The sequence below is a fragment of the Rhipicephalus microplus genome, chromosome 6, assembly GCF_043290135.1.
Source record: "Rhipicephalus microplus isolate Deutch F79 chromosome 6, USDA_Rmic, whole genome shotgun sequence".
NCBI lineage: Eukaryota > Metazoa > Arthropoda > Arachnida > Ixodida > Ixodidae > Rhipicephalus > Rhipicephalus microplus.
Window position 1 is genome coordinate 123,125,648 of NC_134705.1, and position 253,129 is coordinate 123,378,776.

At 45.5% G+C, this 253,129-nt stretch overlaps 1 protein-coding gene and 2 long non-coding RNA genes across 8 annotated transcripts; 1 reads left to right on the forward strand and 2 right to left on the reverse strand.

Moving 5' to 3' along the window:
• Nucleotides 1-90,320: 90,320 nt before the first annotated feature.
• Nucleotides 90,321-126,700, reverse strand: LOC142765466 (uncharacterized). The gene is made up of 3 exons (XR_012884268.1): nt 126,576-126,700; nt 105,887-105,922; nt 90,321-90,727 (listed from the first exon to the last, which is right to left on the reverse strand). It is a non-coding gene; the product is annotated as an uncharacterized LOC142765466 (long non-coding RNA).
• LOC142765467 (uncharacterized) lies at nt 101,804-195,568 on the forward strand. Its single transcript, XR_012884269.1, has 2 exons — nt 101,804-101,860; nt 194,517-195,568. It is a non-coding gene; the product is annotated as an uncharacterized LOC142765467 (long non-coding RNA).
• Nucleotides 181,524-225,309, reverse strand: LOC119186173 (uncharacterized). 6 transcript variants are annotated; one of them, XR_012884266.1, is made up of 6 exons: nt 225,151-225,309; nt 223,125-223,169; nt 219,629-219,713; nt 202,088-202,132; nt 184,000-184,044; nt 181,524-181,761 (listed from the first exon to the last, which is right to left on the reverse strand). XR_012884266.1 is itself a non-coding variant. In XM_075866508.1 (5 exons), the coding sequence occupies exons 1-5, from the start codon at nt 225,266-225,268 to the stop codon at nt 181,592-181,594; spliced, it is 423 nt and encodes a 140-aa protein (XP_075722623.1). In that variant the 5' UTR covers nt 225,269-225,309; the 3' UTR covers nt 181,524-181,591. The 6 variants fall into 6 exon arrangements, 2 of the variants coding, with proteins under 2 accessions (XP_075722623.1, XP_075722624.1); XM_075866508.1 differs by lacking the exon at nt 219,629-219,713; XR_012884265.1 differs by lacking the exons at nt 181,524-181,761; nt 184,000-184,044 and adding an exon at nt 196,165-196,396 and having other exon boundaries at nt 202,028-202,132.
• Nucleotides 225,310-253,129: the final 27,820 nt, after the last annotated feature.

A 253,129-nucleotide genomic window follows, 5' to 3' on the forward strand; every position in this document is an offset into this window, starting at 1 on the left:
ACAGGTATAGCAGACATCCGTCTGCCGTCGGTAAGGGTTCACTTGATCATGCTGCGACCACACATGACGTAATTTAGAAGTCGAAGTCCTTCGAAAAGGATAACGACTGCGGTAGAATTCTCGATTCACCGCACTTCGAGAACAGTGGGATTCCTCGGCTGAATAAGAAGTCTTCCGAGTTCTTCATCATCAATTTCCATATCGATGTTTCTGATGATGCCCTTGCATGTGTTGTCGGGCGCAGCATTGTAAGTGCTAACCTAGTATCCTGCGTTATTAACGGTGATGGCCTCTAGACTTGCATAGGCCTTGGCGTTGGCTTGCGATGGCGTACCAATCACAACACTGTTCTGCATAGCGTTAGGACAAATGATGTCTTCTGTGATATCCGCAGCGGAGAGACGCGTCACTGTCGAGAGGGCTTTAGAAATCCAGACGTTACAGGTATTCTTGACGTTCAGGCCTCCACAAGGCCTAACAATGATTCGAAAATGATCCCTAATTAGATGAGGCAACCTTGACGCGTTGGCGAGGCGTTTCTTCATGTTGGCGGGAGATCGGGTGCCAGCGTTCTTCCCGTATGGTGGACCTTGAACTTCAGCGCCCGCCACGGGCGCTTTAGTTGACTTACGCTTAGAAAGCGCCGTTGTTCATCCAAAACACTGGAATTTTTTGGGAGAAATGACCTCCCCTTGCAGAGTGACTTGCATAGCCATCTTGGTAGCTTAAACGCGCTAAGACTGGCGTTAGGCTGAGCTAAGCGTAACCTTAGTCCTAGCAACCCGCGCCGTGGTCGAGCAAGAGTGTCCTTCAAAACTCGGTAAAATGTCCACCCGACATGACAAAATTGTTTCCACGTGGTCCTCAAGACTTGACGCCTCAACTGGAGCAAAAGCCATCGAACACGTAGCTAACTTTCACAGAAACAAAGATGAACAAGCAGGAGCCGATGTTTAGATGACCACATGAATCGGCGCCCCCTCGTCTAGAACGCGTAAAATATTAAATAATGCTGTGCATTCGCGTGTTACGCCCTGTTAAGTGAGTACAAAATAAATTGCCACGCCAGGAAAAAATTCATGTCGTGCTTGTAGTAGAATCGAAATCAGGAGTGAATGGACACGTTGTCACAGTCGCAAAAATAAAATCGGCAGATCCCACGTGCAGTGGGAATCGACGATATGCGAAGCACGAATGAGAAATGTTGATATGTCACTTTAAAATCAGCACAACGTTACGAAGTGGAGGTAAATGATGCCCTACATGACTTCTGTGTCATGATTATCATGTTTAGATCTGTAGTTTACCATCGTAATCTATTCACGTCACGTGCTACGAAATTTATTATATGCGAAGCTAGCAATACGGCCGCTAGCACGCTATGAGCGCGGAATATTGTCATGCCCTTACAAGACAGGCGTGTCAGCATAATCATGTCTGCACCAGTCATATATTTCGTCATCCATTGACGTCACGTAACACCAAATTTCGTTTAGGCGGAGCTATCAAAACAACCACGACCACATCATGAAGTGCCTAATATACTCCCTTGTAGCGTTGACGCGCGCGCACGTAGCGCACAGTGACGCCACATTAGCAAAACGCGAACACTCTATAGTCTGACGCCAGACGCGACCAGCGTCCTTCAGTGTGGCCCGACGGCAACCGGCGCAAAATGCAGCATGCTGCGTTTCGCGCCGATGCATTGCCCGAAAACACTGCATCTCTCTCTTTTCGTGACGGAGGAATGCTGGACGCGCAGAAACGCGCATACGTCAAAGCAACACAGCTCGGCGCGCGCCTTCGAGTATATGGCAGGAGCGGAGCCTGGCGTGACGCGACAAAATTAACGCCAGCGAGCAGGCGCACCAGGTAACAATGAAATGTACTGGTACCTAGATTGCTGGGTGTATTCATGTCCTCACATGACACGCATCATGTTTGCACTAGTCACACACCTTCGTCATTCATTGGTGTTTCGTAATACCAAATTTGGCATATGTGAAGTTAGCAAAATGGCCGCGAGCGCATCATGAGTGTGGCATGTAGTCATGTTGTTACATGACACACATGTCATGGTTATGATGTCTGAATGTGTCATTTACCTATGTCATCCGTTCGCGTCATGTAATACCGGGTTTGGTACATGTGAAGCTAGCGAAATGGCTGCGAGCGCATCATGAACGTAGCATGTAGTTATGTTTTTATATGAGACGCATCTCACGTTTATCATCTTTGCACCAGTATCATACCTTCGTCATCAATTCATTTCTCGTAATACAAAATTTGGTATAGTTGAAGCTAGCGGAACGGCTGCTGGTGAATCATGAGCGTGGCATGTAGTCATGTTGTTACAAGACACGAAACTCACGAATATCATGTTTGCACCTGTCAGCTCCCTTGGTCATCTATTCATATACCGTAATTCCAAATTGGTATATATAATGCTAGCGAAACAACCGCGAGCGAATGATGAGCGTGCCATGTAGTCATGTTGCCACATGACACGCATGTCATGATTTTCATGTTAGGGTCGGCCCCTTGTCTTCGCCTTGCAATGATGTCAAACCGTACCAGTTTTGCAATATGTCATGTAAACAAAGACACTGAAAAGCTTCAGGACCATGTCATGTAAATGATGACATTCATGACAGAAATGGTATGATTTTAATGTTATGACCTGTCAAATATGTTTTTCATACAGTTAAGTTAGGCCATACCAAGTTTGGTATCGATACCAATACCGAAACAGCCAGGAGAGCTCAAGGTCGTAGGTGGATAGATAGATAGATAGATAGATAGATAGATAGATAGATAGATAGATAAATAGATATGCTCAAAGTAGCCGAAGTTTGCTAAGAAATGCTTCGCATTTGAGAAAGGCAGTGCAGGAGGTCAATATATATATTCTTAGGAGAGAGAGAGAATTAACTTTAATAAAGGTCCTGAAGGGGACTGGGCACCCCTTACGGGGGCCAGCCCGGTGGCTCCGCCCATGTGGGGACTGGGAGTCGGAGCTCGCCAGCCAACTTTTGGGCCTTGTGGACGGCCTGGTGTTGAAGGGCTCTCTTGGGGCTCCTGAGGTGGTTGAGCCAGTCGTCCTCGGTGGCAGGGGACCCGAAGCTAGCGCTTAGCACGGGACACTGCCTCAGCATGTGATTTAAATCGCACCTTGAATTTGGCATTTGGGGCATTCTGGCCTGATATCTGGTAGGTATTTGCTGCAGATATAGAGGCTGGGGTAACTGTGCGTTTGCAGCAGTCGAAGCGTTAATTGTTGTGCTGTATTTAGTGCTGAGTGAGGTGAGGGGAATTTCTTTCTAAATAACCTATAGTGCGAGAAAATTTCATGATACGATAGGAGTGGCTCCCGGTGCGTGTTGGTGTCCCCGGCCAGTGAGCCGGACCGCGACCCCCCGCGGCACGTAAGATCACGCGCGAGGTTATGGGCCAGCTCATTATCGTTGGGAACCCCTGGTTGAACGTTGATCCCTTCATGACCAGGGAACCAATGGATATGCTTGTCTACAGCTATCTGAGCAGATGATAGAACTCCTAATGCCGCCTGGCAAAGTGTACCGTGGCGGTATGCCAGTGCAGTGAGTTTAGAGTCGGTAAATATTGTGTCGCGCTGAGAGAGTGCTAGAGCAAGGGCAATGGCAACTTGTTCAGCCTCGCAGGCTTTCTGTGTTTTTATGGTAAGAGCATTAAGTGCTTTTCCGTCTGGGGCGACCGCCACTGCTGTAAAGTAGGGTTTGTCCACGTGTTTAGCGGCGTCTACGAAAACCACGTCTGTCGCGTGTAGGTTGGCCGCTTTTACTAAAGATTGAGCTCGTGCCCTTCTTCGAGCCTGATTGTGCACCGGGTGCATGTTCCTGGGAAAGGGTAGCAGTGTAATTTTAGCGTGAAGGTGTTGCGGTAATGGTTCTGGTTCGTTGACTTGAGTTGAGATAGAAATACCTATGTGTGAGAGGAGTTCCTAACCCGCAGCTGTCGAAGACAGGCGTATGAGTTGGGACATTCTTTGTGCTTCGATGATTTCTTGGAACGTGTTATGTACCCCAAGGGATAGCAGGCGCTGCGTGCTTGTGGACATGGGTAGACCAAGTACTCGTTTTGTGCATTTTCGGATGAAGTTGTCTATTTTAATTTCATCGCCTTTGCTCCACGACTGAGTGCAGGCAACGTAGTGAACGTGGCACATTAAGAACGCATGAAAGATGCGTAGTAAGCTTTCTTCTGTGAGTCCTGCGTGTCTATTAGTGACGCGTCGGGCGAGGTGCATGACTGCCTCAGCTTTTTGGTGAGATGTGTGATGGTTAAGTCGTTTTTGCCATTCTCCTGTAGGGTAACGCCCAGAATTCGAACCGACGACACTATCGGGATAACCGAGCCATCCATTGTGGAGAGGTGTATGGAAGGTTCGGCTTTGGTGCGGCCGTACAGTGGTGGCAGTAGCAGCAACTCGGACTTACATGCCGATAGTCTGAGGCCCGTGGGCTTTAAGAATGTTTGTACTGCAGTGACTGCTTCCTGAAGGCTCGCTTAGATTTGTCAATCGCTCCCTCCAGTACGCCAAATAGTAATATTGTCGGCGTAGAGCGCGTGTTCTACGCCTTCGATGTGTCTCAGCTTTTGCGAAAGTTGCCTGAGGGCTAAACTGAAAAGAAACGGTGAGAGCACCGATCCTTGCGGTGTGCCGCAAGGACCTAGATTGTAGGTGTGTGACTTGAGATCCCCAACTTTAAGTGTGGCCGTTCTGGCTCTTAGGAAAGAGCGGACGTATTCGTAGAAGCGGCGGACTAAGCCTGCCTCCTGAATCTCGTGCAGTATATGAGCGTGGCTTATGGTATCAAAAGCTTTTTCTAAGTCAAGAGCTAGGATTGCTTTGAGGTCTTTGCTCCTTACGTAACGTAACGTAAGGAGCAAAGTAACGTCTCCTTCAGCATGAGAAGTGCGCCCTGCGTGGCCATAGCCGGCCTGAACCCTACTTGATTGAATGGGAAGAGGTGTTTTCGCTCTGAATATTTTGTGACTCGACGGAGAATGACGTGCTCCATGACCTTACCCACACAGGATGTGAGGGAGATGGGTCGTAGAGAGTCAAGTTCCAGGGGTTTGTTCGGCTTGAGAATGAGTATGACGGTCGCGGCCCTCCATTCTGGCGGGACGCTCCCTTGCTCCCAAACCTCATTTATGTGGGTGGCTAGTGATTCAATGTCATGGTCAGCCAGGTTGAGGAGTAGCTTGTTGGTGACTCCGTCAGGACCCGGGGCTGACTTAGTATTGAGCTCTGCTATTACCGCGCGTATTTCAGCGCTAGTTATAGCCTGCTCAAATGGGTCGTCTGTGGCCCCTGCGTAAGGTGGACAGTCTTCATGTTAGGTAGGTTCTGTGCATAGATACCGGGCTGCTGTAGCATCTAAAATCTGCGCGTAGGTAAGTTGCTGTCCTCGCGCTTTGTGTAACAGCCTATCAAGAGTTAGTCGTTGCTCTGACTTGGTGGGCTTTATCCGAGCAGATGCCTGAGAAGGTCCCATTTTAGACCCTTTCTCAAGCGTGCGTCAAGCGAATATTACACACCTCATTCCACTGATTGCGTGCTAGTGTGTGACTGTACTCTTCGATTCGTCGGTTGAGCAATGCAATTCTTTTTCGTAGCCCACGATTGAGTTTATGCATTCTCCATCTTTCTTGAGACTTTTGTGAGCCTCCAGTAGATGTGCGAGGTGGCTGTCCATGTGGTCTATGTTGCGTGTTGTAGAAATATTTTTGGTAGCTTATTTTACGTCCCGCTGTAGTCTCGCAAAGAGTTCAGAGATTGAAGAGTAATAGTTGGTGTCTTGTTTGCGTATTTGCCTAAAGAAGTTGCAGTCTACTACTTTAAAGTATCTGGGCTCGAGGCTGCCTATATTGACTGCTGTGCTACAGATAAAGTGATCGCTACCGAGGTTAGCTTGCAGATTAACCCATGTGGGATTCGAAACGTTGCGTACTAGGGTCAGGTCAGGGGATGAGTCCCGTGACACTGAGTTACCTATGTGTGTGGGCGTAGAGAGGTCGTTAAGTAACATGAGATTGTGTTGAGTGATGTGTGTTTGTAAGTGGCGTCCTTTCTGTGTTGTGCGGTTGTAACCCCATTCTACATGGGGGGCGTTGAAGTCCCCCGCGATGATGAGGGGATGGTTGCCTGCTATCTGCGTTGCTTTAGTTAATAGTGTGGTGAATGTTTCTGTGCTGTGTGAAGGTGAAGTGTACACGTTAAGGATAAATACCGATCGCTTAATGTGAGCGTTGCGGATAATCTCTATCATCTGATGCTCTATTTTGAGATCTGGGCGTACTGCATGTGTCGTGTAAGAATAAGGCTTAGACACACAGACGGCTATTCCTAGAGCTTTGTTTCCACAGACGGCCTCGACTCTGTATCCGCGAAGAGCGAATCGGTCGATACGCGTTTCTTGCAGGAGAATGACGGCCGGTCGTAGGGTCATAGAGCCAATGAATTGTTGTAACGTTTATCTCCGCGTTCGGAGGGTACTTGCGTTCCATTGCCAAATTGTGAATGATTGTGACGACGCCATTTTAAGGTCTAGGTATTAGCCCAGCGCGCCTACTGCGTGCCAGGTCCTCCTCCAACACCTTAGTCCTCGCGTCCATTTGTGCTGGCCATGCAGCCAACTCGATAAGTTGCTTCTGCATGCTCTCTAGTTTAGCGTTGAAAGCGCTATACTCGGCCGTGGTCCCTGCGCGGTACTGCTCTAGTATCGCGTATATATTGGCTGTAAACCGGTCAAATTCGGATTGCTCTTCGGCCTGGAGCGTCGGGCCTGCCCGTTTCTTAGCGCCACGTATCGAGACGGGGCCACTGATAACAGTACCCTCGCGCTATTCGGGGGCCTGTTGTTTTGCTAGCTCTTCTTTAAGCGATTGGATTTTTTTAGCCTGCTCCGCATACATGCGTTTTAACTGTGCTAGTTCTGGGTCAGGTTGCTGTGGCGAGTGTCCCTGACGCTTCGCTGAGTGGGTCTCACCTTTGCATGCCACCTTGTCGGCCCAGGTAGGCTGGTCAGTGGGAGTAGGATTGCGTGGACCTAGAGGAGGTCCTTGCGGGTCGGTGGTCTTGGCAGGAACCGGGCTGGTTGCTGGGGTGGGTGTTTGCTGCTGGGCTTGCTTTCGTCGGCGACGGCGCTGACGACGACGGCGCACCAGGTAAGGCAGCTGGTAACGATGTCGGCATTCGCGGTCGCCCGTGCGGTGTGCTTCGCCGCATAAGGCACACACTGGTTGGTTGCACACGTGTGGGTTGTCCGTTGGTAAGTGACCGCTGTGGTCGCAGACCTTGGTTGAAGGAGTGGGGCACACGTCTTGGCGATGGCCCACTCGGCCGCAGGTACGGCAGGTGTCTATTTGGCGCTTGTACAACGTGCAGCGGTAAATGACCTGGCCGCAGTAGACGTAGTTGGGCACTTTAAGCCCGTTGAAGATCAGAATCACAGTTTCAGTGTTCTTGATGCGACGCGCTCCCAGTAGGCTTGAGTTGCGCGGTTGGATTAGCATTAGGTTGAGTGCGGCGTCGTCAAAGTCAGTGTCGACGCCGCGAATCACGCCTCGGCTCGTGATACCGGCAGGTGAGAAGTAGGCCGTGACCGGGTGTCTCTGGTCGGCGAGAATTATCTCGGTTATTCGACTGTACGCTGCTGCACTAGTAGCGCTGGGCGTACTGACGACAAAAATGTTTTGCATCGAGTTGGGACAAATAATGTCCTCCTCCGTTACCGACGGCGCTAGCTGAGCTGCCATGGTTTGTGCGGCGAGAATCCTGTGCGGGCTGCAGGCTTGCACGTTGAGGCCGCCTCCCGGTCGCACGATGACTCGATTGTGACTACGTGGCATCGCCGGCCATCGGCTCGCAGCTGCGACGCGCCGTAGAGTAGCGTTAGGCGTTGCTGTCGCGCCTCGTTGCGTTCAAGACTGGCGGGCTGCGTGTGACTTCTCGCGCGATTCTTGCCGTCTTTTTAGAACGGAGAACCATCCGTTTCCTTGTAGTTCCTCAGGGGTGACGTCGTCCCCTTCCATGGCAATCTGCTGCGGCATCTCGCAGCTGGCGTGCGAGCGCCGTAGGCGGGGAGGCTGGCCTAACCTCGCCTAGGCTTAGCTCGCCGGTGCAGCGAAAAGGCCTCTAAAATGATGAAACGTGAGCCCACCTTGGTGATCCAGGTGTAGAAATGTTCAGGTGAACTTCGCGGAAGAGGGTCCGTGCAGATCAGGAAGATTCGAGGCCGTTGACCAGTCAGAATTGGCATTCGCAGTGGAGCGCGATGGGTGTGCGTCTGCACACCAGTCTCAGAGACGCTCCTTCCCTCTATAATCTTAAGAACTGTTCATGAGAGCAATAAAAAATAAAAAAAGACACCTACCGGTCTGATTTATCGCGGCTTGCACGTCGTTGATTGCATATATTTCTTGCAGACAATGCCACATAACGCACACGAGTACAATCATATGTTTGTGACCAGCAGTCAATACTTTGGTCCACCTTTTCTAAAACCTCGCGGACACAAAGTGAACAAAGGAGCCTAAATTACTGCTCAGATTCCTACTTACCCGTGTTGAAAACATCATTTAGTAATTTCAAGCAATTTGACTTCGTGAAAGCCGCTCATATGTAACACCAAAATGAATCTAGGTTGTTATAGCGTTAGCGGATATGTAGTAGGGCTTCCTGCGGTTCAGGATCACGTGTACAGGAAAATAACAGTACTTCGTCTATCTCTGTTAATAACTCACCAGCTACGCTGGGATTTCGATTGGGCATACCCGTTAGTTCTAAAAGCTTGAGCGTTTCCTTTTATTTACCAAAAAAAACATTATTATGCTACAGGTGCGTGACTAATACAATGCGCCACAGACACTCTTGAACGGCGAACAGCTTCGTTTTAAAGGCGGTAAACTTTTTTGGGATTTTGGACGCCAAAATTTTGGTCTGTCTCTCTGTACACTTGTCTGCTTGTCCACTCTTAACGGCCTCGGGTACTTGAAACGGCCGACCCCATTCTCAGCGGCCACCTATGTTGCTCAATATTCAGCATTCATGCTTGTGCATTTGTTAAATCAAAAGCAATTATTGCGCATGTCTAGGGCACCTTAACAACATGTATATATTCTGCATGTGCGCCTCCTACTAGAAAAGGCATACGTAAGTAATTTTAGGGACTGTAGCGCTTATAACGCTGCGCTGACCATGCGACGCTTGCAGGGAAAGGCGGTTTGCTAAAACGAAACGGTGGTGGCACCTACCCGTCGTCCTACGTTCTACACCTTATCCCCTCTGAGATGGGCGCGGACACCGGTCTCAGAGTCATGCCCTGTTTTATAAGACAACTGCGAGATGGCGCATATGTCTCACGTGTGACCTGACTTGATGCGCTCATTCGCCTCCACTGCACGCTCTAGGCACTCTAACGCAGCGCCTCCAGAATACCACAAACCAGTTTTCTTGCGCAGAACATCAAATAAAAGTCTTGTTCACTCTGTCCACACGCACGACTATATTCTTTCGACGACATTTGCAGATTACATGCAGATACGAGGCCAATTTTTTGTGTAATTGTTCTATAAACAATTTTTAATAATTTTCTTTAGGAATAGGTGTAGGTGTGCAGTTTTTCTATAAGCATAACAAAATAAAAGACTATAGCTTTTGAAGCGTGCGTTCGTCATGTGATGAAAACGGATCCTATTTATTACAAGCTGACATATAATGCGTGTTTTTGTAGTCACCAATATATTTTAATAGTATTTCATCACCTGCTCAAAATTGTCACCAAAAGTAAAGTAGTAGTAACAGTAATAAACTTTTATTCAGCCACAATTTACAGGCCGAGCATTTCGACGGCCTGTGCGACCAGTCGACGCTGTTCTTCTTCCCCTTCGGCGCCGATCCAGTCAAGCCGGGGGGGGGATGGAAAGGGATGGGGGAGGGTAATAGCTGGATTGCTGAGCAGTTGGGCAGTAAAAAAGGTAGTGTGACAGGTCAGCATATGGGGAGGGGCAATTAGGACAGCCGGGGTTAGACCTATATTTATAAAGGAAAAGGCGAGAGGGGGTTTTCGGGTAATTCATTTGGATGTGCCGTTGAGTTCGAGCCTCAAGCGCAGTGAGTGATGGATGAGGGGGAGGGTAAAGACTCTTGCCGAGCCGGAACTGGAGACATACCTCCTTGATAGTGGGACGCAAGGAGATCTGCCCATTGTTATTCGCGGACTCTCACTGTCTTCCGAAGGTGTGGGCCAGGGAATCAACGGTGCCCGGTGCAATATATCGCGGGCTAGCTGATAAGCCAGCTCATTGCTGTTAATACCTGAATGCACAGGAACCCAGCGGAGGAAGAATGTGTAGGGTTAAAGAGCAGAGGCCGCTCGCTCAACCTCCTGTTGAAGATCAGGGGGCACCGTGTTGTTTTGTATGTGACGGATGGCGGCGTGAGAATCAGGGTAAATCGTGTACTCAGGGAGAAAAGGGAGGGAGGAAAATGTCTGCATGGCGCGGACCATGGAAAGGACCTCGAGCGAAAGTTCATTTGGCGGGTGCAAGTATGGCCCACTGCTGTGCGTGTCAGGTGTCGAAAGGTGTGGATGGTAGATGACGTAGTCACACGAGCCCCGAGGAGCTATGTGTGAGGCATCCGTGTAGGTAACTCATTGTGTAGAGAGAGGAGGAGAATGATGTGCTGCCGCATGACGCCGGCCGGCGTGAAGAACGGGGCACATATTGGATGGGAGGGGAAGGATGCGAAGGTTAGAAGCAGCGGTGCTAGCGGCAGAAGGCAAGGTGGGAATGGAAACGCGAATGTGAGGGATACCGGCTTGAGCCAATAGCCATTGGCCTTGACGAGTGCAAGAAAGACGGGCAATCTGAGAGTCGTGGTGCAGAGAAATAAGAGAACGTAATGGATGGAACAGAGGCCAGTGGCAAAGAGCTTAGTGGTAGAGGTAATTACAGGGACGTTCAGAGCTACCTTGTATATGCCTAATAAAGCTCTTTTGAGTGGGTTGAGTTGCGTTTGGGTGAATCTAACGTAGGGTACAAAGTACAAGAACTTGTTAAGGGCGAGCGCATGTGCAACCCGGCACGCATGAGTCTCGTGGAGCCCCTACTTCCGAGTGACAACGCGTCGGAGGAGGTGAGCCATCGAGTGGCAAGTCCTCACAGCAGGATGTAGGGCCTGCTCGTTCTTTGTCGCGTGCAAAGGGAAGCCAAGAACTTTGCATTATTGAACATTGGGGATGAGAGAGTTAGAAAGATGGAGGGAGATGAGGGTGTTGTCGGAGCGCTGGTACGCAGACCGGTTTAGGAAAAGTAGTTCAGATTTCTCCGGTGCAGGAGGCAGGCCAGCAGTAATGAGAAAATAGTCGATAATGTCCAGACCATGTTGCAAAGTATCCTGCACGTGGCCGGGACATCGAGACGTACACCAGAGATTGATGTCGTCTGCCTAAAAAATATGGTAGGGGTCAAGTATTTGCGACAGTTGGGATGCAAGGGGAGCCGTAGCCATATTAAACAGAGTAGAAAATAGTGTGGCACCTTGAGGAGTGCCGCGAGTGAGGGAGTGTGGGTTAGACAAATGAGCATCGACTCTAAAGCTAGCAACTTGATTGGAAAGAAAAGATCGGTTGTAAGAATACATGCGGAGCCACATGACAGGTAGGAAGGCAAAGTAATCACGCTTTGCACATGCTCAGACACAATCACGTACACTTAGGATAACATGCGCAGGTGCGAGTTACCACCTATAAAAAGTAGCCTGAATCTGCATATTACACTGCAAATTTTGTCAGGCTTGCGCCTGAAGAGAGTGAACGAAACGTTTAGTTGATGTTCTGCGCAAGCAAATTGGTGAATGGTATTCTGGAGTCGCTGCTGTAAAGTGCCTCGAGCGTGTAGCGGAGGCAAACGAGCGCTTCAAGACACGTTAGACATGAGTGCCATCTGGAAGTTATCTTCAAAAACGAAGGCGTGTGTGCCCGGGAAGAAAGATGCACGCCAGTCTTGGAGGTGATAAGGTGTTGAATGTAAAGCGACGGGCAGGTGCCACCTACAAGTCGCCGTAGCAAAGCGTTGGATACACTTACCTTTTTGAGCATCGCGTTGCACTGTCAGCGCAGCGCGATAACCGCTACAGTTCTTTAGGTTACTTGCAGTGATGGCGTAGTGGTTAGAGCATCCGCCTCGAATGCAAACGGTCCATAGTTCAAATCCCGGTGCCGCGCAGTTCCCAACCGGATAAAAAAAATCGGCGTGGTGATGGAACTGCATTACAAGGCCAGGGGTGCGGCCTCACCGAAACCTACCACCGGGAACGCACTCCCTCAACAGAGAAGGATTCGCCACCCTGGTGCAGTATCTGGCCACTACCTCCCACATGCATACCTCAAATAACTTACGGCCCTCAGTCCCCAGCAGCTGCGAAGCAACTGACCATGACGGTGGTCAGATATGCAACGCAGCAGAGGGTGCTAATAATCTCTGGAACCGGACAGGCCGCCATTGGAACCTGAACTTGGCAACGTTATAGCTAGAACCTTAACTAGTGAGGGAAGTCTAGCAGTACTATTCGAGGAGCTAGAGGGTGTTGAATGGGATATAATAAGGCTCAGTGAGGCTAGGAGGACAGATGAGGCCTATATGGTGCTACAAAATGGGCACGTCCTTTGCTATTGGGGCTTCGCCTACAGAAGAGAACTGGGAGTGGGGTTCCTAAGTCACAGAAACATAGCTGGCAACATATAGGAATACTATAGCATTAATGAAATGGTGGTAGGTATCGCAGTTAAACTGAATAAGAGATAAAAGGTGAAGGTGGTACAGGCTTACGCGCCTACATCCAGCTATGATGACGCTTCAGTTGAAAGCTTCTATGAAGACGTGGAGTCGGCAATGAGTAAGGTAAAAACACAGTATACTATAGTGATGGGAGACTTTAATGCAAAGGTAGGGAAGAAGCATGCTGGACACCAGGCAAAAGGAGATTATGGCATCGGTACTAGAAACGCCAGAGGAGAGCTACTAGTAGAATTCGCGGAACGCAATAATATACGGATTTTGAATACCTTCTACCGAAAACGCGGAAACCTTAAGTGGACATGGAGGAGCCCTAATGGCGAAAATAAGAACGAAATAGACTTTATTAAGAGTGCACACCCAGGCATCGTGCAGGATGTGGAAGTGGTTGGCAAGGTATAATGCAGTGACCATAGAATGATACGGTTTCGAATTCGCCAAGACTTGAGAAAGGAACGACAGAAACTGATACGCAAAAAGCCAATCAATAAGCTAGCACTGAGAGGGAAAGTAAAGGAATTCTGAGTCTCGCTTCAGAACAGGTACTCGACTCTTAGTGAGGAAACCAACCTTAGCATAGCTACAATAAGTGATAATCTGACGAGTATCATTACGGAGTGTGCAGTGGAAGTTGGGGGCAGGGTAGTTAGACAGGACACTGGCAAGCTTACCCAGGAAACGAAGAACCCGATTAAGAAGCGTCAAATTATGAAAGTGTCAAGTACAGCAGACAAAATAGAAGTCGCAGAGCTTTAGAAGTTGATTATTAGGCGTAAGGTATCCGATGTAAGAAGGTATAACATGGAGAGAATTGAACGTGCTCTGAAAAATGGAGGAAGCGTCAAAGCAGTGAAGAGGAAACTTGGGATAGGCAAAAATCGGATGTATGCACTTAGGGACAAAGAACGCAAAATAACTACCAATATGGATAGGATAGTTAAAGTAGCGGAGGAGTTGTACAGAGATCTGTACAGTATCCGGGACTACCACGACTTTAATACTATAGGAACTAGCAGTAACCCAGATGACACTCCACCAGTAATAATAGAAGAAGTCAGGACAGCTTTGGAGAGCATCCAAAGAGGCAAAGCTGCTGGTGAGAATTAGGTAACATCAGATCTGCTGAAAGATAGAGGACAGATTGTGTTAGAGAAACTAGCCACCCTGTTTACGAGGTGTCTCCTGACGGGAAGAGTACCATAGTCTTGGAAGAACGCTAACATCTTCTTAATACATAAGAAAGGAGATGACAAGGACTTGAAGAATTACAGGCAGATTAGCTTGCTCTCTGTAGTATACAAGCTATTTACAAAGGTAATTGCTAATAGAGTAAAGAAAACATTAGAATTCAATCAATCACAGGAACAAGCAGGATTTCGAACAGGCTACTCAACAATCGACCACATTCATACTATCAATCAGGTTATAGCGAAATGCTCAGAATATAACCAACCACTATACATAGCCTTTATAGATTACGAGAAGGCGTTTGATTCAGTAGAAATATCAGCCGTCATGCAGACACTGCGGAATCAGGGCGTCGATGAAGTATATATCAACATCCTGGAAGAAATCTACAGGGGATCAACTGCTACCATAGTGCTTCATAAAGAAAGTAACAGAATACCAATAAAGAAAAGTGTAAGGCAGGGAGACACAATCTCCCCAATGCTATTTACCGCGTGCTTACAGGAGGTTTTCAGAAGCCTAGAATGGGAACAGTTAGGGATAAGAGTTAATGGAGAGTACCTTAGTAACCTGCGCTTCACCGATGACATTGCAAAGCTGAGTAACTCAGGGGACGAATTGCAACTCATGATTACGGCGTTAGACAAGGAGAGCAAAAGGGTGGGTCTTAAAATAAACCTGCAGAAAACAAAAGTAATGTACAACAACCTCGGAAAGGAGCAGCGCTTCGAGACAGGTAATAGTGCACTTCAAGTTGTAAAAGACTATGTCTACTTAGGGCAGGTAATAACCACGGCGCCGAACCACGAGATTGAAGTATCTAGAAGAATAAGAATGGGGTGGAGCACATTTGGCAAGCACTCTCAAATTATGACAGGTAGATTGCCATTATCCCTCAAAAGGAAGGTATATGACAGCTGTACCTTACCGGTACTTAGCTACGGAGCAGAAACCTTGAGACTTACAAAGAGGGTTTAGCTTATATTGAGGACGACGCAGCGCGCAATGGAAAGAAAAATGGTAGGTGTAACCTTAAGAGACAAGAAGAGAGCAGAGTGGATTAGGGAACAAACGGGGGTTAAGGATATCATAGCTGAAATCAAGAAGGAGAAATGGAGATGGGACGGGCTTGTAGCACGTAGACTGGATAACCGCTCGTCGTTAAGGGTAACTAACTAGATTCCCAGAGAAGGCAATCGGGTTAGGGGCAGACAGAAGGTTAGGTGGGCAGATGAGATTAAGAAGTTTGCGGGTATAAATTGGCAGCAGCAAGCACAGGACCGGGTTAACTGGTGGAACATGGGAGAGGCCCATGTCGTTGTTGTTTTTGGTTACCCTGTGCAAACGGCTCGTACCCAAAGAAGGGGATTGGCCGATTGTTCTGCAGTGCACGTACTCAGGCTGATGATGATGAGGATGATGATGCGTGCCTGTTCTAGTATAACGTCAGACATACAGACTGTTGTTATGGCGCGTCCGATATACACAATGTTTGCTTTTTAATGGATAATCGCACAACTATGACACTAAACCTTGAGCAATATTGGTGGGTGCTGCGGAAGAGGTTGGCCGTTTGGTGCCATTTGAGGTATTGTTAACAGCGGACAAACAGACAAATGTTCAGGCAGACAAACAGAGAGACACACCAACAATTTTCCGTCGAAGGTTTCTAAGAAAGACTATCGTCTTTAAAAAAGTAAGGCAGCTACACCCTTTAGCAGCGCCATTTGAAAGGAATGGCGCAGGACACATTGATGTGTTTATCTACAGTGTCGTTTTCAGCGAAAGCTGTTATAACATCAAAACTCGAGTCTCGCGCAGCGCCGTAGTTGTTTGCCGCAGCCACCACCAGTTCCTGTAAACGCACCGCGCGAATTTAGAGAAAAAAAATAATAGTATCAATGCCACAGTGGAGCTCAAACATGGGTCCGCTGGGAGCAAGCCAATTATTCTACCCCTGAGCAATGCCATTGGCAAACTTGCCTTGGGCACGCTTGATGTCGGCAAAGCAATCACGTTATACGACTCATAAAGCGTTTTGAAACAGCGAAGAAACAAGCAGTGGTCGCTTATTGCTGATGCTGATGCTGATGACCTTTGATGGATGGCGCTTACCCACAATCCGGATGGCGCTTACCCACAATCTGAAAAAGTAGCTTAAAATAATACTACCAAAAAAAACAAAAATGTGTGCTGAGCAAGCGGTCAAACCATCTTTTGTTTTTGAAAGACATAACTACGAATTATAAACTAAAGATCTGAAAAGGTAGTGGTTCACTTGCATGGTAATCTTTTAGTTGCGTTGATGTAATCAAACACAGCGGAGCATACATCCCTGTGGCAGTAACCAAATGAAGTTCCGCCAAGTGATGAAATTACTGGTAAATTTACTTGTATTCCTAGTTTTTGTAATGGGGCTACTGCAAAACAGCGTAACAAGTGGGTCGTCCAACGCTCCAACCCATTACAAAAGCTTGTTTTTGTTCATGTGTTCGGCTGTACAGCAACTGTGGTGCATACCTACTTCAAGCATAATTCCTCATCCTCATCAGCCACTGCATGAACAATTCGCCCAAAATTCCTTGCAGTGGTTTAGCGGATACCACGCTTCTCAGAAAAATAACGGAAAGTAGCTTAGCGAATGCTGGCTTACTACTATAACATTTCTATTAATAAGGCCGTAATGGGCATCCAGCACGTGTGCCTGAAGCAGTTAACCAATGATTGTTTAGAAAAGGCTCTGAAAGGCCGCTCTTCTTCGATTACATTTTTCGGTCCAACGCTACCTCGTACCGTCTACTATTACGGGGGTGAACTCCGCTGCTACCCCTTCCGACCTACGATTCAAGTCTGCAAGGTCTGCCGAGAAAAAGGACACCGCGCGGACGTTTGCCCGCATCCGGATCGCCCCATTTGCCGGCTGTGCGGACTGACTAATCCAACGGATGGACATCCGTGTTCTATTAGTTGCGCCTCGTGCGGGGAGGCTCACCCCACAGGAGATCCAACTTGCAAAAAAAAGACTTAAGCCGCCGAAGCCTAAACAGCCGCAAGTACAAGCAGGCCACAGTGATAAGCTTCAACAGGACACTAGCAACGACCCACCGAGGACCAAGAATCTCCGCTGGTTCTCCTCCGAAGAGGAAGAAAACGCCTACAAGTCAGCCGATGACAAGCACAGTTCCCGGTCGCATTCACGGTCCCCGGGCAGAAAGCCGCACTCGCCATCCAAGAAGAGCGCGCCAGCACCGACTCAGCAGAACCTCCACCGCAGTCCTCCAGGAGGGGGAGCCAAAGGCAACGGCGGGGATCAAAGATGCACCCAACAGGCATCATTACTTCCGGTAAGCTGGGTGGAAGCGGTGGCTCCCAAGTCTGCATGTGCTCCCCCCATCACACGAAACGTACACTATCAAGCAGTAATCGCTGAAAACAATCAGCTTAAGCAACGCCTTGACAAATACGAGAACAAAATAATGTGGCTCGAAAAACAGATGGCCCAATTATTGGGAGCCACCCCGAAAACTACAGTCCAGGCCTCTCAAAATCTAACTAGCCACCCAAGCGAAAAGCTATGGAACAATGGGCACATCCAACCGCAATCAACACCACCACGAGATCCTGTAGCCAATATAGGAACAGAACAAACAGCGACAAACCTCACTTTACAACAACAACTGCAGCTAATGCAACAGCACATACTGCAGCAAACAGAAGCCCAAATGAAACAGTTCTTTGTCGAATTTCATGACCTGAAGCGATACGTTCATGAAAGCCTCGACAAAGAAACGAAGCGTCGACGTAAGCAGAACCAACCGCGGTCCCAGGAGTCCGACGCCAAAAGCATGCTTACCTCGGACGCTGAAAGCACACCCACCTCCTCGCATCATGGCAATTAACCGACGCATAGCAAACGAGAATCTCACTATATGGTCCTGGAAATGTCGTTCCCTGCACAACAAGCACGCTACACTCACTCTATACATAAAGGCGGCGCTGGTTCCTCCTGACGTAATCTGCTTGCAAGAGGTGGGAGCTAGGCCTAAAACAGTTTCTGGCTACAAACTGTACATGGATCCAAATACACCTAAGATTGCGACACTCGTCCGGAAGGAATTGGCAGCTACATGCATAACGGCACCGAACGAAGAGACGCAACACCTTATCGTAACGCTCTGGCCAGCGAAGAAAGGATGCCCGAGGCAGGTTATATGTAACATATACAGTCCCCCACAAGACAGAAAAACAGAATTCAGCAATATCTTCCACTATTTGAACAAAAAGCTTCAACCACGCGACCGCTTGATCATCACTGGGGACTTCAACGCTTGGCACACCACATGAGGTTATAGCGCAGACAGACCCAAAGGTACGCGACTTTTAGAAGCGATACAGCGCTACGACTACACACTCCTCAGGACACCGGGCATACCGACTCGTATAGGAAACAGTGTCAACAGGGACACCACTCCCGACCTTACCGTAACCAACAATGCCGCGACCATGCGCTGGAGTGTGCTGAACGACAATCTGGGCAGCGATCACAATATTGTGCAAATAACATATGAAACAGCTCGACTGCGACGCCCGCTCGGAAAAGCCAGACTAACCAACTGGACTAAATATATAGAGCAACAGGAAGTAGACGGGCCCAAGCCAACAACTATAGCCCAATGGACAACGTACATTAAGGGTCTCTATGACAAGAAGACCAAGACATATCAAACAACTACCGACGCACCTGCCATTGACACCCACTCGACACATCTTTGGGAAGCTCGTCGAGGCCTCACGAAACGGTGGCGCCGACAAAAGCTAAATAAGAAACTCAGACTCCGTATAGCGAAAATCACGGAGGAAGTAAACGCATACTCAAAGGAACTTTACAACAACAACTGGCGCACCTTCTGCGATTCCTTAAAAGGCACATTAAGCACGAAAAAGACGTGGAACATCCTACGGAGTCTTTTGGATCCCTCTGCAACAAGAACCGAAACAAACGCTACCCTTCAACGGCTAGCTGGAAAATTTCAAGGTGATCCTGATCAGTTAATAGAAGAGCTGAAACAACGCTCACAGGAGAACGCAAGCGAAACGTTAGCCCAACTCCCAGTCAAGAATACAATGGAGAACCCAACACTGAGCTCGACGCCCCCATAACCTTTGCGGAGGTTTATGCAGGGGCTCAAAGCTTCGAAAGAAATACAGCGCCCGGATTGGATGGCATTACAAATGCCATGGTACGGAACCTCAGCGATGAAGCATTACAAGCCGTCACAGACCACTTTAATGAGGAAGTCTGGACACCGAGTGGAAAGATACCTGCAGAATGGACACTGGCACAGGTTGTACTCATACCTAAACCAGGCAAACGGCGAAGCCTTGATCAGCTACGACCAATTTCTTTAACGTCATGCATTGGCACGCTCTTAGAAAAAGTTATACTCACTCGCCTTGACCAATACACAAAAGAACGGGGGCTTCAACCAACATCTATGTATGGATTTAGGCGAGGAGTGTCTACCCAGGATATCTTCTTACTGCTCAAAGAGGAAGTGCTTAACCCAGCGCCAGGTAGTCTCAACAATCTACTCGTTGCACTCGACATCGAAAAAGCATTTGATAATATTGCGCACTCTACCATACTAGACGGTCTTGCAGCCATAGGATGCGGACAACGCATATTCAACTATGCCTCTGATTTTCTTGGAAATCGCAAGGCGCAGATTGGCATAGCTGGTACGAAATCATTACCATACGACCTCCCACTGAAAGGCACACCTCAGGGCTCCATCTTGTCTCGATTTTTATTCAATATCGGCCTCCGGAAACTAGTCCTCCAGCTGGAGACTGTATCAAACCTGGGCTGTGCCTTTTACGCGGACGATATTACGCTATGGGCAACAAAGGGCTCCTATGGAGAACAACAAGATGTACTGCAAACCGCTATAGACATGATTCAAGGCTACCTCACTGCTGCAGGCATGTTGTGCGCACCTAGCAAATCGGAATATTTGCAAATAAGACCCCCACGCACTCGGTCCAACCGTGCACCCGCGCTGCAGCTAGAAATTGCCGGACAGATCATCAACAGGACCCCGGTAGCTCGAATATTAGGCATGCACGTGCAAGAAAACAACAGCGTAAAGACTGCAATAGGCAAACTCAAACACACCGTAAAGAGTATTGCATCCCTTATAGCTAGAATTGCGCGAAGTAATGACGGGATGACAGAGGCCGACACGGTACAGCTTGTACATGCCTTCGTTCTCAGCCGAGTCACGTTCGCTCTTCCCTTTCAATCAACACGCAAGCCCGAAATAGAGCAGATTGACAGACTCATCAGAATTGCGTACAAAGCAGCATTGCGACTTCCGAACAGCACAAGCACAGAAAAACTCATGGGACTCGGCATGCATAATACGTATGAAGAATTGGCCGCCGCCACGCTAATCGCACAGCGAGAACGACTCACCACTACGCTCCAGGGAAGAACACTGCTACAGAGGCTGGGATACCCTCTCACCCCTCAATATTGTGGCGATGAGACAGTCATTGTACCCAAGCAAATACGTGATCAAATAATCGTGGAGCCAGTTCCAAAAAACATGCACCCGCTCTACAACAAAAAGCGCCGCCAAGCGCGAGCACAAAAACTCCTGCAGAGAAGTAGCGATCCAGACGCTTACTTTACCGACGTCAGTCTTTATCGCGCGCCACCACAAGGCTCCAGAAAACAAGCATATGCATTGGCAGTGACTAACCAAAGCAAAGTCGTGGCCTGCGCGTCCCTACGCACCAGATCAAGTGCTCCCGCAGAGGCAGCAGCCATAGCCTTGGCAATCAGAGAAGCCGAAAGAAGGGGGCGCTCAGCGTATATTTTGACAGACTCACAAGCTGCATGTCGCTTATACCTTAGAGGCACACTTCCAAGGTGCGTCACTGATATTTTGGGGTCCATGTTGATGGAGGAACATGGCGTCACTTGGTGCCCAGGGCATGACGGCCTGGGGGGGGGGGGGAACGAGGGGGCAAACTGCGTAGCTCGCGGACTTACTGGTCGAGACGCAGGACTCTCCTCAGGACACCTCACAGGGCATCATGAAGAGCAAAGTGTAACAAGCAGGCAGATATTGGAAAACCAACGCCTTACAAGACGCACGTACGCCCCTCGACATCCGAACTTAAGCAGCCAACAAGCCCGGGATTGGCGCCGCCTTCAAACGAACACATACACCCACATATCAAAACTACACGCAATTTTTCCACAGATATACACAACAGGGGTATGCCCATGGTGTAGTAACCACACAGCCACACTTACACACATAACCTACCAATGCACCGAGCGGCCAGCCAATGCAGTATCTAGGTTGGTGCGCTCACTACAAACACTCACAACGTCGTCTTGAGAGGCACGGCTTTCCGGGCTGGCACTGGGGAGCCAACTGGTGACCCTAGACCAGGCCTGGCGAGCCGCTGTGGCCAGTGGGGCTCTACAAGAAGGCTCCACCCGGGATTAGTCACGTAATTTTAATTCTTCAATAAAATTTATTCTCTCTCTAGCTTTCGCTGTGACTGTGCTGCGCCTTCCGCGCAGGCATGGCGTTTTTTTTGTGCCTCCTGTCTCTTCGTATTGTTGTCATCTACAGTTTTATTAATACTCAAGCATCAGCGCACATATTTCAGTCAGCGTTGAGACCGGTATGAATGTTTCTCGTATGCTGATACTCGATGCCATTCAGAGGTATAAAAAACAACGGAGATGAAGTATTGAAAGTGACTTCTTTTAGGGGGAATCGTTTGCCAGCATCGTATTGAAGTGAATTAGAGACGCCCATTCTAGATGGAATTCGCTGTGCAGACGGTGCCTGTACAACACGTCACAGTTGTCACATGTTTCGATTTCGTATAAGGCACTAAGAGCCTCGTGAGTAACTTTCACAATGCGTTGTGGGGAAGAGCCTTTGTTGTATATTCTGAAGACGGTATACTATTTCCTGGAATACTTCAACGCAGAAATTTGTCTGTCTGTCTGTCTGTCTTTCTGTCTGTCTGTCTGTCTGTCCAACGATTCAACCACCCGGTGAAAGAGTGACCCCTTGCTCAAAACCCACCCATCCTGATTTGTTGGCGGCGTTCATACTTTTGAGCATTGTCAATAAAAAGCATATATTACGCATATTGGAGGCATAAATTCAATATGTAGGTGTTCAATATGTATTTAGAAAATTGTATTTACAAATTCAATATGTATTTAGAAAAAGTTTAGTCATGTAAATTCAAAAGCCGCCGAGCTTAGTATGTTGTTCACAACGCGACGCTATGAACTAAAACGGGTGTTTCCTGTGTTTCAGTAAAGTTCCTTAGCAGAAGTAACGACGTGAGCTAAAACGGCCCGGTGCTGCCACCTACCAGTGGCTCTGCGTTCTTAACTTTGTTTTCTTAAGTTACTGCCTAATGGTGTCATATCTGACGCAGCGCCTCCATACTGTCGTCAATTAACAATTTTGCACCAATTTTTAATAAATGCGAAGCATTTCTTAGTGAACGTTGCCGACTTTGAGCGTATCTATCTATCTATCTATCTATCTATCTATCTATCTATCTATCTATCTATCTATCTATCTATCTATCTATCTATCTATCTATCTATCTATCTATCTATCTATCTATCTATCTGTCTGTCTGTCTGTCTGTCTGTCTGTCTGTCTGTCTGTCTGTCTGTCTGTCTGTCTGTCTGTCTGTCTGTCTGTCTGTCTGTCTGTCTGTCTGTCTGGCAACTTACGACATTTCGCTCCCCTGGCCGTTTCTGTAACTAATACATAATAAAGTTGTTTACTACTATAACGGTATTGACACTAATCTTGGTATTGTGTAATGTATGTGTATGAAGGACATAGTTACTAGTAATAACATGAAATTTATGATTTGCATGTCACGAAGGTCATAATTTAACATTTCATGATCCTGCAGCTCTTGCGGGGATTTCACTCACATGACAAGTTGCAAAACTGGCATGATATGACGTGATTGCATGGCGAACACAAGCGACAGACCCTGACATGCGAGTCATGACATGCGTGTTTTGTAATAACATTACTACATGCCACGCTCATGATGCGCTTGTGGCCGTTTCGCTAGCTTTGCATGTACCAAACACGGTTTTACACGAGGCGAACGAACAACATAAGTAAATGACACATTCAAACATGATAATCACGACATGTGTGTCATGTAACAACATGACTACGTTCCACACTCATGATGGCCGTTTCACTATAGATTCCAATTTGCCAAATTTAGTATGACGTGACGCCAACAGATGACAAAAGTATGTGACTGGTGTGAAAGTGATGATCATTACGTGCGTGTCATGTGAGAACATGATGACTACATGCCACAGCCAAGACGCCAATACAATTCGACATGACGCGGTGTGCGTGCTCACCGGCGTTAATATCGTTGCATCACGCCGGCGTTGCCACGCCAGGCGCCGGTCCTGCCAGATACTCGCAGGCACGCACCGCACTGCGTTGCTTTCACGGATGCGCCTTTCAGTGCGTCCGGCGTCCCTCATGTCACAAAAAGAGGAGACGCAGTGTTTTCTGAGCAACGCATCGGCAAAAAATGCAGCATGTAGCATTTCGCGCTGGTTGCCGTCGGGCCGCGCCGACGGACACTGGTCGCGCCATTCGCGCCTGGCGTCAGACTATATAGTACTCGCGTTCTGGTAATGTAGCGTTGCTGTGCCCAACGTGCGTGCGCGTCAACGCTACATTGGACTATATTTGGTCCTTTATGATGCGCTGGCGGCCGTTTTGCTAGCTCCACATATACGACATCTGATGTTACATGACTTCAATGGATGACGAAATATACTACTGGTGCAAACTTGATAATGCTGACACGCGTGTCCTGCAAGAACATGAGAACATGTCATGCTCATAGCGTGCTCGCGGGCGTTTCTCTAGCTCCACATATACTTAGGTTGATATCACGTGACATGAATGGATGATGAAGGCAAACGACACGTCGAAACATAATAATCATGAGGCGAAAGTCATGTACGGCATCGTTTACCTCCACCTCGTAACGTTGTGCTGATTTTATAGTGACATATCAACCTTTTTCATTCTCGCTTCACATATCATCGATTCCTACTGTACGTGGGATCTGCCATTTTTTCTCTCTGTCGTCAATCATTCACCTACTTCCATTAGTGTGTAATATATGTTGTGTGCAAATGAATATTGGTTGTATGTTAGTGGGGAGATTACTCAGGTGCTTCCATCTGCAGATGTTTTCCTATCACAATCGAAAAAAGAAAACTTCTGTAAAGCTGGTGTTAGCAGTACAGTACGTAGGACCATTCGATCCGTGGTTCAGAAAGTACATTTCAGCCATATTTGACAAAAATATTTAATAGTGCGACTTAATTTCTTCGAACGAATATGTGAATTATGTGGGCTGCCGGGCAGTATTTCATTGCGTTTGCCCGAGTAGAAGTCGTAAGTTTAACAGGTGAGTGAATTGCTCAAGGCAAATACTTGTAATTAGACTGCTTGTAAAACTTTCGGCATTTTTTTGCGTTATTTATTGTCGCTGGCTACTAGCCTCTCCTGCCCGCAACACAGGTCAAAAAGCACTCATTCAGGGTAGTAAATGAATTGCAGTTTCCTAACTGTCCTCCGATATCACAACGATGCCGACGTTTATTATAGTGATACATTTGACGAACCACTGGAAATCGTCCTCCTCTCCATGGGCAGTAACATCCTGCAAACGAAAAGTGAAAAAGAAAAAAAACCATACCATTCCTTCACTTCTGTCCTTGTTTACATGAATTTTTATGTTACATTAAATTTTATTCATTTGAGTATTGCGCGGTAACGCTAATTTTGTACTAGAGATAAGCACAATTCAAATGTTCACAAAGCATTCTTGAATGGTGCACCCTATTCCTTTTTTATGTATGATACATTATTGTGTTTTGTGTTGTGCTGCATTTTTCTTATTCTTTTAGGCGTGCTCACGTTGTATCATTATGCCCAATAGCCTTGGTCTCCGTGGAAGACTGGGATCATTGAAAGTAAAAAAATGTAATCAATAAATAACACAAATGTTCTTTGTTCAAGCAGCATCATCATCATCATCAGCCTGGCCACGTCCACTGCAGGACAAAGGCCTCTCCCATGTTCCGCCAGTTAACCCGGTCCTGTGCTTGCTGCTGCCAATTTATACCCGCAAACTTCTTAATTTCATCTGCCCACCTAATCTTCTGTCTCCCCCTAACCCGCTTTCCTTCTCTGGGAATCCAGTTAATTACTCTTAATCACCAGTGGTTATCCTGTCTACACGCTACATGCCCGGCCCATGTCAATTTCCTCTTCTTTATTTCAACTATGATATCCTTAACCCCCGTTTGTCCCCTAATCCACTCCGCTCTCTTCTTGTCTCTCAAGGTTACACCTACCATTTTTCTTTCCATTGCTCGCTGCGTTGTCCTCAATTTAAGCTGAACCCTCTTTGTGAGTCTCCAGGTTTCTGCTCCGTAGCTAAGTACTGGCAAGATACAGCTGTTATATACCTTCTTCTTAAGGGATAATGGCAATGTATCTGTCATGATTTGAGAGTGCTTGCCGAGTGTGCTCCACCCCATTCTTATTCTTCTAGTTACTTCAATCTCGTGGTTAGGCTCTGCAGTTATTACCTGCCCTAAGTAGACATAGTCTTTTACAACTTGAAGTGCACTATTACCTATCTCGAAGCGCTGCTTTTTTCCGAGGTTGTTGTACATTACTTTCGTTTTCTGCAGATTTATTTTAAGACCCACCCTTTTGCTCTCCTTGTCCAACTCCGTAATCATGAGTTCCAATTTGTCCCTTGAGTTACTAAGCATTGCAATGTCATCGGTGAAGCGCAGGTTACTAAGGTACTCTCCAATAACTCTTATCCCTAACTGTTCCCATTCTAGGCTTCTGAAAACCTCCTGTAAGCACGCGGTAAATAGCATTGGGCAGATTGTGTCTCCCTGCCTTACACCCTTCTTTATTGGTATTCTGTTACTTTCTTTGTGAAACACTATGGTAGCAGTTGATCCCCTGTAGATTTCTTCCAGGATGTTGATATATACTTCATCGACGCCCTGATTCCACAGTGTCTGCATGACGGCTGACATTTCTACTGAATCAAACGCCTTCTCGTAATCTATGAAGGCTATGTATAGTGGTTGGTTATATTCTGAGCATTTCGCTATATCCTGATTTATAGTATGAATGTGGTCGATTGTTGAGTAGCCTGTTCGAAATCCTGCTTGTTCCTTTGATTGATGGAATTCTAATGTTTTCTTTCCTCTGTTAGCATTTACCTTTGTAAATAGCTTGTATACTACAGAGAGCAAGCTAATCTGCCTGTAATTCTTCAAGTCCTTGTCATCTCCTTTCTTATGTATTAAGATGATGTTAGCGCTCTTCCAAGACTCTGGTACTCTTCCCAAGAGGGTGGCTAGTTTTTCCAACACAATCTGTCCTCTATCTTTCAGCAGATCTGATGTTACCTGATTCTCACCAGCAGCTTTGCCTCTTTGGATGCTCTCCAAAGCTTTCCTGACTTCTTCTATTATTACTGGTGGGGTGTCATCTGGGTTACTGCTAGTTCCTATAGTATTAAAGTCGTGGTTGTCCCGGATACTGTAAAGATCTCTGTAAAACTCCTCCGCTACTTTAACTATCCTATCCATATTGATAGTTATTTTGCGTTCTTCGTCGCTAAGTGCATATATCCGATTTTTGCCTATCCCAAGTTTCCTCTTCACTGCTTTGACGCTTCCTCCGTTTTTCAGAGCACGTTCAAATCTCTCCATTTTATACCTTCTTACATTGGATACCTTACACCTACTAATCAACTTCTAAAGCTCTGCGAGTTCTATTTTTTCTGTTGTACGTGACACTTTCATAATTTTACGCTTCTTAATTAGGTTCTTCGTTTCCTGGGTAAGCTTGCCAGTGACCTGTCTAACTACTCTGCCCCCAAGTTCCACTGCACACTCCGTAATGATACTCGTCAGATTATCATTCATTGTAGCTATGCTAAGGTTGGTTTCCTCACTAAGAGTCGAGTACCTGTTCTGAAGCGAGACTCAGAATTCCTGTACTTTCCCTCTCAGTGCTAGCTCATTGATTGGCTTTTTGCGTATCAGTTTCTGTCGTTCCTTTCTCAAGTCTTGGCGAATTCGAAACCGTATCATTCTATGGTCACTGCATTGTACCTTGCCAACCACTTCCACATCCTGCACGATGCCTGGGTGCGCACTCATTATAAAGTATATTTCGTTCTTATTTTCGCCATTAGGGCTCCTCCATGTCTACTTGCGATTTTCTCGTTTTCGGTAGAAGGTATTCAAAATCCGCCAATTATTGCGTTCTGCGAATTCTTCTAGTAGCTCTCATCTGGCGTTTCTAGTGCCGATGCCATAATCTCCTACTGCCTGGTCTCCAGCCTGCTTCTTCCTTACCTTTGCATTAAAGTCGCCCATCACTATAGTATACTGTGTTTTTACCTTACTCATTGCCGATTCCACGTCGTCATAGAAGCTTTCAGCTGAAGCGTCATCATGGCTGGATGTAGGCGCCTAAGCCTGTACTACCTTCATATTGTATCTTTTATTCAGTTTAATTACAATACCTACCACTGTTTCATTAATGCTATAATATTCCTCTATGTTGCCAGCTACGTTTCTGCATCAAAACACAAGTGTAAACGTTTTACGCAATATTAAAAATGTACGTACTTTAGTATAATTGTACCTATAGGTTCGTCGACCAACCAGAATATTTTTTGTCTTATGAAATATGTCTTCCTAGCCGCAATGAAGTGAGAGAGTGCAATTTTTTCAGGCCAGGTTCTTTTTGTATAAAAACAATCGCAATATTTCAGGGAGCAGTAAAGTCGGCTCTTTTAAAGCGAAGCATTTCATAGCGAAACTCAGTGACATTGAGCTTATCTATCTATCTATCTATCTATCTATCTATCTATCTATCTATCTATCTATCTATCTATCTATCTATCTATTTATCTATCTAGCCGCCTACGACGTTTAGCTCTCCTGGCCGTTTCGAATCGATACCAAACTTGGTGTGGCATAACTTGACTGTATGAAATATTTCATTAGTCATAACATGAAAGTCATGACATGAATGTCATTATTGTCGTGATTTACATGTCATGGTCCTGTAGCTTTTGCGGTGGATTCGTTCGCATAGAATGTTGCAAAACTGGTATGGTATGACAAGCGACACACTCTAACTGGATAATCATGAAATGCGTGTCATGTACCAACATGATTACATGACACGCTCTTGGTGCGATGGCGGCCGTTCGCTAGCTTCACTTGTACCAAACTTGGTATTACGGGACGCGAATGGACGACATAGGTAATTGAAACATTCAAACATGATAATGACGATATGCATGCCTTATAACATCATTTCTACATGCCACACTCGTGATGCGCTCGCGGCCGTTTCACTAGCATAACAAATGCCAAACTTGGTATTATGTGACGTCAGTAGATGACAAAGGTATGTGACTGGTGCAAAAATGATAATCATGAGATGCGTGTCATGTGAGAACGTGACTACATGCCACAGTCAAGGCACCAAATTATTCCGACGTGACGCGGTGCACGTGATCGCGAGCGTTCATTTCCTCGCGTCACGCTGGCGTTGCGACGCAGGCGCTGGTCCTGCCATATACTCGCTGGGGTGTGCTGTGCTGCGTTGCTTTGACGCATGCGTGTTTCAATGCGTGCGGCGTCCCTGTCGTCACGAGAGGAGGGAGATGCAGTGTTGTCTTGGTAACGCATCGGTGCGAAATGCAGCATGTCAGATATCGCGCCGGTTGCCATCGGGCCGCGCCGACGGACGCTGGTCGTGCCGGTTGCACGTGGTGTCAGACCATAGAATGCTCGCGTTTTGCTAACGTAGCGTCGCTGGGCCCAGTCTGCGCGCGCGTCAACACATTTGTGTATAATGGGTCCTTCATGATGCACTCACGGTAGTTTTGCTAGCTCCTCATATACCGACTTTGTTATTAGTGACGTCAATGGATGACGAAAGTGTATGACTGGGGCAAACATAATAATCCTGACACACGTGTCAGGTAAGAACTTGACAACATACAACGCTCATAGCGTTCGCGTGGCCGTTTCGCTAGCTCCAGATATACTAAATTTGGTATTACATGACGCCAATATATGACGAAAATAAACGACACATCCAAACATGATAATCATGATACGAAAGTCATGTGCAGCATCGTTTACACCCATCTCGTAACATTCTGCACACTTCAATGTGAAATGTAACAATTTCTCATTTTTGCTTTGCATATAATCGATTCCAACTGTACGTGGGGTCTGCCAACTTTTGTGTGCCAAAACATATGAGCTACGTCCCCGAAGGAAACATGATAGGATACGAGGCAGCAGCGGTGCGCACGGCGTTGGCCTGGTTTTAATTATCCTCGATGCGGGTGTTGGAAGAATAGTTTGAAACGAAACATAAAGTAGCGTTCACTCGATTACACGTTTGTTTGGAACGCAAAGACCCGGGAGGTGGGTTTGGTTTCGTGTAAGTTTCATCGCAGATAAACGAGCCAAAAGAGTGTTTGCACTTGACATGCCGGCGTGCGCTGTGGGCGATGAAGAGGGTGAATGGAGCGGGTGGAGGAGTTGGTAGCTGCGCGTGCTGTGACGAGTGTGCGGCTGGTAAGGGAGACAGTGACGTCGGCGCTTCAGCTGCGGCATCGCCTACTTGGCACCTCTCCAATGCCTGTGGCGAGGGGAACGCGTTACAGCGCGTTCGTAAGGACGGAGATATGTACGGCGTTACACAAGTGAGTCAACACACTTCACATCTAAAAAAATGGTGGCATATCCACGAAGAAAATGATGGAGAGCGGGGCGAAGCATCCGTCCGTTCACTCGTTCTAGCTTCCGTCCGTCCATGCGTGCGTCTGTGTGGCCGCCCGTGCGTCCATCCGCCCGTCCGTGCATGCGTCTGTTCGTGTGTCCGCACGTTCATCTGTGCGTTCGTCCCTGTGTTCGTCCATGCATCCGCTCCTGCGTCCATCCATGCGTCCATCCGCCCGTGCAGCCAATTATGCGTCCGTTCATGCATCTGTCTGTGTGTCCGTTCATCCACCTATTCAACCACCAAGTACCACCATCTCACATCTTTTCATCATATATTCCTCATATGGAAGCACCACCATACAGGGGAAATTCCAAACTGAACGAGAGGAGGCACATGCACACTTTCTTACGGATTGCGCTTCGTGTCTACTTCCCACCTTTACCACCTAGAGTTCATGGTATATACTAGTTCACTGTATTCATGGCACTGTGGCCCAACGCTCGCTAAACCTTTCTAAAACCAAGGAGTTTACGCCCAGCGAGTATAACGTAGCAGCCTTTTCTTGTCAAATAGTGCTCAATGTACTTGCCAATGGCTACTAAGGGGGAATGAGAGACAGGAGAATTCGGCTGTTAGTTAACGCGCACGCTGCGAATTTTTTATTGTTCAACACCGCACAGAAGAAGTCACCCACTGGCACCACCTTGGAGGTCAAAATATAAGCCTGGTTACAGACTATGACGACTACTACGACTACAAGGGACGAACGGGTGCCGCTATAAGGAGCTTCGTCCCTAAAATTGGCAGATCCTACGTAGAGTGGGAATCAATGATATGAGAAGCACGAATCAGAAATGTTGATATGTCCCTTTAAAATTAGCGCAACGTTACGAGGTGGAGGTAAATGATGCCGTACATGACTTGCGTGTCATGGTTAGTGACGTGTGTGGATGTGTCGTTTACCTTCGTCATCTAGTTACGTCACGTGATACCAAATTTAGTATATGTGGAGCTAGCGAAACGACCGATAGCACGCTATGAGTGTGGCATGTTGTCACATTGTTACATAACACGCGTGTCAGGATTACCATGTTTGCACCTATCCTATATTTCATCTTCAATTGACGTCACCTAACACCAAATTCGGTATATGTAGAGCTAGCGAAATGGCTGCGAGCGCATCATGAAGGGCCCATTATACTCCAATGTAGAGTTGATGTGCGCGCACGCTGGACACAGCGACGCTACGTTCGAAAAAATGGCAGTATATCCACGGAGTGAATGATGAAGAGTGGGGCGAAGCATTCGTCCGTCCATGCGTTTGTCTGTGTGACCGTCCATGCGTCTGTTCGTGCGCCCGTCCCTGCGTTTGTTCATGCATCCGCCCCTGCGTCCGTTCATGCGTCCATCCTTGCATCTGTCTGTGTGTCCGTTCGTTCATCTATTCAACACTCCAAGTCCCATCATCTCGCATCTTTTTATCATATATTCCCCATATAGAAGCGCCGCCATTCAGCGGACATTGCAAGGACTAAACGAGAGGTGGCAAACGCACACTTTCTTACAGCTTGCGCTTCGGGTCTACTTCCCACCTTCAACCACCTTGAGTTCATGGTATATACTAGTTCACTGTATTCATGGCACTGCGGCCCAATGCTCGCTAAACCTTTCTAAAACCAAGGAGGTTACGCCCAGGGAGTATAACGTAGCAACCTTTTCCTGTCTGATAGTGCTCAATGTACATGCCAATGGCTGCTAATGGAGATCGCAGCGTGCGCGTTCACTAAAAGCCGAATGCTGCTGTCTCTCATTCCCCATTAGCAGCCATTGGCATGTACATTGAGCACTATTTTTCAATGTTAAACAACGCACAGAAGAAATCTCTTACCGGCACCACCTTGGAGGTCAAATGTTATACTTATTTCGGGTATGTGCCACTGCTGGTTACGTACTACGAGTGACGCCCAAGCCACGCCATAAGGAGCTTCGCCCCTAAAAACGCGAGCACTCTATAGTCTGACGCCAGGCACGTCCGGCGTGATCAGCGTCCGTCAACGCGGCCTGACGGCAACCAGCATGAAAGGCGACATGCTGCGTTTCGTGCCGATGCGTCACCCAGACAACACTGCATCTTCCTCTTTTCGTGATGGAGGGACGCCGGACGCGGTGAAATGCGCCTGCGTCAAAGCAACGCAGTGCGGTGCGTGCCATCGAGTCTACGGCAGGACCAGCGCCTCAAGTGGCAACGCCAGCGGGACGCGACGAAATGAACGCCCTATAGGCACCACACACTGACCAGAGGGAGCTGCGTTGCTTCCCCTGCCCCGTCTCAAAGTTTCTGACATTCGCCGTTAGGAACACGCAGAAATGAGACGCGTACTCGCGTCCCCAACGTATCCCGGGCAGAATCCGCCGACAGATGCAGAGCGCGAGACGCTGGCGTCGCGTTCCATTTTCACGGAGGCCGTCTCAAGGTTTTTTTATCCGCTAGGCTATTTATTCTGGCGCTGTAGTCAGACAGCAAAACTCGACTGAGTGGTGCCTAAAGAGCACGCACACTGCGTCACGACGAAATGTGTTGGCACCTTGCCTGTGGCATGCAGTCATGGTCTTACACGAGACGCATGTCATGACAATCACGTTTGCACCAGTCACATACCTTCGTCATCTATTGACGTCACGTAATACTAAATTTGCCATATGTCAAGCTAGCGAAACGGCCCCGAGCGCATCAGTGTAGCATGTAGTCATGTTGTTACAGGACACGCATATCGTGATTATCATGTTTGGATGTGTCGTTTACCTATGTCGTCCGTTCATGACGCGTAATACCGAGTTCGGTACACGCGAAGCTAATGAAACGCCAATGAGCGCATCATGAGCGTAGCATGTAGTCATGTTGTTACATGACCTGCATCTCATGTTTATCACGTTTGCACGAGTATCATACCTTCGTGATCCATTACCGTCCCGCAATACCGAGTTTGGCACATGTGAAGCTATCTAAATGTTTGGCAACGCGTCATGAGCGTGGCATGTAGTCATGTTGTTACAAGACACGATTCTCATTATTATCATGTGTCCACCAGTCACATACCTTCGTCATTGACGTACTGTAATACCAAATTTGGTAAATGTGACGTTAGCGAAACGGCCACGAGCGCATCATGAGCGTGGCATGTAGTCATGTTGTTACCTGGCACGCATGTCAATATTTTCCTGTTAGAGCCTGTCGCTTGTGTTCACCATGCAATCATTCCATACGATACCAGTTTTGCAACATGCCATGTGAACGAAACTACCACAAGAGCTGCAAGACCTTGAAATGTTAATGATAACATTTATGACATCATTATTTATGTTACGACTAGACAGATATGTTCTTCATACAGTCATGTTATGCCATGCCAAGTTTGGTATCGATACCATTAACGAAACGGCCAGGAAAGCTAAAAGTCGCAGGCGGCTAGATAGATAGATAGATAGATAGATAGATAGATAGATAGATAGATAGATAGATAGATAGATAGATAGATAGATAGATAGATAGATAGATAGATAGATAGATAGATAGATAGATAGATAGATACGCTCAATGTCGCCGAAGTTCGCTAAGAAAGGCTTCGCATTTAAAAATTGGTGGCGTATCTGCGTGCTCCGCTGGCAAAGGTCGTCGAAAAGCTATAGTCTTTTGTCTTGAGAAAGAGAATCGGACGTTTATTTGATGTTCTGCGCAAGAACATTGGCGAGTAGGTTTTGCGCGGGATATGGGGGTCATTTAGCAGTAACTTGAGACAATGAAGTTTTTCTAAAGCGCAAAGTCACTGAGAGGCGGCAGCACCCTGTGATTTGTTTTAGTGGAGCGTAGGAAATACTCGTATATTTAGGTCATAGCGTGGCATTGTGAACACCACGTAATAAGCACTGCGGTCTTTATAGTTACGTATATATGCATCTTAAAAATATGGAAGGGCACTACTTATAACTTCCTACCAATTTTGCGCCACTATATGTGATAATGTTTGGTTGACAATATCATCACGTATGAATGTGTGATGAAAATAAGATCAATATAATAATATTATTAATAATAATGAAATGAATATTATTATTATTATTAATATTATTATTAATATTAATAGTATTAATATACTTATTATTGTTATTATTATTAGTAGTAGTAGTATAATAATTGTGTTTGTTATTATTTTTAAAAAGGACCTATTAGATGCTAGCGAGATTAAGCAGATTTGATTACATGGCGTCGCAGCATGTCCTCGACTTGTCCGTTCGGTACACATCATTCTGTTGGAGAAACGCGTACTTGTGGTCGCTCCGCGGTTGTTAAGAGCAAATGTGCATGTGAGGTTTCGCTGTTATTGTGCGGCTCAGGGAAAGCTTACCAAAGTAGAAATAATGAAACCTTCACACAGGAACCGCAGCAGCAAACGCTGCTCCACTGTAACAATTTCAGTAAGGCTGCAACCGAATGCATCGCCAAGAAACCAGCTCGGTCTAGAGATAAACCTTAGAGTGGCTAATCTTGCCCAGTGAATGCATTTAGCATGGCAATAAATAGCACACAGTCGAAAGCCAACAATCTGCGCACACATTTCCTGCTTCGTGTCATTACAAAGGAACAGTTCACAAACGGAAATATTTTGTTTGTATTTTTTTGGGTAATCATGTCGCTAAAGATAGCAACAGGGTCTTCCGAGGGGAAAAAGGCCAGACAATGCAAGCAATCCAACGGCGCCTGAGGACCCGCTGAGGTACATGAACATGGTCATTGACGCAGTGCGAAGAACGTGAGCGCCGGTTTGGGTGATCAGTTTTCTGCGACGCCACGGAGTGTAGCTGCCTTTCCTATCTAAAAGAGGCGATAGTTCTGCTTTGTCCCTGGTGCATTCGATAAGGGCATTGTGGCGTAAGAGAAATTCGCTGCCGAGCATGACATCGCGTGAAAGCGAAATGAAAAATTCGATGACATCATGGAAAAGAAATAAAGAATTTGGTGGTCTACACGACATCTTATTGACGGAAGGGGCTGCGCACTGTGCAAGGTAGGTAACCGGCGGGGCACTGGTTATGCGGGAAGAGAGTCCGGAAAAGGCCATCGTGTCTTTCTGAAGTAAGCGGCCTAGTGAGGTGTCCATGATGCCAAACGTGGCTTCTGTGTCGTGGACAGCGTCCAAAAGGCACTTCTACTGCAGTCGAGGGGCAGCACCGAAAACATAAATATCAGCGGTGTCGCAGGTATTGCCTCTGAGCGTTCGACTCCATATCTTTCTCTTCTAGAATGATGGATTGAGACCACATCGGCAATAATGAGTGACGCTGTCAGACATGAAATGACCACTATTTCGACAGGGTGGTATGTTGAGGCCACATTCTAAGGTAGGTCGTAATATGATGTGGCTGGATGGATTGCCAAAACGACGTGGTGGTAGATCGTTTCTTTCTATTAAAGTAACGTGCAATGTGACCGGTGCACCCACAAGAACACCATAAAGGCAAATGTCTGAAGTAGGCCACCTGTTCTTTGTAGCTGGAACTGTCATCACCGGAGCACCGGCTGCATGAAGTGGCTGGTGCTCCAATGAGAGGTGCACCTGCAAAATGTGTGCAGTCTAGCAAGGAGCTTTCACTAAGTGAGTGGCGGGATTGACTAAGCGTGGCTCGGTGGCGTAGGTACACGAAGGTGGTCAAGCAAGACATCAGCTGTTTTAAGTTGGATGGTGCGGCGAAGCGAAGGCAAGAAGTTCAAAGTGATCTGTTGTACTGACGACGGACAAAAAAATGACGGCAAGAAGGGCTGGCGCACCATTTTCTACCTATTCGCTTCCGCTCACGCAACTCTATGTGCGCCTTAATTGTGCGCGGCACGTGCATGCGACAGCAGCTACTGCGGCCTTAAACAGGAATTGTGTCGGTGACACTGTCTTGTAGTATATGCCTTTAGGAGTTGTCAAAAGAGGCGATCTGAAAGCGGACGAAGCTGAGTTTGATGACATCCTTCAGAAGCCCTGATTCTCTCGCACGATGACAGCCCAGCTTTCCCGTCGTGTTAGGCTGAGCCATGAAAGGCAGTCGAATCCTCGTGACGAGGTGAATCAAAGCACATGATTAGTTCTGGGACGTGTGCCGCGACGTCTGTAGAGATGCGTCTTGAAAAAAGGTTTGGTTGACTTTACAGTATTGAAGTTCGGGTATAAACCAACGCATATTATTTTCTACCACCGTGTAAAGGCGTTTATTGTGTGCTGGCGTGCATACAATGACTCAAGTGAATAAATCAGGGCACAAAGCGACCCCCTCGATAGCGCTTCAGAGCATGCTGCCCAGTAGCTTTCGTCTTCGAAACATAATATTGCCAATACTTTTGAATTTTTCCCCAGCACACCAATTCGGGTCTCCGGCTAGCGAGTGTAGAATCTTGTGCTAGTTGCCCGGGTTCATCATGGTGAATCATGACAGCTGTAACCTAACTTGTGTATCCTTCTTGGCCGCAGCCAGCCGCGACATTGCAGAAGCGCACCAGATACAGAAATTAAGTGGCGCCTGCGTAAGCACTGCATCTCTGGCACCATCGTGGTTTGAGCATGAATATATCTACAAGCTGGATGACTAGTGCGTGCCTGTGTTGTCATACGACAGTTAATGTACTGATTGGGCTTTTCTTTAAAACAAGTTGGCAATCAGCTCTCTTTTGTACTGCGTTCCATTTATTCGTATGTTCTCACGCTGTGGCATTCGCCATCATAATTTATTTGGTGTTTGGTGTTTGCAAGGTTGGTTTTCTTTTTATTAAAACACTCAACAAGTTTGACAAAATGTAAATTACTAAAAGCGCCTTTTGTGAAGCACGGAATAAAGCGCAAGGTGAGCAAGACAATAGTAGGCATGTGGGCACAGGACTCAAGCTACGGTTCATGAAAGCTGGCAGAAATAAAACAAAACGTTATTCCAGCTGCATAATGTGGTTCCAAAGTTGCCCACAGTATGGGCAAAACAGGCAGCCAGATATTTTCTTACCTGTGACATCATTGAATGGAATTTTAATTTCAATTTCAGTCATCAGTATATACACAGAACGGATAAATTGATATGGTGGCGTTTTCTTTTGCTACCATGTAAACAATATTCTCACGGGGCAGCGACGCGGAACAAGGAAGCAGACTTTAAAGCACCGATGAAACTGTTTATTCGGCCGAACTTGTGGTCAGAAGACAGAAGGTTAGGCTACAGCAATACAAACTGACACTGATAGCGGCGAACACAGCATCGACAGTCGATAAACTGGCAATTAGTTAGGCGCTTCGGCTTGTCACACGTGCCGTTGAATATTCTAGCGTTATCGCTAGAAGCCGCGTAGGCTCCAGAAAAATCCGTAATGTTCGCGAAGTGGCGTAATCTTGAAAAAAATCAGAGCATATTCACAGAGTGAAGATGGTGAGAATGTTGAAGCGTCCGTCCTTCCATGCATGCTTCTGTCTGTCCGTCTGTTAGTCCATTCGTGCGTGCGAGCGTGTGTGCGTTCATCCATCCGTACGTATGTGCATGGGTCCGTCCACATGTCCATCTGTGCGTCTGTCTGCCTCTCGGTGTGTCTGTCTTTATGTCTGTCTGGCGACAAGCACGAGCCACCACGGCCCTCCTATGCGATTCGTCTATATCCCACCAACGAGGCGACCAGCATGAGCCGCCGCAACGTAACGCGCCTGCCACTCTGCTTGGTCTACGCTTGTCCTACGATTCGCCACATACGGTGAAGATCGAAAAGACCGAGAGAGACACTTGTTTGCCGCGGACCCAGGCACAGTCCGTAGAGCAGCCAATCGAAGAGTAGTGGTACAGCACCATCTAGAATATCCTCACTCAACTGCAGTTTTATGTACTTCTGTGAAACAGCACCATCTAATATACTTTAAGTATTGTTGTAAGGATGCTGAAGGCAGTTGCTTGGTCAGTACCACAATAGAAAGGCATGTCTTTCTTCAGTAGCTCCGTAAGTGGTCGGGCAATGTCAGCAAAATTCTTCACAAAACGCCCAAAGTAAGGATAAAGGCCCATAAAACTCCATACATCTTTTGTGGAACGTGGTACGGGAAAATCTTTGACAACTCGAATTTGTCAGGATCAGGTTGCACGCCTCGAGCACTCACAAGGTGGCCCCGCACAGTAATTTTCTGATGGCCAAAGCGACATCTGTAAGAGTTGACCTGAAGTACTGCTGCCGGAAAATTTCAAGAACAGCCGATAGGCAGCTAAGGTGGCTTTAAAATGTAAGTGAAAATACGATGACATCTTCGAGATAGCAGAGGCACGTGGACCATTTGCCTCTATGCAGGAGAGAGTCCATCATCCTTTAAAATGTAGCTGAGGCATTACGCAATCAGATTGGCATAACCTTGAACTGGAGAAGTCCATCCGGTGTGATGAATGCGGTTTTCTCACGGTTTCAATCATCGACAGAAATCAGCCAGCATCCTGATCGCAAGTCGTTAGATGAAAAGTAGGCAGACCCATGTAGGCAGTCAAGAGCATCGTCAATCCGCGGCAGTGAATACACGTCCTTATGTTTTACTTTGTTTAAGTGACGATAGCCTACGCAGAAGCGCCAGCTGCCTTCCTTCTTCTTTACTAGCACGACTTGCGATGGCCATGGACTGAAGGAAGGTGCGATGACGTCTTTTCTGAGCATTTCTTCAACTGCGTGCTGAATAAGTTGTCGCTCAGCATTAGACACGCAATAAGGACGTCGTCAGAGGGGGCTGGCGTCTCCAGTGTTAATCCTATAAGTTACAAAGGATGTCTGACCCAAAGGATGGTCATCAAAATTTAAGATCTCGCGGTAGGATTTCAGCAGGTGCCGGATATCAGCTGTCTATGCTGGAAGAAGGTCCGGGATGATCATCTTGTCGATAGTGGCATCCGCTGTGCTCTCCGAAGAAGAGAGTGGAGCAGAAGACGAAGAAGATTCGGCAGCGAACGCCAAAATAGCAGCATCTATAGAAAAACTTTGAACAAAGTCATACCATAGGGGATAACTTGAGTGCACCAGCTGAAGTTTAGGATCGGAAGAGATGCTGTATTTCCCGTGACTGTCAAAAGTGTGTGAGGCAGGGCAACATTTTCAGCCAGTAGAACGTCAGCAATAGGTGTCAACTTGTAGTCACCATCGAGAACAGGAGGGACATATCTCAGGTTGACGTAAGTAACGGCTTGAGGTGCTAGGCGAACGTGATCTGCAGAACACAGACGGGGTTGAGCTGGTGTTGGGTCGTCATGGTGACACGGTAGATCCTGGTGAACCATGCCGGTTCCACAATCAAAAACGACAAAGTGGGCGGATAAAACGTCCATGCCGAGGATAAGTTCATGGGAACATTTCTCGAGCACAGCAAATAGCACTGTCGTGGTGTGATCTGCGACACTCATACGCGCGGAGGACATTCCAAGCACGGGAAACGGGACGCCGTTGGCGACGTAGATTAGTGATACTGTGGGTGGCATTGAAACTTTTCTAAGGCGGCAACGAAGTTCTGAATTCATCACTGATATGTGAGCCCCTGTGTCCAAAAGTGCAACAACGGGTGTGTCGTCTACTTCAACGTCAATAAGGTTGCGACAAGTCAGCAGCGTGGTCAGAGGATTTGGCGGGCAAGTGGTCGATGTAGCGTCACCTCCGGGAGCTGCATCATCTAGTTTTCCTGCAGCAGCTGGTCAGTCGGTGACGTTGGTCGGCGAAATTGGGGCGAGCGAGACGACGGTTGACGGGAGAGTGGTGAACGGGACTGGCTAGCACTCGGAGATGGAGAGCGACGACGATATGGCGGCATAAAAGGAACGTCTTCACTGGTGGCCTGAGGTGACTCCCGGTAAAATTGAAAGCGTCCATGATCCCTCTCTGGGCAATGGGAGCACCCATAAAATGCCTGATGCCAGTACCACCGAGTGTTACAATGGCGGGCCACGTGTCCGATACGGTGGCAGTTGAAACAAATCGGGCAATTAGTTAGCAGTTTTTCACTCGGCTGGATTGCAATGGCGCACCGGAAGGTTTTGGCTTTGGGCATACGAAACAGGTGGTCGACGACGGTCGATCGGCTGAGAGGGAGCTGTAGTGCACTCGGAGGCCAATCCAGCATAGCAAAGCTCTTGTCGCACAATGGCATGTACTAGTGGCACCATCTGAGGGCTAGAGTCACAGACATGAAAGCACGTGGACGCAGAACACGTAGCTTCAAGTTCAAGTCTTATGATCTTGGTCACGTGCTCTGCAGTTAATAGCATCTGTAGTGCAGGCCCATCTTCGCACGACCAGGTTGATGCTGTGTTTGGTAGTCGAGTGAAACTATGGGCGATACGTCGAGTTTTTGCGGCCTCAAAACGCTGGCACTGCTTGATGATGGCATCGACCATGTTGAAGTCCTTGCATATAAAAAGGTTGAATGCATAATTTATAATGCCTTTTAATATGTGCGCTACTTTTTGGTTCCTTCCATACCATTGGCTGCTTTTCGGCAAAGGGCAAGCATGACCTGTATGTAGGTCACGTAGGACTCTGTTGACGTTTGCGCACGAGATGTCAACTTCTTCTTGGCCGCTGCCTTTCTACCCACAGACTTGCCAAAAAGGGCGCACATCTTTTCTTTGCACGCATCCCAGCTTCTAATTTTATCTTCGTGGTTTTCAATCCACACTTTTGCTGTTCCTTTCAAGTAGAACAGGATATTGGCTAACATAAGAGTTTCATCCAAGCGGTAATTCTTACTTGTATGTTCGTACAACAGCAACCATTCTTCAATGTCGACATCATCCGTGCCAAAGAACGTGCCAAGATTCTTTAGCTGTAGAGGACAACAGTTGTTGTTGTTGTTGTCGCCTCGGTGGGAGCAGGTCCCTATTTTGCCATGGTGGAAAAATCCAAGCGTAGGCCACTGCGGAGCTCCGTTATATTGTATTGTACCCCGCACCTCCACCAAATGTCACGGGGGGAAGGGGGGAGAGAATGAATTAAATTAATATATTTACGAAATATACAGGGAGGGTCAGAGGTAGCTGCAACCAAGATGGAGCAACAGCAGCAGCAACACGAGCACGGTCGCTTTCATCGTCTTCGTCGTCTATGATGCTCTTTCGTTGCTGATGTCGTGTAACAATAATTTATGCCACTTTTGAATCAACCAGTTCAACACTTTCATAATGGCTGTATTTTATGTGTACACAAGTTTTTGTCTCAGCTTTGGTATCGGACCTGAACTACATCGGAATACACTGAGCAAGAACAAACAAGTTATCGTCTTACTACCTGTTGACTCGGCACACCGCCGTTCAGAGCACTGCCTTGAATGGCAGCATGCCATTTAGCGTGCCTCTAGCGGGTACCTCACGAACAGGTCAAAACTCGTGCCTAGAGACTTGTCCCGAGCTTGAGGAGCTTCGCCCCTAGTAATTACTAATTCCGCAAGAGTATTTGACATGTTTTTTTTATATTTGGAGTCTAGCGTCCCTAAATCACCATATCAATATGACAGACACCGTAGTGGAGGGCTCCGCAAAGCTCGACGACCTGGGGTTGTGTAAAATGCACAAAAACTTGAACACACGGGCGTACAGAATTTTCACCGCCATCGAAAATTCAGCCGCTATAGTCAGGATTCGACATCGCCACCTGCGGGTCAGCAGCTGGGTACCTTAACCTTTAGACCACCGCGGTGAGCAATAAATGAAATGTGACAAGAATGCAATCTGTACAGTGGTAAATTACATACCAGTAGCGAAATCGCAATTATCTTCATATTTGTTGCAACCTGAAAAAGAAACAATTCAATCAATATATATTAAAACCTACCCTGGCATGTAATATAATATTTTATCCTTCTAATATTTGTTGACGGTAAATAATGGTTCGCACCGCTCTCTTTATTTCGCGTTTTTATTGTGCGCTTGACATAAGTAGAGGGTGTTGCTCTTTCTTTTTCGAATACTTCAAATATGAACGCCTGTGAATTTGTGTTGGTGAGACCGTCGGTCTCTCTACTGCTTTGTAGTTTCTAACACACAAACATCAGCAAAAAAGTGTCCTAGTTTAAAGTATATTAACAACGACGTGGAAATCAGCTGCATTTTACTCTTCATTTAAAGAAAGCCACTTCACACCAATTAGTGGAGAACACAAACACTAAAACACCACTTAACCTTGAAAAATTGGTCTCAATATTCGCGTAAGTTATCTCCGTACTTCATTCGTATCTAGTTACCGGATGAGTAGCCTGTTTTAAATGCGAAGCATTTCTTAGCAAACTTTGGCGAATTTGAGCGTACCTATCTATCTATCTATCTATCTATCTATCTATCTATCTATCTATCTATCTATCTATCTATCTATCTATCTATCTATCTATCTATCTATCTATCTATCTATCTATCTATCAGCCTATCTATCTTTCTATCTATCTATCTATCTATCTATCTATCTATCTATCTATCTATCTATCTATCTATCTATCTATCTATCTTATCTATCTATCTATCTATCTATCTATCTATCTATCTATCTGTCTATCTATCTAGCTAGCTAGCTAGCCACCTGCAACATTTAGCTTTCCTGGTCGTTTCGATAATGGTATCGATACCAAAGTTGGTATGACCTAATATGACTGTACGAAGAACATATCTGTCTAGTCATAACATGAGAATCATAACGTGCATGTCATGAATGTCTTGATTTACATTTCAAGGTCTTGCAGCTCTTGTGGTGGTTTCGTTCACATGGAATGTGGCAAAACTGCTATCGTATGGCATGAGTACATGGTGAACACAAGCCACAGACCCTAACACAAAAATCATGACATGAGTGTCATGTAACAATATGACTACATGCCAGGCTCATGAGGCGATCGTGGCCGTTTCGCTAGCGTCACATATACCAAATTTGGTATTACAGTACGTGAATGGAGGACGAAGTTACGTGACTGGTGCAAACATGATAATAATGACATGCGTGTCATGTGAGAACATGACTACATACCGCAGTCAAGGTGCCAACACATTTCGACGTGATGCAGTGCACGTGCTCTATGGCGTTCATTTGGTCGCGTCACGCTGGCGTTGCCACGCCAGGCGCTGGTCCTGCCTTAGACTCACAGGCACGCACTGCGTCGCATTGCTTTGACGCAAGCGCATTTCAGCGCGTCTGGCGTCCCTCCATCACAAAAAGTGGGAGATGCAGTGTTGTCTGGGTAACGAACCGGTAGGAAATGCAGCATATCGCCTTTCGCACCCGTTGCCGTCGGGCCGTGCTGACGGACGCTGATCGCGCCGGTCACGCCTGGCCTCAGTCTATGGAGTGCTCACATTTTGCGAACGTAGCGTCGCTGTGCCCAGCGTCCGCGCGCGTCAATGCTGCATAAGAGTATATTGGGCCCTTCATGATGCGTTCGCAGCCATTTTGCTAGCTCCACATATTAGAAATTTGGTCTTACGTTACGTCAATAGATGATGAAATATAGAGTTGGTGCAAACATGGTAATCCTGACACGCGTGTCATGTAAGAATCTGACAACATTCCACGCTTATAGCGTGCTCGCGGTCGTTTCGCTAGCTCCACATATACTTATTTCGGTTTGTCGTGAAGTGAATAGATGACGAAGGTAGACGACATATCCAAACATGTTATTACCATGACACGGAAGTCATGTACGGCATCATTCACCTCCACCTTGTAACGTTGTGCTAATTTCAAAAAGACATATTAACATCTCTATATCGTGCTTTGCATATTAATGGTTGCCACTGTGCGTGGGATCTGCGAATTTTCTATTCCCGTGCTCCTTGAACTGTACATTTTTTCTTTTGCTTGTTAAACAATATTTATAAAATGTATCGGCATACTAAAAAAACAGCTCTTTTTAAGCACAAACAAAAACTAAAAGAGGTATGTTGAGGTTTCACCACTAAATTCAATTTCCTTGAGCGCAATTCTTTCGCCTAAAAGAATCGCGAAAAGCAAACCCGTAGACGGACCTAAAATTAGTTAAACTTTTTTTTTGCGCTACACCCCACAGTGGCCTTATGATGATTGTGCTCGACCAGGGGCTGGTCAGATATTCCTTTCGAGGGGCCTTCAACCATACTCTATAAAGGTTTGTACGAACGTTTGCGGGCATGTATAAATATACCAGTTTGACACTGACAGAAACTAATATTTTTTTCTTTTTTCTCTTCCCCTTTTTCTCTGCCAAAGCAGTTCATCGTCTTTGGGTCGCTACAGTACATATGCAAGCGAATTTAAAAAAAAATCGAGTAGAACGAAAGTTGAACTCCGAGACTCTTTTTGCACTGGCTACGTCCCGGTGCTTCCCAGATGAGCCGAATATCGCGCAATTGAATCTTGGAGGCGGTGGCCCCATTTTCGTGAAGACGAAACGCAGAGAGACCATGTGTTCAGATAAAGCTGCACGTGAGAGAAGCTCGTGTGGTCGAAATTGCCGGAGCCCTACACTATGGCCTTTCTGATCATAATTTCTTTTTCTTGGACAAAATATCACAATAATTACAACCAAAAGTGTTCTTGCGAAGTTTTTGGGACGTTAAACTCCGCAGATCATCATGTTTTTGCGAATTTCGGTCAGGTGCAAGAAAGAACTAAGAAAAGTTGAATCGCTGGCACATTAATTTATTCAATAATTTGTTTACAAATACCCCCAATGCCTTTATGAAATTATCAAAATATGGGGATACGCATCAGTATGACTAGTAAGGCAAACAAATAGAAAAAACAAGATTCAAGAATTACATGTACGTTTTGGAGTAAAGGCAATGTAGATATCAAACTGAATGTGCTTCAAGTACAACTGAAATAACGCTTCAAGTGCACTTGCAACTGCTAAAGGAATAAGTGAACCATCGTTACAAATTTAGTTTAAATTTAGCTTTACTTTAGCAGGAAATTCATCACAACGATTCAGACGTCGACTATACTATATTTCTTGAAGATCTTTGTTATCAACGCGCTACGCGTTGTACAGTGCTCTTCCCCGCCTTCACAGCCAGACAGCGGCACTAACCTGCATCATTCGGCTCCACCACTCCACGCCGACACTCAGGCATTCCCACTGCTCGAAGCACCAGTGGCGGTACCTCAGGTGAGCAGTTGGGCAGGGAATGCTGCTTCTAAGCCTCTCTCACCCCCTTCTGTCGATCCTCCTTCTCCCAAACTTGCGGCCCTTCGCCAGCAAGTTGCGGCACTTCAAAAGCAAAATTTTCTTTTAACTAAACAACTCGAACTTTTAAATAAGCGACTTCAACCCCAACAACAGTGTACTGCAAGGCAATCCGATATTGCCTCCTCTGTCCAGGCGGCTACGCAAGCTACGTCCAAGCTTAGTCCTCGCGCTAAGTCCACTCCCATTAAACCGCCAATTCAAGCAGCCATGTGTACTCCAGCACTCGGAACCGGTGCCACATCTACTCCTGAAGTGCTTGAGGCTCCTGGGGCACCTCAGGCTCTCTTGCCCGCTAACCAAACTCTCCCTAGCGAAGAGCGTGCCCCGCGCATAGAGGAACGCCTCACGCGCGTCGAAGCTTCGATTAATCACCTCCTCACCAGCTTCTCGGTCCAACGCATAGTAGTAGAGGTTACCCAGACTATTCAAGCTTGGGCAATCACCCAGTTTCAACCCAAGGCATCGCGTTCCCGCTCCTGCTCGGTGAGCAGTGAGGGTAGAGTCCACGGCGTCGTCGTAAGGCGGCTACCTCCACCCCGCCGTCAGACAGTCCGGCTTCCGTGCCCCTCCCTGCCTCTGAGGATTCCGAGCGGGACATGGAGGACCAAATATAAAACCTAAGACAGTCGCGATGGCTACCAATCGTACGTCCCGTTCAAACATTGCATCTAAATTCGAGATCATACAGTGGAACCCTGGAGGCTTTGAGAACAGGCGAAAGCTTTCACATCTTTCCCTTTTCCTCAGCTCATTTGGCTCTCAGCCGGCCGTCTTGGCGCTCCAAAAATCTGGCCCTGCTCCATCCCTTTCTAGATACTGCTCCTATGTAGGCGGCCCCACCACATGTCTTTTCGTGCATAATGCTTACACGGCGATACAGATTGACCTCGATCTGGATCTTCCTTACGACTACTGCATGATATCAGTGCTGTCTCAGCGGAGGGGCCAACCATCAATACATATTTTAAACGTGTACTGTCCCCCTCGCCTTGCGAGGGCTTCATTTTTCATTTGCGCATCTCTTCCATCGGGCGCTGCGTATAGCGGCCCGACAACCACTGGTGATTGTCGAGACTTTAATGCCCCCAGCCCTCACTGGGGTTACGACTACGAGAATGCCCGGGGCAGAGAGCTCAAGAAGCTCATTTCCTCGCTGAGCCTGACGCTTCTTACCAATCCGGCACAACCCACACGTACCGGTAACTCGGTCACGCGAGACACATGCCCCGACTGCTCCCTCACACGTCACATCCGCGATGCTACATGGGAAAATTTAGGCGAAACCCTAGGCAGCGATCACTTTTTACTCCGCATTTCGTTCACACTGCGGCAAAAAATGATCCAACACTGGGGCCAAGCCCGTCTCACCGATTGGACTCAGTTCAGAATGCAACCATTCTGCGCCATCCTCTCCTCGACCGAATATGCAGCGTGGGCATCATACGCCCTCCATATGAAACAAGCGAACACTCGCACCCTTGCAACCTCTAATTTGACTCCTGCAACCGATCCACACCTCCTACATCTTTGGCACGCTAACCGCGGGCTCGTAAGGCGCTGGAAACGCAACAAACTTAATTGAAAACTTCGCGCTCGCATTGAGGCGCTCACAGCAATGGCGGCCGCATACTCTGCACAACTTTCCGATGCTAACTGGGCAGACATCCGTTCGAAGGCTGCAAACCAGATGAGCTCTAAGAGTGCGTGGCGACTCTTTAAAAGCCTTCTCGATCTCTCCACCACCAGGGGAGAAACGCAACGCCAGCTCCACCGTGCTCTGCATGCCTTTCAGGGCACTACGTATGAACTCGCGTGAGAACTTTGTGACCGCTACATCTGCCGCAAAATTGATCCCGCAGGCCCAGCATATGCGTATTCCGGCGCCCCTAACACCGACCTGGACACTCCATACACGCTTTCCGATTTACGATTTGCACTCACGAAATTGCGACGGGGCACGGCCCCTGGACGCGATGGAATCACAGTATCGCTCCTGGCAAATCTTCCCGATCAAGCACACCTCTCGCTACTTCACCTTATAAATTCAATATGGGATGGCTCTCCGCTTCCAATGGAATGGACCATATCGGTCGTGACATTTATACCCAAATCGGCAAAGTCCGTTAGTATTGAGGCACTGAGACCCATCTCACTTACGTCTTGCGCAGGCAAACTCATGGAAACCATGGTTCGCGAACGCCTTTCCGCCTACTTGGAGGCCAGGGGGACCTTTGCCGACACGATGTTTGGCTTTCGCCCACATCTGTCGGCGCAGGACGTCCTGCTCCAGCTTCAACACGATATCATAGAGCCGACTACTATGCGCCATAACGATGAAGCCGTGCTCGCTCTCGATCTCCGCGGGGCGTTCGACAACGTCCAACACAGCACTATACTCACTAACCTGTCTACCACAAACTGCAGGCAGAAGACATTGAACTATATTCGCGCCATTCTATCACATCGCACCGCCTTCATTCGCCTTAATTCTACCGAACACGGCCCGCACTTATTAGGCACGCGGGGTACACCTCAAGAGACGGTCCTGTCTCCTCTGCTTTTTAACCTGGCGATGATGAGCCTCCCCTCTCTTCTAAGCGAGGTCGAGGGAATACAACACGCACTATATGCGGACGATATCACAATCTGGACCAACACCGGCTCCTTAGCGCAAATCGAAGAACGCCTGCAAAAGGCTACCCTTCTGGTGGACACCTACGCTGGTTCATGCGGCCTGGAGTGCTCTCCAGCTAAATCGGCTCTACTTTCAGTCTCTCCGCTACCGCCGCCTCACATTTTTCTTCCGTCTGGGCCCGTCCCGTCAGTGAAAAATATTCGGGTTCTTGGCCTTCACCTCACATCGACTTTGGATCCAAAGGGCACAATAGCAGGCCTCAGACGCACCAGCGAACAGGTGAGCCGCATGATACGGCGAGTTTCTACCAAGCGCGGCGGCCTCCGCGGGTGTCAGTCCCTCTGACTGGCCCACGCGTTTGTGACCAGTCGCGTCCTCTACGCCTTGCCTTACCTTCGCCTGCGTCGTCGACACGAGCACCAGCTGGACGTCCTTCTTCGTTCAGTATACAAACGCGCTCTGGACCTACCTATTGCAACTTCCAACAGCCGATTCGCGGCTCTGGGGGTAAACAACACCTTTGCGGAGATGCGCGAAGCTCATCGCGTAAACCAAATCAATCGACTGTCGCAGACGCCTTCAGGGCGCCGTCTTCTACACAGACTAGGGCTTAAACCGCTAGCTGACCAAGACCCTCTGCAGCCGGTACCAGAGCTCTGGCGTCAAAAGCTACGGGTGGAACCTCTACCCCGTAATATGAACCCCGACCTCCATCCTAGCCGTAGACTAGCAAGCGCCGCGGCCCTTCATACGCGACACTCCGATCGTCCTGGTGTGTTCTACGTGGACGTTTCGGGTCCCTCCCCCTCGGGTCACATCACGGCTGCCGTGATTACAGAGGGCAAAGACGTCGATGGCCTCTCCTTTCGAGCCGACACAGTAACGCACGCTGAAGAGGTTGCCATAGATTTGGCCGCCTCTGCCCCTGCCTCACGCACCATCCTGACGGACTAACGCTCGGCCTGTTCTCAGTACCTTCAGGGTTCCATTGCCCCACTGGCGGCTAGCCTACTACAGGCAGCCTCTTGGCGCTTTAACCCTCATCCCATTCGTATAGTCTAGACCCCAGGCCACTCGGGCCTGCCCGGCAACGAGGCGGCAAATGCCGCTGCCCGCGCTTCTCCTGTCCGGGCCGTTGCCCCTCCATGTCCCGAGACGGAATCTGGCAATATCAACCTGACGCGCTTTCGCGAAATTTTGGCTTATTACCGGGCTTCGCGCCACCTCTACCCGGACCCCGCACGTGGTTTGGAGAAAGCGGACGAACGACTGCTACGTTGCCTGCAGACGAACACCTTTATCAGTCCGGTGGTCGCCAGGCACTTTTTGCCGGAAATCAATGAAACCTGCTCGACCTGTCATGTCCTCGCCGACACATATTAAGTCGTAGCATCGTGCCCAGTTAATCCCATCCCTTTCTCATCCCCTTTTCTTATCCCAACTAGAGAGGCTTGGGAGGAGCACCTGCTCGGCTGCTCTACCTTGGCTGCACAACGCTCCTTGGTGGAGCGTGCACGGGCAGCTTCCAGCTCCACTGGCATCCCGGAATAGGGTCTTGCCACCCTAGCACGCCGATGGGCCACGTCGGCACTCTCTAGTACACTTTTTCTGAAATAAATGTTTTTTTACCACCACCATCCTCGCCTTGCTAGCCTTGCTCACTCAGACGCGTGTTCATGCGAACCGGGGAGCTGCGCTTTTCTTTCTCCTAGAGTGTTTCAGCACCCATGAAAAGCCGGCGCTCTAACGTCGGCTGCTTTCTCGTCCAAGTATTTTTGTACACACGTTGTAAAACAAGTATTTCGAGTCCTTGTGGCTGCCCTTTGCATTGCTTGCGCCTTGATGTTTCCTGCTTGGCGTTGGCCCTCGCGACACGCTACCCAAGGGACCATGAGGCCCCGCGTAACGTCCTGTATTTTGTGGCAGCAGTCTTCGTTCTTTTTTTGGAAACGAACTGTAATAAATGTACATCACCTTTCTTTCCAGCTGACGGGATGTATGACATAATGTTTCGGATTCTCCCGCAAAAGAGCCATTCACATGAATCGGTATTATACTCAAAGGCTCTACGATATTTGCTGTCTTCTTGAGAAAGATGTTGCCAATCATTGCAACAGGGTGGCTAATCGTGCTCTGGCGAGGCAGTGCATTACTGGCTGTGGTCATCAGTGAGTTTACATTCTAGGCATTTTTTTACGAAAGTGTTTCTTGTCGGGGTCGACCAAAACGTCTCTGGCAAATTTCTGTCATAGATATGGCGTGTTAAAATATACCTAAGTAGCATGCAATGAAAGGAACCAAAAGAAAACAATCGCAATTTAAAAGACCTGACAATCAAATCCACGAATTCTCGTGCAGCGACAATACGAAGTGCGAGTTCGGACGACTTAGCTATTGGCACATTAGTGAGATGCTCGGACGCGCATTATGTGACTCACACTCCTCCTCTGTGTGCCTGCACACTTCGATGTCGTTAGTAAACCACGCCGCGCGGCCGGCGCGCAAGAACCAGTCCGAGACTGAATTTACTGCCACGCGAAAGCGGATCCGGTTTCTGCTTCGTGATTTTCGCTGCGCTAGATTAAAACACGTGATCTAACCAGCTGGCCTCAGATTCAACATGGCTGCAGAGGTGTCGGTGGTGGCTCGCATCGGCTCGAATTGCAAACTATGCGCAAACTTGCCTGATAACGCATGACGCTCTCAATGAGGAAGCGTTTATCGAGAGCCTGGTTTGAATTACGATCACTGGTATTTCTAGAATTAGATGGCACAACAGCAGCTTGTCGGCATTGCCCAACGTATCTCGCGTTTTTATACAGCCAGCTGAATCCGCTATCGCTACTGCTGGGGCGTTCGCTAGGGTCATTACTTCAGGATTATCTTCCAAAACAGCGTTCAAAAAGATGTGGCAAGTTTTCTAACTACTTTCCCTGAGTAACCAGAATTTGGTACAAAGCTTAGTGCTCAGAAAGCAAACAAAATTAAATTAGTTTTTAAGGTAGTGACCAGCCTGGCGGTGGAATGGGGCAAAACGAATGTCAAGAACTTCATCGCACGTGGTCATTGTTTTCCGGCCACTCTGGTGTTTTCATTTTCACTTTACTTCTCAAGTGGGAACGCGCTTTTAGGGGCACTGCGAAAATGTGCACATAGGCGCTCCCGCAGGCTTCTTACAGTGTTGTTTTTTTGTGCTTCACTGCCATGTGTAGTAACAATAAAGAAGATACACGCAACAAAGATAATGTTAGAAATTGTCTAATCAGACTTTTTCGAAGCTGAACATGTTTGCAGTTCAAACGTTTTGCACAGCTTAGTTGCTTCTAAACTTTTAAACTAAAGATGGCAGCCATAATACGCAATTTTGAGTAAAAAAACGTGTCACTGGCTTCGTGCAACATTAGTCAACATGCAATTAGTAGCACTGTCTTAATGAACATTGGGACATTTTTTTTTCAAATTTAGATAAAGATATCTGGCAAATCTGTGTATTTCGACGAGGAGTACTAATCATTGTTATGATCGGGCTTCCGCAACAACCAAACCATCTCCACCCTCGCGGCAGTTATCGTCGAACTATTTTGAAACCTGGTATTTGTTTCAGAATGCTCGGGTGAGATAATCCAAAGAGCAAAAAAAAAAACTTAGCCTATTCTTGTGCGAACACCACATCAATGACAAATCAGAAAGAAGAGCCTGGGCATTCCACGGATGAGCACATTACCACCGACCAACGACTGTGATATCCGCTGTCGCGAATTCGTTTGTGTCATTGGTATATTGATTTTCTATTTCGAGTGCACATCATCACTAAATATCAAGATACACTTTGAGTAGCCTGAATGTCATCTTCGCCACCAAGACAACGTGACTACGTATATTCTTACCAACTGAGTCTTTCCGTTCCTCCAGGCGTGTTGTGGCATTAGTCACCAAAAAACAGGCTGACAGCAACACGATCAGAACACTACCCATGGATGAAACTGAATATTTTAATGAAATATTCTATTCAAGTTCCCTGAATTAGAAGCAGTGGCTCACTATATTCGCTTATAAAGTCTTACACTTGGCCAAAAAAAGGAAGCTCAATAAATCAGCAGCTGCATTGACGTTACATGTGTAATTGTAGCTCAAAATACGTCAGCGCAAACCACTCTTTAGCACTCAGAATTTCTAAATACGACATAGAGTTAACCCCATTGTTATATTACTGTATACACCTCCAAAAGGTCAGCTAGTGGAAGGACGGTGAGCAAGATTGTGAGACATGGGGTGACAAACGCTGTAGGAGTGTACGCAGTGAATGTTGCCAGCAAATGATGGTTTTGCATGGGCGACGACATGACAGGTGTTATTACGTGGCACGATTTGACAGATAGTTCTGCGACATAAGCATTTCGAGGAAAGAAGCTGCCGCTGACCTTGTTCTCCCAGCGCCTCACTGTACACTGCGGCTCACGTGTCCTCCAAAAGATATAGGGGGTATTTTGCGTGGTTTAACCCTTCCCTTAAGTGTCCTGAATCACGCTAGACTGTAGTGTTTGGCACACGGAAAAGGGTGAAGAAGGTTCTTATATGGCTGTAACAAACGAGCGATGCGTGAAGTGTGTGTGACACTCCACGTGGGCACTAACGCAACTGTAAAATTGGTGACGTCAACAAGGTGTGAATTAAGGGGTGACTATTACCTTTCATTCATGATAAATTAGGTCTACATCACCAGAAAGTTGTGTTTTAGGTGTGGTTGATGTGGGAACAGTCACAAATTTCAGCTTTCTAGCTATATTAGCAAATGATCTAGGGTCTTCCGGAAACAGGATAAACCCCCGATTCATGTTGAGTAACTAATAAGCGTTTAGTACGTAGCAGCACGCTTATATTATTCGTACCTAGGAAACGTACTTTTCGCATTTTGAGATAGAAAGAAGTACTTTTGTATCTATAATCTTCACTGGAGCCTGCAATGTTTGCGATAATTTAGTTATTTTTGTAATGACACTATATGAACTTTTTCTAATATAGCTATGCTCACATGTCAGTCTCTCAAAGCAATCGTTACCACTTTATGTATCTTTTGTTTTTTGTCTGTTTACCTTTAGAATTTGTTAGTAACCCTACTCGGTGGTGAAGCAGGTAGGCCCACATGAAAACTAAATTTTCTGGGTGAGAACGTAAGCAAGTGCGATGTTGTAGATATAACTATACTACACAGCCAACTGCAGCGAAATATTTCTGCAGAGCCATTGGCATTTTCTCAGCAGGTCTAGACATCCATAGAAACCACGCCATTTCTGTTATTCATGTTTCTGTTGAACTCGCGACCACTATGAACATTGTACTGAAGTTGAATCTATCCATTCATCATCTTCAGAAACAGGACCACACAAACATGAGACAAGAACTTTGTCTTTGAAAAGCTGCGCAGAGTGATGAGAAGTGCTGACAAAAAGTTGAGAAATAAATGCAGAACGGGCCGTAGCTGCTGCAACTTTAATGTGGTTGCAATTGGACGTAACGAGTCGTCGTTTTTAGAGCCAAGGGATTCACGGAGCCAAGGGAAACCTTACTATTAATGATAGGCAGCATGTTTCATTACCAAATACATACGATTCGCTAGCAGAATAATTTTGACCACCGCTTCAGCGGTCGTACATTAGTCATGCACAAGCATACTTCTTTTTATCGCCTGTGTGAGTCATGTAAGAGAAACAATATCAGCACAACCTCTAACAGAACTTTATTATAAATGTACATAGACGTTTTATGTAGTGGTTATCTGTATGACGTTAATGTTATGAGCATTATATTTTGCGTCAAAACGTCAAGTATGCGCATACAGATGTTTATCTTCCGTGCCTCCGTTTGATAACTTGTACGGCTTTTATTTTTAGTTTCAATAGAATAATCCGCCTTGCACCGCCAAAAGCTGTGCCTTATGATCTGTGAATGCTATCTGTCGTTCACGAGCCAGAAAAAATAGAAAAAAACTTCAACACTCAGCCAAAGATTAATAATCACCACTAGTGTAGCATTAGGAAAGTTAAATGCACATTTGCTATACTGCGCAGGTAGCTACCCACATTGACGCATCAGATTGATGTCTCACCAGATAGTTTATTCACGTAGCTATTTGTTGCAAGATACAAGTAATGTTTACGCACAATATATATTTATGGAAGTTTCAGTCATAACAACTGCTCTTCAAGTCATTTTATGGAAATAAGATGGTGGTGCGCGGACCCTGGGGTACGAAGACATTCAGTATAGTGGATATCAACAGCAGCGGCCAGTTGACGCTTCTAAATACATTAATCTTGTTTCGCTTGACTTTAAGGTACAAAATTTAAAATAATTACATGCGCAAAGACGACACATCACACGATCTGGAACACACTTGTGGAAGAAACTGTAACAATATAAGTAAAACTGTTGGCTGCTTATACACACTGAGTACTCTTGTTCCTTCTTGGCTGAAAATTTTGTTGTATTATGGACTATTTTGCTCCCGACTAACATACTTCATATTATTGCGGGGCAAGACCACACACAGAATTCACAAAAAACTGATTGGGCTGCAAAAAAAGAGTCCTACGTGCATATGAGTGTTATCATGGACCTTTACAAAATTTTGGAACACAGCCTGTGTTTATCAAGTACTCTATGTTACAGGCAAATCAGGTGTACTATTAAAAGGTAATGCAACATATCAAACAAAACAGGACCTATTTTATCATAGATGCAGCCACCAACCCGCGTTACAGCTTGCGGTACCATCTGAAAACACCAAAAATAAGAACGCATTATGGCAAACAGTTACAAAGTTACCAGGCACCTTTACTTCTCAATAGAATACTTGAATATCACGAGGAAGTTATGGAAAGCGCCGATTGAATCATTTAAAACATTGCTCATTTCACAAAATATTGAGTTTTGCTGACAAAGCTGCAGTATGTATTTTTGATTTCCGTGTCCTAATTGCTAATTTTAGTTGTTGACTTGGGCCAAATGACCTATCAGTGTGTTATGTGACATTTTTCGTTGTTTCTTTGCAGACATAACGTGTTTTTTCTAGCTTGTCTACTTTTTTATACTTATATTCTTTTATTTCGTGACTATTCTGTTGAGTATGTCCGTACAGTATACTTTGTTTTGACTTGTGCTTAGTACGGCCTGTGCGCCAAGCTGTCGTAGAAGCGGAAGCCTTTGTCAGGCCACATGGCCTTTCGCTTCTGCTTCCTTCCTGTTATAAACAGAAGGAATAAAGTCAATTCAATTCACTTTTATTCAACAAGCAGGTAAAAAGCAGCAGGTTCTAGATGCTTTCTCGTCTTCTGTTATACACAGTGCCTTGTCAAATTGCAACACATGAGAGTTGCATTATCGTTAAACTTGCTCTACCACATCGCACTACAAATTTAGTGCACTACATGCACTAAATATTGCCATATATTTCCATTTAGACGTGGCATCATAAAATCACAACGCACCTGAATTTCAAACATCTGCTGCTCTTTATTGTACACTAACTGATCGCCCTGTAGACGGGCCTTCAGGGTGATTCCACGAGAGATTGACACGGGTCCAAAAGTTAATATTTTAGAATCCATTGTGTATTTTACATTTTGTGCACCTCTCACCAGGTACCCCAAAAGTCAACTTCGTTTTATGATTAGCGGCATAACTTACGAGAAAAAAAAATCAGACTTCACCAACTTGGAGGCCCCAATTTCGTCACCTGTCATTTTCGAAAATCGCAGATGCTATAAAAAGACAAATATTTATGTTTCAAGGAAGATATTTTTGACCTGAAATGCCTGTCTAACGAAGAATGAATTTATATGGTTTCAAGTTTGAAGACTTTAAGAAAATAGCTTTTGAAAATGTCTAAGTTTGCAACAGTTTAAAATAAGTTACGTATTCCTAATTTTCTTTCTCCGAAAGTAACGCGAGCAGCGTTTTCAAACTAGACACGTTTTAAATATATAGTGCGTTCATTAGGTGCACAAATTATTGCTGCCGTAGAGAAAATGTAAATTTTTATAAACTGCCTCAAAGTTCTCATATTGGCAAAAGTGTACTCCACTGAAATTTGAATAATAAAAAAACGTCATCTTCGATTTATCCTCAAATTTCCTCAATAGACAACCAAAAGCCGTCATATAGTAATATACAAAAACATGTTGCATTATTTTGTTTTTAGCGACAATATTCGTGGTAAAAGTCAGAGCTTTTCGAGAATGCGCTGATAAGTGGAGAAATCTAGAAATTGGAACGGAAAAGCGGCAATAAGCTTCAAATGCGAGTAAACGTGACCGTATTTGGTGAAGAAAGGCTGTTTTGCCAGATAGGAGTAACTATTTGGAACACGTTATTCTACAGCATATAAATTCACTCTTATACGTTGTTGAGAAGCGCACCTCCGACGACGTTACGAAGGGCGCTTCGAAATCTCACCGCTGCAACCACTGTTTCGAAAGACGGCGACGCCAACACGGTCCCGAAGGCGCCACTGCTTCGAACTCCGCCGGGAAGGTCACCAGCCGTTTTGGTAGCGTAGGTTTCTCAGCTCGCGACTGCTTCTGCGCAGAGCTGATAGACGAGCGGACGAGACGACGGTGAGTTAAACAAGGTTTATGTACAGCATATATACAGAGGCGTTACAAATTCGGCACTGGGGCCGACGAAGACTCGAAGAGCCGAGCTCTTCTCTCTAACACATAGCTCTATTTTCAAATGGGTCTCTGTCAAAGGGGTCCGCTCTGACACACATGTCAGCTTTCACCTAGGCCCGCCCGATCGCCACGCGCCGCAGGGCTTCTTTTATATGCACCGGGTCCAACTCAAATGTCCAACCAGAAGCGCCGCTGGTCGTCAGGGCAGACTCCTCCAATGGGGTCGCCGCTGGGCCGCGTCAGACCCCCAGACATGCAGACGCCAGTTGTTTACTCGACGGGCTCGCTTGCACGTGCGCTGACTCACTGGACGTGGCGACAGAAAGGCGCCGACAGAAAGGCGCCGTGGCGTACTGACGCCGTTGAGTTGATCGCGTCAGGCGGACTGCGGGCTGGCCTTGACACAGATTGCCTTTTTGAGAGGCACGGCCGTTCGCTGTGGACTCAGAGGCATAACAGCACCCCCGCCGCCAGACAATGCGCCGAAAAGACGAGCTGCTTCAGCGGGGCTCGTATGTCAGGCGCGCTCGTTCGCCAGGTCCCTCCCGGTTCGCCTCCAGGGCCATGGGGAGAATACAGCTCCAGACTGTTCCGGGAACACATCCCATTCTTGATGACGGATCCCAGCTCCACTGGCTTGTCGCCACAACTTGCCGGCCAGCTTCGCTCGTCTCTTTTGACCATCTTCGATTTCAGCACTTGTCGATGGTTCTGCAACTTGTCAAGAACGGATCGACAACAGACAACACACGACACGAGCAAGTGCCCTCGGTCACCCGACAGAACACCAGACAAAGTATAGTTCAACATATACCTAGCTACGTGTCTATCTGAATTAAGTTCCCTCTACATCAAGAGGCACATGTGGGACACAAGACTCTTCAAATGACGACTCAATTTTTTATCCCACGTACAACAACGTAACGAATTAGAATACAACATAAAGTTGGCTCCTTGAGCTCACTTTGGACGAAAGCGCTCAGCCCCGGTCGTGATGAGGTCAAAATTTTGCCCCGAATCGCCAGCGAGAAACCGAAAGGTTGAGAAGGTACTAGCTAGAACGCACTGCTCAATGCACCTGCATTAGCGTTTAGCTTTCCCTTTTTTTTGAGCGAACGTCAAAGTTGCGCTGTCGGAGTATCCTGCTCCATCTCAGTAACCGGCCACTCGGCCACTTTAAGGCGACGATACCTATGCGGTACCAAAAGCTGCTCGTACTTGCGACGTCGCAGAGGGGAACAACGATACGGTTTGCTAGGGATCGGCTCCTCACAAGTTAGCTCTATATCGTGTCCGATCACCGTCGTGTCTCCGGGACGGTCCGAACACACGTCTCCAATCTTGGAAACAATCTTTCTCGGGTCCTCCTTTTGGACTTCACTTAACCTAGGCTCTAGGTTCAACTGCTTCAAGGTTACCCCCGATCCCCTTTCGATTATATCACTAGAACTCCAAATTTCTGCTCCCTCTTGCTCTGGAGAATTCAACAGCTGATTTACGACCGCTTGATGTTGAACGTACGGTTTCATCAAGTTGTAAATTTTGTTGTTCTGCCGCCTTCCTAATTTCACTTCATAATTCGTATCGGGGAACTTCGATATTACATTGGCAGGCCCTTCCCAATCAACCTCAAACTTGTTCCTTTTGGACGGCTGCAGCAGCATTACCTGACTTCCTACTTCAAAAGCACGCTTCTTCGCCAATTTGTCGTAGTACTCCTTCGACAACATTTTTGAAGCTTTCATGCGGCTTTCCACTGGCGCTTTAATCGAGAGGTCCTCGCGCTGCTCTTGAATGGGCGTCTCTCGATCATCTCTCGGCAGCTCGCTCCAACTTTCCGCTACAGGCGAGAGCGTTGCAACCCTCTCGCTCTGATTCAATGGCGCCATGTCGTCTCCCCTTTCTACGGAAACCGCGCCGGTCGGTTCGGCGACGGGCCGCTCGCGCGACTGCTTACATGACTCAAGCGGAAAATTTCCTCTCTGGGGTTCCGTCGACCTGCCGACAAGGTCATTTGAGAGTTCACCGCATTGAGCAAGGTCAAGCTTCTGCGAAAGCTTTCGCGCTTGCGATCGCATGAGGGCCATGTACGCTAAGATGGGGACGAACGATTTGCCCTGCTCTTTGAGAAGCTGCTCTGAGTTGTTGGAGAAAAGATAAGGAAAACGATCGGGAAGTGCGGCAGACACAGCCGCTTCGGTGCGAAGCTTACCGAACGGGCCTTCAATGACAACCGTGGCGATCGGTAAACAAGCACTCTGCTCCTCGGCGACTTGCCTGATCCATGCGCATTCTCCTGTAAAGTCATCCGGAGACACCAATGAAGGATGGGCAACATCCATGGTTGCCGCTGAGTCACGAAGTGCTCGACACGTTTGCCCATTCACACTTATTTCTTGGATATATGGCTCCAACAACCGCATGTTCTTTTCCGTTTCTCTAATTGTTGCAAAAGCAAACTTTTGCTTACAGTTTATCGCGATGTGCCCTTCCTTTTTGCAGTTGTAGCAGATTAGCGGCTTCCGTGATACAAATGCCCGTGTTGTATCAGTGCGTTGTTTAGGAACCTCACTCAATTTCTCCGCTTCTGTTTGCCCTTCCCCTACACTGTCCTTCGTAAGAGACGGGTCCTTCTTGAAATTACGGTGCGGAGCGGGTCTCCGGTGATCAGGTTTCTTTGAAAAGCCCTCTTTTCTCTCATCCTTTTCAACGCGCACTGCCCTGCTGTGCAACTTTCGACGAGTATAATACTCCTCAGCTAACTCTGTTGCCTTGTTTAGCTGTACTTCACCAAGTTTGTCCTGCAGCCAAAGTTTGACATCCTCCTCGATGCAGCGGTAGAATTGCTCCAATGCAACGCATTCCACCACTTTATCGCGGTCGTCATAAACACCTTCTCCCTTGAGCCATTCCATTAAATCGGCTTTAAGACGACACGCGAATTCAACGTGTGACTCATTCCCCTGTTTAGCATACCGGAACCTTTGCCTGAAAGCCTCGGGTGACAACTTATAACGTCTTAAGAGCACTTCCTTAACCTCGTCATAGCTCTCAAACGCTTCCCTCGACAAGCAAGTTATCGCGTCGGACACTTCGCCGGGAAGAAGTGCTAACAGGTTCTGGGCCCAAAGAGACCGCTCCAAAGCGTTTCGCTCACAGACGTGTTCAAACTTGACGAGATACTTCGCCATGTGCTCGCCTACTACGAACGGTGGCAGTTGATCCCGAATTCTATAACCGCTGACCTGAACTATTGAAGAAGCTACGCTAGGCGCCTGCGAACACTGTGGGATTGCCAATTCTATTCGCTTCAACTCGAGGCGCTCCTGTCTCTCGGCTTCCTCGCGGCGTTCTCGTCTTTCAGCTTCACGAACTTCTCGCCTTTCAGCTTCTTCGCGAGCTTCTCGCCTTTCAGCCTCCTCGCGGCGTGCTTTGATATCCACCCAGGCCTCATCGACTTCCTCAGTAGACACTCCCTCATCCTTCATGATCTCAAGGAGCGCTTGTTTTCGCTTCGCACGGCCCAAAGTAATGCCGAGTTCCTCACACATTTCGATGAGTTCCTTCACTTTAAGGTTCTCCATCGTTCACACTAGTCTCTTGCTGTTTGCCCCTGTTAAGAATTTACTTGCCGTACCCACTATAAGTCTACTAGCAAGACGCGCAAGCAATTTTTCACACACCCGTGTTTACCACCTCCGCATTAACTTTGGTTTCAAAGCACTTCAACTTGGCTTGAAACGATCAAAGCTCACTCGAATGCTTCACACAGCCCTTCTCTAAACTACTACAACCTGAGCTAGAGTAGTCTGGTGAACTGAGGGGAAAACGTCAGGCACTCACCGCATCGATGTCGCTGACGCCGGCCGATCCCGCAGCTGCCAACCACTGTTGAGAAGCGCACCTCCGACGACGTTAAGAAGGGCGCTTCGAAATCTCACCGCTGCAACCACTGTTTCGAAAGACGGCGACGCCAACACGGTCCCGAAGGCGCCACTGCTTCGAACTCCGCCGGGAAAGTCACCAGCCGTTTTGGTAGCGTAGGTTTCTGAGCTCGCGACTGCTTCTGCGCAGAGCTGATAGACGAGCGGACGAGACGACGGTGAGTTAAACAAGGTTTATGTACAGCATATATACAGGGGCGTTACAAATTCGGCACTGGGGCCGACAAAGACTCGAAGAGCCGAGCTCTTCTGTCTAACACATAGCTCTACTTTCAAATGGGTCTCCGTCAAAGGGGTCCGCTCTGACACACATGTCAGCTTTCACCTAGGCCCGCCCGATCGCGACGCGCCGCAGGGCTTCTTTTATATGCACCGGGTCCAACTCAAATGTCCAACCAGAAGCGCCGCTGGTCGTCAGGGCAGACTCCTCCAATGGGGTCGCCGCTGGGCCGCGTCAGACCCCCAGACATGAAGACGCCAGTTGTTTACTCGACGGATTCGCTTGCAGGTGCGCTGACTCACTGCACGTGGCGACAGAAAGGCGCCGACAGAAAGGCGCCGTGGCGTACTGACGCCGTTGAGTTGATCGCGTCAGGCGGACTGCGGGCTGGCCTTGACACAGATTGCCTTTTTGAGAGGCACGGCCGTTCGCTGTGGACTCGCAGGCATAAGAACGTAGAGCGCTGAGACTTCTAATTACTGACACACAGATAGAGCTGCTGTGACGGCCATGTGTTTTCAACACGTTGCGTAAGAGAATTGAGTGTAGAATGAGTTCATAAACGATGTATAACAAATTTTTATCATTCGGGGCACGAAGACTGCCGCATTAGACTGAAGAACATGCTTTAGGCCAAATTGTCATCTCTTGTCTGCTCTACAGATAAAAAGCTGTGCGCTGCATCTCGGAGGCAATGCTTCAGATTATATAGTTCAAAGTAGGGACAAAGATTTTGCCTCCCGTAATTTTATCGACAAAAACATTGTGAAATTCAATTTAACGTTTTATACTTTTGTTTTGCATTCGCACTGTGGATACTTGCGCGAAAGTATCCACAGAGTTTGGAGAAGAGAGTGCCCCGTTTCGCTCCACTGGTCACCCAGTTATAAACGCCAGTTATAAAGAGGACAATTGTGCATACTTTTCAGTCACGGTTCATGACAATTGCCCCGCCATGGAGGTCTAGTAGCTAAGGTACTTGGCTGCTGACCGGCAAGTGACGGGATCGATCCCGGCTGTGGCGGCTGTATTTTTGTTGGAGGTGGAAAGGTAGCCCCGTGAGCTGAGATTTAAGGGCACGTTAAAGAACCCCAGGTGGTCGAAATTTTGGGACCCTCCACTACGGCGTCTCTCATATTCATATGGTGGGTTGGGGGCGTTAAACGCCACATAACGAATCAATTCCTGACAAGCATATGTATGGGGAGAGTTGTGAAATAGCGTTACTGGTCATACGGCTGCGCCTACGTATGTAGACGTGAAGGCTCCCCGAAAAAGCAGATGACTGACATACTACGTATTTTGATAGCGAAAAATGGTCGGATGCTGGCTCTCGCTTTATTGTGGCTGCTGCTTTCCTAAAGAAAGCATAGTTAGGAAGCTGAATGTATGCGTTGTCACTTTTACTATAAAAAAAAACATTACCGCACATCGTTGATACGTACGAGCAAGCCATGAAACAGTAGATAATAAATATTTCCGAATCACCCTCAACTTAGCAACGAGTGCTGGCCGGGATAGCAGTCGAGGCTTTCTCATTCGTATGAGAAAGCGGCTGCTTGTGTCAACTAGCTACCATTTATGTGCGCTTTAACGGGCTGGGTGATATTTGCGGTGCGGACGTAATCGAACATCTGAATAATGGTGCAAATGTTTTCTACAACGTTGTGAAATTCGAGTTTTATTGAATAAAATCTTTGTATTATCAGTAAATATTCAAATTTTTGGATAATATTCTTGTGCAAGATCATTCATTACACCTTAAAAAATGAAACGGAAATACGTACAACTTGAGGCATGTATGCTTCCGCAACCACTAAATTCAGTGCGGCATTGTGTTTCGCTAGTTTTGAAAATATCTCAAAAATTAGTTTTGTATAGTACTTAAAATAAATTGTGAATATAATAAAAGAATTGAATAGTATAGCAGTATGTCGGATATTTAGGGAACTCTTACAAAAATATGCGAAAAGAAGCATGAAATACTATATTTTGTTAGGATCGTTTGGTTGTCCCCACAAATCGAGACATAAGATACACAACGGTCAGATAGCAAAAACGTTTTAACAATACGTCACACTGTGTATTACGCACTTGGTAATGTACTGGGCATCTTTAGCTAGAATTAAACATTCGAAATAGCAACCTTATTGAGTTACTCAATTCAAAATGTCAACTAGAAACTATATCGTGTTCGTAAATATTTCAATATGTATACTTGGGCCTTGTAGCAATCACCGAACGGTAATGAAATGAGAAATATGTGACTGAGCTTAAGTTTTGTCGTCAAGCCCTATAGTAGCTCAGTTGATGAGAGGGTTTGGCAATATCGAGAAAGTGGGCTCAATTGCCGACTACGGCATCCTCAAATTCTCGAGCTAAATGTTCTTTCTGAAACAGTAGGTAAATGTAGGTGTAGATGTAGATCTTAAACTCGTGGCTCACACCCACTCTGTGGGATCGATCAAGAACCGGGTAGCTTACCAAAAAATGAATGTATATAAATATTACTGGCAAAATGGAAATAACAGAAATATTGTTTTTCTTTTCTAATTTAGTTTTGAGAAAACATTTTGATGACTTACTTTCTACTGACTGAGCAATAAATTATTCATACCAAAGAAAATTTTCATATAGCCTGCATGGGTTAACTGAGAACCTTTTGGTATTGAGGTTATGAGTACAATGAGTACTTAGACTGTACAATGAAAACTTGCACGGCCGCGCACACTTTCCCGTTGCTGTGCCCTAGCGTATGTGCACCGAGGGATAATAAAATTTGACGTTGTAAAATTTAAGCCAAGGATTTGTAATGGCATTGCTAGTAATACCTTTCTTAATGTTGAAAACTTTTTACAAGAGATGGAAAAGTGCTCTACAGTTTTCTATTCTCCATAAAAAGAACAAAGTGGAGTGGGAGCCAAGCCTGCTCTAAACAAAAAAAAAATTTAATGGAGTAATGTGACAGCGAAATTGAGTGATTGAAACTTCCAGGCATCGGTTATGACAAGAGGAAGTTTTCCAGGGTGTTACTAGATGGTTGAAATCCAGAGAATTTTTTGAAAGTTGGCGTAGAGAATTCTCGCATCATCATTTGCCTCCGAAATATAGAAGCTACTATAAAGGCTGTTGTAGGGGTAATATTGATAGCTGGTCCGTGTAGCGCTGCTTTCGCTAGTGAATCAGCTGTTTCATTTAGAGTTATGACTCTATGCCCCGGCTGCTATATTAATCACACCTGGGTTAAGTGATTTGGTACTAGGGAGTTGAATTCACCTAATGCTTTCAAATCACCGGATGCCATTAGAGCATTGCAGACCGACAAGGAGTCTGTTATTATTACGATGGATTTCATTGATGTTGGCAGTTTCCAAAGAGGCAATACTATGGATAAGAATTCTGCAATAAAGATAGGTGTGAAATCTGGAATTCAGAGGAAAAAGGACCAGTCTAGAACAGGGAAGAATATACCAATGCCACTTCTTTCATATCACTGCGAAGCGTCTGTCACAATGATGACATGTGCTTGCATTCCTAGCAGGTAATCCTGTAGAGTAGCTCTTGACAAATTACTCGGAAAGTATCTAGCACTATTAGAAAAAAAAGTCATCAAAATACATTTGGAGAGAACTTGTCGAGCTACAAATTGGCAGGACCTCTGTAATTTGCGTGGACAGTGGGTTGAGAAGGGACTGTACAAACTTTACTTGAGGTGTGTGAAGTCTAGCCCAATGACAATTAAAAAATTAACCAGGTTGCGCAATGCAAACTGCTTTTTTGTCTTAAAAGAGATTCAAATGCCCTTAAGTACGTTTGCACAGTCAATTGTTTGAATCTGGTGAGGAGTGAGGGAATTCTAGCTTCGATATAAAGAAGTTATTCGCTACAAATTGAGGTAGCCCTAAGCACTTGCACAGTGCCTGTTTCTGCGGAAGAACAAGGAAACGTAGCCTATAGGCAGGTGCTCCGGCGTATAACACACATTCAAATTCTAGAATCGGCCTCACATGCATGCGGTATATTGATAATAACGTGGCTCTGCGCATTCCTGATCTCCTGTTGCTTATCCTCCGTAATAAGGCAGTCACCCGAACACACTTTGCCGCATTATATTCTACGTAGTTTTGCCATACTAGAGAGCTGTCGTATATGACTCCTACATATTTGATAATTTTCACTTGTGGAATGGTATCAGTTTTGTATAAGAGATATATGTGTACTGGGTCTTTTCTCGGAAATACTAATAATTCAGACTTGTTAGCGTTTAGAGATAGTTGAACTACGTCGAGCCCGTGCTCTATTTCAGATGAGTGCATTTGCAGGTTTTGATAGAGAGCGCGAATGTAATGAGCGGACGAAAATAACGTGATATTTTCAGCACATACATACGTCTGAACATTCTAATTGCATGGAGTCAAGCTTATTAAAGTATTCAATAGTACAGCAGGAGGAACAGCGCCCTGCGGTACTCCTTTTTCCTGTTTATAAGTACGTGATGAAACACCATCTGGCGAACAGTAATATGTTCTACTGCTAAAAAATCCGGCAAACAGATATTTTTTCAGATAACTGACTAGTACACTATCCTCGATGCTATCATACGCTTTTGTTGTGTCCAGGGTTACTAGAGCTGCGTACTGCCCTTGAAGCCGCGCCCCATGTATGCTACTCTCTAGGTCGATTTTCGCTCGCCATATGAAACATTTCTGCCTGAATCCAACTTGACATGAGCAAAGAGCCTTCTCTCTATCGACCAATTTCATTTTGCGAACATTCACTACCCTCTCTACTACTTTGACAAAGTTGAAGGTAAATGCAATCGGCCTGATATTGTCCAAAACGTAACCTTCACCGGGTTTCTTTAGAATAGGTAAGATTTTCGCAATTTTCCATTCAGATGGAATCCAAGCTTCCCTTATCGAAGAATTTATTACATTAAGTACATCCTCCCGTGACTCATTGAATAAAAGTTTTAGCATTGCTGTAGTGACTTATCCGGGCCTGGAGCCACCATCGGAAGTTTTCGCATAACTTCTGCCTCTTCCTCTATCAATATTTTGGGGAAACTGTCACTTGATCGTGAGAATACTGGAAGGGGATGAACATTAGTCGAGAATCAATTTTCCATACCTTTAGCTATGCTTCCCGGTGACTGCTTTAATTTCTGAGGGGATAAAACTATAGATTCAAGATTTACTGCTTGAGAAATTATTTTCTTATGTCTCAGATATCCAAATCGAGCTCTTTTGTTATTTGACTTTAAAAGAAATTCAAAATGCTTTTCATCATATTCTGCTTCGCTTTAGCCACCGAACGTTTAAAAGTACCTGCACTTAATTTATAATCTGACCAGTTTTTTGGACGCTGATTGTGTAATAGCTTCTTCCAGGCCGCTTTTCTACGCCTTAATTCCCGATTACAGTTATTATTCCACCATCGCGACACAGGTTTTTGTTCAACTGATTGAACCTCGAAATCTGCTTTGCTACGTGACTTTCGCATTACTGAAAAAGTGATCCATGCTTTTTGCTTTACTGTTGCTTCAGACAGAGACTGCATGAAGCCTCGCAAGGTCCTTCTAAAAATACTGTGATTTATTCATGTAAGTGTTTCAGTAGGAACAAGTATTGGTGGGCACGCAATGTCAAATGTAACAGGAATGCGATCGCTATTATTCGCGGTGTCAACAGTCGACCAAGATGAGATGCCAAGGCCTGATCCCGAAAAAGTCAAGTCTGAAGATGAGGATGACATCCCTCTGATAAAAGTGGGGATACCTGAGTTAAGACAAGTCAGCCTATTACCCTGAGACCAGTCCCAAAATCGAGTAGCGCACAAGTCTGTCCTTGAGCCCCACGTTATGTGATGGGAGTTGAAGTCGCCCGCCAATAGGACAATATTACCGCTAATAGAAACTTCACTATCCAAAGGGTTTGTGTCATGAACCCCTGACGGATAACATATATTTGCATTGTGAAAAGTTCTGCATGAAGGAAGACTCAAAGAAGTTACTAAAATTTTTTACTCCAGCGACAGAAGCTGAAGCGTTAATGTTGCTTTGTGGCAAAATCTGATAGAGACTAAAGTAAGTAACCCACCCCCTCTTGACAGTCGATCTAAACGAAATGATCCATAATTTGTTTAATGAAAATAATGAACTGGAAATAACCATGTTTCTTGTAGCAATATTATATCCGGTTGATTTCCAACAATGAGATAAGATAAATCTGTGGAAGCTGTAAAAATAGAGCGACAATTCCACTGTAAGACTTTTAACGGCTCAATGGTGGGATATACCAACAGTCGAAACAACCTTCTCTAGTATGCTGGCCTTTACAACCTTGCTAGGCGGAGCCTTTTTTTGATTCTGTCTGTGACGACACGGAAGGAGGGTTTAAAGGAGATCGGCTACAATTCTGGGCACGCGAATTTATTTCAACATTCATCGTGAACTTACTTGCAGCGCAACACAAAAAAATACAGGACAAGGAAGGAGTAAAAGAGAAAGAAACGACATTGCCGTCTTTTCTTTCTCTTTTACTCCTTCCCTGTCCTGTATTTTTTCTGGTGTTGCGCTGTAAGTAAGTTCACGATGGATCCTAACCAACTGGCCGAACTTACCGTCTTACTACAATATTATTTCAACATCAGCGTTGACAATGAGATCTATAGTAGGGAGGTGACCTTCTATCTCTGCAGGCTTATTACCCACCCGAGTGTCTTCTAGGAGCACGCTATCGGCTCTCTTTCTGCATCCTGCCTTCTGCTGGGATGTCAGTGCGCAACTTGTCTCAGGAGAAGCTGCTGAGTTATTCATTCACCTACCCAATCTTTAACAACCAAAACCACCAGGACGGAGTACCACGTCAATCGGGAAGGTAGAATGAGCGTTGGCGCCAACTGTCGCCAACGGCAGCCTCGTTATTGTTCGCCAGCTCACATGCAATCGAGCGAAAGAGAATCAAACGACAGCGACCAACTCACGAGCACTGAGCAAAAAAGCGAAGCGCAGGTGTTCAAACTTGATGCATTACCCATTACCTTTCGTCTTTTAATGGTTTTGTAGTTAAAACAAGATTTCAGCCATTAAAATACAAAAAATGGAATGATTTATAAAATCCAAATAAATACTCATGGTAAGAGTACCGAAAAAAACGCATACCTAACGGATCCCTTCTTTCTTCAATGTCTTTCGATGCACATGTTGTTTGTGTGAAAGGCGAAATCATGGGCACCAACATCAAGACAAGCGTCAGAGCAGATACCAGTACCCCACAGGTCTCTAAATAACATGGGCGTAAGCTGAGGCATCACGCTTTGTCGAAGCCTATATTCACGGGTACTCCGGTGAAAAACGTTTTATCGGGATCACAAGCTGTTTTCTTTGTCACACAAAATGAGGATACGTTGCAAATAAATGTCGAGCTGGTGACTCCAAAAATCAGTGGTGAATTATGTTGCGTAGAGATAGGGTGAGAACGTATTATACATGCATGATCATTAGGTTTGATCAAAAGGTCAAAATGTTTCTTTTAAAAAGGAAGACGAATAATGCTGCTGTAGTATAGTTTCACCGATGAGTAATTCTTAGATTCAAAAATGATCTCGTCTCTTCGACATAAGTTGCAGTGACTGGGTGAGCAGCTGAGCGCAAGTGCACTGAGTTGTACTTAAAAAAACTTTTTCAGCCTATTATCGTCGGACCAATATTGACACGGCAGTGTTAAAATGATAGATTCACCGATAATGTCGTGCCTTTGTCGACGTCATTAGTTGCGAGCGAAAAAACACCATTTTGTGGGCAACAAAAAATGGGGAAAGATACAAATAAAGTGAATCACAATACTTATTTTGAGTGGGAAACTAACCTACATCGTCTGCGTGGTAACCAGGTGTTCAAAATCAGAGCCACGATACTAGTGAACGTTAGGTATAGCGAGTGGAATGAGCTTCTATAGTATAAGTAGGATTGCATGGTAGGAGCGCAGAATCGTGATAGGGGTCTAAATTTGTATTATTTTGCAACGGGCGCGTACTCAACAGGCCCACTCATTAGAAAGCAGCACATTTATTCATCATCATCTGCAAAATTATTTAAACCGTGCGCAGCTGCGTAATTTTTCATGTTGCCTTGCGAACAAACAGTCTCAATGACTTTCTCAAACAAAAAGCATCGGTTAAAGTTTTCATATTTTAGTTGTAACCGCAAGCTCGAAAGTGTAGACACTTTCAAATACCTCAGTATTACTTTCACCCCGGACTTGAAATGGCATGCCCACACTCTGAATATATCAAATAAGGCATTAAGAAAGCTGCGTTACCTAAAGAGAAACCATCGAGATGCAACAATAGCGAATGTAAACTAGTAGCGTACATATCTCTAATGTGAAGAGGTTTATTAGCCGTTAAAGGCAGCGACGAGACAGCGTGAAGAACCGTCCAGCGATCGGCACAGCAACGAACCAAAGCACGAGCCGAGAGAGCCGGGCGTTGGCGATGCTGCTTGCTGCTGGCACATCTTCTTCTTCACAATCGCCCCCGCTGAAAAAAGAGCCATCCTGGCGACCTAAGAAGTTTCAGGGAGAGGCTCATGATACGGTTTTAGGCGGGAAACATGGACGATGTCACGTGCACGCCGGCGCATGTCATCCGATCGGGAAACTGGCTCAATTAGGTAATTAACCGGAGAGGTTTTCTCTAAAACGGTGTAAGGCCCCTCGTACCGGGGGACAAGTTTTGATGAGAGTCCCGGAGTTTGGTATGGGATGGCAAGCCACACGAGAGACCCTGGGGCATAGCTGGGATCCGGAAGAGAGGTGCAACGGTTTTCTTTCTGGCGTTGCTGCTCGTCCGAGGTGAACGCACGGGCGAGCTGGCGGCACTCTTCGGCTTGTCGAGCAGCATCGGAAATAGGTGGACATTCTGAAGCATCAGGATGGTAGGGAAGTAGAGTATCAATTGTATGGGAAGGGTCACGTCCATAAAGAAGAAAGAAAGGTGAAAATCCCGTGGTTGCTTGTATTGCAGTATTGTATGCAAATGTCACGTATGGGAGAACACGGTCCCAGTTGCTATGATTAGATGCCACGTACATCGAGAGCATATCACCCAGCGTGCGGTTAAACCGTTCCGTTAGCCCATTAGTCTGCGGGTGGTATGCTGTCGTTTTCCGATGAATGACGTGGCATTCCGAAAGCAGAGCTTCGACGACCTGGGAGAGAAAAGCGCGGCCTCTGTCACTAAGGAGCTCTCGAGGTGCGCCATGTCGAAGGATAAATTGACGTAAAATGAAAGAGGTGACATCCTGAGCGGTAGCGCTCGGTAAAGCGGCTGTTTCGGCGTAGCGTGTTAGATGGTCGACCGCCACTATAATCCACCGATTGCCATCTGATGTCAATGGAAGGGGGCCGTAGAGGTCAACGCCAACGCGATCAAAAGGCTTGGCAGGGCACGGAAGTGGCTGCAATTCGCCAGTAGCATGTAGCGGTGTTGATTTGCGTCGCTGGCAGTCAGGACAGCACTGCACAAATTTGCGTACGAAATTGTACATGCCGCGCCAGTAATAGCGATGGCGAAGGCGTTCATATGTTTTGAACACCCCGGCGTGGCCACATTGTGGATCGTCGTGAAGAGAAGCGCATACCTGCGATCGCAAAGCGCGTGGAATGACCAGTAGCCACCGGCGGCCATCAGGAGAGTAGTTGCGTCGATGGAGAAGTTGATCGCGGATGGCAAAATGGAAAGCTTGACGTCGGAGGGATCGAGATACCGGAAGGTTGGGCGTACCGGATAGATATTCGAGAAGAGATGCGATCCACGGGTCACGACGTTGTTCGGTGGCAATTGAGTCAAGATTTAACGATGACAAGTACTGGAGGCACGTGTTTCCGCCCGTCGGATCTGGTGGTAAAGGTGAGCGGGACAGGGCGTCAGCGTCAGAGTGTTTGCGTCCACAGCGGTATACGACGCGAATGTCGTACTCCTGGATGCGGAGTGCCTATCGCGCAAGGCGGCCAGAAGGGTCTTTCAGCGTGGAGAGCCAGCAAAGCGCGTGGTGATCAGTTACTAGATCGAACAGACGGCCGTATAAGTACGGCCGGAACTTTCCAAGCGCCCACACCAGAGCCAAACACTCTTTTTCTGTCACGCTGTAATTAGTTTCGGCTTTCGTCAGAGTGCGGCTAGCGTAGGCTACAACGTATTCTGAATAGCCGGGTTTTCGTTGCGCGAGGACAGCACCTAGCCCGACGCCGCTGGCGTCGGTGTGCACTTCGGTAGGAGCCGTCGGGTCGAAGTGGCGAAGAATGGGTGGCGAGGTGAGCAGACGGCGCAGAGTAGTGAAGGCAACGTCACATGCAGGGGACCAGGAGGAGAGGTTCACGTCACCGCGAAGAAGCTGGGTTAATGGTGACATGATGGATTCGAAATTGCGAACAAAGCGCCTGAAGTATGAGCATAGGCCTACAAAACTGCGAAGTTCCTTCATGGTCGTTGGCTTGGGAAATTCTGCGACTGCTCGAAGTTTTGCTGGGTCAGGTAATACGCCGTGCTTCGACACGATGTGGCCTAGGATGACAAGCTCGAGTGCAGCGAAGCGGCATTTTTTCAGGTTAAGCTGCAGGCCAGCGTTGGTCAGACAAGTCAAAACCTGCCTGAGGCGAAGGAGGTGCGTAGGAAAGTCGTGCGAGAAAACCACGACGTCGTCGAGGTAGCAAAGGCACATATTCCACTTGAGGCCACGTAGCGTATTATCCATAAGTCGTTCAAACGTGGCGGGCGCGTTACAAAGCCCAAAGGGCATGACGTTAAACTCGTATAGTCCGTCAGGTGTAATAAATGCAGTTTTTTGGCGATCGGCTTCAGCCATTGGAACTTGCCAGTAGCCAGACCGCAAATCCAGCGACGAGACAGCGTGAAGAACCGTCCAGCGATCGGCACAGCAACGAACCAAAGCACGAGCCGAGAGAGCCGGGCGTTGGCGATGCTGCTTGCTGCTGGCACATCTTCTTCTTCACACTAATAAGACTTCTCCTAGAATATGCGTCTGTCGTATGGGCACCGCATCATGCCAATGACATAAATATGCTTGATTGTATTCAGAAAGAAGCCATCAGATTTATATGTGAGCGTTACGATCGTCATTTTCACCTACGATATACGCTAATGAACTACAGCTAGGAAGTTTGGCTCTCCTATGCACTTGTGACCGTCTTGTCCTGTTGCATAAGATCGCTCATGGGGAAATATTTATTGATGCACCCATTACCTTCACTAAACCTTCTTCACGAATCACAAGAAGAAGTCACCACCTTAACATAGCTCCTTTGAAGTCATCCATTGATTGCTTCAAGTTTTCTTTTTTTCCTCACACTATTGATACTTGGAATGGTGTCCCGGGCTCTCTGCGCGAGCTGTCAAACGATGAAATTGTTCAACAATTGCCAAACTTTCTTCACTGATCAGCTGTGTATACTTTTCTGATGTTCTGCCCATTCAGTGTGTATACTTCAGTGTGTATACTCAATGTGTATACTTTACTTGTGTTATTTTTAATGCGAATGACTGTGATTTAGTGCGACTTAATGTATTGTATTGTATCTTGTGTTGTACTTACTCCGGCAATATCTTGCTGTGCAAGATGGAGTATTTGTAAATAAATAAATAAATAAATAACACGTTTGTGGGCCCTTCGCTAGTTTGCAAAAGGGTGGATCATGGCGGAGTGGACACCCTAAGCATTTCTACAACAACAGTTTTGGGACGTTCAAATAAGCTACGCGACTAATGCATGGACATGCGCTTTTGAGTAGCACACTGTTGGTGGTGAAATTTCCGGTATTAATTGATGTCAAAATGATGGTATGTTTTACGTTGGCAATACGATTCTACTTGAAACTGCAAGCATACCATCTGAGTAGAGAATAACAACTGCAACTGATCAGCTTAATGTGAATTGTAGGTCACTCCTCGTAGATTAGTGAAAACTACCAGGATAATGCTTAGTTTTCATGCTTTTTGGCATTTAGTTTTTTTTGGCAATTACTGTTCATGAGTATTGATGTGTACCACATGCATAACAATTTTTTCGCAAAAAGAGTCTGTGGTGCAAGGGTGCCAGCTGCCTATCCACTTTTTTTTTGCATAAAGCTTAGAACAAATGCGGTAAAACGTCCTTGAAACACAGGTTCTTTCCAAATTAAATGATCGTATTTTTTTCTATGGAATAATTGTAGGTTCTTCAGTTGAATTCAGCTTTTCTAACTGTTACGTGTTTGGGACCTTCTGATATTGCCTTAGAAATTGATTACTCTGTGCAAATTGGGGATTTTATTGTTGCGTTGTAAAATGAGATTTATTGAAATGCAATACTTTGATTATGACCCGAGCTTTGGTAAACTTTATTGGAACAAAAGGACAGTTTCAGACGTACCTACTGGAAAGTAGTGTATAAAACCAGCGAGACAGCCGCAAAACGGCATATGTTTTCTTTAGCGCATGCTTCGTCTGAAATTTAACATTGTATTAGCAATGTATCAATAGGATGACAAGCGCATATGCTAGCAACATCCATTGTCTACTGACTGAGAAAGATTTATGAACTCACTTTTTCTCTTAAATGTTACTGCCATGCGTTTTTAAGTAACCATCGAATGGCTCGAAAAACTAAATTTATTGTCTAACGATTCAAACACTTCAGTACTGGTATAATCCAGCAATCATCAGCAGATCTAGAGATTTGTCACATGCTGTATATTCTTCCCCTTTACTTTCGTCCCAGTGAACAAGTAGTGACAGCACACTGTATAATGCGTTATTTCAAGTGCGTGACATGAACTCGAACTCTCCTCCGCCTTTTTAACAAGAAAGCATTTTATGCCTGAATCCCCAAGACTTCACTTACGTAATTCCGTCACAAAGTGCAGTCACTACAATAAAACTCTAAAGAAAAAAAATGGCTATATTTTGATTATTTGGAAGTCGAACCCTCCACCGCCTGTTCCGCAATATAAGTATTATGGCAGCTCATGTGCTCGGTAAGGCAAGTATTTGTATGGCCCGGAATGAGTGCTTCTGACTTCGCCAGTGCACACGTCATCCCGGCTCTATCTGCGTAGACTTGCATCACACACCGGGCAGTTTGCAGAAAATCTTGACGTTCCGGTTGGCAACCCTATGTAGGCCGAATGGTCATATATCATATGCATACATTCAAAAGAACTAGATTCAAGACAGGGTCAGTGAGAGAGCATTGAAGCCAGCGTGCACAGCCTAGCATTAAAAAAAAGTGACTTCACGGTGCCTTGCGGTGTGCCTTGATTGGGCATGCATGGTTCAGGATTGCCTGTAACGACCAAAAATAAGAGCCATGCACGCGCTGTCAACGTGCACGCGCTGTCAACAACAAACAAAGGAACCACAACGTTTCAGTGACATGTCAAAATATTCTGTTAATTTTATTTACAGCATTAGTAGCTGATGATCACTTGATTACAACACTGACTGATCGTCCTTAAAATAAACGCTACGCCCCACATATTGGATAACAAAATATTATTAGATGTGTCGACGTATTTTTTTCTAAACTGAGCAGTTGCGTGCACTTCATGGGCTTACATTGGCTGCCCAAATGCTTCGACTTAGTAGTGCCTAAAGCGTAGCTCGTGTTCCAGCGCACACATCTCCTTTACTGAAACACAATGCAAGCATCGTTTGTTAGACTATTCCTGTGGAGACAAACGATGCTGCACGTCAATCTTATGGAAATTAGGAGTTGCTTTGTACTGTTTATTTCATTTACATCATTAGACAGACAACGCAGGAACCATTACTATACTTACAAAAGCACCGCCACAACAACCATTACTTGATAAACACCTAAGTAAATAAACCTGCACGACGTGGCTGCTGGCTAACAGATGTTGAAGCTTTTCGATCAGCGTATGTATGCTACACGAAAACCTTCAGCGCTCAGACGCGGTATTCAATTGCCATATTGAAACAAGACAAGGTATCTTAGAATGCTTTTAAATGCTATTGACGCATTCGATATACACAGGAGTACTTTTGCAGCGCAAATACAGGCACACCACTAAGACAGGGACGATTCACACCAGCGTTTGTGAGTGTCGTCTCTTTCTTTGTGTTGTGTCTGTGTTTGCGCTGCAAAAGTACCTCTATGATAATGAATCAAATATCGTCCCAGAAGAAGGATTATTGATATACATAATTTGTGCTTGATGTCACCACCGCCCCTCCCGCGAAGTGGTAGCCACTATCCTTCGATTCCTTTTGTATGTCAAGAGCATTACACACATTTTTTTGGCTTCACGTGTTTCTATATTTGTACAACTTTCACGAAATTCACGGAATGCACTAAGCTAATCTCATCAGTGAGTGGCCTCAGCCTGGGAAAGGACACGAGCACGCTTTGACAGGGCATTGAAACTATGAGCGAACATAGTGACCGATATGTTGTGAGGCAAGGCAGCATCATCAACTGGCTCTCGAGCTTTGGAATCCTGCAGATTACCAAAAGTGTGCACGTACCCCCATCGCTAGTTTCGGTTTCAAGGAACATACAGGCTTGTGGCTGTGGCAGGGCATCCTTAGCTCTGGTTGAAAGGAGTGAGGTTGACGTGAATGTTCGCACTTATTGGCTTTCATAAACTTTTACAACCAAAACTTGATAACCCTGTAAAAACTTCTCTTTTGTTTATGCGTCTTCTCTTATTCCTTACTATGTGATATATCAGCCGAAGCACAATACTTGCGTTCGTAGCGCTTGCTTCCGCTCCTTCTCGCCTCTCGCTCAGCAATTTTATAACTTGAATCTCGCTCAGTTACCTCACTCGTTTGGCGTGTCAACTGCAGTAAGGATAAAGACAGCAAGTTGTGGCGGGCAGAGAACGAAGGCCACAGTGAGCTATGCCGAGCAAGTAACCATGCATATTTGCAATTGTCGAAGATGGCTTATTCAGCAACAGATATTTTTTTTCGTGGCTCTGTGAAGCGATAACCTAGACATTGCTAGTTCGTCAAAGGTTTTCAGTGTCTCCGAAGGGCAACGGGTCAGCACAAGAATTCGGAATGTTTTTTAAGCAAGTACTAATTTTGCAGGAGTACATATGAGGAAACGCTGTTCTCTGCAAATCTTACTGGACAGTCAAAAGTGCAGTGTCGCTTACTGATTTGTAAAGACGGCAGCCAAGCTCTTGTCGGAAAATTGCGTTTCTTCGAACGCTTGAAGTCGAGCTGGCTCAGCTACATAGCTTAATTTCTTTTACTTTATATAGGCTTGTAGTTAAAGGATGTCAAACAATTATATGCTGCTTCCTGCTCATAAGATTCTGATAGTGGTAGTTTGAAAATTTGTGAGTCTTTACCACTATCTGGGTCGCTCAAATACACGTGGTGGAGTGAATGCTTCTAAGAAATATTGCTGATAATGTCGATAAAGCCAACGTTTTGACAAGCAATTGCTTTTCATAGTCAAGGCCACGTGGTTACCCTGACGAAGACAAGTCAACTTGCTGAAAGAGTGTTTCCAGTGACGTTCTTCCTCGAAAACCTTCTGATCGCTTCAAGCTTCTCTTTGTCCCTGAACGTCAGTCTTGTTTAGTATTCAAGTTCTGTACATAAACTATGTGCATTATCTTAACAATTGTGATTAAGTCAAACATGACGTGTCCTATTCGTGATTGTGGATAATTTTGGCATTGGTTCAGATATTCTGGGTTCAACGTATCCTCTATATGTCGGTATGTCATTTGTAAGTTAAAGGTGTTTTTTATATATTTACACTCTCAGACTACGTATATGACTGTTTTCATACAAAATGTGCGATAAGAAAGTGAATTTTATTTGTGCCGATTATTTTTTGTCTTATTGAGAAATCAGTCAGATTACTTTTCGCCTCTTCAGAAAACACAAACAAACTTATAAAAAACATCCACACAATTTTTAAGTTGACGCATCGCCAAAGCGGCCGGGGGACCTGAAAGAAGGCACTTACGAATTGCACTTGCGTGCGAAGTGAGAAAGGAGGACTTCCGCGGCAACCGTCATCCTCTCAACCTATCGTACTTTTCCTCTATTAAAGAACCTCACCAGTGACGTCCTGAAAAACATTTTCCTTTCGTGATTTATTTCTATTAGGATGCCCGGCAACCTACAGAGATAAAAGCAGCGCTGGCGCTGCTTACAGTGAATACATGAGAGAGATGGGATCTTTTCGCATCCTGAGTCCACTGCAAACTCTACAGAGCTGTCAAAATTTGTTTTGTGCCGCTTTTGCCTCCTGTTCAGGACTAGCATGGGTGGCAGAGCCAGTTATATGTGTAAAAAACGATAATGTTGTACGAAGCACGCCTAGCAGATAAATTCAATACCATCCCATTTTTTTTCGCTAAAAAAGGTGGCGAAAGAAAACAAACTTATGCAACGAGAAAACTGACTTTCGTTTTACTTATCGCGTCTAGATAAACTACGCAGTATGCAAACACTGCGCACTGAGGTATGATCTGTCAGCTGATATCCAAACTGGAAAACATATCACTGATCGAAAATGGGAGACGAAAGGAGCTGCACCGCGAAGCTGTCTGCGTGCTTTGCACTTTTTTGTTGTATGAGTGTGGTCCACCTGGTTCGTCCCAGTAATGCGTAGTAGCTTCATACTTGCTACGGATGATTATGCAAATGCACCTCTTCGACTCGACTGATTGAAGGCATTAGTTGCTCCACTAATTCGTATTGAGCATCAAGGATGTCATTGGTTTATTGCCGAAACTAAACTAAAGGTCTCGCACTGTTTTCTAGACGGCACTAGCTGTTTTTAAATACATATTGGGACACAAAATTAGTCAAGGCTCTCATCTACAGCTGTGATATTACAGCGTGACTCAATGTTATAGTGACTTGAGTGTCTACATCAAATTCAATGCTATGTATCTCAAATATGTCGTTGACTCATTAAAATATCTAACGCCGGGTAGCTCACACAGGCACAGGAAAGGAAGACACCAGCTTTTGGTATTTTAAATATTATATTCCTGATATTTCCAGCTCAAAATATTAGAAATAAGCGAAGGAGTAATAAAATGACTAGAGGCCTATTATACGCACGTCAACAGTATGTAAAAATTGATAATTACACTTCAAGACCACTGGCCGTGTACTCGGGTGTTCCCCAAGGATCTGTTTTAGGACCGAATCTTTTTCTGATATTTGTTAATGACCTTTGTTCAATAGTTGGCTCTCCTATTAAAATAAAACTTTTTGCAGATGACTGCTTGATTTGTTTCCCAGTTACTTGCGAAGGTGAACAAATTAATTTGAACAGGCGCTTACAGGCATCTCCTCAGTGGTGTATAATGTGGGACATGGAAACAAACTATAGCAAGACGACATTTACGCATATTCACTCTAGTGGGCAAGAATTGTCATCCATCGAAAGTCTCCCTTTAAATAATGCCGCTTGTTTCAAATACCTAAACATTAGTATTATGCACACATGGAAATGGCACTCGCATATTGATAACATCTGTTGTAAGGCAAACAAAAAACTGTATTTCCTAAAGAAAAATCTGGGAAATGTAACACCGCATGTAAAACTAACTGCTTACAAGCTATTTATACGTCCTATCTTAGAGTACGCTAGTATTGTGTAGTCGCCTCACCAAAAGGTGTTGTGGGTGAAAATTGAAAAAATACAAAAATTAACAGTCCGTTTCATATGCGGTAGATACAGACGCACGCACTCAGTCACAGTTATGTTAAAGTCCGGTGAGCTTGAGTCTTTGGAACATCGCAGGCGCAAACATCGCCTCAAGTTTCTTTTCAGGATTAAAAGTGGGCAAACAAAAATAAATAAGAATTTATATCTTCAGCCCCCTGGAAGGCGATGTGAGCGTTTTAATAATAGTAGAGCAATTCAACCTTATTTTACACGCACGAATGCTTTCCGCCACTCCTTTTTTCCAGACAGAATAGATATGTCGAATAGTTTACCCAGTGCAGCTGTGCAACAAACAAGATCAGGGAATTTCGGAAATTCATTAAAAAGCATTCTTTGTAGTGATGTGTGCTAAATTAGTTGAGTATTAGGTGTATAGTCACTGTTGTTTGTTTCTTATTTTTCTGTTGTTGACTATTCATCTCGTATTTATATGGGCTTCAGAATTTTTCTTTTTTATGCGAATGTTATGTACTGTGTCACACCCTCCCTGTAATTACCCCAAGCAAGGGGTTGACAGTCTCAATAAAAATTTTGTAGCGCCGCATGCTAATTCGAATCAATTGGAAGGACGCATCTAACCCAAGAGGTGTACGCAGTTCAGTCAGCACATTGCGCTTGAAAGAAACCTATTGCAGTTCCGGTCAAAGCCACGCACGACGCAGCGATTCAACCGTGAGTTGTAGTAAAAGATGTTTCGGGACCATCATTCAAAGGCTAGATGAGGGGCGCATTACGAGGCTAAAGAATAAAAAAATATTAAAAGAACTGCTGCTCTACATACCCACATCTCATCCTCACGTAAAAAGAAACGAATGAGCGAAATACTTGCACAGCTATTTCCAAGTAAGCAGGTGTAAAGATTCTTGTTAGAAATACAAACGAATTTCGCTGCGACAACTGCTAAAGCTGGGTTTTGACTTAAACTGCGCGCGGCGACAAGGTCGAGTGGCAAACAATGAGACCAATTGCCTTGTGCTAAAACGGGCGACCTATAAAGCCACCTGGGTGGGGCACTGCACGGTGGCTGCACGATTAAATTCAAGAATACTGTTGTTTTATGCTATTCCTCTTTACCATTTCTCCCGACAAAAGTCTCACGAGACCTCGCAGTTACTACTGATGCCACGACAGTCAATATTAATCTAGTAGTGTACAGGAACAACATCCTCATTTTCCATAATTTGAGCATAACGTATTTGTTTTATTGTCCTAAAACAAATTTTTGTTTTAACGGCGAAGGGGGGGGGGGAGGGGGGGGAGAATTTATTAGAAGGCAGAGCGGTCGCCCTCAGCTAGTTCGCTCTAGCCTGCTACTTTACACAGGGGATGAGGGAAAGGTGAAGGAAAGAGGGATGAAAAGTGGTGATGCAGACAGGAAGAGGTGGTGCGTACGTACAGTAGCCACTCAGTATAGTACCCTACAGTATAGTATCTAGTCCAGTGCTTTTTATAAAGTCTAGAACAGCCTTTGCAGCAGTTTTTGACACTGTTTGGTCGTTCATTGCTGACGATATGTGGCTTTCACTTACTGGCGTTTGTCCGATGCTTGCGAACGTTCCAGTTAGAATTTTTCTTTGCGCCACGTATAATGGACAGTCACAAAATATATGAGCTTTCGTTTCGCGCACTTGGCAGCGTTCACAGTTTGGGCTGTCCGCACGGCTGATTAGATGGGTGTAGTGTCAAGTGAAGGCGACGCCCAGGCGAATTCGGTGCAGTATATTGGCATGTCTTCGGCTGATTTTATCTGGAAGACGAAAGGTCATGGTGAAACTTTCTATAGAATTGTTTGCGTCATAGCACTAGACTATGAACAATAAATCACTCTTTCGTTTTAACTCAAAGTGCCTTATTGGTATGCAAACTACTTCATGCACAGTAAACTTCTTTGATTTGATCCCATGGGGTCATCAAAAATAATCATATTATCATAAACTTATATCTCTAAAATACATTCTCATTTTTTTGGCATGAAAGGAAGCTAGTAGAATAAAACTTGCACATGACATTTGGCTAAGAAAGCCTGCAAGTGTTCCTATTTTTTGCTTTAATGGGCAAGCAGCAACATTGTGAACAGCTTTTAATGATTGTCCGTAAATATTTCAGATGTCAGCAATTCACCGTGTACTGGCAAACACCAGGAAGGACTGCTATTTGTGACCCTTGACAGATAATAGCTCCTTTCTAATCTTTAAATGGTTTGTCGCATGACAACGAAGTGCTGCGGTGTCAGGAGCACATTGCAAGCGGTTTATTAGAAATTATTGAAACCGCCATGTTTTGTTTTTATTGTATTATCACGATGGTGTTGGGTATGCTTTTCGGGAGACTTAAGGTCGTGCCAGCCCGCACCCCCCCCCCCCCTCCACAATCGGGAGGTCTTTCAGAAATTTGGGAGATTTTCGTAAAAATAGGAGATTTGACAAATGTGCGCGTCCGTAACAATAGTTTGTGTTGAACTTTAAGTTTTCAGGTTTAACTCATTGGCTTCCTCTTTCGGTCCTCGTCTACCTTTTTGTTTAACTCTAAGGCAATATCTCGCGTCGATGTAGCAGCCACGTGTAAACATAGTACGATGGCACTGCCTAGAGCGTAGCAGCCCACGTGAATTTTTAGCGTACATTTTTTTTTGCTTAAATGAGGACTCTCTATCACATATACCTGAATATACGGGAGAAGCACATAGGGTAGTTTTGAATGTGTTTCAAACACCTGTAAGTGACCACCATAAGGGAACCTTGAATGCGATGAAGCATCGGTATTACAAATGAGGCACATACCGGCAGGATATATGCACATACCGTGCCATCTATTACACTCTGCAGAAAACAAAAACAAAATGATGTGATTAAAGCGCGTTTCTACTAAAATACGGCATGCCTGTCTACTTGAATTCATCGTATTGCTATTCATTGTGCAGCACACGTTTGCTCACTAAGTTCAAAATAAAAAAGTGACGCCATATTCATGAAGTGAATGATGATGAGTGGACAAAGCTCCGGAGGTAAACCTGGTAAACCATGTATCCTCCGTACATTTCGCCCACTTAAGTTTCTTACAATGCTCTCTCTAGCGTACGTCACCACTCTAAATCGAACGATTACCTTCCGTCAATTTTACGCGCCATATGTGACACCATTTCTATTTTATAACATCCGCATCTTTCATCATCAACTACAAGTACCGCCGTCTAGTTTATAACATCTTGCATCTTTTCATCAACAGTACAAGTGCCGCCATCTAATGAACACTGAAAGAACTAAACAAGAGGTAGTTTCATACAGGGGATGGTACCACCATTTCCGACGGAGGCGTAAATGTTGTAGGCCCGTGTGCTCAGATTTGGGTGCACGTTAAAGAGTTCCTGGTGATAAAAATTTCCGGAGCCCTCCACTACGGCGTCTCTCATAATCATATGGTAGTTTTGGGACGTTAAACCCCACATATCAATCAAATCAACATCTCGCATCTTTAGTCACCAACTACAAGTACCACCGTCTAGTTTATGACATCTTGCATCTTTTCATTATCACCTACAAGTACCGCCATTTAGTGAACACTGCAAAAACTAAACCAGAGGTGGCTACATGGATGGATGGATGGATGTATGTGGCTGTACCCTTTAGATCGGGTGGTGTCTAGCGCCACCAAGCCGTAATACTTAATGAACCAAAAACTAGATTTATTTTTTGTTTCCCTAAATAGTGAGGTTGAGGATTCGTACTCTGCAGCAAAGGGTTCAGTTTTTACTCGTGCATTGACTTTAGCCACCAATCAGATAACCTCCTTCTAGTTAATTCTACCTGCTTAAAGTCTATTTTGCCCTCCCTGTCCCTAAACCCCAGTGCTTTGAAAAACTCTGCGCCATCAACCTGAACTACAGGGTGAAGCCCTTTACAGAACATTGTCAAGTGTTCGGCAGTTTCTTCTTCCTTTTCACACGCACTGCATACCGTATCTACCCCTTCGTATTTGGCTCTATATGTCTTTGTTCGCAATACTCCCGCCTGGCCTCAAACAGTAGAGAACAACCCCGAGTATTATCATAGATCCTTTCCTTCGCTATTTCCTGCTTAAAAGTTCAATACATCTCTAGTTCGTACTTCTTAATCATGCCAATTCTCCACATATATACAAGGAACAGTACCGCCATCTAGTGAACACTGCGAGAACTAAAGTAGAGGTGGTCACATTCAGGGGAGCCACAGCCAACGCTTTAAGGAGCTTCACCCTTAAAATAGGTCTCGCTATCAGATATATTTTGCAGCCAATTATGGTAGTTCTAACGTAAGGAGCTTGGTAAAATTACAAATATTGGTTCATTTGTCAAATCTCACAAACAATCTTCGTAAGATATAACAAAGTTGTTTTTTTTATTGGAAGAAATGGATTTTCGTCAAGTGAAGTTTGGCAATGATGTCGGTGAAGACGCACTCCAAATCGTGGTGACACGAATATTAACAGGAAGCAAGCGCCTCTTCTACAACACATTCAACCTCTACTATCTCGGGTTGAGAGTGCAGTATGTTTCAGGTGATCAGGAACAAGATTGCTTCAAAACCACAATGAACACGACGAATAATATAGCGCTTGTGCTGTCGCTGTTTCACCGTCTTAGGAGAAACTGATTATATCACAGTGTGCATATTTTGTAAATATAATGCTTCCTCTTGCACTTTACCTCCATTATATTTGGTCATGGGGCAGGGTATCAACACGAGGGCTATATCATCCGCTATCTTCGCCACCTTTCTGAATCATTCTTGTTCCTGGTGACTACATTGTAACACTAATATTGATGTTTCCTAGCCAGTGACCTAGTCCCGCATGCTGGTGGCTTTTCAATACTTCTCCAGCATCAGTAGTCAAGGAAAAGAGGAAAAGTGGCAATTGCAACAGAGATATAGGTATCAGTAGGTGTTGATACATGAAAACCGGCTGCAAACCAATCCGACCAGAGTAATTTTAACAGGCACAAATTTATGCCTAATGCCTAACTATTAAATCGCTTAATCTGCAATACTGCCGCCTCAGAAAGGCTCGAAAGCTGTGAGAATATGCCCTGATTGAAAATCAAAGGGGGCGACGTGCTGCAGAACCTGATAGTTGCAAATACTTTTTATTAATGTCCCAATACGATTGCAGTCATGTAGGACAACACACAAAAAGATTGCTGATTCCTCCGTCATTGAAATCGGTATAACACGAAAGGGAAACGCGTCTCAATACAGGGAGTGCTTACTATGAAGTGATATATCAGAGATTGTACAATCTCAGTAGTTCTTTGACATCTATTGCACCACTTGAGTTCGATGCATGTTTCTTTACGCCTAATGACACATCTCCGTCACGCCACTAACACTTAAGATGATGATTAAAGCATGTGGTAGCTGACAGCATTAACAAACACCTAGACGCACGGTATTGTGAATCGGACGCAAAGATAGTACCAACGGGCACATCATAAAGTCTGGTACTCAATATTTGATATGATTGATATGTGGATTTTAACGTCCCAAAAGCACCATATGAGTATGAGAGACGCCGTAGTAGAGGGCTCTGGAAATTTCGACCACCTGGGGTTCTTTAACCTGCACCCGAATCTGAGCACACGGGCCCACAACATTTCCGACTTCATCGAAAATGCAGCCGCTAAAGCCGGGATTCTAAACTGCGACCTGCGGGTCAGCAGCCGAGTACCTTAGCCTCGAGACCACCACGGCGGCACCTTTTCAGACAGCGTGTCGCCGATGTATTTGCTGAGGTGCTTATCACCTCTGGAGCTCATTCAATCGTCGATTGTGAGAACAAAATAAGATATTACTATAGGCAATCAGCTCGCATTGTTTCTTCTTGCATTCACCTCAAATTCCGTAGTTAACTTTTTTTAGTGATACACAAGTAAGCACTCTCAAAAACTACTGCATGATAATGTATTCATAAATACAGTGGTCACACATCAATTAAGGTGATCTATCGAATCTCATATACAGACGTAAAGACAAACATTGGTTCGTACCAAGCTCATCCCTTCTTGGGGCCACTTCTATGGTCGAAAGCATTCCTTGTATTCGCAGTAGAATAATGTAAATCCGCATAATTCTTTGTGCACAGGCGCACATTATTATCTTAATGGATGTTCCCCTACAAGACAAGAGCACACGCTCACACGCCACGCTTATTTCGATTCCTGGAAACACACATTAAACAGATCAAACTGGTATTCGGCACTTTCAACATAAATTTGCTGGCATTGTTTCACAATTAACAGTAAAAAGCACCCTGGATATTTCACATACACCTCATGCAGTAATGATTTCGTCTCTTTGACGAAAAATGAGAAATTGTAATCGCTCATGCGCGGCGAGAAATAAATAATTCTGGAAGTTCGCATTCTTAGCATTCCTACGCCTGTTTCTTCAAGATTTGTGGACTCAAAAAGCGTGATTTCTTCTTAACTGAAGCCCATGCAGACAGTGAATAACTTCATTCCTACGGGTCCCACCGCGGTGGTCTGATAGATAAAGTACTCGGCTGCTGACCCGCAGGTCGCGGGATGGAACGCCGTCGGCGGCGGCTGCATTTGCGACGGAGGCGAAAATGTTTTAGGCCCGTGTTCTCAGATTTGGGTGTACATTATAGAACCCCAGGTGGTCAAAATTTTCGGATCCTTCCACTACGGCGTCTCTGATAATCATTTGCTGGTTTGGGGACTTTAAACCCCACATATCAATCAACTTCGTTCCTATGAAACTGCTCAATGACCGTCGCGGCGTACGATACAGCGTGCAAGCTTAGGAAAGTTATTAGAGCAGCTTAGTAAAAAACCTCAAAGAAAGTGATGATGATGATTACATTGCCTCAGAAATGACTTGTAGTGACTTAGGAGGACAGGTCATCCATTGAATAAATGAGTTAGACATTTCCTATAGGGCATATTCATGAGAAACTTTACATCCATAAAAACAAAAAAAGCTCAAAGATTGTTTTTCTCACGTTCAGACTAGACAGTAAAATCTGTGTCTTGACTACAAATAATTGTGAATAAAAATATTAAAAATAAAAATATTACTTCATAAGTTTTGAGCTGGATTGTCATTTTTCTTTCTGATTGGTATTGTTTTTTTGCCTTTTTCACTCTGTCCTGTGTGTATTGTCTTTTCTCTTCTTTTCCCAGTTTTTTTCTATAGTATTTTATTTCTTTTTTTCTACTTTTCGCTTGTCTCATGGTATTTCTATTCTCATTGTTGCTTTTGCAGCGTAAGGCTACGCAACGAGCGCATAGGTTAAAGTACATAAATGTTGACCCCTACGTTATTCTACTCTTGATATCGTCATTATTGTACTCGAAGAACAAGCTGAACAAGACTTTCCCTTACAGCAATCCAACAATCAATGTTCTGCTGACGCCTATGCTAATTGTGATTTTCAATGCGCTACACTCAGCGACGAAGAAATAATACGATAGCCTGGGCCTCTAAGGTTCTCGGCACTTTAAATAAAGGGTACGCGTGAGTAAAAAAGTTCTTGTCGCTAAACTAATATGGTTCACATAGATGGAACGACTGATATAAGGGTAGCTGAATGAGTTTAATTTACTGGAAATGTGGCGCCCCTGAGCAGAAGGTTCGGCTAAACACTTTTTATATAAGGCAGCATGGCATGCTTTTCTCGAAAACAACTTGCTCATGTGGGAGGCGGGAGCCCCACTCAAACAGACAAAATCTGGTACGTTTAGATGGCCGACGATGCGCCTGAGATATTCGGCCAACCACTGTTTACGGGAGAGCCGCCATGTGTGCTTTGAAGCGTACTCTGCAGAAGTAAAAAGCTTTCCATGCCATACATACATTAGCCAATGCATGTAGGCAAAAAGGAGCCTCAGATAATAAAAAGTTTGCTGGATTACGCATTATTGGGAGTAAAAAGTATAAATAAGCTTCTACGAGGGTAGAGGGATGCGGTCGTTATATCATAACAGTTCCTTACAAGAAAAGAACGTTTGGCTAGATGGTTTTCTGCTTCTGCCTCTTGTTTTTTTTTTTGCCTTTCGAATAGCAATCGCATTTTTTCCGTCTAGCTGTTGCTCAGAAAACATGAGCGTAATTTTTATAATTGTGGCCAGCTTCTTACTCAGAGTAAAATATTTTATTCCCTGCTACTTCTAAATTGTCACATAACAACACTGGGGCAAAAAAGCGCTTTTCACCAACAGAAGTACCTTTAGTCAAAATTTTCCTGTACTTTTCGGGCTGCTCTCTTTTAGGAGTGTAGTGGTCGTAGTGGTGGTGAGCTCCAGTACGGAAAAGAATGGTGATGCGGCCTACCTTATGAAGTGATAAGAATCACGTGGCCAGGCCAGCTGCTCCAAATTACTCTATCATGTTTAGCACAAAATGTTTTGCAACACTATGGAAGGCTGAGTGGTGACCCCACGAGGAGTAATCAGTCGTGAAAGTATAAGTAAAAAAATCTCTTGGAAAAAAGTGCTCCGATCGGTTATGATACGTGTGTTCGATGAAGTGATGAAAGTCTTGAAGATATGCTAATTTCGACCATGTATCATTGCAGGCTACAGTTCGTTGCTGAGATAAGCATTTGGCAACCAATTTCGTGGGCGCGCGTTAACGAAAAGTTTCTGATCATGACCTAGAGACAACTCTGGCGCTGCAGTCGTTCAGCGCTCATGGGAATGACGGTTAGTACATGGTTTTTCAAAAGACTGGGGCTTGCGAGTTCAATAAATATAGAGTTTCGGCGTTTTTGTTTTGGATAAAGCAATGAAGCATTGTGAACTTCGCGAGCTTATTTCAAATGGTAAGCCACAGATTTATTGTGGTGAAGTCAAACTGCTCAATATTTATCGATTTTCGTCTCGCGAGAAAGCGGAGAAAACAAACCCAAAAAAATGAAGTTTAGACGAATTGGTGTACTACCCGTCATTCCCATGCTGGCTGAAGTGGGATGAGTTGCAGCTCCTACAGATACAAGCGCCCGAGATCTACAGGAAACTATGCGCATGAGAACGCAGCATGTAGGAAGAGCCTGCCGTGGGAGTATATGCGACCTACCTGTTGAGCGCATAATAAACAGAAATTTCCAATAAAGTTGGCCAGCATGCAGCCTATCGTTAGCTGCTGGAAATACACAGTCTAATGCTCACCGGCACGGTCGCCAATCAAAGCAGGTCGAGGCCACGTCGCGGAGTGCTTTAGTTAGCCGTGCTGACGACTGTGCAACTGTGTAGGGTTCAGTGTGTCATAATTCACCACTTCACTTGCTATGTTGAGAAAAAAGTACTGCGAGTGTGTATGAAAAAGCGTGCACCCATGCAGCTACCCACATTGTTGATGATGCACTCAGAAATGATGACAACAAAAAATTGGCCCGAATCTTTATGCTACACTGCAAATGTCGTCAAAAGATGATAGTCTTGCGCCGGGAGAGAATGAACAAAACGTTTATTTTATGTTCTGCGCAAGAAAATTGGTGAATGGTGTTATGGAGGAGCCGTGTTATGGTGCCTCGACCGTGTAGCGGAGGCGAACGAGCGCATCGAGGCACGTTAGACACGAGCGCCATCTGGAAGTTATCTTTGAAAACGAAGGTGTAAGCGCCCGCGGAGAAAGATGCGCGCCAGTCACGGAGGTGATAAGGTGTAGAACGCAAAGCGACGGGCAGGTGCCACCACCGTGACGTCGTAGCAAAGTTTTGGGAACACTTACCTTTTTGAGCATCACGTTGCACTCTCAGCGGAGCGCCATAAACACAACAGTCGTTACAGTTAGTGTGTGCCTCTTCTAGTATAGTAGCAGACATAAAAAACATCGATGTGTTATGGCGTCTCAGATATGCGCAATACTTGTTTTTTTATTTGACAATCGCACAACTATGAACGCGAAAGCTTGAGCATTATTGGTGGGCACTGCGGAGGGGTGTTGGCCGTTTGGTGCCGTTTGAGGTATCGTTAAGGGCGGACAAACAGACAAATGTATAGACAGACAGATAAACAGACGAAAAGTTTTCGTTGAAGGTCCCCAACAAAGACTATCATCTTTCATAAATTGTTTGTCCAGCTCCTTGAAAGGTTTGGCTTAAACCAACCACTCAAGCAAGTTTTTTTTCGCCTCGGAATTACGACAAACTGTGCGTCTGCTGCTATATATTACATCTGTCATAAACGCTCGTCACTCATTATGTTCTCGAAGCAGTTTCGATCACTGAGATGGTTCAATCAACTGTAGAATACCCAAATTACACACATGATTAGTGGTTGAGATTGCTGCTTCGTAGCTGATTGCGGCTGTTTATATCTATGGCAACATTCGTTCACGCGCAACACCACAGACGCAAGTATAGTGAGAATCCTCAGCTTTATAACTGCTTTTCTTATACGCATTTTTTTGGCAATATTCTTCGATGAATACATTGAAAGAGATTGTCACCTCGGGTGCTGCGCAATGATCCATATGCTAATGCTTATATAGAGGGATGTTCTCAAGTGTAATTTCAAATTTATAGTTTTACTTGTCACACATTCCAATAATATACAGTTTATTGCTTTTGACCACTACAAAGTTCTTATCTCCTTCACCTACCTTTGTAAAGTACTCATGATAATCATCATTTTAATATAGGCTCATTTATTTTCATATGTAACCCAGCAGCTCTCAATTCATGATGTCTCTTTACCTTGTCTTATATGCTCAGTGAATTCACTATAGGTAAAACAGTTGCAGTGCTATAAGCGTGAGGGAGCTAACAAAGAACGAGCGTGGTTTACCACACTCCAAGTGCGTGATAGTTACCGCGTGGGAAACACATCGACCTGACCGTATTTTTTAAGGCGTGGCGCGTTGAATATGAACTGTTCGACAATGGTCTAATAATGCCTCACCAGAAGTCATTGCGAACAATCTTCGTTAGGCCGAAGACGATGGAGTTGCCCCTGAGTGCCATGTCTTAAAGCTGGGGCATGAAATGACGTTAAAGTGAGAGCACATCTTGTAATAAGACCTGTGGTGACACCGGATATAACGGCGTCCTCTTTGATTCCACCAGGACTCCATGAAGGCGATGGCCATCCTTCTGTTATCTTACAAGTTTTCATTTCTTGTTACGCACCTACTACAACCTTCCTAACTACAACAAGCTTTCTGCACTGGACTACTGAGACTTCCGGTCCGATCTAGGACATCAGACGTACGCCACTGTATGAAATTGTGGTGGCGTTGAAACTAATGATAATTTCAGACACCTAGTAAAGCGTCTGTGGCAGTGAGATTGCTTGGAGTTGTGCCGCATAAGACACATTGCTTCGTTTCAGAAACGCATTTTTGGGCTCCCATGGTATTTATTGCATCATTCATGTTCAAAGCGCCAGCACTGGTAATGCCGAAAATTAACACCAAGCGTCAAAAGTATAGTTTTGGACTGAACCAACCAAGCATGACCTATTCAATCATAAAACACAACGGCTATGCCTGAAATAATATTTTGACCAAAGAATGCATCTTCTCTCTGCATGTGGTCATTTTCTCAATTTGCGGTAACGACGCACTCTGCAGGAAGACGTCCGGTTTTCGACGTGTTCATATGATGCGCAACGAGTTAACTTCCTGGTATGTCAAAACCTGCACAGTTTTCCTAAGACTTGGATGCGTGAAAGAATATATACTTGAGCCTTTTCAGGTAATAAGACGTGCAATTTGCATCTAACATGACCATGCGTGCGTTGACTATAGAATACTTGTTGAATAATGTGCTGGGGAACCAAGTTCTCGGTTGAAGAGTGCTGGTTATTCAAGTCCGGAGATGAGTCATTGGCTGTTGGAAGAGTTACTGCGTTACCAGTATATCCCTGCAGTGGATATCACTCCAGTATTTGCAGCTGTGTTCGCAAAATGAGTGTTTGTATTGTTTCATCATTGATATAACTATAGGCGTACGCATCAGGGAGCCGGAGTGCGCGCTATCTGAATCACCCGACACTGGTGTACTCCAGCAACGCGGAGGACATATGGCAAGCCGTTGGGAGATGCACATCTTTGCTTCGTTTTTATTTTCCCTTCGAGTGCAGTGCTTTTTCCCGACAATGCCACAAAAATGTTTCAGCGTGCACTGGCTGCGTCTCACGATGTGCGAAGACTTTAGTTTTAACAATCATCGCCATGGCCACCGCCTGATGCGTACGCATCTTTGAATGCACTCGCGAGGTGTACGAAACCCGTTGCAGTTTTGTTGCTCGCCGCCTGGTACACACTGTCGCAAACGTGGATTGTAGTGATAGCCAGGTTGATGCCGCGCTCCTAATCCTAATCCGGGACGGCAATAGCAGCCTGCAGATTAAAAAAATCAATACGAAGCAGCTCAATAAATATCTTCCACAGCATCTCTAAAGAAAATTCTTTCTAGGCATACAGATATGTCAACAGATATTAAGGGAAGTTTGCAGTAAGCGCGTATAGCGTCTTTTCGCAAAGTTTCTACTAATTCAATTATCTTAAATTGTTCATTAAAATATTTTAAAGCTTAAATTCGAAAAAAAATTTGGTTTCCGTGATAAAGGACGCCCGTGACGAGGTGGATTCAAAAAGATGTTATAAAAGTATACTTATCATCCTACACATTCAAGTTCCAGCAACTTTCTTGTTTGTACTTTCTGATACTTGAAACGTATACTTTACGAGCATGGTGTTTAAGGCATCAGTACCTTAGTATCTACAAGATAGGTAAGAAAGAAAAGACCAGCAATTGCCTAGAAGGAGGGAGGCTGCAATCTGGCCGCCAATTACATATCATCAATGAATGTTTCTTTTGTTCACCCCGATATGACTCGTAACGAAGATGTGATTGCTTTTACTCCCGCTTCAACGCGCGGCCAGCAGCCAACCAGGCCACGTGCTCCCGTGTTCGTTTGTTAAAATTGACACAGTACGTGTGCTACATTGACTACGATGACAATGTACGCCTACTAGGCCTAATAAAGGTGCTAGCAAAAATGCTAGTTTGTAACATTACATTACGGTTCGCAGTAGTGCACGTGAGTTATGCGTATCTCCACATAGTGAACATATTTTTCGCTTAATACTCGCACCCACAGTAATGACTGCTTCATACTTTAGAAGTTTTTATGTTTTTACAACTGAAGCTGTCATGAGAACACAACTTGGGTCTCGCACGGCGCTGTAGTTGTCCGCCGCCGCCACCGCTGGTTTCTGTAACCACATCGCACGAGTTTAGAAAAAAAACCTAGTATCAATGCCACAGTACGGCTCGAACCCGGATTCGCTGGGAGCAAGCTTAGTATTCTACCACTGATCCACGCCGGTGCTTGCGATTATTGGCGAACTTCACTAAGGCAGGCTTGATGCCGGGAAAATAATCACGTAAATACGACTTATAAAGCGTTCGTTTTACATTAGCGAAAAAACAAGCAAACACCCCACAATGCACACAACGTAACGAGTGAGTCATGATGCTCTAACTTTGCTTTGCTTTGCTATCCTAGATACACGGCACGTACCCCCTTAGAGGAATTGGCCAAAAATACAACGTAGAGACTGTTAAATGTTATTTTAGATAAGCTATGAAATTTAAAACAAAAAAAGGAAATGAAATGGCGATTTTACGTAGAATATTCAATTTAACTACAAATAATATGCTTTTGAGCCTGTGTTCCAGACTGCCGTATATATCCTGGCGGAATAATTTTGAAAACTTAAATTTTACTTTAACGAAATCACGAATTATATAATATACCAGATTAAAATGGTACTCGTTGAGTAGTTATAATGAAATTACACATGGCATCTAAGGCATCCTTGTGGCAGTATACCAAGTCTGAAGCACTGAAGCTTAAAATATCTTCCTCGGTTTAGATCAAGCCTATTTTTGTAAAAGGAGTAATTAGAAATCGAATTCTGATACAAGATGACAAAAAGTATTGTGCAATATTTTCCAGTTCTCTGCAGAATCGGCAGAGGGGTTGTACCGTCAGACCAGCCCTGTACCAGTAAAAGTTTAATGGAAGGACACGACATCAAAATCTGTTGATCGTCACTTCTGATTGTCCAGAATTACTCCACTGCGATTTCCATAAATACTTTAGTTGATTATATTCCGTCCATGTGGTTGTTGCTTCCATACTACCTGTGTGGATAGCTGATCTTCTAAACCTGATTGCGGTGAAGTATTCTACCACCAAGAGAACCTGAATTATTGGGAGATCAAGCGATAAGAGGGCTAAGGCGTCGGCCATTTCTTTTAATGTTAACCCACAGTGACCTGGTACCCATACCAATTTGATGTACTTCAGCTGAGACGGAACTAAAGATCTTCGAGATGGCACGAGAGGTATGAGAAGTTGTAAAAGCTTTGCATACCGAGAGCAATTCAGTAAATATTATTGCTTTGTTCTCATTCCTCTGAAGTTTGCGCAGTGCCATGATGACTTCCAGTAGCTCCACCTCAAAAACAGCATTGAAATCGGACAGCTTCATGAAAATTGACCAGCCAAGTGTTTGGAAGACTATTCCTACGCCTGTTCTTTCCTCATTGATGGGAGCATCTGTGGCTATTATGTTACGTGTCTGTGTATGCTGTAGGAAATCTGCTAGCCTGTTCTCTAAGAATTTGTGGTATTGAAATTAAGATTGTGGAGGAAAGATTTACACATATTGTATATTAAAAATATGGTTCGAGATATCAGATGCAATTACGTCACTGATATTGACATTTATACTTGTCAGTTTCTTTTGTACATAGATTATCTGCTGTGTATTAAAACGAGGCCAATGAGCGAGAACGAGCGAATCTGAGTCACTGATGAAAACGTATTCAGCTCTTCCCACTGGTAAGCTGTAGAGTTTTAGAAATGTTTGTACTGTTAACAAGCAGAATCGACAGAAAAATGTAGGATTGATTGATTGATATGTGGGGTTTTAACGTCCCAAAACCACTATATGATTATGAGAGACGCCGTAGTGGAGGGCTCCGGAAATTTAGACCACCTGGGGTTCTTTAACGTGCGCCCAAATCTGAGCACACGGGCCTACAACATTTCCGCCTCCATCGGAAATGCAGCCGCCGCAGCCGGGATTCGAACCCGCGCCCTGCGGGTCAGCAGCCGAGTACCTTAGCCACTAGACCACCGCGGCGGGGCGAAAAATGTAGGAAGACGTGCTTCCTGATAAACAACATTATCTGCTTTAAACCTAGGGAGCCCCAGGCACAAGCACAGAGCTTCCTATTGCAAGAAAACCAACGGCTTAGTTTTGTGCGCAGGTCTTCCTGAAAACAAGACACATCCGAATTCTAATATTTGGCGCATATACATTTTGTGTACCATTAACAAGTTGTTCCTACGTACGCCAAATTTGTGATTACTCATTCTTTGCAGTAAGCTTTAAGCCTATGGAGCCTAAGCCGTAATGTACCATTACAAAAGCTTCTTCTCGTTCACGTTGTCTTGTCTTGTCTTGTCGCCGAGGAGATCTTGGCTCATACCCACAAGGAGGATTGGCCACACTGTACCTTATAACAGATATTTTTTTGTACAACGCTTGCTAAGAAAAAGGGATAAGTTAGATAAGAACAATAATAATGTTTCTTTGAAAAAAAAACGTGAAAAAGTGTAGAAGAATTCGATAAACCAGAATATATAAAAAAAATTAACAAGATTGAGGAAGAAGGACAGAGAATTTATTATATCTGGCAGTACCACTAGCAGCTTACCCTTCCGGTTGCCTGAGTGAATTTATGTAGCGCTGACAGAATAGCACTGCGGCCCACACCCAACTGACTGGCTCCAAACGATCATAGAGTGGTTGTATTGACTGGCAATCCAAGCATAATAATCGGTCTCTCAAGAATTATTCGGCGCAGTGAGGCGAAGCGGCGGCATGTGAGAAGAAAGTGATCTATTTGTTCCGGTTCATTGCAAACTGCACATAGGTTAGTTAATGAAAATCCTTATTTGTGGACATAAAACTTTAACCGAGGAACTCTACAGCGAAAGCTTGTAAGGGTCACCTCACATTGACGGGAAAGGCATTTTGTGGTGTTCCATGTCAATTGCAAGTACCGGAATTCTTCAGATTGTAGGAACGATGTTTCGTTGATTTTTAAAATTAACAGGCGTTTGAACCGTTCGACAGTAATAAAAGGAAACTGTGGAGCTGCTAGCACCACCGGAAAATTTAAAGAAGATGCCGAAGCGAGCGAATCAGCAATTTCACTTAGTACAATTCCAGCATGCCCGGGGACCCAAATAAACCGAACTTCTCATAGGCTATGCGGTACGAGAGACCAAAATATCCTGAGAAGAGAAGACTGCTTTGCGGACGTTAGATGTGTACATACAGAGAAAGCATTCAAAATAATAATATCTTTTGATTGCTGATAATTTAGTTTTCAAAGAGCCAATGTAATAGCCAGGAATTCTGCGTGATAAATTGATGCAAGATAAAAGTCAGGCAATCGGAGCGCAAAAGACCAATTAAGCTGATGAGAAAAAATACCTACTCCAGCCTTCTGAAGATTTTGCGTTGCATCCGTCAAATTTACTACGTAATTGGGAAAATGACTGAGATGGTCTTGTTCACCTATCAGCCCATTACAAAAGCTTTTTTTTTTGTTCACTTATGAACTGTGGCGCCTGCCCATTTCAGGCATAATTCCTCATCGTCGTCAGCCGCTGCATGAACAATCGGCACTATTTTTTTTGCGAATATTTACCAGCTGCCACACATCTCAGTATAATGACGAAGGATAGCACAGCAAATGCCGGCATTCTATCCAGAGAATATTAACAATAATGCCGTAGTAGGCACCAAGAAAGTTGGCTTGCAGCAGTTACCAAATGAGTTTTTAGAAAAGGTTCTGTTTCTCGTGTTCGTGTTTTTGTTTTGTTATTTGCCATATGCTTCTGACAAGCTTTCGTGTGAAATAGAGTCATTCTTGATATTTGCTTGCTCTTTATTTCTTTTATAACTCGTTCACTACATTTTTTTGTCTTAATTCAATACTGTCAAGCTTGTTATGCCTTCTTTGTATAATTTCGAATTGTTTTTGAATAGATTTCTGTGAACTCAGTAAATAGGAAATAGGTACTTGTGTATTTGATTAACTTTATTTCTGTGATAAGCCTGCATTTATAGCAATATTAGATGTTCTTTTTTTTCATAGAAGATGTGCAAGCTTATTTGCTTGCCCTACACCTAAGTTCTGAGCCATTTTTATTACAAACTTTTCAATATAGGGGTGTATATATAAATGCCACTTAACACCAAGTCTCTTTTGTTTTTGGTATTTTTCCCTGTTGACTAGTCATTTTCCATGAACTTTGAAACAAACATATTGTCACGGAATCGTGACGTGGCCAAAGACAGAAAACTTCGTGTTGGGATTTACCTGTTTATTTGGGCGAACCTGTGCCCGGTAAAGGGAAAGCCTAATTACAGCAGCAGTCTTGCACAGATAGCAGTCTCGGACTGATAGCGGCGAACGCAGCGTCGGCCTTCGATCAACAACCGACAGGCGGCGAAGCGCGTCGGCATTTATACCCTTGCCGTCGAATGTTCTAGCGTTATCACTGGTGGTGGCGTAGGTTCCAGAACAATCTGTACCGTTCGCACAGTGGGCGTGATCTTATCGAAATGATCTACTACAGTCCGGAACCTTCTCGAAACCTGTAGGCGCGGTTTGCGCCGACAATCGTGTGGTGTTTCGGAACGATAACAAAAACTTGTGAAATGGAACGTGGCATTGCCCCCCTCTGAAAAAAAGGCATCGTCCCGATGCTTTAACTAAAGATGAAGGTACAATAATAATGCAAGAAAGAACAATGAATAAATTACAATACAACAATAATACAAAAAACACTGTTTCAGTTTGTTAACGTGCATGAAATGGCTTGAGGCGCGCGACATGGACGACTTCAGGTCGCGATCGGCGTCGTTGAGAGTTCGTGATGCCGTCGGGGACAACCTCGTAATCAAGTGGGCCGAGACGTCGAACCACCTTGTACGGTCCGAAGTACCGTCGCAGAAGCTTTTCACTTAGTCCACGTCGGCGTATCGGCGTCCACACCCAAACACGTTCACCGGGCTGGTATTCCACGAAGCGTCGTCGAAGGTTGTAACGGTGGCTGTCGGTCGTCTGTTGATTCTTGATACGAAGACGCGCAAGTTGTCGGGCTTCTTCGGCGCGTTGAAGGTACTCGCTCACATCGAGGTTTTCTTCGTTGGTGACGTTGGGTAACATGGCATCGAGCGTCGTTGCCGGGCTCCTTCCGTAGACCAGCTTGTATGGAGATATCTGCGTCGTCTCCTGCACCGCCGTGTTGTATGCGAAGGTCACATACGGAAGAATGGTGTCCCACGTCTTGTGTTCCACATCGACGTACATTGACAGCATGTCGGCGATCGTCTTGTTAAGCCGCTCGGTGAGGCCGTTGGTCTGTGGGTGGTACGCTGTCGTGCGGCGGTGGTTTGTTTGGCTGTATGCCAAGATCACTTGAGTTAAGTCGGCAGTGAATGCCGTTCCTCTGTCGGTGATAAGGACCTCCGGGGCGCCGTGACGTAGGACGATATTTTCGACGAAGAACTTAGCTACCTCGGATGCACTGCCTTTTGGCAGGGCTTTTGTCTCGGCGTAGCGGGTGAGGTAGTCGGCAGCTACCACGATCCACTTGTTTCCGAAAGCCGACGTCGGGAATGGCCCCAGTAGGTCCATACCAATCTGCTGGAAAGGTCGGCAAGGTGGCTCAATTGGCTGCAGAAGTCCCGCTGGCCTTGTCGGCGGTGTCTTGCGTCGCTGACAGTCCCGGCATGTCCTCACATAACGAGTGACGTCGGCGGTAAGACGTGGCCAGTAGTACCTTTCTTGTATCCTCGCGAGCGTGCGGGAAACACCGAGGTGCCCTGCCGTCGGATCGTCGTGCAGGGCCTGCAGGAGTTCTGGTCGCACAGCTGAAGGCACCACAAGGAGGTACTTAGCTCGAAGGGGTGAAAAGTTTTTCTTTTGTAGAAGACCGTTTCGTAGAAAGAACGACGCAAGTGCGCGCTTGAATACCTTCGGGACTTCGGCGGTCCTGCCTTCGAGGTATTCTATTAGGGCTTTAGGTTCCGGGTTGGCCCGCTGTCGTTCAGCGAAGTCGTCGGTAGTTATCGTTCCCAAGAAGTAGTCGTCATCCGAGTCGTCGGGTAGCGGTTGGTCGACAGGCGCACGAGAGAGACAGTCAGCGTCGGAGTGTTTTTTGCCGGACTTGTAAATGACAGTATTGTCATATTCTGAAGGGTCCTTCAAGGTGGCTAGCCAACACAAGGCGTGGTGGTCGCTCACAACTTTGAAGGGCCTGCCGTAGAGGTAGGGGCGAAATTTCGACGTAGCCCAGTTGATGGCGAGGCACTCCTTTTCTGTTGTGGAATAATTTGCTTCTGCTTTGGATAGCGATCGGCTGGCGTAACTAATAACCCTTTTAAGTCCGTCAGCCCTCTGCACAAGAACGGCGCCAAGACCTACGCTGCTTGCGTCAGTATGTATTTCTGTCTCGGCGAATTTGTCGAAATGGGCAAGTAACGGAGGCGTCTGGAGGCGATGTTTAAGCTCCTGGAAAGCGTGTTCCTGCGGCCTTTCCCACTTAAACTCCACGTCGGCCTTGGTAAGGTTACTGAGAGGATCGGCGATGCGGGCGAAGTTTTTCACGAACCGCCTATAATAGGCACACAGGCCCAGAAATCGGCGCACGGCTTTCTTGTCAGTGGGCGGCGGGAAGTCGGCGATAGCGGCTGTTTTCCGTGGATCGGGACGAACTCCAGACTTGCTGATAACGTGCCCCAGAAACAAGAGCTCCTCATACGCATATCTGCACTTTTCTGGCTTCAGTGTGAGTCCGGACGTCTTGATGGCTTGAAGTACAGCTTCAAGGCGCCGAAGATGCTCGTCGAAACTCGAGGAAAACACGACGACGTCGTCCAAGTACACAAGGCAAGTCTGCCACTTCAATCCTGCCAGTACTGTATCCATAACGCGTTGAAACGTTGCAGGCGCTGAGCAAAGGCCGAAGGGCATCACCTTAAACTCGAAGAGGCCGTCCGGTGTTATGAACGCCGTCTTCTCTCGGTCTTTTTCGTCGACTTCGATTTGCCAATAGCCAGTCTTAAGGTCCATTGACGAGAAGTACTTGGCGTTATGGAGCCGATCAAGTGCGTCGTCTATTCGTGGGAGGGGATACACGTCCTTTCTTGTGATCTTGTTCAGGCGGCGGTAATCGACGCAGAAACGTAGGGTCCCATCCTTTTTCTTCACTAACACCACGGGGGATGCCCATGGACTCCTGGACGGCTGGATAATGTCATCCCGCAGCATTTCATCAACTTGTCTCTTCATGGCCCCACGTTCTCGCGTCGAAACCCTGTACGGACTCTGACGGAGTGGTCTGGCATTTTCTTCGGTTATGATGCGATGTTTCGTGATTGGGGTCTGCCGAATTTTCGATGACGACGAAAAGCAATCTTCGTATTGCAGGAGCAGGGCCTTGAGCTGCTCTTGCTTATCGTTCGGAAGTCTGGGATTGACGTCGAAAGCAATGGGAGGGGCTTGGTTCCTCTGAGCAGGTTCCGCAGAATCGGCAAGGGCGAAAGCACTGGTGGCTTCGACAATTTCTTCGATGTATGCGACCGTTGTTCCTTTGTTCATATGTTTGTACTCATTGCTGAAATTCGTGAGCATAACCGTTGCTTTGTCTCCCCGCAGCTCTGCAGTTCCTCTTGCGACGCAAATATTTCGGGTGACCAACAGATGCTGACTGCCTTCAACGACGCCTTCCAAGTCAGGTGATTTAGAAGCGCCGACTGAAATAATGACGCTTGAGCGAGGCGGAATGGTGACTTGTTCTTCCAGCACATTCAAGGCATGGTGTCCTGACGGCGTGCGCGGCGGTAGTGCTTCTTCTGTGGATAACGTTATCGACCTTGTTTTTAGGTTGATGACAGCACCATGGAGGCATAAGAAGTCCATGCCAAGGATGACATCTCTCGAGCACCGCTGTAGGACTACGAAGTCTGTAGGATAAATACGGCCGTTAATGGTGACTTTCGCTGTGCATATTCCTGCAGGCGTTACGAGATGACCTCCGGCTGTGCGGCTTTCAGGGCCTTTCCAAGCAGTCCTAACTGTCTTTAACTTCGCGGCGAACGACTCACTGATGACAGAATAGTCGGCTCCAGTATCGACGAGAGCAGTCACACTGTGGTCGTCGATAAGAACGTCGAGGTCGCTAGTTCACCGTCTCGCATTACAGTTAGGGCGTGGCGTCGGGTTACGGCTGCGTCGGCTTGTTCCGCTGCTTCCATGTTGCGTCGTCCGGCCACCTTCGGTAAGTGGGCTTTTGCCTTCAGGGCTTTGCCTGGTTGGGGTTGTGTTCAAAAAGCTACGTCGCGTCGGCGTCGTCGTCGGAGGATCTTCGGTAGTTCGTCGCACAGCAACCGCACCTCCATCGGTTGCTGCCCTTAGTTTCCCGGATACGGGCTAGGAGACCGGCCCCGCGTTGGGCCAGAGTACTGCCGGGGGTGAGCTGACATGCGGCGGCTGGGCGACGGTGAACGGGAAGGACTTCGTGGTGTCCATTGAGTTCCTGCCATGTAGTCAGCGATGTCACGTGGCCGATCTCCTGGCTGCGGACGCGGAGCATTGATGGCGAAGCCACGCAGTCCCATCTGTCGGTACTGGCAACAGCGGTATGTGTGTCCGGCCCCGCTGCAGTGGTAGCAGAGCGGGCGATGGTCAGGGGTGCGCCAGACGTCAGTCTTCCTCGGTGCACTGCGCTGGCCCGCTGGGGAACGGTAGGACGTCGGTTGGGGTGGTGGCGGCGGTGGCGTCTGGCGACGGAAGTGTGACGGGGCGGCGTTTTGGCGTGGACGGGGAGGAGCGTTGTGGCGCACTGCAGCGGTGTAGCTCATAGTTTCTGGCTCGGGCGGCGGTGTTTCGGGAATTCGAAGCGATTGCCGGACTTCTTCTCGCACAATGTCGGCGATCGAATCCACTTGAGGCTGCGCCGAAGGCAACAGTTTGCGCAGCTCTTCCCGCACGATCGCTCGGGTCGTTTCACGCAGGTCGTCGGAGTCACTGGCTTGAGCAGCAGCGCATTCTGGAGTCAGGCGACGATTATACTGTCTGGTGCGCATGTCCAGCGTTTTTTCGATGGTGGTCGCCTCGGATACAAATTCTTGGACGGTGTTCGGTGGATTCCTCATTAGTCCCGCGAAGAGCTCCTGTTTGACCCCTCGCATGAGGAAACGAACTTTCTTTTGCTCAGGCATGTCTGGGTCAGCGTGACGGAAAAGGCGGGTCATCTCCTCTGTGAAAATTCCAACCTTTTCATTTGGTAGCTGAACCCGGGTCTCGAGTAGAGCAGCGGCCCTCTCTTTGTGAGCGACGCTTGCAAACGTTTGAAGAAATGCGCCGCAGAAGACATCCCACGTTCGGAGCGTGGACTCCCGATTCTCTAGCCAGGTCCTTGCGGTGTCTTCCAGGTAGAAGTACACACGACGGAGCTTTTCTTCGTTGTCCCAGTGGTTGAGGGCGGCCACACGGTCGCATGTTTTTAGCCAGGTTTCCGGGGGTTCCAACGATGAGCCATGGAACGTTGGTGGTTCCCTGGGTTGATGAATGACGATCGCGGGCTGGGACGCTCCGGTTGTCATTGTCGCTGCAGTCGAGGTCATGGTCTTGGTCTTCCGCGCCTTGTCTTGTAGCACGCCGTACTCCGGTGGGAGACCTTGCTGTCGGCGGCTCGTTCGCTGCTCTTGGTTTGCGTCGGTGTCTTCTCCGCGAAGGGGGCTGGGTTCACGGCTTTTCGGGGGCGTCCGGTACATGAACGAAGCAGCACCTCCACCAGATGTCACGAAATCGTGACGTGGCCAAAGACAGAAAACTTCGTGTTGGGATTTACCTGTTTATTTGGGCGAACCTGTGCCCGGTAAAGGGAAAGCCTAATTACAGCAGCAGTCTTGCACAGATAGCAGTCTCGGACTGATAGCGGCGAACGCAGCGTCGGCCTTCGATCAACAACTGACAGGCGGCGAAGCGCGTCGGCATTTATACCCTTGCCGTCGAATGTTCTAGCGTTATCGCTGGTGGTGGCGTAGGTTCCAGAACAATCTGTACCGTTCGCACAGTGGGCGTGATCTTATCGAAATGATCTACTACAGTCCGGAACCTTCTCGAAACCTGTAGGCGCAGTTTGCGCTGAGAATCGTGTAGTGTTTTGGAACGATAACAAAAACTTGTGAAATGGAACGTGGCAATATCTTCAGTGGAGTCTATACTCTCACCCAATAATATATACTTGTATTGAATAACAGTGTGATAAATTTTCTCTAATTCATGTACTTCGTTTCTTTCATATACAGCTAAAGGGTAGCCAGGATCCGGCAGGCAATGTCAAGGTCATCACTCTGCCAATCAAGGTACTTTAAACCTACTTTTGTATAGAACTGTGCTCTATTAGGGGATTGTTGAGAGCTGCCTGGGACCACACTGCTGCTGAAATTTCTACTTTCCGATTGTTGATATCACTGCAGGCTACATGACAAGCCAGCTTGGCGTATGACCTGTGTTTTACTGGCAGGGGCAAGCAAAAATATTTCAGAAGTGTGATCCATAGACAGTTTCGTAACTCTCTATAAAACACTGCCTTATATAAAAAGGAGGTCCGAAGGTACCTGGAATGGCGTACTGGATGTATACTTCACTATTTTACGTGAATCACCGTTCCAGTAAATAAAACAGTGTTTTACTTGAATCAGGGTTCCATATATTACGTGGATTACTGTGCCAGTAACTGAAACAGCACTTTTTATTGAAACAGGGCTTCATATATTCTTATGCAGATCACCGTTCCAGTAACTGCACCACTTTTATTTGGAACAGGGTTCCATGCACTCTTATGTGGAACAATGACTCACAAAATGATTTAGTAAATAAAAGTGGTGCACCGTTCCGTCTATTTTTCAAAGTATGTGGAACGGGGTTCCAAATACATAAGTGGAACTTTTTTGCAAAAACGTTCCAGCTACTAAGTGGGTATTATGTGGACCCAGAGTAAGAATGATATGTCAGTGAGCGTGCGCACGCGCTGCTGAATATTCATGCTGCAGGTAGCGTTGATGACGCAATATCCTTCACTGTTTTATGTCACCGCGTCGGTATATAGCCGTGTTTTTGTTTATATTGTGTGGGCTTGCTGCTTCTGCGAAAATCGTTTGTAAACTGACGGAACTTTAATTAAATTATAGGTAAGTTAGCTTCCACCATCTAAATCAAGAAAAGCCCTTGTATGCTCTAAACACACAGGTAGCTACTCCAAAATCACATTTGCATGCTCCAAAGGCTGATCCATAATGCTGGAAAGCATTGCCACCACTCCTATCACCACCAATGAAAAAAACATTGTGTACGCTGTACACATAGGTCGAAAATGTACGGGGGATTCACAGTTGCCCGAATAATCCGCCTGAGCTTCGCGTACTTATCATTCTTGACTTTGTAAATATGCAGTGATTTTTTAACACGAAAGTGCTTTATGTGAAGGTCTCTCACGGTTCCACTGAGGACATCACTTTATTTCATTTTCATTTTATTGAGGTTGTTATGATTACATTTCATGAAATGCACAACACTGATTAGATCCATAGCCATAAGCTTGTACGGGGTCTACCGGGAGAAAGTATACAAGCAGAATACACTTTGTATTAAAAAAATCAGAACATCGAAAAAGTTTGACTTTTCAAGAAAACGAACAAAATAAAAGCAGATATCGTTGGTACTTAAGGTGACGTAAATACTTGAGAGAACGTACAGAAATAAACACATTGTTGCACTTTGTTCATAAATAATCAAATAAACAAGTGCAGAGAAAACATCAATTTATGTGTAAGGTTCGTACATGGTCAATACTATTGTTCTACATGTTGCAAATATTTTTTGAGTGCGCTCGAGAAAGCCCTAGAATCTTTAATCCGAAATGGTATGTTACTCTACACTTTAGCTCCAACGAACTGTAGTAAGCGTTCACCACAAACATTTTTAGTAGGTGAAACCATAAAATTCCGCAATGTCGTGCATTTAGTAACGTGGGACGAGGAAGAAAAGATAGATACATCGAAAGGTACTCTCTGTGCAATAACATTACTGATGGTGACTGCGGTTTTATGCTGCCGTAAGTAAACAAAAATTGAATATCCAACTAGTGAAGCGAAACGCACTGGGTTCATTATATGCCGCATGATCTAATATTCTAAGCGCACGCATCTGTAATATACGCTTTAATATTATGCTTCCCTGGATATGACGTTGTGAAACATATACCAAAAAATATCAAAGATTAACTCGAGAAAAAGTACCGTCGTCAGGAATCGAAAAGCTATGACCCTTTCCGCGCGTTCGAATGCGTTTATTCAGAACAAGACGTGGTCACTCGTGCACCCGTGCTTATTTCCTTGACTGAGGTTACCTCAATGTCTTTCATGGTGAGTGTGCATAGAAGTTACAGAGAGCAAGAAGGTCAGTTCGCTCGCTGCAGAGGCCACGCTTCTCACACACCTGCAACAATTATGACAGTTGTTCGTATGCGCTTGTCCTATGTATACTTGTGCACTCGTTCTATGAATTCTCCTTTGAGCCTGAGAGTCATGTAAGTGTCGATTTGTGGCAGTTGTTCACGCTAGTCCTCTGTATATTCTTTTTCGTGCATTCTTTCATCTTGAAAAATGGGCTTGAAGTTTCTAGCAGCTTGCCATTCTCGGCATAACATTACCATAGGTTTTTGGAACAATCAATTCTTCAACATTGTGGAAAAACAATACACAAAAAATTCTCAACTGCCTCTATGAGATTTTTTTTGTTGCACCGATTCCTATCACGAAGAGATCAGTAATGTTTTTTACATCAATATCTGTCTTTGCACATACTTCGTCCTAAGAAATATCGCGGACGAGAAATGCGTGAGGCAGCTTGCGACGTCGCTGCTTCATTCCACAAGAGAGAGCCAGCAGTCACTTGTGTTTGCTATTATTTCCATATGTATATGAAGTGACAGAATTTCCCCACCCTAAAAATTGTAGATGGCAGGAAGCATTAGGAAAAAGGAGGTGGGCTAACTGAAGAACGTGAATAGCACGTCATATGAGTTTCCGAAGTATAAAGAACATGCTGTGCATACCCGCCGAGAGGAGCTCACGTTGTGGAGGCTTCGTGTTGGTGTGGCGCTTGCCCCATCCGTGACAACCCTTTGGGCGCAAACGTAACGAGGCCCGTATGGCTCATCATGCCCACTTCGTGACGCCCCAATCCAAAATGTCAATGCCTCACACTGCTGTGGACTTGCACTGGTCTTCAATTTGATCATCGCCCGCTGTCACCTCTGTGCAAGAGGTCTCAGGTCTGGCCGGCCACCAAACTTTGACCGCTGGCTTTGTGGACCCCACCACCCTTCTCTACTAGACTTCATGCATAAAGAAAATTTATATGTGTATTTCTGAAAAACTCCTTATGCCTAGGGGCATGTTTTCAAAATAAAAAAATCACACCTTCCTTCGTAATCGCTCGTTGAACATTTTCATATTGATAAACATGAAACAACAGGCATAAGTAAACATGTGGAAGACAACTGAGCTTAGTTACCTGCGTAGGCGTATTGCCACGCGCGCAACGCCATCTCACATAGTAGCTTCACATCGTTTCTTTGTGCGTACACAACCGTGCACCAAGGAAAAGAACGTCCATGTGTGTGACACACTTCACACAAAACTAACCCGGAATGCCTAAAAAAGCCATGAAAACAAGCAGCTACATCAGGCCCATAGTCGTTTCCGTCCCGTGTATAAAGAGCTTTGCTCATCGGTTGTATTCATGCACGCAACAACTGTTAATTTTTTTCTAATAATTCTGACAAGCACGATGGGCAGTTATGCCTAATGGGTTCGCGTTCTTTGCTGCATACCATAGCTAAGGCATATATGTACTAATTAGAAGTTATGCCCAGTGTATCATATGTGATGCCTTTATATATTGCTACGATACTGAGGGGACGCGTGGAAGAAGAGCAGAACGAGGTTGGCACGAGCGCTGATCTGCCATATCCCTGGACTCTCGCATGCCAACCTCGTTCTCCTCTTCTTCCACGTGTCCCATCCGTATCATAGCAATATATAAAAACATCAAATATGATACGCTGGGCATAAGTTTCAATTAGTACATATATGCCTTAGCAATGGTATGCAGCAAAACATACGACAGATATTTCTTGAATATAAAAACTCCTCTCAAATGTATTTTCTCTTTAGTGGAAGGTTTATTACCTGTCAATTCTGTTTACAAAAAAGACAAATCAATGAAAAGGAGGTTATTGATTTATCATATTATAGAATTACAACGTGCTTGCAGATAAAGAACAGCGATAGTGAAAGAACCCAAATAATACACCAGACTCTTACCTGCAGGATATCTGCAACCGAACTGTCTGTTGCACTCTGCAAAAACAATTGGTCATGTTCACAGTATACCGTCTTACTTAAGACAGATTTACTCATTCGTATAAAAAAATGACAGTATGCCGTATCAACTCAAGACAGATCCGCTCAAGTATATTCAAAATTTTGGTGAAATATATTTATAGCGCACTTCTTTGCAGCACAATTTGTTTATGTTGGATTGATCGCCGCCCAGCTAGAAGCCCCCAAAACTGGAATTTGGCGATCAGGCTTTACCTGCTCGTACTAGGCTGGGTCTAGGAGAATACTTGGTACTGATCGGCACTCAATACTTGGCACTGATTTAATAATAGTGAGAACTGTTAATAAAGCTTCAATGACGAACCCACCCTACTTTTGGCATGGCTAAGTGATTTGAACGACTGAGTAGCTTTCAACGTATTTTGCTGACTATATATGTATGTTGTACAGAAGCTGTAGACTTGCTGCGAAAATTGATACTGGCTGGATTGTCAATAAATGTGCAGTGGTCACTACATCTCTATTGATATACAGAATACAATATTGCACTAACAAAGTCTCGCTTTGCTTTCAGGGAACCAAACATTCTGCGCTAAGACGAATGCGGCTTATATTTCAGCTATGTTGTATTTATTCAGCGCCAGCTTATATGCACATTGCGGAGCATTTTATTAGGAGTAATGCGATTATGTACTTTCATGGCTTGTTTGATGCTCTGAACCAAGCTGTGTTGCATAGTGGTAATAAAGCGGCTTTTAAGTCCCCCAATAAGTGGTCACAATGCAATGTAAGAACGAAAAAAATGTGTAATGAGAACTTTTTTGCTCCACCGACCACGAAAGCCAGCTGAGTAATTGTGCGAAAAGTGATGTACAAAATTCCACACATGCGCAGAAAAAGATACGTGGATTTGACAGGAACGTTTTTCAATGAAGTGAGAGCACAACAACAATATGCTGAGATTGCTACAGGTGTACATACGCTCGCATTGCCCAGATTGCAGGTGCCAAAGTACCGTGAGAACAAAGGTGGTTGCAATGGACAGTATATATAGGGCGTGGGAAAGTCATTGAGAGGCATCCAAGATTATCACTGTATCATGTAACAGCTTGATATATATATATATATATATATATATATATATATATATATATATATATATATATATATATTCAGCAGGAAGTTCAAGGGGTCTGGTACGTATAAAGAACACAAGCGAGTACACGTACGAAAGAGCAATACTTTTATGCCAACGTTTCAGCCGTGGCACGGCCTTCGTCAGGGAAGGCCGTGCCACGGCTGAAACGTTGGCATAAAAGTATTGCTCTTTCGTACGTGTACTCGCTTGTGTTCTATATATATATATATATATATATATATATACATGAGAGGTTTAACGTCCCAAAACCACCATACGATTATGAGAGACGCCGTAGTGGAGGGCTCCGCAAATTTCGGCCAGCTGGGGTTCTTTAACGTACACCCAAATCTGAGCACACGGGTCTACAACATTTCCGCCTCCATCAAAAATGTAGCAGCCGCAGCCTGGATTCGAACGCGTGACCTGCGGGTCAGCAGCCGAGTACCTTATCTATTAGACCACCGTGACGGGGCCATATTTATTTATTTATTTATTTAATTGTTTGTTTGTTTGTTTAATTATTTATTCAGAATACTGTCAATGCCGTGATGGGATTATTACAGGAGTGGTGTCACAATCTACATTGTAAAAACAAGCAATACACAGACTAAAAATACATGTTGCAAGCACTTATAATTTCAAGCAAATATCTCAAACATAGTGCAAAATTCGTCGTAGTGCTAGGCAAAGAGTCTTCATGATTATAAACATCAGATGAATGGCTGGGGCAAGCAAAAAACAAATACAAAACGTAATTGTACAGACAGAGTTAAAACTTGCGACATCATCGATTCAGGAAATCACGGCTAAATAAAAGTCAGCACACATTCACTCTCTCGATTAACAAATTTATCAACTGTCGAATGTGTCAACACGGTGGGGTGCAGGGCATTCCAAGCGCGTATGGCTGGCGGAAAAAAAGAGTGGCCAAAAACGTTGTTCTTGAAGTGATACTCACCAAGTGTGTAACATTGCTTATTTCGTGTTTGGCGCTTACTGTTAACCATAACATAATTAGGCAGATTTATTTTCAAAGAATTGCGTAGCACCAGATACAAAAATCTCAGACTATGAAGCTTGGCGCGGCTCACCAGGGTGGGCAGATCCGCTCTTATCAAAAGAGCTGTAGGTGAGTCGGTAAGCCTGTAACGGTTATAGATAAAACGGACTGCTTTACGTTGTATTCTTTCAAGTGAGGCTACATGTTTGTTTGTGAAGGGGAACCAGGCCATACTCGCATATTCGAGGATTGGGCGGATAAGCATGGTATATGCTAAAGGTTTTGTTTGGGGTGTCGAATGACAAAGGATTCGCTTAAGAATAAATAACCTGCCGAGAGCCTTCTTTGTAACATGTTCGACATGAGCAGTCCAATTTAAGTCGGACGATATCATGATGCCTAGATATTTGCAGGCAGCGACGTTGCGAAGTGGGAGATTTCCCAGCGAATACAAAAAATTTGCCGTCGTTTTTTTCTTTGTAATTAACATGGCGACAGTTTTCTCATTATTTATTTCTATTTGCCACTTTCGACTCCAAGTTTTGAACTTTTTTAGCGAATGATATAGTTTAAGTCATCCTGGTAGCTGTCTGTTCGCTGGTACAGGATACAATCATATGCGAACAATCTGATGTTTACATCGGCTACGTCAGCAACGTCATTAATAAAAATAATAAACAGCATGGAGCCTAAAACAGAACCCTGGGGCACACCCGATAATACTGTAATCGTGTCAGACACATGTTCACCATATTGAACAAATTGGTATTGGCCGGACAAATAGTTTTCAATCCACTTGGTCATAGGTCTGTTTCCCAGTATACTGGTTAGCTTTTGGATCAGTTTGGGATGGGAAACGCGGTAACAGGCTTTTGCAAATCTAAATAGACTACGTCAATCTGCGATTGATCGTTAATGCCATCGGTAAGGTCATGCAAGGTATCAACCAGCTGTGTGACAAACCATGTTGATTGGAATGAAGAATAGCATTTTCTTCCGCGTATTCGGTAAGGAAATTTAGAATAATATGCTCAAGCATTTTGCAGGAAGTACACGTAATATAAATTGATCTGTAATGAGATGGACAAGACGAGTCACCACTTTTATAATTTGGGTATAATTTTTGCAATTTTCTATTCCGATAGAACCTGGCAATCCTTAAGCGATTTGGAAAATATAAAAAAAAGGTATTTACACACAGATTCAGCATAACGCTATAAAAACGCTGGGGAATCCCGTCAGGTCCACTGTCTTTTTTCCCACCAATGTTCAATAAACGTGATAGCAAACCCCACTCAGACATTTGAGGCAAGCTTAAAGCACTTAAGTATTTACCCCAAAACAGAAGCGGCCTATGTTTACCATTGTCAGCTATGAATACAGACTGGAAGTAAGTGTTAAATGAGTTAGCTTTCATTATTTCCTGCTCCGCTTAAACGACAGTAGGAAGGTACTTTTTGAACCAAGATATTGCCAGAACTTCTGGGGCGACTTTCTTATAAACTTGTTTAGTGTTGTGCTGCAGAAGTTCTTTTTGGCACAACGGATATTTACCCTCAATGACGAGACAAGCAAGCTATTTTTTTCTTGGAACCCATAAACTGGGCTTAATTTGCTAGATTTTCTTAGTCTTTTTATTTTACGTTTTGAATGAATGATGTCACGTGTGATCAAAGGGTTGTGTTTTTTGTGACTTTTGCAACCTGCGGAAAAAATTTGGTCATACAATGAGTAATAATAGCTTTTGTATAAGTACCGTGCGCTAACCAATTGCGCCACTGGGAAATACGAGTAATAATAGCTTTAAATTTAGCCCAAATTACGTCAATCACCAAGGACTCATCAGCACATATATCGAGAAAGTCGTCGAATCCATGATCTAAATACGTCATTACTGCCGCGTCATCGGCTTTGTGAAACGCCTGGACCGACTTAACCGGCCCTCGCATGTGAGCGGGGCATTGTACAGGCAGGCTGCATGAAACCATTTTGTGATCAGATAACCCCTAAAGGGTTTCCATTAGGATATCCATTGATGGGAAATGATCACTGACAAAGATAAAATGTAGTAAAGAACTAGATTCCAGTTGTTCACGGGATGGCGTGGAAACAAGTTGTGTGAGATTAAATGACAATACGTAATCACCTAAAAGGTCATTCCTAGCTGTTCTTATACTCAGACGTTCCCAATTCACATCGGGCAGATTGAAGTCACCGGCCATGATAACAGTGCCACCAGTCGCATGGTTGTGCATGTAGTCATATAAGGATTCCAGATAAGCCAATTGCGCTTGCGGGGTTGTGTATACTGCATTGATAGATATAGTGGCACCATTTAGGGAAATCCTACACCAGACCGCTGCGACGTCCGGAACTTCTGGCATGACTGAAAATCTTATGCCTTTTCGTAAAACAATGGCAACGCCTCCACCTCTGGGCTCTCTATCTTTGCGAACAATCACGTAGTTAGGCGGAACTATTTCGCGCGCGGTCCAATATTTCTTTGTGCAGCCAAGTTTTTAAGACAGTGACGGTGTATGGATGATTGGCGATCCAAACGGCCTCAAACTGGTCGGCTTTGTTCACAAGACTGCGCGCATTGACGTCGAGTAATGTCAGTTGCGTCGGCTTCTAGTATATATATATATATATATATATATATATATATATATATATATAGTGAGAGCAGTCTCTCCAATTCTTCTTTATCAATTGCACGTGTAATCATCATTTGTATCATTTCCTCATTTTAGATATCATCGTCAGTGTGTGCCAGCTCAAGCTCGTCTCGAAGCTCTTCGTCATAAGTGGTGGACGGTGCTTCTCGATCCCCAAGTCCTCTCGCACGTTACCACTGAACCTCCGCTCGGGTCGTCATCTACTACCACCTGCCATGGCAGTGCAAGACAATCATGGTCCATCCAACACCACCAGCCCAGTGCAGGCTCCACCATCGTCCCTGGCCAACCACAGCCACCAGCGTGATCCACCAGTATTCTCGGGTCTCAAAGGTGATGAAGTTGAAGAATAGCTACACACTTGCGACCTTGTCAGCGAGTTGAACAGGTGAAATACTGTACACAAGTTGCGTACGGACCCTTTCTACCTAACTGGTGTTGCGAAAACTTTATTTTAGAACCACCTCCAAGATCTCTAGACTGGGACACGTTCGCACGGCAACTCCATCAGATTTTTGGTTCCCCAAATGTTCACGCTGAAGCAGCAACAAAGAAGCTTGCTGAACGCATTCAGGTGGCGGGTGAATTATACACCTCATACGTTGAGGATGTTTTTGCCTTGTACAAGCGTGAAATTCAGCTATGCCTCAAAGCGACCAAATACGCCTTATTATCAAAGGCATAAATACCATCGCATTCAACGCCCTTGCGTCGCTAAACCCTACCACGACTCAAGATGTCATCACCACTTGCCAGAGACAAGAAGAACTTCAGTCACTTCGTCTTTGCCATAAGGCCTCGGGCATTCGTCTTCCGGCGGCCCTCGACATCCGTCCCTGGTCCGCGACATCGCTTGTGACGAGCTTCATGGGCGCTGCTCTTGCTGCGCCCCTATCTACATCAGCCTCAGCTCCAACCAACTTGTGGAATATCATAAGACAAGAGATTGCATATGCGTCACGTTCACCTTGTTCCGCCGAATCCAGCCTTCGTCAGGTACCAACATACGCAGAAGTCGCGGCGCTCTCAGCACCCACCACTATACCAGCGGCTACACCAGGTGGCACTGTAACTGTGGCGTCAGTGTCACCACCGATGCGCCCACAGCCGTATTACGCCATGCCGCGTCCCCAACGCCAAATCTGTAATTTTTGCGGCTATAGGGGTCATATATCGCGATTTTGCCGAAGGCGCCGACAGGACGAGCAACGTGGCTACACTCCAGAGAAACACGGACGCTTCAGTCCACTCAGGAACTACCAGCACACGCCTTACCGGTCTTCTTTTCAGCGTTCGCCCTCTCCACCTTACAGTAGTGGTGTGCCTGTAAACTACCGTGAGTCTCACCGCCGCTCACCATCTCGCAATCACCGTTCCGTGTTGCCATTGCGACCCGTCTCCAATGTTCTGAATGCCCACTCGGAAAACTACCCAATGCAGTTTTAGAAGGAGAAACTGCGTCCACCGGACAGCCAGCAATTCCTTCAGACAGATCATCGAACTTGTTAACAGTGTTAGTAGAAGGTATACGCGCCGAAGTTCTAGTGGATACTGGCGCTGCTATTTCTATTATTCGCTCTGATTTTTGCTCTTGTCTCCGCATAATAACAACACCTTACTGAGGCTCGTTTCTCCGTGCTGCGACGAATGCCATTTGTCGCCCACTCGCCCAGTGCACAGCTTGTGTTTTTATAGACGGTATTCATCATCATATTGCTGTTGCAGTTCTCCGTGAGTGCACCCACTGTCACAGGTCCCGTTAATTCGGGAGGCGATCGCCGGGCTAATTCCAAGGGCCGAAGTATAGGCCCCCCGAGCGGCACCACGAGAGCGTGGACAATTTAGAAGTGGTCCTATTTGGTGCGCCAGCGGACGCCGGCTGTGGCCCAAGGAACAAGTCAGAGCCGAGAGTTGATAAAAAAACAAAAGGATATTCTCAATGATGGCAGATCAAAAACAATACACAAGTATGCACACTCCACAATAGTTGAATACAATATGTCGCCCATCAAACAATCTACTACACAGTACAATCAGCCACACTCGAAACAACGGACACAGACAACAATACGCACTACAATGCAGTCGCATGCATTGAACAGCCAAGACACTTAAAGACTAAAGAGATAGAAAACCTGTTCAGTCCAAAGTTCTTGGAACAAAAGTCTGGATGATACTCTTCCGAGAATCACTCACTCAAAGTCCAGCATTGTTGTCGTTCCGCTGCCCCCGAAGTTTCTCTTCCAGGAAACCTCTGTCGTTCTGATGCCCCCGAAGTTTCTCTTCCAGGAAACCTCTGTCGTTCTGCTGCCCCCAAAGTTTCTCTTCCAGGAAACCTCACGTCTTCACTTGGCCGCTCTCCAAGCTTCAAACTTCTTCGCCGGAAACACGTCGGCTTCACACACGCAGCTGTTGCCACGCGTCTTCTCTCGCTAGCGGTAGACACACGCTCTTGCCTGTAGCTCGAGCCTTCACCCCTCAGGTGGAAATCCTCTTCTTCTCCTGCTTTGTCTCTACGGACAAAAGCTTCCCCGACTACACGGCGGAATCCCTACGCGCTCTGGCGCTAACTTCCGTCTTCTCCTGATCTCCCATCTCCGCTGCTCGAGTAAATACCTTCCGCGCGAGATTCCAGAAAGTTCTCATCATTTCGTCGGCGCGATGCGCAGCGAAGGCTAGGGAGAGGGCGAGACGGTCCGAAGGCCGTCCGCGACGGATGGCGCAACCCGGCATCACCCCGTCCCTTTCAATCTAGAACATTCCAGTGCTTGCTCGGGCGCCAATGAGAGGAGGTTCGTCGGCGAACCCACGCTTTCGAGGGGAGAAGGGCGCGCGCCCGGGGAGTCTTTGGATGCTTGTTTTCTTTTTTTATCGTTGAGCTCTCGACGTTTCGTCGCGAGAATTCGGCGGCGTGCCCGTTTTTGAGCGCTCGTTTTGTGACACCCACGAACTCATTTTGGGGTGGGATTTTCTTTCTGTCGTCTGCATGCGCTTCTATATCTTGTCGTCAGCACCTCACCCATCTCAATCCCACCGACTCTTCTGTATCGGAACCCAAAGAGGGCATTCGTCTCGTCACCACTGCAGATCATGTTTTTTGGCCATCTCTTGAAGAAGTGATTAGCGTTGATTGCAACAACTTGTGGATGGCGACTTGCTTCTGCCCCCTTATGGCTACGCGGTACATCGAGACATTCTGATCATTCCAGGCCTTGTTCGTTTTTCTCAAGGGCCTGCTTTTAATACTGCGGTAAATCAATTCCCGAACTCTTTTTGTTGCCCTGTGGATCAACAGTCACATGCGCTATTGACCCGCATCAAGTTGCAATTGTTGCCCTTCCAAGTCAAGAAGACCTACCTGAGCCAAGCACGCCACCACACATCTCTCCTACTCCTCTACCGGTGACGATAAACCCTAATCTGACAGCAGCCCGCAGTCAAGAATTGCAGAATTTAATGAACATACGTTTCTCTCTGTTTGACGTTCATTCGGCTGCCCTTGGTATGATAACGTCTGCAACTCACCGAATTCAGATTGACGGCTCCCGAATAATTCACCGGCGCCCATACCACGTGTCTCTTGCAGAAAGGAAGTTAATAGAGAAAAACGTCTCAGACGTTTCGATGCTTCGACGGAACATCATAAGCCCTTCCTCGAGGCCATGGTCTTCGTCAGTGGTTTTGGTGCAAATGAAAGACGGAGCAGTACGTTTTTGCGTTGATTACCGGGCACGGAACAAAAGAACGCTCAAAGATGTTCACACTCTCCCACGAATCGATGACGCACTCAATTTGTTGCGTAGCGCAGAGTATTTCTCCAGCCTTTACCTGCGATCGGGCTACTGGTAAATACCAGTGTCCGAGTCTGACAAAGAGAAGACGGCTTTTACCACCCGAAATGGGCTATATAAATTTAACGTAATGCCTTTCGGACTTCGTAACGCACCTGCTACCTTCGAACGTATGATTGATAGCGCACTGTATGGCCTGAAGTGGAAAAACTGCTTATGCTACCTCGACGACATCATAGTGTTTTTGTCTACTTTTTCGCAACATCTGCAACGTCTCGAAGAAGTCCTAGGTTGCCTTGCAAAAGCTGGTTTACAGCTGAATACAAAACAATGCACCTTCGCAAGCAAGATGATCAATGTTTTCAGGCACTTAGTCAGCAAAGACGGTATTCGACCGGATCCTAAACAGCTTGCCTCTGTCCTCGAGTTTCCCCATCCGTTGCGTCAAAAAGACCTGCGCAGATTTCTCGGCTTGGCATCCTACATTCGACGCTTCAGACATGATTTCGCAAGGCTTGCCTCTCCGCTCCATCAACTGCTCGCAAGTAACATGGCATCCGTATGGTCCAAAGACTGTGAAAAGGCTTTCCTGGCGTTGAAGCAAGTCCTGGTATCCAACCCGGTGCTATGTCACTTCGATCCAGGTGCACCCACCATTCTTCACACTGACGCCAGTGGTCATGGTCTCAGCGCCGTTCTACTGCAGCGTGACAACACCGTACGTGAACGTGTCATTGCTTACGCCAGTCGTGCTTTGACTGCTGCCGAGAAAAAGTACAAAATAACCAAACAAGACTGTCTTGCTGTTGTATAGGCGATACAAAAATTTCGTCCATACCTCCACGGTCGCCACTTCACAGTCGTCACCGACCACAACGCATTGTGCTAGCTTTCATCACTAAAGAATTTATCGGGATGTCTTGGCAGCTGGGTGCTTCGTTTACAAGAGCAAAACTTTGATGTCATCTACAGGTCTGGTAAGAAGCACCAAGATGCTGATGCTCTCTCTCGCTGCCCTCTACCCAACCGTAATAGCCCACCGTCACCAATTTTCACCGCAACATTACCCATCACAGGTCTCAGTTGGCTGAGATCCGGCCGCCCTTCTACCCTTGTGTTACATCAACGCGTTGACCCTTACTGCCGCTTCATAATAGCACACTTAGAAGGCAATTCCACTCCTCTGAACGCCCGACTTCACCGACAACTGAAACAATTGAAGTTTCACGATCGTGTTTTACATCGCTATATTTTACCACGTTGAAGTAAACAAATGGGTACCCGTTATACCACGTTGTCTGCAATGTCAGGTTCTTGAGACATTCCACGCTGATCCTGCTGCTGGGCATTTTGGCAATCACAAAACGTACGACAAAATACGCAGTCGGTTCACCTGGCCTGGCCTCTCATCCACCCATTGCCAAATAAGTTTCTTCGTGTGCCTTATGTCAACGGCTGAAACTACCCATTACTGCTCCGTCTGGCTTTCTCGAACCTCTTCCTTGTACCGCTTTGCCATTCGAAGTCGTCGGAATAGACTTGCTCGGCCCCCTTCCCGTGACTTCCAATGGAATTCGTTAGATTGTAACGGCTGTTTACCACCTCACTTGTTACGCAGAAACAGCCTCACTCCATGAAGGTACAGCCACTGAAGTAGCCGATTTTGTTCTACTACACACAAACCTACTACACTGAAAGAATTACGCAGTTTTGTTGGACAATGCTCATACTTCCGGCGTTTCGTGCAAAATTTTGCGTCGATCATGTCACCACTGACCAACCTTCTACGCGGTGATGCAGAACTTTCACCCTGGTCTCCTGACTGCGACGTTGCGTTTGCCACGCTCTGTAGTGTGCTAACATCACCTCCAATTCTTCGGCATTTCGACCAAACAGCTGCAACGGAAGTTCACACAGACGCTAGCGGATTCGGTCTTGGCGCTGTCTTCGTCCAACGCAAGCCGGGCTACTCCGAATACGTCGTCGCTTATGAGAGTCACACGCTTAGTAAAGCTGAGGCCAATTACAGCGTCACTGAAAAGGAGTGCTTGGCGCTAGTGCGGGCGCTTCGCAAGTTTCGCCCTTATTTTTACGGTCACCCATTACACCTGGTAACGGACCACCATGCACTTTGTTGGCTCACCACATTGAAGAATCCTTCTGGCCGCCTAGCTCGGTGGGCACTGCAAATCCAGGAGTACGACATACACGTCATCTATCGCAGCGGACGCAAGCAATCTGACGCCGACGCCCTGTCGCGTTCGCCCTTACCTCCCGACTCGGCCTGCGGAACCACTGATACCAACTCCGTCGCATCTCTTGACTTCAATTACTTGGCCATTGAACAACACAAGGACCCGTGGATCGCTTCTCTTGTTGACTGTCTCTCTGGATCGTCAACCGCTGCGGTACTATGATCTTTCTGACGTCAAGCTGCTCATTTCGCCATTCGTGATTGGCTGCTACACCAACGCAACTACGCCCCTGAAGGTCGTAAGTGGCTCTTGGTTGTCCCACGCAGCTTGCGATCGCAAATCGGTGCCTCCTTTCACGATGATCCCCAATGTGGTCGTACTGGAGTTTTCAAAACTTACGAACGCATTCGCCATCGCTTCGACTGGCACGGAATGTATAATGTTTTTCAAAAATTCGTTATGGCCTGCCCTGACTGCCAACGCCGCAAATCACCGCCTTTCCACTCGTCCGGTGTGCTTCAACCTCTTCCGTGCTCTTCCAAACCTTTCGATCGGATTGGAATTGATCTCTATGGCCCTCTACCGACAAAATCAGATGAAAATCGGCGGATCATAGACGCTAAGGACCATTACACACGCTATGCTGAGACCGCCACCCTTCCAAGTGCCTCTGCGCGGGACGTAGCATCCTTCGTCCTTCATCGCTTCATACTATGACATGGTGCACCTCGAGAACTACTAAGTGACGAAGGGTTGAGCCTTCCTATCAGAAGTCGTCACGTCTCTGCTTTCTGAATGCCATGTTGTTAATCGCAAGACCACGGCATACCACCCGCAGGCTAACAAGCTCACGGAGAGATTCAACCGCACCCTTGGCGATATGTTCGCGATGTATGTGACATCGGATCATACTAACTGGGATCACATTCTTCCATTCATCACGTTCGCATACAACACCACGGCACAGTCTACTACTGGATTTTCCCCTTGCTTTCTTCTTTATGGACGCGAACCATCCCACACCATCGACACTCTCCTTCTGTACGTCTTGAAGCATCCGAATGCCCATCTGTGTCCGAAGCTCCCCAAAATGTGGAAGAGTGCCGTGAACTCACACGCACCTTTACGTTACAAGAACAGCAGCGCCAAAAAGAAATCAACGCCCACTCTTCGCGAAGCCACAGTTTTTTCTCGGGATAACTTGTATGGCTGGCTGTTCCTTACCAAACCTCCGGCCTTTCCTCAAAACTCGTTCCAAAGTACCAGGGCCCATACCGCGTTTTGGAGCAAACTTCGCCGGTGAGTTTTCTCATTGAGCCACTTTCCCCATCTGACGACATGCGCCGGCGTGGACGTGACATCGTCTACATCGCCCGCCTTAAGCCATATCAGAGCCATCTGCCTCCAGACTCTTAGGTTGCCAAGATGGCTCTTTTTCGGCGGGGGTCAATTGTGAAGAAGAAAACGCATCGTTGGCAAGCAACATCGCCACCGCTTGGGTACTGGGTGCTGGGCTTCTCTCACTCAGCTCGTGCTGATCATCGCAGGCATCTGCTTGACCGTTGCTCTTTCCCGATCGTGTTTTCATCGTAGGGCCACCGTCGCAACAGTCGCCAATAAACCTCTTTTCAAAATATATATATATATTTATATATATATAAATATATATATATATATATATATATATATATATATATATATATATATATATATATATATATGTGTGTGTGTGTGTGTGTGTGTGTGTGTGTGTGTGTGAGGGGGTGTATAGATGTTTTGCGCATGTGGATAGCTAAGCAATGGGTGCCTTTTGCAAAAATTTTTTTTTACTTCTCTTTTTATGTATTGTATGAAGTTCTGCAATGTTCCGATGACCCCACGTGTTTCTAGGGTGGTGGTGTCCTAGTTCAGACCGGCGTATACGAAGTAGTCAACCAAGGCACTTCATTCACGTATACCTTTCGGGGGATTAATTGGGGAACCAGTAAATACAGTTGAGAATTCGTGCTTGCGGCTTTGAACTTCGGTCCTCGTCCTCTGAAGTGTGCCTAATGAGGTTCAAATAGGTGGTTAAAACCACGAAAAATCGCGCTTATGTACTGCTGCTTGTGTCTAAAGGTCAGCTTCACCGGAAAGGTGTGGCTATACATATTCAATAGCAAGTAATTGTAATGTTACGCGAAGTACGGCAAGTCGCACACACCTCTAAAAAATACAGCCTCTGCAGAAAGTCTGCTGTATGTCTTCGACGGATAAATTGGGATCATAGTTCAATGCGTGCAAAGCTGTGAGACCAATACTGATATCCCCTAATTATATCGTATATGGCAAGCGCGAGCGCAGGCAACCGCGCCCTGCCAGTCAGAAATTATATTCTCATGTGCGCATTTCAAACTACTCATAAAGTGAAGTTGACGTGAGTGTTCCTCTTTGAATGCGCATCTTCAACTCTGGAAGTTGGCCACAAAATCTTTGTGCTAGACAATCTAACAAGTTCCTCAGCGGGGCTTCATATCAATGATTGATTGTATTGATTGATTGATATGTCGGGTGTAATTCCGAAAACCAAAATATGATTATGTGAGACGCCGTAGTAAAGGGGCTCAGGAAATTTGTACCACCTGGTGTTCGTTACCGTGCACCCAAATCTGAGCACATGGGCCTACAACATTTCCGCCTCCATTGAAAATGCAGCCGCCACAGCCGGGAGCTCTATACTAATGAGTATATTTCTATATTATTTAGATAGTGCAAAAAGCAGCGGAAAAAATTGGCAGATCCCACGTACCTGGGAATTGACGTTATGCCAAAGATGCCAAGAAAAGGATATCATGTTGCAATTTGTTTTATTGAGCGATACATCATGAAATGAAGCTAAATATATGTACAAACGTTGCACGCACACACATGTGTTGAAGAGTGTCAAATGTTTAAATAACCAGTTGTTTGCTGTTGCGCAACATTACCAACTGAAACATGCGTATTAGCAACACCAGAAGCTCACACGAAGCGCTGATGCTCGCGAGGATGCTGGCCCTGAACACTGCTACATAAATCAACTTCAGAGCAAGGCAGCTAACCACTATGGATGTTAATACAACGTGATGGCTGTATCAAAAGAGTGCATATGTAATGCTTTAAAAATTGGGTAGGCAGCACAGAAACCACTATTAACGTTTGATGAAGATTAGCGTCTATTTGAAAAGCAGTTCCGAGACATGGGGTATAGCTCTGTGGTAAAATGCTTCATTGCCACGCAGAATACTTAGGTTTGATTCCAGCTGGGAACCTGACATTTATTCTTTGCATTTATTGGGTTGACGCTACCGTCGTCGTGTATTTCTCAGAGCTCCCGCGTAAAATCGCCGATGTGCGTTTTTGTCATTCCTGGGTATATATAGATACTAAGGGTCAATCACCTGTGGCGCATACCTGCATACAAGCGGCACATACCCACCCTTGGGTATGTGCCACTGTCTGGCGGGAAATGTGTGACGAAGTACATGACGAGATTGTGATATTATTCTTGTCTTGAGCAGCGCATCATATCCGTCTAAACATCTTACCCTTCCATGCTAATTTTGGTTCACGCCATGTTAAGGGGGTGACCACGAGAGCACTCAAACGTAAGCGGTTAGAAAGCCCCTTCAGGTGCAGCGTCCACATATGTAGACGCAACTTGCTTTTGTCAGTTTTTCTGACCATTGTAATACGAAGGGCACGGCACATTGCACATAAGATCAATTGAACCTTTTACATAGACAAAACTTCTTGATTTAACCCCAATGTGCTGCGTAAATCTAAAGCTGATTATTTTAGTGAAGGCACTGCGATGTTCGACGCGTCGCTCGACGTCCCGTGTTCCAGGACTAACATTATAAGTATTATTTTTCTTTGCTCAATATCAACACAGCCAAAAACTAACTGCACATGCATTTTGGGCCTCCGATTTCCATTTTTTGTGTGAAAATCACACATGACTGACATCAGCATAACTAAATATCTAAATGTATGCAAATTAAGAATTAGCAAAGCTCACCAAAAACAACCCATTTCTTAATTTTCTTATGTGGCATGTAATATCGAGCATCTTAGAATGTTGTGCGAAGTTGAGACATTTACGAACAGTTCATCATAATTCGCGCCCGGAGGGGATATTCACGTTCAAAGTCGCCGAAGTTCGCTAAGAAACGCTTCGAATTTAAAATCTGGATACTATGAACGTTACAAAGGCGTTCATACTGTCCAGTTTTTGGTTGATTGATTGATTGATTGATTGATTAATAATGTTACGAGTAACTTCTTTAATAATCTATTTACAGCGCACAGAGCTCGACGAGTAAGATGGCGCCAGACCAGCATCCAACGGAAAAACCCACTTCGTCCTCACTTTCTTGCAGCCGTGTTTAGCCGCATTTTCGTATCAATATGTTGAACCTTAAGTCCCAAAAGCACTATATCATTATGGGTGACGCCGTAGTGGGGGGCACCGGAAATTTCGACCACCTGGTGTTCTTCAATGTGCACCCAAATCTGAGCACACGGGCATGTAGCATTTCCGTCTCTATTGGAAATGCAGTCGCACAGCCGGGATTTGATCCCGCGACCTGCGGTTCAACAGCCGAGTGCCTTAGCCACTAGAACATCGTGGCAGGGGTAAATTACAGTTCTTGCTCTGACTTTCGGCCACATTAAAAAAAATTGAACGATGTAACTTTCTCAAACTGTGGTGTTGGCTTCAAGACTAGTGTACATTTTTGGTGTTATGGCTGTTTTTACCATATTTTCATCTCGAATACCATATTTCTCGGTGACAGTTTGCAGGGCGTGAAAAATACATATTTTCGCTTTGCTGTCATTCTACAAAAACGTATCAGGGGCGTGGATTGGAAGTGGTTGTTAGTAAGAGTTATGCAAAATGGTTTAGCAACCAGTCACCACCCATAATATCGCTTGTATTGCAATTTAGCAGACAAGTATTTGATCAGAATGAGTGAAAAGGATAGGCAATGCAAAACGCGCATTCCGAAATTCTGTAGAAAAAAAATTATTTACAAAGGCCGCTGAAGGCGGCAATGTGCTCTGATGATTATTGAGTCACCGCAAATCTGAAATAATGCAATAATGTAGGAAGAATCATGATAACGCTGTGAAGACAATTAAGAGCGTATTCTCAATTAGGCAGACGCCAATAGTATGTCAGTATAAAATATAACATAGCAGCGGCGTCCTCCGATACTTACCTAACATTTAAAGTTCTGGGTAATTCGGCAAAGGATTGCAGTTTTCGCAAGCTTCTAGTGTGATAAGACCTCAAAAATCATACGAACGTCGATGCAGTGAGCCAAGCAACAGAAAACTGTTTGTGTCACGTCAAGGGGAAAGAAGGAAGCAAAGTGGGTTTGGGAGCCACGCTACTCAATCAAAGTGTAATCAAATTGAAGTAACGAACGTGAGCGGGGCATTCATCAAGAAGCCAGTGAAACTTCATTATTGTGGGCAATCGACTGGTTTCCGGCAAAAGGGAAGCACTGCACGAGTGAAAGCAAGTTGATAGGCTGGTGGTATTGAGCTTGCGAGTGCCATGTGACCTGTTTGTGATGACCCGTTTGTGCCATGTGACCCGAGTGCCAAATGACCCGTTTCATCGGGCGAGTGTGTCACACACCTTTGCCCTGCAATAGGCGTAGGCTGGCTGATAACGATGATTCATAACATAGCCATCATGTAATTACCCCTCTCCTGAGCGCCTGCTGTAATTACCCCTCTTCTTAGCTTGGAGCGCTAGAAACTACGCTAGCTTTCATAGACACCCCTTTGAAAGGCTCTCAGCCATGAATTTCTTTGTGGCAGCGCACGCTGCAGGCTTCGTCTCTTTGAAGGCTCACTAAGCGAGGAATTCTATGAGTAGGCAAAAGTACCATGGAATCGTATTTACTGACGCTTATCTGCTGGGGTGTCCTTTATTACGTTTGGCAAGACAAAACACAAGTTTAGGTCTCTTGCATCCCACGTCAGAAAATATATCACCACAAAACGTGAGGAGTTACCTAAACACCCAAACGTCGTTGTGCAAACAAGTCATAAACAACGCAGAAAGCGAAAGTTAGGACTCTTCCGTTCTAACACCATTTGTGTAAATTGCCTCCTCGTTCTCAAGTCTACTCATTTGCGTATTACATAAAAAATACCCCTACTGGGAATAGCAGGTCAAGTTAAATGTTCAGCAAACGTTAAGAATGCTAAAAATATGAATAATGCCACGCATTCCATTTCCCAAGTTTTGTTATCGTCCCAAAACAGTACACAATTCTCAGCGCAAACCGCGCCTGCAGTTTTCTAGAAGCTTCCGGAGTGTAGTAGATCATTTCGATAAGATCACGCCACCTCTGCGAACGGTACAGATTATTCTGTAACCTATTCCACCGCCAGTGATAACGCTAGAACTTTCGACGGCAAGAGTATAAATGCCGACGCGCTTCGCCGCTTATCAGTTGTTCATCGACGGCCGACGCTCTGTTTGCCGCTATCAGTCTAAGACTGCTACTGTAATCGGACTTTCTGTTTACCGGGCACAGGTTCGCCCAAATAAACAGTTAAATTCCAACGCAAAGTCTCCTGTCTTCGACCACGTCAAGACCGCGTGACATCTGGTGGAGGTGCTGCTTCTTTGATGTTCCGGACGCCCCCTTCAAGCCACGATCCCAGCCCAAGCGGCAAAGAAGACACGGACGCTACCCCTGAACAGAGAACAAGCCGCAGGCAGAGGAGACTACAACAAGAGTACGGGCCCCTTCCTGAAGCAGCCAGGCAGACCCGGATCCCGACATCAACTACTGCAACCATGACCACCCCCGTGCAGCCTGCACCACTCCTGCTCCGGCAACCCTAAGAGCCGCCAACTTTCCGCTGTTCGCCACTGGAAGACCCGGAAAGATAGACCAAAAGGTTCGACCACGTCGCCGCCTTCAATGACTGCACAGACGATGACAAGCTCCGGCATGTGTATTTCGCCATAGAAGATGCTGCTCGGACCTGGTTCGAGAATCGAGAGCGAAGCCTTACAACGTGGGATGTCTTCCACGCCAGGTTCCTTACCACTTTCGCAAGTGTGGTGCCCAAGGAGAAGGCCGCAGCTCTTCTCGCAACCCGCATGCTAATGCCAAACGAAAACGTGGCGCTATTCACGGAAGACATGATTAAATTTTTCCGCCACGCCGACTCTGACATGTCTAAGGAGAAGAAGGTCCGTCTGCTCACGCGAGGAGTAAAGCAGAAACTCTTCGCTGGGCTGATCAGAAACCCGCCAAAGACGGTTGCCGAATTCATTTCAGAAGCATCTACAATAGAAAAGACGCTCGAGATGCGCACGCGGCAATATAACCGTAGCTTCTCGTCTACAAGCTACGCCAGCATTCAAGCGCTTGGAAGCACTGACTTGCGTGAGACGATACGAGCGATCGTGCAAGAAGAGCGGCGAAAATTACTTCCTTCAGCGCAGCCTCACGTGGAATCTATCGGGGACGTCGTACGCCAGGAGATCCAGCAATCGCTGGGCATTTCTCAGCCTCAAGAGCCTCAGCTGCAAGCCATGAGCTATGCTGCTGCAGCCCGCCGCCACACCCCTCCTCCACGCGCACGCCAAAACACTGCCCCATCGCACTTCCGTCGTCAAACGCTTCGAGCTAATCACCGCTTCGAGCTAAGTACCTCCTTGTGATGCCTTCAGCTCTGCGACCAGAACTCCTGCAGGCCATGCACGACGATCCGACGGCAGGGCACCTCGGTGTTTCTCGCACGCTCGCGAGGATACAAGAAAGGTACTACTGGCCACGTCTTACCAACGACGTCACTCGTTATTTCAGGACATGCCGGGACTGTCAGCGACGCAAGACATCACCGAAAAGGCCAGCGGGACTTCTGCAGCCAATAGAACCACCTTGCCGACCTTTCCAGCAGACTGGTATGGACCTACTGGGGCCGTTCCCGACGTCAGCTTTCAGAAGCAAGTGGATCGTGGTAGCTACCGATTACCTCACCAACTACGCCGAGACAAAAGTCCTTCCCAAAGGCAGTGCATCCGAGGTAGCTAAGTTCTTCGTCGAAAACATCGTCCTACGTCACGGCGTCCCGGAGGTCCTAATCACCGACAAAGGAACGGCATTTACTGCCGACTTAACTCAAGCAATCTTGGCATACAGCCAGACAAACCACTGCCAGATGACAGCGTACCACCTACAGACCAATGGCCTCACCGAGCGGCTTAGCAAGACGATCGCCGACATGCTGTCAACGTATGTCGATGTCGAACACAAGACGTGGGAGGCCATTCTTCCGTACGTGACCTTCGCATACAACATGGCGATGCAGGAGACGACGAAGATATCTCCATACAAATTGGTCTACGGAAGGAGCCCGGCAACGACGCTCGATTCCATGTTACCCAACGTCACCGACGAAGAAAACCTTGATGTGAGTGAGTACTTTCAACGCGCGGAGGAAGCCCGAGAACTCGGACGTCTCCGTATCAAGAATCAACAGACGACCGACAGCCGCCGTTACAATCTTCGACGACGCTTCGTTGAATACCAGCCTGTGAACGCCGATACGCGGACGTGGACAAAGTGAAAAACTTCTGCGACGGTAGTTCGGACCGTACAGGGTGGTTCGACGTCTCGGCCCACTTGATTACGAGGTTGTCCCTGACGGCATCACGAACCCTTAACGACGCCGATCACGACCTGAAGTCGTCCATGTCGCGCGCCTCAAACCGTTTCATGCGCGTTAACCAACTGAAACAGTGTTTTTTGTATTAGATTGTATCGTGATTTCGTCATTGTACTTCCTTGCATAATTGTTGTACCTTCATCTTTAGTTAAAACATCGGGACGATGTCTTTTTCAGAGGGGGGCAATGCGACGCGTTCGATTTCCCAAGTTTTGTTATCGTCTCAAAACGCTACACAATTCTCAGCGCAAACCACGCCTGCAGTTTTCGAGAAGCTTCTGGACTGTAGTAGATCATTTCGATAAGATGATGCCCACTCTGCGAACGTACAGCTTATTCTGGAACCTACGCCACGATAACGCTAAAATATTCGAGGGCAAGAGTATAAATGTCGACGCGCTTCGCCGCTTGTCAGTTGTTGATCGACGGCTGACGCTCCGTTCGCCGCTATCAGTCCAAGACTGCTAATGTAATCGGACTTTCCATTTACCGGGCACAGGTTCGCGCAAATAAACAGTTAAATTTCAACGCAAAGTCTCCTGTCTTCGGCCACGTCACGACCCCGTGACAATATCAAGAAACGCCGAGCATAGTTTAAGAGTATACCAGGCTTTCTTTAAGCTCTCTCATGAAAATTTTGCTCTCATTTTGAGATGATGAACATGATATAGGTAAGTTCTGCCATTATCGCGTTCACTCAGACGTTCTTGATGCTTCCAGCACGCGCAAAATATTAAATAGTGCTGCGTATTCACGTGTTACACCCTGTTAAGGGAGCACAAATTATATTGACACGCCTGGAAAAAAGTCGTGTCTTGCTTGTATAGTAGAATCAAAATCAGGAGCAAACAGACACGTTGTCACTGTCGGAAAAAACAAAATGGCATTTTCACAGGCAGGGCAGGAGGTCAATATATGTAATCTATTGAACTGTTCATATGAGATAAATAAGACTCCAAATAGACGCCTACCGGGTTGATCCATTCGAGATTGCACGTCGTTCGTTGCACATATTTTCTGCAGGCAATGCCGCATAACGCACACCAGTACAATCATATGCTTGTGACTGGCAGGCATTACTTTGGTCCACCTTCTTTTAAACCTCGTCGACACAATGTGAACAAGGAAGCCTAACTTACTGCGCAGATACCCACTCGCCCGTCTTGAAAAGACCACTTAGTAATTGCAAGGAATATGATTTCTTGAAAGCCGCTCAAACGTAACACCAAAATGCATCTAAGGTGTCATAACGTTAGCGAATGTAGTAGGGCTTCCTGTGGTTCAGGATGACGTGTCGCAGAAAATTACAGTAGTTCATCAATCTTTGTTAATGACTCACTAGCAGCGCTGAGACTTTGATTACGCTTACCCGTTAGTTCTAATAGCTTGAGCATTTATTTTTATTTACCAGAAAAACAATAGGACGCTGCAGATGTGCAACAAATACAATGCGATGCAGACACTCTAGAACGGCGAAAAGCTTCGTTTTTGTCTAATTGTTCCATAAACAATTTTAATGATTTTGTTGAATAATAGGTGTAGGTGTGCAGTTTGTTAAGCATAACAAATTAAAGGATCATAGATGATGAAGTGTGCGTTCGTGATGTGATAAATAAAAGCTGACATATATTGCATGTTTATGTAGTCACCAATACACTTTAAAAGTATTTCATCGCCTGTTCTATATCGTCACCGAGAGTAAAGTAATTACGCTTTGCATATGCTAAGACACAATCACGTACACTTAAGTTAACATGCGCAGGTACAAGTTCCCACTTATAAAAAAATAAGCCAGGTACGCCCTATAAAAGCACGATTTAGAAGGAATGGCACAGGGAACCTTGATGTGTTCATCTTCCGTCTTGTTTTACAGCAAAAGCTGTTATGTGATCAGAACTCGAGTCTCCCGCAGCGCCGTGGTTGTTCGCCGCCGCCGCCACCAGTTTCCGTAACCACATCACGCGAACTGGCGCCAATTCCACAGTGGAGCTCGAACCCGGGCCCGCTGGGAGCCAGCCTAGTATTCTTCTACTGAGCCACGCAGTTGCTTCAGACTAGCTGGCAAACTTGCCTTAGGCAGGCTGGATGTCGGGAAACCAATCGAGTTAATATGACTTATAAAGTGTTTTAAAACAGTGAAGAAACAAGCAGTCGTCGCGCAATGCCAACAGCCTAACGAGTGGGTCGTCCAATGTTTCAACCCATTACAAAAGCTTGTTTTCAATCAGCTATTCAGCTGTTCAGCACGTGTGACGCATACCTACTTCAGGCATGACTTCTCATCGTCGTCAGCCATTGCATGAACAATTGACACAAAATTCCTTGCAGTAGTTAAGCGGATACCACGCTTCTCAGATGAATAAGTGGGCATCAAGCAAGCCCGATCTTCCAGCTTTGCTGTGACTGTGCTGCGCCTACCGCACAGGCCTGGCGTTTTTTTTTGTGCCTCCAGTCTCTTCGTATTTTGGTCATCTCCAGTTTCATTAATATTTAAATATCAGCGCACATATTTTAGTCATCGTGGAGACCGGTATGAATATTTCTCGTATGCTGATACCAGATGAAGTTCAGAGGTATAAAAAGCAAAGAAGATGAAGTATTTAAAGTGACTTCTCTCAAAGGGGAACGTTTGCTGGCATCGTCTTGAAGAGAATTTGAGACACCTATTCTGGATTAAATCTGGTGTGCAGACGGTGCCAGTAAAACACGTCCCACTTGTCACATGATTCGATTTCGTATTGGGCACTGAGAGCCTCGTGGTGAACCTTCACAATGCGTTGTGGTGGAGAGCCTTTGTTGTATGTTCTGAAGACGATACTCCTTCCTGGAATACTTCAACGCAGAAATTTGCCTGCCTGCCTGTCTGTCTGTCTGTCTGTCTGTCTGTCTGTCTGTCTGTCTGTCTGTCTGCCTGTCTGTCAGTCTGTCAGTCTGTCAGTCTGTCTGTCTGTCTGTCAAACAATGGAACCACTCGGTGAAAAACTGACCACTTGCTCAACACCCACCCATCCTGATCTGTTGGCTGCATTCATACTTTTGAACATTGTCAATAAAAAGCAAATATTACGCATATTGGTGCCACAAATTCAATAACTAAGTGTTCAAAAGAGTGCTTCTTATTTAGAACATATTTAGTCACGTAAACATAAAGGCCGCGGGGTTTATTACCCTGGTTGACAATGCCACGCCATGAACGAAAGAATTGGCCCGAAATTATGTGTTACACTGTAAATGTCATCCAAAGACGATAGTCTTGCGTCTGGAGAGAGTGAACAGAACGTTTATTTTATGTTCTGCGCAAGAAAATCGGTGAATGGTATTCTGAAGTCGCTGCGTTAGAGGGCCTCGAGTGTGTAGCAGAGGCAAACAAGCGCATGCAGGCACGTTAGACACGAGCGTCCTTTGGCAGTTCTCTTCGAAAACGAAGGCGTGCGCGACCGCGGAGAAAGATGCGCGCCAATCTCGAAATTTTAATGTGTAGAATGCAAAGCGACGGGCAGGTGCCACCCCCGTGTCGTCGTAGCAAAGCGTTGGAAGCACCTTCTTGGGCATCGCATTGCACTGTCATCGCAGCGCGATAAACGCTACTGTCCTTAGAGTTATTTGTGTGTGCCCCTTCTAGTATAAAGACAGACAAACCAAATATAGACGTGTTGTTATGGCGCCTCAGGTATGCGCAATATTTGCTTTTTAATTGACAATCGCACAGTTACGAACGCTTCACCTTCAGCAATATTGGTAGGCGCTGTGGATGGGATTAACCGTCCCCGCCGCGGTGGTCTAGTGGCTAAGGTACTCGGCTGCTGACCCGCAGGTCGTGGGATCGAATCCCGGCTGCGGCGGCTTCATTTCCGATGGAGGCGGAAATGATGTAGGCCCGTGTACTCAGATTTCGGTGCACGTTAAAGAACCCCAGGTGATCGAAATTTCCGGAGCCCTCCACTACGGCGTCTCTCATAATCATATAGTGGTTTTGGGACGTTAAACCCCACATATCAATCAATCAATCGATGGGGTTAACCATTTGGTGCCGTTTGAGATATCGTTAGGTCGGACAAACAGACAGACAGACAGACAGACAGACCAAAATTTTTCCGTCGAATGTCCCCAAGAAAGACTATCGTCTTTAAAGGCCGGTGTTTCCTATGCTTCAGTAAAGGTCCTTAGTTGAAGTAAGGGCCTCAGCTAAAACGGCCCGGTGCTGCCTCCTACATGTGTCTCTGCGTTCTTGGGGGGGGGGGCGCTGCGAGCGCCCGATGGTGACGGACGCACTCCACATCGCCTCCGTAGATTTCCTGCTATTTCTGCGGACATCCACCTTGGTACCCCTGAAACTCGGGTTTATCGTCACCGCCAAGGTCTTCTCTTCGCCTAGACAACACCTTCGTCCAGGTGGGTCAACTTTTGACAACTTGAGGGACGTCCTTCACTCCCGGCTACAATGCCGCCTCGCTAAGGGCTCTCAGCCCGGCGATGGCGGCCGCTAACGTGGTTGCGGGCTATGATCTTACCTCAAGCCAAGTGCTGTCAATGGAGATTTCATCCTCCGTAAACACTATGCCTTCAGAAGACGAATACCTCGACGACATGGTGAGACTGTGGCAACGCAAGCAAGCGAAATCGAAGCCTGCGTCTCAACAACAACGAGACGCCACAGCGGGCCACCATTCCCCAGCCTTGCAAGGAACGCCGGCGCGCCATCCCTCCGTTGGTGTGCCTATATACCTCTGCTCCGTCCTCGTAGCCAGCGAAGCAACGCAAGTGGCGTCCGCGTCAAACTCTTCGTCTCTCTCGCGACGACTACATCGTAGTAGTGAAACCTCGCGTTCCCTGCGAGCTACGCACATTCGTCCCGGCCTATCGCGCAGGCGACGCCATCCGCAGCTACCTCGGCAACCGGACTACCACGCAAATTCATGTGTGGCCGATCTGGAAACAAAAAATCTTGGTCTGTAGCACCACCATTTTGCCTATGGCACAGCGACTCCTTGGGGACTTCCAGCTGCAAGTGGGGGATCAGCAGCTGCCGTTCGGGGCCACGCCAAGGCACCAGGGGATACATGCAAGGGCGTCATCAACATAAATCCTGCTGAAAGCCCGGAGAAGATAAATCAGAACTCCATTGGCCACGAGGTACTATCCTCGCGGTCCGCAAACTTGGAGATTCCGCGGCGGCGGTGGTGACTTTCGAGGGCGCGAAGTTACCCCGCTTCCTCTTCTACCACTGCGTGGCGACGTATATCGGCGCCTACAAGAAAACGGTCCCTGTTTGCACCAAGTGCGGTACCATCGGTCATCGACCACCTCAGTGTCCTCACCCCGCTCCAACCCAATGTGCCAAATGTGGAACCCCCGCACCTGCAGGTCTCAATGCCCACGACTGCCACCCCAAGTGCCTGCTCTGCCACGGCGCCCATGAGACTGGGACCAGTGGCTGCACGGCAAAATATCGAAAATATCGGAAACGCAAGCAGCCCTCAACATCTCATCGAGGGACCACCTCATGTTCGTCACAGCCAGACAGCAGCACCAACCTGCATCATTCGGCTCCACCACTCTACGCCGACACTCAAGCATTCTTACCGCTCGAAGCACCAGCGGCGGTACCTCAGGTGAGCAGTTGGGCAGGGAAAGCTGCTTCTAAGCCTCTCTCACCGCCTTCTGCCAATCCTCCTTCTCCCGAACTTGCGGCCCTTCGCCAGCAAGTTGCGGCACTTCAAAAGCAAAATTCTCTTTTAACTAAACAGCTCGAACTCTTAAATAAGCGACTTCAACCCCAACAACAGTGTACTGCAAGGCCATCCGGTATTGCCTCCTCTGTCCAAGCGGCTACACCAGCTTCGTCCAAGCTTAGTCCTCGTGCCACTCCCAATAAACCGCCGGTTCAAGCAACCATGTGTACTCCAGCACTCGGAACCGGTGCCACATCTACTCCAGAAGCTCTTGAGGCTCCTGGGGCACCTCAGGTTCTCTTGCCCGCTAACCAAACTCTCCCTAGCGAAGAGCGCAACCCGCGCGTACAGGAACGCCTCGAAGCTTGGATTAATCACCTCCTCACGAGCTTCTCGGTCCAACGCATAGTAGTATCGCGTTCCCGCTCCTGCTCGGTAAGCAGTGAGGGTACAGCTTTACGGCGTCGTCGTACGGTGGCTACCACCACCCCGCCATCGGATAATCCAGCCTCCGTGCCCCTCTCTGCCTCTGAGGATTCCGAGCGAGACATGGAGGACCAAATATAAAAACTAAGACAGTCACGATGGCTACCAATCCTACGTCCCGTTCAAACATTGCGTCTAAATTCGAGATCATACAGTGGAACCCTAGAGGCTTCGGCAACAGGCGAAAGCGTTCACATCTTTCCCTTTTCCTCAGCTCACTTGGCTCTCAGCCAGCCGTCTTGGCGCTCCAAGAATCTGGCCCTGCTCCATCCCTTTCTGGATACTGCTCCTATGTAGGCGGCACCACCACATGCCTCCTCGTACATAAAGCTTACACGGTGATACAGATTGACCTCGATCTGGATCTTCCTTACGACTACTGCATGATATCAGTGCTGTCTCAGCGGAGGGGCCAACCATAAATACATATCTTAAACGTGTACTGTCTCCCTCGCCTTGCGAGGGCTTCGTTTGTGCATCTCTTCCATCGGGCGCTGCGTATAGCGGTCCGACAACCACTGGTGATTGTCGGGGACTTTAATGCCCCCAGCCCTCACTGGGGTTACCACTACGAGAAGGCCCGGGGCAGAGAGCTCAAGGAGCTCATTTCCTCGCTGAGCCTGATGCTTCTTACCGATACGGCACAACCCACACGTTCCGGCAACTCGGTCACACGAGACACATGCCCCGACCTCTCCCTCACCCGTCATATCCGCGATGCAACGTGGGAAAATTTAGGCGAAACCCTAGACAGCGATCACTTTTTACTCCGCATTTCGTTCACACCGTGGCAGAAAATGCGCCGACACTGGGGCCAAGCCCGTCTCACCGATTGGACTCAGTTGAGAATGCAACCATTCTCTGCCGGCCTCTCCTCGACCGAATATGCAGCGTGGGCATCATATGCTCTCCATATGAAACAAGCGAACACTCGCTCCCTTGCAACCTCTAATTTGACTCCTGCAATCGATGCACACCTCTTACATCTTTGCCACGCTCGCCGCGGGCTTATAAGGCGCTGGAATCGCAACAAACTTAATCAAAAACTTCGCGCTTGCATTGAGGCGCCTGTAGAGGCGGCCGCATACTCCGCACAACTTTCCGATGCTAACTGGGCATTTACCTGTTCGAAGGCTGCAAACCAGATGACCTCTAAGAGTGCGTGGCGACTCTTTAGAAGCCTTCTCGATCCCTCCACCACCAGGGGAGAAACGCAACGCCAGCTTCACCGTGTTCTGTATGCCTTTCAGGGCACTACGGATGAACTCGCGCGCGAACTTTGTGACCGCTACATCTGCCGCAAAATTGATCTTGCAGGCCCAGTATATACGTATTACGGCGCCCCTAACACCGACCTCGACGCCCCAGACACGCTTTCTGATTTATGATTTGCACTCACGAAAATTCGACGGGGCACGGCCCCTGGACGCGACGGAATCACAGTATCGCTCCTGGCAAATCTTACCGACCAAGCACACCTCTCACTACTCCACCTTATAAATTCGATATGGGACGGCTCTCCGCTTCCAACGGAATGGACCAGATTGGTCGTGACATTCATTCCCAAATCGGCAAAGTCCGTTAGTATTGAGGCACTGAGACCCATCTCACTTACATCTTGCGCAGGCAAACTCATAAAAATTATGGTTCGCGAACGCCTTTCCGCCTACTTGGAGGCCAGGAGGACCTTTGCCGACACGATGTTTGGCTTTCGCCCGCATCTGTCGGCGCAGGACGTCCTGCTCCAGCTTCAACACGATATCATAGAGCCGACTACTATGCGCCATAACGATAAAGCCGTGCTCGCTCTCGATCTCCGCGGGGCTTTCGACAACGTCAAACACAGCACTATACTCACTAACCTGTCTACCATAAACTGCGGGCAGAACACTTTCAACTACGTCCGTGCCTTTTTATCACATCGCACCGCCTTCATTCGCCCTAATTCTACCGAACACGGCCCGTACTTATTAGGCACGCGGGGTACACCTCAAGAGGCAGTCCTGTCTCCTCTGCTTTTTAACCTGGCGATGATGAACCTCCCCTCTCTTCTAAGCGAGGTCGAGGGAATGCAACACGCACTATATGCTGACGATATCACAATCTGGACCAACACCGGCTCCTTAGCGCAACTCGAAGAACGCATGCAAAAGGCTGCCCTTCTGGTGGACACCTACGCAGGTTCATGCGGCCTGGAGTGCTCTCCAGCTAAATCGGCTCTTCTTTCAGGCTCTCCGCTACCGCCACCTCAAATTTTTCTTCCGTCCGGGCCCGACCCGTCAGTGTAAAATATTCGGGTTCTTGGCCTTCACCTCACATCGTCCTTGGATCCAAGGGGCACAATAGCAGGCCTCACACGCACCAGCGAACAGGTGAGCCGCATGATACGGCGAGTTTCTACCAAGTGCGGCGGCCTCCGCAGGTCCCAGTCCCTCCGATTGACCCACGCGTTTGTGACCAGTCGCGTCCTCTACGCCTTGCCTTACCTTCGCCTGCGTCGTCGACACGAGCACCAGCTGGACGTCCTTCTTCGTTCAGTATGCAAACGCGCTCTGGACCTACCTATGGATCTACGCGCTCTGGATCTACCCCGTAATATGAACCCCGACCTTCATCCTGGCTGTAGACTAGCACGCGCCGCGGCCCTTCATACGCGACACTCCGATCGTCCTGGTGTTTTCTACGTGGACGTCTTGGGTCCCCCCCCCCCTCGGGTCACTTCACGGCGGCCGTGAATACAGAGGGCAAACACGTAGACGGCCTCTCCTTTCGAGCAGACACAGTAACGCACGCTGAAGAGGTTGCCATAGCTTTGGCCGCCTCTCACCCTGCCTCACGCACCATCCTGACGGACTCGCGCTCGGCCTGTTCTCAGTACCTTCAGGGTTCCATTGCCCCGCTGGCGGCTAGCCTGCTACAGCCAGCTTCTTGGCGCTTTAACCCTCATCCCATTCGTATAGTCTGGACCCCAGGCTACTCGGGCCTGCCCGGCAACGAGGCGGCAAATGCCGCTGCCCGCGCTTCTCCTGTCCGGGCCGTTGCCCCTCCATGTCCCGAGACGGAATCTGGCAATACCAACCTGACGCGCTTTCGCGAAATTTTGGCTTATTACCGGGCTTCGCGCTGCCTCTACCCGGACCCCGCACGCGGTTTGGAGAAAGCGGACGAACGACTGCTACGCCGCCTGCAGACAAACACTTTTATCAGTCCGGCGGTCGCCAGGCACTTTTTGCTGGAAATCAATGGCACCTGCTCGTCCTGTCATGTCCTCGCCGACACATATCACGTCGTAGCATCGTTATCGTCGTAGCATCGTTACATATCACGTCGTAGCAGTTAATCCCGTCCCTTTCTCATCCCCTTTTTCTATCCCAACTAGAGAGGCTTGGGAGGAGTACCTGCTCGGCTGCTCTACCTTGGCTGCACAACGCTCCTTGGTGGAGCACGCACGGGTTGCTTCCAGCTCCACTGGCGTCCCGGAATAGGGTCTTGCCACTTTAGCACGCCGATGGGCCACGTCGGCACTCTCTAGTAGACTTTTTCTGAAATAAATGTTTTTTACCACCACCACCACCATCTGCGTTCTTAAGTTCCTTTTCTTTAAGTTACTCACTCATAGTACGATATGTAACACAGTGCCTTCAGAGAGAATACTATCGTCCATTAACAACTTCTGCAGCGATAGACGGCCAATTTTCCTTAAATGCGAAGCATTTCTTAGTGAAATTTGGCGACTTGGTTCGTATCTATCTATCTATCTATCTATCTATCTATCTATCTATCTATCTATCTATCTATCTGTCTGTCTGTCTCTCTGTCTGTCTGTCTGTCAAGTCGCCTACGACTTTAAGCTCTCCTGGCCGTTTCTATATTGGTATAGATACCAAACTTAGTATTGCATAACATAGGTGTATCAAGAATATATTTGAATAGTCATAACATAAAAATCCTGATAGGTATGTCACTACTGTCATGATTCACAATTCATGGTCCTGCAGCTCTTGCAGTGGTTTCGCTCACATGGCATGTTGCAACACTGCCACAGTATGACATGATTGCATGGCGAAGAAGAGCAACAGACCCTAACATGCAAATCAAGACAGGCGTGTCATGTAACAGCATGGCTACATGCCACGCTCACGGTGCGCTCGCGGCTGATTCGCTAACTTGACGTTTAGGAAATTCGATATTAAGTGACGCGCATGGGCGACATAGGCAAAATGCACGTCCAAACATTACAATCATGACATGTTTGTTATCTCACAACGTGACTAAATACCACATTCAAGAAGCGCTTGCGGCCGTTTCGCTAGCTTTACGTATGCCAAATTTGGTGTTACATCAAGTGAACAGATGATAAAGTTATGTGACTGATGCAAACATAATAATCATGCGATGCATGTCATGTGAGAACATGACTACATGCCACAGTCAAGGCGCCAATACATTTCGACGTCACGCGGTGCGCGTGCTTGCCGGCGTTCATTGCGTCGCGTCACGCCGGCGTTGCCACGCCAGGCGCCCTTCCTGCCATATAGTCGCAGGCGCGCGCAGGGCTGCGTTGCTTTAACGCATGCGCGTTTCGGTGCGTCCAGCGTCCCTCCATCACGAAAAAATTGGCAGCATATCCACGGAGTGAATGATGGAGAGTGGGGCAAAGCAACACCACTTAGACTATTCACAAGGCCCGTTTATACCCCTCTCTCCAGACGGCATACGTCACGCTAGTTGTCCGATGTTATGACCGGCACAGCAAGGCTGTGGCTTGCAAGGGACGCTCTTCGGCGTAACGGTCAAACGCTGTCCGCGTCCTGCAGGAACGCGGGAGGCGTCTGTGTGCGCTGCAGGAAATGCACATCAGCGTCGCTGGGACACCCAGTCGGCGTCTAGCACGTGCACGGACGGCTATAAAAGGAGCGTGTCGGGAGTGCGCTGTGCTCTCTCTCTGGACTTCACCGGCCCGTTCGTCTCGAGTGCGCTCTGGGCCCTTGTGATGGAAAGGCGCGTCTGTACGCTCTCGTTGCAAATTACTTCTCTTGCAAATATGTAAATTAAACGCATCTTCTACTTGTTCGTGAGACGCGTCGCAAGAGTCGTCCTTCGTCGGATCCTGGGTGGCAGCCTCAACCCCTCCCCGGGCATATCACCGACAGTCCAGTGGCCGAGGACGCGTCGCTCAGGTGGCGGTGTTGGTCACCCCACGCACTTTTTAGATGCGGAGCATCTAATACTCGAGGCTTTTAGTGCGGCGCCGTCGGCAAGCTTCCTCCTCCTTCTTCCACCATCTGTGCATCCCTTCCTCCTCTACACAACGCGCGCGCTTCACTCCTCCACCATCTGTGCACCCTTCCTCCTCTACACACCGCGTGCGCTTCTCCTCTTCACGAACATTCGCTAGCTGTATAATGTAGCGCGCATGCGCCGTCACGCTTCGAGAACATCGGCAGCTTACGCGCGCGCATGCGCCGTCGCGCTTCGAGAACATCAGCAGCTGACGCGCGCGCATGTGCCGTTGCGCTTCTCCCCCTTCTCGAACATGCCCATTTTGTATGAAAGTAAAGAAGCCACTGTTATGCTTGGCGCAGGTCTGTGAACTCCACTTCCTCGAGGCTGACTTCATCACAAAGCTGTCAAATTTCGACGCAGCGTTGGGACAGACATTGACAGTCGACAGCGACAGGGTGCGCCTAGTGTCAGATGCTATACCATCGGTGTTTCCGAACTGTCCGTCCTACCTGAGCACGAATCGCAATCGTCGAGAATCTCCTCTCTCGAAACGAGCTCCAATGGAAGACAAGGCCCTGAGCAAAGCGATTAAGGACTCTATATGCGCAAAAAAAAAGAGAAGAGGAGAGAAATGCTGTGTCCTGTTTGGAACACTTAAGAGGCAAGCTTTCTGCTGTATGCAGTAATGATTCTGGACCATCAAGGCCAACGATCGCTGTGTGATGTTTCTTCGCATCGAAGATAATCCTTCACCGCACGTAAGGCTTTCCGTCACTGTGCTTGCTGATCTCTCACTTGCAGTCTCAGCAGGTATGATCAAGCTCGTTTCATTACCTTGCGGAGGCGCAGTTTCAGACGCAGTGTGCGATATCCGGACGTTGTCTTCACTGCTCCAGCAGCTGGAAAACCACATGACTGAGACGCCTGAAGTCGCAAGTCCGTCAAAAACAGCGTCAGTGTTGCAGCATATCTGCTTCATAATAAATGAACTGTCCCAAGACAGTGACAGGACCGAAGAACACACTGCTTTGTTTCGTTTGCTAAATTAGCAAATAGCTCTTGCACTCGCTACCCCCATTCGTCGCTACAGTGCTGAAACATTAGTGTTTTCTAGCATCCTGCACTCCATATCTCCGCACGCCTATAACTTTGCCAGATCAGCGCAGCGTCGACGTTGACTTTACCCCATCCTTCAACCCTGCGCCGCGTTTGTTGCAAGTATTGAGGTGATCTACTGAAGGAGCTTCCTCTCCTACATTCGAGAAAGAGTGAAGGGCATGCAGCCGCACGAAAAGACGGTGACTCTGATGGTTGATGAAATTCATATCAAGCCATACTTCGATTATCAAGGAGGCAGCATTGTTGGATCTGCAGCCAATTCTCAAGAGGCAGCCCCAACCTCTCATGTTTTCATGCTTCAGTCGCTCTTGTCATCAAACAAAGATGTGCTTCACATTCTTGCTGTTGCTAAAATGACCGCCGAAATTCTACATGAGTTCTGCAAGAAAGTAATTTTAGAAGTAGAATCTATGGGCCTCAGGGTCATTGCTGTAATTACCGACAACAATTCCCTCAACCGGAAAATGATTTCGTTTTTCTCAGAGAAACAGGAAGTAAGCATTGTATATCCTCATCCAGCCGACAACAATCGGCCTCTGTTTTATGTCATAGACCCTGTGCACAGACTTAAATGCATCAGGAACAATTGGATGAATCAAAAAACCGAAGGAATATGCTTTTACTTTCCTGAAGTGAGCCTGTCAGATATATGCCCAACGGGCCGCTCAGAATGAAAGCAGCATCATTTGAAGCCGTACGGCAGCTGTATGCACTGGAGCAGACATCACTTCTCAAGCTTGGCTACAAGCTAAATTCCAAGGCAATCAATCCAACACCTATGGAGAGACAAAATGTAAAGTTGGTGTTAAATGTCATTAATCCGTTTGTATCAAACGCACTTGAGACGCGTGGCGATGCCCTTGAAAACACATGTGCCAGTTCAACAGCTCTCTTCATAAAGATCATGTCGACGTGGTGGAAAATCGTCACCGTGAAGTCCCCTTCGAAAGGTCGCCGACTGAACGACACACTTCAAAATCCAGTGAATTCTACAGTGGATGAACAGCTGGTTTTCCTTAGTGGCATGGTAGACTGGCTGGATGTTTGGAGCAGCGTCAACATGAGCCGTGGCTCCTTGACAAGGGAAACAAATTCTGCGTTGAGACTCACTTGCTACTCCCTTGTTGAGCTGTCGCGGTACTGTTTAGAAGAACTGAAGTTCAAGTATGTCTTGCTGGGAAAATTTCAAACTGACACTTTGAAGATCGCTTCGGTCTCAACCGTCAGCTTGCTGGTGCATAATATCATGTTTCCGTGAGGCAGCTTCTGAAGTCTGAAAATAAAATTTGTCTGCAAAAGCTGCTGATGCTTCCGCAGCCAGACATCAGCAGCGAAAGTGACACAGAAGTATCGCAACATAACTTCTCTGTTCACATCTCAAATGATGAAATTTCCAACCCAAAGCATGACATGGAGGTCGTTGCTTATATCGCTGGATATTGTGCTCATTCAGCTCTGAAGAAGCTGTCATGCGCATTTTGCAGCAGCGTGCTCGTCCTGTAGAGCAGGAACATAGATGTGGAAGGTAACACAATGATTGACAACTTGTCAAGAGGAAGCTTAAAGTTTCTGCAGCCATGTACTGTGCACATGGTGCTGGTGACAACGATTGTTGTCAAAAAGCTCACCAAGGGAGAAAATGCAAAGGCGTTCCTCGCGTCCAACAACCAATGTGGCATTGTAAGCTTCATTACCACATCACTGGTAGGAGATGTTGAGCTAGAGACTTTTGAAAATGGCCATACCTCTGAGACTATCGTGCGGCATGTAGTGCGTGTTGCAACAAATGTCGCTTTGAACAACTTTTGTAGACTTCGAAATGACACCATCCAAAGCACTGCACAAAAAATGCAGCTGACAGAAAAATCAAAACCTTGAACAAGAAATGAGGTAGGATGGTTTTAGCCTTTCCTCCTAATAAAACCACTTCTACAAATGCATTTCTGACTATTACAATTAGATCACTAAAGTGTAAAGGCAGGCGTAAACAGATGCAGACCGCGCAGAAACAAAAAAGAACAAAAAAGAAACACTGTCTTTCAATAAGTGCCCACAGCAGATATAACCAGAACAAGTGGCGACGCCGGCCAGGGTGCAGGTGGGCAACTAGCGTGACGTCACGCTCTCCCTGGAGGGGCCTTGTCAATAGTCTAGGTGGTGTTGGGCGAAGAACTCGTCCATCCATTCGTTCTTGCTTCCGTCCGTCCATGCGTCCGTCAGTGTGACCGTCCATGCGTCCATCTGCCTATCCGTGCGTGCGTCGTTTCGTGCGTCCGTCCCTGCGTTTGTCCATGCAGCCGCCCCTGCGTCCGTTCAAGCATCTATCCATGCATCTGTCTATGTGTCCGTTCGTCCATCTATTCAACACTCCACGTACCACCATCTCGCATCTTTTCATCATATAATCCTCATATAGAAGCACCGCCATCCAGCGGACATTCCAAGGACTAAACGAGAGTTGGCACACGCACAATTTCTTACGGCTTGCACTTCGAGTCCACTTCCCACCTTTAACCACCTCGAGTTCATGGTATAGACTAGTTCACTGTATTCAAGGCACTGCGGTCGAACGCTCGCTAAACCTTTCGAAAACCAAGGAGGTTACGCCCAGCGAGTATGACGTAGCAAACTTTTTCAGTCAGATAGTGCTCAATGTACATGCCAATGGCTGCTAAGGGGAAATGAGAGGCGAAGAGTTCGGCTTTTACTTTCTTACGGCTTGCGCTTCGCATCTATTTCCCATTTTTAACCACCTCGAGTTCATTTATGGTATATACAAGTTCATTGTATTCGTGGCACTGCGGCTCAACGCTCTCTAAACTTTTCTAAAGCTAAGGAGGTTACACCCAGCGAGTATAACGTAGCAACCCTTTCTTTTGAGATAGTGCTCAATGTACATGCCAATGGCCGCTAATGGTGATCGCAGCCTGCGCGTTAACTAAAAGCCAAATGCTCCTGTCTCTCATTCCCCATTAGCAGCCATTGACAAGTACATTGAGCATTATTTTTTATTGTTCAACAACGCACAGAAGAATTTTTTCACCGGCACCACCTTGGAGGTCAAAATGTTATACTTGTTACATACTACGGGGGACGAACGGGTGCCGCTATAAGGAGCTTCGCCCCTTAAAAGAAGACGCAGTGTTGTGTCTTGGTGACACATCGGCGCGAAGTACAGCATGTCGCATTTCGTGCCCGTTGCCATCGGGCCGCGCCCATGGACGCTGGTCGCACCTGGCGTCAAAATATAGAGTGCTCGGGTTTTGTTAAAGTATCGTCGCTGTGCCCAGCGTGCGCACGCGTCAATGCTACATTGGAGTATATTGGACCTTTTCTGATGCGCTCGCTGCCGTTTCGCTAGCACCACATATACAAAATTTTGTTATTACGTGACGTCAATGGATTGCGAAAGTATATGACTGGTGCAAACATGATAATCCTGACACGCGTGTCATGTAAGATCATGACAACATACCCCACTTAAAGCATGCTCACGTTCGTTTCGCTAGCTCCACACATACTAAATTTGGTATCACGTGACGTGAATAGATGACGAAAGTAAACGGCACCTTCAAACAAGATAATCATGAGGTGGAAGTCATGTACGGCATCATTTACCTCCACCTCGTAATGTTGCGCTGATTTTATAGTGACATATCAACCTTTCTTACTCGTGCTTCGCCTATCATCAATTTCCACTGTACGGGAGATCAGCGAATTTTTCTCTCTGCCGTCACTCATTCACCTATTTCTGATAGTGCGTAATATCTTTAGTGTACATATGAATATAGGCTGTATGTTAGTGGAGATATTACTCAGGTGCTTTGAACTACAGATGTTTTCCTATCACATGCGAAGAATTAAAACTTCTGTAAAACTGGTGCTAGCAATGGACTATGAAGTAACAGTGGCTCCGTGGTTAAGAAAGTATATTTCAGCCATGTGTGGCAAAAATATTCAACAGCGTGAATTGATTTTTTCGAACGAGTTTTTGTAGTATGTGGGCTACCGGGCAGTAGTTCATTGCGTTCGCCCGGGTAGAAGTCGTACGTTTACCAGGTTAGTTACTCGGTCAAGGCAAAACGTCTTACACTGCTTATAAAAATTCGGCATTTTTTGTTATTTGATGTCACTGGCTACTAGCCTCTCCTGCCCGCAACACAGGTCAGAAAGCACTCATGCGCTGTGATAAATGAATTGCAGTTTCCTAACTGCCCTCCAGGCTGACATCGGTGCCGACGTCGGTTAAAGTGATACAATTGACGAACCAGTGGAAATCGTCCTCCTCTCCATGGGCAGTAACAACCTGCAAACGAAAAGTCCACAAAAAACAAACATATCATTCCTTGACTTCTTTCATTGTTTACATGATTGTTTCTGTTACATCAACTTTTTTAGTTTATTGTTGTGTTGTAAATACAAACTTTGTACTAGAGATAAGCACAATTCAAATGTACAGGAAGCATTTTAGACACGTGTGTCCTATCCCATTTTTATGTATGATGCACTATTGTGTTTTGTATTGTGCTGTATTGTTTTCCTCTTCTTTTAAGCGTGCTCAAGTTGTATCAATATGCCCAACCGCCTTCGTCTCCGTGTGAGACTGGAATGAATAAAGGTAAAAAATAATATATCAAAAATCGGCAGATCCCACGTACCTGACAATCGACGCTATGTGAAGCATGCGGAGAAAAGGTGACCGTGTTGTAACTTTTTATTGAGCGACACATCATGAAAAGACGCTAAATATATGTACAAATGTTGCACGCACAGATATATGTTAAATAGTTGCAAATGCTTATATAACCAGTTGTCGGCACTTGCGCAACAAGGCCAACTGAAACATGCGTAATAACGACACTAGAAGCTGATATTAAGCGCTGATGCTCACGATAATGGTGGACCTGGGCACTGTTATACACACAGTAAAAATTTTTACACGGAGAAGGGTGTAAATGAGCTTGTCCCGTGGACGACACCCTAAGGGTGTTAATTCAGCACCTTCCAAAAAAGGTGCTTTACCATGCACCCTTAGAATAGGGTGTACATGCAAAAAAACTGTAGGGTGTTACAAAAACACGCTTAAGGAAGGGTGCCTTCGATGTCCATCACTTTTTTAGCACCCTCTGAGGAGGGTGCGAGAAGGGTGCACAAGGGTGTTGAGTGGCCATGGCAGGGGTGGCAGTACTCTTTTAGACTGCACTAATAGATATCAGCATGCACTGATTACACACTACTTGAAGAAAGTGGTCCGGATTATCGATGGTGCGCCACCTGTCGAGCTCCATTCATTGCGTGTGGGCAAAAATATAAACGCGTACCATCATGTATGAACTTGTGCTGAATCTATATATACTTCAAAGTATATGCATAATGCGCGTTACAGAAAATGAAGCCTTGTGGCCCTTGCATATTGCGTTTATTTAAAAGGCAAATAAAACAAACTTTTCTTCTGCCACACAACTTTTTCACCAGAGATACGTTCACGTATACGTACACTACACATGCAACACCTCAAATGCTTACTATATTCTTTCAGTTTCACTTTATTGACAATTCTTTGCAACATACAATACACTGGTTTCAGTTTAGTATACTGCTTCAAGTACATATAGAGACTACAAATGAAATACACGCTAATATATCCCTATAATTCTTTCAAGTATCTACAATCCCAGTGGTTTCCAGTTTAATACTCTTTCATGTACACAATCGGTTAATAGGAATGAAATACAGGCAAATATATACTTACGATTCTTTCAAGTATATACAATCACCATGATTTCACTATATATGCCTTCATGTACACAATCGTTCCCAAGAAGTGATGCATGCAAAAATATATATGGATAGTGTTTTCAAATCGATAAAATCACAGTGGTTTAAGCTTTGTATTCCTGGATGTATAACAATTGGCTGTGAGAAATGATGTACATGCAAACATATACGGGTTTTCGCACATATAACTTTAGCAAATAATTAAGAAAGCAATACAATGATCAGAAACACACTAAGCTAAAAATGAACACAAAACTGAGTCAGGACACACAAAAAACAAAAGAGGTAATGCATAATTATGGCTAATGACACAGCTGGGTCACTTTATGCCAAATGTCCCAGCAATTTTGGCAACCATCTCAAATGTATTCGAAAAACTCATGCTGCGTTGAAAATAGTGAACTTCTGTAATATTTAGGAGAGGAAAAATATTTGGTCACGTGGCTGCCTTCTGAACTTCCTGGAATGCCGTCTAGGTGTTGTATGTGAAAATTTTTATTTTAAAAGCCCCGCTCCTTATTTCCATACGAAACACGGTCTACGTGTTACGTAACAAGAGCTTAATTTGGGAGAGTTGGTTCATTGTGGTTGTGTGCTAGTCACAGCGCGACAACTTTAGGAAGAGACAGAAAGGACAGGAAAGAGCACCGACTGTCAACTGAATTTAATGAATGTGCTACGAGCGCTTTTATACGGAGTACAAGAACCGTGTTCATGCGCAACGACACATGTGAGCACTACAAAATAATCTTAACTCTGAAAAGAATACTCCCTCTCGGAAAAGATAAGTGAACGTGTAGTGATGCACTGATCATTGATTTACCTGATAAAAAAATACTTCTACAAACGTTAAATTGGCACTAGGTACACCTATTCTCGTGACGAATGAGGCAAGATTGACTATTCCTGTTGCTGTTTAGTAGACACACTTTTGAAAGCTTGCATGGGGTGGAAAACAACACGCTAATATCATATCTGCTGGCTATTTTTTTAATTGTGAGACACGTGATGTGGTATAGCGTGCAAAGGTTTTGGTCATTGTTTTTTGTTGGTCCTGTCTTCTTTACTTTCTGCAGGAGGGTTTTGCAAACGGGTGTGATAATTCTGTTGGGATACCCAGCATCTTTTAGTCTTTTAATCTGGTTTTTATGCCTGACCTCAACCTTGTGCTAACAGGACTTCTGAAGGGTGGCCTGAATACATGTGGTATCAATTCCTCTTTCTACTAATTTTGAATGCCCACTATCCAAAGGCAGAACATTCTTAGCACTCCTGGGCTGATAGCACCAGCCAATACCCCAACAGCATCATCACACTTGTTTGCGAAACCCTCCTGCAGAAAGTAAAGTTAAAGGAAACAGGACCAAAAGAAAAAGAGAATGACCAATCACCTTTGCATGTCACACGGTACTACGTACATAAGGTGTCTCACAATTTTAGGAAAACAGCCAGCAGATATGACATTGTTGTTTTCCACCCCTTGCAAGCTTTCAAAAGTGCATGTACTTACAGCAACAGGAATAGTCAATCTTGCACCATTCGTCACTAGAATAGGTTTACTGAATGCCAATCTAGTGTGTATGAGATACCGCTAACACGTGGAAAAGTAAACATAGGACAAACTGGGCAATGCTTCAATGATGAAGCAAGACAGCATGCTTTATATGTTAAGAAGGGCTATAGTAGTCTCATGGCCGAAAACCGTAAAGAATGTAAGTGTAGTCCTAGATTTCACAAAACACAGTTTTTGAAAAAAGCAAGCAGAAAAATGAGAGATTTTAGAACTCTTCATCAGGAAGGCCAAGAATCAATGCATCAGTACACCTTCACTTATATTTTCCGAAAAAGAGTATTCTTTTCTCGGTTAAAATTATTTTGTCATGGTCACACATGTGTTGTGGCAGATGAGCCCTGGTCTTGTGCTCAGTAAAAAAACGCTCGTAGCACCTTCAATAAAATTCAGTTGACAACGCTCTTTCCTGTCCTTTTTGCGATAAGATTTTATTACAGAAAGAATTTCATTTTCTTACAGTTTAGGTATAATGATAAGTTTTCATTGTATCACAACATGGAGCAAATTGCATCTCAATACGGACAAAAATCACGATTTTGTGAAATTTGTGATATTTTCTCATATATTTCAGCAGCTTGAGAGGTATAAAGATATCTTTTCCTTAAAATATACCTTCTGTGGAGTAAGTATTCACTGCTCAGATATTCATACAAAGTGCAATATTGCAATAAAACACATTTTGGCTTTTTTCTTGGAAGCGAATGTGGCAAAAATTGCACTATTATTATTGAGCTTCGAATACCTTACAGAAGCACATTTACTTAACAGGTAGACAAAACTTGCTTTAGAAAAAATAAGCGGGAGTTTTAAAACAAAATTTTCCACAAACAGCACACAGACGGCATTATTCCCGGAAGTTATAAGGCAGCCACATGGACAAAACTTTTTTCTCGCTGAAATATTCTAGCAGTTCACTGTTTTCAACGCAGTAAGTCAGCACATTTTTTTTTCAAATACAATTCAGATGGTCGCCAAAGTGGCTGGGACGTTTGGCATGGAATGGTCCAGCCATATTTAAGCAAAATAACTTACACAAATAACAATATTTGTTCATCTACCATGACCACACGAGAAAACGTTGTTCAGGCAATGTGACACTAAAATTTTCAGCGTCGTAAAGCCTGAACAACTTCTTTGAAAAACTCTAAATTCACGCCGAGAAAAAGCCGCTCAATCACGGTGGTTGTTAAAGGCCTTGTGGCCGTAGACAATGTTGAAAATAAAAAAAATCAACTCATCAGTGCTGTCACTCCTTCTTCATCATTACTAACACGGAAGATTCTCGGTTATCCATGTGGAGCTTCAGGAAGTAGGCTTGCTCTAGGCTGGGGCCGGGGCAGACTACGCAGGAGGTCAGCGGCACCCTCTCATCCTGTAATAAGAGCAAATATGACTTCTCATAAAGGGATGTTCATGCTGTTCTGGCAGCACCATATAAATGTGTATAGTGTATCCTTCGAAATGACGTTTAATTGACATTACACTGAATTCGAAGCATAGAACCCATACATTCCAATAATTTCGTATGATAACGATAAGAGTTTTCCAGCATACAGCAAATTCCCGAAATGAGGTGAAGAGTAAGACTACAGCTCAAAAATGGCACTTACGAAAGCCTGAACTTACCTAAGAATCAAATTCCTTCTAGGGTAGTGAGCCAGTGTGAAAAATAATTCTTAAAGTACAATGTTCAGAACATGTAGCAATAATCAAAATGCCTAAGAAACTTACCTCTTCATGTACAAACAGTGAAGACATCTACATCTGCTTTCTCTTTTACGTGAGAACAAATGATCTTGGGCGTGGCACTAGCGAAGAGGTCCTCAAAAAAAAGTAAAAGATTTGCTGACTTTAATCACGCCTCTAACAATCTGAGGAATTGTTACAAGTCACCAATCAGTGCAATTCTGACTGCCTCTACAAGGGGATCAAAAATGAACAATTTTCTCGTTCTTTCTACCCTTACAAGACGCTACGTCAATAGAATCTAATCCAAATTTGACGCTGTGCTTCCTATTTGCCTGCTTTCTAGACGTAGGGTTGCGAACATGTGTTTTGTGCACCTAATATAGCACAGAAATTCGTCATCTATAATTCAATCATCCTAATTCGTTGTAATTTGATAAACAATGTGATAGCTCGTCCAGCTTTTGAAGAGTTGCGGGCCTGCAATAGGCACTGCCTAGCACGTATGAAAGTATCTCTTTAAAGACTTTTTTTCAGAGCTTGCTTTCAGAAAAGGGTCTGGCATATTTCGACAACCAAGCCCATCCTCTGATGGCAATCAGGGGCACGCTATTAGCGATTATTGACCACGGAATTTACAAACGTAACCCGTGCCTAAATACTCAGTTAAACACAATCAAGCAAGTAGGAGCGCTCGAACGACACCAACGTGCGCGGACGCCGTCTATGTTGCAGCAGCCATGGCTCATGCTAGAGCTACCGCACATAGCTCCCACAGTCACGTATACTCTCTCGATTCTGTTATAACGCCGAACGTTATCGTAGATGAAGGCAAAGCACGAAAACAGCAAACAGAAGCGAGGGAAAACAACGCACGGCGATGGCCACAACAACGCGCCTTTGGAAGTCTGCTAGATCTTTCCCTGTTGCTGGTGACACCTGTCCTAAATAGCTTAAAAGACCGAGGCGCACGTGCTGGGAGCATCGCGGCATATCAGCACCTCCAACTATACCGTCTCTAAGCAAAAAAAGCCATTTCGTACAGTGCGCCTCTGTACATAATTTTTTTCTTTTTCTTTCTTTTTTTACGCTTACACCTACAGAAGCACGTTGCACATTTGAGTATTAATAGAAATGTTATTACGATGTAGCCCAAAGCACACTTAAAACAATATCAATCACTTTGTGCAGTGTAGAGACAATGTGCGATCAGCAACTAATCCCGCCCTTGTTAAGTGATCACATCACTCCCTGTATGAGTGATGCAGGCACTTACACAACATCGCGCATAGCAGTGTGAACTCGTTAAGTCACACGTTTAATCGGACATCTGCAACAGGCCCGCGAACGCATGCTGTTGTAAATGGCTGGCAGCCTACTTCGGCAGAGCTGCTGCAGGCGCCCAGCTAGCGCTGTATGATTACTACCTACGAAAACTGTACACTCACTGTTAACAGGCCCACGTTGTCCGTGTCTGCCACTCCACGCATATTCCTTAATCCGAGCGTCACTTCGAACACGGTGTCATGCGTGACCACCATTGAATATGCGCCTGTTCGCTAGAACACACACAGCGACCAAGACCCCAGACCAACGCAACGCATTTGAAAGACGATGAGACAGAGAGACTGAGAAAGCAACGTTGAGAGAGAGAAGGAGGAGGCACTGGCGGCGGTGCCGCGGCTGTCGACGCAGGTGTTTGGTGGCGCAACTATTCGCTTATCTACGCCGCCGTTGTGGGAGCAACGCTGGCCGGGGTGAGCGGGAGGGGGGGAGCGGGAAACCCGCCAAGGCGGCGCCGAAAGGCAAACGCTATGGCGCATACAGCGGAAGGCCGTTCGACGCACAATGACTCCTTGTAAACGTCAACTCTCCTTCCAGCCAGTCGCCCAGTGACGCAGGTTATTTACCAGCCTTGGGTTCTTTGAGTATTTTGACGAAATGCGATTGCAGTGGACCTAAAATAGTGAAGCAAAAACTTGCGGAAAACAAAGAGCACCATGGAATGGCCAGAAACAATAATTATTTCGTCCTCGGTGGCATTAGCGGGAGAGCATCGCTACACCTTTTTCCAGAGGAATTTCTTTTCGCATTGTCTGTGTCTGGCGATTCCGCGTATGGTGCCGCAAACACTGAATGCGTAGTCGAAGCAGGAACAAATTAATCCACAGTCGCGGATGTTTAGAAGGCTTGTCACGCACCACGAAACGTGCCGAGGTTGTTATAACAAACTTTTTGCTGACCACATGATCAGCACATAATTCCATAAGGTTGGCCAATGAGCTAGCTAAGCACCTGTAGCAAAGGCAGGGCACGTTCTTGTTAAACGTTGTTAATATAAACGATAGTTGTGCATAAGTGCAGTGACAGCTTTCCGTGTGAATTGGTCATAACCCACGTTTTCGAGCGTAGAAGCGCCTCAGCGGACCTAATCAGCTACCACAGCAAGTTCGTAAGCAATGATGAGGTATGAAAATGTGCAGCTGTTTTTCATGCACTGAATAGTCCGTGTACAGTGCGTTGACCACCGCCATTTCTTAAGCCACCTCCCATATAGACTCCCAGTCTGAACAGGTGTGGGACCTTAAACACTAAGAAGCAGTGCCCCCCCCCCCCGCACACACACACGAAATTTGAGGGGGCACGGGCTGATACGCACGCATACTTATTCGCAGGCGCACACACATACACGCATACGCACATACGGCAACACACACGCGACCGTAAACGCACGCATGCATGGGCGTACACATGTGCACAGGCACGCTTAACACAAGCACGGACTCGCACATACACGCGCACGCACACATGAACGGGTGTACACACAATCACGCTTACACGCGAACACATGCGCAGGCTCACGCACACACACCCATACTCGGGCCAACATTATGTTCCTGTATATAATCCACAGCAAACATGTCGCTTATAATTAATGCTAAGGTGAGCTTTTGTAACGTGGATTGCAGTTAATTGCCATTATAGATGAAACGCGATTTGCTTCTGCTGGCATTCTGCTGTATTCGGAGAGCACCTTCACACATTCTAAGTCTAGGCCGTCATTTAACGCAAGGTCCCCATATTCGTGCAGCAGCTACGCTGCTCAGCCGCCAATCCGATGGTCGCGGGTTCGATGCCGGCCGTGGCAGTCGAATTCAGATGGAGGCGAAAAGGTAGAAACCTGTGCACTGTGCGATATCAGCGCCCATTAAAGAACACCAAATGGTCAAAATCCCTAGAGCTTTCCACTACGATGACCCTCATAATCATATCGAGGTTTTTGAGACGTAAAATCCCAAATATTATAAATATGTGTTCTTCTTATGCTGCATATTCGATCTGATGAATCGTCACCTACACCTTTCTCAGGCACAAAAGCACCCTCAGAGCCTATTTTAGGGTGCTATCGAGGCAAGCACCCAAAGAAATTGGTGCTTTTTTTCAATCAACCATTTATGGGTGTTAAAGGGTGTTGCAGAGGGTGCTTTCTCGTAAAAGCACCCTTTTTACACCCTTTTGGGTGTAAAATTTTTTACTGTGCAGGTGAGCTTTAGCGCATGGCAACTAACCAAAGGTGACGTCAGCTGTATCAAAGGAGTACATATGTAATGTTAATAAAATTGGGTTGGCAGCACTACAACCACTATAGACGTTTCACGAAGATAAGTGTCTATTAGAAAGGTAGTTTCGTGACCCGGCGTAGCTCTGTAGTAAAATGCTTCATTGCCACGCATAAAGCCTGGGCTAGATTCCAGCTTGGACCCTAACATTCATTCTTTGCATTCTTCCGGTCGACGCCACAGATATCGGGTACTTCTTAAAACTCGCGCGAAAAAATTACCCATGTGTGTTCTTGTCGTTTCACAGCCCAGACACTAAGTGTCAATCACCTGTGGCGCATACCCGCATACCAGCGGCACCTACCAGCACCCATGGTTCTACGCCACTGCCTGGCGAGAAGTGTTTGACGACCTACCTGACGGCATTGTAGCATGATTCATGTCCTGAATAGCGCGTCATATTCGTGAAGCCATTTTACCCTCCTAAGCTAATTTTGGTTCACGCCAAGTTGAGAGGTGACCACGATAGCACCCAAATGTAAGCGGCTAGATAGATAGAGAGATAGATACGCTCAAGGTCACCGAAGTTCGCTAAGGAATGCTTCGCCTTTAATAAATAGACATTTCCCGTTTGAACTAAAAGCCGTTCAAGCAGCAAACATAAAAGTTTTACATAATTTTAAATGTTTTACATAATTTTAAAAGCATACGTACCTCAAGTATATTTGTAACTATAGACAAATTCCACCGGACTTCACGAAAACGCGGGGGTGCTATCTTGGTAGGCAAAAGACGCTTTGCGTACCGTAGTTTCTGCTGGGTTTTCAATGGTGCATGTAGTGTTTTCAGTCAAGCAACGGAAAAAAAAAATGGCACCATATTCACGGAGTGAATAGTGGAGAGTGGGGCGAAGAATTCGTCCGTCCATTCGTTCTTGCTTCCGTCCGTCCATGCGTCCGTCAGTGTGACCATCAATGCATCCATCAGCCCGTCCGTGCGTGCGTCTGTTCGTGCGTCCATCCGTGCGTTCGTCCATGCAGCCACCCCTGCGTCCGTTCATGCGTCCATCCATGCATCTGTCTATGTGTCCGTTCGTCCATCTATTCAACACTCCAAGTAGCACCATCTCGCATCTTTTCATCATATATTCCCCATATAGAAGCACTGCCATCCAGCGGACATTTCAATGACAAAACGAGAGGTGGCACACGCACACTTTCTTACGGCTTGCACTTCGGGTTCACTTCCCACCTTTAACCACCTCGTGTTCATGGTATATACTAGTTCACTGTATTCATGGCACTTCGGCCGAACGCTCGCTAAACCTTTCGAAAACCAAGGAGGTTACGCCCAGTGAGTATGACATAGCAAAATTTTTTTAGTCAGATAGTTCTCAATGTACCTGCTGAAGGCTGCTAATGGGAAATGAGAGGCGGAGAATTCGGCTTTTACTTTCTTACGGCTCGCGCTTCGTATCTACTTCCCATGTTTAACCAAATCGAAATCATTCATGGTATATACAAGTTCATTGTATTCATGGCACTGCGGCTCAACGCTCGCTAAATTTTTCTAAAGCTAAGGAGGTTACACCCAGCGAGTATAACGTAGCAACCCTTTCTTGTCAAATAGTGCTCAATGTACATGCCAATGGCTGCTAATGGTGATCGCAGCCTGCGCGTTAACTAAAAGCCGAATGCTCCTGTCTCTCATTTCCCACTAGCAGCCATTGACATGTACATTGAGCACTATTTTTTATTGTTCAACAACGCACAGAAGAAGTCTCTCACCGGCACCACCTTGAAGGTCAAAATGTTATACTTGTTACATACTACGGGGGACGAACGGGTGCCGCTATAAGGAGCTTCGCCCCTAAAACGGTATGCCGACGAGTTGCGTCGCGGTTGGGTGTGAGCAACACCACCTAGACTATTCACAAGGCCCGTTCATACCCCTCTCTCCGGACGGCATACGTCACGCTAGTTGTTCGATGTTATGACCGGCACAACATGGAGGTGGCTTGCAAGGGACGCTCATCGGCGTAACGGTCAAACGCTGTCCGCATCCTGCAGGAACGCGGGAGGCGTCTCTGTGCGCCGCAGGAAATGCACGTCAGCGTCGCTGGGACACACAGTCGGCGTCTAGCACGTGCACGGACGGCTTAAAAGGAGCGTGTCGAAAGTGCGCTGTGCTCTCTCTCTCTGGACTTCGCTGGCCCGCTCGTCTCGAGCGCGCTCTGGGCTCTTGTGATGGAAAGGCGCGTCTGTACGCTCTCGTTGCAATGTACTTCTCTTGCAAATATGAAATTAAACGCATCTTCTACTTGTTCGTGAGACGCGTCGCAAGAGTCGTCCTTCGCCGGATCCTGGGTGGCAGCCTCAACCCCTCCCCGGGCATATCACCGACTGTCCAGTGGCCGAGGACGCGTCGCTCATGTGGTGGTGTTGGTCACCCCGCGCAATTTTACCCCGAACGGCGGACAAGCCACGACAGGTTTGCCTTTCATCGCTACCTGCTTCGCTGGTTAGACTACGTTAGGCTTGGTGCTGCATCGCACTTCTCTGAGTCTTCGTCCGTTATCACGTGTCCTATTATATTGGTGTTGTATTTGGGAGTAAGTGATTACACATCGATCAGTGCGACATGGGACGTTGTTGTGTTCCCGGGTGCCGCGGCAATTATGACAGTTGTTCCAAAGAGCGTGTTTTCGCATTCACCAAGGATGAAGCTCGGAAGAAGTTTTAGATAAAAGCCATTCCGCGAAAGGATTTCACAACAAGCATACACTCCAAGGTGAGAAACTGCTGAAGTTTGTTGTCTTACCGGCTCTATCGCTTTACTGGCGTTCTGGCTCTCTTACTGTTGAACGGAGCGAGTATCGTGAGTGGTGATGGTAGTTTTGTTGCGCTTCAGGTAGGGCAGTGCGGTAAAATAGAACAGAAACACTCAGGCTCGTGTCAAAGTTCCCATTAGCCCGTTTCGTATGAAAGTAATGAAGTCACTGTTATGCTTGGCGCAGGTCTGTGAACTCCACTTCCTCAAGGCTGACTTCATCACAAAACTGTCACATTTCGACGCAGCGTCGGGACGGACACTGACAGTCGACAGCGAAAGGATGCGCCTAGTGTCAGATGCTATACCATCGGTGTTTCCGAACTGTCCGTTCTACCTGAGCACGAATCGCAATCGTCGAGAATCTCCTGTCTCGAAACGAGCTCGAATGAAAGACGAGGCCTTGAGCAAAACGATTAAGGACTCTATATGCGCAAAAAAAAGCGAAGAGGAGAGAAATGCTGCGTCCTCTTTCGAACACTTAACAGGCAAGCTTTCTGCTGTATGCAGTAATGATTTCTGGACCATCAAGGCCAACGATCGTTGTGCGATGTTTCTCTGCATCGAAGATAATCCTTCACCGCACGTAAGGTTTTCCGTCACTGTGCTTGCTGATCTCTCACTTGCAGTCTCAGCAGGTATGATCAAGCTGGTTTCAATACCTTGCGGAGGCGCAGTTCTAGACGCAGTGCGCGACATCCGGACGTTGTCCTCACTGCTCTAGCAGCTGGAAAACCACATGACTAAGACGCCTGAAGTTGCAAGTCCGTCGAAAACAGCTTCAGTGTTGCAGCATATCGGCTCCTTATTGATTGAACTGTCCCAAGACACTGACACGACCGAAGAACACAGTACTTTGTTTGGTTTGCTAAATGAGCAAATAGCTCTCGCACTCGCTGCTTCCATTTGTCGCTACAGTGCTGAAACAATAGTGTTTTTTAGCATCCTGAACTCCATATCTCCGCACGCCTATAACTTTGCCAGATCAGCGTCGACATTGACTTTACCCCATCCTTCAACCCTGCGCCACGTTTGTTACAAGTATGGAGGGGGTCCACTGAAGGAGCAAAACGAAGCGAACTTCCTCTCCTACATTCTAGAAAGATATAAGTGCATGCAGCCGCACAAAAAGACGACGACGCTAATGGTTAATGAAATTCATATCAAGCCATACTTCGATTATAAAGGGGGCAGCATAGTTGGATCTGCAGCCAATTCTCAATAAGCAGCCCCACCGCTCATGCTTTCATGCTTCAGTCACTCTTGTCATCAAACAAAGATGTGCTTCACATTCTTGCTGTTGCTAAAATAACCACCGAAATTCTACATAAGCTCTGCAAGAAAGTAATTTTAGAAGTGGAATATATGGGCCTCATGGTCATTGCTGTAATAACCAACAACAATTCCCTCAACCGGGAAATGATGTCGTTTTTTCAGAGAAACAGGAAGTAAGCAATGTATATCCTCATCCAGCTGACAACAATCGGCCTCTGTTTTATGTCGTTGACCCTGTGCACATACTGAAATGCATCAGGAACAACTGGATGAATAAAAAACGAAGGAATATGCCTTTACTTTCCTGAAGTGAGCCTGTCAGGAATATTGCCCAACGGGCCGCCCAGAATGAAAGGAGCATCATTTGAAGCCGTACGGCAGCTGTATACAGCACTGGAGCAGACATCGCTTCTCAAGCTTGGCTACAAGCTAAATTCCAAGGCAATCAATCCAACATCTATGGAGAGACAAATTGTAATGTTGGTGTTGAATGTCATTAATCCGTTTGTATCAAACGCACTTGAGACGCGTGGCGATGCCCTTGAAAACCCATATACCAGTTCAACAGCTCTCTTCATAAACATCATATCGACGTGGTGGAAAATTGTCAACGTGAAGACCCCTTCGAAAGGTCGCCGACTGAATGACACCCTTCAAAATCCTGTGAATTCTACGGTGGATCAACTGCTGGTTTTACTTAGTGGCATGGTAGACTGGCTGGATGCTTGGAGCAGCGCCAACATGAGCCGTGGCTGCTTGACAAGGGAAACACATTCTGCGTTGAGACTCACATGCTACTCCCTTGTTGAGCTGTCGCGGTACTGTTTAGAAGAACTGAAGTTCAAGTATGTCTTGCTGGGAAAATTTCAAACTGACACTCTTGAAGATCGCTTCGGTCGCTACCGTCAGCGTACTGGTGCACAATATCGCGTTTCCGTGAGGCAGCTTCTGGAGTCTGAAAAGAAAATTCGTCTGCAAAAGCTGCTGATGCTTCCGCAGCCAGACATCAGCAGCGAAAGGGACACAGAAGTATCGCAACATAACTTCTCTGTTCACATCTCAAATGATGAAATTTCCAACCCAAAGCATGACATGGAGGTCGTTGCTTATATCGCTGGATATTGTGGTCATTGAGCTCTGAAAAAGCTGTCATGCGCATTTTGCATCAGCGTGCTCGTCCTGGAGAGCAGAAACATAGATGCCGAAGGTAACACAATGATTGACAACTTGTCAAGAGGAAGCTCAAAGTTTCCGAAGCCATATACTGTGCACATGGTGCTGGTGACAACGCTTTTTGTCGAAAAGCTCACCAAGGGAGAAAATGCAAAGGCGTTCCTCGCGTCGAACAACCAACATGGTATTGTAAGCTCAATTACCACATCACTGCTAGGAGATGTTGAGCTAGCGACTTGTGAAAATGGCCATACCTTGGAGACTATCGTGCAGCATGTAGTGCGTGTTGCAACAAATGTCGCTCTGAAGAACTTTTGTAGACTTCGAAATGACACCTTTAAAGCACCGCACAAAAATAGGCAGCTGACAGAAAAATCAAAACCTTGAACAAGAATTGAGGTGGGATGGTTTTAGCCTTTCGTCCTAATAAAACCACTTCTACAAATGCATTTCTGACTATTACAGTTCTATCACTAAAATGTAAAGGCGGGCGTAAACAAATGCAGACCACGCAGGAACAAAAAAGAACAAAAAGAACACCGGCTTTCAATAAGGGCCCACAGCAGATATAACGAGAACGAGTGGCGACGACGGCCGGCGTGCAGGTGGGCAACTGGCGCGACGTCACGCTCTCCCTTGAGGGGCTTTGTCAACAGGCTAGGTGGTGTTGGTGTGAGTCGCGTCTCACAACTTAGTTTTCTTTGTTGGCGCACATCGCGGCCCTCAGCGCTTATGGTGAAGTAATGTGTGGACTACGCTATATTTTTACCCATAATGTCTACATCGGCCTACTTGTGTTTACAAACATGGATTGGGTTTATATACGTTCGTCGACCAAGCAGCAATTTTTTATCTGTTGGACTGCAACAGATTAATCGGTTAATCTGCAAACATTATAATCATGAGATGCGTGTCATATGAGAACATGACTACATGCCACAGTCAAAGCGCCAATGCATTTTGACATGACGCGGTGCGCGTGCTCGCCGGCGTTCATTTCGTCACTTCATGCCAGTGTTGCCACGCCAGACGCCGGTCCTGCGATATACTCGCAGGCGCGCGAAGCGCTGCGTTGCTTTGGCGCATGCGCGCTTCAGCGCGTCCGGCGTCCCTCCGTCACGAAAACAGGATGGGTAACGCATCGGCATGGAATGCAGCGTGTAACATTTCGCGCAGGTTGCCGTTGGTCTGCGCCGACGGACGCTGGTCGCACGGGTCGCGCATGGCATCAGACTATAAAGTGCTCGCGTTTTGCTAATAGAGAGTTTTAGTACTGCGAAATGGTGCTACGTACGCATCACGCAAGCGACTTGCGTTACGTGGTGTCATTCGCCACTAATCGGCTTTTAGTACGCCGTAGTACCCACGTACGTAACGAGCGTGAAGCGTGTTGCGTCATCTGGTAGATCAAAATAGAAGCACGTGTTGTTGACAGCCAATGTGAGCCAATTCAAGTGTTATAGCCAGTTTATGGCCATATTTTAAGCCACAGAGCCGGTCGGTGCTTGCCTTCGATGCCGCCATTTTGCAAAACGAAGTCTCGCGCTGTCACGAACTTGTTCGAGAGCGGCGCGATCAGCTCATACGTACGCACGCACGCATCTCATGCGTGCGTACGTAGCGGCTGCGTACGTAACGCGATACGTGCGCGTTGCGGTCTGCGCATGCGCACTACGCAAAACGTGGCATCCTTACGTACGCAACGCCGCCACGTACGCAGCGTACGCAGTACTAAAACTCTCTAATATCGCGTCGCTGTGCCCAGCGTGCGCGCACGTCAACGCTACATTGGAGTTTATTACACCCTTCATGAGGCGCTCGCGGCCATAGTGCTAGCTCCACATATACCAAATTTCGTGTTACGTGACATCAATGAATGACAAAATATATGACTGGTTCAAACATGATAATCCTGAACCCGTGTCATATAGGAACATGAGAATATGTCATGCTCATAGCGTACTCGGGGGCCTTTCGTTAGCTCCACATGGACTAAATTTGGAGTCACCTGACGCGAATGGATGGCGAAGGTAAATGACACATCCAAACATCATAATCATAACATGGCAGTCATGTATGGCATCATTTACATCCACCTCGTAACGTTGTGCTGACTTTAAAGTGACATGTCAACTATTCTCATTCATGCTTCGCATATCATTGATTCCCACTGTACGTGCGACCTGCCAACTTTTATGTGCTAAAAATATGTACATCCTCGAAGGAAACCTGATAGGATGCGAAGCAGCAGCGTTGCGCACGGCGTTGACGCGGTTTAAATTAACCTCTAAGCGGGTGTTGGAAGCATTGTTTGAAGCAAAACATAGCGTAGCGAGTGTGCGGCGGGTGAGAAAGACAGTGACATCAGCGCTTCAGCTGCGGCATGACCTACTTGGCATCTCTCCAATGCCTGCGGCGAGGGGAACGCATTGCAGCGCGTTCGTGAGGACGCACGTATGTACGACGTTACACACGTGAGTCAGAGAGGTGCTTCGCATCTAAAAATTGATGGCGTACGTATCTGCGTGCTTACGCTTGCAAAGGTATTCGAAAACCGATGAAGTAAACGACGGCATGACCTTGCACTAACTTTACCTAACTGTGAAGCTGTATGGGTAGAATTTGATCATTTGTTGCTTAACATCGACAACAAAAATTTTATTTTGGGTTGTATTTATCGTTCACCCTCTACCTCCATTACCGATTTTTGCAACGCTTTAGACAATGTGCTTGAATCAATATCGTCAGAAAATAAAAATGTAGTTATCGTTGGTGACATGAATATCAACCTGCTTGATACCGCGTCCACTAACTTCACGACATATTCTAGCTGCTATCACAGTTATGGTTTTGAATGCCTAATTACTCAAGCTACACGTCTTTCTCGTGACGGCGGATGCTCACTAATTGATCATGCGCTATCAAACCTTCTGGTCGCTCCTGAAGCAGGCATTCTTACCAGTGATATCACCGACCATTATCCCATTATTCTTAAAACTATTTCAACTCCTATTTGTCGTTCCGCATGCTTTCATAAACTTGTTTTGGATAAGGAAGCACTTATCGAGAACATTACGAAAGCAGACTGGCTTGCTGTAAGGGAAACCAACGACCCTCAAGAAGCATTCTCGCGCTTTTTTCTTTACCTTTACATTACTTCCATTCCCATTCGCATAGGAAAAAATGCAAGAAGACCATTGCGTCACCTCAAAACCCATGGCTAACTGATAAATTACTTAAAGCAATGCGCAGACGCAAGAATCCTTACAAAAAAACCAAGAAACAACCTTTCAATGTTAAGCTAAGAGCAAGGTACAAGAAATACTGTAACAATCTCTGTGCGTACTTAAAAAGAGCAAAAAGAAAATACCTCGAACAGAAAATATTGGAATGTGGAAGTAACTCCGATAAAAAATGGAAATTAGTAAATTCCTTTCTAAATAGAAACGGCGACCGAGGAAGCATTACTTCAATAATTCATAACGGCATTGTGCACTCAAATCCACGTGACATTGCTGATACATTCAGTGACTTCTTTTTTTCGAACAATCTGCCATCGGACGAAGTTTTAGATTACGAAATCACTCGCTTACCCCAGTCCTTCTATTTGTTGCCCACTTCTGCCGATGAAGTAACCGCAGTAATTCGGAATCTAAAAACCACTAGCGCTGGTCTAGACGACATCAGTCCATCACACATAAAGCTGATTGCTCTATCTATATCTGACATTCTTGCACATGTCATTAATCTAATATTTAAAAAGGGGACTTTTCCTCGCGAACTTAAGCGTGCTAGAGTTACCCCAGTATTTAAAAAAGGAGACCGATCATTGGTAACGAACTACCGGCCTATATGTGTGCTCCCGTTCCTCAGCAAAGTAATTGAGAAATTATTTGAAAAGCGCCTAACTAATTACCTTCGAACGTTCAGCATTCTTACTGATTTTCAGTTTGGTTTTCGAACAAGATATTCTACTGATCTCGCTTTATTATATCTTACTGAATTTCTAAAGCAGGCGATTGACGATGGCAGTTTAGCTGGATCTGTTTTTGTTGACCTAACAAAGGCATTTGATACTATTAACCATCAGATACTCTTCATAAAACTGGAAGCAATGGGAATATGTGGTCCTGCTCTGTTATTTATTCGCAGTTATATCCTTAATCGAAACCAAACGGTCAGTATTTCCGGTACCTACTCCAAACAAACAACAACGAACATAGGAGTACCACAAGGGTCCGTTCTGGGCCCACTTTTGTTTTTATTCTATATCAACGATCTACCCAATTTTATCATACACTGTAAATATTTGCTCTACGCTGATGATACGACGATTTTTAGTTCCGATAATAGCATAGACTGTTTAATAAATAAGCTGAGCACAGATCTTCGCAATATACTACACTGGTGTAAGCTAAACAAATTACAGTTCAATCCTCAAAAAACCCAATTCATTCTCTTTTCATCACATCAGCGATCGCTAGTAACGGATCCCTCAATTAGTATCCCAAATCATTCGATCCACGCTAGTAATGATTGTGTTTACTTAGGCGTCAAACTAGATAGAAACTTAAAATTCCACTCTCATATTTTAGATGTCAAGAAAAAGCTGTCTTATGGTATACGCATCCTCATTCGGTCTCGCCCTTTTTTTTCACGTTCCATTCTCTTGTCACCATACTACGCATTTATTCATTCTCACATCAACTACTGTATAACTACCTGGGGCACTACCTACAACACTCACCTCGCACCGTAACAGACTGTTCAAAACAAACCAATTAAAATAGTCACTTCTAGTTCACATTACACCGATTCAAAACAACTATTCTACAGCTACAACATTCTTACAGTGCGCGATATGGTTAAGTATAATCTAGTCATATGTTTATCCAAGCATATCAATGAGCTATTTCCTATTTCCATCATACCATCCTCCTCACTTGTCAATACCAACAACACTAGATTTGCTTACCACAAAAACTTCATCTTACCGAAAGCCCGGACTAACTATGGCAAACAAACCGCTCATTTTAGCTCACTTTCTATATGGAATTCACCTCCATCCATCTTAAAAGTAATGAATCCACACTCGTTTGTAAAAGAATTAAAAAAGCTCTTTGTCAACCAATACAACACGTAGCACTTCATTCTCATAGCCCCTAAAGCATGCTCTCACACATATATGTATGTGTGTATATATATGTGTGTATATATATGTGTGTATATGTATGTGTGTATATATGTATGTGTGTATATATGTGTGTATATATTGATATATTTTTTCTTTTTTCTCTTTACATCTCGTGTTTACATGGTTTCTTTATATTATGAAATGTGCTTGATCACCCATATTATTATGATTATTGAAATTTTTCCCTTCCTGTCGAAGCTATGTTTTATTTGTTTTTATGTCCATCATGCACAGGAGGTCCCAATTCAGTCTCCGACTACGGGACCTCCTTCTGTATACTGTCTGTAATGACTTTACTTCGTAGTAACAATAAAATTTGATTCTGATTCTGAAACGATAGCCTTTTGTCTTAGGTAAGAGAATATGACGTTTATTTGATGTTTTGCACAAGAAAATTGGCTAGTAGGCTCTTCGCGCGATTTGGGCGTTATTGTAGCACTAACTTGAGAAAACGAATTTTTTCTAAAGCGCAAAGTTACTCGGAGGGGCCAGCACCCTGTATTTTTCTTTAGTGAAACGCAGGGCATATTCGTATTTTTAGGTCATAGCTTGCATAGCCAACGCCGCGTAATAAGCATTGCGGTCTTTAGAGTTACGTATGTATGCATTTTAAAAATAAGGCAGGACACTACTTAATAACTCCGTGCCGATGTTGCACCGATATATGCGTAATATTTGTGTTTTGGTTGACAATATCATCATGTATGAACGTTTGATGAAAATAATGGTATTATTATTATTATTATTATTATTATTATTATTATTATTATTATTATTATTATTATTATTATTATTATTATTATTATTATTATTATTATTATTATTATTATTATTATTATTATTATTCAAAAGGGCTCATAAGACGCTGGCAAGATTTCGCACATTCAATTACACGGCGTCGCAGCATGTCCTTGACTTGTCCGTTCAGCACACATCGCTTTGTTCGAGAAACGCGTACGAGTGGTCGCGCTGCGGTTGTTAAGAACAAGTGTGCATGTGATGTTCTCCTGTCAAAGTCCGGCTCAGAGAAATTTAAACAAAGTAGAAATAATAAATTCTTCACACAGGTACAGCAGCAGCGAACGTTCTTCACTGTAAAACTTTCAGCAAGGCTGCAACCGAAAGCATCGCCGAGGAAGCAGCTTGGTCTAGAGATAACCCTGAGAGTGGCAAAACTTGTCCAGTATGTGCATTCAGCATGGAAAACTGGCACACAGTCGAAAGCCAACACGCTGCGCACATAATTCCATCTTCGTGTCATTACAAAGGAACAGTTCACAAGCGAAAATATTTTGTTTGTGTTTCTTGAGGTAATCATGTCGCGAAAGATAGCAACAGAGTCTACCGGTGTGGCGTCCATGACGCCAAACGCGGCTTCTGCCTCGTGGACAGCGTCCAAAAGCACTTCTATTACAGTCGAGGGGCTGCGCCGGAAAAATACATATCAGCAATGTCGCAGTTGCTGCCTCTTAGCATTCGACTATGACTTACCATTGTAGAATGATGAATTGAGACCACATCGGCAATAATGAGCGACGGTGTGGAGACATAGAAGGACCGCTATTTCAACAGGGTGGTACGTTGAAGACACAATCTATAGTGGGTCGTAATATGATAGGGCTGGATGAATTGTCTTGGATGGCGCGGTGGTAGATTGTTTCTTCCTATTACAGTAACGTGCAATGTGACCGGTGCACCCACGAGAACACCATATAGGGCAATTATCTGAAGTAAGCCACCTGTTCTTTGTAGCTAAAACCGTCATCGCCAGAGCACCGGCTGCATGAAGTGGCTGGTGTTCTAATGAAAGGTACACCTGCAAAAATTTGTGCAGTCTAGCAACCAGCTTTCGCTAAGTGAGTCATGCTGGCGCAGAGAACTTGTGGGGTGGTGGATAGAATTAGCGTAGCTCGGTGGCGTAGACGCCAATGGCTAGCAAGAAGGTGGTCAAGCTAGACATCAGCTGTTTTAAGTTCGACGGCGTGGTGGAGCGGAGGCAAGAAGTTCAAAGTTATCTGTTTTTCTCACAATCGACAAGAAAATGGCGGCAAGAAGAGCTGGCGCGCCATTTTATACCTATTTGCTTCCGCTCCCGCAATTCCATGTGCGCCTTATGCGCGGCACGTGTATGCGACAGCAGCTATTGCAGCCTTGAACGTGAACTGTGTCGGTGATTCTGTCTCGTAGTAGATGCCACCAGGAGTCGTTCAAAGAGGTGACCTGAAAGCGGACGAAGCTCAGTTTGATGACATCCTTCTCTCGCACGACCTAAGCCCATCCTTCATGTCATTGTAGGCTGAGCCATTGAAAGCAGTCGAATCCTTGTGACGAGGTGGATCAGAGCACATGATGCACAGGGCTAGAGGTGAGTTCTGGGACCTGTGCCATGACGTCTGCCGAGATGCTTCTTGCGAAAATGTTTGGTGAATATTACGGTATTGTAGTTGGGGTATAAACGAATGCGTATTATTTTCTACCACCGCATAAAGGCGTTTCTTATGGGCTGGTCTGCATATGATGACTCAAGTAATTAAATCAGGGCAGACGGCAACCCCCTCACTAGCGGTTCAGAGGATGGCCCCCTGTAGCTTTCGTCTTCAAAACAAAACTTTGCCAATACTCTTTGAAATTCTCCCCAGCACACCTATACGGTTTTCTGGCTTGCGAGTGTAGAAGCTTGTGCTGGTTTCCTGGGTTCATCATGGTGAATTACGACAGCTGTTACCTAACTTGTGTATTTGTCTTGGTCGCAGCCAACCATGACATTGCAGAAGCGCACTCGATACACAAATTAAGCAAAGCCTGCGGAAGCACTCCAGCCCTGGCACCGTCGCGGTTCGAGAATGTTTATTTTGCCGAGCTGAAAGTCTAGTGCGTGCACGTGTTGTCATTCGACTGGTAATGTACTAATTGGGCTTTTATTTAAAACGAGTTGGAAATGAGTGCTTTCTTCTACTGCGTTTCATTTGTTCCCATGTTCTCACAGTGAGGAATTCGCTATCTTATTTATGTGAAGTTTGGTGGTCGCAAGCCTCGTCTTCTCTTTGCTAAAACATTCAACAAGTTTGACAAAAGGTTAATTCATAAAGACGCCTTTTGTGAAGCACTGAATAAAGCTCACAGTGAGGAAGACAATACTGGGCATGTGGGCGCACAACTCAAGCAATGGTTCATCACCAGGTGGCAGAACTGAAAAAAAAATATATTCGCGTTGTGTAATGTTCTGGTGCCAATGTTGCCAACAGTAGTGGCAAAGTAGGCTGCCTGATATTTTCTTACCGGTGACATCACTGGATAGCATGTTTACCCTTTCAAGTTCAGTCAACCAATACTTTCACATAACGAATAAATTGAGATGGTTGCGTCTTCTTTTGCTATCATGTAAACAATATTATCACCGGATCAAGACGTCGAACCAGGAAGCAAACTTTATATAAGAGATCAAACTCTTTATTCGGCCGTATTTGTGGCCAGAAAACAGAAGGTTAGGCTACGGCAATACAAACTGACACTGAGAGTGGCGAACACAGCATCGACAGTCGATGAACTGGCAAGTAGTGAAGCGCATCGGCACGCATTTATAGACGTGCCGTTGAATATTGTAGCGTTATGGCTAGAGACCATGTAGGCTACAGAAAAATCTGTAATATTTGAGAAATTGATTTGCTGCACAAGCTCCAAGGAAAACAAGGGAGACAGGAAAGAGCGCAGACTACCAACTGTTTATTGTCTCTTTTCTGTCTCCCTTGTTTTTCCTTCAAGCTTGTGCAGCAATTCGATTTTTCAAGTATGAACCGACTAGTCTTCAAAAAAGTATTTCTGTAATGTTCGCGAAGTGTCGCAATCTTGAAAGAGATCACAGCATATCCACAGAGTGAATGATGGTGAGAGGGGTGAAGCGTCCGTCCGTCCGTGCATGCATTTGTCCGTCCTTCCATTAGTCCGTCTGCGCGCGTGTGCGCGCGTGCGTTCATCCATCCGTCCGTCTGTGCATGCGTCCGCCCGCATGTTCATCTATGCATCTGTCTGCCTCTCGGTGTGCCTGTCTTAGTGTCTGTCTGGCGACGAGCACAAGCCGCCGCAACGCAACGCGCCCACCACTCTGCTTGGTCTATGCCTGACCTACAATCCACCGCATACGGTAAACATCCTAGAGACTGAGGGAGGCACTTGTTTGCCGCACACCTAGGTACAATCCGCACAGCAGCCAATCGAAGAGTAGCGGTACAGCGCCATCTGGAATACCCTCACTAAACTGCAGTTTTTATGTACTTCTATAAGGCATCACTATCTAATATACTGTAGCGTTCGCATAGTACCGTTCGTTGCGGATGGAGGCGATGATGGTGCGGTTGCGGTGAGACAGCCAGCGGTTTGATATTTTACAGCTGTTGCCAAACGAGGGATCGAGGAAGTCGCGCTTGAAGCGTGCGTCAGCACCATTAATAGCAAGTAGCGACAACTTTCACCGCTTGGCCGCCGTTTCTCACTCCTGCTCCCATTCCAGGTTCTGTTACCACTGCTTCTGCACCGCCTCTATTTGGCGGGCTCTCACTTCAAGATTCACTTGCACAATAGTCCGTTATTTACCTCGTCTCCCTCCTTTTCCCCTACTCCGAGGCACTTGTGCACGCTTGCCCTCGGTATTTCTTGGCTCTGGATTGAGACCACCTGGTCTTCGTGATCATTGAATGCCATCAATACACATTCTGTTGCACTAACTCGTAGTCCCAGAGCATCGTCTTGCTTTCCAAATATCCCTACTGGCAGATATATATCTTCTTTACTTTCATGCAACAGGGCAATACCAACTGCATAAAATAGACCTTGAAACTTCTGCTCCATCATCGCGTCAGACTGTTAGTGTAATAGATTAAAATAAAGGTTGCTACCTCCTAGTACTTTTTCCATCCTCACCATGTACAGCATTATTAACAGTGGGGCAAACGACATCCCTGTCTCAGCCCCTTGTTATTTTGAACGCTGTCATTGCAACTGATTCCTTCCCATTTCATGCAAACTGCATTTTTAGGTATATTGCTCTCAAAAGCCGTATGCAATCGTCCCCCATGCCCACTTCCTTCAATATCTCCCACAAAAGTTCCTAATTACTTCATCATACGTTCCAGTGATGTCCCGAAAAGCTATGTATAAGGTCCTTCATTCTATTATATATATCTCTATACACTGAGTATGAACACTGAGTTATTGTCTAAGCACCTGTTGATTCGGCACGCTGCCGTTAACAGCTCTGCCTTGAATGGCGGCGTGCCATCTAGTGGGGGAACTATGAACTATCTATTGCACAGCTGTGCCTCTAGCGGGCCTTGCAAACTAGTGAACACGCGCGCCAAGAGACTTGTCCCGAGCTAGAGGAGCTTCCCCTCTAGTATTAACTGATTCCGCAAACATTACTGGCATGTTTTTGATAATCGGAGTGTAACGTGCCAAAACCTTCATATCATCATGAGAGACGTCGTTGTGGAGGACTCCGGAAAGTTCGGCGACCTGGGGTTCTGTAACGTGCACCCAAACCTGAGCACACGGGCGTACAGCGTTTTCGCCTTCATTGAAAATTCAGCCGCTACAGCCGCGATTTGTCGCAATGACCTGCAGGTCCACAGCCGAGTACCTTAACCTTTAGACAACCAGGGCGAGGCAATAATTGAAATGTGACAAGAATGCAAGCTGTGCAGTGGTAGATCACATACCGGTAGGGAAAGCACAATCGTCTTCAAAATTGTTGCAACCTCAAAAAAAAAAAAGAATTCAAGTAGTATATAATAAGACCTAGCTTGGCATGTAATATGATACTTTCCTCTTCTAATACACGTCGACAGTAACTAATAATTCGCACCACTCTCTTTATTTTGCTTTGTAAAGTGTGCCTAACATTGGTAGAGTGTTTTGTTTTTTCTTTTTTGAATACTTCAAGTTTGAGCGCCTAATATTTGTGTTGGTGAGACTGTAAGTCCCTTTAGTGATTTGCAATTTCATAAAGTACAAACGTCAGCAATGATATTCTCCTAGTAGAGATTATATTAACAACAATGTGGGATTCAGCTGTATTGCACTCTTCATTTAGGGAAAGCCATTTCATACCAATTAGTAGAGAACGCAAACTCTAAAATACCATTCAACCTAGAAAAATTGGTCTCAATAATAGCGTAAGTTATCTCCGTACTTCATTCGTATATAGTTACCTGGTGAGTAGTCCTTTTCTACTCTTGTGTTGCTTGAATTGCAGGATTTTTTTTATTTTTAGACAATTGTTTTAAATAGGTATCAGCTTAGTAAAAAAACAGGTATTTTTCAGCGCAAACAAAAACTTAAAGAGAGAGATTGAGGTTTCACCAATAAATGTAATTTTCTAGAGCATGATTCTTTTGCCTAAAACAATCGCAAAAAAGCAAGTGCGTAGACGGATCTAAAATGATTATTTTAACTTTAGTTGCTCTACACACAGTAGTGGCCTTATGATGATGGTGCTTGATCAGGGGTTGGCCAGATATTTTTTTCTAAGGGGCTTCAACGATACTCTATAAAGGTTCGTACGCACGCTTGTGGGCATGTATACATATACCAATTCCGACACTGACATAAACAGAATACTTTTTTCTTCTTCTCTCTCTTCCCCCATTTCTCCGCCAAAGCAGTTCATCGTCTTTGAGTCGCTACAGTACATACGCAAGCGAATTTGCAATTAAGCTACAATTGCAAATTCTTAAGCTAGCGACCACCTTGGTAGCGGGATGGGGCAAAACGAATGTGAACATCTCCAACGCACGCAGTCATCGTTTTCCGGCCACTCTGGTGTTTTCATTTTCACATTACTTTTCAAGTGTGAGCGCACACTAAGGGGCATTGCGAAAAGTGTGCATAAAGGTGCTCGCGCAGGCTTGTCACAGGGTAGTTTCTTTGTACTTCACTGGCGTGTGTTATAACCATAAATGTGTATACCCAACAAAGATAATGTTAGGAATTGTCTAATTAGACGTCTTTCAAGCTGAGCAACAAGTTTGCATTTTGAATGTGTTGCACAGCTTAGTTGCTTCTAAACTAGTAAACAAAAGACGCTAGCCATATTACGCAATTCGGAATTTTAAAAAAATGTCACTCGTCCCGTGCAACAATATTCATCATGCAGTTAGTAGCTCTGTTTTAGAAAACATTGGGATATTTTTCCCTTTTAGATAAGGACACCTGGGATACCTGGGATTTAGATAAGAATACGGGGAGTACTTATAATTATTAAAATTGGGCTTTCGCAACAAACGAAATTGTCTCCACCCTTATGGCAGGTATCGTCGTGATATTTGCAAACCTGACGTTTCTTTCAGAATGCTTGGGTGAGACGATTCGCAGAGCAAGAAAAATTTAGCCTAATCTTGTGCGAACGCAAGATCAATGACAAATCTGAAACGAGAGCCACGGCATTCCACAAACGAACACATTGCCATCGACCGACGACTGTGATCGCCACTGTCACAGATTCGTGTGTATCGCTTGTATTTTGATGTTCCATTTCGAGCGACATGATCACCAAATATCACGTTTCACTTTGAGTTGCCTGAATGTCATATTCAACACCAAGACAACGTGACTACGCATGTTCTTACCAACTGGATCTCTTCGTTCCTTAAGTTGTGCGGTGGCATAAGTCAACAAAAAACAGGTTGGCAGCAACACAATGAGAATTCTACCCATAAAATACAGTATCATTGTGAAATATTCTATTCAAACTCTCAGAATCAGAAGGAAAGCCTCGCTACATTCGCCTATGAGTTTTTACACTTGGCAGCGCAAAATAAGCATAATAAATGAGCAGCTGCATTGACGTTACACGTGCATTGGTGTTCAAAATACGTCAGCGCAAACCGCTCTTTATCAATCAGAATTTCTAAATGGGACGTGGCATTACACCGTTGTTATATTACTGCGTAAACCTCAAAAAGTTCAGCAATTGCAAGGGTGGCGTTCACTGCGTATACTCCACTGCGTATACGCAGTAGGAGTATACGCAGTGAACGTTGCCAGCAATTGATGATTTCCAGAGGGTAACGACAAGGCAGGTGTTACTGCGTACAATAATTTGCGAGATAGCTCTGCGACATAAGCATTTCGAGGAAAGAAACTGCCACCAAACCACCTCTCCCAGCGACTCAGCTCCGTACACTGCGGGCTCACGGGTCCTCTAAGATATATAATGAATATTTTGCGTGATTAGACTGTTCACTTAGGTGCTTTGAATCGTGCTAGACTCTAGTGTTTGGTGCATGGAGAAGAGTGAGAAAGGTTCTTCAACGGCTGTAACAAGCGAGTGCCGCGAGAAGCGTGTGTAACCCTACTCGCGGCACTGACGTTACTGCAAAGTTAATGACGTCATGGAGGCGTGAATTAGAGGGTGCCTGTTACCGTTCTTTTCTGTTAATGGAGATCTACATCACCAGTCAGGTGGGTTTTAGGTGTAGGCGATGTGCTAAAAGTCGCATATTTTATGTTTCTAGCTTTATTACCAACCGATCTAGGGTTTTCCTGCAATAAGATAAACCCCTGATTCATGTTGAGTAACTAATAAACGTTTAGTACTTAGCGCCAAACTTATAATATCTATACCCAGCAAACGTACCTTCCGCATTTTCAGATAGAAAGAAATATTATTATTGCATCGGTGGTCTCCACTGGAACCTGTAACTTTTGCGATACTTTTGTTATTTTTGTATTAACAATATGTAAACCTTTTGTAATAAAGCAACGCTTACATACCAGTCTCTCAAAGCAGTCATTACCACTTTATGTATTTTTTATTTTAGTCTGTTTACCATTAGAATTTGGGATGAATCCTACAAGATGATGAAGCTGCTGGGCCCGTAAGAAAAAAATTTTCTGAGTGATAACGTAACGAATCGCGATACGTTGTAGATAAAACTATACTACACGGCCAACTGCAGCGAATTATTTCAGCAGTTTTATTGGCACATTCTCAGCAGGTATAGAGATTCTCAGAAAGCACGCCATTTCTGTTATTCATGCTTCTTTTTACTTCGCGAGTGCTATGAACATTGTACTGAAGTTCAAACTATCATTTTATCATCTTCAAAAACAAGAAAAGACAAATATAAGACAAGAATTTTGTCGTTCAAAAGCTTCGCAGTGTGGTGGGAAGTTCTGACAAAAAGTTGAGAAATAAATGCAGAACGGGACGTAGGCACTGTAACTTTGATTTGGCTGCAATGCGACGTAACGAGTCGTCGTTTTCAGAGCCCAGGGACTCATGTTACTTCAAAAAGCCGCAAGTGCATCTGATATCATGAAGTTATGCTTGTATACTCAAGTTCACAAAAGAAAAGAAAATGTCAGGCCTGTACGCAACGCGCAGAAAAGTCCCAGCGAAAGCTTCAAGAGCGGCCTTTCAAAGCCTTTTCGAAACGGTCTTTGGGTAACTGCTACAAGTAGACTTGCTGGATAGCCACTACGCCATAAAAATCATATTTTTGTATCTTAGGCCTGTATTCAGTACGCTATCCTTCCTCCTATTTCGAGAAGCGTGGTATGCGCTACACTTATGCTCAGAATTTTGTATAATTCTTTTAAGCAATGGCTGAGCGCTGTGAAAAATTGTACCTGAACTGGTATGCGCCATACTTCATAGGCAAGAAAGAGCCAGGTATTGAGGTGGAGCATTAGACCACCCGCTCGTTATGCAGTTCGAATTTTGTGACGCGTGGTTGGTCTGTCGATATTTAAAACGATTCATTACTCGTGTTAACGCGGTTCCTTTCCCGACATCAAGCCTGGTTAAGGCCAGTTGAGAAACGAGTCTCAAGCACTGGCGTGCTTCAGTGGTAGAATACTAGGCTGGCACGCAGTGGACCTGGCTTCAAATTAGTTTTTATTATTTTTTGCGTTACTCGTTACGGACACCGGCGGCGTTGGTGACGGAGAACTACGACGCCGCGCGTTACCAGTGTTTTGATCTCACAACAGCTTGCGCTGTAAAAACTACAAAAAGTGTACAAACAGTTGTATAGTGAGTATAGCAGAAAAGGGCAATAACGCTTTTTCAAAATCGTTAGTAAAATGACCTTGCACATGCGTCTTATGAGGCGAGCGATCATGGCAACAAACCTAACAGAACGAGCGGCTATCTAAAACCTTCACGAATATAACGAACTGCTCAGCCATAGTGTTTCACAGGCATCAGGCACATTATAAGGTGTTCATTAGGGCTTGCTGACATCTGGTGCTCGCCTCGTTTCTTCGCGGAATGATGAAAAAGGACATACTGGTGACTGATTTATTTCAAAAAGTTATTACCACCTGCTTGCTTCATCATTAATTTCTAAATATCCCTGACAGTATCTTTGAAAAGATGGGCAGGACTCGGAGAGGCACGCCTCGTGAAACATCAATGTTCAGAAAAAAAAACACATAGGCTTACAGGAATGGAGTGTTGCTCAGTTGCAGCAACGCAAGAGTGGCGTCGTCCACAGAGACTCACTATTTGTTGCATTTTATACAGCCAATAAATAACACAAACACAAATAAAGCAAGAACAGGCGACGTGAAGCAACGTAGGCACCATGGTGCTCAGTCCAAATAATATATATGAATGAACTGTAAAGAAACAATGTTTTGTTTATTTTGCTTTCATGTTTTTTACTTTGTGAATTTTGAATCAAGTGAAGTGGGGAAAGCCTTTTGTTTAAGGCTTGATTTCACTCCCCCTTGCACTGTCTCAGTGCTTTCACACGTTGGTTCACACTCGGTTGCCTCACTTGGTCAGCGTGCCAAGTATTACGGCAAAGATAATGTGACGTGCAGTGAACGGAAACAGCAATAGGCTTTGTGGATCAGGTCAACCTTGTATTAAACAAACATGGCTAAATCGATGTATCACATGTTTTGCGCTGGACTTTGTTAACCTTGGAGTTTCCAGTACTGCAAAGGTCTTCAAAGTTTCCAAGTGTTAACGAGTCAGCACAAGTATTTAGTTCCATCATTTGAGCGGGGTGATTCATTTTAAATCAGTGCATAGTCAACCCGTTCAGTGCAAGCATTAAAAGACCTAACGTAAGCGTAGTGTCATGTTGATGAGAGCCTACCTGCTGCTCACAAAATATTTTATGAAAGGTTTGGCTGCGCAATGACTCAGCTCCAGAATTCATGCTTTTTTTTAAATTTCAACATGCAGTTGACAAGACGCGAAGTATCCTTCCTGCTCATTGATAGGTACATAGCCAGTTAGAAACATTGTAAGTCTCTGTTTTTAATAATGTCAAAGAACTACATGTAATGGACTCATTATTGCTTCGAGAAATACATGCTTTGAGCACAGAAAATCTGTCGAGAACGAAAATTTTATTTGTGGACGTTTTTTTCTCAAGAGATTGCCTCGATGAAAACAAGCCAACTATCTGAAACCATTTTTAGCAGCATTCGATGTTTAACTGTTTCTCATCGCTTCGCGCCTCATCCTTCCCGTGAACATCTTTTTTGTTTGGTACTTAAAATCTGAGAGAAATCATGTTAGCTGTGACAAGAGACGTGATTCAGCCAAGTACGACGCAGCCTGCTGGCTAATGCTAACAATTTGAGCATCGGTTCGGTTACTCATGGATATTCTTTGGATCATTATGCGCACAGTTTTGTTGTTAAATATAGCTGCTCTTGCCGATTTCGCCGAAAACTAAATTGAACGATTGTAAGCGTCACCAAAGCGGCTAAAAGACATGCCGGAGAACACTAAAACTTTCCGCTCGCATGCGAAGTAGGAAAAAAGAAATTTCGCAGTGAACGTTCTCCCCATGGTTTCCGACCTTTCCTTCTATTGCTGTTCTCTCCAGTGATGTCATAAAGGAAATATTTGTTTGCAAATTATTTTCGGTAGTACACCAAGCAGTGGGACACCAGTGGTGGAACCGGCGCTGCCGCAGCGTATCCCCATGCGAATAGGCGTCCCATGAAATGTTTAGAGTAGTAGTAGTAGTAGTAAACATTTATTAAAGAAAAAAATGTTGTCAGGGAGACTAGCCTCTAGTGGGTCAGCCTCAATGAAGAACTAGGTGGAGTCCCTAGTCAGGGACCCCATTGGCCGTGGCCGCTGTCATGGCACGCTGGACCATGGCTCGTTGAGCTGCAAGGTCCTGGCAATCGAGCAGGGCCGCCTCCCAGTCCTCTGTAGTTTAATTTGGGTTCGGGGGTTAATAAGGATTGAGCTGACATGACCATACCTTGTGGTAGGTGTCAGCCACCTCCGCACAGTACTGGCAGAGGCCGGAAAAGGAAGGGTCAACGTATTTAAGCGCTGCCAGACACAGTAAAGTATTGGTAAACCACCGCAGAATAATTCTGTCGTCCACCTTCTTGAGTCCTTTGCAGGGCGGAGGAAAACGGCGGTGGTTGTCTCGGTAGTGGGTAATCATCTATCTATTAGTTAAAAAAGGAGCGTCCTCTTCTGGAACACAGGGGTCATCGGTAGGCGAGGCAGTGGCTCGGGCGAGGCATCAGCTCGCGGGCGGCGGCACTCGCCACCTCATTGCCTGCGAGGCCCTGATGGCCAGGAGTCCAGATTATTGAAAGCGGAGAGGGGCAACCAGCTCGCAGACAAGATTTAAGAATTTTGGCAGCTAGGGGTGTGATAGTGTCTTCCTCCTAACCAAGTAGCACTGTGTGCCTCAGCTACGCTTGAATGCAAGGCTATGCCGGATGCAGTGGCCCTCTGCGTGGCGCCGCCACACCGAGCCGTACTTTAGCTAAGACTAAACGACACTGCAAATTAGTGTACCTCCCGATATCGCTACAAATACGAAGAGCGATCAATGCCAAAAAAATTGAGCTAACCTAAAGTGAATTTTTAATGTCATGAATTGTTGACGCGCGAGCTTCGAGGCGTTAGTACGTGATTTTTTACACTGTGAAAGCCACCTTTTTGTTTCTAAGAAAAAAAAAAGGTTTTTTAAGATAAATATTGACTCGCCCTTGTTCGCATGCTTTTTTTGCAGTAATTATGAACTAATGCATCCCTCTCCTCTCTATGATATGATGAAAACCCGACTTCTATTGATAGGCAGCATGTTTCATTACTGATCGCATACATTTTGCTGGCAGCCTATTTTACCGTTACTTCAGCGGTCTTACAATCGTCACGCATAAGCATACTTTATTTTAACCCCTTTGTGAGTCATGTCATTCATTGTATCTCCATATGAGTCAACAGAACTTTATTAGAAGTGTATTTAAACGTATTATGCAGAAGTTATCTTTGATGACGTTATTAATATGAGCATTCTATATTGCGTGAAGACGTCACGTATGCGTAAATAGGTGTATAACTACCGTGCTCCCCTTTTTGATCGCTTGTACGGCTTTTATTTTTAGTTTCAATAAAATCATACGCCTTGCACCGCCACAAGTTGTGCCTTATGATCTGTTAATGGTATCTGTCGTTCATGAGTCAGCAAAAATAAAAGAAACTCCCGCAGTCAGCCAAAGACTAATTAGGGCTACTAGTCTAGCATTATTAAACTAAATGCACATTGCCTATACTGCGCAGGAAGCCACCCACATTGACGCATAAACTTGATGTCTCCCAAAATAGTTTATTCCCGTAGATATTTGTTGCGTGATACTAGTAATGTTTACATACAATATATAATTATGGAAGTTTCAGCCATTACAACCGTTCCTTGAGTCATTTTATGGAAATAGCATGGTGGTGCGTGAACCCTGTGGTACTAAGGCACTGAGTATAGTGGGCATCGACAGCAGTGGCAAGTAGACGCTTCTTAATATATTAATCGTGTTTCGCGTGAGTTTCACGTACAAAATTTAAAAGATTTACATGCGCAAAAAAGACACATCACACGAGCAATCAGGCGAAAAGCGGCAGGTTCTAGAAGCTTTCTCACCTTCTGTTTTACACAGTGACTTGTCAAATTGTTAGGAACTGCAATACACGAGCGTTGCATTATCGTTAAATCTCCTCTCCCACCGTGCGCTACGAATTTAGTGCACTACGTGAACTAAATATCGCCATATCTTTCCATTTAGACGTGGCATCATGAAATTCCAAAGCATCTTGATTTCAAACATCTGCTGCTCTTTATTGCGCACTCACATCGCCAGTATGTACACGGGCCTCTACTATTTCACCTTCATCTAGATGCGAACACTGCTGTCAGACGTCGAACCCGCAAGCTATAGATCTGCAGGCAAATGCCGTAGCCACTTACCACCCAGGCCGACTTTTTATTGCCCTACAATCAATTACACAGCCTGAAATAGTACAACAAAATAACATTGAAGTTGTTATACTTTGCAATTTGTGATCACAAACAAAATTTTACGGGTATTCAAAGTTGCTTGACAAGGCGCGTAAGAATTGAATGAGCGCACATCAAAAGGTTTACAGAAAGCGCTACCACGTCATGGCTACTTCGTCTCCTATATGAGGTAAGCATACGTACGCATGTAATGTAACAACCGGTGAATAGTCATGGCGAGTGCGCTATGCACGCAGACCAGCAGTACCTGAGAGACGAAACATGGACAATAAAATTGAGAGAATGAGAACAGAAAACGTAGAGAATGAGTCTTGCGTGCTCTCACTGCATACGCGGTTAAGTGTACGGCGAGTACAATGTGATTTTTCGGTTTATTAGCTAAAGGGTTGAGCCGTTTATTCTAAACCGAACAGAACCTGCAAACAGGCACGAAACAAAGAAGTCTTGACACCAGAAAAGCCTACAAACAACTGAAGATGTGCTCAATACTGGATACTAAAGAAAGCACGAAAGCTCATCATGCAAATTCTTATGCAATATGCCAATCTATCCATCCGGCACACGTGTGGGTGTACGTGAATAATGACTGTAAAGATATTTGGTTTCCTCCTTATGCATTTTAATAGACGCTTGGCTTACGCATGTGACAATGCTATTATCGATGCGTAGGAATAAAAGCATGCTTTCATTTCTACCCCGGTACAAAACTGGGCCTTCATAATGTTTTGGAATGCACCTACTCAGTCGACAATGCAATTATAAACATAAAATTGTGGCGCCCTATAATCATTTTCGCCTTCATCGAAAATGCAGCTGCCAGGACCGTGACTCGATCCCGCCACCTGCGGATCAGCAGCTGAGTGCCATAGCCACTGTACCACCAAGTCGGAAGTTGACAATATGAAGGATGACGAGAATGTGAACGCCCTGTTGGTGATCTCATGTTGCAACAACATACGGTTAATAAAGCAGCCCATCTCAGCTACGTAAAAGTGAGCACACCTAAGAGGGACCTTATATTGTAAACTTGTGCTGCAATCAGTGAATTTGTTGGTGTGTTTTACGAGACAAATAATGGTCCACTTCTTGTCCATTAATCGCTCATCCTTTCATTGCACAGTGGCAGTATTCACATAGATTATTGTCGGTCATAAAAACAATAATATGCCATGTCTGCTTCCTACTTTTTTAGTTTTTAAGATGTACGGTATATTTTCGAAACGTTTCCGCCTATCGCATTCTGCAATCACGTTCGGACTCAAGGTATTGTATTTCCTTAAACTTTCGGGGACAGTGGCCACTAGAAAAATCAAAGTAACGCACATCTGAAAGAGGCGTAACCTGTGCATGAAACCTATCACTGGTATGGTGCTCACACGACTTCGCGAGGGCCGTCTTCAGGAAAACAATTGCTATACCGCTTGTTACAACTTACGAGTGCTTCGACGAGAAGTTTAACAGCGTTTTTGAATAGCGTAGAGAATTTAGGCAGCATACCTCGCTTTCTCACGCATTAAAATATATAAAAACCGTATTCCATTAATCTGAAGCAGTTATGAAGTAATGTTCAGCCATTCTTATTTTACATGATTTTTTTTTCTACGGAGGTTACTACAGCTTCAAGCTCCTTACCTCTTCACATAATCAAATAATGGTTTAGATAACAAACAACATAGATAATAAAATTACCTTACGAGCCCTAAACGCATTCGTCAATTTCACTGAAATAAAACTCACACAGAACCAGAGCAACCTTTAAACCGACAGATATCCCTGATTACTGCACGTAGACGCTTTTATTTCAACCTACTAGAGTTGCGCCTAAATAAACGTCAAGAATGAAAAAAAAGCGACTGCGAAGACATGTCACGTTAATCTGTAAAAAACATCTCACGCCCTTGTCCGTGATAAAAGAAATAATACATTTTAACATGTCCTTGCGTAGCAGAGAGTAATAAAGGTCTTCTAAAGCTATACGTAACGTTTAGAACCACCGCGATTCATTTCTGTAATGAAATGAAATAGCGTCTAAGAGTTGGTGAGAGGTGGGGTAAAATGCGGAAAAAAAGCGTTTAAAATTGTTATATCTGTTTTTCTTTCTTTTCTTACGATTAGGCACTAATTCAGAAAGTTTACTTCGATTACAAGGTATGTGCTAGATAAATATTACCGGGTTGCGACTCTTCAAAGCATTGCTAAAAATGAATAACAAATGTTCCAGATGTCTCACTTTGCCCCTACCTGCGGGGCTAATATAAAATTTGTGTATGACAAAACGAAACAATTGAAAAAGATCATTTATCCAGATCTAGAAAGACATACAATTCACTCTGTGGGCCCTTACGCAGATCCGTTTTCTTAGACTCCACGTATTGAATCTAGACGGAAGCCGGTGTTGTGTTGCTTCGAAACTCCTTGCTCACAAAAAAACCGGCAGTCTTTATTTGTGCTAGCGCTGTCTTCTCTTTAATGCTTTCAACTCATCGAAATATTCAACGATTGGATTCTAGAGAATTTTTTACATCTCTTCCTCAATTCCTTTTGCTGTTTTCTCCTCAGGCGTTTCACGGCTTTTCATTTCGTTCGCCGGGCTTAGTGAGGCAATGAATTTAAAATTGTGTTAGACTCGGAGTTCTCGCATCTTTTTTTCAATATGACTATTGAAGAAAAAAAAAACGCTGTTAAAACTTACTTCCAAGCCGTGTTAGTGAACGACTTTACTTGAACAATCCGCCATTCATTAGGCGTCTCTTGAGAGCATCTTTGGTAGCTCGGAAAAACCTGGACGCAGCGTGAACGCCGGGAGTCGTGGTCATGCCCTGAACTGCGATCAATGGTTTTTCATGTCGTTTTTCTCTCAGGAAGCTCTACATGACATTTTTGTTTGTTCAAACCCTCCTAGATGAATAAATATAATATATTATCAGCGTAACCTAATCGATCGTAATAAGACACTCGCAAAGGTCTTTTTGTAGTGTTTTACCGCTCTCACTGGCAAGAAGACAGCTTTCTTTCTAAGCACCAAATGAGCTAAACTTTTGGTGTTAATTACCCTGTAGTCTACAGTAGCAACATAAATAGTTACGTCAGTAGGTTCATCCACGGATTCGCAAATTCGGCTGTGCAGGATGTCACTCCTTTTTGACAGGTCCCCAACACACTGACACCAGTCGCATAATCATTCCCGCGCGAACGTTCTGAGCAATTATCAACTTTTACACACGAAAAGGTTGACAAGAACAAGCAATTATTACTGGAAAATAAAATTAAAGAAAGGAGGTTTTCCTATGAACTGCAGAGGCTGGTACAGACAAAAATTTCTCGTTTTGCCCCATATCTCATTTTATCCCACTCAACTCTCGTATGAAGTGGATCTAAAAGACTCTAAGAGAATATTCAGTTGCGCAGATACCTAGATGAAAGGATTTGCCAGGTGACTTTGTCTAAAACTGCTTTAAAAGGAATCTAGTTTTATCTGCTTTCGCTGAAAAAAAAACAAGTATAAACTAAGGGAGGTTCTGGCGTCCGTGATGGTACAGGCTACTTTCTCATTGTTTTCTTCTAACTGAAGACCGACAGGGCATTGCCAAAGTACCGATCGTTTATGTTTTACCATCTAAGAATTCTGTTTCAAGACTATGCTTTTTATGAGAACATTCTGTCCGGGATAATTGCGAAGTAGATTCTTTTTATGAAAAACCTGCCCTGTGTTTTTTGTCTACACCTTATTTAACCGAAAGGTGTGATATTATCAGGAAGTTTGACTTCATGTTAGATCTTTTCATGCAAGCAGCATAGCTAGGCTTTAATTGACGCTGTTGTGACATTGCGAATTGCCACAGACGTAAAGAGTTGCAATATTACCAATTTTTGTAGCTGTCGCAGGAAGCATTAGGGTGGGAACGCTGAATACATGCCTTTGTGAAAATGTTGAATAAGTGGTGACCACATGTTCCACAGCCGGTTGCAGTGACAGGATGATAGTATAGTTAGGCTGCAATTGTTCTGAGTACCCTCAACGAAGAAGCAGGGCAAACTTGATTTTGAAGCTTTGCGGAGCTTCATAGTCAAGTTCGCCACATGTATTTTACCGTGCAGTGCGGTAAGAGGTGACGGTGCTCGCCGTGCAACATTTAAAGACATACTGGTGACATGGACGATAAGTATCGCACATCGCGTACTTGAAGACCACCCATGGTATGCTCTGGTCGTCACCACACAGCACCGTGAATGTGCGCTTTGAAGGCTCAAAGTTCTGGTTTGATGTAGCAAGTAAATAGCAAGTAAATAGCAACTACAAGTAAACCGCAAAACGCTTTCTGGTTACCACCATAACGCTCACTTTTTTCTGCACTCCTCACAATTTCCACTCCTAGTTAGGAGGTTTCTGATTCGCCTTTCGTTAGATACCGAGAAAGTGCACACATGCGTATCTTCATTTGAAATACTTGAAACTTGAACACAATCGTCAACAGAACAATTTAGGATGCGAAATCAAAGAGTTATAATGACCGAAAGTGAGATATGAATTGAGAATTCAACTGCATAAGCGAAAGTTGCCGGAGCGTGCCGTGCATGATAAAGCGAGCTTCATACGTCATATTCTGAGGTTCATTGTTGCTGTGCTTCATCGTCTTGACGTTATGTGTGGGCACAAGTTTAACGCATTTAGGTGTTACAGAACGCCCGTCTCAGTGTATGGCTCAAAATCGATATAATTCAGTGAACGCTTGCGCTTGCGAGTTGCGACACACCGAAAAAACTCTACCAACTTTTGAATTGCACCTGAAGTTTGCTTTTATCAGCTTTATACGTATTGAGGAGAGGCTGCATTGACGGAAATAGTTTTTAAGGTCACAAACGTTCAGTATACTGTGCCACAACACCAACGAAAGAAGGGGGCATGCAAAATTGCAAGCGCATGTATCTCTCGCACTACACAGTTGTGGTCATGGCAGCGATGAGAGCGCTGGTGGTGACGTTTTTCGCAGCACCACGAAGGCAGAGTCTTTTTTTTATTGGCTTGAGGTTGGGCCTAAAGTGGTACTTTCAGCCTAAGGCTAGCGTTTTGCCGTGATTATCATCCATGATAGCTTTTCCGAGGGCTAGCGGAAAAAATGTGGTGCTAGAACAGTAGAAAATTCTGCGTCCTAAATGATTGAACTTTTCAAGCTTTCATCCTGCATAGACATTCCGCATGCAAGTTGGCTACCCTCATCCTGTCGGTGTAGATATGCTTATTGCAGCGATCGTCCCGCGAAGTAAAAATAACCTGATTTTTTTCGGTGTACTGTATACGCTTTTGTCACACAGTTCTGTAACGTCAAGAACACTGCTCGGGCTAAATCGAATATTTATTTATACTTTTCCATAATGCAGCTCCAAACACAGGCATTGTTATATGGCAGAATGTTTCCTTATGAAGCATAAGTATTTGCTTCTGGTGCCACTGGAACCAACGTATTATATTTGTTTCTTTTTATTTGCACAGATCTCGATATTTCACTCATTCATAACGGTATCTATGTAGCGAAGAACTAAGGATGTGGACGCCTACGCGCTGGCTTCTATGAACGCAGCACAGTAGCGTTAAAATCTAAAGAACGAAGGCTCCACCAAAAACTTTTGTCTCCTTTTTTTTTGAGCTAAGCTTCCATGACCCTCATATACCGCATCTGCCTCGGCGGCATCATACGTGAAGAACACGTAGTCAGTGGGTTTATACATAAATATGGCACTACACAAATGGGGCCTGAAGGTGCGCGTTCACTTCCGTATTTGTATGCACTGTTTTCCAATTGTTTATGTTCTATAGACCTTGACTGTCGTTCACTTGGTTAGTTGGTAGTTGATCGCTCATGAAGAATGTCATTTGATTGCTGCGTTTAATCGCTTCATGCATTACCACCATTGTGGCTTGTATTAACAGAAGTGTCGCACTGTTAAGTAAGTGTGCAGTGTTAAAGCCAAATTAAAAGCCTTGTGAAAGAAAAAAATTTAACAAAAAACATTTTGCAATCATCTAGAAAGACGAAAAAGATACTTTGGTCATGCGTTCACAAACCAACCCCATTTTTCTGACAAGAAAAGGGATTTGAATGTTTTCAAACGCAAATTGCTCGAAGACGACAGTTTTCTGTTTCTCATCAATTACCTCATACCAGAGCTCAGTTGAACCCAAAGGTAAACGTTGCAACAACAACCCGTAAATAAACACACTGGGATACACAATTCTCCCAAAACACGAAATCTTTTTATTGCTACATATATTTCTGTGCGGCAATCCACTAAATGCCTGACTACCGTGCTGCATCAGGGAGAACGCATGTCGTCTCACATAAAGGCTTAGAGGCGAATGCGTTGCAGTTTAGGATTTCTGCATTTCTTTCGCACCTATTGGTACGCTTGTTGTAGAAAAATAGATTAGGACGTCGCCATCCGAACCTTAAACGTTGGTCGCAATAGCAGGCTGCAAATACAAGTAGATAAATAAGAATGTGCAATAATAAAAGTACATAAATGTCACAAAATTCTCTGGTGATCTGACGAATTGAGTGATCTGATTTATTGCGAAAATTCAGTAGGCAGCTGTAACAATTGATATTGTTACCCATGAGTCAGGCGTAAGAAAAGCTGGCTTATTTTGTAACCTGAGTAGTTGTGTGCATCTGGCGGGCCTCCAGCCACGCAATCTTCCACCTTGTCCAAAAACCGGCAGCTTATACTGCGATGTAACGTCGGCACTTAGGTTAAAGCCCTGACGCATCGCGCCCCACGATACGCTGAGGTGTACATCATACTTAGCGCTAGTTGAAGGGTTCCCGGAGAAACGACTGAAACTGGACTGCACGGGGTCTCTTTTTAGACTGAACATACATATAAATCTTTCTTTTTTTTTTGCAGTCATGCTCAAGTCGCTTTCGCACACGTATTCTATTCCGACGAAAAATAATTTACCGCAACTGAAATGACATTTAGGAGACGATCTATCTCGAATTTTGGTAAATAACTTCTCGATCACTGTTATTAGAGGAATTTTAAGGTGAACGTTCAGATGCATATAAGAGCAACTTTTTCGGCCCATTAGAGTAATTTTTTAGCCAGTGGAGATTTTAAGTCCATAACACAATTATCTAGCTTTGTTCAGCTTCCCTGTTAGTATTATCCTGCGTGTTAAGATATCAAAACTCTGCTTGTACAAAATCAGCAATTTTGTAGTTATATTTCTCAAATCAGACTGTTCGTGGATGATTGTGTGCTATTTCGTCAAGTTAGCTGTTCTAGTGATCAGCAGAACTTGAACTTGAGTCTTAATAACATACTAAACTGGTGTAATGACAATGGTATGGCATTCAATGCACAAAAAACTGTTTGTCTTTGTATAACTCGTTCAAAAACACCTCTACGTTTTACTTATAACCTCGGCTCATCATCACTACAACAGGTTAACAACTACAAATATCTAGGCCTAACAATAACTAATGACCTCTCTTGGAACCTACACATAGACAACGTATGTTCTGCTGCCTTCCGTAAGCTGTGTTTTCTAAAACATAAGCTTAGAAATTCTCCTTCTGACATAAAAGTACTTTGCTACTTTACGTACATAAGACCAAAACTAGAATATTCTTGTGTTGTATGGGACCCCTTTACTAAATCTAATATAAAAAAACTAGAAGCAGTGCAAAGAAAGGCTGTAAGGTTTGTTTATTCCAAGTTTAAAATTACGGACTCGCCGACTGAACTTATGACTCCTAACAACATTGAAACACTTGAATTACGGCGAAAAAGGAACCGCCTTAACCTTCTGTATCTTCTTGTTAATTATAAGTTAGCCCTTGACCCGCGTGCTGCATCTCCTCTGTTTACTCCTGTATCTTTCCTGTTTACTAGGCATACACGTCATCATCACGCCCATTCTTTAACCCCGTATTTTGCTAAAACCAACGGGTTCCGATTTTCCTTTTTTGAGCGTACTGTATCAGAGTGGAACTGTCTAACTGATCTTAGCCAATTTTTTGTTGCTTAGAGCTAATCTACGCACTGTTAATTTTATGTTATGCATCCATAAAATGTAACATTTTTGACATGTTATGTGTTAGATTAGTCGGTGTTTCGATTCCATTTCTCGTGATATATTCCTATTTTTTCACATGCGTTTTTGTTTATATCCTGCCTCTTGTACCTGTCCTGCTTGGACCAGTTCTTGTTCTGCAGTATTCAATAAATAAATAAATAAAATAAAAATATTTGCGGCAGCACGCCCCGTGGACCGAAAAGTACAGCGGTCAAGTAATAGATGCAGATTTACGGCGAATCATTTTTAACGTGCACCACGCAAGAAGCCTAGTCAAGCGTTTAAAGCGTCGGCTTCAGTACAAAAAATACGACATATCTACAATGTTACATAGCACTGTTTTGCAAAGCGTATTGCGATATAGATACAAAATACCTAAATACTATAGAAGATAGTCTCTAAGATACATGTATCTTCGATACTGCCCTGCACTATAATCGTAGCAAAGGAAACATTCATGATTCCCTTCTAGAATACGTTGTTAGATGATACTATCAGTAACAGCTGCATCAATTGAGACATTCCTTTATATTAAGCCTTTCAAACACACCGAGAAAATACTACGCATTTCTACCCAATTCACCTTACGAAAAAAGTCATCTACTCGTAATATGGAAAGATAGCGCTTACCTCTGTGATACTGGCAATGACCAATGACTAGTCGCCTGTGACAAACTGGAAAACAATGCACGAAATGAAATTTAATATTCACTTTAGTGGCAATGAACACGCTCTGGTCGTTTCTATAGTATACATGTAGTTGTTAGAAAGAGCACTGACATTTTTCTATTTTTATGTGATAATATTGTGATTTGGACATCTATGTAGAACTGTGGGCATTATTCATACTCTTTATACTCTGGCTCGATGGTGAATAAAAAGAGTGTTAGAACTTCAATGTCGGCTTACACTATACGTGCTTCTTAAACAGCGCATATAATTATAATAACACAAGCTACACCAAAAGTACACAACGTAGAGAACTATAGGCACATGTGTCAACCGTGCTCTTTGGGTCTTTTTTTTCTAACTTTGTCGTTTCTGCTTGCATATCGAGTAACCGCTAATGAAATGTAGGTGATACAAACACAATGTTCTCTGAATAAACATGACAATTTGAAAGAACTTTCGTTCGTAAATGATCTATTGGAAAACCTTTCGTTCGCGTTTGATGTTCGAACAGACCACTGTTCATACTTTCAATCGGATCTGTATTGCTGGCGCTGCTCGCTTAACCGGCTGTAAATGCATCTGCGTCTGCTCTTCCGAGTTGGTCTTCTCGTAACGTATTTGGTTGAGTGGTAGAATCCCTGAACTCACCACGGAACTCCGAAGCAGACGCTCGTTCGCGGCTTTCACATGACAGCTCAAGCTTTGACTACATCCTCTTACCCTGCCTGCCAACCCAGCAGCTAAAACAACTTTCGTGACACTTCCCGCCCTGAAAGACCTTGGCGTGTTCTCGAGCCACAACCGTTCCGACGTCGACAAACGACGACGCCTCTACGAACAAGTCAAAGCCACTTATAGGTAGGACCCCACGCTCAGGCTCGCGAACGTCATTTTTTACCTCGACTGTACCCAAACTCCCCTCCTGTTAGGTTTGCCACGATGGAGCATAACTCTACCAGCTGGAGCAGCTTTAAGGAACAGATCTGTGAGCTTTTTCGAAACTCATTTTGTCGTCGAGAAGCTGCGGAGACTGAGTTATCAACTCGCACACAAACTTCCACCCAACCCTACATGAGCTACATTCCGGATGTTTGCGCACTATGCCGCAAGGCCGGCGAGAACATGCCCGTGCTTTAAAAAGTTGTGCATATAATCAAAGGTATCGCGTACGATGCGTTTAACTTGTTGGTTTCAACAACGTGTCATTTGTTGATGCAATTATTCAAGAATGCCACCAGCTCCAACAAAGTAAAAGCAGGCGCATGTCCCATCAGTTACATCGCCTTCCGAATACCGCCGCGACATACTCGTGTCTCGACACATATCGTTCACCAGGCACCTGTGACAACTTGACGTGAATTGTCAGGTGGGAACTTCAACCGGCTGTTCCTGCTACGATGGCACCAACGTCCTCCAACCCATCCTATCAATCACGTTGCCCTTTATTCAAGCAGTCATCCGGTAAGAACTTGCCAGCCTGGGAATTTGCCCTATATCACGGCTTCCCCGTACCAACCTCCAGCCCCCATACACGCTTGCACGTCCGTTTCTGACCAGCTTTTCCTCAAGGCTCCGTAATCTGTCCGCACAGCAAACACATGATGACAAGCAGATCTGCGTTTCGAGTCACCGAGTCGGGCCCGATTCTCGCCATTGCGGAAGTCGCTAGGGTCCTCCTGCACAAGCTTCGCTTCGTGCCTTCCATTCTCACGCCACTTATTATCTTGACCCCCACCCCAACCATTTTGTCTAAGAACCAGCTTCTGGACCCAGCTACCCCCTTCGCCATCCCACAACGCCGTCAGTCTGACCACCAACCCGCCGTTGTCCAGACTGCCCCACAAACCACCCATCGCTCCCGCCCTACCACGAGGTTTCCCGATGAATAACTAAGTGCTTTAGCCCCCAGAAGAGCCGCTGCATAACTCGTACTAACAAAAAAAAAACCTCTCGACCATACAGATGAAGCGCGACCTTATCAACGTTAAAGTATACGGCGTACATGTGACTGCTGTTCTCGACACAGGCCCTCAACTTTCCCTTATGAAGAGTGATTTTCTCTGCAAGCTCAAGAAGGTTCTCACACCCGTTATCACTGGTCATCCGTGTTGCGATGGCGGAAGAGTTTCTATCGTTGGAATCGGCTCCACTTGTGTCTGATTCACTGAACGACACACAGTTGTTCTTTTTTCCGTCCTTGACAAATGTCTTCATGGACTGTTCGACCAGAATGCTCCATGTACACTTGCCCGCAACAGAAGCGCTTGCACAACGGGACTTGTGCGCCCCCCCCCTCCCCCACAGAAACACTGACGTACGTAGAGCTCATCTCAATACCACCAGTTCCCAACGGTGGCTGTGTTCTGCCTACTACCACCGATGTCCTCATCGACTAGGGCATTAAATTACCTCACAACATTCTGTCCGTCGCAGAGAACTAGTCCATGTTCCCCCAGTTGTCAACTTCAGTTTGACACCTCAAGTCTTGCCACAGGGAATCACTTTGGCGTTGATCTGTACCTTAGACAACAACGCGGTGGATGTTTTCACAACGGCTGGTTCTTTTGACGTGCATGGTCAACATCAATTTGGCACGTCCTCCGACAGCACCTTTGGTCGGTGATTGCTTCGAACTTAACGTCGCAGCAGACTACCGAGCATCACCATACTCTGGTGTTCTAAATCGACGTTTTTACTTCAGCGGTCATCCATTGGTGAAAGCTACTTATGTGACCCAACGCGTAAACACTAGTAATGAGCATCCTATTCATAGGCGTCCATATCGGGAGTCTGTGGTCGAGCGTCACAGTATTCAAAGGTTGGTCGACAAAACTCTCACCAAGCGCATCATGGAGCCATCCTGCAGTCTTTCGGCTTCTCCTTTTGCGCTACTTTGCATGAAAGACAGCGCATGGCGTTTTTGGGTCAATTATTCACACCGAAACAAAATTATTAAAAAAGATGTGTATCCTATACCACGAATACGTGATGTCTTTGAATACCTCTATGTGTCCCGCTATTTTTTATTCATAGAGCTTCGTTCCGGCTACTGGCAAATTAAGGTAGATGAAGTGGACCATGAAATGACAACATTCATCACTCCCGAATACCTATATAACTTCAAGGTCATGCCCTGTGTCCTTTATAACGCTCCAGCCACCGTTGAAAGAATGATAGACTCACTGCTCAGAATATTCAAGTCATCCACCTGCGTGTGCTACTGGGACGACGCGTCGCTTTTTCACCAGCGTTTGAAATTCCTATACAGCGCCTCTCAGACGTCTTAGGCATTTTCCGTCGCACTGGTCCGCAGCTCAACTCGTTGAAATGTCACTTCGGGTGCCACCAATTCGCAGTATTGGGCCGTATAATAAGCGCAAATGGTGTACAGCGTCATCCAGCCAAAATCAGTGCCATCAAAAACTTCCCTCTCCCACAATCTGCGAAGGTTGTACGCAGCTTTATTGAACTTCCAACGCTCGTTAAAAAATTTGTGCCCATAGCGAGGGCTCATACGCAGCTTCGGAAGCAATACGTCTTGTTTTCATGTGACTCCCAAGAGGCTTCAGCGTTGTCTACTTTCATAGCTCTTTTCACTTCTCGTCCAATTCTGGCGCACTTCAACCCTTCTGTCCCTACGGAAATTCATACAGATTCAAGTGGACATAGCATTAGCGCAGGGCTGGCTCAACAACAATGTGACGATGGTTGCGTTATTACATGCGCCAGCCGCCTCCTATCTGCCCCTGAAAAAAAAATGGTTTCATTACAGAGTGTGAGTGCTTGGCTCTCGTTCGGGCACTGTCAAAATTTCAGCCTTATCTGTACGGACGTTCATTTTTGGTAGTTGCCGACGGTCACGTGCTCTACTGGCTGAAATCTTTAAAAGATCCCTCAGCGTGCCTTCGACGCTAGGCTTTGCACCTGCAATAGTTTTATTGTTCAGTGGTCTACAAATCCGGCCGTTTGCACCTGATAATAATTGCCTTCCTCGGTACCCTGTTGACAATGCTGAGGACACACACGGAACCACAGATCACTCCATCTTGCCAATGTCCGACTTTCTTCACCTTGGGGAAGACTAGAAATGAGATACACTGCTTCTTGACATTATCAGTCATACAGAATATTCTTTAAATGACTCCTCCGTCTGCTATATTGTTTTTATGAAAGGCGGCTATGTCGCCGCACTTTTCTACCTGACGGGCCCGACCTCACTGTCACACCTAAACATTTGAAGCACTGTGTCCTCGCCGAGCTTCATGACGCTCCCACAACTGGACACCTTGGCGTGCCTCTCACGTACAATAAGGGCACGTATGGCAGGCACCGTTTTCTTCTGACCAGGCCTCGCTCGCTCGACACGTCAATACGTCGGCACGTGTGAGTTATGCTAATGTCATAAAACACCCTCACTGCTACCTGCTGGCCATTTTCAACCGATTGACCTACCTTCGTAACCATTTTACCATGCTTGGTTAGACTTGATTTTTCCCTCATTAACATAGAAAAACAAATGGATAGCCGTGATCAGAGGTCACGCTACACGCTACGCCATTACTCGAGCTCTTCCGAGAAGCTGTGCAAGCGACGTCGCTGAATTTTCCTTACAGGACGTTATAGTGCTTCACGGTGCCCCGAGAGAACTCCTCACAGACCGTCGTCATACATTTCTACTCCAAGTTGTCACCGATGTCCTGCGTTCTTGTTCCACGCAACACACATTGGCCACCGCTTACCGCTCTCAAGCCGATAGCCTCTACCAAATGTGCCTCGTACTGTAACAAATGTGCTCGCTTATATACGTGTCGCCTGACCACCGAGCCTGAAACCTTGCCTTACCTTACGCAACTTTCGCATATAAGTGATGTCATCATAACACAGTGAACTTTTCGCCGTTATACTTATTTTACGGAAGAGAGCCGACTTTACTACTGGATTCAGTCTTCTCAGCTTATACCTCGTCCACCAGCGAGTATGCCAGCGACGCGATCGCGGAGCCTATCATGCCAGTCAGCTCACCCGCACTCGACTGATGGCGTCGCAGACCAAACAAAAGCATCAGTATGATGCGGAACATCGACACGTACATTTCGTTCCCGGTACCCTCCCCTTTTTCTGGTCTCCTCACCGTCAGGTGGGTCTACAATAAAAAAATGTCAGATCCCACGTACACGGTCATCCTTTATGAAAAGGAACACGCGAACGAGTGGACTGCGCTCTGCGGCGGCTGCTTACAGCATGATCAACCGACAGCAAAAGGGAACATGTTCACTTTCAGCGTCATCTCTTGCCGAAAAAAATAATAACGAGTTATGGCCAATAGAAAAGCGCCGCTAGATTGCACTCTCTCTCTCTGCTCAGGCCTGCAGTGCGTAGTCCACAGCCAACATATCAAACGTTGTTCGCGATCACAGCACAAGCTGCAGTAAACACCCGATATCACTCGAGTGATTAGGGAACGCAACGAGCGATTAGGGAACGTAATCTAGCAGCGCTTGTCTACCAGCCATAACTCGTTATCTTGCTTGGCCATACATAACGCGAAAAGTGAACGTGCTTTCTTCACTTGTCGGTTGATGGTGCTGCAGGCAGCCACCGCAGAGCGCCGGCCACATGTTCGCGTGTTCTCTTTCATAAAAAAACGACAGTGTACAGTGGAAATTGATGATATGCGAAACCCGAATGATAAATGTAGGTGTCCTACTTTAAAATTAGCACAACATTACGAGGTGGAGGTAAACGATGCCGTAAATCACTTCCGTGCAGGATTATCATGTTTGGATGTGTCGTTTACCTTCGTCATCCATTCGCGTCCCGTGATATCAAATTTACCATATGTGGAGCTTGCGAAACGGCCAAGAGCATTCTATGAGATTGGTATGTTGTCATGTGCTTACTTGACACGTGTGTCAGTATTATTATGTTTGCACCAGTCATATATCTCGTGTTTGATGACGTCACGTAACACCAAATTTGGTATATGTGGAGCTTGCAAAACGACCACGAGCGCATCATGAAGGGCGAAATACACTTCAATGTAGTGTTGACGCGCGTGCACACTGGGCACAGCGACGCTACGTCAGCAAAACGCGAGCACTCTATAGCCGGACGCCAGGCGCAACCAGGGTCCATCGGCGTGGCCCGACGGCAACCGGCGCGAAATGCGACGTGCAGTATTTTGCGCGATGTGTTACCCAGAAAACATTGCGTTTCCTCTTTTCGTAATAAAGGGACGCTAGTCACGCTGAAACACACATGCGTCAAAGCAACGAAGCCCTCAGCGCGCCTCCTAGTATATAGAAGGCCCGGCACCTGGCATGGCTACTCCAGCGTGACGCGACGAAATGAACGCCAGCGAGCACGCGCACTACGTCACGTCAAAATGTATTGGCGCCTTGACTGTGGAATGTAGTCATGCTGTCACATGACACGCATCTCATGATTATCGTGTTTGCGCCAGTCACATGCCTTCGTTATCTGTTCACGAGACGTAACACCAAATTTGGCATATGTGAAGGTATCTAAACGGCCGCAAGCGCATCATCAGTGTAGCATGTAGTCACGTTGTTACATAACAAGCATGTCATGATTGTCATGGTTGGACGTGTCATTTTACTTTGTCGTCCGTTCGCATCACTTAATACCGAATTTGGTACATGTGAAGCTAGCTAATGAGTCGCGAGCGCATCAAGAGCGTAGCATGTAGCCTTGTTGTTACATGACACGCATCTCATGATTATCATGTTTGAACGTGTCATTTACCTATGTCGGCTGTACGCGACACATAATACCGAATTTTGTACAGGTACAGCTAGCGAAACGGCCGCGAGCGCATCATGAGCGTGGCATGTAGTCTTGTTGTTACATGACTCGCATCTCATGTCTATCATGTTTGTTCACCGGTATCATACCTTCATCATTCATTGACATATTGTAATACGAAATTTGGTATATGTGACGCAAGCGAAATGGCCACAAGTGCATCATAAGCGTGGTATATAGTCATGTTGTTACATGACACGCATGTCATAATTTTCATGTTAGGGTCTGTCGCTTGTGTTCGACATGCAATCATGTGATACCATACCAATTTTGCAACATGCCATGTGAACGAAACCACCGCATGATCTGCAGGACCATGAAATGTAAATCATGGCATTCATGACATACATGTCTTGATTATCATGTTATAACAAGTCGCATATGTTCTTCAAACAGTCATGTTATGCCATACTAAGTTTTATATCGATACCATTACCGAAATGGCCACGAGTTCTAAAAGTCGTAGGTGGCTAGATATATAAACAGATAGATAGATAGATTATGCTCAACGTCACCGAAGTTCACTAAGAAATCTTTCTCATTCAAAACTTTTGTGTTTTTACACGGGACCTTACCGTGTTCTGCGTCTTGTAACACCTGTAACCTATGAAATCAGTCTCATCTATGCATGATCACCAACTGTGCGGTCCAGTGATACTGCCCACGCCTCGTGGATCAAGCCCTACAAGAGTGCGTCAGATGACTGTGCCTCCGCCGCCGGGTGTCATGTTACTTACCAGTGGCATAGAGATGAAGAAGAAAAGAAGATAGACTGGCGTGATGTAATGTGTATCACTGGCGCTACTCGCCTAACCGTCTTTAAATACATCTGTACGTGCTATTCCGATCGGAATCCTTCTCGTAACAATATATACGGATGGACGCATACATACTACACAATGTGTTAAGCACTTCATGTGCTTCCTATTGGCTAAAAATAATAAGAAAATATAAGATTGAAACAAGCATATTCTCACATTGTGGCAGTCGCAATGCATCTGTTGCTTCGAGATAAAGTAGAGATATACAGGCCATTATGACAGACAGCGTATGTATAGAAGAAGCCATTCCACCCTAAATGTTTTAATACAAGTCCTAGCAATGTGTAATCATGAGCGCTTTCTATATAATTTCGGTTGTCATAGCATGCAGCAATACAGGAGATTTATTAATGCCGAGGAACTCATTGTTGCGCACTCGCTTTGACGACAAAAGCTTCCGCAACAGATTGTTAAAGGGCAAACGTTCGCGTTCGTTGCGGTTATCGACTGAAGAGTGTGCATTATTAGAGTATGTGGTCGCATAAAGATAGCTCATATATGACTACGAAGTGTCCCTGCAAGAGAAAACATGTAGAAGCGAGAGAAGAGGAAGGAGAAGGATGAGGACGCTGCTTCTGCAATTTTCGTGTTCTTTTATGTCTGCGTTCTAAATAAACTATTCTTGAACTAATACAAACACTTTCTCGCTGATATTTTTGCGTTCTGAAGATGGCATTGTGCAATGCTTCTGTCATGTGGGGTGTGTCGACGAGGTTTTCATATGATCGCGTACTTGAGATGCGGCATTTGGGGCATTTCAATAGCTTATTGTAATGTCATATGCTCAGCGTGCTTGGAGAGAACGTCGTGGTGGGGCGATGCTCGCTTCGGCATCCTGAATTGTTATTAACTTGATGGAGTTGTGAAACACCTGAACTTTGAGAAGCTGCGCGCATGTCCGTTCTCGCCGGACGCGTCAAGAAGGGCAATCAGCGTCGTAACAATTCGGGTTCACATACAGCCTTCATTGCCCCAGGCAACACAGTGAGCTTCATTAAAATGTTGCTTTCCCACACACATGTGCGTTCGTTAACTACAGGCACCATAAAATAGGAAAATACAATGTTGTTCTTCACACGGGTCAAATACAAAGGGTCCAGTGTGGTGTCCAACGTGACAACGTAGCTACTGAAACATGGCACTAACACACACTTGGCAGAGAAGGCACGAGAGACCACATTCTAGAATATAACATAGTTCTAGTCATCATGGTATTTCTATACGGGCACCAGAAAAACAGGCGTTCAGAGAAAGTTACACAGTTCGGCGATCAACTGTTGCTCTACACTACCGATAAATGGAATTCCCAGAACAAGCGTGTATCGCACAATAGCAGCAGGTCTCTGGGAAAAGTTTAGCTGCAGAAGAAAATATTAGCTGTACAAACTCCCGCAGGACACAACGAGAGAGAACGAGTCACCACTCAAAGCAGGGAATGTCACTACAAGGCTCAAAAGAAACACCTTAGGCCAAAGAGTACTTAAAAAATTAATCCCACAAATAGTCATGCCCATACCTAGATTGGTCATTGTATCTAGAAGGACCATGGTAATTGCGCCTCATTCGAAGCGGTCGTTTCTGTGACTGTAGGTTGTGTCACTCGACGCCTTACCATCCACAAGCGAAGGGGCCTACAGAGTGCACCAAGTACGACGTTATCAACATGTGGTCTACGTTTGTCTTATCCAAACATACAAACTCGATGCCGTACTACTTTTCATTTGGTACCCATTCATTACAGTGAAGCACGAGACTACATGCTATAGCCCACTTCTTACTTTAAACAGGAGCCCCCCCCCCCCCCCCCGGGGGGCACACAATCGACAGTGTTCTCTTTTCCTATGATCAAAAAAAAAGAAATGTCACAGTCGCTTAAACTATCTGTGTTGTTGAAGAGGCGCATCATAGGACTGCATTACGCACCTTCGCATGTTAAGACAGAGCGAAAGCTCGCTACCCGTTCGCCACCTATACCAGAAACCTATCGAGCAGGTGATTTATTCTGGCTTTGAAGTCCTACAAGAGAACGCGGCTTATGCCAAAAGCCACTTATGATGGAGCATTTGTATTATCGCAGGAGTCACATATGGCACATACTCCACAGTACGTCTTACGGCGAGTGATAGACCAACTGCCAAAACCGAAGCTGTTCATGTCACCCGCTTAAAATTGTTCAGGCTGAGACACGTAGACAGACTGGCCTGCGGCCTTCGTCTGCAGGGAGAGGAATGTTGCGGCTAATGTCAAAATAAACAAATGCCGGTGCAGGTGCTTCCTCCCCAAAGCAGCTAGAAGAAAGAAGACGACTCTGATAGATCCAACCAAGGTATTGCGGGAGTAAACAGTGGTGTGTATCTCGCCAGTTAGAGGCCACCTATACCAGATTGTGCTGTACAGTTTCACAACTAAATTATTACCTTAACACAGCTCGACTCAAGGCTTCACCGCAGTGCATTTTTTGCAACAAAGTTGAAATAATTGAACATTTTTTTTATTCCGTCGTCGTTGCTCTTATCAAAGAAAAAAAATTTTTAGTAGCCCCGTTACTGAAGTTAGGAATACGAGCAAAAGTACCAGTACTTTTAATTCTTGGCTGCACTTCATTGGGTTACTGCCACAGGTATATATGCTCCACTGTGTTTGACTACATAAATGCAACTAAAAGATTACCGGGCTAGTGAACCCTAACCGTTTCAGATCTTTAGTTTATATTTCGTAGCTATGTCTGTCAGGAACAAGAGATGGTTTGACCGCTTGCTCAGCAACCATCTTTGTTTCTTGGCAGTATTATCTCAACTAATTTTTCAAATTGCCTTTTTTTCATTTTAGTTTCAATGAAGTATCCTGCGGCCAGGTTCTTGGTCCAACCCCCTCTGTGGGTGAGGGCCATTCATCTGAAGTTATTAGCATCAGCATCAAGATCAACCTGTTGACCTCTCCTGCACTCACCTCCACCACCTAACAAACACCTAACAAACAGCCAGTGCACGTGCTTGCTCCCAGAGACAGCAAAAAAGAAGACGAGGGCGCTAATAGATAAAACATGTCGGCAACTCCTGCGCTCACCACTGCAACCTAACAAACGGCCTCCTCAATCGTATACGTCCTCCGATGCACGTGCTTGCTGCCCGAGGGAGCTAAAAGGAAGAATACGATGCTGATAGACCTAACCTTTAAGCCGCTGCTGCGCACATCTTCACGGCCTAATAAACGGCCTCATCAATCGTATACGTCCTCGTGCACGTGCTTGGTCGCCGAGGCAGTGAAAAGGAGGACGAATAACCTGAGAGATCCAACCTGTCATCTGCTCCTGCGCTTGCCTTTGCGACCTAATAAACGGCCTCTTTAATCGTATGCGTCCTCCTTTGCGTGCTTGCTCCTCGAGTCTGTAAAAAGAAGGACGATTATCCTGATAGATCTAACCTGTCATCCGCTCCTGCGCTAGCCTTCGCGACCTAATAAACGGCCTCTTCAATTGTGTACGTCCTCCTGCGCATGCTTGTTCCTCAAGTCTGTAAAAAGGAGGACGATTATCCTGATAGATCCAACATGTCATGCGCTCCTGCGCTCGCCTTCACGGCCTAATAAATGGCTTATGCAATCGTATACGTCCTGCCCTTCACGCGTAACAATAATATCAGAAAGTTCTAAACTTAAATAACCTTCTCTTGTTATGGAACCTTCTGCATGGTACCTTAAAATATTTACGTTGCGAAATTCAGTAATCAATACGGTATCACTACCGTGTGGGTACACAATGGGCGCAGTAAATTGCGAAAAGCAGAGGGGAATGAGCTGAATCTTGGCCGTAAGGTCACATTGCTGTGAAAGCAGTGATATTAGTATTCGTTCTCGGGGCTCATAAACATCTTCAAATTGTAGTGCGTTGTATTTTTTCTGGAGTGTGGCCTGGTGCACACGGAAGAGATTGCGGCTGGTGTTGTCTCCAATCAATCTTCTTTCCTGGTAGCCATTTTAACCTCGATTATGGGAGAGCCAGCTGTTCTTTTCTGCCCGAAGCAAAATGCACCTCGCTGTCTAATTACTATGCCGCAAAGACGACATAAAATTTATATAGTTCCATGACGCTACTGGGCCACCAGTGTGATACTCAAAGAGGGCTTGGTTTGCCCTAGGAACTGTGCACCTGATATGACATTTGCGTAAAATTTATAAATAAGCTTACGTGATTCACATAACTGAAATTCACGCAGCAATAAATAAAAACAAATTTTGGACACGCCTACAATCTTTTTATGTACTGATCTTGATATTTGCAGGAAATTTGCATTTCGTGCATGCTATTTTCATCAAGTTCATTTATTTGCATCATCGTACAACTTGAGCGTCAACCGGTGCCTGTTTTGGCAGCCTTAGTAATGAAAAGCCGTGAAGAAGAAACTACCACAATGTTTATCATTTTCCACTAAAAGATAGATCGGTTTGGAGAAATGCAGTTAAAGAAATGAATGTTGAACTGGTTACTGTCAATCATTTTATTACTACATATATTTCAGCGGCAAACAAATGAAGGCCGGACTACCGCGCTGCGTCAACCACTATGCATGTATTCTCACATAACTGCCTTGAGTTGAATGCGGTGCAGTTGAATATCTCTCCATTTCTTTGACACCTATTTGTACGTCTGTTGTAGTAATATAGACTTGAGAACCTCCTTCCAAAATATAAACGGTGATCGCAGTAGCAGGCTGCAAATTTTTAAGGCATTATCACGATAAGTAATGTGAAAATAACAAGATATTTGTAAATGACAAAATTATTACAACAAATCAATAGAAAAAAATCACGACAGATGAAATGCATTGTTTGGATTTATGTACTGTAAATACATAAGTGAGGAGTTGCTAAGACACATTTCTGGTGATGTCTCTTAGGCAATGCTAGATCAAAAAATTGACAGAAACTTAGGAATTCTGGTCATCTGGAAGGCATACTTGGTATGTAGATTACCGTAGCACATGCAGAATGGACCATGTCTTGACGTAATGCCAATACTCACGTTTGACCACAGACAATATTTTTATGCAAATGAAGCGCATGCTCAAGGGAACCGATGAGTAGATCATACGTAGTGGTCGTTAACGTATTCCTGCAGAGAGGTCTGAAGTGCACTATTGTTTGATTACTACAGGACTGCATATTGGTTCCTAATTATTTTACGTTATTCTAATTTGGCTGCACCCACGAACGCATTTCAATACTACGCGTGGCCGGCCATGCCAAAGTTTTTCGAAACATATCAGTTGTTTCACACTTTCATCTTGAGATAACCCAGAAGGCAGTTTCAGCCTTGTTCGTTCTAGGTGTTACACGAGCAGAACAAATTACGGTGGATCATTTCGCAATACCGCTGCATCTCAGTGACATGCACATTGCCTGCCCCACCCCCTCCTTCTACTTCGCCGGCCCCCGCCATCGAACAAAAGGACGCAGTGATAGCCGCACTCACTGCAGTGGTCCATGCAATGCTCGTGATGCTGCCGGCAGACTCTCAGGTGCTTGAATTATGTTCCTCAGCTCTTTCCGTACTTTAGCTCATTGTGCTAGGAAGTTAGCAAGCCAGTTGAGACCTCACCGACGCCAACAGGACTCCGACCCGTGAGTTCATAACGTTTCTATTTTTTGTCTGCCTTGGCTACGTGCTGAGGCAAGAACTTCGCGTGCTCCCGCTTTTGTAGAGTGCCATTCCGGCCCGTTATGCTGATTTTTCTGCGAATATTGTCCCTGGCCTCCTCAACTGCTTTCCTTTCAGCGGCGCTCGGTGCGCGGTGACTCAACTTTACATAGGTACATTGGGCCCCTCTCATTCTTTTTGTTTTCCGCTCTCTGTTCTCTTCGCATATATTGCACTCCTCAAACCTCTACCTCTGTGCATTACTTCTGATGTGTGCTCTCTTGCGAGAGGCATTTGCGGGGTGCACTTTCCCTTTCATAGCTCAATGCAAAACCAAATACATGCTTCTCAGCATGCATTTAGATAGAATTACATAGCAGCAGTCAAAATAGCGACCTGAAGTGCCTTACGCGATCCGTTTCGGCACGCGAAAGGTTACAGCGCTTTTATATAGCTTGCAAATGTTTTGTCCTGCCTGTTGTACAGCGATATAGAATTGTAGCCTAGTAAGGGTAACAACGATAAGGAAATACCACATCCAAGACAGATGTATTATTTGTTTTTAGAGCCAAAGATTTACAAGGTCAGGAGAAACGAATATCTGTTTTTTAGCGGTGTCATGAGTGGTCTCCATTGGCTATGTTATCAGCTACGTCGTTCCCGAGCAGAAATCCGGAGTGCTTGAGTCTGAACATTTCGAATTATCCATGGACTTGTTTTAGTTGCGTTAGTTAACGTAGGCAGGTTTGACGAAGTAATCCAAAGAAAGCAACCCTGTAAAGTTGAAACATAGCGGCTGTGGATATTCCTCAACTCTTTGCAGCGAAGAACTTCAACAAATGTCAGATGAGTGTCAACTGCTTTTTCATGTATGATACATTAAAGCTCCATGAGAGGTCACTGTCAAATATAACACCTAGCCACTTGTACGATCGGACGTAAGGTATCCTTTCGCCATTTATCTGGACGCTGTAGCTCTCTATTGGTTCGCACGTAAATGCCACAAGCACACATTTCCACGGAGAAATTTTCAAACATTCTTTACGGGGGTAAATAGCAGCTTGATAGTAGGCTCTATCAATTCGCGCTCGCAGCTGTAGGTGCGTCACTGCAGCCGTCCACACGGAGATGTCGTCTGTACGTACATTGACAATCTAACAGTACTTCGCAGATGTTCATGGTGATTGATTAGCGCCTAGTTGAATAGTGCAGGGTTAAGAATAGCCCCGTGGAGAACACCATGGGGACTGTGATTTAGCGAAGTGTCGCCGCCCTCGGTTCTCACAAAAAAAGTCACAGCTTTGCCGCAAGGCGAAGCAATGAACGTGATAGTTACAAATTTGAGGGTGATGCACAGAATGGTAAGCAGATCGAAACGTGCCCCGAGTTTCTCGCACACAGATCATGCACTAAACATACTCACAGGTACAGATGACCACAAATAAGCATCGCAGTTGTCACTTCGCTTTGTCGGCGAAGCGCGCTCTTCGTGAAAACGGAGACTGTGCAATGATTGCGGTGACCACTGCGTGCCCGGTAAGTGGGGTGGTAGTGATTAGAATGAAGAGGAAAAAGGCACCTAATTTCTGTCTGCCTTCAGGCGACACGGCGCAGTGCCTTATAGGGGTGGGGGGAAGGAGGGATAAAAAGAATAGAAGGAAAGTAGAAGCAGAAGAAGACAGCCAACGAGAGGAAAAAGGAAGGAGATAGGAAAGTGGGGATCCGGTCGAAGCAGTCCAAGGGCGGGGTGCCACAATGCGAGAGCTACACGGCGTCAGGAGACCGCGGAGGGCGAACCAGTCGGCGGGAGCTACGCTGAAGTCGGAGATCGCGAGGGCACAACCGTCCAGCTTGAAATCCTGCGAGCGAATCCCCGGTAAGTACAACAGAATCATTCCAAAAAAAATCGAAAGCCATCCAGGACGCAACATCCTCCCCACCACCACACAAGTGCGGGCGAGTGAGCTCCACCCCCTCCTCTCCAAGGGGCAAAGTACGCGTGGGAGATGAAAGCGTGCGCCGCCGCGTCGTGACAGTGTGGTGACGCACGCTCATTACGCTATCTTGGTGGTAATACTGAAAACACGATAGCCCCCTTTCCGCCGAGATGCCTATCGTTATCGGTAAGTGGCAGATATAAATATCTTGTCGTTTGAACGTTGAACGACGTGCTCTCCGTGGCTCAGTGCTCAACGCGCACAGTTTTCATGTTTCCAAGGTCTCACCTTCAATTCTGCGCACCGGAGTCTTTTTCTGGCTTATTTTTTGTTGTTGTGTCCATGCATATAGATCCGTATGCATATATCGTGATTGAAAGTGACACCAACGTCGACGTTGACGCCGATGCCGGTTGCAAAATCCAGCCAAGAGTGTCCATATAACTATTGTTGCAATAAAAGAACCGCTCACAGAGATAACTTCACAGCCACTAAAACATGCACCTGGCCACTCCTGCCTTTTTGAAAGTGACGATGATAGCTTCGTGCGTTATACGCCTTTTTCGCATTGAGTAATGAAGAATCTCAGAGCCGCTTACGATTCTTGTTGTGTTCTATGTAGGCGGTCTGGTCGACGATGCTATGAAATAGTGATCAAGCACGGCATATTCCGTCATAGTGCCTGGGTAGACGTTGTGTTGCTCCAGGTACCTTTCTAGGTATCCTAGTATCATCCCCTCCAGTACTTTGCCCATGCAACTAGCCAGTGCAGTTTCCTGGTACGACGTGGGAACCATTGGTGACTTTCCAGGCTTGAGTAATGAAACTAGACGACAGGTCTTCCACTTAACTGGGTGGTACCCTATCGCGACGATTCATTGTATATACCGAGAACGGCTGCTCTCCCACGCTCACCTTTCTGGTGCAGTGCTCTCTACGAAATTCTATAGGGCTTGGGTGCTCATGTTGGTGTACAAAAAGTCAGTGGTGCTTTAAGCTCATGAATTGAAAAGCATAGGTAGATATGGCTATTACGCAATTGCGGACCACCACGTTACGGCCTGAAGCTATTCTGATCTGTGAGCTGACCAGTATTTTGGCACAAAACTCTTCCTTCACGTCGACCTCCAATCACTGTTGAGATAAGGCTAGAGACCCAATGAAGACCGCTGGACGCAACGTGTCGGGAGCCCTCTTACTCTCATACGTAAAATAAAGAGTTGCAGCGGTGTAACAACGTGCAAAAGGCCGCCCAATGTTGTTACTCCAACTTCTTTACGCCGTGTTGCATCTCCTTCTGTAGGCTTTTAGTGGTCCGTAAATCATCGATTACTTTCGTGCTGCGGTACCAGCGTTCCGCACGTTGTCAGACAGCCCGAAGTCGTCCAAATTTTATACAAAATTTGTTGCTTTTTTTGAATAGCATGGAAGGGTGCACACCATCTCTTGCATGGTGCACTTGATCGCCTCTCTTAAGTGAATTGAGTTGCCTTTGCATAGTTGTTTTGTAAGAAATTGAAACTTACTCTGGTTCACTACTTGAATAGTGCCACGTACATCACTAGGTGATAATCCTCTTATCTTCCCATAAGTGAGAATGTGGTCTTTCCGATGTGTTTTCATGTCCGCAGACCATCTGGCACATATCATTAGAGTTCGAGATACAGAAGCCAAGTCGACGCAGCTGCTGCATGAAGGGCCACGTAAAAACGTGGGACTGCCACCATTTTACAAGCACAGCTTATTTTCATAAGAAGACGTTACCACACTTCTGCCTTTTGTGCAGATCTTCGGGCTCACCCATGGCGTATTGTGGGCGTTGAAGTTCTGAAACATAACCCATGGGACAGCAGTGGTTTTCAGTATTTTGTGGTCAAATTTACTATATGTAGACAGGCAGTCGCTGACAATGGGGGCTATAAGCTTCTTTTTTCTACACTGTTATGCTTACGTTTTGCTTATCGTTGTCAGGTGGTACAGGCTGAAGAACGTGTCAGGTGATGGCGAATAAACAGCAGGAACCTACTTCGGCGTCAAGCACGGCCCCCACGAGAACTGCCTTTAAGCGAACACTCACTCCGCTGAATTTTTCTCAGCGACGACCTCACTCTGCCGCTGAACGGAGTCGACAGCCTACGTGGGCTGAATAGTTAAGCGCTCTCTGTGCATCTTGAGAATACTACGCCAAACTAGATCAAAGAGGCATGACTAAAGGCAAGGAGAAACGTTTTAGCAAATGATGTACTGTACATGAATGCGCTGAACATACATCAAAAACTGACGCAGCTGGGCACCTTCCAAGCCAAATATATCAAAATGCACTTCTACGCGTACCAGTCAATGAAGTAAAATGTTTTGTCCGCAACACACCTTATTTCTATGGTTACGATTATAATGCGTCATTAGAGCAAGTGATGTGGCGTTCGATAATTGCGTAGCTTTGGTCTCCACTTCTGTAGATATTTTATTAATATATTTATTTGAATACTGTGTCTAAACAAAATCAGTAATCCTGGCACTCTTACCTAATGGACTGAACGTGCAGTACACAAGCGTCGATGTGGCTTGTGCCCAATAAAATATATTGGAACCAACTCCAGACGCACAGGTTTAACCAATATATTGGTCCGCCCAAATATAGTGCAGAATATGAACAATCATGTTACTTGATAATTTATGTCAACACCCGAAGGAAATAAAATAATGTACTATTATTAGGGAAAAAACTAGGACATAGGGCGCGCATTCCGAACAGGGGAGAAGCATACCGTGCCCAAGTCACGTTGTTCAGGACTAAAAATAAAGTTCTTCTATTCTTTCATCCATACCTGTTCGATACTGGCACTGATTATGATATCGTTGTCGGTCACAAACTGGAAAAGAGGAAATATGGTAAAGATTTTAAGCACCTCTTTTAAACATTCAGCTCAAGTTTTTTAAAGCCACACTGAATTGAGCTCCAGCATTCTCGTATACATAGATTGACTAGAAGTATGCACATGCCGAAAGAATACATTGTATGATGGCCTATCGCAAAAGTGCGCGTTCGTCTGAAATAACACGGCCCTAGACAAAACCCGCTGTTATACAATGGTGAATGTAAATTTCTCTTTTGTTCATATGGTGGTTTTGGGACGTTAGACCATACGGATCAATCAATAAATTACTTTTCTCGATTGGGCACTTTGTTCTGTTTGTATTTAGGTTCACCGCTTGTGCCTTCGGTTTAAAAACTCTTCAACAAGAGGCTAGCCACTGTACAGCAACATCAACAAAGTCTATATGCTAAATATTATGGTAACCTTGGAACTAAAATTGTTCACCGAAAAACTTTTAAATTATGGTTTGTGTAATTTGATGAAGTGAAACTTGTAAACCTTATGCACGTAAAAAAAAGGAAGTACGTGATTATGGAAACAACATTAAAAAGTAGGCAACAATGGCAATGCGGTATTTGGGGGTGTACATGGCTTACGCTAGAGTAGAATAATTTTTTTCCCGGTGTTATTTTCAGATGGCAGTTCTTACTATAATGGGGCAGAGAAGTTTTGCTTCTTTCATAGTGTTCGCAGTGCGATTTTGCATTTATGCTGGCCACAGAAATTGTGACCTGCTAGGAATGTAAGTACGTAATCTATACTTTCGAAATATCTTGTATCCCAGTCGAGTTGTTCAACCATAAACTTGGCTTGTATATTAGCGCTGTACATGTAAACAGGAAGCTCAACACAGGCAAAAAGTAGGCGCTAATAAAAAAAATGGTAGGCGCAAGTGTGTCACGCTTTTTCTCATAAGTACCGCGCTAACTCAAGCCAAGTGCTTATTTTTGGATACGGTGCAACATCAATGGGTAAAACGGCATAAAATGTTCCTGCCAGGCAACAGTGAAGGAAGAAACATAAAAATTCAAGACATCTTACTTAGTGGATTTCGCAACGCATGGGTTCCTACGAAACAAAACAGACACATACAGAACAGCATGAAAGGCAGCGTGTGTAGGAGCCATCTCGCCATTACAAGTTCTAATGGCGAAAGTGATAACAATTATAGACATGTCTATTCTATAAATGATAACTGATTGTCACTTCATACAGAGAGAAAATATTCATCTAAGGCAACCAAACGATTGCTATACTCTGCTTCATTGAACAAAAACTACACAAACAAAAAGGCGTATGCGTCACACGCCTGGTTTTGGGTATTGATGGCTGAAGGGAGTGAATACAGAACGTCGTCACAGACAGATGGCTTATATTCTGTCATGGCTTCTTGACGCTGACGAAGGCCGCAGTAGCCAGATCCAAGAATAAACTTGTTGTGAACCTTATGCGAAATCTGCTGCCATCTATTGGGTGCAGTGCGCAATTCCCCCGTGATGAAGGCTATCCACGCTCCACATGTGCCCAAACGAAGCGTACGTAGCAACGTGAGGCGGCAGGTAGAGGCGGCAATGACAGCAGAATTCTGCGTACCGTGTTGAATAAATCGAGAGCATAGAGATGCTGAAAAAGGTTTGTGGGACAATAATTTTTTATTAGGTTTCCTCGCTGCCCAGGCGAAGTAGCAGGTCGTTCTGTTGCTTCAGATGCTGCTTTCGCCTAGCAACGCGCTTACGTTTACCTCTGCTGATAAGTGCGGAAACTGACAGCATCGCCACTCACCTGAGAACGCTTTTGTGTCCCACCGAAACGAGGCAGTTTTCACGCTGTGTACTTGAAGACAGGGATGAAACAGCTTCGTGTACGATATTCACAGCTGCATGGCAGCTACTCGCGCATGCCTGCGCTGCTGTTATCAAGATTACTACGTTGCATTACATTGCGATGAAAGTTACAATCTTGTCAGATGCCTCGTGAGCACCATTGATTCTCAGCCAACGAAGAGTACTGGAGTGTACTCTTTGTAGTTTTTTTTCCGACTGTGCAGTTTAACAACGGAGCGTTGCGTGGGGCGCGTCGCACGCTTATTGCTTCAGTATGCCTAGTTTTGAAGACATTTATCTGCTCTTAACGAAGAAATTCAGAAAGGTGGCTTGGACTCTCTTATCACCCTCGTTTAATTTTTTTGAAATGTTTATACATCAAGGAAAGCACTGATTAGGTTCTCCGAAAATATTGTTACGGGGAAGAAAGTATACACTAGCGAGCAAATGCGTACTGGCGAATATACTGGCGAGCTAATGCGTACAACGCTGTTGCAGTTCGAGCACGGTCACGTTCAGCACTTCGTTGTCGTCATCCTCAGGCATCTACTTAGCCCGTGACATTACCCGCCGGCGGCAGAAGCACCGTACCCGTGCGATCAATTCTCGAGGCGTGAGTTGTATGGATTAAGCCGTGAGACGTGCACTATATCGGTCGGGACTGAAGCTGGTACTGACGTGGTATGGAGTGGAGCTATCTCATAGGTCACGCTGGTGACCTTGCGTATGACGCGGTAGGGGCCAACGTAACGGGACATCAGTTTTTCGCAGGGACCAACACGACGTAATGGTAACCACAGCAAGACGAGTGACCCCGGAGAGTACTGTACGTCGCGGTGCCGGCGATCGTAAGCACTCTTTTGGTTAAGCTGCGAGGCACATAAACGATCTCGGGCGACTTGGCGGGCGATGTCAGCTCGCGCCAGGGCATCACGAGCATAAGCAGTCGATGAGGAGGCGTCAGATTGGAGCATGGTGTCCATGGGCAAAGGCGGGTCATCACCAAACAGTAGGTAAAAAGGTGAAAATCCAGCTGTATCATGACGTGAACTGTTGTATGCGAAGGTAACGAAAGGTAAGTGGATGTCCCAATCTTTGTGATCCTTGGAGACGTACATCGCTAACATATTCGTCAGGGTACGGTTGAGGCGTTCCGTGAGGCCGTTGGTTTGCGGATGGTACGCGGTAGTGAACTTGTGGTGGGTAGAGCAGGATCGCAGGAGCTCGTCGACTACTTTAGATAGAAAACAGGGGCCGCGGTCGGGGATCAACTGAAAAGGAGCACCATGACGCAGAATGATGTCATGAAGAAGGAAATCGGCTACATCAGTAGCGCAGCTGGTTGGGATGGCGCGTGTAACGGCATACTGCGTTGCGTAGTCGGTAGCAATAGCAATCCACTTATTACCAGCGGCCGACACGGGAAAAGGTCCTAGAAGATCGAGGCCGACTCGAAAAATTGGCTCATCTGGTACTTCAATGAGCTTGAGGGTACCAGCAGGTCTTGCGGCGCTGGTAGAGGTCGCATGCCATAACGTACTGTCGCTCAGAACGGTACAGGCCAGGCCAAAAGAATTGGCGGTGAATGTGGTCATACGTGCATGACACCCCTAGGTGTCCAGCGGAGGGGGCATCATGCAGCTGGGCGAAAACGTCTCAGCGAAGATGCAGTGGAACAACGAGTAAAAGCTCAGCACCGTCAGGGCGGGCGTTGTAGCGGTGCAAGATAATTTCGTTCCGAGCGCGACAACAGTCGGCTTGCATACGCGACGACGCGGTGCATGCCTTGTTTGCGCTGCGCCAGCACTGCGCCTATGCCGTGGCCACTGGCGTCAGTACGAAGCTCCGTGGCGGCAGATGGGTCGAAGTGTGCTAGGACTGGTGGATTGGTGAGAATGTCAACGGGCGACGAGAAGGCCTTTTTGCTTCCTGTTGGCCCCAGGTGAATGCGACATCCGTTTTGAGGAGGCAGGTTAGAGGACGGGCTACATCAGCAAACTTCTCGACAAAACGACGGAAATAGGAGCACAGTCCCAGAAAACTTCGGATGTCCTTGGCTGAGCGGGGTGTGGGGAAGTTGCGAACCGCTCGGACTTTCGCTGGGTCTTGTTGAACACCCGCAGCGTTAACAAGATGGCCGAGTACACAGATTTGGCGTTGACCAAAGCGGCATTTGGACGAGTTAAGTTGCAAGTTGGCACGCCGAAAAACATCAAGCACTGTGAACAGACGGGTAAGATGGTCGTCGAAAGTAGTCGAAAAAACAATAACGTCGTCAAGATAGCACAGGCAGACAGTCCACTTCATGCCTCGAAGGAGAGAGTCCATCATGCGCTCAAATGTCGCGGGGGCATTGCATAATCCAAAAGGCATCATCTTGAACTGATAAAATCTATCAGGAGTCACGAAGGCCGTCTTCTCTCTGTCTTTGTCGTCCACAGCGATCTGCCAGTAGCCTGAGCGAAAGTCTATTGAAGAGAAATATTTGGCACCGTGCAAGCAATCGTGTGCATCTTTATGCGCGGTAGGGGATAGACACCTTTCTTGGTAATATGATTGAGATGGCGGTAATCAACACAGAATCTCCAGCTATTGTCCTTGTTTTTAACAAGTGCAACAAGTGAGAATTAGGGACTAGATGAGGGTTCGATTATGCTCTTATCAAGCATTTCATGGACATCTCGTTGTATAATAGCACGCTCTGGGGCTGACACACGGTAGGGTCGTCGGCGAATGGGTCGAGTGTCACCGCTGTCGATGCGATGGGTCACTACGGATGTCTGGCCCAAATTACGGTAGCAAAGTCAAAGATGTCCTTATAAGAAGCAAGCACACGGCAGAAAGCAGAGACTTGTTCAGAGGTGAGCTTGTCAGATAGCATTGGCTTGAAAAGGTCGGAACAGCAACGTGACGAGAGCGACGTTGATGAAAAATCGGGTGGCGAAACGGTGGTTAGGGTGGAAACTGTGTGGTTGACCAGTGGTGTCAGATGCGCAAGTGACATGCCGCGAGGAATAACTTGCGCTGAGAAGCCGAAATTGAGGACGGGAAATGAAGTTCGGTTGTCCTTAACGGTAACCACCGTGTTGGGGAGTGCAACATTGCGTGTCATGGCCACGTCAGAAATTGGGGCAGCAACATAATAACCATCGGGCACTGGAGGATATGGCGAGAGTTGGACTGGACTGCGGCTTGCGGCGGAAGTCTGAGGAAATCGACAGAGCGTAGACGAGGTGGGCTGGTAGAGACGGTCTCTGAGAAGGATGGTAGTTCGAGCCGAAGAAGACCTTTGTAACAGTCAATGAGCGCAGCGTGTGAAGTCAGAAAGTCGAGTCCAAGGATTAGGTCATGAGGGCAGTTTTTCAGTAAAGCGAACAGAACTGAAGTTCGATGCTCAGAAATCGTTAATCGCGCAGTGCACATTCCAAGCACAGCAGGAGTACTCTCATCCGCTGTACGAACGGTAGGTGCAATCGCAGGCATCAGAACTTTTTGGAGGCGGCGGCGGAAGTCTGAGCTCATCACAGATATTTGTGCACCGGTATCAATAAGAGCAGTTACAGGTAAACCATCAACCAAAATTGTAAGAAGGTTGCACCGCTGGTCGGGAGTAATCAGAGGAATTGCAGTCCGAGTCGTGTATGCAGCGTCACCTCCGGGGGCTGCACCGGCTAGTTTTCCGAGCGACGGTCATAGGGAGACCGAGAAAGGCGGGGTTGGGGCGAGCGGGACTGACGATGCACGGGCGATGGCGAGTGGCTGGTCCGACGTTCTGGATTATGCTCTGCACCTTTCTCAGCACGGTAGAACGGGGCATAATGTGCACGTTCAGAGCGAGGCTGCCAATTATAGAAGCTCAGTCGAGGTGATGAGGTCCAACGGCTGCGGCAATGGCGAGCGATGTGTCCTATCCGATGGCACGTGAAACATATGGGCCGATCATCATGAGTGCGCCATTCAGCAGGGTTTTGTCGTGGCGCGAACGTGCGGTTCGGAGTGGTAGCCGCAACGACTGGAGCCGAGCTGTAAGTAGCAGGGGCATTTTGATGAGGTGGCGAAATGCCCATATTCGCGATCTCTTGGCGAGCACGGTTTGCACCATTGAAACAGCATCGAGGTTGTGTCCTGGCGCGCTGACGCTAGACATAGCGGGAGTCATAGCCTCGAGTTTCCAACGGACTCTTCTAGTGACGTTTTCTGGCGCTGGTGGTTACTGTAGTGTGGGCAAATCTTCGCAAGAGGACGAAGCCGCCGTGTTGGGAAGGCGGTCAAATCGGTGAACTATGCGCCTACTTTTTGCCTGTTCGAAGCGACGACATGCTTCGATGACTGACTCCACCGTCGAGCAGTCCTTGCACAGGAGAAAAATGAAAGCGTCATCCGCCATTCCTTTTAGGATGTGTTCGACTTTGTCCTCGTCGAGCATGTCCTTGTCGACCTTGCGGCACAAAGCCAACAAGTCCTGGATGTACGCAATGTACGGCTATGTGGATGTCTGCGCACGAGTTGCAAGGGTTTCTTTGCGGCCACTTTACGTCCGATGGGTTTCCCAAATAGATAGCGCAATTTCTGCTTACAGACGTCCCAGCTAGTCAACTCTTCTTGATGTGTCTCGTACCAGAGTTTTTCCGTGCCATTCAAGTAGAAGATGATGTTCGCCTACATAAGCGTCGGATCCCAATGGTTCCTGGTGCTGACGCGCTCATATAGAACCAGCCAGTCATCGACGTCTATGCCACTTGTGCCGTTGAATGGGCCTGCGTCACGAGGTTGCACCACAACGATCGGCTGCGGGGCTGACGGATCATGTTGACATTGAGTAGCCTGGTCAGTCATTGTGGTAGCTGCAATGCGCCGTCCGCTGCGAAGATCCAGCTCGTTGGGCTGTATAGCGAGTAGCCCCGCACCTTCCACCAATGATGTTACGGGGAATAAAATATACACTGGCGAGCAAATGCGTACTGGCGAATATACTGGCGAGCTAATGTGTACAACGCTGTTGCAGTTCGAGCACGGTCACGTTCAGCACTTCGTTGTCGTCATCCTCAGGCATCTACTTAGCCCGTGACAATATGATCCATTTTCGGATAGATTCTCTAACGAATGCTTGAAATGTGCCGTGCTTTTTGCATTGAGCAAACAAAAACAAAAGTGTTGGTCTTGCAAATGTGTTACATTTTACCGTAAGTCCGCTATTGTTAGTTACGTGCTGACGTGGTTTTGTAGGCATGCAGTCGTCAACGCAAAACTACCCTGCTGCAAAAGCTAGAAATTGAATAGGTGCTGGCAGGCAGGGAACGGGACATTGCCAACACGTTTAAGATTAACGCATCGTGTAAATAATGGTCACATGTCAGGATGTTCTTCAGAAAAGCGCCGGATAATGGAAATTTAGCTGTTTGTTGAAGCAACTAACACCATTTATGACCCCTTTAGAGTGCGCGAAATGCGTATATTTTCAGATAATAAAGGCGTAATAAATCTATAGCTCAAATAAGTCAGTGACTACCGCAGCGAAGTAACTTTTATTTAAAAATGAAGACCGGTCAACCTTTTACTTAAGATAGACGTAAAATTCCTGAGGTCAACGTCAGCTATTTTTGATGAAATTGTACGCTTCAAAATGGGTTGACAGGCCTCAGCGCTCCGCCAAGCCCTGTCGCGCGCTGAAGGCTCTTCCCAACTATCACATACTGCTCACATTTCATTCGTATATGTAACAATGCTTCATTCACTGCACTGAAAATAAACCAACAAAAGTTGTAACGTTGTGGAAACATTCGCTATCAATGACGGCAGTCTTGTGGCTCAGTTAAAAAACTTGCACCTTCCTTTCGTTCTGGGGCAGCTGTTCACTCGTAATTATGGTGAACGTGCTAACTAGGGAATGCTTGTAAGGAATGGAGGCCCTTTCACAATCTCCTAATGTTTTTGTTTATGTACCGATAGCTTCTGTCAATGCAGACTCAAGCCTTAAGTTACAGCCACAGCCGCAACGTGGTTTTAATGGAAGCGTCCAACTAGGTACCCACTCGGTAGCTTCGTTGAACCTTCGGCAGATGGCAGGAATTTCGCACAAGGTGTATTCGGTAGAACTTTCAAACGGTAAATGCACGCTGACCACACTGATATCAGTGAGCACAGCGTCGGCTATTGATAACCTCAACCGCGGTGCGGCGCGTCGCCAACTATGCATGCAGCATCGCAATTTAGATCGTTACCACTGGTGGTCGCGGTTGTTCGAGAATATAGTAAGCTCGTGCTTGCAAGCTCAAGCTTAAGCGATTACCATAAAATATGTACGTACTGATGGGATAGTTGTCGATGCACGCTTTTCGAAGAAGTAACACGCAACACCGCATAAAACACACACACACACATACACACACACATACACACAAACACACACACACACACGCACACGCACGCACGCACGCACGCACACACACACACACACACACACACACACAAACACACACACACACGCGCGCGTGTCAGTTTAGGCACAACGCTTAAACTTTTGTCTGTTTATGTGCGCGCGCTCTGTGTGCTTTTGTGCACTGCTTCTGAATCCTAGAATATTCTGAAATGCTCCCATACATTCTTCCACAGATCGCGCCAAGCAGCATCTCTCCGGCCAATTAGACGGTAATGTAAACCTATAAAAATGAGCTTGGGACAGTCTCTGTCTGAAAAGGCAATGTCTCGATGCGTTAACAGAAATTGGGGGTACACTGACGAAGCAAGAAAGTATAATGATTAATCAGTAGAAGGAAGAAGCAAGAAGCACAGTGCTCGGGTTAGCTACTATGCGTAAAACGGCTTGAGACGCACGACACGGAAGACTTCGGGCTGTGCACGGCACCTTAGAGCTCGTGATGCCGTTCGGGGAACCTCTTCCTCAAGTAAGCCAAGACACGTGGAATTGTTCCCTACGGCCAGAAGTACCACAGAAGCAATTTTTCAGGGAGTTCACATCGGCAGCTTCGTGTTCAGAGTCGCCCACGGTCGTCGGGTTTGTCTTCTACGTGGCGACACCGAACATGGTAGCGATGGCTGGCACACTTTTTCTGGCGTACGTGCGCAGATGAGTGAGTTCTCGGGCTGCTTCGGCGTGCTGTAGGTAGGTGTTGACGTTAATTACTACGTTGTCAGCAAGAAGACGACAAAGCTGTTGCTGCTTGGCTAAGTAGCTCTGTCTGCTTTTATCGTTTATTTTTGTTTATATTACGGCTCAGCACTGCTCAAGACGTCGGACGACTCGAAAAGGTACCTGCCGTATCAGCGACCGACGGGTGCTGCGCAGCCCGCCGCGTCGAAAGGTGCCAGAAGAAACGAGACAACCATCAAGGAGAGCGCCACCATGACCTCCCAAGGTGTGACACCAGGTCAAAAGCACCAGCTGGCTTGCGCAAGCATACCTGACTGCAAGCGACAACACAGCGTTGAATGAGAGGACGAATCAACTGTCGTCGGGGACCACAGCGGGGCGAACCTCAAAGATCAAGACATGGACGAGGGTGGTTTCCGCCTTGTGCGACATCGCAAAGACAGGACGGTGGGCATTCCTGTGTTAATTGCTCCAACATCTGAAGGAGCTAACTTGAGGCAAATGAATCCTATTCACCTATACTCGGAAATTGAAACGATTCTCGGTGGAGCCCCAGTTAAGAGCCGTTTCACAGCAAAGGGAGCCCTGCTCTTGGATATAGAGACAGAACACCAAGCTAATATGCTTCTAGAGACCAACACTATCTGGGGCCTTGCCATATCTGCCCGTGTACCACACAGCTACATGAAAAATACCTGCATTTAAAAGGGGTCCCAAGATGGTACTCGGATGAAGAGCTGTTAACCTACCTGAGACCTCAGGGAGTATACCACGCAAGAAGAATCATACGACGAGTCCAAACCTCATCCACCGAATGGGAATCAAGGCGCACTGACTCTTTAGTTCTCACATTCGCTCCCAATTCGGAATGTCCAGAGAAGATCAACCTTGGTTTCACCAGACACGAGGTGGTAGACTACGTGGAGACGCCACCACGCTGTTTTAAATGTCAGCGTTTTGGACATGTTGCTAAGCACTGTCGTGGGGAACAAAGGTGTAAGCGCTGTGGGGGGCCTCGTGACTTTAAGACGTGTACAAGTAAAGAAAAACTTGTGTGTGCAAACTGTGGCGGCGACCACCCAGCAAGCTACGGCCGATGTCCAGCACGAACAGCGGCGCAGCGAAGAAATAAGACGTTTGTCCTCGACCCGAAGACTGTGAACGAACCATCGCTCACAAAGAAGCCGTCCGGCGTGCCACAACATGGCGGTTCGGATAACGAGTATGAAGGAAATTTTCCGCGCCTAAATCCGACAAGAGCTGGCACTGAGTCAACGCAAGTGCTCAACGCTGGTGAGAAATGCATCACGAAAGAGTCCGCCAAGCGCACCTACGCTGATGCACTGAGCCCATCTCAAGTACCATCTGGAAGCCAACAGCAAGAAAACCTCGAGCACGTTATTCGCGCTCTGTTCACTGCACTACGTTCGCACGTCGCTAAGGTGCCTGCGAGTTCAACGAAGGATATGTTGGAAGCAGTCCTGGCTCTAGAGTCAGTGTTACTTTGCTCTGCTTCCACAAACACACAGTAGAATAATGGCAATGTCTCGCCCACCTGGTCCATTTCGTCCTTCAAAAGTGCCCTTAATAATGCAATGGAACTGCGCCGGTCTTCTAAAACGCCTGTGCGAACTCAACGTTTTCCTGCGCGACATTACAATACCGATTCTAGCCCTCTCCGAAGCCGGTCTACCGAATGCAAGGACGCTCCCAGTGTGCACCCGACACAGCAACCCGAGCATAACGTCGTTTGCAAATGGAAGCGCAAGGATATACATAAGGCGGGAAATACCTCACGTCACCTTACCAGTGCAATACCTCTGTTCCAACTCACTGGAAGTCGCTGCTGTGCAAGTGTGCCTGAGAAACCGAAAACTGAGTGTGGTATCGGTGTACCTAAGCTAACAAAAAAAGGTCTTTATGGGGACTTTCCTAAAGGACCTCTGCACTCGATGTCCCGCTCCTCGAATAATCTGTGGTGATTTTAACGCGCACCATCCACTCTGGGGAAATAAGAGTGTAGATTTTCGAGGCAAGGAACTTCTAGCAGCTGCAGATGCTGCCGACTTATGTATGGCGAACGATGGTAAACCTACATTTTTCAGGCCACCAGATTCATGGAGTGCAATAGACCTTGTACTTTACTCCATGGACCTTCTGGTATCATCGACCACGGCTGCAGACAAGATGGGCAGCGACCATTTCCCCATCTTCACCAATATCCTGGGTTTTCAAACTGCTGGTCGACAATTTCGCAATGTAACACGCTGGGACACCTACAGAGAAGTGTTGGACAAATCCACTGGTGAGCTGTTCGCAGATATGTTGCAAAGCAAGCGATCAGCAACCTCATTCCTGAAACTGCCCGACCATTTTCCTGCTCCTGACTTGAAATTGAAGAACCTCTGCGCAGCACGTAGACGAGTGGAGCGGAAAATAATGAGAACAAAAAAAATCCACCTGCGAAAACCGAATATACCAGGATAAACGCTGCGATTTGTCGCCATACAAAAAAATTAAGACGAAATCAATGGGCAGCTTTCTGTGAGACTTTATCAACGTTTACGCCCTTGACAAAGATATGGGCAGTAATAAATAGTCTTTCTGGGAAGATCCGAACACACAGGCCATTCAAAGCACTCGCTTTGAAACAAGGGATAGATTTGGAAACACTTGCAGAGGATTTCGCAGACATGTACATATCTGGTAGATCAGCAGGAACGGCGATTCCTCTGTCACCCCAGTTTTTTCACACGATGTATACGCCATTCACCTTTCGAGAGCTGGATATGGCACTTAGCAAATTAAGAAGACGCTGTGCCGTGGGTCAATCAAATGTCAATCAGCAATCAAATGCTGACAAGTCTACCATATGAGCGACAAAGGGCCCTTTTGGACATACTTAATCATGTCTAGAGCACGGGAGAGATCCCATTTGTTTGGAAGAAAGCATGGGTGGTGCCAGTCCTAAAGTCCGGAAAGGATCCTGCGAGCCTCGCGTCATATCGACCGGTATCTCTTACATCATGCGTATCTAAGTTGATGGAAAGATTATTATGTACGAGATTAACTTGGTACCTTGAACAAGGAAGACGATGGCCACCGTGTATGACCGGATTTCGCCCACAACTGAGTGCCCAGGACAATGTTTTGCACCTATTAAGCCACATCGAACACCACCGCGTCAGCGGACTCTCGACACTTGCCGTCTTCATGGACGGTGCCAAGGCATATGATTGTGTGCTTCAGGCAGGCATCGTGAACGGGCTCCAAGCCATGGGTGTGTCGGGAAATGCTCTTCGGTTCATACATGAATTTCTCAGAGACCGCTGTGTCCGTGTTAAGCTTGGAAATGTAACGAGCGAAGAGAGACGCGGTTCCCTCGGCGTCCCACAAGGAAGTGTTCTATCTCCCTTGCTTTTTAACGCTGCCATGGCCAGGCTTCCCGACACTCTGCACCCAGCTCTGAAAGCAGTTAAAATATCCATCTACGCCGATGACATCTGCATTTGGATCTCAGGGTGCCAGCACAAACGTTTGGCCCGGATAGCACAGAGCGCTATTTCAATCATTGAGCGTCACTTGTTGACACTTGGCCTATCTTTATCAGCGGAAAAGTCGGCCTTCATGCTCTTCCCGGAAGCACAACGGAAGTCAACACGTATGTCGCTGAATATTCGAGGCCACTCAATTGTTTGTGCAAGAAGTGTCCGTTTCCTGGGCATTACCATCGACAACAAGCTATTATGGCGACGTGCGGTTGATGGTACAGTCACTGCATCAGTGCAAAGGATCAACGCTCTTCGTCGCATGGCAGGGGTTCGTTGGGGCAACAATACTATGTCCATGCTTAAATTGAATGATGCGCTTATAACAAGCGGCATTCTTTATCAGCTTCCCCTGATATCACCATCACCAAGTCAGTTTGAACGCCTAGAGGCAGTGCACAGAAAGGGTCTTCGCTTGGCGATGGGAGTCCCTCAGGCGGCTTCAAACACGAAGGTCACCAATGAAGCCGAGTCTCTTCCGCTCCGCCTTTTCGTCTCAGGCCTTATTGACGCAGCTGTCAAGACTGGGCGAGTCCTTCGCAGGCACGGCGCTTCTCCTGCGGCTTAGAGCAAGAACTGGCTCACATTTCAACACGGCACTAACCATATTTCAATATTTAGGCTTGAAACTGCCTAAACGGCGCCCCATGGACCCGCCATGGTTTTTTGTGGATGTTGCGTGCAACTTCGGCGTACCCAACCTACCAGCGAAGCGCACCATTCCAGCCGTGGAAGCAAAATTTCTTGCGCTGGACCACTTGAGTACCATGTACCGAGGCCACCTACAAGTGTACACCGACGGATCAGTGTGAACACAGACGGATAGCTGCGCAGCGGCTTTCTGCATACTCAGCCTGGGTGTGTCATGGTCGGGCTGCCTGGACGGCGTGGTTTCAACCACAACGGTAGAAAGCGCTGCAATTACGGCGGCTTTGCGAAAACTGCGATCCTTTTCTGCACGAGATGTTGTAGCGCTGACGGACTCCAAATCGGCGCTACAAAGACTGCATCGTGGCCGACCTCAAGAAAAGTTCACCAGGCAATCTCTGGCACTACTCAAACACCTTAATGGCAAGAGTTTTAATATAAAGTTCCAGTGGATCTCAACCCACGTTGGCATTAAGGGCAATGAAAAGGCTGATGACCTTGCATGCGAAGCACGTACATCGTTTCCAAAAGTAAGAACTCCCAAGACTTACCAGAACAACAAAGATGTGATACGCAATCATTTTAAGGCGATCTACAAGTTTCCACACCAAGCATGTGTAATTCATGGACTTTCTAGTGAAGAAGCGACGCTGTTGTACCGCATTAGAACCGGCTCCGCATACACCCCGGCCTGGTCATTCAAGACTGGGAGATACGCTTCCCCGTTCTGTGCCTTCTGTGGTGACATCGAGGATATTGAACATTTCATTTGGCCTTGCCCACAGTTTGATGCGCAAAGAGCAGCGATGATCCGCACCTTGCGAAAAGGCTGTCATAGGCACCGGACAGTTGATGACATCATCTTTCCTGATGGACCCGCGGACTAGCAGGAACGTGCAACGAATTTTGTTGGTCTTCCTGCGAGACACTGGGCTGTCTGACACGTGGTGACATTTTCGAAATTCAGGAGATGCTCAGGCGGAACGATTGCTGGCCATGCAGGCCAGGCTAGCCCCGCCTGCTGCAACACCACCACCACCACCACCACCACCACCATCAGTCTTGTCAGGTAACATGGTATTTAGCGTCGTTGCCCGTCTCTTTTCGCACACTAACTTGTATGGCAACATCTGCGCCATTTCCTGTACGGGACTTTCGTATGCCTAGGCCACGCACCTAATGCTGTGATCACCATCCTATGCTCAACTTCGACGTGCATGGCCAACATGCAGGTGATGGTTTTATTTAGCCGCTTTGTGAGGCCATTGCTCTAGGGGCGTTAAGTGGTGATCCAGCGATCACTTGTTTTGCTGTATCTCTAGAAGTAGCCTGAGTAAAGTTGGCAGTAAAGGCCGTACTACTGTTGTTGATGAAGAGCTGTCGGACAGTATGATGAAGAACGATGTTTTTAGGAAACACTCGGATGCCCAGCTGACCCCATCCTTGGGCAGTTATTTCGCTTTGCGTAGCAGGGGAGGTAGTCAGTGGCTACGACGATCTATTTATTTTCAACAATTGATGTCGGGAACAACCCCAATAAGTACATACCTGTTTGCGGATATTGTCATAAGGTGGCTCGATGTGCTGCACAAGTCCTACTAATCGTGCCTGTGGTGTCTACGGTCGCTGCTGGTGCTGGTATTATGTAACGTAACCAGCGACATCGATAATATCACTTTTGTTGTATCCTCGAGAGCGTGCACGAAATTCTATAGGTAACCCGCCGTCGAGCCGTCGTCAAGGCCTGCAACACCTTTAGTCACAGCGCCAACTGTACACCGACGACACAGTTCGAGTGAGCTGGGCAGAAGGTATTCTTTATGATCATAATGTTTTTCAACAAAAATGAGACTGATTCTCGCCTGACTTCGTTCGGGACAACGGCAGTCCCACCCTTGAGGTACTACGCGAGGCCGTTTACTTCAGAATGGGCTCGCGGTCGTCCAGCGAAGTGAACGCTATACTTATGGTTCCCAAGAAGCAGTCGTGCTTGGGGTCGCATTGCGGCGGTAAGTCAACGTGAACACGAGAGTACCAGACTATTCTCTTCGAGCTTCCGAGCAATGATAATAAAATTGGCAGATCCCACTTACAATTGGAATCGATGATATGTGAAGGACGAATGAGAAATGTTGATAAGTCACTTTAAAATCAGCACAACGTTACGAGGTGCAGGTGAATGATGCCGTACATGACTTCCGTGTCATGATTATCATGTTTGGATGTGTCTTTTACCTTTGTCAGCTATTCACGTCACGTGATACCAAATTTAGTTTATGTGGAGCTAGCGAAACGACCGCGAGCATGCTATCAACATGATATGTTGTCATGTTCTTACATGATACGCGTGTTACAATTATCATGTTTGCACCAGTCATATATTTCGTCATTCATCGGAAGCGCGTAACACCTTATTAGGTATATGTGGAGCTAGCAAAACGGCTGTGAGCACATCATGAAGGGCCCAATTTACTTTGACTTAGCGTTGACACGCGTGCGCACTGGTCACAGTGACGCTACGTTAGCAAAACGCGAACACTCCATAGTCTGACGCCAGCTGAAACCAGCATCCTTCGGCACGGCCCAACGGCAACCGGTGCGAAATGCGGCATGCTGCATTTCTTGCCGATGCGTTGCCCAGACAACACTGCGTCTCTCTCTTTTCGTGACGGAGGGACGCCGAACACACTGAAACACGCATGCGTCAAAGCAACGCAGTGCGGTGCACGTCTGCGAGTATGTTGCAGGACCGGCACCTAGTGTAGCAACGCCGGCATGACGCGACGAAATGAACACCGGTGAGCACGCGCACTACGTCAAGTCGAAATGTATTGGCGCCTTGACTGTGGCATGTAGTCACACGACACCATCTCATTATTATCATGTTTGCACCGATCACATACCTTCGTCATCCATTGGCGTCACGGAATACCAAATTCGGCATATGTGAAGCTAGCAAACCGGCCGTGAGCGCATCACCAGTGGTGCATGTGGTCATTTTGTTACATGACACACATGTCGTGATTATTATGTTTGGATTTGTCTTTTTCCTATGTTGTCCGTACGCTTCGTGTGATACCGAGTTTAGTACATGTGAAGCTAGTGAAACAGCCACGAGCCCATCATGAGCGTATCCTGTATCCATGTTGTTACACGACACGCATCTCATGCTTATATTGTTTGCACCAGTATCATACCTTCGTCATTTGTTCACGTTCCGTGATACCAAATTTGGTATAACTGAAGCTAACGAAATTACCGCCAGCACATCATGAGTGTGGTATGAAGTCATGTGGCTACATGAGACGAATCTCATGATTATCCTTTTAGGGTCTGCCACAGGTGTTTGCCATGCAATGATGCCATACCATACGAGTTTTGCAATATGCCATGTGAACGAAACCACCGCAAGGGCTGCAGGACCATGAAATGTAAATCATGATAGTGAGGATACACATGTCATGATTTTCTGTTACGACTAGTGATATATGTTCTTCATACAGTTATGTTATGCCATAACAAGTTTTGTATTGATACCATTATCGAAACGGCCAGAAGAGCTAAATGTCGTAGGCCACTAGATAGATAGATAGATAGATAGATAGATAGATAGATAGATAGATAGATAGATAGATAGATAGATAGATAGATAGATAGATAGATAGATAGATACGCTCAAAGCCGCCGAAGTTCATCAAGAAATGCTTCGCATTTACTATTGAATTGTGAAAGTCTTAAAGGGCTCGTGAAACGCTCGCTCTAAAGCGAGAATGCGAAGCCACCGGCGTCCACATGCACTAACTAGGTGACGTCATCGTAAGTAATGCTTTGCCCATCGAGGAGCGCGGAACTCTTCGGTACTTGCGAGTGCGTGCAACCGGGACACCTATCAGCGTCTTTGCCATACGCAATCGGCACTACCGTGAACTCTGACGCCATATTAAGCAGCGTTCTTGTGGAACGCGGATCGCGTATGACACACGCCGATGAGCGCCTGTTCCACGCGCTCGATTTGCCATATATAGTTCCGCGTTGCTCGATAGGCAAAGCGTCTATGCAAGTCCGCTCGGGCTGATGATATAGTTAGCGCATGTGGCTGCGGATGGTGTCGCATTGTCGTTGTAAAGCGACCATTTCACGACTCCTTTAAGGAATAAGTAACGCGCTGTCTGCTTATTGCTTTAGAAAATCCAGCAAACTTTGGAACAGCAATAAATCTTTTGCGTAATTCAGTTTTAATACACAATCGCCAATGAAACACATGTAGGTACCTGTTTACCGCGCAGCGTCAGGCACTACGCAAGTCAATTCACATATCTGTTTTGTGATAAATGAATTGCAGTTGTATATCTGCCCATACCTACGACATCTATTCGTAATTTTGTCATAGTAATACAGTGTTCTAAACGCAGCTCCAAGCCTTGGAAGCTGGTCGCAGTAGCAGGCTGCAAATGAAACAAAAGATGATATCACTCTTTCAAGTACAAAGCTTGCCGTATGAAAAAATTTGCCTTATAACAATAAGAATGGTGAAAAAGTTGTCTGGTAGTAGATCTGCCTCCTAGATTACTACGACCACTTAGGTAAGGTAATATGTGTGCTTTGTTGCTGCGGCCACGCCTTCCACTTCATGGTACTTCTGATTGTTATTGGTCCGTAGAGAAAATTAGGAACGTTTTACAGATTATTAGTACCTTAAGATATTCGTACTTGAACAAACGTGAGAAGAAATTGCTCGCACATGCACCACACTTGTGTAACCCTTCTTATAAAAACATTGTGTCTTCTTTACAAGTGGAGGGCCGTTTGCTCTGAACAGTGGCTACTTGTATTTGATTTCAACTTGCAGTATTCACAGCGGAACCATTTTACCCACAATAATAACTCCACAGACTTTTCTTGCTCAAGCAGGCTTTTTGAAAACGTACATTCCTACAAAGACTAAGTCTTCTAGTGAAATAATGACAGTGTCTCAAGTTAAATAATAATACATTCAAACAATGCGAGCTTGAGAGATTTCTCTAAGAATTCATAGAATAATACTATAATACCTCAAAAAAAACTTAGCACAGCCATTTGAGTGCTTTGATTTTCCAATAAGTTGTGGCAAATTCTGTTGCTTCAAGGGCGCGCGACTCTGTATTCGAGAGTAGGTGGCATCGCGCTGCTGCTTGGGCAGCTCGTTTAAGCGCAGCTGAAGACGACGCACATCTATCCATTGCGTAGCTCGTGATTCAGAAAAAACTGGAGAAGAAACACTATATTGTGTAGAGCCAACTATTCAACAAGCAGTAGAGTAGGCAGGTTGTTTGCATTAAGAAAAGAGTGCCGAGAGTAGCGCAGCTAGTGTGGATAATTTTGTGCAGCCTACAACGCACCCATCACCAAAGATGGAGGGTAGCCCACGGAATTCAGCGTGAGTGCAAGTTCCGCAGCACCACCAGCGGCCGAAAACAAAGGACCTGTCGTCTTGACACAGTGATTCAATCATTATTCATACTCTCTCTCTCTCTCTCTCTCTCTATATATATATATATATATATATTTATATATATATATATATATATATATATATATATATATATATATATATATATATATATATATGTCGTCTTGACACAGTGATTCAATCATTATTCATACTCTCTCTCTCTCTCTCTCTCTATATATATATATATATATATATATATATATATATATATATATATATATATATATATATATATATATATATATATATATATATATATATGTCGTCTTGACACAGTGATTCAATCATTATTCATACTCTCTCTCTCTCTCTCTCTCTATATATATATATATATATATATATATATATATATATATATATATATATATATATATATATATATATATATTTATAAGAAAAGAAGCTGGAACACGTACGAGAACGCAAGCAGTTCCTTTATAAATTTACTATTCCGCCTTGGCACGGCCGAAACGTAAACCTATGAAGAAACTGCTTGCATTCTTGTACGTCAACCAGCGTTTTTTCGTATACGTACCAGATCCACTGAACTTTCCCACTGAATATATATATATATATATATATACAATAGGGGAAAGAAGTGGATACCTAAGGGCTCGTTTTTTCCATGTTTTAACACAATAATGAGATCTAACAGACAGTAATATATATATATATGTATATATATATATATGTGTGTGTGCGTGTGTGTGTGTTTGCATGTACATTTGTATATCGCACAATGTACATTGTAACACATGCATGAAGTGCTGTGCCCTCTCGTTTCACCGCCCATGGGTGGTTGAGGCTTTGTCAAGCTGTCATTATTTATTCCCGGAAATGTTTGTTTTTTAGTGAAAATAAAGGATTTTTATTGATTTTTTTATTCGTGCTGTCTTGGTTACCGCTGTCTTTAGTGCTCTGTTGCGCTCCAAGTCGGGTATGCAGGCGTAGATGCTCTCAATGCCAAACTGGCGTCTATGAGTTGCAATCAAAAAGCACAGACGCACGTTTCATGTTGCGCTGACGCCAACTGAATTCTGAGTTCTGGATATGTCAAGTTGTATAACAGCAACTTTTGTTAGCCAATACTGCAGGAGCTGCCCGCATTCGAGTGTAATGGAGACAACTCTGTGCACTGCAGGCATCACAAACTATGTAAAACAGACAAAAGAAACGGGGTTTAGATACCCGTGGCTCGCAATATCGACAGAGTACAGCTTCGCTCTTTTTAGTCGTCATGTTCCCTGTCGATTAAGACGATGTCTATGTCACTGAATAGAAGATCAGGTACTCAAGGTCGCGTTTTAGCACAATTTTCTCTGGCATCAATACACCACCTTCAACATGAGTGCCCACTGTGAAGTCGCGTGTTGTAGATGATCTCTATAACAGACTTCGTGACAGCTGCTAGAATGGGGAGACACTCTCAAAATGATAAAATATCTGGCTTCTGCTCAGTTTTGGGAACATGAAGCCGTATTTCGAGGCTCACATTAGGCCTGATTCAACCGTGACAATGTGCTCACGTGATCATAGCATCAATACCGCGTACTGATAGTGCCATAAAATAAGCTTCTTGGTAAGAGCTGACTGTATTGAAATAGTAGAACTCTCAAAACGTTGCTTCTTCGTGAACTGACGGCCGGCTCTATAAAGTAACATCAATAAAATTCCATAGGTCACGCGGAATTCGCAGCCCGAAACGGCCCACTTCCACGTTAGAAACAAATGGCCACCTTACCGGCCTCTTCGCTGATTTCTTGGATTGCTCGCAGCTGACACTGTAATGTAAGACTGCTTGGAGCTACCTGCCCCATTCTCCGTTGTTGCCCTTGTCGCTGCTTATTGTGCAGCAATGTCAGAGCGTATGACAGTGATCAATGGAGCTGCATTTATTACGAGTGAGATAGATTCCGGTAAAGACGGGATCAGATAGAATATAAGGCCCCTGCAGTTGTTGATAGGAGCAATGTTGTTATATGGGAAGCACTTGCTCGCTTTATGAAGAATTGGAGTCTTTTAACCGCTTGCTTTGCCTTGTTACTGTCGATGTGGAATGTCTGATGATACTATGGCTGCAAAACTCAATAATTAGCGCCTTCTCAACGTCAAACATTGTAAATATAAAGCTGATGATTCTGAGAGCGCTCTGTGCACATTGTTGACCAGCACTGAGCAGGAATATATTAATATTTGACTTCTCGTTTTGGGAGAGTACCTTCAGTACTGCTGATGATGTTTGCGAAGAAACTTTGTGAGTACTAATGCCAAACCTATTTCAAATATGTTTGTAAGACTATCAGTGGTAATTTATCAAAACCATAGCAGATGTAAGACTGTTCAAAGAAAATAAAATTGCTCGTACCTGTAGGATACTGGCACTGAGGAATGACAAGCCGCGGGTCACAAACTATAAAAGAATGAGTACAAGAAAAAATATTAGAACACCGTGATAATCATTCACTTTTCAGAGCAGTCCTGTGCAATTAAAATAAAGCAGACTTGTTCAATAGTTACATTCCCTGCATAAAGGGCTTATGCAAAAAATGATGACTGCCCTTCACTATGCACGCTAGAAAAGCGGTTTTTTGTGTCCGTATATCCTGATTTTTACCCTAAATTCAAATCTCAATTTTAGCTTTCGAGTTCAGCTTGATACCGTTATTGATGTTACCGGTCAATCTTTACTGTTCGGACCTCTATCAGCTTCAAACTACTGTCAGATACAACAACCTTATCAGCCGTACTGCTGGAACAGATAGGCAAAATGAGTATAACTCAGTCAGATCAACTCAAGAAACACACCTTACACATTCGCCTAACTGAGACTCACACTCGTAAAAATGTTTCTGAGCCTGATTCACTCGGACTCAGTCACCATAATATTGCTTGCACTCACTCAGACTCAAGCTCGCGGATTGATCTGTCTATGAGTGAGTCCAAATATTTTGACTCATGAGGGAGTTCACCTACTTTTGATTACCGGTGATTTCACTTTCGGTGAATATTGCAGAGGGCATGAACGGAACTATTTTTCTGGCCGTGAAGGTGTTGGACTGTCAAAGGTGGAGTCTGAATAGACTCCTTAAATTGTACCTGACCATGGTTCTTTAGCTTTGCTAACTTCCGGAAAACATTCACTTTAAAACATAAAGCATGACACCCTGTGAACCATACGACTACGCAGTGACGTGGATCTAGCCGTTGGCGAATGCCACACCACCGAGAGCCGTCCGGGAAACGTTAGAGTGTAAAGAGGAAAAAAAATGTGATGTGCAGATGGATCCTGTGTTGCCTATAGTACATCTTTTAAGGTATTCAGCTACAGAAGAGAAGTTTGCCATTTGCGGCTAGACCGGGAAAAGAGGAGGCATCCCCCTCTTCGCAGGTCCATTAGCAGTCTGGCTATCTGCTCCCGTGCCGCTCTTCTATGCCATACCGAAATGAAATTGATCCAGGCTTGTGTTTATTCAATAGTGGATACCTGGCTCATCCTGCTAGAGTATTAAAGTAGAGACATTATCTTGTGAAACGACATGAAAACACAGCATTGCACGGCTATGTTCAACTTTTCATTCATACGTGCCATCACAAACAATATTATATTTTTTTTGTTTTTTTTTCGTAGGTACTGGTAGCGCATATATTCGCAACCGATATATTTGTATTTTTGTAAAAAGTTATTGTGCCTACATTTAAGACGATAAACGCCTAAACGTTTTCTGCCCGCCTGTTTTAGACGCTTTACGTTCTATAGCCTGCCTTTGTTCTGCACCTAAGTCATGATTTCAGTATGCGTAGATTCTATTTATGGCATGTTCTCTTGACAAAAACTTAGCGAAATACTACATTACAGGTACAGCAAAAATCATAGGCTTACTTTTTGTTCTAGAAATTTAGCGAGCTTCTTCACACAAATATGAAATCCTTCCACTAATTCACCCATTGGCGCCAGATAAATTTAATAATTTGAACGAAATAATAGCACATTCAAATACTCCACAATAACAAACAAAACAAATATAGATACTTGGTAGAGGTTTCGTTCGATAACGCCAGACGAGTGAAGTCGATAGAATTGATTAGGTCAATATAGCGCAATTAAGAAATAGGTCATGCTTGACCATGAACAAAAATGAAAGTTTTGCTGCAGTTACCATGACGTTTTCTAAGAAGTCCCACATCACGCCTTTACTGCTTGTTCTATACACTATAAATTTTGCAGAAGTGCGTCTGCACTTATTACATTTTGAAGTACAGGTAACCAAACAGTATTTTAATAAAACACATTCCGCCGCAATCAAGCAAGCATAAACATACACAGTGCGTCAAATTTGCTGTCGCCAAAAGTTATTCTGAAAATTGGAAAAGTAAAGTGAATACACGCTTACTTAGAGGATTTCTTAGTCCATATGTTGTACTGAGGCAAAATATGAAAATAGACATCAGCATGACAGGCATCTTATACATAGCAGCCATCAGTATTTTCAATGCCGCCCGAGAAATCATACCTAAGACTAGACACTTATGTTGTATAATTGATCTGCATTTATTAGATGACTCAACGCCAAGAGAGATATAAAATCTGCGAGCTATTTTTTATGCATTCGGGTCTTGTGTGTCTTGTCTCTCGTATTTAAAGCTTGACAAAAAGCATATTCTTGCGGCACACAATCGCGCTTTGAACAAGTGATTGATGAAAAAATACTTTGCACTTATGTCATCGCCTATGATCTTATGCAGATGTCTCTTACCGCTTTTTCGACGGCATGCCCTTTGTAAGAGCATACGTATCAACTTACAAAATATTTTCTATTCCCAATTTTCACCGCCGCGGTGGTCTAGTGGCTAAGGTACTCGGCTGCTGACCCGCAGGGCGCGGGTTCGAATCCCGGCCTCGGCGGCTGCATTTCTGATGGAGGCGGAAATGTTGTAGGCCCGTGTGCTCAGATTTGGGTGCGCGTTCAAACCCCAGCTTGTCGGAATTTCCGCAGTCCTCAACTACGGCGTTTCTCATAATCATATGTTGCTTTCGTGACGCCAAACCCCATATAATAATCAATTATCAGAATTGCTTATTATAGAGCGTTGAATGGTTTTTCGCTCTTTTCTTTTGGGGACGTAAACGACTCGGCAGTAGAAGCAGAGAGTACCCGGGAAGTAAAAACAGCGCCAAAATTTAGACAAGGACCGAGGAAGAGACGACACCGCGCTGAACTAACAACTAAACTTTATTGAAAGATACGCGCACATATATCACGAATTCAACCACGTCACGTGGAAAACCAAAGGCGTCCGCGCATCAAAGTAAACAAGGTAAAAAACAAGCCTGATCATATTGATCATCAAGAGGTGTGTAACAACCACGAAAAAAAAACGCACCTTCCCACTTGCCAATAGCATACGCAACAGTCTCTAACAAACTAACGAGCACTTTAACATGGCAGCGCTGAACCCAGGTGCCGAGATTCTTTTTCACCAAGGGCCACAGACGGCTTGCTTACACACCTTTCCCCCTCTTTTTCAAGGAAAAAAGTCTCTATCACTTCCCTGGTGCACTTGTCCCGATGTGTAAACAAACAAGTGGCTTTGTCTGCCAAAGGATGGCAGCCACACTCCTTACAATGAGCAGGCAGGTGCAATCCGCCAGTGGCCATTAAAGTGGTTAAGTGTTCTTTCAGTCTCACGTTATTTCATCGCCCGGTTTGTCCTATGTAAACCCCTTCCCCCACATGACAATGGCAACATATACACAACACACAATTTACACTGGACAAATCCATTTTTCTTTTCTCTGGACAGTACGAGCAGGTTTTTCATAAACCTGAACTTTTTTTATGCACGCGGGAGAAAATGGAGGACAACTTCTTGGGAGCGTACCACATACCTACTGTCCACATCTTTCAAGCAATGTGAAAACTTGTGCACGTAGGGTACCACAACCGATTTCTTTTCATTTCGCACGCACTCTGTTTTCCTGTGCGTATCACTTACGCCTTTGACCCACTTTATTAGCTTTTGACAACTACTCAAGATTTCCGTATCAGAGTAGCCTGCCAACTTCAGCCTCTCTACCTGGCTCATGAAACTTTCTTTCAACGCATGCGTGCCCATTTTCAGCAGCGCACCCCAAAGCGCAGCATAAATAATGCAGGACTTGAGTATCTTAGAATGGCCTGACGGGAATGGCAAGATACCCTTTACGGATTAGTGCTTGTACCGCCAACAGAAATGTTCCTCGTGAAACCGCATTCTAACATAAAAAAACTGAAGCGCTTTTTTCTCAGGCAACTCATAGGTGCCCATTGGCAGAATCCTTAAAGAAGTTTAATATGTTAGCTCTCACGCTATGCTGACTGTCAGTTTTCATTACAATAAGGAAATCATCAACATACCGATACATGTGGCAGGACATATTCACTTCAGCGGCAACGAACCTGTCGACTTGTCCCAGGAAAATATCACTTAAAACTGGTGCCAAAGTAGATGCAATGGAAACACCAGATTTCTGGACATAAAAGCCCCCTTTCCACTCCACACACATTGACCGCAAGTAAAACCCTAAAACCTCAGCAATTCTAGAAAGCTTTCCAAGGAAACACCGCAACTGTTAACAAACTTAACTTCACTATTGTCCTCAACCACACATCACCTAACACTCTGCAGAAGTTCAACATGCGGTAAGGAGGAAACATGTCCTCAATGTCGATGCTGAAAGCCGAACAAGAACCCAGGTTATTAGTCCTTGGCTATATTTTCCGCAGTTTTTACTTCCAAGTATGAACCAACAACTAGCCCAACTTTCGCTAATATTGAAACAGAGAGTCATTTTGTTTAAAGGAACCCTGACATCAAATTCGGAAACTCGAGATGCTTGTGTTATTTGACAGTACTGCATGTGGGGCAATCTTTGATCGATTAATAGTGGCGAGCGTTGCCTGGAGGATATTTCAATTTGGTTTTAAAGTAAGAGTGCGGGCTCTTCCGAGTATTCTGGTGCAATCAAAATTTTCTGTGGTTTGAGGTAGACCGAAACTCCCCTTGTGGCATTGCGGGGTTAACATTTGCAGGGCGTGCACGATCCCCCGACTGGCACCTCGCGAGGGCTATTCTTGGTCACGTCTCTAACTCTGTTGTCGGGCTGCTCTTAAGGTGGTTTTCACTGCTTTTGCCAGGAATGCATTTCTTCTTTTTTTTCTGAGGGGGACATGCTCAAGGCAACCACATCGCTTCATTCTTCACCAAACGCATGTCCCCTTTTTTGAAAGCAGTCTCACTCGCTGCTCCGCTGTGGGGCGCTAGTTTATTACAATATTTTGGCGGGCGTTTCAAATTGACAAAACATTGTTTCTATTTAACGCTACTAACAATACATATACGATACCTTAAAGCATTTACGATATAATTTCGGCATTACCAGACACAACGCTACAGATTACTGTAAAAAACTCGCAAACAAAGCTTTCCCTGTCAAGGTCTCTTTGAGGCACGCGAGCCAAAACTTTTTCGTGGACCTCACCCATTCAATTACAGCTAAGACATTATGACAAGGAATCTCGCAGGGTCTGGTGTCTATGACCTGCGCTCCAAAAGTGCTCGACATTTTTACCTGTGAAAAAGATTCTGTGTCAACGGAAGCTAATGAATTCGCTTGACCTGATATTCCGTACCATCATGTTTGTCGTAGATTTTCAATAATCCATAATGTTTCATGATGTCACCTCAATGCGCCGAATCCAGCTTGCGAGGTGTGCCAATCAATATCTTGATAGTTTTGCTCTGTAAATTAGACTTCTTGCTCTCAGGGGAAAATGCAATATCTGTTAGTATAAAAAAGAGTTTTACAGCTATTACAGGACATGGGGCGCAGTTGTCTCCATATGCCTTTTGAACGGCTTTGTGTCCCTTCTAGCCGGCCAACGATTCATCATCCAGCAAACCTACAAAGTGGCCGCCCTATATCGTTCCCTCTATACCTGGAAGACGTCCGCTACTTGACAAGCGCGTCCTACAAGACACAAATTTCAGTCCAACCCGTCGCCGCTACACCAGCTTGTTTCGTCTGTTTTAGTTTTAATGACATCTGTACGCGAAGACATCACGTTGGGAAAGGGGACATAGCGTACATAACAAAAATAGTGGATTGTGAACGGTTTAAAGAGAAGTGCACCCTCACGTTAGGCTTTGGCACCTTTATTTTAAAATGAACATTATTTCGTATATTTCAGTACGTTTCGTTCTCACAAACAACTAACGGGCTGCTGCCAGTGCTTCGCAGGCGAGCAGACACTGCAGCACAAAATCAAATCCATTGCAAATGTATTTCTCTCCATTAGGTCTGCACCAGTTAATATAAATATCATAGTATTACACATTGTAAAATGCCTCCTCTAAGCGTAATTGAGGTCGGCAAGCGCAGGCTACAAAATAGCATTACAAATAAATATTTTTTCACTCTTCTGGTGTGTCTGGCTACTATAAGGGGACAGCAAATATACTTACGGGTAAAATGAATACGCAAAAAGCAAAAGACTTGTCGAGGTTGCCGGCAGCAGCACAGTTGTCCCTGGGTAATTTCTTTTAGTTCAGCTGCCCCGCCACGGTGGTCTAGTGGCTAAAGTACTCGGCTGCTGACCCGCAGGTCGCAGAATCGAGTCCCGGCTGCGGTGGCAGCATTTCGGATGGAGGCGGAAATGTTATAGGCATATGTGCTCAGATTTGGGTGCACGTTAAAGAGCCCCAGGTGGTCGAAATTTTCTGAACCCTTCACTACGGCGTCTCTCAAAATCATATGGTGTTTTGAGACGTTAAACCCCACAAATCAAATTCTTTTAGTTCAAATGCTTTTCCGCGGGTATAGGAGAGCCAATAACCATACTAGGGTGTCGGAGGGCAGTGTGCTGATTCTGACATTTTCCGTTGCTTTCTGAAGCAGTTTACCTCACACAACGTGCAACAAGTAACTAAAAATTGCAACTTCGAGGCAATCACGCAAATATTTTAATGAAATGTTGAAAGAGCTTCTGCAGTATTTTGAAAGTCTTATCCACAAATTCTGAAACATAGAGTACATATTTGAAGAACAGTAAAAATACGATGACTAATATAGTACTTATATCCTTGAAATCATATTTCCAAGACTACTTTCTTTAGTTTGATCTGCGATAAACTTCGCTACTTATCCTTTCATAGTCTGCACTCGGAGATAGCTCAAAAGCACGCGGGGTCTTTTGAAGGTTGAGAACCGTAACAAATGGCAACGTTCCTGCTGTGGCAATCCACCATATTTTTTGCACTCTTTCTTAAAACCTCTTCCTCAGATGGGTTCCTAATTAAGTTCCTTGGTTCGTTTACCATACGGTTTAGGTCTTCACACTATTTTCCCCTTTAGGCATACCACAGTAGGAGCGTCGGTACTGTGGGTTTTGGCGTGCGTGTAGGACTTGGCGAGGACGAAGCGCGTTATACTGCTATACAGACAGGTTAAACTCAAGGTTTTTGTCCGGCGCTTCCCTCAGCGTTGTGGGGTGGCTGGGCCGTAACTTGGACATGAACTGTAAAAACTGGAGATAACAAGGCGGCAGAGTGTGATAACGCCGGCACAACTGTCCAAGCTGTTTGCTGAGTGGAGACCGGAATACATGCACTGAAATCAATACTCTACAAGAACGAAAGACATGCTTTAAGAAAACCAGTACAGGACAAAACACCATCGTGTGCAGTGGCTCACGACGGAAGAACAAGCAGTGTTCCCACACAGCAGAAATTCAGATGAAAAATATCGTGTATGCAAGAAACACATGGCAAAGTCTGAGAAAAAGCTTGGAGGGTAGCCTCTCTAGTGCCCCTTGTCAAATGTTTTCAGAAGACTGCTAAAATAGCGCGTCCACGGTTTCACTACGCCATAAACTATCATTTTTAGCAGAGAAGCACGTTCTGTAACAATACGCGTGCTTCATGGGAGAAACAAGTGCGTCATTTTGCATTTCTAAGGCATTTTGCGTTTTTTTTTTGTGGCTGACAACAATGAGAAATTACGCCTGAGTCTTTAGTAATGTATGGGAGGTTCAAAAGGTTCACCAGTTACTTGGCTTGCAGGGTGCCACGAGGCTGCTATTTTACAGTTCTACCACGCTATGCTTAACGTACTTAACGCGATTTCTTGGCCAACGTGGCTCCAATACTTGATGTTTTACAATCGAATCTATTTGGTATTTCATGACAGCCATGTGCACATATCGTTGCGAATGACGCTTCTCAGTCACCCGCACGCTTTCTCCTAGTCTAAAAATTTGTTTATCAATGACGAAAGCGAAAGCGGCGTGAGACTAAAACAGCCTTTTTTGGTAACGTATTTATTCCGTCGCCACCACCAGTATCTGCAACCACCAACACGCAGATAAAGAGTATATTATCCGATTTCATTTGCGTTGTTAGCCTAGGTCCTTTTCTTCACGTACAGCATTACACCACGCAGCTGTGCTGGAGCTTGAAACTCCTTCACAAAAAGACCCTACAGGCTCGACGCAAAGCAAGAAATCACGTAACATGCGCAATATGTCGTGCAAGAAGTGTAATTAACAACCAGGCATCGTACATTCGAACTGCTGCCAGTGCATTGCTACCAACGCATTATAAAAAGCTCGACTTTTCTTGTTTCTCGTCATCAGCCTTAGCACTAAGTGGAAATATTGCCTTGCAGCTGTGTATCAGGTACTTTGCTTCTCCATAGAATAATGATAAAGAAGATGTTGCACGTTTTGTTTTTACTTCACCGAATGTTATGATTGTCAGCGTGGCACCTTGTGGCGTTTACCTATAGCAGAAGCCCCAAAAGAGTTGAGAAGTTCCAGCTCTCGCTGTGGTTTTGGGGAACAGTTGTCGCTTACTATGATGACGTGCGTTGTGGGGTTGACCTGTGTATCTGAACCTTGGTGAGGTAAAATGTGAGCATCAGGACCCTGGTACGCCTGATACTGCACGGCGGAAAGACTACGCTAATTTCTGGTTCCGTCCACCAAGAATTGCGCTACCTCGAGAAATGGCTAATAATTCGTATTGATGGAAATCAAACACACAAAAAAATGTGAACAATACGCAACCAGGTGCTCGGGCGTAATACATTAGGTGCGATGAACTCAAGGCATCATAAACTAAAAATTTAGGAGCTTGCAGCATCCAGTTATTTGTAAAATGTTCGTGTTCAGGTACGGTAACGGAGTAATCAGAAGCTGACTTGACCCATGAAATTCATGTTGCTAAGAATAAAGAAAGTTCATGTCTAAACGCCTATATAAAGGTATACTTGTTGCAACGTGGACTTTTTTATGTTACATGCTTCATATATATGTACAGAAGAAACGTTGTACAGTTTAGCCTTGCATTGGAGCTCTGTCGAGGCAACTCAGGTCTACACACATAAAGTACCTTCGCTTATTAAAAGCCAGACGTTTTAACCCACTCATAGAATGTGCACCCTTTCGAAAAGTGTAAACGTCATCAATGAATGTTAGCAACCGAGCTTGGCGAAATCCCGCCACTAATCGCTACTGCGTTTCCTGCAATAACCACAACGCGTGAGAGAAGGGTTACAGAGAGGGCGAACATCATAATCACTCGACTCTCCAGCTACCTTAGCAGAGCATTGTGCAACTATGTTTAGTATAGTGCAGATGGGGCGTGGGGAAGGGAAGTGAGCATGATGGGGAAAAGTGTCATGGTGAGAAAGAAAGAAGAGAGGAAAGCAGAGAGCAAAAAGTAGCCCAGAAACAATGAAAAAAGAGCAATAGAAAGAGACCAAAGAACATCAATAAAAGGCAGAGAAAGAAACAGAAAGACATGATAAAGATAGACTGAAATACAACACAAGCAAGCCACAGCCTAAGACTTCGACGTCGCTCCCCACCTCCTCTCGACTGTGTACAACCTGGTTGACTCCTGAGAGGGACCCCACGTGTATCAAAGCACGACGTGTCGGTCAGGCAGGACGAGCAAGGATAATCTCGTGCTTCGCTGTGGCAAGCTCTGCACGACTTGGTGCGAACATAAAAATTATTCCTTTATTGACATTGTGATAGTAGTACTGCCAATATACAGCAACGTTCTTCAAGCGTATATGATTGGCCTTAACTAACACAAACTCTGCATAGGAAAATACTGTATATAGTGTATTTAAGGCATATGAAGCTTTAAATGCGAATAATTCTGAAACCCAGGAGTAAAAAGCCACTAGCTGTGGCATTTGCTTCTCTCTTCTAACCTTGATGTTTTCGTTAGTTTGTAGGCCTATATAGGTTGACGGAGTCTGGCATGCTGAGCATACACGAACGATGCGCCTGTCATATTCTAGAAAAGGCTAGGCAGAATTTAATGCGTAATTAGAAGTAAATTGCATTCAGTTTAGTAGCTCAAAAGTAAATCAATAAAATTGTTACGACATGAATATATTTCTTGATAACGCCTGTGTTGATAGCTTCCCGCATTGATAGCGGTGCCTGGTTGCCCAACTAATTGAAAACGCATCACGTTGAAACACCTGCTGCTTGCCACTGATATTTCTATTGCATTCTAAATAAAGACTATGTATTCTATTTGAAATATTATCAGAGAATCTTCATTATTCGCAATAATATTGACATTACTAATACCTTTTGAATAGGGTGTCCTAGAAAGGTTTTTTTGATAAACAGCGTGGTTGCAAACGACTGGTGAATATTCAAAATCTTTATAGTTACCAGCTCAACACCGAGGACAAATTTTGTTTTACTAAATTTTCAGCAATGAAGAAAATACCAGTACTTCAAGTTTGACTTAATCCCAAACATATTCTTTACTATCAGCTCATGTTATGCAAAAAGGGAGGCCGTCAGAAGCGAAGCTTCTTGCGCTTAGCAGTACAAGGTGACATATAATTTCCAGACATGTTGACTTGTATGCCTAGCGATTGGCCGGAGAAGCAGTGGAGACTTTGACTGGAATAGAGACATTACCTAGTGTTTTGTTAAGTGGCACCACTCATCGCTTCTGCCTTGACGCTGAGGAGAGCAGTTTTTAAAAAAGAAAAAAATTCTTGTTGGGCCACATCGTAAGATTCTTTAAATCTGTAAAACATGCAACAACGATAAATAATGACGGCACGGTTGGTCCCATGAAACCATGTTTCAATATCACTGTTGATGCTTTCATGTATTTTTTCAGCTACCAAGTACGAACGACTAAGATATGCGAGGTTTCAGAACAATAAAGTCTCGATAGGTCTTTCGTCTTCCTAAGTCTGTGCGTTTTGACGCCAATTTCAGCGCGGTATGAACGGGTCAAATCTTGAGACCGTTCAAGCTCGAAAACGACGTCATAGAAACATGTCAGGACAGCAAAATTTCAAACTTCTCCCGCACGGTAGTTCCAACTTTACTCGTTATTCGAAGAACCCACTGGCGTGTGAAAGGCCACATCATTTCAGAACAAAGCCACTATTGGGTTTTGTTATCGTGCCATTGATACTGCAGAGTGCTAATTGGAAAAACCTATGCTTTCCAGCACCATCATTTTGCTTCACTAGATGCTAAACGCAATGTCGACAAACGTCGTGCCAGGTCAGACCAATAGAAACAGTGAAAGCATCCCAATGATAAAAGAGGACGAAAACGTTGCTACAAAACAGTTGTGCACCATCTCCCAGAAGAGAACCAGGATGGGATGCGAAGCAGCAGTGGTGTGAATGCCATTTACCCGGCTGAAACGGGTGTCGACGCGGGTGCTGGAAGAATGGTTTGAAGCAAAACTCGGTGTTACCTTTACTGGAGTAAACTTGTGTTTGAAACGCAAAGACACTGCAGGCTGGTTGAAATTTGTGTGAGATTCATCGCAGATAAACGAGCTGAAAGACTGTTTTAACTCGACGTGCGGTCGAGCGTTGAGGCTGGTGGAGAGGGTGAAGCGAGAGAGAAGTGTGTAGCGGGTTGGGTAGCAACATCACCCAGATGTGTTGGGAGAAGCTAGCTGCTACGGGTAAGGGAGAGAGTGACGTAAACGCGAAGCTGTGAATTGACCTACTTGGCATCGCTCCAACAACAATGGCAGGGAGAACGTGGTGCTGTGCTTTGGCACGTACCGACGAACGTAAAGCATTTCACAGGCTAATAAAAGAGCTGCTTCGCAGCTAAAAGCACCCACTACCGTAATAACATCTAGGTGTAACGTTTCACCTCTCATTAAATTGCATATCGAGTCACATATTAAACAATCTACCTTATCCTGATTGATAATCAAAGGCTACAGCGTCATGTCACAATTTGCAATTTATTCAATATAATGCACGGGTGACACAACAGTTTATGTCGAACTTGGTTAACAGCGCAACTCAAGAAACACGAACACAAAAATGGAGGAACTAAACTTGGTGGTGACTCTAACTTTTCTTCTTTCTGTGCGTGTCTCTGGTGTTGCGCTATTAAACCATGTTCAAGATGAAATCAAACCAACAAGTTCAACTTACCGTCCCTGTGCGAGGCAAGAAGCCTTATATGAAATAATTTTAAAATCACGCGATGTGGAATTATGAACTAACTCGCGTGGTCGATTCTCGCCTCCACGTGTAAAGCTGACTATGTGGCTTGTCGGAGAAGGATAAAAATGAGGAGCGTCATAGAAAGCAACTTGTACATACAAGCCATTTCTTACGTATGTTGAGACGAGTGTTATTCTAAAAGCCCAGTTAGGCTCTTTGATATTATCTGCGACATTATAACTTCGCTGAGCTGAAAACCAATGGCGCATTATACAAAGCAATTCTACTTCATCATGTCCAATCAAGTTTCAAAGTTCCGGCAAATGGCATTTAAAACAAGGTTTCATTTGAGTTGTTGATATGTGATCAATCATTTCATGGCCACGAAAGCTTTTTTACCATGCTAAGACCACTTAAAACTTATAAAACACGGGTGGAGACAAGCAGTATTGAGTACTAAAGTGACGTGTGACCAGCCACAACGTTTCTCGAAGATGAATGTGGCCATTTCAAATTGCAGATAAATGACATATAATTTAGGATTGAAGCACATTCCCCAATATAGACAAAAATATACTTCATGGAAATAAGTTACCCATCGTAAGGATGAATTAGGTTTAGAGAATTCCGTGCCATGAACCACATTTTCATTGATGAGCAGAAAATACAATAAGTAACCTTATAAATCGACTTCTGTTTTTCGTCGGTGCTATGTCACTGTGTCGCCGAACCCCGAACAGCGTATGAGAGTTGAAAATCGATGGTTGTAGCTCAGTACGCCGTCGCATTGCGTGTTTATATAAATGCGATAGTAATTACATACACTTGTTCAACAGGTTTTTGCCGTCCTTGTCATGCTATGTACAAATAAAAAGTCGATTACATCACCCCGCTCAACATAGTTTTATTCCAGAGCTAAATAATGTAAGCAGGAAGTGATTAACATTGAAAAGCAAAGTTGAAACAAGCAAGCCATTTCCCTCGCGCCCATGCAGACCGTGACATCATCAAGCTGCCTGCTATACGTGCCATGCGCTAAATCTTGACACAGGTCACCGAATAACTCCTATGTCTTTTTAAGTGATGTGGTCCCATCGCTTCACGTTGAGGCAGCAGAATTGACAAAATCCCTTTCTTTCCCACTAGGGGCCGCATTCGCCATAAGTGGCCGTATTCCAGCAGGCAATGTTAAAGATGAAGAACATCAATAGTACACTTAAAAAAACCAAAATCATGTATGCGGGTAAGCAGCTTGTTCTTTAGTAATTGCCTTTTCAGTCTCCTTTCGGTCCTTTGCGTGGACAATGACCAGACCAAAAGACAGCAACGCTTGCGCCGTCGCTTCTAACTGCTTAAAAGCTTCCCATTCAGTACCACGGAATGCTGGTGTTTTTGTGGCTACTTGCAACATGCCAACAGGCCCTGAGCGAAAGAGATGACTTTTTGAGATATTCTGTGATACTTTGACAGCGATTATACGGGCATTTTAGACAAATTTTCGTTTATACTGTTCGCGTCACCGTCCTGTTTTGTATATCAACCGTGGTATATGACAATAAGGTCGCACCAAGGCTGTCTGCACATGTGATTCAAGGAGCTAAGAAACAGGCCAGCCTTTCCCCATTGCTCAAGGGGCACGTGCAATGAATTCAGTTCACATGAAAAGCCTTCGCTTATGGCTGCTTAAGAGGAGACACTGTATGTCTCTCATCTGGTAAGTTTTCACGAGGGCGCCCCTGTGAGTGGGGCTGGCGTAGTGGCCGCGTTGCTGTAACACAACTGCGATCCTTGACGTTATAAAACTGGTCGCGATGGAAGGAGCGTGCACTCTCTTGCTTAGCATCAGTACGCGGTTCATACATATCCTTCAACATACGTGCTGTGCTCTCACATCTTCATGTTCAAGCATCAGACAGCTTCAAGCCTGCAAAGCCCTTTCGCTCGCTGAGGCAGCCATATTACTTTATTTCAGTCAGGTGGGATGCAAAAGATTTAAAGATGTTGTCAGATGGTATGCAGAAAATAAGCGCCTGGGCGTGATTTACCAATAATTTGTTCATATAACATTACATAATGGTGATCTCACGCTTATTCCACCACCATCGCGTTGAAACTGATATTTATTTTACATTCCACTGGCACGCGAGTGCTATCAGTGGCTTGAGCGAGAGATTAGTGTTGCCGTGGATTTGTTGCCCTCCTAAGTTTGTAAGGTCAGAGAAGGTCTTCACATCATAATATATAAATATAATGTAAAGCATGATGTAAACGGCGGGCTCGTGCTGTGCGCACAGAGGATTCACCATCTGAAAATCACAAAAAATGGCATTGTGTCACGCAAACGTATGGCGTAAGTGAGAGAACGTAGTGACCTGAAATGATAGCAGCCATGTCATGTACCGCATGGCTATAATAGCCCATTGTGATCTCGGCATATGATTGATGATATGCATAAAAGGCATTCAAATATTTGCAAGTTTTGGCCTTTGGTTCCTGTTCGTCACACAGTCACTTTACGCATAATCAATTTTGGTGAGTATCATGCTAGGCAACCGGCCACGGGCACGCCAAAATCGCGGCATGTATATCACAGTATACATTAAGTGCACCTCACCTTTACCACGTTATAAGCTTTCATTTTTACCCGACATATAGTAGCCTCACAAAATATCAATTTTGTTCAACATCAAGCAGGCCAAACTTCTGCGATCTCACCACGAGCCAAGGTTGTATTTGAATCTATACACAAATTGCATGTCATGATTTTCATGTTTCCACGGTTCATTTACGTTTGCCGTACAATCATCTGATGCATTACTGATGCATTACAAATTCTGATAATTATCAAGGTAGTCAAGCGGTCACGAGCACATTTTCACCAGGGCATGCAAATCATGATGGACATAAAATACACTTTATGAATATGATGGCACAACTGGTCATTCATGTTCGTCATACAGTCACTTCGCGAAATTTCGTTTGTGGTGAATATTACCTTTCAGTTATGTGCACCATGCAGTCACCTCCAAAAATACTAACTTTTGTGGAAATGAACTTAGGCAAACCGGTGGTGCACCAACCGTGAGTGCGGAATGTAAAGCTTGCTGTGCATGAAAGGCTTGTCATGATTTCCATATTACCACCTGAAATTCGTATTCGTCACAGAGATATATCTAGCAGTGGAAAATTTGGGATACATTCATTTTATCAGATGGCCAGGAGCGTGCCGGAACACTAGAGAGGCAAGACAGCTGGACCCTCTATGTGTTGGAGCCCCCCGAAATGACGCCACGGCAAAGAAAAAACATTTACAAAATAATGCTGTACAATCCCGGTTCTAGTTCCTCGAGCCCGGGCAAATCTTTAGCAGCTGCGGGTGAAGACTCACATAAACAAACTGCGATGCTCAATGCTCAGGAAGAACTACCTAAGGCTACGTTTACATCAGGACGAGAGCGCCATGAGTAGGGTACCTGCAACAAAAATTTCGAACAGGATGTTTCAAATTGCTACGGGAGATTTGTTCTTCGACAGCAGGTCTTCCTAACGGCTTAAAGAGTGCACAGTTTTGTGTTGTCTCGTCGCCTAGGATATCTTGGCTCATACCTACATGGGGTATTGGCCACACTGTACTTCATAATAGATAAATTTTTTACAATGCTTGCTAAAAAGAGAAACAGAAATTAGATAGGAAACAATAATAAAGTTCCTTATTATATACGCGAAAAATAATAACGCGAAAAAGTGCAGAAGAATGCGATAAACCAGAATATATAAAATAAATTGACAAGACTTAGGAAGGGAGACAAAGAATTGGATATATCTGGCAGTACAACTAGCAGCGTATTCTACTGGTTGCCTGAATGAACTTATGTAACGCATACAGAATAACACTGTGGCCCACACCCAACTGACTGGTTCCAAACGATAATAGGGAGGATGTATTAACTGGCAATCCGAGCATACTAATCAGTCTGTTAATAATTATTCGTCGCAGTGAGGCGAAGTGGCGGCATGTGTGAAGAAACTTATCTATTGTTTCCGGTTCATTGCAAACTGCACATAGGTTAGTGAACGAAAATCCTGATTTGTTGAGATAAAAATTTAACCGAGGAACTCTACAGTGAAAGCTTGTGAGGGTCACCTCACATTGACGGGAAAGGCATTTTGCGGTGTTCCATGAGAATTGCAAGTGCCGAAGTTCTTCAGATTGTAGGATAGACGTTTCGTTGATTTTTAAGATTAACAGGCGTTTGAATTGTTCGGCAGTAATAAAAGGAAACTTTGGGGCTACTAGCTCCACCGGGAAATTTAAAGATGTCGAAGCGAGCGAATCAGCAATTTCATTTAGTACAATTCCAGCATGCCCGGGGACCCAAATCAACCGAACTTCTGATAGGCTATGCGGTACGAGAGACCAAAATATCCTGAGAAGAGGAGACTGCTTCGAGGACGTTATATGTTTACATACACAGAGCACAGTCGTGCAGGCCAATGGGGTAAGCTCTAGAGACCAACCCACCAGAACTACGTTGTCGTCTTCTACTTTCGGGTGCCAATCATGCGTTGCCGAAACGACAGTTCCATACACGTATCAATATCGACGGTCAAAGATGTATCGTAGCGCAAATAACTCGCTGATGTGGAGCCTGTGGATAGCAGTGCGTTTGCGAGTTCTATAGCAGCTTTATACGTTGGCTCCACCAGTGGCCGCCCAGGAATCTGTCGTTGTATGTCGTTGTCTTTATTCCTGCACATCTCTACACCGTTGCTTTCTTTCACCCTCAATTGCTTTGCCGGCCATGCATACGCAGAGCGCGCTCAACGCTGGAACTGGAGCCAAGGCGCTGCTATCTAAAAAAATGGCAGATGCCACGTAGTGGGAATCAATGATATGTTAAGCACAAATGAGGACGTTTGAAATGCCTCTTGAAAATCACCTAAATATTACGAGGTGGAGGTAAATTATGCCGTACACGACTTCCATGTCATGATTATCTTATTTGGAGGTGTCGTTTAGCTTCTTCATCTAGTCACATCACGTGATGCCAAATTTAGTATACGTGAAGCTTGAAGCTAGCGAAATGGCCGCGGGCATGCTATGAACGTGGTATCTGATCGTTTTGTGACAAGACACCCGTGTCATGATTATCATGTTTGCACTAGTCGTATACTTTCATCATCTACTGACGTCACGTAACACCAAATTTCGTATGTGTCAAGCTAGCCAAACGGCCGCGAGGGCATCATGAATGTCCCAATATACATCAACGTAACGTTTACGCACACGCACGCTGTGCACAGCAAAGCTTTACGCTAGCAAAACACGAGAACTCTATAGTCTGACGCCAGGCGCGATCGGCGCGTCCGCAGTCCTTTGGCGTGGCTTGATGGCAACCAGAGCAAAATGCGAAACACTGCATTTTGCGCCGATGCGTTACCCAGACAGCACTGCGGCTGCACCTTTTCGTGACGGAGGGACGCCGGACGCGCCGTAACACGTATGCGTCAAAGCAACGCAGCGTGGCGCGCGCCAGCGAGCATGTGGAAGGACTGGCACCTGGCATGGCCACGCTGGCGTGACGCGACAAAAAGAACACCGGCGAGCTTGCGTATAACCATGTAACGTCGAAGTGTTTTGGTGCCTTAACTGTGGCATGTAGGCATGTTGTCACATGACACGCATCTCATGAATAGGATGTTTGCACCAGTCCAATACGTTCGTCATCCATTGGCGTTACGTAATACCAAATTTCGCATATGTGAAGCTAGGAAAATGGCCGCCAGCGCATCGCGAGTGTGGCATGTATTCATGTTGTTACATGACACACATGTCGTGATTATCATGTTTCGATATGTTATTTACGTGTGTCGTCCATTTGCGTCACGTATTCTTAAATTTTGTACACGTGAAGCTAGCGGAACGGCCGCAAGTGCGTCATGAGCGTAGCATGTAGTCATGTTGTTACATGGTGCGAATCTTGTGTTTATCATGTTTGCACCAGTCTCATCTCTTCATCATTCTTTCACATACCATAATACCAAATTACGTATAAGTGAAGCTACTATTACGGCCACCAGCGAACCATGAGCGTGGCATGTAGTCATGTTACATGACACGCATGTGATGATTTTCATGTTATAGTCTGTCGCTTGTGTTCGCCATGCAATCATGGCATACCATATCAGTTTTGCAATATGCCATGTGAAGGAAACCACCGCAAGAGTTGCAGGTCCAGGAAATGTAAATCATGGCATCATGACATACATGTCATGATCTTCATGTTATGACAAGCCAAATATGTTCTCCATACAGTCATGATATGCTATACCCAGTTTGGTATCGATACCATTCCCGAAACGGCCAGGAGAGCTAGATAGATAGTAGGAGCTAGTAGGTGGCTAGATAGATAGATAGATAGATAGATAGATAGATAGATAGATAGATAGATAGATAGATAGATAGATAGATAGATAGATATGCTCAACGTCACCGAAGTTCACTAAGAAGTCCTTCGCATTTGATAATTTCGTCTTTTTACACGGGATTTTACCGTGTTCTGCGTCAAGTAACACCTGTAACCTATGAAATCAGCCTCATCTGTGCTTGATCACCAGCTTTGCGGTCCAGTGATACTGCCCACGTCTCACGGATGAAGCCCTACAAGAATGCGTCAGATGAATATGCCTCCGCCACCGGGGGTCATGCTACGTACCAGTGGCATGGAGATGAAGAAAAGAAGATAGACTGGCGTGAGGTAATCTATAGCGCTGCCGCCACCTGCTTAACCCTCATTAAATACATCTGTGTGTGCTCTTCCGAGTCGGACTCCTTCCCGTAACAATATATATAGATGAACGTATGCATACCACACATTGTGTTAAGCACTTCATGTGCTTCCCATTGGCCTAAAATAATAAGAACATATAAGATTGAAACAAGCGCAATCTTGCTTTGTGGCTGTCGCAACGAATCTGTTGCTTCGAAATAAAACAGAGATATACGGGCCATTATGACAGACAGTGTCTGTATAGAAGCCATTCCACCATTAAATGTCTTTCTACAAGTCTTAGCAACGTGTAATAATGAGCGATTTCTATATAATTTTGACTTTCATAGCATCGAGTAATATAGAAGATTTATCAATGCCGGGGAACTGAATAGTCACACTCGCTTTGACGACAAAAGCTTTTGCAACAGACAGCTGTTAAAGGGCAAACGTTCGCGCTCGTTGCGGTTGTCAGCTAAAGAGTGTGCATCATTAGAGAATGTGGTCGCATAGAGATAGCTTATATATGGCTTCGAAGAGTCCATATGGACTCTTCGAAGCCATATATAAGCTGGCTATATAAGAGTATGGCTTCGAAGATAAAACATGTAGAAGCGAGAGAAGAGGAAGGAGAAGGATGAGGACGCTGCTTCCGCAATGACCGTGTTCTTTTTCGTCGGCGTTTTCACTAAACTGTTCTTGAACAAATACAAACACTTGCTCGCTGAAAACGTTGCACTCTGGAGATAGCAATGGGCAAGGGTTCTGTCTTGAAGGGTGCGTCGATGAGGTTTTCATTTGATTGCGTACTTGAGATACTGCACTTGAGGCGTTTTGATAGCTTTTTGTAACATCGAATCGTTTTGCATCGTCGAATGTTCAGCGTGCTTGGAGAGAACGTCGTGGTGGGGGTGATGCTCACTTTGGCATACTGAATAGTTATTAACTTGTAGGACTTGTGAAACCTCTGTACGTTGAGAAGCTCCATGTCTGTTCTCAACGGCAGTGTCAGCAAGGGAATCAGCGTCGTAACAGTTTGGATTTGCATACAGCCTTCGTTGCTCCCGGCAACACTGTGGGCTTCATTAAACTGTTCATTTTTCACACACGTGTGCGTCCGTTAACTACAGACACCACACAAACGGGAATTATAATGTTGTTCTTCACACGGGCCAAATAAGTAGGGTTGAGTGTGGTGTCCAACGTGGCAACGTCACTACTAAAACATTGCACTAGCACACACTTGGCAGAGAAGGCACGAGCGACCACGTTCTAGAATACAATATAGTTGTCATGATCATGGGATGATATTTTTGGAAGGGCACCAGAGAAATAGTCATGCAGGAAAAGGTACACAGTTCGGCAATCAATTGTTGCTCTACACTACCGATAAAAGTAATTCTCAGAACAATGACATGCGCGTATCACACACTAGCAGCAGATTTCCGCGGAATGCTTTCCCTATCGGAAAAATTGCCATGGTGGATACTGGAAAACGTGGTGGGCGTAGTGGAAATAATAGTGGGCATGGTGGAAATTATGATGGCTATGGTGGGACGTAGTGGAAAATATGGTGGTTATGCCGGGACATACTGGGTGGTATGGTGTACAGATGATGGGTAAAGTGGAAATGATGGTGGAAAGCAGAGGCTAGATAGTGGGCAATAATGGGACACTCTGCCCACCATTGCGATAATGCTGGGAAGCCCTAAGCATATGGTGGGTGGTGCTTATTATGGTGGGCTACATGGTGTACCAAGCTGAAAAACTCTTCCCACCATTGCGATAATGCTGGGAAGCACTAAGCAGATGATGGGTGCTGCTTGTTATGGTGGGCCACAAGGTGTACCAAGCTGAGAAGCTCTGCCCACCATCGCGATAATGCTGGGAAGCAGTAAGCAGATGATGGGTGGGCTTATAATGGCGGGCCATTTATATAGTGTACCAAGCTGGGATCTGAACACTACAGGTTCTACCACCATGATTTCCACCAAAGGTTAGGCCTACTGACCGAGCCCGTACAATTGTGTTATCCGTGCTTCCAGCTTTCAGAATACACAATTACGACGATTAAGTATGACAATACAGCGCAGCTATATGGCATCAATTAACCTAAATGAAGCATTTTTCATTGTGTATGGTGTCCGCTCAAGAAGCAACAAACATCGATGCGACACGAATAAAGCACTTCCAGAGAACGTAATTAAGTGTCTTCTCACCGACAGCCGCCGGTCGCACTCGCCGGCACTTCTCTAGCTCTTGTACGAGAACTCATATGTGGCAATTCGTGTGCTTGGTGAACCAATATGATAGCGTAATGTTTCCGGCACACTGCATTCATTTTGGCCAAGCCGTTTTGCAGTTGTTGCTTTAGCGAAAGAGCTACAGCATTTCGCTGGCGCGACCACCCTCTACATTGCGCGAAAAGCATCCCAATACTCAATCAAATAAATTAGGCGGGCGTATCTGTGGAATGAGCCTAGAAGCGTCATAAAGCGTGAGCAGATGTCGCCCTTTAGAACGAGCGCGAAACGAATATAAAACTTGGCAGACCCCGCCGGTAAACTGTTGCTGCTCCCCAGTCCACTTGGGTTTTTTTTTTTCTTGAAGTCGTGAATTGTAAAAAAAAATAGCACTAGTGCCATTAACATAGTGGCAATCGTTACAGGCCACAGTTGCTTGTGTTTAATAAATGTTCAATTTTTAGTAGCAGGTGTAATTCTTGTCTATGTTGTGTACACGACAAACATAACATAAGTTGAACCTTAAGTTTGTATGCGAACTAGATATTTACACACTAACACCGTTATGTTGGTGTGGTGGAGTGGCAATAAAGAAAGAAAAAAAAAGGTGTGGTGGAGGGGTTAGCGTCTTCGAATGGGAATCCGCAGGTTGCACGTTCGATCCCCCGTGGCGCCTTGTTTTTTTTTTTTACGAGACGGGTGTTTTTTATACCGTTTTTATAGAATTCTTTTTTTATTTTTTGTGGCACCTCGTCACGGTGATTCTGACGTCATTTCGCGCTCAAGTGTTGCCGGCACTGCCGCACCCACCATACCCACAATGCGCCATGGTGGGAGTTTCCCACCATTCACCCACTACATTATTCCACTATAATGGTGGGTGGTGGTTTCCACCATGCGCACCATTCGTTTTTTTTCCGATAGGGTTGCTGCAGAAAAAAATTTTAGCTGTGCAAACTCCCACATGACACAACGACACACAACGCTTCACCACTCACGGCAGGCAATGTCACTACACGCCTGAAAGGAAGTACGTTAGGCCTAGGAGTACTTAAAAAGAAAAATTCATCCCACAAAGAGTCGTGCCTGTATCTAGAAAGTTCATTTTATCTAAACGGACCACTGTAATCGCGCGCTATCCAAAATGACCGTTTGTGTGAGTGTAGCTTACCTCACGCGATGCCTTAACCATCCACAAGCGAATGGGTTTACAGAGTGCACCAACCAAGGCGTTATCAACATGTCTATGTTTGTCTCATTCAAACATACAAACTCGACGCCGTAATACTTTTCATTAGGTATCCATTCAATACAGCGAAGCAAGAGACTACATGGCATTACCCACCTGTTACTTTAAGCACGCCCCCACTCCCTCCTCGGCTCACATGACCGACAGTGTTTTCTTTTTCTATGAACAAAAAATGTACAGTCGCCGAAACTATCTGACTTGTTGAAGAGGTGCAGCGTATGACTGAATTACGCACATTCGCATGTCAAGACAGAGCGAAAGCACGCTACCCAAATAACCACCCATACCAGTAACCTATCAATCAGGTGATCCAGTCTGGTGTGAAGTCCTACAAGGAAACACGGCTTATGCCAAAAGCCACTTATGATGAAGCATTTGTTATTTTCACAAGACTCACATAGGTCACATACACTATAGTACGGCTTACGGCGAATGATAGACCAACTGCCAAAACAGTAGCTGACCATGTGGCCTGCTTGAAATTGTTTAGGTTGAGACACGTAGACCGACTGGCCCCGCGGTATTTGTCTGCAAGTAGAGGACTATTACGCCTTAAGTCGAAACAAACGAAGGCTAGTGCAGATGCCTCCTCCCCAAGGCAGCTAGAAGAAAGAAGACGACGCTGATAGATCCATCCGAGGTATTGCTGGAGTAAATAGTGGTGTGTATCTCGCCAGTATGAAGCAACCTATATCAGATTGCGCTGTACAGTTCCACAACTAAATAATTACCTTAACAAAGCTCGACTCATCCACTAGCGAGTATGCCAGCGACGCAATCGCGAAGCCTATCATGCCAGTGAGCTCGCCCGCACTTGGCTGATGGCGTCGCAGACCAAACAAAAGCGTCAGTATGATGCGGAACATCGACACATACATTTCGTTCGCGGTACCCTCACCTTTGTCTGGTCTCCTCAAACGTCAGGTGGGCTTACAATAAAAAAAAAATTGTCGAATCCCACGTACACGGTCATCCTTTATGAAAAGAAACACACGAACGAGTGGACTGCGCTCAGCGGCGGCTGCTTACAGCATCATCAACCGACAGCAAAAAGAAACGTGTTCACTTTCAGCGTCATCTCTTGCCGGAAAAAATGATGACGAGTTATGGCCAATAGTAAAACGTTGCAAGATTGCACTCTCTCTCTGCTCACGCCTGCAGTGTGTCGTCCACTGCCAACATAGCAAACGTTGTTCGCGACCATGGCACAAGCTGCAGTAAACCCCCGATATCACCCGCGCAGCGAGCGATTAGGGAACGTAATCTAGCAGCGCTTGTCTACTTGTCATATCTCGTTATCTTGCTTGGCTATACATAACGAGAAAAGCGAACGTGCTTTCTCCACTTGTCGGTTGATGGTGCTGTAGGCAGCCACCGCAGAGCGCAGGCCACGTGTTCGCGTGTTTCATTTAAAAAAAACGACAGTGTACAGTGGAAATCGATGATATGCGAAGCCCGAATGAGAAATGTTAATGTCTCACTTCAATATTAGCACAACTCGTTGCGGTGGAGGTAAATGATGCCGTACTTCACTTCCGTGTCAGGATTATCAAGTTTGGATGTGTCGTTAACCTTCCCCAACTATTCGCGTCACGTGATACCAAATTTATTATATGTGGAGCTAGCGAAACGGCCACGAGCATTCTATGATTGGGGTATGTTGTCATGTTTTTACATGACGCGTGTGTCAGTATTATCATGTTTGCACCAGTCATATATCTCGTCTTCGATTGACATCACGTAACACCAAATTTGGTATATGTGGAGCTTGTGAAACGGCCACGAGCGCATCATGAAGCGCGAAATACACTTTCATGTAGCATTGACGCGCCTGCACACTGGGCACAGCGACGCTACGTTAGCAAGACGCGAGCCTGACGCCAGGCGCCAGCAGCGTCCATCGGCGTGGCCCCGATGTCAACCAGCGCGAAATGCGACATGCTGCATTTCCCGCGATAAGTTACCCGGACCACACTGCGTCTCCTCTTTTCGTAATGGAGGGACGCCAGTCGCGCTGAAACACGCATGCGTCAAAGCAACGCAGCCCTCAGCGCGCCTGCGAGTATATGGCAGGACCGGCGCCTGGCGTGGCAACTCCAGCGTGACGCGACGAAATGAACGCGAGCACGCGCACTGCGTCACGTCGAAATGTATTGGCGACTTGACTGTGGCATGTGGTCATGCTCGCACATGACACGCATTTCAGGCATATCATGTTTGCACCAGTCAAATGCCTTCGTTATCTGTTCACGGAACGTAACACCAAATTTGGCATATGTGATGCTAGCTAAACGGCCGAAAGCGCATCAACAGTGTAGCTTGTAGTCACGTTGTTACATAACAAGCCTGTCATGATTGTCATGTTTGGACGTGTCATTTAACTATGCCGCCCGTTCGCGTCACTTAATACCGAATTTGGTACATGCGAAACTAGCTAATTAGCCGCGAGCGCATCATGAGCGTAGCATGTAGCCTTGATGTTACATGACACGTATCTCATGAGTATCATGTTTGAACGTGTCATTTACCTATGTCGTCTGTGCACGTCACATAATGCCGAATTTCGTACAGGTACAGCTAGCTAACGGCCGCGAGCGCATCATGAGCGTGGCATGTAGTCATGTTGTTACATGACACGCATGTCGTGATTATCATGTATCCATTAGTCAAATACATTCGTCATCCATTCATGTAATACTAAATTTGGTATATGTGACGCTTGCGAAAAGGCCACGAGTGCATCATGAGCATGGTATGTAGTCAAGTTGTTACATGACACGCATGTCATGAATTTCATGTTAGGGTCTGTCGCTTGTGTTCGGCATGCAATCATGTGATACCATACCACTTTTGCAACATGTCATGTGAACTAAACCACTGCAAGCGCTGCAGGACCATAAAATATAAATCATGACATTTATGACATAGATGTCTTCATTATCAAGTAATGACAAGTCACATATGTTCTTCATACAGTCATGTTATGCCATACCAAGTTTTATATCGGTACCATCACCTTAATGGCCAGGAGAGATAAAGGTCGTAGGTGGCTAGATAGATAAAGAGATAGATAAATAGATATGCTAAACGTCGCCGAAGTTCACTAAAAAATCTTTCGCATTTAAATTTTTTGTCTTTTTACGAGGGACCTTACCGTGTTCTGCGTCAAGTAACACCTGCAACCTATGAAATCAGCCTCATTTGTACATGATCACCAGCTGTGCGGTCCAGTGATACTGCCCACGTTTCGCGGATCAAGCCCTACAAGAGTGCGTCAGATGACTGTGACTCCGCTGCCGGGGGTCATGCTACGTACCAGTGGCATAGAGATGAAAAAGAAAAGAAGATAGACTAGCGTGATGTAATGTGTATCGCTGGCGCTACTCGCTTAACCGTCTTTAAATACATCTGTGTGTGCTCTTCAGGTCAGACTCCTTCTCGAAACAATATATACGGAAGGACGCATACATACCACACAATGTGTTAAGCACTTCATGTGCTTCCCGTTGGCTAAAAATAATATTAAACTATAAGATTGAAACAAGCGTATTGTCACATTGTGGCAGTCGCAATGCATCTGTTGCTTCGAGATAAGGCAAAGATATACAGGCCATATTGACAGACAGCGTATGTATAAAAGCCATTCCACCCTTAAACGTCTTTCTACAAGTCCTAGCGACGTGTAATAATGAGCGCTTTCTATATAATTTTGGTTTTCATAGTATGCAGCAATACAGGAGATTTATCAATGCCAAGGAACTCATTCTTGCGCGCTCGCTTTGACGACAAAAGCTTTCGCAATGGAATGTTAAAGGGCATACGTTCGTGTTCGTTGCGGTTATCAGCTCAAGAGTGTGCATTATTAAAGAATGTGGTAGAATAAAAATGCCTGCGTTCTCATTAAACTGTTCTTGAACGAATACAAACACTTTGTTGCCAATAACGTTGCGCTCTGAAGATGGCATTGTGCAAGAGTTCTGTCTTGTGGGGTGCGTCGACTATGTTTTCATTTGATTGCGTACTTGAGATGCTGCAAATGAGTCATTTTGATAGCATTTGTAATGTCGAATGTTCATCGTGCTTGGAGAGAACGTCGTGGTGGGGGTGATGCTCACTTTGGCATACTGAATAGTTATTAACTTGTAGGACTTGTGAAACCTCTAAACGTTGAGAAGCTGCATGTCAGTTCTTGCCGGCAGCGTCAAGATGGGCAATCAGCGTCATAACAATGCGGGTTTATATACAGCCCTAATTGCTCCAGGCAACACTGTTGGCTTCATTAAACTGTTGATTTCCCACAGACGTGTGCGTCTGTTAACAACAGACACCTAAAATTGAGAAATACAATGTTGTTCTTCATACGGGCCAAATAAAAAAAAGTTGAGTGTGGTGTCCAACGTGAAAACGTCGCTACTAAAACATTGCACTAGCACACACTTGGCAGAGAAGGCAGGAGCGACCATGTTCTAGAATACGACATAGTCGTAATCATCATGGCATAATATTTCTAGATGGGCACCACAGAAACAGCCATTCAGGGAAAGGTACACGGTTCGACGATCAACTGTTGCTCTGAACTACCGATAAAAGGAATTCCTAGAACAATGACATGCGTTTCTCGCACAATAGCAGCAGGTTTCTCGGAAACGCTTTGCTGCAGAACAAAATATTAGCTGTAAAAACTGCCACAGGACACAACGAGACAATACGCGTCAGCACTCAAAGCAGGGAATGTCACTACACGGCTCAAAGGAAACACCTTAAGCCTAAGAGTACATAAAAAAATTCATTCCACAAATAGTCGTACCCGTGTCTAAATTGTTCATTGTATCTAAAAGGACCATGGTAATTGAGCCTCATTTAAAGTGGTCGTATGTGTAATGTAGCTTGCATCACTCGAAGCCTTCCCATCCACAAGCAAAGGGGCCTACAGAGTGCACCAACCATGGCATTATCAATATATTGTCAACGTTTGTCTTATCCAAACATACAAACTCGACGCCATATTACTTTTTATTAGGTACCCATTCAATGCATTGAAGCACGAGGCTACATGCTATAGCCCACTTCTTATTTAAGCACGTCACCCCCCTCCCGGCGCACATGATCGACAGTGTTCTTTTTTTCTATGGTAAAAAAAACGTCAAAGTTGCTGAAGCTATCTGTCTTGTTAAAGAGGCGCATCGTATAACTGCATTACGCACCTTGGCATGTCAAGACAGAGCAAAAGCTTGCTACCCACTCACTACCTATACTAGTAACCTAGGGACGAGGTGATTTATTCTGGCTGTAATGTCCTGCAAGGAAATGCGTCTTATGCCAAAAGCCACTTATGATGGAGCATTTTTATTAACACAAGATTCACATATGTCACATACACCATAGTACGTCTTACGGTGAGTGATAGACCAGCTGACAAAACCGAAGCTGTCTCTGTCGCCCGCCTAAAATTTTTCAGGCTGAGACACGTTTACCGACTGGCCTTACGATTGGCCTTACGGAGAGGAATGTTGCAGCTAAAGTCAAAACAAACGAAGGTTGGTGCAGGTGCCTCCCCACAAGCAACTCGAAGGAAGAAAACGACGCTGGTAGATCCAACCTGTTGACCTTTCCTGCCCTCCCCTCCACGACCTACTACAAACAGCCTCCTGAGTAGTATGCGTCCTTCAGTGCACGTGCTTGATCCCTGAGATAGCTAAAAAAAAGACGACGACGCTCATAGATAAAAGATTTCGGCTGCTCCTGCGCTCACCTCTGCGACCTAACAAACGGACTCCTCAATCGTATACGTCCTCCAATGCACGTGCTTGATCCCCGAGGGAGCTAAAAGGGAGAATAAGGTGCTAATCGATCCAACCTTTAGGCTGCTCCTGCGCACATCTTCTCGACCTAATTAAAGGCCTCCTCAATCGTATACGTACTCCTGCACGTGCTTGCTATCCGAGGCAGTTACAAGGAGGACGATTATTCTTATAGATCATACCTGTCATCAGCTCCTGCGCTTGCCTTCGAGACCTAATAAATGACCTCCTCAATCGTATGCGTCCTCCTGCGCGTGCTTGTTTCCCGAGGCAATTAAAGGAGGACGATTGTCCTGATATATCCAACCTGTCATCAGCTCCTGCGCTTGCCTTCGCGACCTAATAAATGACCTCCTCAATCGTATGCGTCCTCCTGCACGTGCTTGTTTCCCGAGGCAATTAAAGGAGGACTATTGTCCTGATATATCCAACCTGTCTTCTGCTCCTGCGCTCACCTTCACCACCAAATAAACGGCCTCCTCAAAAGTATACGTCCTCCTGCACTTGATTCTCTCCCGAGGCAAATAAATTGAGGACGATTATCCTGATAGAGACAACCTGTCATCCGCTCCTGCTCTCACCTTCGCGACCTAATGAATGGCCTCCTCAATCGTATACGTCCCCCGTCACGTGCTTGCTCTCCGAGGCAGTTACAAGGAGGATGATTATCCTGATAGATCAAACCTTTCATCAGCCCGTGCGCTCAATTTGGCAACTTAGCGAACGGCCTCGTCAATCGTATACGTCCTCCTGCACGTGCATGTTCCCCGAGACAATTAAGAGAAGGACGATTATCCTGATACATCCAACCTGTCATCTACTCCTCCGCTCACCTTATCGACCTAATAAACGACCTCTTCAATCGTATACGTCCTCCTGCACGTGCTTGCTCTCCGAGGCAGCTACTAGAAGGATGTTTATCCTGATAGATCCAACCTGTCATAAGTTCCTGCGCTCACCCTCGCGACCTAATAAACGGCCTCTTCGATCGTATACGTCCCTCTGCACGTGCTTGCTCTCCGAGGCAGTTACAAGGAGGACGATTATACTTATAGATCCAACCTGTCATCAGCTCCTGCGCTCACCTTCGAGACGTGATGAACGGCCTCCTCGATCGTATACGCTCTCCTGTACGTGATTGTTTCCCGAGGCAGTTAAAAGGAGGGCGATTATCCTGATAGATCCAAGCAGTCACCCGTTCCTGCGCTCTCGTTCCCGACTTTATAGACGGCCTCCTCAATCATACAAGTCCACCGACACATGCTTGTTACCCAAAGCAGTTAAAAGAAAGACAAATTTCCTGACAGATCCAACATGTCGTCCGCTCCTGCGCTGTTCTTTGCGACCTAATAAACGGCCTCTTCAATCGTACACGTCCTCTTGCACGAGCTTGTTCCCCGAGGCAGCTAAATGGCAGACTAAGAAGCTGATGAAACCAACATGTTGGCCGGTCCTGCGCTCACCTTGGTGACCTGATAAACGACCTCCTAATTTATGTATGCCCTGCCCTTCTCGCGTAACCATAGTATCAGAGAGTTCTAACCTAAATAACCTTCTCTTGTTGCAGAACCTTCTGCATGATACCTTGAAAGATTTACGTTGCGAAATTTAGTAATCACTACCGTATCGCTACCCAGCGAGTACACAACGGGTGCAGTAAAGCACGAAAAGCGGAGGAGAATGAGCTGAATCTTGGCCATAAGGTCACATCGCTATTAAAGCAGTGACGCCAGTGTTCGTTCTCGGGGCTAATAAGCAACTACAGATTGTTATGCGGTATATTGTTTTCGGAAGTGCGGCC

What these genes read in the sequence shown, in the direction of transcription:
- LOC119186173 (XM_075866508.1), bottom strand. Translation starts at nt 225,268, where the DNA reads ATGATTTCTCGGGCGGCATTGAAAATACTGATGGCTGCTATGTATAAG. An exon ending in TCAGTGCCAGTATCGAACAG is followed by an intron (nt 184,045 to 202,087) that starts GTATGGATGAAA and finishes ATTGTTTTCCAG; the next exon opens with TTTGTCACAGGCGACTAGTC. An exon ending in TCATTGCCAGTATCACAGAG is followed by an intron (nt 181,762 to 183,999) that starts GTAAGCGCTATC and finishes TTGTATTTGCAG; the next exon opens with CCTGCTATTGCGACCAACGT.